Genomic DNA, 288,358 nt, shown 5'->3' with positions numbered 1-288,358 from the left:
CATTGAATGGTTTATTGTACATAATTTTATTTTTGAATAAAGTATATTTTGGTAAAAAAAATTAAAATTTACCCTGAAACAAACTTGATGAAAATAAAACACAGCTTTTTAGTTGGTGGAACATAGGACTAGAAATGGAATTACTCTTAAATTTGGCTAAAAATTATTTGATGCTGCAAGAGCAGTGTGCAAAATTGGCCCCCTAGCATCATTTTTGGAGTTTTTTGAGGATGTGACTGGTTAAATAGCAAAAGCATTACCAGTAGATTTCATAAATTTAGCTTTTCAGGGGAATTTTGATAAGGTGTATACAAAAAGTTCATCAGCAAAATTAAAACACATGACATAGGAGTTAATGAGAATAGATTGAAATCTGGTTAGAAATAGAAAACAGGGAGGGGGATGGTATTTTACCAATTGGCTGAATGTGACTAGTAAGGTAACACAGATGGTCAGTACATGGGTCCCAGTTTTCCCCAGTCTATGATAGTTCAAAGTACTTTTATTATCAAGGTATGTGTACGTTATACAACCTTGAGATTTGTCTCCTTCGAGTCTGTGGTGGCCAGTGCGATCATGTTTGCTGCTGTGTGCTGGGGCAGCAGGCTGAGGGTAGCAGACACCAACAGAATCAACTAACTCATTCGTAAGGCCAGTGAAGTTGTGGGGATGGAACTGGACTCTCTGACAGTGCTGTCTGAAAAGAGGATGCTGTCCAAGTTGCATGCCATCTTGGACAATATCTCCCATCCATTACATAATGTACTGGGTGGGCACAGGAGTACATTCAGCCAGAGACTCATTCCTCCGAGATACAACGCAGAGCGTCATAGGAAGTCATTCCTGCCTGTGGCCATCAAACTTTACAACTCCTCCCTTGGAGGGTCAGACACCCCGAGCCAATAGGCTGGTCCTGGACTTATTTCCTGGCATAATTTACATATTAGTATTTAACTATTTATGGTTTTATTACTATTTAATTATTTATGGTGCAACTGTAACGAAAACCAATTTTCCCCGGGATCAATAAAGTATGACTATGACTATGACTGTGACTTGCAGGCAGCCACAAAACAAGAAACCCAAAAAAAGACCAACAAACACCCAATGCACAGAGAGGGAAAAAATACAAATTGTGCAAACAATAAAAGCAAGCAACAGCATGCAGAACGAAAGTGAATGCTATCGGAAACTAAATTAGTCTTGGAGCAGGGTGGAGGGTGCAAAGAGATTTCAAGGAGATTTGGTTAAACATGGAGGTGGCAAGTGAAACATTTTGTTGAGAAGTGGGACATCATCCATGTCAGGGCACAGAACAGAGAAGCAGATTATTTTTAAATGGGAAGAAACTAAAGTGAGTAGTTATTCAATGTAACCTCGGTGTCCTTTAGAAGGCACTGAAAGATATCACGCTGATGCATGAAATAGTATCTTGGACTCTGTTAATGGGAACATGTGAAAATTAGGTGTAAAGGGCCTTACTTTAATTATGTGGGCCATGGTGATAGCATGCTCAGACTATTATTGAGTACAGTTTTGGTCTCCTTACATAAATACAATCTATCTACTTGTTAATGTCAGAGTGCAGCAACATTTCAGTAGATTGGTTCCTGGGATGGCTGGTTTGCTATACAAGGAGAGGTTGAATTGACTAGGCTTGTAGTTTCTAGATTTTCAGAGGATGATAAATGTTCTTATTGAAATTCACATCATTCATGAGGGCTCAACAGGGTGGATGCACAGAGTATGTTTTCCCTGACCTTTCGCAGGGATGTTATGGGCTCGTTTGAACTTGGATGAAGTGAAATTTCTTCACTCTGAAGGTGGCGATCCCTTGGAAATTTCCAACTCGTATAAGAAGGTGGAGGTTCAATTCACTGAGTTCATTCAGAATGGAAATGGATATATTTCATATTATGAAAGAGATTAAGGGCTATGGGGACAGTGCAGGAAAATGGTACTGAAGAAGATCAGCCGTGATCTTGATAAATGTGGAAAAGACCAAGAATTAGATGCCTTACACTTTCTTCTTGAAGATTAAATTGTGAAGAATTATTTAAAAATCTTTTTTTATATATTAGCCCATTCATTTCCCTTTTCAGGAAGTTTGCTGCTGTCTCTTACCGCCTGTTTCGACAAATGGTATTTTACTACACAAGTGGAGTATTAATCCTTTAGACATATTTACCAGCTTTCTATGCTATCAAGTCCTTCACTGCTTCTTGAGCATCAAACAATCGGCTGAAGAAACTCAGCAAATCAAGCAGCATCTGTGTGGAGGAAAAGAACGGTAGACATTTCAGTTTGAAACTCTGCATCACATTCTGCTTAATCCATTGAGTTCCTCCAGCAGAGTATGTTGCTCCAGATTACAAGATCTTGTATCTCCTTCATTGGTTTATTCCGAAGAGCCTGATCAGTTTACTGCATCAATTTGTTTTTCAACTCTGAACTCTGCTGACAAAAGTTTAAGACTCTGACTTTCCCACTCAAAACTAATATCAATTATCATTTTACAGATTTTTTTAAAAATTGAACTATTCTCTTTGTTATATATTCTATTAAAGTCAAGTTGATAATTCAGTCCAGTTTATTACTCATCACTAAAATTAGTCTGGCTAATTTTGTTTCTGTTCTATTAGATACTATTCTAAAAATCTGAGGTTTCTATTTCTCATATTTCATGCTTTCCTATGCACAGAAAGAGGCCATTCAACTCATTGGGTGGCATGGTAGCATAGCGATTAACGTGACACTATTCCGGAGTTTGGTGCCTTCTCTAATCTGAAACCTTTTTTCTGCTCTCCCCTCCATAAAGCAACAGGTTGCAACATGATGTAACATGTTTCCAGCATCCTCACTGCAAGAAGACAGCTAAGGATGATTACACTGGGGTCTTAAAAGGTATGAGGAGTTAAAATGAATTGTATGGTAGAGCATAATCAGACACCATCATTATATGTTTCTGCAGCCCTTTTTTTTGACACTTTCCGTACTGCATATCTAATGCAATATATTACAGTTTCAAGAATCAGTGATCCAAAAATTCTTCCAAGATTAGGACAAAAGAATAATGGGTTATTATAGGCTTTCATGGAAGAACACTCTGTGTGCACACTTAAAGATGGAAGATGTAAGTAAAGTTCTTGTTGTATGTTGTAAATAGATCACTCTGATTTGGCCAAGAAAATAAAGGATTATTTTGGGCTTTCTTGGAAGAAAGTTTTGTGTGCATATTTAAAGATAGAAGATGTAAGTAAATTTCCAGTTGTATGTTGTAAATAGTTCACACTGACTTGGTCATGTAAAGTTATCTTGATTGTATCAAATGAATATGTAATAATCTTAATAAAACACTGGCAATATTCAAAATTCAAAGTAAATTTATTATCAAAGTGCACTTATGTCCTAGGAGTCCTTGTGCAAGACTCCCAGAAGGTTAATTTACAGGTTGAGTCTGTGGTAAAGAAGGCAAATGCAATGTTGGCATTTATTTCAAGGGGAGTAGAATATAAAAGCAAGGAGATAATGCTGAGCCTTTATGAGATTCTAGTCAGGCCGCACTTGGAGCACTGTTAACAGTTTTGGGCCTCGTAACTCAGAAAGAATGTATTGTCATTGGAGAGAGTCCAGAGGAGGTTCACAAGGATGATTCCGGGAATGAAGAGGTTAACATAAACATAGAACATAGCAATTTACAGCACATTACAGGCCCTTTGGCAAATGCGAAGTTGTGCTGACCATGCAATCTACTCTAGAGACTGCCTAGAATTTCCATAGTGCATAGCCCTCTTCTTTTCTAAGCTCCATCTACCTATCTAAGAGGCACTTACAAGACCCTATTGTATCTATTTCCACCACCACCGCCAGCAGTGCATTCCATGCATCCACCACTCTCTGTGTGGAAAAACTTACCCCTGACATCTCCAGACATCCCACCTCTCCGGGAAGTTCCGGGAGTCTCCCGCATATTGATAGTGACTCCCTGATGCCCGGAAATTATCCACAATATTCCGCAAATCAATTTTTTTGAGATGGAGAGCGAGAGCGAGCATCCTGATTGGTCTCTCTTTGTGCTAAGTAGACCTATCAGTTTTCTTTGTGGGCGGGCTTTACAGTCGACCTCAAAAATAATGGCAGTGTTGCTCGCTGCACTGTTTGCAACAGTGACTTTTCTATTGCCCATGGTGGGTTAAAATGTAAAAGACATGTTGAGGTGAATTTAACAGGTGTCATTCGTCCATTAGCGTAGCTAATGTTATTTAAACTAGCTGGCTAGCTGCTAAGGAGCTACTCTATTGATATCCTACGTGATGACTCCAAACTCCCTGTAGACTTGCTTAAAGTTGTAATAGAATAAACATGATAATATAATATAATATATGTACATATTTTAGTGTCACATTTTCTGCATATAACCAATTTGGTTTACAGATTAGACAAAATCACTAAACAAAGTATTACATACACCCTTGGAGGTCGACGGGGCGGCGGTGGGGGGGGGGGAATATGGTGTTGCGGGGGGGGGGCGGGGCCGCTACCTCCCTGAAATGGTGGTGCTATCTCCCTGAAATGAGTTTTTGCAGGGTGGGATGTCTGCATCTCCTCAGTACCTATTTCCAAGCACCTTAAAACTATGCCCCCTTATGTTAGCCATTTCAGCCATGGGGAAAAAGCCTCTGGCTATCCACACAATCAATGCCCCTCATCATCTTATACACCTCTATCAGTCATCTCAAATCCTCTATTGCTCCAAGGAGAAAAGGCCAAGTACACTCAACCTATTCTCAAAAGGTACACACTCAAATCTAGACAACATCCTTGTAAATCTCCTCTGCACTCTCTCTATAGTATCCACATCCTTCCTGTAGTGAGGTGATCAGAACTGAACACAGTACTCCAAGTGGAGTTTGACCAAGGTCTTATATAGCTGTAAAATTACCTCATGGCTCTTGAACTCAATCCCACGGTTAATGAATGCCAACACGCCATGTGCCTTCTTTACAACACTGTCAACCTGTGCTGCAGCTTTGAGTGTCCTATTGACACGAACCCCATGATCTCTCAGATCTTCCACACTGCCAAGAGTCTTACCATTTATATTATATTCTGTCTTCAAATTGGACCTTCCAAAATGAACCACTTCACATTTATCTGGGTTGAACTCCATCTGCCACATCCCAGCCCAATTCTGCATCCTATCAATGTCCTGCTGTAAACTCTGATAACCCTCCAGGCGATCCACAACATCCCCATCAGCAAACTTACTAACCCACCCTTCTACTACTTCATCCAAGTCGTTTATAAAATTCACAAAGAGGAGGGGTCCCAGAACAGATCCCTGCGGAACACCACTGGTCACCGACCTCCATGCACAATACGAACATCTGCAACCGCCCTTTGTCTTCTGTGGCCAAGCCAATTCTGGATCCATAAAACAAAGTCTCCTTGGATCCCATGCCTCCTTACTTTCAGAAGGAGCCTTGCATGGGGAACCTTATCAAATGCCTTACAGAAATCCATGTACACTAAATCCACTGCTCTACTTTCATCATGTGTTTTGTTACATCCTCAAAGAATTCAGTCAGGCTCGTAAGGCATGACCTGCCCTTGACAAAGCCATGCTGACTATCCATAGTCAGATTATGTCTCCCCTTATGCTCATTAAGTCCTGCCTCTCAGGATCTTCTCCAACAACTTGCCCACCACTGAAGTCAGACTCACTGGTTTATAATTTCCTGGGTTATCTCTTCTCCCTTTCTTGAACAAGGGAACTACATTTGCAACCCTCTAATCCTCCCGTACTTCTCCCGTCCCTATTGATGACGGAAAGATCATCACCAGAGGCTCAGCAATCTCCTCCCTTGCTTCCCACAGTAGCTTGGGGTACATATCATCCAGCCCTGGTGACTTATCTAACTTAATGCTTTTCAAAAACTCCAGCACATCCTCTTTCTTAATGTCTATATGCTCGAGTGTTTCAATCAGCTGTATGTCATCCCCACAATTGCCGAGGTCTTTTTCCCTGGTGAATACTGAAGCAAATTATTAATTAATTACCTCCACTACCTCCTCCGACTCCATGTACAAGTTTCCACTATCTCACCTGATTGGTCCTATTCTCATTCCGCTCATCCTCTTGCACTTCACATACTTGTAGAATGCCTTGGGGTTTTCCTTAATGCTGCTCACCAAGGTCTTCTCATGGCCCCTTCTGGCTCTCCTAATTCCATTTTTAAGCTCCTTCCTAGCAACCTTGTAATTTTCTAGAGCTCTAACAGTACCTATTTTCTTGAACCTTTCAAAAACTTTTCTTCTTAACTAGATTTTCTACATACTTTGTGCACCATGGTTCTTTAACCCTACCATCCTTTCCCTGCCTCAATGGAACACACCTATGCAGAACTCCATGCAAATGTTTCCTGAACATTTGCCACATTTCTGCCGTGCATTTCCCTGAGAACATCTGCTCCCAATTTATGCTCCCAAGTTCCTGCCTAATAGCATCATATTTCCTCCCCACCCTAATTAAATGTTTTCCCAAATTGTCTGCTCCTATCCTTCTCCAGCACTATGGTGAAGCAGATAGAGTTGTGGTCACTACTCTATTTCCCAATACCAGATCAAGTACGGTTCTACTCTAGTTGGCTTATCTATATATTCTGTCAGGAAGCCTTCCTAAACACACCTAACGCACTCCACCCCATCGAAACCCCTTACACTAAGGGGATGCCAATTATATTAGGCAAGTTAAAATCTCCCATCACAACAACCCTATTATCATTGCACCGTTCCAGAATCTGCCTCCCTATCTGCTCCTTAATATCCCTGTTACTATTGGGGATTCTGTAAAAAAAAATCTAGTAGGGTTATTGCCCCTTTCCTGTTTCTGACTTCCACCCACACTGACTCAGTAGACTATCCTTCCATGACTTCCTCCTCTTCTGCAGCCGTGACACCATCCCTAATTGGTAATGCCACACCCCCATCTCTTTGCCTCCCTCCCTGTTCTTTTTGAAACACATAAAGCCTGGCACACACAGCAGTCATTCCTGCTCCTGAGTCTTTCAAGTCTCTGTAATGGCCACAACGTCACAGTTCCACGCTGTAAGTTCATCCACCTTGTTTACGATACTCCTGACATTAAAATAGACACATCTCAAACCATCAAGCTAAGTGCATCCTTGCTCTAACATCTGCCTATCCTTCCTCACAAACTCCCTACAAACTGTCTCTACTCGTGCTCCAACCTCCCCACCTCCTGTAAATCTAGTTTAAACCTCCCCAATATTAGCAAACCTCCCTGCCAGGATATTGGTCCCCCTCGGATACAGGTGTAACCCGTCCTTTTTGTATAGGTCGCACCTGCCCCAGAAGAGTTCCCAATGATCAAAAAATCTGAATCCCTCCCCTCCTTGCTCCAAACCTTCAGCCACGCATTTATCCTCCACTTCATTCTATTCCTATACACGACCTCTGGCTGCTCACCCTCCCATTTCAGGACATTGTGGATGCGCTCAGAAACATCATGAACCCTGGCACCTGGGAGACAAACTACCATCCTTGTTTCTTTTACACATCCATAGAATCACCTACTGTGTCCCTAACTATAGAGTTCCCTATTACTGCTGCCCTCCTCTTCCTTTTCTTACCCTTCTGAGCCAGAGGGCCAGGCTCAGTACCCGAGGTAGGTCACCCCCCCCCCAACAGCACTCAAAATGGAGTACTTATTGTCAAGGGGGACAGCCACAGGGGTGCTCCCCACTACCTGATGCCCTCCCTTCCCTCTCCTGATGGTCGGTCACCCACCCACCTACATAAGGACCGTTTGGCAGCTTTGGGCCTGTACTCACTGGAATTTAGAAGAATGTTGGGGAGGGGGGACCTCATTGAAACCTACTGAATGTTGAAAGGACTACCTAGGGTGGATGTGGAGAGGATGTTTCCTATGGTGGGGGTATCCAGAACTAGAGGGCACAACGTCAAAATTGAGGGGGAGACCTTTTGGAACAGAGGTAACTGTACATCCTTGTACTAATTATTAAAATTAGAGCTATGGATCAAGATCTATTTGATGGTTTTAGGTGTCACTGTGTAAAGGTCATCACTACCTTTCAAGAAGCGGGCTTTGTTTTTACAATACGATTAGTTGTTTGAGTTGAATAAACACAGTCTCATGCCAGGGTTTATTTAATTTACTGTTTCTTCAGTAAGTGGGCAGGCACAGGACTGGTTGAGTCCTAAAAAGGCCACCCACCTCTTTCTGTACAGTATAATCCCGTGATTCCATATTGCTGTATAGACACAATGTGAAGTGATGTCATGGACCCACTTACTTAGCGCATGTTCTCCCTCTGTTCTGTAAGCGTGCTCAAAAGGAATCAGAACAAAGGTTTGGCATGGTTGAACTCTCATATGAGGAGAGATTGGCTTAATGAGGCCTGTATCCACTACAGCTAAGAAGAATGATCCCATTGATATGACAGGGTTTGACAAGCCTCGTGGAGACAGCACGTTCTCTCTAGCTTGGGAGTCTACAACCAGCAATCTCAGGGTCAGGCATGGAGAGCTGAGATGGAGAGAAGTTTCTTCACTGAGGGAGTGATGAAGCTGCAGAAGCCTACATCACTGAGGGTTGTGAAAGCCAGTCATTGAATGTAGTTAAGCAGGAGGTGGATGGATTTTTTGACACAAATCTATCAAAGGGTATGGAGAGGGAGTAGGTATTGAGACAGAGGATTAGACATGATTACATGCGGTGCTGTAGCAGGCTTGAATGGCTACTAAGACTGATTCCTGCTCCTATTTTTTTTGTTCCTTTTCTATCCTAGAAAAGCTTAGTAAACTTATACTTGACAGCACACAGCCTCCTTCACACCACCTACTGAAAATACCAGCTCAGCTAAATTTAACCGCATAGTGACACTGAGGAAGAACACACAGAAAGCTACCAAGTGTGAGGAACAAGGAGAGAATGTTAATGATGGTGGAGAAGCAGGGATTGGTCAACTGAATAGCCTGTTTATCTTCAATTTTCCTCAGCCATAGGCATTTCTATTTCAGCGTATTGTTACTTTTAAGATTTCTGAATTATAAGGCCATAAGACCATAAGATATAGGAGCAGAATTAAGCCATTTGTCCATTGAGTCTGCTCCACCATTCTAACATGACTGATTTATTATCCCTCTCAACCGTTTTAACTCTCCTGCTTTCTCCTGTAACCCTTGACACCTGTGCTAATCAAGAACCTATCAACCTCCACTTTAAATACACCCAATGACTTGACCTCCACAACCATATGAGCCAATGAATCTCACAGATTCACCACCCTCTAGCTTAAAAATTCTTCCTCATCTCTGGTTCTAAACAGAAGTCCTTCCATACTGACTGTACCTCTTCCTATAGATGCTGCCTGGCCTGCTGTGTTCACCAGCATTTTGTGTGTGCTGCTAGAATATCTGATGGGGAGCCTTTGCTTTTGTTATTGTTATATTTATGTGCTGTGGTATAGATACACTCTTTAAAGGTTGTACATTTATAGATAACTACCATGACCAAGATTGTGAGCAGAGGTTACAGCAGAGGCATGTATACCTTGGATATCATCACTATATGGCAGACAAGAGAAAGCAAAGATGAAACAAACTAAAAAAGAAAGTACATCTACCTTTGCACAAGGAAATATTTAACCATTAGAAAAGATTGAACAGGCTGGATCTTTCAGAAGAGAGAAGGCTGATTAGTGGCCTAATCGAGGGCTAATAAAATTGTCTGGAGATTTATAAGACATTAAGCAGTTTTGGGTTCCTTTTGGGACGCTGTGCCCTCTAGTCCACTATAGGAAACATGCTGGCCGTGTCCACTGTATCTGGGCCTTTCAATACTCAATGGGTTTCAAAGATCCTCTCTCATTTTGAGCTCCAGCAAGGACAGGCCCAGAGCCATCAAACAATACAATCCTCATGTTAACTCTTAATGTCTCGTTTCCCCGATTGATAATGCCTTCATTCTCCATGTCATTTTGAGCTACAAAATTTCAGCTACTGCAGGCTTCTAGCACCAACAGGGAGTGGAAGATTGTCTGTGCACGATTATCGAAGCTCCTCCAGTTCATTCTTACATTCTGTCCTTTATTTATGGACCTCATTAATATACTTGCTGAGGAAATGAAAGCAGAATGAGGATTGTGTTATGCTTCATCTGGATCTGCGTCGTCTGTTCTAAGTAGCCTAAGTATCCTTTCTTTTCCGGCAAGGCTTAAATATGCAAAATGGCCATGAGCCAGGGGCACGTATACATCATCACTGTATGGCAGAGAAGAAAAGGCAAAGACAAAAAAAAAGAAAAGAAATCTATCTCTGCACAAAAAATGTTATTGTATCATATTTAACCATCAGAAAAATTTAAACAGGCAGGATCTTTTAGAAGAGGGCAGGCTGATTAGTGGCTGAATGGAGGTCTTACAAAATTGAGATTTTATATGACATTGACAAAGAATCAAAAATTAAGGGCCATAACTGTGAGTTGTCTACATCAAATCCAATTGTAATTGCACTATACAGTTGAGTGGTCACTGTACATTGAAATTATAATTCAATTTACTAATAGAACTTGTTACACATGAAATAATAGAAGGAAATAATGTAGAAACATTATTGGGAAGGTTAGATAATTAAACTGAGAGAAAAGCATGGAAAACTTATACACTTAGGTTAGAAGGAGTGGAGTGGGAGTAGGTTTATGCAGAACGAATACTGACTAGTCTGTAAATTTATGGTATAACTAATTATGGTGCTGGTGACTAGCCTATTGAAAATATTTCAAAAGGATTGTCACAAGTGCTCCCATAATTAGTTATACCATAAATAGATAAAATTTGTCAACCCATAATATCAACTTAGAGCATGTTTTACACATTATTACGTAAAGACTTTATTCACACTCTCAAACATAAAAGCTATGTACAGTGAGATTAATATTTTTGTTACGTATGCTAAAGCAGTTTGGCGCAGAATATATTTTCTCTAAATGCAAACTGTTCTTGTAAACTTCATGAATCACCACCAATAGTTTTGCAGTACCACCGCCCTCTGTTAGAAAGGAACATAATTAAATGTTGAAACGTTTTGAGGGTGCAGGCTTCAAGACTGACTGATCAGTGAATCAGAAGTAGTGATCAAATTAACTTAATGATTCTTTCCAAGAGTATAAATTCATTTGTTATGGTGACTGCTCAGGTTAACTGTGCATTAAATTTGAAAGCCTGCCAAAAATTCCAGTCTGTCTCTGTTAGACTTTTAAATTGAGTAATGGTCTCCACATGGTAACACACAGAATATAATATATAGGCACAGTTTTCACTATATGCTGAACTATTTTTCTTCAGTATGAACTATTATGTTTTGTATTTAAAAATATGACAATTCCTAATATTGTCAAAGAAAGTGAAGCTCTGTGAAATCTAATTTTAGCTTTCTCTTAATCTGTTACTGGAAAAGCAAGGTTGAGATGAATGTAAACTACACAGAATACTTGAGGTACTTCCTAAATCGGCTTCAGTTTACGTTCATAAAATGTGCCTTCACTTTAACCAACCTTTGGTAAAGGATTTATTTAATACATCGTTAACCCAGCTTGCCCTGCCTCTGTTTCCAAATCTCAGCTGGAATGGAAGTCTCTGCCATCTGCCACTTTATTATGCCTGTTCCAGGAAAGAGGACCAGACTGCAGGTAGCATGTTCTGGACCAGAGTCGTTTAGCTCATTAAACAGGTAATGAGAACACGATCATTTGTTTGTTAAACATATATTCTCAGTGGAATCCACGCTGATCTCAGTAGCATAGACATTGTATCATATGCTCCCAAGCCCAGATGTGAACAGCTGATACTTTGCAATACTGACTTCCTGTCAAATAATTATATTGCCTAATAAGCATATGTTTCGTCTCAAGCGTCAGAAAGATTAAGAGACTTCTATTCCTGTCCAAAAGCAAAGCAAGTTTCTTTATATTCCAACCCTAGGATCTTACATGGACATATCCACATTAAAGAGTAAAATGATTTATTGAAACTTGATGAGTACAGTTTTGTGGACTCAGATAAAATTAGATCTTCCAAGAGGACCACAACCTTGTCATGGTTTGGAGGCTTGCAGCCTCAGTGACCTGGAGAGCTATATCGGCTGGAGTCAGGGCTTTATGCTTCCACTCTTTGCAGGGTTACCCATGCCAAACACGTCAAAGGGTGAAGGTTGGACTAAGAGTGGTCTACCGGTCCTCCAGGTGCAAGGGTTCAGCTCAGGGCTAACAATTCTAACTGGTAAAACAAAGCTGTTACGGAAACAGCAATGAAGAATCCTTCTACATTTGAGTGGCCATGGACAGACATATGGAGGACCTTCATTGCTGCAGGCTTAATGGGCAGTAATGGGCATTCCAGCAGGCGTAATGGGCAGTAATGGGCATTCCAGCAGGCATAATGGGCAGTAAGTACATGATATTAGATAGGTTGTTAAATTATAAAAGCATCACTTATGTATTTGTGATTGCAAAGCCATGAAAATATTCAACTCATCACTGACTATCTTATTTCAAAATTTACATGTGTCTGAAAAGAAATACATTTTTTACATGCAGCTAATTGGCACCTTCATAACTATTCCCGTATAAAGAGGCAATGCCATACATTTGCTAATAAATATAAGTATACGGTTAGGCAAAATCTCAGCAAATCAGCAAGCACCTATATGGAAAGATGCCAAGTTTAACTTTTTCCCTATAGACATATTCTGATTATTGCATATTTCAGATTTGCAACAGCTGGTATACCTTTGCATTTTTACTAACAGTTTTAGTAACTGGATAGAAACCGTATAAAGTAGAGCCAACATTTTCTGAACACCGTGCAATCCAATTTCTATGTAAAGTAATATACTAGTGACAATCAGGGACTTTATGAGAACAACAACAAAAGTTTGTGCCTTCCATTCCAAACTCCATTAATCCAGCTGAATGTGAAGCATTGTATTTTGAGAGAACAAACCAGGGTCGGACTTCTACAATGAATGGTAGGGCCCTTGGGGAATGCTGTGGAACACAGGGCCATAGGAGTATAAACGTGTAGTTCACCAGAAGTGGCATTATAGGTAGATAATGTGATGAAGGTAGTGTCTGGTATGCTGGCTTTCATCAGTCAGGGCATTGAGCAAAGGAGTTGGGAAGTTATGATGCAGTTATATAGGACATTGGTTAGCCTGCACTTGGAGTACAGTTTTGGTCACCCTATTATAGGAAGGAGTCATTAAACTAGAAAGAGTGCAGAAAATATTTACCAGGATGTTGCCTGGACAAGGAGGCCTGAGTTTGCATAGACTAGCATTTCCTGGAATGTAAAGAACAGAGAGGTGACCAGATGGAGCTACACAAGAGGCACAGGTGGAGCAAAACCACAGTCTTTTCCTAGGAAGGAGATGCTAAAGGCAAGAGAGCATAAGTTGAAGATCAGAAGCAAGAGATTTAAGAAGGACATCATGGGTAGCCTCTTCACACAAGGGGTGGTGCGTATTTTGAATGAGCTGTCATAAATGGTGGTTGAGGGGGAACATTGGCAACATTTAAAAATCACCTAGAGAAGTACACGGATAGGAGAGGTTTAGAGGACCATAAGCCAAATATGGACAAATGTTTTGGCTTACTGGTAATATAGTCAGCATCGATGAGTTAGGCCAAAGCGGTGTGTTTCCTTTCTGTGTGTCTCTGTAACACCCAGGTGCTGGAAGTGTAAGAAATGAAGGACTCTGCTGATTATGTACATGCCTGGACGCCACTTCAAAGATTTTATTAAACCCTGAGTGGCCCCTGCCCAAGCAGAAACAGTATTTTACACCCCCTGTAAGGCTTGCTTCTCTGCAACTTAAAGAGGTTCTGCCTGTCTTGTCCCAGAATAATGCCAATAACCCAAAATGATGAGGTCCCTCTAAAATTATTTACTTCTCAAGTACAGTACTCCTTTCTCCATTTAATCTACCTTTGCGGGTACAACAAGATTCCAGGCCTGTGTCATTTTCACTTCCACTGCAGTGCTCTGTTGAAAAGGCCAACTTACCAGGAGAAGGAACTCTTTTGTAAACAGGCTTCCCATATCCACTGCATTCTTCACAAACCAATAGACGATGATACTATATATAAAGTATGGTGTTTTCTTCCAGTGCCAATAAAATGGAAATACTGAATAATCAGAAAGCAACTAAAAGGAAAATAAACCAAATTTGGAAATTTAACTTTATACATGTCTGGTTACTGTTTTCATGTGGTTCATTTATTTCTATATATATAGAAAGGAGATCACAGACCAATATTTATAAACTTTGCCTGAGCATTATAAAGGGATTGAATTTCCTTCGTTTTACTAAGTTTATGATTGAAAATTTGTCTGTCTCCTTCTTAACTTCACTGTGAGATATCCTGTCAAATGAATTATCGTACTCCCTTTATACTCACCTGGTCCTGTTCCCTGTACTCCCTAGAAACTTACTAGGTACACTGGAAAATTTATTATGCCCCGTTACTGTATAATATACAGTATAATCTGTGGCCATGTTATTTGCTCGTTAATGCAAATATCTAATCAGCCAATGATGAGGCAGCAACACAGAAAAGCATGGTCAAGAGGTTCAGTTGTTGTTCAGACCAAACATCAGAATGGGGAAGAAATGTGATCTAGGTGACTTTAGCCTTGGAATGATTGTTAGTGCCAGACAGGTTTGAGTATCTGCTGATCTCCTAGGATTTTTATGTACAACAGTCTCCAGCGTTTACAGGGAATATTGCGAAAAACAAAAGAAAGCATCCAGTGAACAGCAGTTCTGTGGGTGAAAATGCCTTGCTAAAGAGAAAGGTCAGAGGAGAATGGCCAGCCTAGCTGAAGCTGGCCGGAACTCAAATAACAACGTGTCACAACAGTGGTGTGCAGAAGAGCAACCCCGAACGCACAACACATCGAACCTTGAAGTGGATGGGCTACTGCAGCAGAAGACCAGGAACGTACACTTAGTGGCCACTTTATTAGGTATGGGGGTACTGTTGTGTATTTAATATTTCAGTAATATTAGAGTAATAATGTAAATATATTATTTGTGCAACCCTCTGAGCAGGGCTCGTACACCAACCTGGCTTGTCAGCTAACTCATGTGACTCATTGGTGAGAAGGCTGCCTTTCCTAAGCAAAACGTGTCTAGGCTGGTATGATTTAGGGTTCAACCAAACAGGAACATCTGGGATGCTCCAACTGAAGGAACCTCGATTTCAGCAAATGCTGTGTAAATACTGCCCATACACAGTAATCAGTCACCCCGAAATGACAGATTGTACACCAGCATAAAATTATAAGTATATTTTCTAAATTTTCAACTTTTATCAAACAGTAAACAGAGAAAGAAAAAGAAAGATAAAAGGGCCCATTACAGTTGGAGCTCATTTCTGTAGTAGCTGGGTGTATCAGTTTACTCATGGCGCTGAATTCTCATCAACCACAGGCAGAACTTCCCTTCTTGCAATCCTTTGTCTCACGAAGCACTCCTTGCAAAAGGGTTTCCCCTTCGAATGGGATCGTCCAGGTGTCTTCCTTGCTGCTCTTCTCTCCACAACCCCTCCCCAGCAAAAAAACCCCCAAACCAGTCTACTGTCTTTCAGCAACCTCTTCCTGCCCAGCTCTCTAAAACATTCACTCACATCCCACATTCCTGATTGGCTGACACAACATTCCTAAGTTGGACAACATGGCTCCTTTATCTTTAGCCAAAGCCAGAACACTCTTACCGGCAGGACACACTGCTTTTACAGAAAAACTGCTACCTCACAGCATAGCAGTAGAAATCTTAACCAGGGCGTGAAATTTGATTAACCATTTTTTTGGTGTTTACACAATTCATTATGGGTTATATGTATAACTATGTGAATGGCATACATCATTATGCCACTATGTCAGAGGTGTGTACGCTACTGAAGTAAAACGGAAGTGTCCATGGCTCTCTCATGTTCTTATTTCAACCGGTTTTTGAAGTTACAAAACATAACAGTGTCGATGAGGAAGCTTTAAATGAATCCACAATGATTATCTACCTACTTGTTGAAGCACAGCAAGACATTCAAGTTAAAAAAACAAGTGTAGCACATGCTTCTTCAGGAAGGTTCAGAGATGATTGAGTTTTTTTATTTAAAAAAGCTCAGAAAATGGACAAATTCTTGGGTTCATAAACAGTGAGTACCAGGTGATAGTAATAACAATTTTTTTTTAAAAAAAGAGCAGAAATGGCTGGCTACATTGGTAAGTAGACACATTTGATTGCACAGAAGATAACTGGCTGCTGTGTACAGAACAAATTGAGCAGTATTTTGAAGCAAATGAAATAGCCAATGAGAATTTAGTGCCAGTTTTGCCGAGTGTAATAAGTGGAAAAACATACAATTTGCTTAAAAGTTAGACTGCTCCAACCAAACCAGCTGAAATGAGCTTTGCGGATACCATGAAAGCAATGCAGGAATATTTAGAACTGAAATCATTGTTGATTGCTGAATGTTTTATGTTTCAAAAGCAAAATCAAAAGGAAGGGGAGTCCAGTTCAGCAAATGTGGGTGAATTGAAGAAGTTGTCTGATCATTGTCAGTTCAGTGATGGCATCAATAATGCACTAAGAGATCATTTAGTTTGTGGAATCTTACAAGAAAGCATTCAAAAACTACTCCTAACTGAAACACAACTCACATTTAAAAGAGCAGTTGAAATCACTGTATCAATCAAAACTGCAGACAGACACCCAATTGAGTTACAGTCAGGAATGAATGTGAGTGTGAACAGAATTGCAACATTTAAACAGAAACCTGCCTGGCTAAACAAATTGTGTTACTGTTGTGGCAGGGGCTCACATACACCAGACCAATGCAGATTTAAAAGCAAAACTTGCAGAAAATGCAACAAAGTAGGACACATACAAAGAGCATTTTGGGCAGACAAACATAAATGGACTGCACAGGGAAAAGAAAAAGATAAAAAGTCAAGTTGCTTGCTCTTGATAACAAAACATGATAATGGTGAGAGTGACACAGGTCTGAATAGCCTTGAGATTTACAATGAAAACTAACATGAGACAAGCAATATGGCTTACACCAGAAGTGAACTACAAATTAATCAAAGTGGAATTGGACATGTTTTAGTTTTTTCACAAAATGATTTTGAACAGTATTTCAAAGATACTAAACTGAAGCCTAAAGATATCCAACTAGGAACTTACAGTAAAGAAAAGATAACTCCTGTGGGAATGACATTTGTAACAATGAAATCCAACAACTAACAAATATGTGGTAAAATCAAGAAGGTCAGCATTGTGGGGCATGGTTAGCAGAGACAACTACAACTTAACTGGAGACCTATCTATTTCCATATTCATGGAGTCCTGACGAAGGGTCTCGGCCTGAAACATCGACTGCACCTCTTGCTACAGATGTTGCTTGGCCTGCTGCGTTCACCAGCAACTTTGATGTGTGTTACCTATCCATTTGCATGCCTGCAACAAAGTCAACCGAACGTGAATGAAGAAAGCTAGTGGATGATGCCAGAGCTGTATTCAAGATGGCATTGGAAGACTCAAACATATCAAGGGTAAGATAGTGCTAAACAAAAATGCCATACCCACGTTTTACAAAGCCTATCCGGTTCCTTATACATGATAGAGTAACCAGTGAGCTATAGATCGCATGGAGGTTGAAGGAATTCTTTCCAATGTTGAGTTAACCCCTTGGGCCAACACCAGAGGAGTGTTGTATATTTAGTATTTCAGTAATATTTGAGTAATATTGTAAATATATTGTCTGATTATGGTTCCATAAGGTTGTTATAACCGGGGGTGATAATGGGGACAAGCTCCCACTGCCTATTAAATGCTCCCAATGGTGTGCACCTCAAACAGCCTCTGAGAATCAAGTCCAGCTGCTGGTCTTTATGTGTGGCTTAGCTACTAAGTTTCTACTAACAGGAGAAGGGGAAATGGCAGGTTACTGGCATCTCAAAACCAGTTGCTTTGGGCAGAGGTGGCTTGTCAGCCATGGTTGGCAGCTCATCTAGAAGGAGGAAAACTCTGATCTCAAACCTCCGCTGTCTAGTGGCTATACACACTCATGGGGAAGGCTTACAGAGTTAAGCCCAAAGGGAAAAATCTGCAGCTGGAGTTCCTAAGGCAGTCCTACTTTGAGTTAAACGCTGACTGGCAACTCCTGCGATGCTGCTGGTACCAAACTGTATCAGTCTCTGCCATTCCTTTGGATTTATCAGATGCATGGAGAGGGTCAACAGCTTGCTTTCATATTGTGCTGGCCAGGCCTGCGTATCACGATACATCCACAGTGGACCCTGACCAACAGAGGTCTCACATTTTTGATTAAGAATTGTTATTTATATAATTCAATTCAGGTTACAACATATGTAAAACTACATGAATGGCATACATCATTACACTACTAAACCATATGTGTGTGTCTTGCTAAAGTCAAAACAAAGTTCTTCTTCAATTAGTTTTTGAAGTTACAAAACATAACAGATACCTAATAATACAGCCAACCGAGTATGTATTAAAATGTGAATTAAAAGGATTTTGGATTTTAAACTGGAATAGCATCCAATAGGTTGGAAAATCAGCCAGTCCAGCACTATAAAATTCACAAACATGCTGGATTACAGTAACTTCTGTGTTATGGCCATTCAGCTTATATACGTTTGGCTTTATGGAATTGATCTGAGATACCAGTATGAAACTTACCTTGCCGCCTTTGGTCTGCAGTCTATTACAGGCATTTTCTCTGTCCTTTTCACCTCTCCCTCCAAAAGCACACTTGGCTGTTGATGGTTGGTAACACGGGTAGATAAGGTTGTAAAGAGACCTTTTGGCACATTGGCCTTCATATATCAGGAGTTGGGATGCTATGCTGAAGTTGTATAAGATGTTGGTGAGACCAAATTTGGAGAATTGTGTGTAGTTCTGGTCACTTACCTGTAGGAAATACTGTTCATCAATGGGCAAAAGGTGAAATATTTAAGGCTAATTTTAGGGGGACCTTCTTCACTCAGAAGGTGGAGCGAGTGTGGAATGATCTGCCAGTGATAGATGTGAGCACAACTGTGACATTTAAGAAGTTTATTTAGGTATGTGGATGAGAGAGTATGGAAGGCTATAATCCAACTTCATGTTGATGGGACCAGGCAGAACACTAGGCTGGCACAGACTAGAAAGGCCAAAGGGTCTGTTTCTGTGCTGTTGTGCTCTATGACTGTTTTAAGTCTGAAGAAGGGTTCTCGACTCAAACGCTGACTCTATTTCTCTTCCTACTCATACTGTCTAACTTGTCAAATGCTCCCAACATTCTCTTGTTTTTGTTTTGGATTTTGACACTTGCAGATTTTCTTTTGCTTCAATTTCTCTTATTCCTGATGACATAATCCAAATGAAAAGTTGAGAATCCAAACCTAGAGTTAACTAAATTTCACACATCTATCTCTATACTATGCAAAGATTGATGGTTCTTCCTACTCCATTAAATAATTCACTACTTCCACTGTAAACAATTAATTATAAATACTAAAATTTATAAAATTTGCAGGACACAGTTTTATGTTTTGAGGGGAATTCACCAATTAAATAAGCATGATTCATTAGTGGACAAGGATTGGTTTTATTCTAATTGTCCTGTGTTCATTTTTAAGGCCTATCTATGACAGGAAAATTTGAAGTTCCAAATGAGTAGGTCTACACAGAAAATGCTAAAAGTCACAATATGTATCTACTTATGCCATCCAGTAAATCTGGGGTCGTTGAATCAAACAGAACTGACATCCAATGAAAAGACGCTTCAGGGTTTAGGTGAGCAGTGTCCAATTAAGGATAAAATACTACGGAAGGATTTTAATTATTTGTACGGAATCAGAAAGTTCTGGTATCGCAGACAACATAATCAAAAGATCAGTTTTTAATAATTTTCTGGAAAATATACAGAAAATATTCACCTATTTGAAGCAGCTCCTTCTAAGACAGCCCCTTAAGACGGAAAAATACTACTATAATTTATAAAGTATAGAATAAAAGAAATGACGAGGTACTGTTCATGAGTTCATGGCTGTTTCTGAAATCTGTTAGTAGAGGAGAAGAAGCAGTTCCTAAAAAGTGTGGGTTGCCAGGCTCCTGTACCTCTTCCCCAGTGATAGTAAAGAGAACATGTCCTGGATGGTGAATATCGTTGGTGATGGATGGTACTATTTTTGAGGTACTATCTCTTGAAGATGTCTCAATAGTGCAGAGAGTTGTGCCCACAATGGAGATGGATGAGTGTACAATCTATTGCAGTCTCTTGACATCCTGTGCATTGGAGCCTCCAGACAAGGCTGAGATTCAAATAGTCAGAATGCTCTCCTCATCTATAGTAATTTACAAATGACTTGCCAAATCTCCTCCAACTCCTAATGAGTGCCTTTTTTGTGATTACATCAATGTGTTGGGCGAATGTGAGATATTTAAGGGGGACCTTCAGAGGGTGCAGCAAGTGTACAATGACCTGCCAGCAGAAGAGATAGATGTGAGGGTAATTGTGACATTTAAGAGAAGTATGGACCCTCTGAATGTTAACACCTAGAAATTGAAACTGCTCACCTTTTCCACTACTGAGTCCTGGACGCGTGTACTCCCGACTTCCCTTTGCTGAAGTCCACAATCAGTTGCTTGGTATTGCTGAATATGGGTTTGTTATCGAGACACCACTCACGCAGCTGGACTGTCTCTCTTCTGTACACTCCTCATTGCATTCCGAGACTCTGCCAACAATGGTGTCATCTTTGAGATAGTTTTGTGAGTTCTGAGTGACTAAATGTGGTCAATGTTTTCTTCCAAGGAAAGAAGAGTTGGCTGATGAGACAGACAGGTAGGTAACGTGTGGGGTAGTTAATTCTTATACAGTATAGGGCTTCTGTGTTATTATGATGTGTGGCCTTGTGTTTCCAAATTCAGATGCTGCATTCTTCAAGTTAACCTTTAAGCACATCCCTGAATCTTTTTTTTCTCTGTTCTTCTGGTAATCTCCCACCATGACAAAACTGGGAACAATATCTGTTCGGCAGTCTGGTGTCTGTCACGTGAACAATGCAGCCAACTCAGAGTAACAATGCCTAAATGGGAAAAAGGTCTGATTTTTGATGTCAGCAAATTTGTTACCAGCTAGGCACCAATAATTAAATATTTAGAAATTTGCTAATGACGATTACACTTTTTGATTGTAACAATCTGTTTTATGTTAACACCAGTTGGTGCGATTGTTCCATTGTGAGCTCCTTGTTAAATGGGAGTGATGTGTCTGTGTTCATCAGCGAATTATGGTGCCTGTGAATGACTAGAGACAACTGCTACGTGTAACATAATAAACATTGCTCTCAAGAAAGTTGTGTCAAAAGCCACTAAATTATTCTAATGTCCATAATGGTAATGGTTTTGCAATTGAGAATGAAAGACAATGCATTCGAAGAATTGCATAATTCATAGCGTCTATAACTATGAATTCTTCAACTAACAGAATGCCCAGTTCCAGCGATGGGCATTGGATAATTCTCCCATAGAACACCCAAGGATATTTCTCTACATTTAAGTCAATATACAGTATAAATGGAAGTTACTGTCATCCTGTAGTAGTAGTAGCCCTTTCAGACTACTACTAGAGAGTGAGCAGCTTCAAGTTCCTGGGTGTCAAGGTCTCTGAGGATCTAACCTGGTTCCAACATATCGATGTAGTTATAAAGAAGGCAAGATAGCGGCTATACTTTATTAGGAGTTTGAAGAGATTTGGCATGTCAATAAATACACTGAAAAACTTCTATAGTTGTCCCGTGGAGAGCATTCTGACAGGTTGCATCACTGTCTGGTATGGAGGGGCTACTGCACAGGACCGAAAGAAGCTGCAGAAGGTTGTAAATCTAGTCAGCTCCATCTTGGGCACTAGCCTACAAAGTACCCAGGACATCTTTCTGGACCGGTGTCTCAGAAAGGCAACGTCCATTATTAATGACCTCCAGCACCCAGGGCATGCCCTTTTCTCACTGTTACCATCAGGTAGGAGGTACAGAAGCCTGAAGGCACACACTCAACGATTCAGGAACAGCTTCTTCCCCTCTGCCATCCAATTCCTAAATGGACATTGAATCTTTGGACACAAACTCACTTTTTAAAAAAATATACAGTATTTCTGTTTTTGCATGTTTTAAAAATCTATTCAATATATGTAATTGATTTACTTGTTTATTATTAATATTTTTATTTTATATTATTTGCTAGATTATGTATTGCATTGAACTGCGGCTGCTAAGTTAACAAATTTCACGTCACATGCCAGAGATAATAAATCTAAGCAACATACATCAAAGTTGCTGGTGAACGCAGCAGGCCAAGCAGCATCTATAGGAAGAGGCGCAGTCGACGTTTCAGGCCGAGACCCTTCGTCAGGACTAACTGAAGGAAGAGTGAGTAAGGGATTTGAAAGCTGGAGGGGGAGGGGGAGATGCAAAATGATAGGAGAAGACAGGAGGGGGAGGGATAGAGCCGAGAGCTGGACAGGTGATAGGCAAAAGGGGATACGAGAGGATCATGGGACAGGAGGCCTAGGGAGAAAGACGGGGGGGGGGGTGACCCAGAGGATGGGCAAGAGGTATATTCAGAGGGACAGAGGGAGAAAAAGGAGAGTGAGAGAAAGAATGTGTGCATAAAAAGGAGTAACAGCTGGGGTACGGGGGGAGGTGGGGCCTAGCGGAAGTTAGAGAAGTCAATGTTCATGCCATCAGGTTGGAGGCTACCCAGACGGAATATAAGGTGTTGTTCCTCCAACCTGAGTGTGGCTTCATCTTTACAGTAGAGGAGGCCGTGGATAGACATGTCAGAATGGGAATGGGATGTGGAATTAAAATGTGTGGCCACTGGGAGATCCTGCTTTCTCTGGTGGACAGAGCGTAGATGTTCAGCAAAGCGGTCTCCCAGTCTGCGTCGGGTCTCACCAATATATAAAAGGCCACATCGGGAGCACCGGACGCAGTATATCACCCCAGTCGACTCACAGGTGAAGTGATGCCTCACCTGGAAGGACTGTTTGGGGCCCTGAATGGTGGTAAGGGAGGAAGTGTAAGGGCATGTGTAGCACTTGTTCCGCTTACACGGATAAGTGCCAGGAGGGAGATCAGTGGGGAGGGATGGGGGGGACGAATGGACAAGGGAGTTGTGTAGGGAGCGATCCCTGCGGAATGCAGAGGGGGGGGGAGGGAAAGATATGCTTAGTGGTGGGATCCCGTTGGAGGTGGCGGAAGTTACGGAGAATAATATGTTGGACCCGGAGGCTGGTGGGGTGGTAGGTGAGGACCAGGGGAACCCTATTCCTAGTGGGGTGGTGGGAGGATGGAGTGAGAGCAGATGTACGTGAAATGGAGGAGATGCGTTTAAGAGCAGAGTTGATAGTGGAGGAAGGGAAGCCCCTTTCTTTAAAAAATGAAGACATCTCCCTCGTCCTAGAATGAAGAGCCTCATCCTGAGAGCAGATGCGGCGGAGACGGAGGAATTGCGAGAAGGGGATGGCGTTTTTGCAAGAGACAGGGTGAGAAGAGGAATAGTCCAGATAGCTGTGAGAGTCAGTAGGCTTATAGTAGATATCAGTGGATAAGCTGTCTCCAGAGACAGAGACAGAAAGATCTAGAAAGGGGAGGGAGGTGTCGGAAATAGACCAGGTAAACTTGAGGGCAGGGTGAAAGTTGGAGGCAAAGTTAATAAAGTCAACGAGTTCTGCATGCGTGCAGGAAGCAGCGCCAATGCAGTCGTCGATATAGCGAAGGAAAAGTGGGGGACAGATACCAGAATAGGCACGGAACATAGATTGTTCCACAAACCCAACAAAAAGGCAGGCATAGCTAGGACCCATACGGGTGCCCATAGCTACACCTTTAGTTTGGAGGAAATGGGAGGAGCAAAAGGAGAAATTATTAAGAGTAAGGACTAATTCCGCTAGACGGAGCAGAGTGGTGGTAGAGGGGAACTGATTAGGTCTGGAATCCAAAAAGAAGCGTAGAGCTTTGAGACCTTCCTGATGGGGGATGGAAGTATATAAGGACTGGACATCCATGGTGAAAATAAAGCGGTGGGGGCCAGGGAACTTAAAATCATCGAAAAGTTTAAGAGCGTGAGAAGTGTCACGAACATAGGTCGGAAGGGATTGAACAAGGGGTGATAAAACAGTGTCGAGGTATGCAGAAACGAGTTCGGTGGGGCAGGAGCAAGCTGAGACAATAGGTCGGCCAGCTATCTGGACTATTCCTCTTCTCACCCTGTCTCTTGCAAAAACGCCATCCCCTTCTCGCAATTCCTCCGTCTCCGCCGCATCTGCTCTCAGGATGAGGCTTTTCATTCTAGGACGAGGGAGATGTCTTCCTTTTTTAAAGAAAGGGGCTTCCCTTCCTCCACTATCAACTCTGCTCTTAAACGCATCTCCTCCATTTCACGTACATCTGCTCTCACTCCATCCTCCCACCACCCCACTAGGAATAGGGTTCCCCTGGTCCTCACCTACCACCCCACCAGCCTCCGGGTCCAACATATTATTCTCCGTAACTTCCGCCACCTCCAACAGGATCCCACCACTGAGCACATCTTTCCCTCCCCCCCTCTCTCTGCATTCCGCAGGGATCGCTCCCTACACAACTCCCTTGTCCATTCGTCCCCCCCATCCCTCCCCACTGATCTCCCTCCTGGCACTTATCCGTGTAAGCGGAACAAGTGCTACACATGCCCTTACACTTCCTCCCTTACCACCATTCAGGGCCCCAAACAGTCCTTCCAGGTGAGGCATCACTTCACCTGTGAGTCGACTGGGGTGATATACTGCGTCCGGTGCTCCCGATGTGGCCTTTTATATATTGGTGAGACCCGACGCAGACTGGGAGACCGCTTTGCTGAACATCTACGCTCTGTCCGCCAGAGAAAGCAGGATCTCCCAGTGGCCACACATTTTAATTCCACATCCCATTCCCATTCTGACATGTCTATCCACGGCCTCCTCTACTGTAAAGATGAAGCCACACTCAGGTTGGAGGAACAACACCTTATATTCCGTCTGGGTAGCCTCCAACCTGATGGCATGAACATTGACTTCTCTAACTTCCGCTAGGCCCCACCTCCCCCTCGTACCCCAGCTGTTACTCCTTTTTATGCACACATTCTTTCTCTCACTCTCCTTTTTCTCCCTCTGTCCCTCTGAATATACCTCTTGCCCATCCTCTGGGTCACCCCCCCCCGTCTTTCTCCCTAGGCCTCCTGTCCCATGATCCTCTCGTATCCCCTTTTGCCTATCACCTGTCCAGCTCTCGGCTCTATCCCTCCCCCTCCTGTCTTCTCCTATCATTTTGCATCTCCCCCTCCCCCTCCAGCTTTCAAATCCCTTACTCACTCTTCCTTCAGTTAGTCCTGACGAAGGGTCTCGGCCTGAAACGTCGACTGCGCCTCTTCCTATAGATGCTGCTTGGCCTGCTGCGTTCACCAGCAACTTTGATGTATGTTGCTTGAATTTCCAGCATCTGCAGAATTCCTGTTGTTTACGTATAATAAATCTAATTCTGAATCTAAAGCTGGGCAAACTTAGTTCTAACCAAAATTGTATGCGCCATCTAGTGGTCAAAAATAAGAATAACATTACTGCGCACAAGCATTTACACTACCTTTAACATTAGTTTACAATATTGTTTTTACATTTTACATGGTTCCCTAGTCTGCCAAAAATCCCATCCGTAAAGATACCTTTTTTTACTGCTTTATCCCATTCACTAGTAGATATCTCTTTTTCTTGTGTGACAACATTGGGTAATTCTCCTTTGGAATGCCTGAGGTTATTTTTTTCAATGTTCAAGTCAATATATAAATGAGATATTGTCAACCACCAGTAGACTTCAGTCAAAATTTGGTTGCAACTAGAAATGTCCATTTTTTCTTATATATGGCAACATTATTGATCCTATTCCTTGTTCTCTTTCTCTTTAGTTTTTCTAACTTAACTTGTCCGTTCTTACTTCAGTCATCTGTTTTGATGGTGGGCACACATCTGAATTTATTGCTGATTGATATACTGCCTTTCCATTGCTTTCTATTCCAATTACTTTAATATTTTGTTTTCCATTTAATTTCAGGCATTATTTCCATATGGCAAAACCCAAATTGAGACAACTGGCCAGAATTACAGTATCTGTTAGGGGTGAAACAGGATTAATCCATTTTATTCTTCCTGGCTGAGGACTCTGTAACAAAATACCAATTTTTTTTTTAGATCTGATCGATGTCATATCTTGCATTTTCTTAGTTCACTTGTACTGGCAAAAATAGGGATTTGGTATTTTTCATCAGGATGGCAATCATAGCTCAGAGTCACTGTTAGCACTCTCCCAATTCACATCATCATGTTGACTTTGTAAAATGGCTCAGAAAAAAGGTGTTCATAGATAATAATTATTTTCAATATGGCTTCCTTTTATTCTGATATCAGATGTGAAGGAAAGCCAAGGAAAACTAATATAAAATGTCTGTTTGTTGTACATGCTTTGTTATGGACATTTCATCAGTTCTCCAATAAAACACATTGTGGGCCAATTTCCCAGGCAGTCTGACAGATGGAGGTGAGAGAGGTTCCCACTCTTTTTTGGAATTACTAATGATAAACAGTGTAGTGTTCAGTAGTTTGCTAAATGAACCATAAATGATAGATAGTATGTAACACAACAGTGCTACATATTCTGTCTTCCTGCTATACAGTGTTGCCGTGGTGAGGGGTGCCAATTTAAATGTTAAAGCCTGAAGTGAAAGGGATGAATTCAAAGATAATCAATTCCCTTAATTAAAAGAAGAAATCACAAAGTCAGGCATCCGCTGTGACCTGATACAATTACTCATCCCTACACCAAAACCCATTTTCTCTCAAGGAATGGTTGTCTTCACAAATAGATCTGTTCTGGATATTACCCTATTCTGTTTGTAGATCATGGCCAAGTACAAATTAATTGTGTTAGCCTGAATGACAAAACTATAAAATTGCTAATTGACAGTGAACTACTGACTGATGTGCATTGATTTTCAGAAGCTATCATATAAATCCAGGTGTAAATAGTTCAATGTATCAAAATTACAGTCACGTGATGACTTGAAATGGTAACTTTTAGTTCTCTATATATACAGCTTGATTTACTGCATTTTTCTGTTTTCATTTCAGATTTCTAGCACCTGCATTTCTTTTGTTTTTCAACTCATGCCCTATGCCGTATACAACCCAAAATTCCTGAGGGAAGTTATTTATAGGCCACACATCTGAAAAGGCTAATGTGACTATCTTTGAAAAAAAGGATCTAGTGCTTTCCCGGCATACATGACGAATAAACTCTTCTCGCGCTTCCCGCCAAGTACAAGTATTGAATATAACAATGACAAACTCTGCCATCTTCATCGGGGATACCTGTACCCAGCTGGAACCCAAAAAGAGTATATTCACATCCATCTTTAAAACAGCATCTCTCTTGGTAATCCCATCTTTATAATTTAAACATGGATTTATATCTAATGAACAAAAAACTGCTGAAAATTTATTCATTCAAAATACTATGGTTTCTCTTTCCACAGATGTTGCCTGTCCTACTAAAGATTTCCAACATTATCTACTGTCACATTTCCAGCAATATTTTGCTATTTTCTTACCTTCCCTCATTTTCTGATCTTGTTTTATCAATTCTTCCACATACCTCTCCTTCCCTTGCTTTTCTTCACTTATTCCAAACAGAGTAAATTCACCAGCTTTCACTTCTATAGCCCCTTTAACATAAGTGTCTCAAGTACTACAAGATCCAAGAGAAGAAAACACTAATGTGTGCACAATGTAGATCTAAAAGAACTTCTCAAAGGTGTAAAAATGTCGACAGTTACAGAGGCTTTAAAAGGAAGATCAGCTTATTCAGTTCAGCTGCCGTAGCTGAAGCATTTAAATTCAACTATGGAAATACTCAAATCTCATAGGGTCATAGAGAAGGGGAAAGCTGAGACATTGAAGGGATTTAAGAGATGAGAATTTTAAAATGGTGATGTTACTTAACTGGGAGCCTGTGTGAGCCAGCAAGCACAGAGGTCATAGGTTCACAGGACATGCTGTGGGTTGAAACACAAGCAACAGAGTTTAGAATGAACTCATACCTGGACACCAGACAGCTACTATCATAAACACGAGGAATTCTGCAGATGCTGGAATTTCAAGCCACACACATAAAAGTTGCTGGTGAACGCAGCAGGCCAGGCAGCATCTCTAGGAAGAGGTACAGTCGACGTTTCGGGCCGAGACCCTTCGTCAGGACTAACTGAGAGAAGAGCTAGTAAGAGATTTGACAGTGGGAGGGGGAGGGGGAGATCCAAAACGATAGGAGAAGACAGGAGGGGGAGAGATGGAGCCAAGAGCTGGACAGGTGATTGGCAAAAGGGATATGAGAGGATTATGGGACAGGAGGCCCAGGGAGAAGAAAAAGGGGGAGGGGGGGAAACCCAGAGGATGGGCAAGGGGTATAGTCAGAGGGACAGAGAGAGAAAGAATGTGTGTATATAAATAAATAATGGATGGGGTACGAGGGGGAGGTGGGGCATTAGCGGAAGTTAGAGAGGTCAATGTTCATGCCATCAGGTTGGAGGCTACCCAGACGGAATATAAGGTGTTGTTCCTCCAACCTGAGTGTGGCTTCATCTTGACAGTAGAGGAGGCCATGGATAGACATATCAGAATGGGAATGGGATGTGGAATTAAAATGTGTGGCCACTGGGAGATCCTGCTTTCTCTGGCGGACACAGCTACTATCACTTACCTGTTATGGTGACCTGTGTGCAAAAGGTATGCGATGCCAATAGGTCAATGACACTGTCGTGATAAGGTGTGGAAATGGATGACCAGTATGCTGATTGGCCCCTCAATAAGATTATTGACAATTTATGGCTGATCCAAATTTAGTCTTGACAGCACCTTTCCCACTTCTCCCCATACTCCTTGGCTTCCTAAATCATAATGTTGAACTTTCACTGAGAAATTACGGAAGAAGTCTGAGTGAGTTCTGAGGTGATTATGTCACTTTGAAACTGCAGTCTAATATAATTAAGAAATACAAGTAAGAAATGCCTACATTTATGTAAAGTTATTCAAGATACTGTAGTGGAAGCACTTACTGATGAGGAGTGTGCACTTTTATGGCCTGGGATGTTTATATTTTGTGCAGCAAATGTGGGGGGTGACCACAGGGGAAGCATTTCAGGCCGATTATCTTTCATCAGACCAGGGAGACGTTAGCAATTTATAAGTTAAAAGCTAGAATAAGTAGGTTTTAAGTTACACAGAAAGCAATGGTGGTGGGACAGTGTTGAGAGCAAGAGAGACTGAAGTGGATGTAAGCAGGAAGAAACAAACACTAAACAATGTTGGAATGGGAGATGCAAGACTGGAAAGGTTCGTAATCTGAGTATGCTGAAATTAATGCCAAGAGCTAAAGGCTATCACACGCCTAACTGGAAAAGAAAATAGTATTCTGTTAAGTTAGTTTGGCATATATCAAGGGTTTAAAGACGAGGAGGTTTGAATGGGCGTGGGATGGAAAATTAAAGTGCCGTTCAACTGGAAGTTCAGAATCAGCCTGAAGGAGTGAATGGAGGAATTCTGCAAGGTGTCACTTGATCTGCATTTGATTCCTCCTTAATTGGAAGATCACATCATGAGCACCAAATGCACTGCATAAAATCACTGGTCACTTGGGACCAAAGAATATAGAGGAACACGATCCTTGAAAGAATGTGCCCAGTATTTGTGGGTAACACTGGATGCTTACAGGTGTTCCAGGCTCAGACTGATGGAGATCACGCCTCAAAACAAGTCAGCTACAGAGGACAGCATTTAGCAGAATGAGGTCTGCTGTGAATCAAAGGAAGCCCAAAGGTGGTTTACAATGACAATTTCAAACAAGGTATGAAGAAATTCAGCATCTCTGAGAGGTCAGGTCAGGGCTAGTGCCTAGTGGGATGGTGTGAGCTGTATCCGTTTTACATCAGCTCATTTCCCACATCACTAATGACAATGTTGCACCTGATTTCATCTGTTAAGCTTTCACAGCTGTCTTAGAGATCTAAATAATATTCTCTAACCTTTCACCAGCGTTCTCATATTATCTGTGAATCACTGCACTTGCAATGAACGGAATGTGCCCATCATTCATGAGTGACAAAATGTCTACTGATTGGATGTTCACAATGTTCTTGTTAAAAGGCCATTTCCGGTACCACACTTGTGTTCCTACATTAGATGACGTGCAAAGATCAGTATGAAAGGAGAGACTACATTTTTCACCCATTCTTGGAAAATCTGTGGACTTCCCTTACAGCAAACCATTACCTCCCGAGTAGCTCCAGACTTCCTGCCTCCACCATCTTACTTGGAAGATTATGCCTAGTGTCAATTGTGCTTTGCCTGAGGAAATATTTTCTGGCTCTAGCTCCATGTAATCTCTTCGTATATACAGTGGCATACAAAAGTTTGGGCATCCCTGGTCAAAATTTCTGTTACTGGGAATAGCTAAGCGAGTTAAAGATGACCTGATTTCCAAAAGGCATAAAGTTAAAGATGACACATTTCTTTAATATTTTAAGCAAGAAAACTTTTTTATTTCTATCTTTTACAGTTTCAAAATAACAAGAAAGGAAAAGGGCTCAAAGCAAAAGTTTGGGCACCCTGCATAGCAGTACTTAGTAACACCCCCTTTGGCAAGTATCACAGCTTGTAAACACTTCTTGTAGCCAGCTAAGAGTCTTTCAATTCTTGTTTGGGGGATTTTTGCCCATTCTTCCTTGCAAAAGGCTTCTAGTTCTGAGAGATTCTTGGGCCGTCTTGCATATACTGCTCTTTTGAGGTCTATCCACAGATTCTGGATGATGTTTATGTCAGGGGACTGCGAAGGCCATGGCAAAAACTTCAGCCTGCACCTCTTGAGGTAGTCCATTGTGGATTCTGAGGTGTGTTTAGGATCATTATCCTGTTGTAGAAGCCATCCTCTTCTCATCTTCGGCTTTTTTTTTTACAGACGGCCAAAAAGTTCTGTTCAAAAGGTTCAAAGGAACATCTAAACAAGCCCGATGCATTTTGGAAACAAGTCTTGTGGACTGATGAAGTAAAAATAAAACTTTTTGGCCGCAATGAGCTAAGGTATGTTTGGAGAAAAAAGGAGGCAGAATTTCATGAAAAGAACACTTCTCCAACTGTTAAGCACGGGGGTGGATCGATCATGCTTTGGGCTTGTGTTGCAGCCAGTGGCACGGGGAACATTTCAATGGTACAGGGAAGAATGAATTCAATTAAATACCAGGAAATTCTGGAAGCAAACATCACACCATCTGTTAAAAAGCTGAAGATGAAAAGAAGATGGCTTCTACAACAGGATAATGATCCTAAACACACCTCAAAATTCACAATGGACTACCTCAAGAGGCACAAGCTGAAGGTTTGGCCATGGCCCTCACAGTCCCCTGATCTAAACATCATCAAGAATCTGTGGATAGACCTCAAAAGAGCAGTGCAAGACGGCCCAAGAATCTCACAGGACTAGAAGCCTTTTGCAAGGAAGAATGGGCGAAAATTCCCCAAACAAGAATTGAAAGACTCTTAGCTGGCTACAAAAAGCGTTTACAAGCTGTGATACTTGCCAAAGGGGGTGTTACTAAGTACTGCCATGCAGGGTGCCCAAACTTTTGCTTTGGGCTCTTTTCCTTTTTTGTTATTTTGAAACTGTAAAGGCTGGAAATAAAAAAGTTCTCTTGCTTAAAATAGTAAAGAACTGTGTCATCTTTAACTTTATACCTTTTGGAAATCAGTTCATCTTTTACTCGCTTAGCTATTCACAGTAACAGAAATTTTGACCAGGGGTACCCAAACTTTTGCATGCCACCTTATTTAACCCTATAGTTGTGGCTTGCATTTAACCGGAACATTAAACTAGTCATCACCCAAAAATTGTTAGCAATTCTATCTGAGTCACCGATCATCTCTCCCCAAGGCTGGTCCCCGCTTGTGGGTCAGACATTTGCCGCTCAGTAAGACAAGGAAGGGGATGTAAAACAGGTGGACAGATTGTAGTGAGATCCTTCTGTGGTTTTGGAATTAGTTCAGAATTGAAATGATTTCAGAGAAAGTTTTTCCAGTCGTTAAATAAAAATGAAAAATAGCCTCAATTCCAAATGCACTTTTTAAAAAAGTCAACTGGCTTTCCAGAATGTTCTGACTCCTAGCTCAGCAAAAGACATCAGTACTGAAGTTTAAGTTTTTTTATAAAAAATATTCATGAGTGCACTTTTAGTGGCTAGCTGTTTCAAATATGTATCACTTAGCTTGATCCAAAAATGACTTATGTTGTTAGTACTCAGGAGGCTCATCTTTCAACCAAGGGCTGTAAACATCTTCAAGTGAGAGCTGTGAATGACACAGAGTGGAGAATTGTTAAATTGCGTGGATGGGAGCGCAAAGTTATGGCAGGCCACTGATTAAATGCTTGGCTAAAGTAACAGCAGACATAGATCAAAATAGGTCATTCACTTTGGATGACAAAAAGAAAAATGGGAACATTTGCTCAGTTGATACAGTTTTAAAGCTTGACATTGTACACAGGTAAAGAAATGGGCAGTAAAATACTGTGCCAATGGGTAGGGCTCGAGTTATATGGAAGCGAAATTAGTTCTCATCTGAAGCACTGCTATTGGAATACTCCACTTAAGGAAAATTAGGTGTGTCTTCACTGGAATCAAACCACGATTTAAAAACCGAGGACAATTTGAAAGACTAGTCCCTTTATTAGAATATTCTTCAACCATCTCAGTGGCAAGAGCTTTTGTACAGGATAGACTGGGAATTATTTCCTCTGAAGCATCACACAGAAGGGCCCATAATCTTAAAACCACAAAGAGATTATTTTCGAAGGGAATTAGGAAATATCTTATCAATGTGATGGGTAGCAGAGAATGCTACTCCAACTAGAAGTGTTTATTGCTAGGTCAGTTTCTCCCAAGCAGAACAATTTCATTGGCAATGAGGGAATGGTCCATTTAAAAGATAAAATATTGCTCTGCTCCACATTTAACATGTACAATTATCCATGGAAAATGTGCACAAGATCACGGTGAACACAGAAGACTGACAGTCCCCTACAGAAATGAATAATTTACTTTTAATGAGTTACAAATAAATAAAATCAATTGCCTTGTACAACCAATTTGTTTGAATTTTTTCACTGATGTGCCATCAATACTTTGAATCACCAGTAACACAAGGTATATTCCAATAGAAAATGCTTGTAAAAATATAATTTTACCATTCAGTGCTAAAAAAAAGATATAAGGATATGCTTTTAATGTTAAAATAAGAAAACCAGACTTAAGCAGATGAAACTCCAATACTTGCTATCTTCTTGAATGTTATTGCTTTGCATGAGGTTTATCCAATTAAAAGCACATTGTTTGGATGCAAAATAAAATTTGCATATTAGTAGCCATAGAATGGCTGAACTCCCAATATTTATGAAGAATTGTTTATTTCTCAGCAAAGCAGAATTTAATCTCCTGGAAGTCAGCTATGGCAAACACAAAGATTTGCCTGTTGTTCTTATTTCTTGCTTTTGTAAGTAATTTTACTGTGAACTCTCATTTTTCGATGCACATCTGATGGAAGCTTCATTGCTATCTTCTTTTCTGTGGTCGTTTCTATGGCATTTGGTTTCCATAAAACTAGCTGAGAGTCTTCCCCACACGTCAGTAAAGAATTATCTTCAACATCCCAGTAAAAGGCACGAACTGTTGCTGAGTGTCCGTCATGTAGTGAATTCATGTGGGCAAGGGCACCAGCTTCACATTTTAGGAAGTGAAGTTTCCCCTTATGGCTGCCACCTAATACGAACAAACTATCAGCTTCCTTGTGGTAAAGCCCTCCAATCAGGTAGTCCAAGTGGCCACTGTCCAATTTCAAGCTCTCTCTGGCATCCTGCATTTTAACAAGTGTGATGGGCTCATCGTTATGGAGATGGTCAAGATCCCACAGAAAGAAACCTTCGTCATGGGTCAAGCAAAATATCTGCTCCCACTGACTACCAGACCAACCAACAAAACTGACTGAAGAATCAGAGTTGCAAGTTGCAAGGAGAGCATCGTCTTCAGTTTCTTGGCTGATGTCAAAAACATTGACCAATCCATCGGTTGAGCCTGAAGCCACCATGTTGGGATTGGAGGGATGGAAACGGATTTGCGTGATATCATTGTTGTGGGTCTCTGAATAAACCCCAAGAGGTTCTTGACCTCCAGTACTATCAGTGTTGGTTCCACTTCGGGCATCCCAGAAAACCATGTAAGTATCTTCCTCAATCTTTTCCGTTCCAGCACAGATAACTACATCATTACAGCTAATATCAAAGCTGGTAAATGCATTATTAGGATAGCCTTTATAAATCTGCACTGCCTCCGTGCTAGATAAACGCACATCCCAGCACTTCAGCGTCCCATCACAAGAAGCAGAGAATAGTAAATGGCTGTTCGTTGTTGCGAATCTTATCCCACTAATAGGAGCAGAGTGGCCTTGGAACTGTTGAAGCAGAGCCAGAGTCTGTTTATTGTAGACACGGATACGGTGGTTGGAACACAAAACAGCAACTAATTGACTATTCTGATCAGTGGGTGACTTTATGCAGTCAATATCCAGCAGGTAGGTTGAATCTTCAGTTTTCTGTGTAGATCGCTTTGCAATGCGCAGGTCATGAAACCACTGTTCAACGTCCTCCATGACTGAGCTTATCCCTCCACGATCTTAAATGAGATAAATAAGCACAGAAGTAAAATAGACAATTCCATCTTATTTTTATGCAGCAAAATTGTTCTCCAAATCCCCAGCTCAAAATTTGATGTATTCAGTAGCTGACCCAACAGTTCAAGTTTCTAGCTCTGAATTGTTAAGACTAAGGAACTCAACAGATTTAATTTGAAATCCATCATTAGAACACAGAATAATTAATCTAACCCCCCCCCCGATACAGCTCATAACCCCAGTCTCGATGAAGTGTCTCAGCTCGAAATGTCGACTGCTTACTCTTTTCCATAGATGCTGCCTGGTCTATTGAGTTCCTCCAGCATTTTATGTTGCTTAGATTTCCAGCATCTGCAGATTTTCTCCTGTTCATAACTTTCCAGTTTTCTTACATCCACGTGCCTATGTAAAGGGTCTTTTATACATTATATTGTATCAGCCACTACCACAAACCATGGCATCCACCACTCTGTGTAAGAATAAAATTACCTGACAATTCCCCTAAACTTTTCACCTTAAACAGATGTCCTTTGGTATTGGTCATTGCTGCCCTGGGGGAAAAAATGTCCTGACTATCCACTATCCCTATGCTTCTCATAATCTTATCTACCTCTCTCAAGTTACCTCTCATCCTGTTATTCCAAAGAGAAAAGTGCAAGTTCTCACAACCTTTCCTCATAAGACATGCTCTCAAATGCAGGCAGCATCCTGGTAAACATTCTTATGAAATCAACAACTACAATTGTGCACAGTGTCCCTGGGACATTGAGGAACAGATATGTAATCAGATTAAGGAAATGTGTAAAATAATAGGGTTGTTGTCATGGGGGGTTTCAATATCTCTAATATAAACTGGGAGCTTCTTAGTGCAAGTTGTTCAGATGGGGCAGAATTTGTTAAGTGTATCCAGGAAGGTTTCTTAAATCAATATGTGGAATGATCCAACGAGAGGAGGGGCCGTACTGGACCTGGTGTTGGGTAATGAGCCTGGCCAGGTGAATAACCTTTCAGTGGGTAATCAGTGACTGCAACTCCTTAACTTTCCCGATAGTTATAGATAAGGATAGGTATAGTCCTTGTGGGAGAGTTTTAAATTGGAGTAGGCCAAATTAGGCAGGAACTAAGCAGTGTTAATTGACTTCCAGTTAAGATGGCGATGGTTTAGTCACTTAAAGCTGTCACTCCATTTTATTTCTTATCTCCGTACTTCTTCTTTCCTTTTTTTTTAAACTCCAGATTATTAATTTTTTTCCCCTCCTGTCTGCGAATACGCGTGTCTTACAATGGCTTTAAGGACCACCAAATTGGAGAAAAAAGAAATTCCTGCGGCTGGTTCCTCTGCCCAGATAGTTTCCATTTTGGAACAGCACCCACAAGATATACGAACCCCATTTCCAGAAAAGTTGGGATATTTTCCAAAATGCAATAAAAACAAAAATCTGTGATATGTTAATTCAGGTGAACCTTTATTTAACTGACAAAGGTACAAAGAAAAGATTTTCAATAGTTTTACTGACCAACTTAATTGTATCTTGTAAACATACACAAATTTAGAATTTGATGGCTGCAATACACAACAAAAGTTGGGACAGAGGCATGTTTACCATTGTGTTACATCACCTTTCCTTTAATAACACTTTATAATCGTTTTGGAACTGAGGATACTCATTGTAGTAGATTTGCGATTGGAAATTTTGCCCATTCTTACTTGATATAAGACTTCAGCTGCTCAACAGTCCTTGGTCTCCGTTGTCTGATTCTCCTCTTCATGATGCGCCATACATTTTCAATAGGAGATAGATCAGGACTGGCAGCAGGCCAGTCAAGCACACGCACTCTGTGTCTACAAAGCCACTCTGTTGTAGCCCGTGCAGAATGTGGTCTGGCATTGTCCTGCTGAAATAAGCATGGACGTCCCGGGAAGAGACGTCGCCTTGATGGCAACATATGTCTCTCTAAAATCCTAATATACGCCTCAGAGTTAATGGTACCTTCACATACATGCAACTCACCCATGCCGTGGGCACTGATGCACCCCCATACCATCACAGATGCTGGCTTTTGCACCTTTCACTGATAACAAGCAGGACGGTCGTTTTCATCTTTGGCACGGAGAACTTGACACCCGTTTTTTCCGAAAACTAGCTGAAATGTGGACTCATCTGACCACAGCACACCGTTCCAGTTTTTCGGTCCATCTGAGATGAGCTCGGGCCCAGAGAACTCGCCGGCGTTTCTGCATAGAGTTGATGTATGACTTCCTCCTTGCATAATACAGTTTCAAGTTGCATTTCTGGATGCAGCGACGGACGGTGTTGAGTGACAATGGTTTTCCGAAGTACTCCCGAGCCCAGGTGGCTATAATTGTCACAGTAGCATGATGGTTTCTTAGGCAGTGCCGCCTGAGGGCTCGAAGATCACGCACATTCAACAGTGGTTTCCGAACTTGCCCTTTACGCACTGAGGTGTCTCTGAATTCTCTGAATCTTTTCACAATATTATGTACTGTAGATGTTGAAAGACCTAAATTCTCTGCAATCTTGCATTGAAAAATTGAACTGACTAACAATTCTCTCACGAATTTTGGCACAAAGGGGTGAGCCACGACCCATCCTTGCTTGCCAAGACTAAGCCTTTGACGGACGCTACTTTTATACCAAGTCATGATACCTCACCTGCTACCAATTAGCCTGCTTAATGTGGAGTCTTCCAAACCAGTGTTACTTGAATATTCTGTGCACTTTTCAATCTTATTTTAACTCTGTCCCAACTTTTGTTGAGTGCGTTACAGCCATCAAATTCTAAATTTGTGTATATTTACAAAATACAATTAAGTTGGTCAGTAAAACTATTGAAAATCTTTTCTTTGTACTTCTGTCAGTTAAATAAAGGTTCATGTGAATTAATATATCACAGATTTTTGTTTTTATTGCATTTTGGAAAATACCCCAACTTTTCTGGAAATGGGGTTTGTAGTATTCGAACTCAAGTCTGAATTTAAGACTTCTTTCGGTTCGTTGGAATCCAAATTAGATCAAATTAATTCCAAAGTGGAGGCTCATGCCAAACGTCTTTCTCTTCTTGAGTCTGCTACCGATGATTTAAAACGCTGCTTTCACGATTTGGGAACCGCTTGCTCCAGCTTGAGGGATTATAACAGCAAGTTAATATCCAAAGTTATGGATCTGGAAGGTCGCAACAGACGTCAAAATCTACAAATCCTCGGCTTGCCAGAGGCTATCGAAAGTGAATCCCCAGTTGAATTTTTTTCTACATTACTTTGTGAAATTTTTGGGAATGATATTCTTCCGAGTCCACCGTACTTTTACGCCTAAGCCGGAGTTGGGCCATAGGCTACACCCATTAATTCTCTGTTTTCATCGCTGTAAGGTGAAAAACCTTTTGATTATGGAAGCACGTCAGAGAGGAAAGTTGGAATTCAGGTGTTCCCCGCTTTTCGAACGTTCGTTTTACGAAACCTCACTGTTATGAAAGACCTACATTAGTTCAAAGTTGCTGGTGAACGCAGCAGGCCAAGCAGCATCTATAGGAAGAGGCGCAGTCGACGTTTCAGGCCGAGACCCTTCGTCAGGACTAACTGAAGGAAGAGTGAGTAAGGGATTTGAAAGCTGGAGGGGGAGGGGGAGATGCAAAATGATAGAAGACAGGAGGGGGAGGGATAGAGCCGAGAGCTGGACAGGTGATAGGCAAAAGAGGATACGAGAGGATCATGGGACAGGAGGCCTAGGGAGAAAGACCGGGGGGGGGTGACCCAGAGGATGGGCAAGAGGTATATTCAGAGGGACAGAGGGAGAAAAAGGAGAGTGAGAGAAAGAATGTGTGCATAAAAAGGAGTAACAGCTGGGGTACGAGGGGGAGGTGGGGCCTAGCGGAAGTTAGAGAAGTCAATATTCATGCCATCAGGTTGGAGGCTACCCAGACGGAATATAAGGTGTTGTTTCTCCAACCTGAGTGTGGCTTCATCTTTACAGTAGAGGAGGCCGTGGATAGACATGTCAGAATGGGAATGGGATGTGGAATTAAAATGTGTGGCCACTGGGAGATCCTGCTTTCTCTGGCGGACAGAGCGTAGATGTTCAGCAAAGCGGTCTCCCAGTCTGCGTCGGGTCTCACCAATATATAAAAGGCCACATCGGGAGCACCGGACGCAGTATATCACCCCAGTCGACTCACAGGTGAAGTGATGCCTCACCTGGAAGGACTGTTTGGGGCCCTGAATGGTGGTAAGGGAGGAAGTGTAAGGGCATGTCTACGCTCTGTCCGCCAGAGAAAGCAGGATCTCCCAGTGGCCACACATTTTAATTCCACATCCCATTCCCATTCTGACATGTCTATCCACGGCCTCCTCTACTGTAAAGATGAAGCCACACTCAGGTTGGAGGAACAACACCTTATATTCCGTCTGGGTAGCCTCCAACCTGATGGCATGAACATTGACTTCTCTAACTTCCGCTAGGCCCCACCTCCCCCTCGTACCCCAGCTGTTACTCCTTTTTATGCACACATTCTTTCTCTCACTCTCCTTTTTCTCCCTCTGTCCCTCTGAATATACCTCTTGCCCATCCTCTGGGTCACCCCCCCCCGTCTTTCTCCCTAGGCCTCCTGTCCCATGATCCTCTCGTATCCCCTTTTGCCTATCACCTGTCCAGCTCTCGGCTCTATCCCTCCCCCTCCTGTCTTCTCCTATCATTTTGCATCTCCCCCTCCCCCTCCAGCTTTCAAATCCCTTACTCACTCTTCCTTCAGTTAGTCCTGACGAAGGGTCTCGGCCTGAAACGTCGACTGCGCCTCTTCCTATAGATGCTGCTTGGCCTGCTGCGTTCACCAGCAACTTTGATGTATGTTGCTTGAATTTCCAGCATCTGCAGAATTCCTGTTGTTTACCTACATTAGTTCCCTGTTTTCGCTAATAGAAGGTGTTTTCACTGTTACGAAAAAAGGCAGCGTGCGCCCCGAGCAGCTGCTCTCCCCCGGATTCGGAACGGCATTCTAGCCGGCATTGCTTAAACATGTGCCTGTGAGCGTCCGTTTGCAAGATGAGTTTAAGGTATCAGAAAAGCCTAAAAGAGCTTGTAAGGGTGCTACACTTAGCGTAAAACTAGACATAATTAAACGTTTTGATCGTGGTGAACGAAGTAAGGACAAAGTGAGTTTGGCTTGTGGAAGTTAACGAAGATGATGTTGAAGAGGTTTTGGCATTGCATAACGAAGAACTGATAGATGAAGAGCTGATGCAATTGGAAGAGGAAAGGATAGCAATCGAAACCGAATGCAGTAGTGAGTGGACCGAAAGTGAAGTCGTCCAGGAACTGAACGTGAAGCAACTGCGTGAGATTTTCACTGCAATAATTGCAGAAAAGTACGACTTTAATTTTGAAAGGGTACGTCGGTGTAGGGCATATTTGCAAGATGTTTGAGTACTTACGAAGAACTGTATGATAGAAAAATCGCAAGGCTAACAGTCAAGCAAGCCTTCCACATCAGCCACAGCAGACGACGAACCTCGACCTTCGACATCGAGGCAGGCAGACATAGAAGATGACCTGCCTGCCCTAATGGAAACAGACGACGATGAGATGACAGCCCAGTGTCCCATCACCCCAACCCCTGGGCCGCGGACAGATACCGATTCGCGGAGAATGCAGCCATAGCCAGGAGGCACCCAGCACATCTTTAAGAAAAAAAGCTGAAATAAACAAGCTAATTAATTAGGTGCCGCCCGGCATGTAAATGTCGGCCCAGATCAGAGGCAATTACCGATTGCGTCGCCTCTGATCTGGGCCGACATTTACGTGCCGGGCGGCACCTAATTAATTAGCTTGTTTATTTTGGCTTTTCTCTTAAAGATGTGCTGGGTGCGTCCCGGCCACCGCTGTACCCCTGCATGCTTTGCAGCAATGTATCAGTCGGCGGCCTGGAGGGTGGGGGCCACTGCACCACCCAGCCTGCGATGACTCAACTGCACTCAGCGCTGACTTCTCGATTCCGGTAAGTGATACTACACTGTACACACATTATTTCTACTTTATATAGGCTGTGTATTTTTATGTGTTATTTGGTATGATTTGGCAGCTTCATAGCTTAAAGGTTTACTGGAGAGAGTGTTTCTGCCGAGAGAGCTTGGTGAGATTTTCGCTACGGAGAACAGTGCAGGCAATGATTGTAGAGAAGTATTTCTACTTTATATAGGCTGTGTACTTATCATATCATTCCTGCTTTTACTATATGTTACTGTTATTTTAGGTTTTATGTGATATTTGGCACAATTTGGTAGGTTATTTTTGGGTCTGCAAATGCTCACAAATTTTTCCCATATAAATAAATGGTAATTGCTTCTGCGCTTTACGACCTTCTGGCTTACGAACCGTTTCATAGGAACGCTCTACCTTCAGATGGCGGGGGAAACCTGTACAAGGGTCAATCTATCTGTATTGTCGAGGATTATACTCCCCAAGTTCTGAGTCTACAAGCAGAATATAAAGGAGTCATGAAAGAGTTCTACAATCGTGGACTCGGGCCCTCTCTGCGTTTTCCAGCTCGTCTCCGAATAACTCTTGCTACCGGAGAAAAAACGTGGTTTAACTTGGTTACAGAAGCTCAGAAATTTATCGAAAGTCTCCCTGCTACTTCCATTTCCTCAGACTTGGTTTGATTAGTCAAAATGATGGACAAGTACTTTTTTTTCTTTTTCCAAGTCAGTGAATTTTTATCCATAGTTTCTCGTGGGTAGGTTACTGGGTAAACTTTGTTTGAGTCTTTCTTAGTTCATATCTTTTCTTTTGGACTATTACTTTGAGTTAAGCTTAATACATTTTGGTGGAATTGTTTTTCTTTTCTCTAAGTATAATTCTAATTTGTAGTGCGTAATTTTTCTGGTTTTTGAATTGTTAACAAATGGAGCTTATGTTGATCAAAGTTGCTGGTGAACGCAGCAGGCCAGGCAGCATTTCTAGGAAGAGGTGCAGTCGACGTTTAGGGCTGAGACCCTTCGTCAGGACTAACGGAAGGAAGTGTGAGTAAGAGATTTGAAAGTTGGAGGGGGAGGGGGAGATCCAAAATGATAGGAGAAGACAGGAGGGGGAGGGATAGAGCCAAGAGCTGGACAGGCGATAGGCAAAAGGGATACGAGAGGATCATGGGACAGGAGGCCCAAGGAGAAGGAAAAGTGGGGGGAACCCAGAGGATGGGCAAGGGGTATAGTGAGAGAGAGAGGGGGGGAGAGAAGAGAGAGAGGAGAGAAGAGAGAGAAGAGAGAAGAGAGAGAGAGAGAGAGAGAAAAGAGAGAGAGAGAGAAGAGAGAGAGAGAAAAGAGAGAGAGAGAGAGAAAAGAGAGAGAGAGAGAGAGAAAGAGAAGAGAGAGAAAAGAGAGAGAGAGAGAGAAAAGAGAGAGAAAAGAGAGAGAGAGAGAGAAAAGAGAGAGAGAGAGAAAAGAGAGAGAGAGAAAAGAGAGAGAGAGAGGAGAGAGAGAGAGAGAGAGAGAGAGAGAGAGAGAGAGAGAGAGATAGAGATAGATATATGAGTGTATATAAATAAATAACAGATTGGGTAGCAGGATCTCCCAGTGGCCGCACATTTTAATTCCACATCCCATTCCCATTCTGACATGTCTATCCACGGCCTCCTCTACTGTAAAGATGAAGCCACACTCAGGTTGGAGGAACAACACCTTATATTCCGTCTGGGTAGCCTCCAACCTGATGGCATGAACATTGACTTCTCTAACTTCCGCTAATGCCCCACCTCCCCCTCGTACCCCATCTGTTATTTATTTATATACACACATTCTTTCTCTCTCTCTCTCTGTCCCTCTGACTATACCCCTTGCCCATCCTCTGGGTTTTTTTTCTCCTTCCCCCCTTTCCCTCTCCCTGGGCCTCCTGTCCCATGATCCTCTCATATCCCCTTTGCCAATCACCTCTCCAGCTCTTGGCTCCATCCCTCCCCCTCCTGTCTTCTCCTATCATTTTGGATCTTCCCCCTCCCCCTCCCACTTTCAAATCTCTTACTAGCTCTTCCTTCAGTTAGTCCTGACGAAGAGTCTCAGCCCGAAACGTCCACTGTACCTCTTCCTAGAGATGCTGCCTGGTCTGCTGCATTCACCAGCAAATTTGATGTGTGTTGCTTGAATTTCCAGCATCTCCAGAATTCCTCGTGTTTACGAGCTTATGTTGATATTAAGAACCTGGAAGTTGGGTTTTGGGGTGGTTTTTTTCCCAACAGCTTGCTGCTGATCTTAGATAGCTTTCTTGTTGTGGGATCTGGGGGGGGGGGGGGGGGGCAGGGATCTCTATTGCCAATAGCATTTATAGGATCTTTAGTTATTCAGGACATATTTCTGTCCTGATTCTCCTGTTTTATGTTTTTGCCCCAGAGCTGTTGTTTGTTTGATTTTGCTCATGCCTACTACTCTCCATGTTTTTTTAAATGACAAAGGTGAGTCCATTGAATTTTATAAGCTGGAATGCTAGGGGTTTGAACCATCCTGTTAAAAGGAGGAAATTGTTTTCACATCTTAAGCAGCTCAAAGCTGCAATTGCTTTTTTGCAAGAAACACACTTTGGTAGTTCTGATAATTCCCGTCTCATGTCAAGGTGGGTGGGGCAGCACTTCCATTCTACTTTTCCGGCTAAAGCCGGGGGGGGGGGGGTCTCTATTCTTATAAATCAAAATGTTCCTTTTGAGCTTCACAGCCAAATATCTGGTACAAATGGTTGTTTTATTATTGTTTCTGGGAAATTATATAATACTAGGGTAGTTTTGGCTAACCTGTATGACCCCAATTTGGATGATGTGGAGTTTTTTGATCGTTTTTTCTCTTTATTGCCTGACCTGAGCTTATATTCTCTTAAATTGGGCGGTGACTTTAACTGTTGGTTAGATCTAGCTATGGATCGATCATCCTCTGTTCCTGGACTACCAAGTAAATCTGCTTTATCAATTCAGTCTTTCCTTTCTAATTATGGTATCTCTGATCTCTGATGTTTGGCGTTCTCTTCATCCAAGTGAGAGAGATTACTCTTTTTTTTCTCCACATGTCCATCATACTTTTACTAGAATTGATTATTTTTTTAAATCCATAATCTGCTGATTCCATCTGTTCGCTCTTGTGATTATGAGAGTATATTGATTTCGGATCATGCCCCAGTTACCCTGTCCATATTTCTTCCTGGTCTCCCTCAAATGAATAAACACTGGCGTTTTAATCCGACCCTGTTGTCGGATAATGATTTTGTAAATTTTATGAAGGACCAAATAACACTTTTTTTTTAGATATTAACATGTCATCTGAAACCTCAACTCAGGTTGTCTGGGATGCCATGAAAGCATATCCAAGGGGTCAAATAATTTCATATACTGTGAATTTGAAAAGAAAATCCTCTACAGAGCGATTAGATCTGGTCAACCAAATTAAAGCAACCAACCAACTATATGCTCAGACCAAAAATCCAGAACTGTACAAGAAGTGAGTGGAACTTTAAACTAAGTTTGACCTTATTTCCACTCATCCAATTGAACACCAACTTCTCGAAAGTAAGAGCTGGTTTTATATTCATGGTGATAAATCCGGTAAATTTTTAGTCAATCAACTAAAACGCTCTAAAGTTAAACAACAAATTACTAAAATTCGAATGGGAAATGGGAACATTACCTTGAATCATTCTGAAATCAATGATACATTCAAGAATTATTATTCTCGACTCTATTCCTCTGAATCTTTAATTGATAGCGTTTCTGTCGAGCATTTCTTAAACAGTTTAAATATTCCTTCGCTTTCTCCTGATTTCAAAGCAAAACTCAATGAGCCATTATCATTAGAGGAAATATCTTTAGCCATTTCTGCACTGCAGTCTGGTAAATCTCCTGGACCAGATGGGTTCTCTGCAGAATTCTATAAATCATTTTCCTCACTGCTTTTGCCTCAATTAACCTTAGTTTTATCCGATTCGTTTAAACATGGTCAATTGCCAGCATCATTTAATAAGGCAAGTATCATTCTTTTAGTGAAAAAAGGCAAAGACCCAACAGAGTGTTCCTCATATAGACCGATTTCTTTGTTAAATGTTGATGTTAAAATTTTGGCTCGTAGATTGGAGAATATTGTACCCTCAATTATTTCTGAAGATCAAGCTGGTTTTATTAAAAATCACCTCCCCTTTTTTAATATACAGCATCTATTTAATATTTTCTATTCACCTTCAATTGGGACTCTGAATGTGTTGTCTCTCTTGATGCGGAAAAAGCGTTTGATCGTGTGGAGTGGAATTATCTTTTTGCGGGAAAAATTTGACTTTGGACAAAGTTTTATTACATGGATTAAATTGCTATATTCGACCAACTCTCAGCAATCCCAACCTTTTAACCTTAAACGTGGCACCCGGCAAGGGTGCCCTTTAAGTCCCTTGCTGTTTGATTTGGCCATAGAACCACTGGCGATTGCGTTTCGTAGCTGCGCTAAATTGATGGGGATTGGGGGGGGTGTTGAGCATAAAGTTTCTCTTTATGCTGATGATCTTTTACTTTTCATATCAAATCCGACTACCTCCTTACCCCCAATGTTTTCACTACTTAATAAATTTAGCCAGCTTTCCAGATGCAAACTTAATTTACACAAGAGCAAACTCTTCCCAATTAATAGAGAAGCACAAATATTAGAATTTCATAACCTCCCTTTTAAAGTAGTACTTAATCAATTCACTTACCTCAGTATTACTGTAACAAGGAACTTCAAGCATCTCTTTCAAGAAAATTTTACTAATCTTTTAAATCATACAAAACAGAATTTGGCACACTGGTCACCTCTGTCCACATCTCTGGTAGGTCAAATTAATGTTGTTAAAATGTATATCCTTCCTAAATTTTTATACTTATTCCAATCCTTACCAATTTTTATTTCTAAAGCTTTTTTTAATTCGTTAGATTCTATTATTTTGTCCTATCTATAGAAGGGCAAACATTCCAAACTTAATATTAAGCTCACCTTCAAAAACCTAAAAGGGAAGTTGGTATGGCCTTGCCCAATTTTCATTTTTATTACTGGGCAGCCAATATTCTTTTTGGTCTTTCTTTCATAATCAGTCTGACTGCCCAAAATGGGTGGCAATGGAGTTGAACTCCCTTAAGGATTTCTCCATTTCCGCACTTCCTTGTCATTTGCCTAAACTGATTGTTAATCCTCTCATTAGACATACTCTGAGAATATGGGCTCAGTTCAGAAAACATTATGGTCCTTATGGTTTCTCCCTCTCTAGTCCTATCTTTCATAATCATCTTTGCCGACCTTCTATGCAAGACTTAACACTTCATGATTGGTACAGAAAGAGCATCAAGCGTTTTGAAGATCTTTTCATAGATAATAGTTTTGCAACTTTTGAACAATTGTCTGCAAAATTTAACGTACCTAATACTCATTTCTTTAGATATCTTTAAGTTAGACATTTTATTAACCCTTTAATACCAAATTTTCCTGAGATGCCCAGAAAAAATGTTGTGGACTTGTTTCTTTGTTATAAACCCATTGGGTAAAAGTTTAATATCTACTATTCGTGATAAGTTAGCAACCTTGAGATATGACCCCTTTGGTAAAATTAGAATTGCCTGGGAGCATGATTTAAATATTTCTCTGTCCGATGAGGTTTGGGATTCAATTCTTAAGTCAGTTAACTCAACCTCTTTATGTGCTCGCCACTGCCTTTTGCAGTTCAAGGTTGCACATAAGGATCATATGTCTAAAGCCAAATTATTGCGGTTCTACTCTGATATTAGTCCCTTTTGTGACAAGTGTATAGTGGGCAAGGCTTCTCTTGTCCGCGTGTATTGGGCTTGTCCCAGTTTGGAAGAATTTTGGAGAGATGTCTTTTTAACTTTATCCCATATCCTTAAATGCCACTTAGAACCTAACCCTTTCATTGCTCTTTTTGGCATTTTGAGTGAAGTTGACATGCATTTGAGTCCGACTAAACGGCGAACATTGTCCTTTGCCTCTCTTTTGGCTAGACGTTTAGTTCTTCTAAGGTGAAGAGATGTTGCCCCACCCACTCATGCTGAACAGCTTAGAGACATTATGTCCTGCTTAGGCCTGGAAAAGATTCATTTATTCACTTCTTAATTCGGACACAAAGTTCCATAAGGTGTGGGGACCTTTTCTTGATTATTTTCATAACTCCTCTTTAGAATAAAGGTTTATCTTCCTTTTTCTTTCAGTGATTTAGTCCCTTACATCCAGCTTTCTTTTCTGGTTAACTTTTATGGTGTTTTTTTAATGATGTGAAATATACTATAGTTTAGGTAGTAGGCAATAAACGTTTTTTATATTCACAGCTTTGTGGTGACAAAAGCTCTGATTAACTTTTCTTTATATCATAATGGTTGGCTTGGAGTGTGTAATGGGAGGGTGGAGTGGAAACTAACTTTATATGATTTTATTTTGGGTGCTTTTTCTTTACTGTTATGAATTGTACATCGAACACGTTGGTTTTGCACTGTTTAAATTTCCTTTTCGTTGTTTTTTTTGTTCTAATGTAGAAACTCATAAAAAAATTAATTAAAAAAGTGTTAATTGGGATTACCTTTTCTCTGGCAAGTCCACATCAGGCATGTGGAGGGTGTTTAGAGATCAATTGCCCAGAGTACAGGAAACCCTGTAAGAAGGAAGGATGGGGATGGAAAGATAGGAGAACCTTGGATGTTCAGAGAGGTGATGAATTTAGTCAAGAAGAAAAACGAAACGTATATAAAGCTTCAGAAGTTAGGATCAAACAGAGCACATGAGGTGTATAAAAGAAGCCAGAAAAGAACTAAAGAAGGAAATGGGGAAAGCCAGGAGAGGTCATGAAAAGTCCTTGGCAAGGAGGATTAAAGTGAATCCCAAGGCATTCTATACATACATCAAGAGTAAGAGGATAACTAGGGGGAGGGTGAGACCACCCAAGGATAAAGGGGGGAACATTTGATTGGATGCAGAGAATGTGAGTGAGGTGCTTAATGAGTACTCTCCTTCAGTATTTACCAAGGAAAAGGACACGGAGGACCAGGAGATCAGTGCTGAGTGTATAAATATGTTAGGATGTTTAGAGGTCAAGGAGGAGGAAGTTTTGGGCCTCCTAATGAGCATTAAAGTGGTTAAGTCCCCAAGTTATTGAAGGAGGCAAGAGATGAGATTGCTGGGCCCTTGACCAGTATTTTCGTGTCCTCTCTAGCCACAGGTGAGGTCCTGGTGGACAGATGAGTGGCTGATGTACCTCTATTTAAGAAGGGAACAAGGGAAAATCCTGGGAACTATAGACTGGCAAGTCTCATGTAGAGAAACTGCTGGAGAAAATTCTTAGGGACAGGGTACATGAGCATTTGGAAACCCATGGTCTAACTGGGAAGAGCCAGCATGGCTTTGTGCCTTACCAGCTTGATTGAGATTTTTGACAAGATGATGAGAGAGATCGATGAAGATAGGATAGTGGATGTTGTCTACATAGATCTTAGTAAGGCTTTTGTCAAAGTCTCTCATTGGAGAGTAATCCAGAAGATTAAGATGCATGGGGTCCACACAAACTGGCTGTTTGGATTCAAAACTGGCTTGCGCATAGAAAACAGAGGGTAGTGGCTGAAGGAACTTATTTGAGCTGGAAGTCTGCATTTAGTGGAGTTCCACAGGGATCTCTGCTGTTTGTGATGTATATAAATGACCTGGATGAAAATGTAGACGGGCGGGTTAGTAAGCTTGCAGATGATACCAAGATGAGTGGAGTTGTGGATAGTGTAGAACACTGACAAAGAATACAGGATGATATAGATCAGTTGCAGATATGGGCTGAGACATGGCAGACGGAGTTTAACCCAGATAAATGTGAGGTGTTGCACGTTGGTAGGGAAAATGCAAGGAGACAGTACTCTGCTAAGGGCAAGATCATTGACAGTGTTGCTGAGCAGACAGTCTTGGGATCCAAGTTCACAGCTCCTTTAAAGTGCTTCACATGTGGATAAGGTGGTTAAGACGGCTTATAGAATGCTTGCTTTTATTAGTTGAGGCATTGAGCTCAAACGTCAGCAGGTTATGTTGCAACTTTATAAAACTCCAGTTAGGCCACACTGGAGTATTGCATACAGTTCTGGTCACCTTACTATAGAAGAATCCTTGAAACTGAGTCCATAGGTTGTGAGAACATTTCAATGAAGGGGCAAGTGAAGTTGTGCGAAGTTATTCCCTTCAATCAACGTTTACAACAGTTCTTAACATCACTCCAATATACAGTGGTGCTAGAAAGTATGTGAACCCTTTAGAATTTTCTCTATTTCTGAATAAATGACCTAAAGTGCGATCAGAACTTCACGCAAGTCCTAAAACTAGATAAGGAGAACCCAATTAAATAACAAACAAAAATTATACTTCTTCATTTACTTATTGAGATAAATGATCTAATATTACATGTATTTGTCAGAAAAAGTATGTGAACCTCTAGGATTATCAGTTCATTTAAAGGGGAAATTAGAGTCAGGTGTTTCAATCAATGGGATGACTATCACGTGAGAGTGTGGGAGGCCCTGCCCTACTCGAAGAACATAAACCCGGGTCTATCACCATCATAGCCTGATCTTCACCACAGGTTTTTGGAAGCGTGCCATGCCTCGATCAAAGGAGATTTCTGAGGATCTTGGAAAAATAGTAGTTGATGCTCACCAGGCTGGAAAAGGATACACAAACCATTCCTAAAGAGTTTGGGCTCCACCAATCCACAGTCAGACAGATTGTGTACAAATGGAGGAAATTCAACACTGTTGTTACTCTCGCCAGGGCCAACAAAATTCATTCCAGGCGTGTAATAGTCCAGGAGATCACAAAGAACCTCAGGATAACATCTAAGGCTCTTTTATCAAAGTTGCTGGTGAATGTAGCAGGCCAGGCAGCATCTCTAGGAAGAGGTACAGTCAACGTTTCAGGCCGAGACCCTTCGTTAGTCCTGACGAAGGGTCTCGGCCTGAAACGTTGACTGTACCTCTTCCTAGAGATGCTGCCTGGCCTGCTGATTCACCAGCAACTTTGATGTGTGTTGCTTGAGTTTCCAGCATCTGCAGAATTCCTGTTGTTAAGGCTCTTTTACATTGGCTGATGTCAGTGTTCATGAGTTTACCATCAGGCAAACACTGAACAATGGTGTGCATGGCAAGATTGCAAGGAGAAAGCCACTACTCTCCAAGAAGAATATTGCTGCCCATCTAAAGTCTGCTAAAGACCACATGGATAAGCCAGAGGATATTGGAGAAATGTTCTGTTTACGGATGAGTTCAAAACAGAACTTTTTGGCTTAAATGAGAAGCATAATGTTGGGCAAAAAGCAAGCATTACATTCCAGCACTAGAATCTCATCCCATCCGTGAAACATGGTGGTGGCAGTGTCATGGTTTGGGCCTGCTTTGTTACGTCAGGACCAGGATGGCTTGCCATCATTCATGGATCTATGAATTCTGAATTGTACCAGCAAATTCTACAGAAAAATATCAGGGTATCCATCCATGAACTGAAGGTCAAGAGAAAGTGGGTCATGCAGCAAGACAACGACCCTAAACACACAAGTCAGTCCAGCAAAGAATGGTTAAAGCAGAAGAAATTTCACATTCTGGAATGGCTGAGTTAAGGTCCTGAACTTAATCCTGTAGAAACGTTATGGAAGGACCTGAAGCAAGCAGTTCAAGCAATGAACTCCACCAGCATCCCAGAGTTAAAATAGCTTTGTTAGGAGGAATGGCCTAAAATTCCTCCAAGCCAATATGCAGGACTGATCAACAGTTACCAGAAACATTTGGTTGAAGTTTCAAGTTCCTGAGTGTCAAGATCTCTGAGGATCTAACTTGATCCCATATCAACGTAGTTGTAAAGAAGGCAGGGGGATGGGAATCAAAATGGCAGAACAGACAGTGGAGAGGTTGCAGAGACAGATGTTGTGAAGTCCTCAAAGCCAGAAATCAAAAGGCTGACCATGATGCGACTAATGTCCGGAGCCACATATGTTTTGATGCAGGAAGTATCATAGGAAAGGCAGATGAGCTCAGGGCATGAATCAACATATAGAATTATGACATTGAAGCCATCAGTGTGACTTGGTTGCAGGAGGGGCAGGATTAACAGCTCCCATATTCTAAAAGGATTAGATGGGGGCTGGCTGGTGGCGCAACGACATCGGCGCCTGACCCGGGAGCAGAGGTTCCCGGGTTCGAAACTAGTCAGGTCCGCCCCCAAACACGCTCTCCATCCATGCCGGGTTGAGTGTCAAGACCGCAACTCAACCTCGTAAAACAAAGGGAAAATGCTGCGAAAATGTCTGTGTGGGGAGTGGTGCGCCACACAGTCTCTCTCGCTCTGCGCCTTGGAAAAACGCCAGGAAAAATCCATCATCACGGACAGACGCACGCACGGACGCACAGACTCGCATACACGCAGGCACATGCCAAAAAAAACCTGAAAGGATTAGATGGCATAGTTTATCAAATGAGCTCAGGAAAGTTTCCTTAATTATTATGTAGAAGTCCCAAAGAGAGAATGTGCAATACCTGATTTGCTCTTAGGGAATGAGACAGGGCAGGTGACAGAAGTTTGTGGAGGGGAATACTTTGCATGTAATGCCATTAGTTTCAAAGTAGATATGGAAAAAGGGTCTGGTCAACGGGTTGCAATTCTAAATTGGAGAAAGTCTAATTTTAATGGTATCAAAAGGGTTCTGGCAAGTGTGGATTGGGACAGGCTGTTTTCTGGCAGAAGTATACTTGGTAAGTGAAATTTTGAGAGTACAAAATTTATATGTGCCTGTCACAATAAAAGGTAAAGATAACAAGCATAGGGAACCTTGATTTACAAGAGATATTGAGGCCTCGGTTAAGGAGCAAACGAAGGTGGTGCATAGCAAGTATGGGAGGTAGGAAGAAATGAGGTACTCATAGAGTGCAAGAAATGCAAGAGAATACTTGAGAAAGAAATCAGGAAGGCTAAAAGAAGGCATAAGGTTGCTCTAGCAGACAAGGTGAAGGAGCTAAGGAATTCTATAGACATGTTAAGAGCAAAAGGATTGCAAGGGACAAAATTGGTCCTCTGGAAGATCAGAATGGTAAACCATGTGTGGAGTCAGAAAGAAATGGGGGAAGATCTTAAATGTAGTTTTTGTATCTGTATTTACTCTGGAAATGCAAAAGAGTCTATAAAAGTGAGGCAAAGCAGCAACAACCTCATGAGCCCTATACAGATTGCAGAGGAGGAAGCGTTTGCTGTCTTGAAGCAAATTAGCGTGGATAAATCCCCAGGGCCTGACAAAGTGTTCCTTTGGATCCTGTGGGAGGCAAGTGCAGAAATTGCAGGGGCTCTACCAGAGATATTTAAATCATGCTTAGCAGCAGGTTAGGTACTGGAGGATCGGAGGATAGCTAATATTGTTCTGCTGTTTAAGGAAGGCTCTAAAGTTAAACCAGGAAAGTATAGGCTGGTGAGCCTGACATCAGGAAAGTTATTGGAAGGTGTTCTAAGGGAGCAGATATGAGTGATTAGAGATAGTCAGTATAGCTTTATGCATGGTAGGTCATGAATAACCAATCTTATAGTTAGTTATCTGAGGAAGTTAGCCCAGGAAAGCTGATGAAGGCAAGATGGTGAATGTTGCCTACATGGACTTCAGCAAAGCATTTGACAAGGTCCCCCATGGGAGATTGGTCAAGGTTCACAAATTGGACTAGACATTGGCTTTGTGGGAGAAGCCAGAGAGTGGTAGTAGATGGTTGCCTCTCTGACTGAAGGCCTGTGACTAATGGAGTGCTGCAGGGATCGACGCTGGGTCCCTTGTTGTTTCTCATCTGTATCAATGATCTGGATAATAATGTGATTAAACGGATCAGCAAATTTGCAGTAACACCAAATTTGGAGGTGTAGTGGACAAAGAGGAAAATTATTAGAGCTGGCAGCAGGATCTGGACCAGCTGGAAAAATAGGAAGACGGAATTTAACGCAGACAAGTGCAGGGTGTTGCACTTCATTAGGACAAACCAGGGTAGATCTTATACAGTGAACGGCAAGGCACTGAGTGCTGTAGATCTGGGAATACATGTCCATAATTCATTGAAAGTGGTGTTACAGGTAGATAAGGTTGTAAAGAAAACTTTTGGCACATCTGCCTTCATAAATCAATGAACTGACCACAGGAGATGGGATGTTATGTTGAAGTTGTAAAAGACCCAATTTGGAGTATTGTATCCAGTTCTGGTCACCTACCTACACGGAAGATGTAAATAAAGTTGAACATTTACAAGGACATTAGGGTTGGAGAACCTAAGTTACAAGGAAAGATTAAGTTAGGGCTTTATTCCTTGGAAGGTAGAAGACCAAAGGCAGATTTGACAGAGGTATACAAAATTATAAGGCTTATAGATAGGGTAAATGCAAGCAGGGTTTTTCCACTGAGTTTGGGTGGGACTTCTAGAGGTTTGTGGGCTAAGGGTAAAAGGTAAAACTTTAAGGGAAATGTAAGGGGAAACTTCACTCAAAAGGTCACGAAAGTATAGGACAAGCTACCAGCGCAATTGGTGCATGCGAGCTTAATTTCAGCATTTAAGAGAAGTTTGGATAGGTACATGGATGGTAGGGGTATGCAGGGCTATGGTCCAATTGCAGGTCGATGGGAGTAGCTGTTTAAATGACTCAGAACAGACTGGATGGGCCAAAGGGCCTGTTTCCATGCTGTGCTTTTCTATGACTGTAATTCTGGAATTCAGTTTCAGATAGGTGAATTCTGTTGTTCAGCCAAAACAATGTCAACTAAAACATGACTTCCAGGCTCTACTGTTCAGAGATGCCCCCCAAGCAGATTACACAAGTGAGTTGAACACAAATGGCCTTATTTTCCTTCATAATGTTTCCAAAGCTCAGACTTACAGTATACTGATAATTTTCATCATTTCCAGTTTGGAACTAAAGCTCAGAAGATTAACTCTACCAAACCTTCTTAGTCTATGAGCTTGACCCCTAACAATCATAAGGAGATTGTCATATACATTTCCCTCCGTAGATGCTGCCTAACCGACTGAGTTGCTCAGGCATTTGTGTGAAACTCTAATTTTCCAGATAATTTCCTAACAATATTCACCAAGTGGCACTTCACCCCAGTGTGGACTTTAATTTCCTCCTGTTTGCAGGGCAGCGGCTCCCAGCAGAACAGCGACAAGCTCTGGCTGAAGTCCCTCTCCCCCCCCCCGCCATCAATAACTTCCCGGCCTTTAACGCTGCAAGAAGCGAGGCCCTTTCTCCACACTGCCTGCCCCCGTCGGCGGAGGGGACCGGGGCCGCTAGCCGAGCATGAGGCAGCGGGCTGCGGCCCAGCACGGCCGGCACTCTCACCCGCCATGTGCCCGGCCGCCCATCGCTCCATTTCCGGGGCAAGCGGCGCCTAATCGGGAGGCCGCTGCCTCACCGTCATCCCCCGGTATTGCAGGGGCCTGCGAGCGCTCACCTACCAGCTGCCGAAGAGGCTCCAGACCACCGCCACCAACATTACCTCCTTCCCTGGTAGTAACAAGGCGGAGCAAACACCTACGTGTTAAAGGGGCGGACCATGAACCGGCCTTGTATTACAGGCTCTCGCTCTCCATGACTGCAATTTACCTTTTACTAAAGGCGCTAGCAGCATTCAGTCCACTTGTATTTAAACGATCACAGACATTCACTCTCCGTATATTAAACGGACTGCAATCCTTTCACTTACATTAAAATGGTCGTGACTGAACACCGACCAGGTATGAAAGGACCCAGACAATCATCATCTGTATGGTAAAGGGACAGTACCTTACGTAAACATGCATTCACTCCCCATGTGTTCAAAGGACTGCATCCTCTTCGCTCGTCTTAAAGCAGACATCCCACCCTGTAAAAACTCATTTCAGGGAGGTAGCACCCCCGCCCCCGCAACCCCATATTCCCCCCACCCAACCTCCAAGGGTGTATGTAATACTTTGTTTAGTGATTTTGTCTAATCTGTAAACCAAGTTGGGTATATGCAGAAAATGTGACACTAAAATATGTACTTATATTATCATGTTTATTCTATTACAACTTTAAGCAAGTCTACAGGGAGTTTGGCCTCATCACGTAGGGCATCAATAGCGTAGCGTCTTGGCAGCCAGCCAGCTAGTTTAAAAAAAAATGAACGAATGACACCTGTTAGACTCACCTCAACATGTCTTTTACATTTTAACCCACCATAGGCAATAGAAAAGTCACTGTTGCAAACAGTGCAGCAAGCAACACTGTCATTATTTTTGAGGTCGACTGGAAAGCCCGACCACAGAGAAAACTCATACATAGGTCTATCAAGCAGGGGTCGCCAACCTTTTTTGCACTGCGGACTGGTTTAGTATTGACAATATTCTTGCGGACTGGCTGACCGGGGGCGGGGGTGTTAGTCACAACCGGAATATAGGTGATAAGTCAACCGTGGGTCACTTATAAGTAGCTAATCCACTCAATTTTGTTTCTAAAAGGGTTTATCTACCGAATTTAATATTAAACACTCAGTGCATATTTTCCTCACATGAATATAGTGACAAGTCAATTATAAGTCAATAGCATCATAACATTTTAAGCAACGTTTGGCTGTTAAACACACAGCACATATTTTCCTCGTATGAACATATAAAATCATTGCAACACACCAATATCACTGAATCAGTGGGAGCCCTGGGCTTGTTTTCCTGCAACAAGACGGTCCTATCGAGGGGTGATGGGAGACGGCGATACTCGAAGGGGATTCCTTACGTCCAGTCTATTCCGCAATTTAGTTTTCGTTGCATTCATTGCAGAAAACTCCGCTTTGCTGAGATATGTTAGAAATGGAAGCATCATTTTCAGTGCTTCCGTGGCTATCTCAGGATATTCAGCCTTGACTTTGATCCAGATTGCCAGCAGAGATGTTACGTCAACCATACCTTTCAACCCGCCGTCATTTGCAAGCTCGAAGAGTTGATCTTTTTCCCGCGCTGACATGGATGACGTGTGGGTGATGACCTCACGTGCGTTCAAGTTCAACAGTGGGCGTGACAGGGAAAGAGGAAAGGTGCAGCTGACTCATATTGTTTCATGTCACTAAATTATATCGTTTTCTTGCGGCCCGGTGGTTAGAGACCACTCTTAGCACAAAGAGAGACCAATCAGGATGCTCGCTCTCCCTCTCCCTCTCAAAAAAACCTATTCCCGGGATATTGTATATAATTTGTGGGCATCAGGGAGCCACTATCGATATGCGGGAGACTCCCAGAACTTCCGGGAGAGGTGGGATGTCTGTTAAAGGGGCCAGGAGTATTAATTCACCACCTCTCCCCATGTTAAAGAGACCACAAACTTTTATTCCTCTTGTATTAAAGAAGCCAGGAGTAAACATCTACCAGGCCTCTAAACAATAATGATCTATTAATTCAAAGAAAAGCAATCTCTTCCTTGGATTAAAAAGAACTTGGAGTAAACACACTCCACCACCCCATCCAACCACTCCCCCCCCAGATATTAATATGCTCCAACCAATCAACCTGTGTATTTAAAAGGACCACAACTTCCCCCTCGTATTAAAGTACCCAGGAACAATCACACATTACATATTAACAGGCTCCCAGGTTTTTAAGAGAAGTTTCGATATGTAGGGCTATAGTCAAGATTTTGAACTGAATTGACTTCATTATTTACATCCTTCACGTATATGAGTAAAAATCTTTATGTTACATCTTCGTCTAAATGTGCAATTTATAGTAAATTTGTAATAAATAGTATGTACAACACACAGTCAATGTAACATAGAAGTACAATTGTATCAACATGAATTAATCAGTCTGATGGCCTGGTGGAAGAAGCTGTCCCGGAGTCTGTTGATCCTGGCTTTTATGCTGCGGTACCGTTTCCCGGATGGTAGCAGCTGGAATAGATCGTGATTGGGGTGACTCGGGTCCCCAAAGATTCTTTGGGCCCTTTTAACACACCTGTCTTTGTAAATGTTCTGAACCATGGGAAGTTCACAACAACAAATGCACTGGGCTGTCCACACCACTCTCTGCAGAGTCCTGTGATTGAGGGAGGTACAGTTCCCATACCAGGCAGTGATGCATCCAGTCAGGATGCTCTCAAATGTGCCCCTGTAGAACGTCCTTAGGATTTGGGGGCCCACACCAAACTTCTTCAACTATCTGAGATGAAAGAGGCACTGTTGTGTCTTTTTTCACCACACAGCCAAGTGAGATCCTCGGAGAAGTGTATGCCAAGGAACTTAAAGCTGTTCACCCTCTCAACCCCAAATCCATTGATGTCAATAGGGGTCAGCCTGTTTCCATTCCTCCTGTAATCCACAACTGGCTCCTTTGTTTTTGCGACATTGAGGGAGAGGTTGTTTTCTTGAACCACTGTGTCAGGGTGATAACTTCTTCTCTGTAGGCTGCCTCGTTATTATTTGAGATAAGGCCAATCAATGTAGTATTGTTACTAAATTTAATTAGCAGATTGGAGCTGTGGGTGGCAAAACAGTCATGGGTATACAGAGAGTAAAGGAGGAGGCTTAGGACACAGCCCTGAGGAGCACCTGCATTGAGTGTCAGAGGGGTGGAGGTGAGGGAGCCCACTCTTACCACCTGCCAGTGATCTGACAGGAAGTCCAGGATTCAGCTGCACAAGGCAGGGTGAAGGCGGAGGTCTCTGAGCTTCTTGTCGAGCCTGGAGGGAATTATGGTGTTGAATGCTGAACTGTAGTCCAGGAACAGCATTCTCACATAAGCATCCCTCTTCTCCAGTTGTGTAAGGACAGTGTGTAGAGCTGTGGCTATTGCATCATCTGTCAATCGGTTGTGTCAGTAGGTGAACTGTAGTGGGTCCAGTTTGGGTGGTAGCGAGCCGCAGCTGCAATCCTTAACCAGCCTCTCAAAGCATTTGTTTACTATTGAGGTGAGTGCGACAGGACGCCAGTCGTTCAGACATGTTACCTTGGTCTTTTTAGACACAGGAACAATGGTGGATGTTTTGAAGCAGGAGGGTACTCTACACTGGGAGAGGGAAAGATTAAAAATTATGTAAACACACCTGCCAGTTGTGCCGTGCACATCCTGAGTACCCGCCCTGGAATGATGGGTCTTAGCCAGGGATTCCCAACCTGGGGTCCATGCCATAAAAAATTTGGGAACCCCTGGTCTAGGCTTAATAACAGTTTGGCCCAGACTCAATGGGCCAAATGGCCTGTTTCTGTGCTGTAGAGCTCTATGACTCTATCAAAGGAACTGCAGCTCCATGTGTTAAAGGGCCCGCAACGATCAATATCGATGCGTTAAAGTGGGCATTCACATTCTCTTCCCATGTGTTAAAGGGGACTGCAGTGGTTCTTGTTTTAAAGGGTCATTCAGTTCTCCTGTAGGATCAGCAACCTGATAAGCCTTCTGGTTGCCACAAAAACAAGGTGACCCCGGAAGCAGATGAAATCTCAGCTAGAAGTCCTGAAATCAATCGCAATTCTAAACCCTGAAGCTTCATACCCCAGAGGATTATGCCTATACTGAATTGCCTTAAAATGGTGATTCACCAGCACCGAACAGGACAATAAATGCTGGTTATATCAAATACCTTCACTCTTTGAGTAAGTAAAAATAAATAAATAGATTAGCGTGGACCTGGGATAAAATGTGGTTCAAGTGGAATGTCAGGTTTTTCCTCTCAATTTCTTGTAAAATAAAATCTCAAGATCAGGCTGTTGCTCGTGTGATGTGTCTCAGTCTGCCAGATCATTTAAAGCAAGATATGTTCAATGTGGCGCCAAGAACACTTTGTACACAAAATAGATATGCTGAAGAAGTTTTAGCAACACATGGAAATTGTTTGAAATGATCAGGTTTCAAAGGAATTATTCCACCTTAATTCACTCCACTGAAAAGAAAAATGAATTGTTTTTATGGCAAGTGCATTATGATGTTTAACAGAGTGTGATTTTGTAGGCTTACTGACTGAGGCACTGTGTCTGCCTGTAGCATTCATATACAGTATGTATACAGAATCATAGCCGATCTTCTCCCCCGCTTTGTTCTATCGTACCATTTAGGAGGACTTAGCAATTATACAAATTGTATAAATAATAGTTTGTATAAAATCAAAGCCCTCCCTCCCATCAAAGATCTTCAAGAGGCAGTGCCATAGAGGGACTGTCCATCAGTAAGGATATCCTCATCTGGGTCATGCCCTCAAAACTACCATTAGGGAGGAGATACAGGGGTCTGAAGACTCAATTCAACAATTCAGGGACAGCTTCTTCCCGTCCATCAGCAAATTTCTGACTGGTTCATGAACCCATGAATTTCTCATTATTATTTATTTTGTAATTTATAGCAGGTTTGTCTTTGTACTATAATGCTGCCATAAAACAACAAATTTCACTTGGGCAAGCTAAACAAGATTTGACTCTTTGATTAGTCACTGTTCCAAATCCAAGTGTCCATTTTATACATTATGAGAATGTGGGGTTGAAATAGAATCATCTGTGATTCTGAAGGAAGAGAGCAATATTTCACTCGATTTAAAATAGTCTTGCCATTCTCTTCTGTGATTAATTTGGTTACGCTGAATACTTCCTGTAATATTATTAATCACCAGGTGAGGGCACCCTTGCTTCCCACTTTAAAAGAATAAACCCGAGAAAGTCTGCAGATAACAGGAATTCTGCAGATGCTGGAAATTCAAGCAACACACATCAAAGTTGCCGGTGAACGCAGCAGGCCAAGCAGCATCTATAGGAAGAGGCGCAGTCGACGTTTCAGGCCGAGACCCTTCGTCAGGACTAACTGAAGGAAGAGTGAGTAAGGGATTTGAAAGCTGGAGAGGGAGGGGGAGATGCAAAATGATAGGAGAAGACAGGAGGGGGAGGGATAGAGCCGAGAGCTGGACAGGTGATAGGCAAAAGGGGATACGAGAGGATCATGGGACAGGAGGTCTGGGAAGAAAGACGGGGGGGGGTGACCCAGAGGATGGGCAAGAGGTATATTCAGAGGGACAGAGGGAGAAAAAGGAGAGTGAGAGAAAGAATGTGTGCATAAAAATGAGTAACAGCTGGGGTACGAGGGGGAGGTGGGGCCTAGCGGAAGTTAGAGAAGTCAATGTTCATGCCATCAGGTTGGAGGCTACCCAGACGGAATATAAGGTGTTGTTCCTCCAACCTGAGTGTGGCTTCATCTTTACAGTAGAGGAGGCTGTGGATAGACATGTCAGAATGGAAATGGGATGTGGAATTAAAATGTGTGGCCACTGGGAGATCCTGCTTTCTCTGGCGGACAGAGCGTAGATGTTCAGCAAAGCGGTCTCCCAGTCTGCGTCGGGTCTCGCCAATATATAAAAGGCCACATCGGGAGCACCGGACGCAGTATATCACCCCAGTCGACTCACAGGTGAAGTGATGCCTCACCTGGAAGGACTGTTTGGGGCCCTGAATGGTGGTAAGGGAGGAAGTGTAAGGGCATGTGTAGCACTTGTTCCGCTTACACGGATAAGTGCCAGGAGGGAGATCAGTGGGGAGGGATGGGGGGGACGAATGGACAAGGGAGTTGTGTAGGGAGCGATCCCTGCGGAATGCAGAGGGGGGGGAGGGAAAGATATGCTTAGTGGTGGGATCCCGTTGGAGGTGGCGGAAGTTACGGAGAATAATATGTTGGACCCGGAGGCTGGTGGGGTGGTAGGTGAGGACCAGGGGAACCCTATTCCTAGTGGGGTGGTGGGAGGATGGAGTGAGAGCAGATGTACGTGAAATGGAGGAGATGCGTTTAAGAGCAGAGTTGATAGTGGAGGAAGGGAAGCCCCTTTCTTTAAAAAAATGAAGACATCTCCCTCGTCCTAGAATGAAAAGCCTCATCCTGAGAGCAGATGCGGCGGAGACGGAGGAATTGCGAGAAGGGGATGGCGTTTTTGCAAGAGACAGGGTGAGAAGAGGAATAGTCCAGATAGCTGTGAGAGTCAGTAGGCTTATAGTAGATATCAGTGGATAAGCTGTCTTCAGAGACAGAGACAGAAAGATCTAGAAAGGGGAGGGAGGTGTCAGAAATAGACCAGGTAAACTTGAGGGCAGGGTGAAAGTTGGAGGCAATAAAGTCAACGAGTTCTGCATGCGTGCAGGAAGCAGCGCCAATGCAGTCGTCGATATAGCGAAGGAAAAGTGGGGGACAGATACCAGAATAGGCACGGAACATAGATTGTTCCACAAACCCAACAAAAAGGCAGGCATAGCTAGGACCCATACGGGTGCCCATAGCTACACCTTTAGCTTGGAGGAAATGGGAGGAGCAAAAGGAGAAATTATTAGGAGTAAGGACTAATTCCGCTAGACGGAGCAGAGTGGTGGTAGAGGGGAACTGATTAGGTCTGGAATCCAAAAAGAAGCGTAGAGTTTTGAGACCTTCCTGATGGGGGATGGAAGTATATAAGGACTGGACATCCATGGTGAAAATAAAGCGGTGGGGGCCAGGGAACTTAAAATCATCGAAAAGTTTAAGAGCGTGAGAAGTGTCACGAACATAGGTCGGAAGGGATTGAACAAGGGGTGATAAAACAGTGTCGAGGTATTTTAAGTTCCCTGGGCCACACCGCTTTATTTTCACCATGGATGTCCAGTCCTTATATACTTCCATCCCCCATCAGGAAGGTCTCAAAGCTCTACGCTTCTTTTTGGATTCCAGACCTAATCAGTTCCCCTCTACCACCACTCTGCTCCGTCTAGCGGAATTAGTCCTTACTCTTAATAATTTCTCCTTTTGCTCCTCCCATTTCCTCCAAACTAAAGGTGTAGCTATGGGCACCCGTATGGGTCCTAGCTATGCCTGCCTTTTTGCTGGGTTTGTGGAACAATCTATGTTCCGTGCCTATTCTGGTATCTGTCCCCCACTTTTCCTTCGCTATATCGACGACTGCATTGGCGCTGCTTCCTGCACGCATGCAGAACTCGTTGACTTTATTAACTTTGCCTCCAACTTTCACCCTGCCCTCAAGTTTACCTGGTCTATTTCCGACACCTCCCTCCCCTTTCTAGATCTTTCTGTCTCTGTCTCTGGAGACAGCTTATCCACTGATATCTACTATAAGCCTACTGACTCTCACAGCTATCTGGACTATTCCTCTTCTCACCCTGTCTCTTGCAAAAACGCCATCCCCTTCTCGCAATTCCTCCGTCTCCGCCGCATCTGCTCTCAGGATGAGGCTTTTCATTCTAGGACGAGGGAGATGTCTTCATTTTTTAAAGAAAGGGGCTTCCCTTCCTCCACTATCAACTCTGCTCTTAAACGCATCTCCTCCATTTCACGTACATCTGCTCTCACTCCATCCTCCCACCACCCCACTAGGAATAGGGTTCCCCTGGTCCTCACCTACCACCCCACCAGCCTCCGGGTCCAACATATTATTCTCCGTAACTTCCGCCACCTCCAACGGGATCCCACCACTAAGCACATCTTTCCCTCCCCCCCTCTCTCTGCATTCTGCAGGGATCGCTCCCTACACAACTCCCTTGTCCATTCGTCCCCCCCATCCCTCCCCACTGATCTCCCTCCTGGCACTTATCCGTGTAAGCGGAACAAGTGCTACACATGCCCTTACACTTCCTCCCTTACCACCATTCAGGGCCCCAAACAGTCCTTCCAGGTGAGGCATCACTTCACCTGTGAGTCGACTGGGGTGATATACTGCGTCCGGTGCTCCCGATGTGGCCTTTTATATATTGGCGAGACCCGACGCAGACTGGGAGACCGCTTTGCTGAACATCTACGCTCTGTCCGCCAGAGAAAGCAGGATCTCCCAGTGGCCACACATTTTAATTCCACATCCCATTCCCATTCTGACATGTCTATCCACGGCCTCCTCTACTGTAAAGATGAAGCCACACTCAGGTTGGAGGAACAACACCTTATATTCCGTCTGGGTAGCCTCCAACCTGATGGCATGAACATTGACTTCTCTAACTTCCGCTAGGCCCCACCTCCCCCTCGTACCCCAGCTGTTACTCATTTTTATGCACACATTCTTTCTCTCACTCTCCTTTTTCTCCCTCTGTCCCTCTGAATATACCTCTTGCCCATCCTCTGGGTCACCCCCCCCCCCGTCTTTCTTCCCGGACCTCCTGTCCCATGATCCTCTCGTATCCCCTTTTGCCTATCACCTGTCCAGCTCTCGGCTCTATCCCTCCCCCTCCTGTCTTCTCCTATCATTTTGCATCTCCCCCTCCCCCTCCAGCTTTCAAATCCCTTACTCACTCTTCCTTCAGTTAGTCCTGACGAAGGGTCTCGGCCTGAAACGTCGACTGCGCCTCTTCCTATAGATGCTGCAAAGTCTGCAGATACTGGAAATCCAAAGCAACCCACACAAAATCTGGAGGAACTCAGGAGTTCAGGCAGCATCTATGGAAATGAATAACCAGTCAATTTAGGCTGAGACCCATCTTCAGTGCCCTTTATAGTCTCGTTGTCTAAAAGGGATTTGCATTCCATGAAGTTCTTGAAATATAATTATTGCTGTAATAGAACAACGGCACAAAAAACAGCAATGAAGTAAATTATTAGATTGCTTCTGGGGTTCTTCTTATTTGCCTCATTGGGAAATGAGCTTTAGGTTTAACATCATATCCATAGAACAAGAGTATGGAACATCCTCAGCCTTAAAAATAAAAAATTATTTAAGATTATGAGAACACTCAGTCCTCATTTATTGTCATTTAGAAAAGCATACATGCATTAAGAAATGATACAATATTCCTCCAGAATGATATCACAGAAAAACAGGACAAACCAACGACTAGCACTGACAGAGCCACATAATTATAACATATAGTTACAGCAGTGCAAATCAATACCATAATTTGATGAAGAGCAGACTACGGGCACGGTAAAAAAAAAGTCTCAAGTCCCGATCGACTCCCGAGTCCCTGAAAGCAGGCAGCAAAAGGGAGAAACTCCCTGCCATAAACCTCTAGGCACCGACAACTGCCGATGCATTGGAAGCACTCGAGAACAGCTGACACTGAGTCCGTCCATCTGAAAACTTCGAGCCTCCGACCAGCCCCTCCGATACCACCTCCCGAGCACCATTGACCTCGCCCTGGCCGCCGAAACAAGCAAAGCCGAGGATTTATGTGCTTAAGTTTCTAGACCTGACAAATTCAACTTTGACTTGGATGAAAGATGCTGCCAATAATCCGCAGCAGATATCAGTTATTTTAATTAGCTGAACCTTATGTATAGCAGCATGTTAATATTCCATATTACCTCCACAGAGTTATACACAGTTGAAAATGTAATTATTATTCATTGAGATACAAGAAGGAATAGGCCCTTCCAGTCCTTTGAGCCACACTACCCAGCAACCCCCAATTTAATCCTAGCCCAATGACCAGTTAGCTGGTATGGCTTTGGATAGCATGAGGAAACCGAAGCACCCAGAGAATTCCTACTCGGTGACAGGGAGAACTCACCGGCAGCAGCAGGAACTGAACCCTGATCATCTGTGCTGTAAAACGTTGTACCTGCTCTGCCACCTGCACCGTGTCGTACAAGTATTTTGTATTTATAAATTTCCACAGAGGTTTAGGTTATGTAGAGTAATTATGAATAATGTACTGTTAACAATGACTATTACCTAAAAGAACTGAATTTCCTAATTTCTGAAGGTATGAGTCAAAATATTGTTTTACTGGTGTTCCTTACAGACAGACTTCAGTACAGCACAACAAACTGCTTTGAGTGCAACATTTCATTCCTGTTCCAATGCTTAACCATCCAGTATTCCTTACTCTGCTAAATCTGCATCACTACTTCATGTAATAGAATAGCAGTTTGGTTTTCCACTTCTCATCCAATCATCCTGTGATTTATCACTGTTTGATTGATTGCCTTTTAATCAATCATTTCATTAGTCAATTAACCTCAGTTAAAAATAATCCATTTTCACTGACAGAGGCTTATTGTACTCAGCAAACTGGCTTGGATTCAGACCTCAAAAGGTAAAAGGGTAATGTGCAAAGCCTCTCTCCCTAACTGGCTTCTTGAAGCTTCCTTTCGTAACATTCATGAGATTTTCTCAAAGAGACAATTCAGCTTGCTTTCAATTTATGAAATTGGTTCAACATAGTTGGTAACGTTTAATTCACTTTTAAATGATCATGTGGTCTTTATGGACGTAGTAAAAGGTTACAGATGATCTTAATGTGCGTAGAATGCTTCCATTCATTGTGTCTAAGTGGATAGAAGACAAGGAAATGAACTCAGTTGTGATGCATCCAGCCATCAGATGACCATACACATCATGTGCCGATGCAGTCAGCCTGCAGAGCGGAGCAACTCATGGTGTGGTCCTGCATCACAGAAAGTATCATGTATATTTGTGCATGTAGGAGAGAGGAACTTCCTTAAAAAGATCCTTTTTGGAGACAGGATTCTCACAATAAGGGAAATCCATAATGATGAAAGAGTTAAATTTTGTCATTGTGCACTTTAACCAGCTACCATTTAAACGTTGATAGTGTTCCAAACCAACACAATAAAGTACATGTATAATCACAAAATTGTTGATGCATTATCCATTGAAGATAGCACGACTGACCCTGCCATAAGTTTTTAAATTTTTATCTAGCTGTTTCTTACTCTTCAATTCAAACACATCTAAATTACCCAAATCAGCACAAATACTATTCTTGTTACAATGCCTTCAAAACTATTTACATCGCAAATAATTACAGGAACAAAGTTGTTATAAGCAATGGCATGATGTTAAGTACCATGATTATTTGGAAAATGTAACCGTGACATGTGATGTCATACCATTCCTTCCTTCCTTCTCAGGAAACACATGTAGAAGATGCAAGATTCAACAGGAAAATCATTTTGTCAGAAACCAACAGGGAAAGTCTGCAATTTTCAAATGTTATTACCACCAGGTTTGCAACATGAATTTAAACTATTTCATTAGAAAGCACGTCTTGTAAGCATGAAGGATCATTGTTTCATAACAATGCCTTACAAAAACTTTTTCAAAAAGGCTTAATAAGTTTCCTAATGGTATTATTCAAACAAAAATTACACATGACTGCACTGCTGCTTGGCTTCACATATTAATATCTGCTCAGCTTCCTTCAAAAGACTTGTTTAAATAAATAATGGAACACATTTTAAATCTGTAGTTTAACAAATTAAAATACTGTATTTAAATACTAAAATGACAGATTTTATCTCAGAATCAGGTCATCACCGACATACGTCATAAAATGCGTTGTTGCAGCAGTAGTACATTGTAATACGTAGTAATAAAAACAGAATTTAAGTATATTAAATAGTCAAATTAAATCAGTAGTGCAAAAATGCAGCAGAGGAAGGCAAAGAAGAAAATATATGGATACTGTGAAAGAACTAACAGATCTAAGTGTGTGAGATATCATTGACGCTACGTGGGATCGTTCGATGTGGAAAGCCATGATCGCCCAAGCATTAACACGCAAGGCACATGAAGAAGTGCAAAAAAAGGTAGTGAGGTAGTGTTCATGGATTCAACATCCATTCAGAACTGATGGCAGAGGGGAAGAAGCGGTTCCTGAAACGTTGTGCATTCAGGCTCCCTCCTGTACCACCTCCCTGATGGTGGCACTTGAGAATCACTGGGTTTTGTCCTGAGTGATGGGGATCCTTTTTTGATGGCTTTTTTCCCCACTTTATTTATTCTTCCAAACAATAATCAATTCCAGAAAGTGGAAAGCTACTTGGAAAACAAAAATAACTGCTTTCTGAATTAAGTTCTTCTGAACTAATTTTTACTTGAATCACTATAGAGAACACAGGCATTAATAGGCAAATCGACATGGATATTAGGATTACTACATACACCACTAATAAAAGAGAGGAATCATTTCACTACTGATCAATTATTCATTACTTATTACTGTTTGGTTTTGAAGATGATCTTTTACATTTAATCAAGAAGCTTGGAAACATACAACTGTAGTAGGTGAAGTTTACATAGACTTCAATATGGTCCCATAAGAGAAACTGGTTCAAAATATTAGGGCCCACTGTATCCAGGATGAGTCAACAGGGGGCTTTTTTCTTTCCTGATTGTACGCCTGCAACTAGTGGTGTTCCACAGAAAGTTGTAGAAACATAGAAACATAGGTGCAGGAGTGGGCCATTCGGCCCTTCGAGCCTGCACCCGCCATTCAGTATGATCATGGCTGATCACCCAACTCAGAACCCTGAACCTGCCTTCTCTCCATACCCCCGATCCCTTTAGCCACAAGGGCCATATCTAACTCCCTCTTAAATATAGCAAATGAACTGGCCTCAACTGTTTCCTGTGGCAGAGAATTCCACAGATTCACCACTCTCTGTGTGAAGAAGTTTTTCCTCATCTTGGTGCTAAAAGGCTTCCCCTTTATCCTCAAACTGTGACACCTCATTCTGGACTTCCCCAACATCGGGAACAATCTTCCTGCATCTAGCCTGTCCAATCCTTTTAGAATTTTATACGTTTCAATAAGATCCCCCCTCAATCTTCTAAATTCCAGTGAGTATAGGCCTTGTCGATCCAGTCTTCCATCATATGAAAGTCCTGCCACCCCAGGAATCAATCTGGTGAACCTTCTTTGTACTCCCTCTATGGCAAGAATGTCTTTCCTCAGATTAGGGGAACAAAACTGCACACAGTACTCTAGGTGTGGTCTCACCAAGGCCTTGTACAACTCAGTAGTACCTCCTTGCTCCTGCACTCGAATCCTCTTGCTATGAATGCCAGCATACCATTTGCCTTTTTCACCGCCTGCTGTACCTGCATGCCCACTTTCAATGACTGGTGTATAATGACACCCAGGTCTCATTGCATCTCCCCTTTTCCTAATCGGCCACCATTCAGATAATAATCTGTTTTCCTGTTCTTGCCTCCAAAGTGGATAACCTCACATTTATCCACATTAAATTGCATCTGCCATGAATTTGCCCACTCACCCAACCTATCCAAGTCACCCTGCATCCTCTTAGCATCCTCCTCATAGCTAACACTGCCGCCCAACTTCGTGTCATCCGCAAACTTGGAGATGCTGCATTTAATTCCCTCGTCCAAGTCATTAATATACATTGTAAACAACTGGGGTCCCAGCACTGAGCCTTGCGGTACCCCACTAGTCACTGCCTGCCATTCTGAAAAGGTCCCGTTTATTCCCACTCTTTGCTTCCTGTCTGCCAACCAATTCTCTCTCCACATCAATACCATACCCCCAATACCGTGTGCTTTAAGTTTGCACACTAACCTCCTGTGTGGGACCTTGTCAAAAGCCTTTTGAAAATCCAAATATACCACATCCACTGGTTCTCCCCTATCCACTCTACTAGTTACATCCTCAAAAAATTCTATGAGATTCGTCAGACATGATTTTCTTTTCACAAATCCATGCTGACTTCGTCTGATGATTTCACGGCTTTCCAAATGTGCTGCTATCACATCTTTGATAACTGACTCTTTTCCCCACCACCGATGTCAGGCTTACCGGTCTATAATTCCCCGGTTTCTCGCTCCCTCCCTTTTTAAAAAAGCGGGGTTACATTAGCCATCCTCCAATCCTCAGGAACTAATCCAGAATCTAAAGAGTTTTGAAAAATTATCACTAATGAATCCACTATTTCTTGTGTTCCTTCCCTAAGCACTCTGGGATGCAGAACATCTGGCCCAGGGATTTATCTGCCTTCAATCCCTTCAATTTACCTAACACCACTTCCCTACTAACATGTATTTCCCTCAGTCCCTCCAGCTCACTAGACCCTTGGTCCCCTACCATTTCCAGAAGATTGTACTGGGACCCTTGCTGTTTGCAGTACCCGTGAATGATTTATGTGAGTGCACGATCAGTAATTTTGCAGATGACACCAAGATCAGTGGAGTTGTTGATAGCATGAATAGATTATCTCAGGCCACAGGGTGATATGAATTAGTTGGTGAACTGGACTGAGATGGAGCTTAATATGGATAACTAGGGGGTGATGGAGTTAGTGAGTACTGATGAAGACGGCATACACCATAAATGGTAGGGTCCTACAGAGTACTAAGGAACGGGGTGGTACCAGGTTGTTGGTTGGATAGTCTTATTATGAGGAGAAAAAGCAGAGTGAGAGTACTACAACATGGAAACAGGCCATTTGGCCCATCTAGTGAATGCCAACCTGGCCCTCTGCCTGCTCCTATCTACACTCCTACCATTGGTCTCCATACCCTTCTCATCTATGCACCTGTCCACACGTTAGGGTTACAATTGAACTTGTATCTATCACTTCCACTGGCAGCTCATTTCACACGCACACCACCCTCTGAGTGAGGACACAGGCACTGCTGTGTTTTCTCAGGAGGGGACGAAACTGGGGGTGGAGAAGACATATTTTTGAGCAATGGGAAACTGGAGATGAATGGAGGACATCGATTTAGGGTAAGGAGTAAGATTTAAAGGAGATGAGAGCACCTAAATATTTCCTTGTGGCACAATATATAGCCCATCCTGTCTATAGACAGACAGACAGACAGACATACTTTAATGATCCCAAGGGAAATTGGGTTTCGTTACAGCTGCACCAACCAAAAATAGAGCATAAATATAGCAATACAAAAACCACAAACAATCAAATGACAATATGCAAACTATGCCAGATGGAAATAAGTCCAGGACCAGCCTATTGGCTCAGGGTGTCTGACCCTCCACGGGAGGAGCTGCAAAGTTCGATGTCCACGGGCAGGAACGCCCAGTGTTGTATCTCAGTGGAATGTGGCCAAACAGTTCAATATCCAGGCTACAAACATGTTCCTCGATCGTAATATGACCAGGATTGCACCATCTGTTGTTAACCAGAACAGCAAGCCCCCAACTCCTTTACTCTTACCGCTCTCAGTGCACTTACAGTCAGCCCAAACGGTCTGGAAGCCCTCCATGGAAAAGTTTTGGTCGGGTATGTCCTGGTTCTCAGAGCATTTCCATCAATCCCACGTTCCACTTACATCACTAGCAGGAATATTTACATACTCAGCTTTTCAGTTCTATACCAAGGGTTCCCAGCCGGGGGTCCATGGACCCCTTGGTTAATGCTGGAATCCACAGCAAAAAAAAGATTCAGAACCCCTGCTCCATACACACGACTGGGTGGCTATACACAGCTCCAGTGCCATGGTAACATCTGTTGTTGCAAAACACGGCTGATGAGTTAGTGTACCGGAGCAAGATGTGATCGATGACACAAAAATAACCTCACACTCAGCGTCAGCAAAAGTGAAGAGCTAATCATTGACTTCAGGAAGACAATCATGTGCCACTCTACATTGGGGGGGGGGGGGTGGAAGAAGACGAAAGGAAAACATAAGTAAATAAATCTGTGAAGAGGAGCAGATTTTAATTCCTTACATAGATGCAATCATAAGTGTGTCAGCATCTTTACTTTCTTAGGACGAGGAGGCTTGGCTTTTCAATTGAACTCTAACAAACTTCTGCAGGTGTATACTGACTCATTGCACCATGGTCCGGTTTGGCAATTCCGATGAACAGGGATGCAAGAAGCTACGGAGTAGTGAATGCTGGCGAATCTCTCCCCTCTAGTGGTAGTACTGTATCTACAGGAGGCACTGCCTCAGGAATACTATTCTTTACCGTGGAACTCGTTATATTTGCCTAAAGCAGGTAGAAATCTGATGGTACATTCTTCCATTTACCCCCGCAGCTCTTCAGTGATCAATTTTTTTCTTAGAGGGCTTGTTTCTTGAAGTTCCACCACTTTGGATACAAGTTTTACTTACTGTATACAGTACATCTGAATTTAGCAGATTATCAAAATATTTACACCTTATTCATATGTGATCAGTGGTAGCATCCATGACTTAGAAGGCTTAAGAGGGATTCGGAGGTAGAAGCTCTGAATGATAGCTCCTCAGCCAAGCACATTCACCAAGTGTTTGAACCTGCAGTTCCTCTGACTGGAAAGGATTATTACTGCAACAACACAAGTAATGCAAAGCTAACTCGACTCATGAATCCCACAGTGTAACAGACACATAAACTGAACTGTGAATCATTCTGGGGCATCCAAAAACTGGATGCCATATTATGTCAAATGAATTTATCTTTCTAATCATATCTAATTTGCATTAGTGTAGTTAACTTGCTGGATTAGGTTCTAGAGGCTCAGATTACTCTCTGAATGAGTATGAGAATGTAAACTCAGGTGAATGGAATTCAAACTGAATTTGAATGATGTCAAGTGTTGTTGGATTGTCAAAAATCCATTGTGTTCACTAATATTTTTCAGGGAAGGAAATCTCCCATCCTTACTTGATATATCCTGTTACACTGCTCATATAGTTGACTGTGATCAGGGGTGCATGGTGATAGCTTCCGCTCCACATGTTTAGTAATTTAGGTTTAATCCTGAGTGTGGAGTTTATGTTCTCTCTGTAAATCACATGGAATTCCTAAAGTGCTCCAGCTTCCTCCCACTTTCTACAATAAAGTCAATTGTCTAGGTTAATTATGCACTGTCAAATCACCCTTTTTGCAGGTGGATTGTAAATCTGGCAAAGTCAATAGGAATGTTGGGGGAATAACACCAATAAGGAATAGGATTGCTCTGAAAACCAGCAGACTTGATGGGCTGAATGGCCTCTACTCCACACGGAATATAGTCCATCAAGCCAGATTAAATCAAAGTTTCCAGTCAATATTGAGGAGCAAACAAGCTGACAGAGTAGAAATGCGGAGCTAGGTAACAAATCATTCACATGTCCATGTCAAGAGCTAGTTTCAAATACTTCTTGCCAGATTATGAGATTAATACTGAACTAAATCTCAGATAGTTTTGCTGAGAGTGATAAATAAAAAATTGAAGATAACCAGCCAACACCAAGTTTAATCAGCTATCACTTACCAAGGAGTAATTCTGAAAGCATTTTGTTCACCAAACAATAAAAATAAACCAGTCAGACCTGTCTCATTGTACTTTTTATTTTAAGTACAGTGCAATGTACAAACTGCAGTCATCCAAGTGAATTATGTGCTATGCCACACACCAGATATTGCTGACTCTCAGAGCTGAGATAACAGTATTTTGAGAGGAGGAAGTGGGGAGAAAAACAAAATCAGACTCAGACTCAGACACACACACACACAACAAAACTTAAAGCTACACAGTTCAAAGCAGACATAACATTTAAATAGATCTTTAGACTTTGGAAAAGAAGCATGACAAATACATTCAGACAGTAGTTAAACTTATCTTTTTGTTCTACAGTTTGAACAAAAGAAAGCAGTGCAGTTTTAATCAAAATTGCTCGACATTCAAATAGTAATATTAAACAGTTAATTATCAGTACATTTACTTAGTCATACACCTTAGCAATAGCCTTTTCCTTCATGGACTGCTTGGAATGTTAACCGTGAAGAATTGAACCATTCTTTCCTTCAAGACCCATCCCTCCAACCTACCTCATGAAATCCCCACTAAAAAATGTTTGAATGGATTATTCTACAGCAAATCGAGTTACTATTTTCCAAACAATTCATGGCACACGCTTCAGCTTATTTCCTGAGCAGGTTGAGGTGGCATGCCAATGCTCCAACTCTAATTGACTGCCTCTTAAATTGAAATGCCAGCACACCAAAAATATTGAATTTGTTTTGAGAGAAACACTAAAAAGCCAACAGTGATGAAAAACATCTTCCTTGTTTTATTAGTAGATTCATACTGAACTAGTTTAAGTTTTAATGGTTAATGAGCACACGACTCATGTTAACAAAAAAAATCTTGCGTGGCAACTGCAATTAACGGAAATGCATCCACAGTAGTTGAAAGCTTCATAATAATCAAAGAGTAAATAGGAAATAATTCTGAATAAGCAAAGGAAGCAAATAGTTAATTTCAATCCCTTCCTGGATCCTGTTCAAATTGAAAAGTCCCACATGTAGAAATTCTGGCACAGCGAACACTGAAGGATTTTATCATGCATACTTTTTTTTTTGCATTTGTAGCATTTTGAAATGAATTCACATTCAGTTACAGTCTAATAGCCATATGATTATAATCCAAAATACACAAATGCATCCATTGTAAAGTTGGCAGCGTTAGTGACTTTTTAAGTGATGATTAAGGGGACAAACCACCATTCGCTACAACTACAAGGCAGTTAATACGTTTTGTTTTTGTACTGAGACTCCAGAACTAATTCCACAATTCTATTAATGCATCTCTGGCCATTTTAAATTAGTTAGTTGAAATCAGAGGGTCTATTATGTTTGCAGGAAGTGGAGGCATGTTTGTTAGAAACACATTCCAGAACTCGTTTTATTGGATTCACTGTTGCTGGTCTGATTTACATTCCAAGTACCAATGTATCACACAAGACTCCCCGGCGCAGACCTCATTTTTCCGGATTTGTCAGCCCCCTTTCCAGCTGTACACAATGCTTTCTCACATCTCAATTTAGGAAAACCCTGGGGGCTGACTGTTCATGCTGTTTCAATTGGATGACAACTTTAAATATGTGCAAAGAAATTATGTCAAAGGGGCAAAGTTAGGGAGAGGTTGAGATACCGCTATTAATGGCCATTCATTTTTCTAAAGAATCAATACATTCTTAATCAGAAAATCTGTCTATCATGCAGTCTTAAATTAGTTAACACTTAAGTAAAGGAAATGCACTTAGTGTCTTATTAAATAAACATGTTTTATTCAAAGTATTTAATATCCTTTAAGGTCTGGAGAGTATCAGATTTAAATCTCAAATACATTTTCCACTTTAAAAAAATGTCCATAACAGTTTAAAGAAACACTTTGGTTTCAAGTGATTTGCCAATTCTACCATACAATATATGCACCACTGCTGCATATTTAAAAACCAAAACCCTTTTTGTGTGTTTGAATAGAGAAGTGATACAAACATGTATTTAAATAATCAAATTTAATACTTTTGTAGTTAAAATGCAAGCAATAGAATTGTGAGCCACTTCTGGATTAACTTTCACCATTCAAGGGTACACAGTTCTTAGTGCTGTAGAAAATCTACTTTGGTTATAACACTTAACAGTTTTAAAATCAAACTATTGTGCTCTCCAAATTCAAACACACTTTATTTACTTATATGGAATGAATGAGAGGGCATTCCAAAAATTGTTCAGAGGCATCATATAACCTTGCAGTTCTAATTCTAAATTTACAATGGATGATTATGTTGTTCATATAATCTGAAATGTAGTTGACAAAGTTAACAAGATAATCATACATTATATTATAAATCCATCAAAACAACAGAATAAGAAAATGTTCTCCATGTCTGTAAGGAGTTGGACCAAATAAATGTACATGTGCACCAAGTCAATCCAACATTTTGCATAAAATAAACAATACTTATGTTGTGAATCCTTTGGGGATATTTCAAATAATACACACATTTTGCTTCTTAATATTGTGAAATGATAAAAACCTGAATAGAGTCTACAAATGTCAATATAAACAGTCCTTACTGAAAAACTTAATCCTTCCAACAGTGGTAAAATTTGTATCTTTGAGTGCAGCACATTGTACTTTCTGCCTCAAATATTTCCTTCAGAATAGTCAACGAAGAGGTGCAATGACAACTTCAAAATAAAACTGAAACCTTTTCCCACAGATCACTAACTCAAAAGATGTAGGAAAGTCAATATTAATTCCTGACTGCAAGTTTGTGAAGGGAAGTCATTTACAAAAAATGAAAATGGAATAATCTAGATAGGAAAATATTGTAACTCTCATTTTATCATTAATCATCGCTTACAAGCCATAATTCAGGTTGGTGTAATTCAATGAATTACAGTAGCACACTATACTTTAGCAAAGGTAACTTCTTTACATTTGAGGTATAATGCTGCCCACTGTTCTAACAGTTAGATGCCACCTTATCCAATTTGCATATATTTATTTCAGTAGACCTTAAAGGTAAAGCAAATTTTCCTTTTTATGGCCATACTGAAACTATGCAAATACATTTCTTGACATTTTAATTACAAGTGCAGCGTGGAGCTAGATACTCACAAGTACCCCACTTCCCATAGTCCTGCAGTCTAAACTGTGATACACACATACCTATCCACTGTACCCTAAAAAAGTACCTGCTGAGACTGCTTGCCATGTTTCAAAGCCCTACCCTATGCTGGTACACATGGGTAGTGTGGGGAGGATGGCTGTGAGGGCTGAGCTGGCACAACTGCTTAGCACTGGGATGTGCAGCTCTTGGCAACCTGTTGCTAGGGGCATTGAGCACGGCTGTTGCTAAAGACAGGCAACACCTACACCAGATGGCCTGGAACCTGCAGTACTGCCAGGCTGCCTCTCTCATCACTTACTGTTGTGTGCGGTGAAAGCCACTATGAGCTGAAAGGTCAGTGGCTATTGTTGAGCTTCGTACCATGGAGAATCTCATAGCAGGCCAAAAAGAAGCAGCTTCCATCACATCCAACAAGTGGCATTGAAAGATCATATCCCCAGCACAAGACCAGATCTCAATGCTAAGTGACTACACCACTTGTTGCATAACAAGTCAACCCAACACCAGCCCTCACTGGCATCCTCTCCACGAGCCATGGGTTGCCAGAGGTGGTCTTGGTTTCACACCAGATTATGGCAAAGAACAGAGCCAGAAATGTCTAATACTACTGTAGTATGACTTTAGTGCTGCTCTACAAGAACCCTTGTTCCTGGGAACGCATCCTGAGTGCCAAGCTGGGTACCATTGTATTGGGTCATGTAGTAACGAAGGTGGTGAATGATCTCCCCAATCACTGTGCTACTTTGGAGAAAGGAGATGGAAAACAAAATGAATTAAAGAAAAATCAAACTTCAAGTTAATACCCAGAGAAATTGTTTTGTTCCAGAATCAATCTCAGATTCCTATATTTAACAACCACTTATTTAATACAAATACAAAATTAAAATAGTATTTTGGTAATATCACCTTCAGTATATCCAATGTTCAACTTGGTCAGAGTCAGCAACTAGACAAAGAATAGTTTCCAAGGGGTTATCAATCAAAGCTATGGTTAAAGATGAAAGACCAATGCAAACATGGGAATAAACTAATCCTTTACATTAAGCTTCCAAATTGGAAACCAAATATTTCCTGAATTTTCAAATATACTACGCAGCTCAAGCATATTGCAGCTTTTGTACTTGACTGCAGTTAGTTGTATCATCGCACATGGAGAGTATAATAGCAATTTGTCACATCATCTTCAATCATATTTGATGGTTTGGCCATTTACAAAATCAATGGGGTTGTTTGAGTATAGGAAGTATTTAGAGCAATTGTATATAAAAAAATAATTTCTCCCTATTCCTGCCCTCCATAATATCTTTCAATATTCTATCCTATGAATATAGTGATAGCATAGGCAGCAAGTCTCATTAATAGCCCTACGGTTTAATGGAATGGCATAGAAACAAAGTGTTCCCCTATACAATACCACGCAATTCCGTTGATCTGTGAAAGCAAACAAGTATCACAGGCTCTAATCCGATTAGATCAGCTCCGTATAAAAATATAGCAATCCAATTCTGAGGTGTAAACAGGGTCAGATTCAGCAAATCTCTTTCCACCCAATGACTTTGGAAATTACGCAACTCGAGTGAGATACAACCAAAGACACATTACACAACCTACACAAATATTGTTAAACTCTTTGTTTCATTTACAAAAATCCTGGTGTTTAAAAGGCAATGAGGAAACACCTTCAAATACATCCTCTTAAAATAAAGTCTGAAAAATATTCAGTAATATTTTGATGGATTTCTCTATTGGAAATCCATCTCAGTCACTCACGACATCCACAGGATACTTTCCCTCTGACACAGCATAAACTTCCCCACAGGACATTATTTGGTTTGGCAATAAGACCAAGGTGCATGGTAGGGAAAAGGACGATATCTGTTTGTCAATAATTTACAATCTTATGTCTGGTATTCAAAAGTCTGGTATTTAAACACTTTTACACTGAAACTATAGTTTTTCGGTCGGGCGCCGGACGCTCGGAGAGGTTCAGCAGGGGGGCAGGCGCCCAGCGCTTAGCCGGGGGCCGTGGTCAAGTGGTCAGCGATTTGGGCCTGCACCGCCACCGGACTTAGTCTGGTGAGGAGGGTGTGAGGACACCCAGCAGGACTAGAAAAAACAAGACTTGACAAAGGGTGGATAAGCTCCTTGTGAGCCAACGGCCATCTTCTGTGGAAGAGATTAAAGCCTCACCATGTATCTATGAATCGTATGCTATGCACCTAGTTAGAAGAGATATGATGAACTTGGGCACTGCACCGTGTGCCTGGACCTGCCTAAGGAAGGGCCGAGCTGGAAGAAGCGGCCGCGACTGGAGGCCAACATGGCCAGTGAGAACAAACTGGAAGAGAGGCTGTACTCAGTGCTGTCGCAAGATCGATAAAGATGGAGGTGCATAGCCACCAACCCCGGATTCGGGACGGCACCCACTAACTGACTGATACTAAAATCAATACGTAATAGTGAATAGTAATAATTTCATTGCTAATAATGAAAGTAATAACTAAAAGCACAAGTCACAGCAGCAAGAATGGAAAGACAAGAAAACTAATCTTTTGTATGATATTGAAATGTGAATTTATGACTGATTTTCAGCCTGATAGACTGCAGTGATACCCTAATATGGCCCTCAGTGTGGAATTCAATTAATTATTCAATTTGCACAGAATATGGTGAGCAATTTTAGGCCCCTTATTTAAAAAAGAATGAGCTGGCATTGGAGAGGGTCCAGAGGAGGTTCAGGAGAGTGATCCCAGGAATAAAAAGGTTAATGCATGAAGAGTGTTTAATGGCTCTGGGCCTGTACTTGCTGGAGTTTAGAAGAATGGGGGGAGGGGATCTCACTGAAACCTACCGACTATTAAAAGGCCTACATAGATTGGACATGGAAAGGGTGTCTAGGACCAGAGGGCACAGCCTCTGAATAGAGGGATGTCCATTTAGAACAATTGAAGAGAAATTTCTTTAGCCAGAGTGTGGTGAAACTATGGTATTCGTTGCTGCTGCTGGCTGTGAAGGCCAAGACATTGTGTATATTTAAAGTGGAGGTTGATGGATTCTTGATTTGTAAGGGTGTCAAAAGTTACGGGGTGAAGGCAGGAGAATGGGGTTGAGAGGGATAATAAATCAGTAATGATGGAATGGTGGAGTAGACTCAATGGGCCGAATGGCCTAATTTGCTTCCATGTCTGATGGAGGGACACCTTTGTAGAACTAACAGATCTTTAGTACATTAACAAATAACAACTGCTTGAAAGGAACTGGTCAGCGTTCTTCCCATTAGGCATTCTGGTTTTGACCATAGCAGAATGGAGAAGGATAAAGAAAAGATGCCATTTCATACTGAAAGTAAAACAGAATAGATTTCTTTTAATACAGTTAGTGCTGTAACAATGTGGTTGTGAGTAATGCTGCATTAAGACAAGTGCAGCTCAAGTTCCTCTTGGCAGGGTTATCATTATCACTATTAGTTTCTGGAAGATTAGAGAAAAAAAATGAAATTAAATAGAGGCTGATAACCAGATGCATATGAAAAGTTGACTTTAATATAGAGCTAATTGAATTGCAGAGCCCCATGCAAAAAGTATAGTGTTGAATTAATGCAATCTATTTGCAAACTTAGAATGAGGCGATCAAGCTATTCATGACAACATAATCTACAGATTTAAGAAGATAAATTCATTATTTATTATAAGAGATCTTTAACACTGACAAGCTCACCACACACGACTACCCGATTCCATACTGCATATAGGGAAAGGGTGCAAAGACACGCTGTAAAATATAACAGTCTACTTCAATGACTCAAACACCAAGAGCAAAATTAGTACCTTATGTGATCTTGGCTACCGTTATAGCAAGTCATGCAATAATGCTGAAGGCTCAAATCTAGAACAACAGCTGCTGTTTTCATTATTAACCTACACGACCTACATTTGACAGGATAATATGATGAATGACAGTAGAGCAAAAATATGATTTTTCAATGCCTGCGGCAATAAAATGGTACAACACTGCAGCATTTTCTCATAAGTGCTAAGGGCACAATATTATTCTCAATTAAGTCCTTTCATCAGAGGACTTTTGGTTGGAGCCAGGACTAACTTCTAACATGTGAAATATCAACTCCAGCTTTTGTAGTGTCCAGTAATTTTATCTTTTTCTTTAACATGAAGAAGCTTCCAATGATCAGTAGCTCTAAATGTGAGAGGCAGAAGCAACTAATGTTTAACAAGGAGGTCACAGAGTGAAAACTTAAACAAAGTCATCCAATTCAGACATGGTGGCATCTTGTTATACGCTTACCACAAAACTTGCATGCAAAAGGTGGCCCATCTAAAACCGACAAGAATTATGCACTTGGATGAAACTCCTTTTGTAAAATGCAATTGTAAATTGCAAACTAACAGTGCAATCCAAAAATGTATCAAGACTAAAACAAGCTAAAGTGTATTAGGAAGTGTTGGGTAAAAAAAAAGTTGCACAACTCATCTCAGGCATTTAGAATTTATGATCACTGCAGAAAGTACAGCAATTCTTATGTAATAAACTCAAAGGCACAATTGAATAAGCTGTTAAAATACCTGAACCTTGAGACTATTAAGATTATATTACACAGCGTTCATCCTGCACAGATTTAATCAGTTTTGCTAGCATTTAAGAGGAATTTTCATAATCATTAAGAGTTCATTCTCATCAGAATGGCTGGTCTCTATCTGATAGTGGGAATAGCAACCAGCTGAAATTTCAGTCATGTCCATTTTCTCCCCCCTCCTGCAAATGTCCAGGCTTCATGTGTCCATGGAATCTCGAGGATTGAGGCAGAATATATAACCATTCCGCCACGTAATCCCCACCCCTACCCACAGTTTGAACTTTGCATTGCTTCTTTCAGCTAATCGGCTGAAAACATCTGGTATCCCATCAAGCGAGGTTCAGGTAACTGAATAAGCAGGGAATCACAAACAGGGCCACAAATCCTACAGTTCCATATGTCAAGTAACGATAGGGAAGCTCCACTTCCATTCTTTTTCGTGCCTGGCGAATGTCTGTGCATGGAATACGGAATATTTTGCAGGCCAGAGGAATAGTGATTGCTTTCAGCACTGCTCTGGTCAATAACAGGACCACTACTCCGATTGCAAAACGTAGGAATGCTCTTGCAATGAGCTGAAATGTGATCGAAGGGGGAGTAAACGGCAGAGCAACAAGTGGCGGGTCAGGCAATATGCCAAACATGTGGTTGACATGAGAAGCACAGGCAATACCTGCTCCAGTGCCTAAAATTTCAGCAGTATCTCCACGAGATGTACTCCATGTGTCCAAGGTAAATGAAAAGAGGCCCATTCCCAGGTGAAGGCCGATGATGAACAGAGGAGCATACTTGTAGGTTAAATTGAAGTTGTCAATTAAGTCCAAAGCCGGGTGAAAGACGATCAGGATTAGAATGCTGTAAAGCACACCAGCAATTACATCCTATCAAAAAAAGAGAAACAAGAGGCTTATTAGTTTGAGGCATTATCAGATTCATGAAAGCCAAAAATTAGATTTTCTTAAATCAAAGCCATAACATATCAATTTACAAATGACAGTTATACACATTAGCTTACAGAACTTATTTAGAGACCGGTAATTACTAATAAGCTAGATTGTTACTGTGGTTTCACGGCCTAATTTGAAGCTTCAGCACTTAAGTAATTTGTTTCGATTTTAACTTGCACTCTGTGGGCAAATCATCCACAGGGCACCCTCTAAACTTTACCTTTATAATCACCAACTGACTAACTTGATAATTATCTTGGATTTAAAGTACCTATTATCAAGATCATATTTAAATACATAGCAGCTGAATTAATTTGCTGTGGCAAGTTAAGAGTTCTGAACTTCCTCAGCTGTTAAGACTTGAAGAGAAACTAATGTTAAACATGAAGCAACAATCTGCAAGTGTGGGCAAGGGTACCATAGTACTCTGAAATGAAAGCTGAGGCAAGAGAACCCCTACAATGTCAGCTACCATGTTGGGCAAGAGAAGAAGATTAATAAAAAGGGTCTTCCGGTCAAGATGACGCTAACAAATAACGATTCCACGAACGACATACTCCAGATAGCAAAACTTTCCCATTATTTCACTTTTTCTATGCCTTCTGCTCATTCTTTTTGTTTTGTTTGTGTTACAGAAACTGTTGGAGCCTGTGACGTAGAGTTTGAATCTGGATCGAAGGATTCAGCGCTGTGTTCTGTCTAGACAGCTACCTTGTGGAGATCAGAGATGGGAGGGGTGGAAGCAAGAAGGTCTGAGAACAAGCTGACTTCTGGAAAAGACCAGAGATGAGGCGCGGTGTCATGATTGATTCCAGCTCGAGGCAGCAAGGCAGATTGAAGCATCAAGGTGAATGGGTGAATGTGGAGGGGTCAGTGATGGCTCGGCGCAAGACAGTCAGCAGCCAGATTGGCGCGTTGGCTTTCAGACCTGATCAGCCCATTCCGTCCGGGTAGATGGCGTTCTACCCTGGATCGGCAGTCACTTTTTACGGAAGGACTGAGCTCATGCAGCTGCTCTCCTCGTATGCAGTGAAAAGATGTTTCCCATTCTGAGGCTTATGTGATTACTTGACCATACTTTTTTATAGGTTTCCTTCAGTTTTTTGGTGTTTTCTTTCTTGTGGACGATTGGCAGGTGGGTGATCTGTTAATTATTTTGTGAATAAGAGGGAGTGCTGGGGATTTGATGCTACTGTCACTGCTCTTTCCTGTGAGTGAGGAGGTCGTTGACTGTTATTGTGGCAGTTTTTTTTCGCTGCAGGTGGGGGATTTAAGAGTCTGTAAGTTCTGCTTCTTTTACTTTTCATGCAGTTTTTTTTTGGGGGGGGTTGATGTTTTTTCTTTCAGCAACACCCATGGTCTTTCTGCATTTAATGGCTATCTGGAGAAGACAAATATCAGAGTTGTATTATACACTTTGACAATAAAATGAACCTTTGTCTGGACAAGGACAAGATGAACATGGAGAGTGCTCATCTCGAGTGACAAGAAGAGAAGAGTGAAGGCCTGATGACAGCTGAACAAATTGCTTCAATCTCAATGTGAAAAAAAAATGTCCGCTTCATGCTGCAGTGCAGGAACTGTGCAGTGAAACAAAATAATGAGGTTAATTTTATTCTCAGATGCAACACTGAATTATTTGACAAATATGTTGCAAAATTTGCATGCACCTTTTAGTTCCAAAGCACTTTATGGTCAATGAAGTACATTAGAAGGATAATCAATGTTGTAATGTTGTAAATGAGACCAGCAATTTACCCATGCTACTGCCCAGAGCAAGTGTATGATGAAAGAAAAACTATTTTTAAGAAACCAAGGATCAGTATTGGCCAGAAAACCGAAAGCTCAGTCTTCAGTCTGTACAATGCCATGACATTTTTTAAAAAACTTCTACTGGAGAAAACTGCAGGGACTCTTCGTAATGATTCATCAGAAGATTGTGTCAATAATGCAGCCCTTCCACTGTATTCTCTATGAATGCTAACCTAGATTTTTCTATGCAAGTCTCTAGAATGTAACTTAATCCCAATCTATTCCAACTCAGAGGCGACCAGATATGTCACTGCTGATACCAAATTGGTGTGGTTCAGTCTGACCTAATGATAGGCATAAAACTTGATATGGTACACAGACAGATAATTTGACCGAGCACTGATGCTACAGCCAAGTCCAATACCACTCCTGCTTTAAATCCACACATCTCACAACAGGCGAAAGACAGTTCTCGATCTCTCTTAGCTGATTGACTTGCTTATTCTTGGGTCAAGGCCAAAGTGACCTGGAACATGATTACCAACTCCAAAGTTCATAAGACACAAAAACAAAGCATGTTATTACATGCTTTTCCACAAAAATTCAATGTCTTCTTCACATCTCCTGTATGATTAGAAGCAGGAACAACATTCAAATATGGTCCGGCTTGCTAAAAGTTTTGTTTGGGCAGTACCAAATTAGAAAACTCCTGAGATTTAGAACATTGAATAGTACAGCACAGTACAGGCCCTTCAGCCCGCAATGCTGTGTCGACCCTTAAACCCTGCCTCCCATATAAACCCCCACCTTAAATTCCTCCATATACCTGTCTAGTAGTCTCTTAAATTTGACTAGTGTATCTGACTGACTCAGGCAGTGCATTCCACGCACCAACCACTCTGAGTAAAAAAACTTTCCTCCAATATCCCCCTTGAACTTCCCACCCCTTCCCTTAAAGCCATGTCCTCTTGTACTGAGCAGTGGTGCCCTGGGGAAGAGACACTGGCTGTCCACTCTATCTATTCCTCTTATTATCTTGTACACCTCTATCATGTCTCCTCTCATCCTCCTCTCCAAAGAGTAAAGCCCTAGCTCCCTTAATCTCTGATCATAATGCATACTCTCTAAACCAGGCAGCATCCTGGTAAATCTCCTCTGTACCCTTTCCAATGTTTTCACATCCTTCCTATAGTGAGGCAACCAGAACTGGACACAGTACTCCAAGTGTGGCCTAACCAGAGTTCTATAGAACTGCATCAGTACATCGCGACTCTTAAACTCTATCCCTCGGCTTATGAAAGCTAACACCCCACAAGCTTTCTTAACTACCCTATCCACCTGTGAGGCAACTTTCAGGGATCTGTGGACATGTACCCCCAGATCCCTCTGCTCCTCCACACTACCAAGTACCCTGCCATTTACTTTGTACTCTGCCTTGGAGTTTGTCCTTCCAAAGTGTACCACCTCACACTTCTCTGGGTTGAACTCCATCTGCCACTTCTCAGCCCACTTCTGCATCCTATCAATGTCTCTCTGCATTCTTTGACAATCCTCTACACTATCTACAACACCACCAACCTTTATGTCGTCTGCAAACTTGCCAACCCATCCTTCTACCCCACATCCAGGTCGTTAATAAAAATCACGAAAAGTAGAGGTTCCAGAACAGATCCTTGTGGGACACCACTAGTCACAATCCTCCAATCTGAATGTACTCCCCCCACCACGACCCTCTGCTTTTTGCAGGCAAGCCAATTCAGAATCCACCTGGCCAAAGTTCCCTGGATCCCATGCCTTCTGACTTTCTGAATAAGCCTACCGTGTGGAACCTTGTCAAATGCCTTGCTAAAATCCATGTAGATCACATCCACTGCACTACCCTCATCTATATGCCTGGTCACCTCCTCAAAGAACTCTATCAGGCTTGTTAGACACGATCTGCCCTTCACAAAGCCATGTTGACTGTCCCTGATCAGGCCATGATTCTCTAAATGCCCACAGATCCTATCTCTAAGAATCTTTTCCAACAGCTTTCCCACCACAGAAGTAAGGCTCACTGGTCTATAATTACCCGGACTATCCCTACTACGTTTTTTGAACAAGGGGACAACATTCGCCTCCCTCCAATCCTCCGGTACCATTCCCATGGACAACGAGGACTTAAAGATCCTAGCCAGAGGCTCAGCAATCTCTTCCCTCACCTCATGGAGCAGCCTGGGGAATATTCCATCAGGCCCCGGAGACTTATGAGTGTACTCGGATGAACAACATTTCACCCCTTTCATTTGTCCTTTTTTTCTTCTTCATTTATCCTGCTGTGAAAATATTGCTTTGGTTTTCCACTACATTATTGCAAACAGAGGAAAAAATGATGAAAGATCCATCAGATGCCAGAAATCATGGGAGTGGCACTGAACTACATCATACCTGAACACCAGAATAAAAATATATCATCGGACTCAAAGGTACTGCTAATCTCATACATACAACAGCTCAAAATATAAATCTGAACAGGCAGGTTAAAGTGGAGTATCAGAAGAAGAGAGTCCTTCAAACTGCCTCTGTATCTGGAAGTCTGCTCTGTTGTGCAGTACTCACTCTGTGGTCTCAAAGTAAATTATGCCACCATATACAACCCTTAAATACATTCATAGTACATACAAGAAATATAATAGAATCATAGAACATAGAATAGTACAGCACATTACAGGCCCTTTGGCCCACAATATTGTGCTGACCCTCAAACCCTGCCTCCCATATAATCCCCCATCTTAAATTCCTCCATATACCTGTCTAGTAGTCTCTTAAACTTCACCAGTGTATCTGCCTCCACCACTGACTCAGGCAGTGCATTCCATGCACCAACCACTCTCTGAGTAAAAATCCTTCCTCTAATATCCCCCTTGAACTTCCCACCCCTTACCTTAAAGCCATGTCCTCTTGTATTGAGTAGTGGTGCCCTGGGGAAGAGGCGCTGGCTATCGACTCTATCTATTCCTCTTAATATCTTGTACACCTCTATCATGTCTCCTCTCATCCTCCTTCTCTCCAAAGAGTAAAGCCCTAGCTCCCTTAATCTCGGATCATAATCCATACTCTCTAAACCAGGCAGCATGCTGGTAAATCTCCCGTGTACCCTTTCCAATGCTTCCACATCCTTCCTATAGTGAGGTGACCAGAACTGGACACAGTACTCCAAGTGTGGCCTAACCAAAGGTTTATAGAGTTGCATCATTACCCCGCGACTCTTAAACTCTATCCCTCGACTTATGAAAGCTAACACCCCACAAGCTTTCTTAACTACCCTATCTACCTGTGAGGCAACTTTCAGGGATCTGTGGACATGTACCCCCAGATCCCTCTGCTCCTCCACACTACCAAGTATCCTGCCATTTACTTTGTACTCTGCCTTGGAGTTTGTCCTTCCAAAGTGTACCACCTCACACTTCTCTGGGTTGAACTCCATCTGCCACTTCTCAGCCCACTTCTACATCCTATCAACGTCTCTCTGCAATCTTCGACAATCCTCTACACTATCTACACCACCACCAACCTTTGCGTCATCTGCAAACTTGCCAACCCACCCTTCTACCTCCACATCCAGGTCGTTAATAAAAATCACAAAAAGTAGAGGTCCCAGAACAGATCCTTGTGGGACATCACTAGTCACAATCCTCCAATCTGAATGTACTCCCTCCACCACAACCCTCTGCCTTCTGCAGGCAAGCCAGTTCTGAATCCACCTGGCCCAATGAAAGGCTGACCCAACTGGATGGGCAAACAATGAGCAAAAGAAGCAAAAGACAACAAACTGCAAATACAAAAAGAAAATAATAATATGCAATAATTATCGAGAACGTGAGATGAAGAGTCCTTGAAAAGAGGACTCTTGAAAATAGGTCGTGGAACAGTTCAGTAATGGGGAGAGTGAAGTTATCCCCTCTGGTTCAAGTGCCTAATGTTTGAGGGGCAGTAACTATTCCTCAACCTGGTGGCATGGGTCCTGAGGTTCCTGTTCCACTTTCCTGATGGCAGCAGTGAGAAGGGATCATGGCCTGGGAGGTGGGAGTCTTTGTGATGGATGCTGCTTTCCTGCTACAGCGCTCCATGTAGATGTGCTCAATGGTGGGGAGGGGTTCACCCGTGGAACGGGCTGTATCCTTTACTTTGTGTAGGCTTTTCCATTCAAGGGCACTGGAGTTTCCTTACCAGGCCAAAATGCAATCAGTCAATATGCTCTCCACCACACATCTACAGAAGCTTGTCAAAGTTTTAGATGAATCTTTGCAGACTTCTAGGAGAAAAATATCTATTTTGTAAACAATTCATCTACACAATGCAACAGTTCCAGGGTTGGTTATCGAAATTTGATAGCTTTTAGCCCCTACTGAAATCATTCACAAGGGATTATTTCACTGACTTTTAACAATAATCATTCAATAAGTAAAATGCTAATTTTGTCCAGAGGACTGAAACATTGTATTTCAAATTGTGTTGTTTTTTTGGAAGTAAAAACTGATTCCATACGAGGTACTGAAAATACTTCAGTTGAAATAGCTACAAATTACTGAGACACAATTAGATAGAAAAATGTCAATGCTATTAGATTTTCAAAGACCTTTCTAACCCCCCAAAAGATTATGCATTAATTTGCGGTTACAATTCAAATAATAAAAGAAACACTAAATATAATTCAGCAAACCACATTTAATGATATGAGAAAAGGGGTAAATGGAAAGGGGCAGAGGGGCAAAATGGAAAAAGGAGAACTGATCTTTTATCATATGGAGTATGTTGGGACAAAGACAAGAAAGTCTGCAGATGCCGGAAATCTAAAGCAACTCACAAAATGCTGGAAAAACTCAGCAGATCAAGTAGCATTTATGGAAAAGAGTAAACAGTCGATGTTCTGATGTCTTGAAGAGGAATCATGGCCCGAAACGTTCACTGTTTACTCTTTCCATAGATGCTGCCTGACCTGCTGAGTTTTGTATGAGTTGGTTGGATTAGTTTTTCCACTTTCATGTGCCTGGGTACTATGAAGCACTAGGTGAAGCACATGCTTGCTTTAAGTAGAAAATTTGTAAAAACGCATTAAGAACATACTAAAAGCAACAGAGATTTAATTCAAGAATCTGATCAGAACTTAATTATTAATGCAAAAGGTATAATCTGTCAACCATGGTGGGGAAAATCTAATCATAATTGCAACAAATGAGAAGTCTGTGGTGTATCTATGATAGTAGTTACACAGTTTTGCTCATCCCACACCCCAATGAAGCTTTGGTAAACCTTAAGTCATTGAATAGCACAGACAATGTTATTAAAACATAGTATTTAACTAGAGATATTTAAATTTATATTGTTCATTGAAATCAGAAAGGGTGCTTCTGCCAGCAGTAGCTACCCTCTGTCTTTGATTCATCTCAGAGATTGAAATTCAGTCTGTGCTTCTCCTAGAGGTTTCATGTGTCAGACTGTTTGGAAACTTGCTGTGATATTCAACATTAAGATGAGCATCTGCCCATATACTCTGATTCTGCATTACAAAGCTACTCTTCCTCTCATTATACTGCCTACTTTTACTTTTGTCTCAGCTGATTTGCTGCTGAAATCCTTATTATGTTGAGTCTAATCCTTGGTCAGATTCATCCTTTGTAAACAACAGCATAAACTGCTGATTTTATTCTCGATTAGGGCCAGCTCACCACTTCATTTGCACAAATTCTCTCAGTTCTTTAAAAAAAAATGTAACTTTCTTCCACCAACAAAGCAGTTATTGGATGCGCAAAACTGCTACTTGTATTGCTGTACAGGTTTCCCCCGCTATCCGAAAGTAGAGCATTCCTATGAAACCTTTCATAAGCTGAAATGGCGTAAAGCGAAGAAGCAATTACTATTAATTTATATGGGAAAAATTGAGTGTTCCCAGACCCAAAAAAAACCTACCAAATCACACAAAATAGCACATAAAACCTAAAATGACACTAATATATAGTAAAAGCAGGAATGATATGATAAATACACAGCCTATATAAAGTAGAAATAATGTATGTACAGGGTAGTTTCACTTATCAGGGTCGGGAAGATTTAGCCAAAACCGATCTATAGAAAAAAAATCGGCACGTACACGCATGCGCGCACACCTGCCCGTGCAAGGCTTCACAGTCATAGTAGTCTTTCTCGGGGTAAACACTAGTTTAAAGCGGGCGCCTTTTTTTGTAAAAGCGAAAATCCTCTTCGGATTTCTTTTGGTTAGTGAAAACAGGTACTAATCTAGGTCTTTCGTAAAAGCCAAGTGGCGTAAAGCGAACTTTTGTAAAGCGGGGGACACCTGTATCTCAATATTCACTGAGATGTTCAGATAAGGAATGGAAACAAGATCCCCTGTCGCAAACTTGAGCTTTTACGTGAATGAGATAATCAAATAAGAAACATTTCCATGGATTAAGGTAAAACAAACTGCTTAAGAAACTCAGTGGGTCAAGCAGCTTCTTTGGAAGGATTTGATGCAGGGTCTCAACTCAAAACGTTGACAATTCCTTTCCTTCCACAGATGTTGTTTGACAAATTGAATTCCTTCAATAGTTTGTGTTTTTTTTGCACTAAATTACAACATCTGCAACCTCTTGTGTGCCATTCATTACCTGCCTGGGTAAGTAAAAGCAATTATCTTAAAACTCTTTAGTCAGCTTTAGTTCCAGTTATAAAAATTTTAGCTAAAGTAGATTTTTGTGCACTGGCCTTAAATAGGATTCCACTCTAATGTAATAGCACCAGAATGAACACAACTACATTGCAAAGACATAGCTAGTTTCCCAGAGAAAACCTTACATTTGAGAGATTAAAGATTAGCTTTATTTGTCACACGTTCATTGAAATGTACAGCGAAATCTGTCGTTTTGCATCGATGACCACAGTTCGAGGATCGTGGTGGGGGCAGCCCACAAGTGTGGTTGTACTTCTAGCACCAACATAGCATGCTCAGTGCTCACTAACCCTAACTGTACGTCTTCAGAACGTGGGAGGGAACTGGAGCACCCGGAGGAAACACATGCAGTTGCAGGGAGAATGTACAAGCTCCTTACAGACAGTGGCGGGAATCAAATCCCAATCAGTGATCGCTGGTGCTGCAAAGTGATTGTGGATGCTAGCCCACAGTGCTGCAAAGGGAATTCCGCAAAGGCCAAATGATTACTTTTGACATGTGGCAGAGTGCTTCACTACAGAGAGGTCATCTCAATGCAAACCCGGTCAATCCCAAGTTTTATTAGTTCAGGAGCAGCAGCAACAAAAGCTCAAAATTATAATTTACCTCAGTGCCTTAGGCTAGAATTTAAACAACTAAGGACAGGATCAGTCAGAGGTGTGATTTGTCCAAGAGCCAACATTTGGGGGTAGGGCAGTGCAGTGCAAGTTACAGCACTGACAATTATTGCACACATCTTAGAGTCAGAGTCATAGAAAAGTACAGCACAGAAACAGGCTCTTCAGCCAAACTCATCCATGCCAAACCATTCAATCTGTCTACTCCCATTAACCTATAGTAGGACCATAGCCCTTCATATCCTTACCATCTATGTACCTATCCAAACTTCTCTTAAACATTGATATCAAGCTTGCGTGCACCACTTGTGCTGGCAGCTCGTTCCACACTCTCACAACCCACTGAGTGAACAGACCTCAGTGGAACATCTTGAAATTTTAACGTATTTAATATGCATGATTAAAGACAGTCAATTTCCACTTCAACTGCATTAAAGAGTTATTTAAACATTAAAAAATCTGCTGGAAAACCAAAGGTGATACTAACTAGCTAACACAAGCCAAGTTATGCCTATCAGCTCTTGGCAAACTTCCATACCATTATGTTCTAGCCAAAGTGGCAGGAAGTCATTTTTGATAGTCATGAGTGTTTGAAAATATTGAATAATTAGTTTAAAACTAAATGGCTATTAACAATTTTTGTTTTATTTAATACAACTGGTATGTCAGAAGAATATTTTCTTTGCTGGTGTAGACAGACTAAATGGAAAATGGAGCTCATATGACATAGTGAATTATGGTCATGATTCTGAGACGAGCTAATCAAACCATTGCACTGGCAAATGTTTGCTTATGCTTAGTAACTGATTTATTATACCTCAAGCTTCTGAAGACAGTAAGAAATCCAAGTAAAAGCAGTACAGCTAACCATCTCATTTTTCACTCACCAGAACAGAATGCATCCCCATGTACAGTCGACTGAGACATACAAGGATGCACCAGCTGGAAGCAAGGAGTAGTCCAATTGCATAGGGATACTGAAAAACAAAAACAATAATTCAGTCATAAATTAAAACAATTTTGTTTATACAATTTTAGGGTTGTGTAATTAAACTAGTCTCATGCTGTTAATTAATGGGACCTTCAGTCAGGTTGAAAAAAATATTAAATCTTTCTACAACCCTGTTGATAATATGCGTCTTTCACTAATTAACAAATGTGGTATGTCTGAACATTTATTGTAGCACAAGATTTTGAAATCAGACATCAATGCAGTGGCAAGACTCCACTTGAAGACATGTTACTGTTAAGAATAATCAATAAATCCCTTTGCAAAAAAAACTATTTCCACTTAAGCCATCCAGTATAATTCTAAACCCATGCCACTTTGCAAACAATGATTGTGTGGTTTCGTACAATAACCTTGCATACAATATCAGCAACACCAAAGAACTGATTGTGAACAACAAAACGCACACCAGTCCTCATTGAGGGGTCAGCAGTGGAAGGGGGGGGGGTGCAGGGTGATCGATATCCCAGAGGATGTATCCCAGGTCCAACATATCGATACAATCATGAAGGAGGCATGCTAGCAGCACTACTTCAATAGGAGTTTGAGATTTAGTAGTCACCACAAATACCCTCACCAAATTTCTACACAGTACAGTGGAGAACATTCCACTTGGTTGCATCAGCGGCTGGTATGGAGGGATCAATGCACAGGATCAAAAGAACTGGTGAGGGTTGTGGACTTAGCCAGCTCCAGCACTTCCTTACTGCTGAAGGTATTTTCAAAATGTGATACCTTTAAAAGGCAGCATCCATTATTAAGGAACCTCACACCCCATGCCCCCTTCTCATTACTACTATCAGAGAGGAGGTACAGGAGACTAAAGACCCACACTCAATATTTTAGGAACAGCTTCATCGCCTCCACCATCAGATTTCTGAATGACCCATGAACACTACGTTATTATTCGTCTTTCACACTATTTATTTATTCATTATAACTATTATGTGTTGCACTGTACTGCTCCCACAAAACAACATATTTCATATACATCAGTGATAATAAACCTGATTCTGACTACTTTATCTCTTTCTTTGTACTATTTATATTTGTTTTCATAAGTTATAGATTTTTTTGTCTTTGTACTGTATTGCTGGTGCAAAACAAATTTCACTTTAGTAAGTACAATTCTGACTGAAAATGGTGATTGGCAAATTTCAATCGAGATAATCCATAATTTGAAGAAAGTTAAAAGTTGCAAAACTTTAATCAGTAGCAACTTGCAGATAAAATATATTGCGTATACATCACTGAAAATAGCAAAACACAGTAAAGTACCTTCCAGGGATGTTATCGAGTGAAATTTGATAGCAAGTCTCAATCTCAAGACTTTCGAATGTAAGTTCAAGATGAACTTTCTGGAGCCATCCTTACTTTTCTTACAATTATGCATCTTCTCATTTGCATATGCTGAAATATGCAGACATTCCACCCTGCAAAAACTCATTTCAGGGAGGTAGCACCATCAATTTGCAGGAGATTCCCGGAACTTCCGGGAGAGGTGGGATGTCTGCAATAGAGTAGCTCCTTAGCAGCTAGCCAGCTAGTTTAAATAACGTTAGCTATGCTAATGAATGAATGACACCTGTTAAACTCACCTCAACATGTCTTTTACAGTCATTTGGGCAATAGAAGTGTCACTGTTGCAAACAGTGCAGCGAGCAACACTGTCATTATTTTTGACCCCTATTAGGCAGGGGTACACTTTAGGGTAGTCTGGGGTGACGTACGTTTTATATTTTCTTTTTTCGAACACTCTCCCATGGCACGCGCTCTCTCTCTCAAAAAAAATTGATTTCTGGGATATTGTATATAATTTGCGGGCATAAAGGAGCCACTATTAATATGCGGGAGACTCCCAAAACTTCCCGGAGAGGTGGGATGTCTGTGTATGGCATTGGCAATTTTCAGAATCAGAACTATTATCACTTATAATGACATGACATGAAATTTGTTCTGAGTAGCAGTACAAAGACAAAAACCTATAAATTGTAAAAATAGACAAGTGCACAAAAAAGGAACAATGAGGCAGTGTTTATGAAGTGTTCAGAAATCCGAAAATAGGAGGGGAAGAAGCTGCTTCTCAATCTGTAAGTATGGTTCTTTAATGCTAGTAACAAGAAAGAGGACCCCGTCCCGAATGGTGATGGTCTTTAATGATGGATATTCTCACCCATGAGCATTTTAAAAATATATTAATGTCAACTTTCAAATCAGCAAGTTTTCCACTTCATAAAGTGATTATATGTAGACGAAATGATTGTTTACAACACTTGAAAGCAAACAACTTTTCTGCCACCGTTATGCCATGCGCCAGCAACCTGCTTACCTTTTTCTACAAATCCTCTATTTCTGTTAGGACAATATAATGTTTTCAGCAAAATAAACAGCTCCACCATTCAGATGTGGGCAAGCATAAATGCCCCCAAAGCACTAATGACTTTTCTCTAAATCTTGCCTGGATAATTCAATTGAGGTTCTGGCTTTTAATACGCAATACCATGTTGTTTAACAAAATAATGTACTTTAAAGAACAAGTAACCAAAAATTTATTAAGAAATTATGGGTGTGGGTAACCCTAGGTAGTTTCTAAGGCAAGGACATGTTCAGCACAGCTTTGTGGGCCAAAGGGCCTGTATTGAGCTGTAGGCTTTCTATGTTTCTAAATTACACAAAACAAATATATAATACAAAGTTGGCAGAAACTGAAATTCACCATGGTTGGATACAATCAACTTTAAGTAGAGACTTGATAAATGGTGGTATTAGTGTGCAGAGTATTATAAATTTGAACTTGCTTAATTCAAACATCTCTCAAATTGAGATTGTGCAAAAATTTAAATTTTATGTTAATTAAAAATGAAATTCATTCCCTCCCCAAAAAAAGACATAAATTTGTACAAAGGCTGCAAGGCCTTGAACATTCATGGAATCTCATCTAAAAGATCAATAGGTGTGTTTGAATCCCATAGAGAAAACCTGTTACCACATTCACAGAGATTACTGAAAATTGTCAATTAGTCCCATCAGTCTGTAATGTGCTACAGTGCTAAACAGCTTGTGCCACTGCAGCTGCAGTTTACGGCAATCCCAACAATGGGGGAACTATGATCCGAAGACAGTAGATTATTCAGCACCAACAGAACAGAAATCCACTGAAATGCTCTTGATTCTGGACCGAGAGAGAGAAAATAATCACGCTGCATTTTACTGCCAACAGCCACAAGCAATGCAGAGACATCAAATACAACCAGCGAACAGTTATGAGATGGTAAACACCAAGAAAAACATTTGTCTTTTCAAGTCCTTTCAAAACTAAGGCACATCTGTGCTCTGATTTGGTGAAAAAACGTAAAATGCAGTCAACCTTTGAAAAACAATTTTTAAACTGCAAAACTTTATCATGCTTGTGCTTCTAAACCTTCGAAAGCTCAATAGTGTAGCCTAGCTAGTAACCAACTTTCTGAATAAAAGGCACTTGAAAATACCATTGATATACTCTCTCTAAATGGCATCCACAAATACTTTGTAACATTAATCTGGTTCCATTTTACACAAAACCCCCATACTGATGACACATCGCCCACAATGGTATTTGCCCAAGAGTGTATTTCATTAGTTCCAGATAAAGGATACAATTATTTAATATTAAGAGAGCTATAATGCATCCTTAGTGCATCAAATTCGGGTTTAATAATTAAAGTGAAACTGGTAAACCTCAGCCACATTTCAGATTGCCAGGGAAATAAAGAACTATTGTGAAGGCTCCCAGATAATACTGAGAGAATGACTACTACCTTACGCGCTGAAAGATTCTCAGTGCTGCAAGTACAAAAGAGCTAGTCATTAACTATAGGAAAGGAGGGGACAGTGCAGTGCTGAAGTCAAGTGGGTTGGGAGTTTCAAGTTCTTTGGAATGAGTACCATCAGTAGGCTGTCGTGGTCCAATCATGGTGATGCCAAGGCCAAGAAAGCTCACAGGAGACTAATGAAAAAAAAAGCATGTCCCCTTTGACCCTCACCGATTTTTAATCAATGCACCATAGAAAGTAGCCTATTCAGATGCATCACGGTTTGGTAAGGCAACTGTTCTGCACCAAATGCAAGAAACAAAAGAGAATTGTGTATGCAGCCCGGCACATCATGAAAACCAGCCTCTCCTCCATGGACTCTGTCTATACTTCTCACTGCCTCAATAAAACATCCAACATAATCAAAGACGCACCCAATCCAGACATCCTCACTCGCCCCCCAGCTGCACCATCCCCCCCAACAAAATTAGGTAGAAGATACAAAAGCCTCAAAGCACATAGCACGGTTTCAAAGACAGCTTCTATCCCTCGGTGAAAAGACTACTGAATGGTTCCCTAGTACAAGATGAAGCCTAGACTTCACAAGATGTCCTGACGAAGGGTCTCGGCCTGAAACGTCGACTGCACCTCTTCCTAGAGATGCTGCCTGGCCTGCTGCGTTCACCAGCAACTTTTATGTGTGTTGCAAGATATCTTGATGTGACTTTGCACCACACTCTCTGTAACTGCTGTTACGTAACCGGTAACAATGAATATCAATTGAGTCAGGTTATATAAAAACAACCAAACATTTATTAAGCACTGATAAACAATATAAAAAAAATAAACAAAAACCTTAACCGGAAATTAACCGCTATGCGGCCATTCCACAAACCGCCACTCAGTACTAGTTCTTAAAGCGATAAATGCGAAAACAGTTTTTAAAGCGGTAAAGTCAAACACAGTTCTTAAAATGGTAAATTCGAAAGTCCAAGAGATTTATACAGTCAATTAGGAGTGACTTCGCTGGAGAAGGATTTCTTCACAGATGCGACTTTCCTGCTGGTTCTGTCCAAAGGATTCACGACGAAGGAAATAAACGGCTTAAAAGCAACTGACCTTTCTTCTGGTGAGCAAATCCTGCATTAACTACCTTGCTCTTTTGGCAGGAGTTATCTTTAATGCAAGTCGCTACTTCTTCAATGAAGAAGGTCGATCCTTTATTAAACTGCCAAACGATATCAACTTCTCTTAATGCTTCAGGTCCTGTACTTCGATAGAGTCTTCACTCTCCACTACTACTGAAAAGGTAAATCAACAAATCTGGCAGAAATGAGTAAACTGCCAGTCCAGCACTATTGTACCCTACAATAGAACATAAAACTCCATTTTAAAAATGAAACTGAGTCATAAAAAAAAATTCGCAACAGAGTGGAGTCTCTGGCTAACGTTCTAGCTGGAAAACTAAACTGCATCACTCGTGTCTCCCTTTTATATACCTGTTGAGAACAGGTCATCATGTGACCTCACATCGGCAGGAAAATTACATCAGGTGACCTCCTACAAAAAAAAACCATTACATCATGGTCATAAGACAGTCACAAGATATCCATGAGGTATGTAACACTGCTAACACCTCTTTCTGCACTCTGTTATTGTGTTATTTCACTGTTGTAAAATACCAAAACACAATGTTGTAATTAATTTATCTGAATGGATGGTAGGCAAAACAAATATTTCACTATAACTCTGTACATGTGACAATAGTAAACCAATTTACCAATACCAATCCTGACCACTTTAACCATATGGTAATGTAACACTCAGGAACAAATTTTCTTTTATACGGGACTACATTCTTGAACCAGTAATAAGCCTGTCGCATCCTGAAAGCAGGCACATCAATGTGACTTGTAAGTATCACAAGTTTCCCGGATACTGAAGAGGCAGGGAATTGAGGGATATAAATCAAACGTAGGCAGGTGTGCAGCTTAAATGCCATCATCGTCAGCATAGACATCGTGATCCACAGGTCCTATTCTGTGCTGAGTGTGTGCTCCATAGACTTTTAACACTTCTCTATTTTTCAAATAACTTTGCTGTTTATTTCTTCGTGCAGACTAACAGCAACTGAAACTCCCAATAATGGCACTTCTCATTAGATACTGATGCATAATAGTTAAAGGAACAAATAACTGTCATGGTGCCAGAAGATTAATTTTATCCAATAATAGACACAGAGTGATTAATCCAACATATAACTGTGTTGAATCAGTCTGGAATCATGATGGAGACACCAAAAAGAATATTCTTTCAAGTCCACTAATTGTGGTAATCAAAAACCTTATATATCAAGGACAAAACAGGGATCTAATTGCAAGAAATAAAAGGCCTTCATATATCAGGGATTTAGTTCTAGGGCCAGAGGTAATGTTAAGCTCTATAAAACTCTGGTTAGACCACATGGGGGTGTTGTATTCAGTTCCAGTTACTTTATTATAGGTAGGATGCAGAGGAGATTAACCAGGATGCTGACTGAATTACAGAGTATATCTTATGGGGAAAGGTTGAGTGAGCTAGGGTTTTTCTTTTGGAGCAAAACAGGAGAGGTGACTTGATAGAAGTGTACAAAATAAGAGGCATACAGTGGACAGCCAGCTCATTTACCCAAGGGTGGCAATAACAATTATGAGATAGCATACTTTTAAGATGATTGGAAGTAAATACAGAGGGATGTCAGGGGCTGATTTTTTTTTTTTTAAAAACATAGAACACATGGAGCACCCTGCCAGGGGTGGTGGAGGAGGCAGATACATTGGAGACATTTAAGAAACTTTTTAGACACATGAATGAAAGAAAAACAGGTGGGAAGGAAAGATTAGATTGACCTTGGAGCAGGTTAAAAGGTCAGTACAAGATCAAGGGCTGAACAGCCTCTACTGTGCTGTTTGTTTTAACAACCAGAATTGATAACATTCTCACCGTCAAAATGTTGAAACACCCACATAAGCGGGAGGAGAAGATGGCGGCGCGCCTGCGTGTGCACAGCCCTCTGCTGAAAAATGATATTGAATCTGTTAAATAGGGGCCATGGACAGTTCTGATTTGATGGAGAATGGACATGAAAGCACAGAGGAACATCTGGAGAAATTTCTGAAACGCCCCTTCGCTGCTGTCGTTACTGTGTGGTCCAGAATTTTTTGAGGGTAGGCCTCAAAATCCCTGGCCTCGCCAGCTTTTGGCGACCAAGAAGGAGGTCGAATTGTTCACAGAGATGGTGCTCAGTACTTGGTGTCGGACAGCTGATCAGAGCTCGAAGTTTTCGGATTGTGGTCAGCATGGCAGGAAGAGTTTTTCTTCCTTCTCCCGTCTGCGTGAGATGTGGGACATTTGAGAAACTTTGAACTTTACTGTGCTCATGGACTTCTTCATCAAGTTATGGTATTGTTACACTGTTTGCAACTATATGTTATAATTATGTCCTGTGTTTTGTGATATTATACCGGAGGAAATAATGTATCATTTCTCAATGCATGCATTACTAAATGACAATAAAAGAGGACTATGTGTCTTCATAATCATATTAAAGTGTTAATGAGCATCTCCTACATTCTTAAGACATTAAAAAAGTCATATTTTAGATTGTATTTATTACATAACTTAGTCAATCGTAGAGTCTTATTATGATTGTCATTTGGTTAGCAATTACTTGTCATTTTAAACATAGGACCATGTGAGATTAGACTGGAAGCTGAAAACAAGTTGTAGGTCATCCCACCTTCCCTATAAGTGGTCAGTTCCCCTAAATATTGACATACTGCTTAAATTATCTTCTCAATGGAAACCCCACAAGAAAACATTTAAGTTAAAGAAAAAAGGATCCCTCAAGCTGTAAACTGGTGGTCAGCCTAAAAGTGAGAGTACAGGCGATGACAGTTGGAGCAGACAACTACTGCTCGAGTAGATGTTCCACAAATGTCATTCCTTCAGTATGAAATGACAATGCTCTTCATTTATGTACATTCACATTTCTAGATTACTGTAATCTTTCAAGTCTTGATGGCAATAATTTAGAGATTTTCTTTAAGTTGTAGATCTGTGACAAAAACTTAGACCCAAATTGAAAAGTGGTCTTTGGAAAATCTGTACATACATAGTTCCACTATAATTATTGGCCCACCAAAAGGTCCAGAATTTCCCTGCTATATGTAATCTATTTTCAGATTTCTGTACAACAGGATAAATATACAAGAAAATACCGATCAAGGACAAATAGATCATATCACATTAAAATAATACAATTATTTAGTTTTTTGCCTGAAGCTTCCTATATAATCTTTCAAAGTGCATTACAGAAGGCTTAATGACATCTGTTGGAATGAGAAGTGGCATTACATTCTTGCAGGTCAACTTTGTGATAGCTGTGAAATAAGTGCAAGCAGATGTTAATTTACCCAGTTCTATTAAAACAACGAGGCAGACCATCAATCTGCACTTCTAATTTTACAAGCGACTAGAATCAGAACTGAGCAGGCAACCTTTGCTGACAGTTCGCAGTATCGAATGAGTGCAAGGGACATGACAGCCGCTGATGTGACTACAGATCCCATGCCACCCAAGAGCGGACTATGCTGTATATACAGTACTTTATTAATATTATATAATCTGGCCATCACATATCGTTCATCACAAACTGCCTCAGAATCACTCTGGTGAAAGTGCTCCCATACTATTTATTAGGTAGGGATTGTACATTTACAAAACAAAATGGCGTGCACGTTGGAAGGGAATCTGCAGGCTCCTCCAACTAGTGGTATTGCAGAGAGCATCCTAGGTGGTAGAGGGCAAAGGCTTGGAGGTGACATTGTACTAATTTGGGCAAGTACACTATCTAGATGGAATTACTGCAGCCACTCCTCCCCAGCAGTGGATGGGCTATCAATCATGCAGGCCACTCTGCCCTGGTCAGTACCAAGCTCCTGGAGTTGTTGGACCTGCAATCATCTAAGTGGAAGGTTTCCCTCATGCACCTGACTTGGGCCTCATAGAAAATGAAAAAGCTTGCATGTCAGGTGAGCCACTCAATGCAAGATACCCAGTCTCTGGCCCGTTCTTGTAGCCATAGCATTTACGATTGGTCAGTATTGATGGTTGGGGTGATAACAATGGTAATAAGAATTCTCTTTTATTGATGAGCAATGCCTGGCACTCCTGTAGCACAAGTGCCATTTAACATTCATGCCTGAATGTTAGCAGACAAGGGCTGCTTCATGAGCTGAGCTATAAATAGAATTGAAAATGTCAACTGTCAACAAATATCCCCACTCCTGACCTGTTGATAGGAAGATCATTGATGAGTAGCTAAACTTTGTTTGCCTTGAACACCATTGCAAGGAATTCCCACATTGATATCAAAAGGATGTAATGACAGACCTCACAACTACTTTCGATTGTCTGAGGTATGACTCCAACCTTGATGACCTTGAGCAAGGACTCCAATTTGATTCTGTAGTTTGATGCATGTTGCCTTTCAATCAAGTGTAATTATTCTCATCTCACTTATGGAAGTCAGCTCTTCCATCCTTGTTTCAAACAAGACTGTGACTTAGTCTGGAGCTGAGTGGTCCTGACCTTCTTATCTAATTCCACCAATTATCTTCCAGCCTCTGTTCCACCTATCCTTCACGACAGCAACAGACACTAAATGCTGTCGGAAATCAGCAGGGTCAGGCACCATCTATGGAAAGGAATAAACAGTCGAGATTTTGGACTGAGACCCTTCACCAGGCTGTTTATTCCTTTTCATAGATACTGTCCGACCTGCAGGGTTCCTCCAGAATTTTGTATCTGTTGCTCTGGTTAGAGCCACTCTTACATTACTTAGACTTCCTGAGCTCTGCTCTCACTGCCATCTTCCCCCCCTCACTTCCAAAACAGAACTGAGGTAGGGTTCCTCTTGTTCTTGCCCTTCACCCTACTAACCTTCATAGCTAGCACACCATCCTTTGGTCATTTCCATCTGCTGCAACTGGATCTCACCACCAGCCACTCCCTGGTCTGCTCATCCAGCGCCAACCCCACCACCACAGCACTTCTTCACACAAGTGCAGGAAATGCAACAGTGGCACTTACACCTTCTCCACCTCTCTTTCCCACCCCTCACTATCCCGTGACCAAGGACTTAAGTAGCTCTTCCAGGTCAGATAAAGTTTCATGTGTACCTCCTCCAACAATGCCTACTACATTCAATGCTCCTGATGTGGCCTCCACTGCATTGGTGGGACAAGCCCAGACCAGTAACTGCTTTGTAGAACATCTGTGCTCTACCACAGTGACCAACCTGAGCTCATTGTTGTGTAATTTCTGACCCGTCTGTGCTTGGCCTTAAAGCAAGAGCAAGAACCAATAAAAACAAGCAGGACAAAACCTCAATAGTCTACAATGCAAGGATATGAACGTAGAATTGTCCAGTTTCAGGCAACCCTACCACCTTTGATCCCCTCTCTCTGATTCCTAATACTAAAGCATTTTTGTTCTCATTCTCATTCCCCATCACTCATTTTTGTCCTTTCCTGGTTTTATTGTCCTGCTACCCACACATTTCACCCACTGGCACTCCCTACCACCCCACTCCTTCCCGCACCTGGCTCCATCTACCTTTTATTTCCTTTTGTCCGCTTCTACCCATCACCCTCCTGCCTCTGAACTCCTTCCTTTCCTCCTTTCTGGGTTCATTTGAATCTACCCATCATCCTTCCTCAGTCCACCTACCACCTGCTGTCCCTGTCTCACCTCTCCCCTTCTCTTTATTACTGGCAACCCTACTCTCAGTCCTGATGCAGGATCTTGACCCAAAACGTCCAGAGTTTACTGCTCAACCCTCTGTTCTTCTAGCACTTTACTTGCAAAGGATTTTTTTTTCTTAAGTTTTCCACCAAATTGGAGCATAGACAATGCTTCAGTTTTGAGAGCAGTATTTTTGTACATGTTTAATATCTGAATCGGGCATGAATGTCATTACTCCAGCAAAAGCCATTTTACTGGTTATATGCAATGTCCCTGCAATGACTTGTGGCTACTGGTATTTCAATCTGATTTTTCTCCAGAATTCAAAGAATTTCTCTAGATTTCCTCTTCAACGCTAAATGACCACCTGTCTTCTGATCTTAGTTCCCATAATGTTGGGATTGCATAAACCGCAGCTGCAGTGGAACAAGCTACTCATCACTGTAGCACATTACAGACTGATTGGACTAACTGTAACTTCTGTGATTTGTGAATATGGTGTCAGGTTTTCTCTGTGGGATTCAAACACAACTATTGCTGATGCTGCAGATATGCAGAAACTTGAAGGATGATTTCCTTCCAAGAGACATGGTGGGGAAAAGTGTGGTCCACCTAGAATAGACCTCTTCACACCCTGTGGGCCTTGACCTTTCTTCTGCCCTCATCTCTCTCCTCCTAACACCCAACCACCCAACCACCCGTGTCTCCAACTCTAACCCATCAGCTCCATCTGCCCAACATTTCTCCTTGACCTACGCATCACTTACCAGCCTGTTTTACCCCGCTTCCACTCCTCTTTATAGTGACATCGTCCCTCTCCACACTTAGACCTGATGAAGTGTCTCAATTCAAAACATGAATTCCTATCCCCACCCCACAGAAGCTGTTTGACCCACTGAGATTCCCCCCTCCCCCCCCACATCGATTTCTTCACTCCAGATTCTAGCATCAGCAGTCTCTCATGACTTCAAACAAATATTCAGCTTCAGGAAGGATCTACTGCTTCAGCACTTCAGTGTAATAATGCACTGCTATGTTGCATTATGACAGAAACTTTTGAAAATAAATTTGTTCTAAAGGTTTCAAAAAAAAATGAAGTTGCATGAACACAATTTCCTAAAGAGCAGATCCAATATTTAACTTAATATATCAACCAGTGGAGTGATGAAAATATATCACTGTCATCATTGGTAATGCAGATATCAGCTTGCAATGACACACTGAGTATCACTATTCATTGAAACTGCACTTACAAAACCATCTGGAGGGAATTAATTTCTATTCGAACCTGATTATTTCTTTAACAAGATGAAAGCAGATTATGAAGCCAGGCAATGCAAGAAGCTACAACTAACTGCTCTGACTAGTGCCTTTTTTTTTGAAATTTAGCAGAAGCATTTCATGTATCAAAATATTTTACTTAATGCTTCACTGTTCATTTTTAAAAGTACCAGTGGTTCTTCTGTCAGCAAACTGGAAGTGCTTTATTTTACAGAATATCGTATAACAGAGTGTAATTTGCCGCTTCCAAGACTTATAGAACAGTACAGTCATTCAATAATCTCTAATTGCTGTCAAGAAAAGGAGAGATCAGAGTTAATTTGCACTTTGACAGGTTGGTTACAAGTTCAAGGTCAATTATTGGCCTTTTTGTAAATAATTACTTTACATCCATTGTGTGATCTGCTGTGATATACTGTTCCACTTGGTTTATACTGATATTGATACAACTGACAGGACAAAGGCCAAGTAAACTATTCCCTGAAACTATGATTTGGTAACATTTAGGTCTAAAAGTCAAATTGTGCAACATTCTAAAGCTGCTTCAGAAACTTCATCTCTCAAGATACCCACATACAGAACTGATGCTTGCTTAAGTTAAATGGAAGCATAATACTGCCAACTGCAAGTACCATTTCCAAAATGCTGTTTGGTAAAATTCCAACAATCCAATTTACAGCACAATGTGGGCACTATGTAGTAAATATTTGACCAAACAAATATGTTTCTGCAAGGTTGGCCTGAAAAAAAATTAAACAGCTACCTTTAAAGTACCAGCAAGAATCTAGTCATTGACATCAGCAAAAGTGCAAGGGCTGCACTTTTACAAAGTTTCATGTTTAAAGATCATCTTTTATGTTTGGATGGAAACACTGAATGTGATACTCATTGTACTTGGTCAGAGTTCTCCAGTTCTTGATTGTATCAATTGTCAATGACTCCAATTGGAAAAATGAAAACAATGGCTTCAGTGATTCTGAAGTAGGTAGGGATCAGATTTGTAAACACAAAATAATCTGCAGATGCTGGGGTCAAAGCAACACTCACAACGCGCTGGAGGAACTCAGCAGGTCGGGCAGCATCCGTGGAAAAGATCAGTTGACATTTCGGGCCAGAACAAAGGGTTCCGGCCCAAAACGTCGACCGATCTTTTCCACGGATGCTGCCCAACCTGCTGAGTTCCTCCAGCGCATTGTGAGGGATCAGATTTCCTACACATTTGTACATAGAAGTATCAGATGCTGTTTTAGTGATTGAGCAGAATCCCTGCAGTGTCACCACGTGCCACACCTACAAAATAATGACGCTGGAGGGTAACCCCTACTTCATCGAAATTTAAAGTCAGGGAGAGAGGAAAGAAAAGAAAATGAGAAGGCTGCAATTAAGGTGCAGTATTATATTTAATTGCCTTAAAACCTGATCTCAAGCAGACTTTCTGATTAACATAATTTTAGGGGAAAGGTACATTTGATAACAAATAGGAAAAGTTTCAAAAAGGCAGTAAGGGATCTTTTGGTTGCTGTTATTTCCAGTTGCAGGAAGCAGAATTCATACCAAACACAACTTAAAACAGAAATAAATTCCAGAGTCCTGGGCTTTGGAGTTATGATTATCCAAAATATTAATTTTATATCTAACTTTTACAAACATCAAGGTCAATTGATTACTGCTGCGCAAGTTGTTCATAGAAACACAGAAAACCTACAGCACAATACAGGCCCTTCGGCCCACAAAGTTGTGCCAAACATGTCCCTACCTTAGAAACTACTAGGCTTACCTACAGCCCTCTATTTTTCTAAGCTCCAGGTACCTATCTGGAAGTCTCTTAAAAGACCCTATCATATCCGCCTCCACCACCGTTGCCAGCAGCCCATTCCATGCACTCACCACTCTGCTTAAAAAAAACTTACCCCTGACATCTCCTCTGTACCTACTCCCCAGCACATTAAACCTGTGTCCTCTTGTGGCAACCATTTCAGTCCTGGGAGAAAACCTCTGACTATCCACACAATCAATGCCTTTCATCATCTTATACACCTCTGTCAGGTCACCTCTCACCCTCCATCACTCCAAGGAGAAAAGGTCCAGTTCACTCATAAGGAACGCTCCCCAATCCAGGCAACATCCTTGTAAATCTCCTCTGCACCCTTTATTCCTTTTTCTCCATTTAACATCCACTGACAGGTACGAGACATTTGCTGGCAAAATATTCGAAGCATTTGCAGTCTGCTCAATTTTAATTAGGGCAGTTAGCATTTTCAATACTAATGAGAGCCACTGAGTCAGCAGTACAGCACAGAAAAAGGCTTTTCAACTGGACACATCCATCTATTTGCATTAGCTTTGTATCCTTTCATGCATTCCCTACACAAGTGGCTGTGTAAATATAATGATTGCATCTGACCTCACTACAACCTCCAACTGCAACTTCCAGATTATAAACCACTGTAACAATAACTTTCTTCTCAAATCCTTTTTAAAATTCCTGCTCCTCAACTTAATCCTATATCCTCATTTTTGATATTCTTACCAGGAGAGAAAGACCTGTCACATCCATGCCTTTTATTTTTATATACCCATGTAGATGGTCCTACCCGAGAGGGAGCAACAATGGACCTCCTATTGGAAAATCAAGGCAAGTGACTGAAGTATCAGTGGGATGCGGGGGGGGGGTGGTGAGCACTTAGGGATCAATGACCATAATTCTAATGGTTTTAATAGTCACAGAAAAGGATTAGATTGGTCCACAAGTTCATATCACAAATATGGGCAAGTCTAATTGTGATGGCATTAGACAGGAACTTGTAAACATTAATTGGCAGAGGGATGCAAAAGGACATCCAGCAAGTGGAAGGCACTTCCTTGCTTCATTTTCAAATTTTATGCATCCTGTATCAATGACATGAATTAAAGAACGAAGAGCTGTACATTCAAGTTCACAAATGTAACTATATTAGGAGACCAATTTACCATGTTAGTGACCATCAATCCAGCAAGCAGGAAAAGGAAGTTATCTTGGGGCAAAGATTACTTTGAGTAAGCTGGGACAAATGTGACAGACAAGAGAAAGTAAAATGCATTCTGAATTTGTGGATGATGAATCTGAATATTTCCTATGGCAAAAGCCAGAGGAGGAGGAAAGGGATAGGGTAGTCATATAAACTATACTAAAAACCCATAGGCACATACAACCATAATCTAAAAGGTTTATAGCTAAGAAGTTTTATGGCAAAAACACTGAAATAAATATTATGTTGCTGCTGAAGAAACATTGGTCAAGACTGTTCTGTGTTTGGGTACTGCGTTTGTTTTTTTTAAGCCAAGAAACCTCAGGGTGGACATACAAGACTTGCTGTAATGGAGCGCAGATTCGTAGAGAAAAAATACAAGAACTTCAGAGTCAGGTTATGACGATAAGTGGTTTAAACCTCTTCTTCGTTATCGAATGAAATTATAATCTAATTGAACATTTTAAAATAATTATTCTGTACACAATGATTATAAGGTTAATTATATCTTAAGGCAAAAAATTCAACAGTATTCTATTAGGCTTGGTGATCAAGGGTACAAACCAAAGACGAGCAAAAATTGTACACATGTTCATGATATAACAAAATGACTATGGAGGGATGGGATCCACTTCTATTTCTAATTCCAATACATTATAATTAACTTTCTTTACCTCAGTAGATTTTCTGCCAGAACCAACATGCATCTAATGTCAGCAAAAGACAAATGTTTCCATTTAATAACTTAGGAAAATTTATACGACTTCTTCTAGATTCAATTCTATTCTAATTTAGTGATATCTTAACCAGCCCTTTTCCCCAGTCAGTTTTTACACAATCCTCAAATATCTCACTTTTTCTCCCCCTTCCCTTTAGATTGGCAAACTTCATCGCTACAGCCACAGTGCCTTTGAATTTAAAATAGTCACGTATTAGGTGGCTTAAAATACAGGCAATTCAAAACCTTAAAGCGATACCACCAATGGTGTCTGCAAAGCTCCAGTGACTGCATAGTCAAACCAATATTAGCACCTTTTTCCATGCCATTTCTTTTATGGTACCCATTAACTACCCATTTCAGATCCACCTCATCCATTCCTTTCAAAAAACACATTTCATTTACTACTGACTCATTCTTTGGAGTGTGAAACATTCCTTATCACCAATGTTTACTCTCTTGCAGACCAAGCTATGATATGAATGGTATTCTTGTATTAATTGTCCAGAATCCCATCACAGATGTCACTTGCTTCAGCAATGTGACCTTAAGATATTTTAACCCCTTTCGTTCTCTCTTGCAATCACATTCCTGGACCTATCTGTGTATGATTTTTTATCACTGCCACAAGATGTGAAATTTGTTTTTTTGCAGCGGCAGTACAGTGTGAAGATGTAAATACCTTTAATTTACAAATATAACCATTGCAAAGAAAAGGAACAACTAGGTGGTGTTCATAAATCATTCCGGAATTGGATGGCAGAGGGAAAGAAGTTGTTCCCGAATCATTGATTCAAGTACCACCCTTCAGGAGCTGAGTAGATTCCAGGTTGTTCTGATCCAGGCTACATCGGCTTTAAAAAAGTGCAGGTTAGTGCCCCAACTTTCAAAAATTGCAAGTTTAAATATGATCCTACCAAGGAAGCAATAGAATGGGAATTACATAGGACCATAAGTTTAATGAGTCATATCACCGATACTTCTAAGAATTTTGATGACAAGAGCTAAAAGTAAGATACAAGCTGAAATAGGCAAAGAACAATGGTTTTGTGAAAGACAAAAGGCAGAAGAAACGCAATATTGATGTTAAGGATACTATCAGAACGAGCTATTCAAGTGCAAAAAGATTTGTTTGTTTGTTTTATTGATTACGCAAAAGCATTTGATAAAGTGAAGCACAATAAATTATTTGAAATATTACAGAAAACTCTAGATCTAGATTCGAAAGACCTCCGCCTAATCAGAAATCTGTACTGGGAACAAACTGCCGCTGTAAGAATAGATGGAGAAGTGAGTCAGTTTATGAAAATTAAGAGAGGCATTAGACAAAGGTGTGTTTTCTCCCCTGATTTATTTAATGTGTACAGTACAGTGAAACAATATTACAAAAAAATAAGAGACATCTTGGGAATCAAAGTTGGCGGTGAAAACATCAATAACTTTAGATATGCAGATGACATTGTGTTAATTGCAAGTACGGAGGAAGAACTACAAAACTTAATTGATGTAATTGTTGAAGAAAGTGCAAAAATGGGTCTATCTAACAATTGCAAAAAGACAGAATGTATGGTGATATCCAAAAAGAAGAAGAATCATATATGCAGGCTGAGAATAAATGGGAAGACATTAAACAATTACAGAAATTTTGCTACTTAGGAAGCTGGGTGACATCAGATGGCAGGTACGACTTGTACATCAAAAGAAGAATAGGGATGGCAAAAGACACCTTTACGAGAATGAAGAGTATACTGACCAATACTAAACTGGGCATGACAACCCGCCTCAGAGTACTGAAATGTTACGTTTATCCAGTTATGTTATAAGGCTCAGAATGTTGGACAGTATCTAGTAACATGAGGAAACGAATTGTAGCAGCAGAGTTGTAGTTTTTGAGGAGGATGCAAAGAATATCATGGATGAAACGAATATCTAACAAGGTTGTCATGAACAGAGCAAACAAAAAGAGAAATAATGTATGAGATCATGAAAAGGCAACATAACTTCATTGCTTCCTGCACGCATGCAGAACTCGTTGACTTTATTAACTTTGCCTTCAACTTTCACCCTGCCCTCAAGTTTACCTGGTCCAGTTCTGACACCTCCCTCCCCTTTCTAGATCTTTCTGTCTCTGTCTCTGGAGACAGCTTATCCACTGATGTCTACTATAAGCCTACTGACTCTCACAGCTATCTGGACTATTCCTCTTCTCACCCTGTCTCTTGCAAAAACGCCATCCCCTTCTCGCAATTCCTCCGTCTCCGCCGCATCTGCTCTCAGGATGAGGCTTTTCATTCTAGGACGAGGGAGGTGTCATCCTTTTTTAAAGAAAGGGGCTTCCCTTCCTCCACTATCAACTCTGCTCTTAAACGCATCTCCCCCATTTCACGTACATCTGCTCTCACTCCATCCTCCCACCACCCCACTAGGAATAGGGTTCCCCTGGTCCTCACCTACCACCCCACCAGCCTCCGGGTCCAACATATTATTCTCCGTAACTTCCACCACCTCCAACGGGATCCCACCACGAAGCACATCTTTCCCTCCCCCCCCCTGCATTCCGCAGGGATCGCTCCCTACACAACTCCCTTGTCCATTCGTCCCCCCCAACCCTCCCCACTGATCTCCCTCCTGGCACTTATCCGTGTAAGCGGAACAAGTGCTACACATGCCCTTACACTTCCTCCCTTACCACCATTCAGGGCCCCAAACAGTCCTTCCAGGTGAGGCATCACTTCACCTGTGAGTCGACTGCGGTGATATACTGCATCCGGTGCTCCCGATGTGGCCTTATATATATTGGCGAGACCCGACGCAGATTGGGAGACCGCTTTGCTGAACATCTACGCTCTGTCCGCCAGAGAAAGCAGGATCTCCCAGTGGCCACACATTTTAATTCCACATCCCATTCCTATTCTGACATGTCTATCCACGGCCTCCTCTACTGTAAAGATGAAGCCACACTCAGGTTGGAGGAACAACACCTTATATTCCGTCTGGGTAGCCTCCAACCTGATGGCATGAACATCGACTTCTCTAACTTCCGCTAAGGCCCCACCTCCCCCTCGTACCCCATCTGTTACTCATTTTTATGCACACATTCTTTCTCTCACTCTCCTTTTTCTCCCTCTGTCCCTCTGAATATACCTCTTGCCCATCCTCTGGGTCCCCCCCCCCTTGTCTTTCTTCCCGGACCTCCTGTCCCATGATCCTCTCATATCCCCTTTTGCCTATCACCTGTCCAGCTCTCGGCTCTATCCCTCCCCCTCCTGTCTTCTCCTATCATTTTGGATCTCCCCCTCCCCCTCCAACTTTCAAATCCCTTACTCACTCTTCCTTCAGTTAGTCCTGACGAAGGGTCTCGGCCTGAAACGTCGACTGCACCTCTTCCTACAGATGCTGCCTGGCCTGCTGCATTCACCAGCAACTTTGATGTATATAACTTCATTGGAAATGTGATTAGGAAAGAGGAGTTAGAATGCATGGTAATTATGGGAAAGATGGAAGAGAAGAAAGCAAGAGGAAGGGAAAGACAAATGATGATGGAGACAGCAGCCAGAGAAATGGAAATGAATACCAATACATTGATCCACTTGACCCGAAACAGGAGTGTGTGGGCCATGGCAGTCAAAGCTCAAACTGGGCATGGTGATGACCAAGGAAGCATGCTACTTTCAGACAGCTCTACAGAACATTGAACAGTACAAAAAGGACTGGTTGCACTTGAGTCCCAGGGGGACCAATATCCTGGTGGGGAGTTTTGCTAAGGCTAATGGGGAGAGTTTAAATTAGAATTGTTGGGGGGTGGGAAGCGAACTGAACAGACTGGGGAAGAGATGGTTGGCTCACAAATAGAGAAAGCTTGGAGACAGTGTGTGAGAGAGGGTAGGCAAGTGATAGAGAAGGGACGCGCTCAGACCAATGGTTTGAGATGTGTCTACTTTAACGCAAAGAGTATTGTGAACGAAGCGGATGAGCTTAGAGCATGGAACAGTACTTGGAGCTATGACGTTGTGGCAATTGCAGAGACTTCGATGGCTCAGGGACAGGAATGGTTACTTCAAGTGCCGGGTTTTAGATGTTTCAGAAAGGACAGGGAGGGAGGCAAAAGAGGTGGGGGCGTGGCACTGTTGATCAGAGATAGTATCACGGCTGCAGAAAACGTGGACGTCATGGAGGGATTGTCTACAGAGTCTCTGTGGGTGGAGGTTAGGAACAGGAAGGAGTCAATAACTCTACTGGGTGTTTTTTATAGGCCGCCCAATAGTAACAGGGATATCGAGGAGCAGATAGTGAAACAGATCCTGGAAAGGTGTAATAATAAGAGTTGTCGTGGTGGGAGATTTTAATTTCCCAAATATCGATTGGCATCTTCCTAAAGCAAGGGGTTTAGCTGGGGTGGAATTTGTTAGGTGTGTTCAGGAAGGTTTCTTGACACAATATGTAGATAAGCCTACAAGAGGAGAGACTGTACTTGATTTGGTATTTGGTTTTATTCTTGGTCTGTCTTGTGTTTCTGTGATATCATACTGGAGGAACATTGTATCATTTTTTAATGTATGCATTTCTAAGTGACAATAAACGAGGACTGAGTGTCCTCATAATCTAATCTAAAATCTAAATGAACCTGGTCAGGTGTCAGATCTCTTAGTGGGAGAGCATTTTGGAGATAGTGATAATAATTCTATCTCCTTTACAATAGCATTGGAGAGAGATAGGAACAGACAAGTTAGAAAACCATTTAACTGGAGTAAAGGGAATTATGAGCTAAAGAAGGAAATTAGGAGAGCCAGAAGGGGCCATGAGAAGGCCTTGGCGGGCAGGAGTAAGGAAAACCCCAAGGCATTCAACAAGTACATGAAGAGCAAGAGGATAAGACGTGAAAGAATAGGACCTATCAAGTGTGACAGTGGGAAAGTGTGTTAGAAACCAGAGGAAATAGCAGAGGTACCTAATGAATACTTTACTTCATTATTCACTATGGAAAAGGATCTTGGTGATAGTAGTGATGACTTGCAGCAGACTGAAAAGCTTGAGCATGTATATATTAAGAAAGAGGATGTGCTGGAGCTTTTGGAAAGCATCAAGAGTCACTCGGACCGGATGAGATGTACCCCAGACTACTGTGGGAGGACAGGGAGGAGATTGCTGAGCCTCTGGCGATGATCTTTGCATTATCAATGGGGATGGGAAAGGTTCCTGAGGATTGGAGCGTTGTGGATGTTGTCAAGAAAAGGAGTAGAGATAGCCCAGGAAATGATAGATCAGTGAGTCTTACTTCAGTGGTTGGTAAGTTGATGGAGAAGATCCTGAGAGGCAGGATTTATGAACATTTGGAGAGGTATAATATGATTAGGAATAGTCAGCATGGCTTTGCCAAGGGCAGGTCATGCCTTACAAGGCTGATTGAATTTTTTGTGGATTAGACTAAACACGTTGATGAAGGAAGAGCAGTAGATGTAGTGTATACAGATTTCAGCAAGGCATTTGATAAGGTACAGTACCCCATGCAAGGCTTATTGCGAAAGTAAGGAGGCACGGGATCCAAGGGGACATTGCTTTGTGGATCCAGAACTGGCTTGCCCACAAAAGGCAGAGAGTGGTTGCAGACGGGTCATATTCTGCATGGTGGTCGGTCACCAGTGGTGTGCCTCAGGGATCTGTTCTGGGACCCTTAATCTTCCTGATTTTTATAAATGACCTGGATGAGGAAGTGGAGCGATGAGTTAGTAAGTTTGCTGATGACACAAAGGTTGGAGGTGCTGTGGATAGTGTGGAGTGCTGTCAGGGGTTACAGCGGGACATTGATAGGATGCAAAACTGGGCTGAGAAGTGGCAGATGGAGTTCAACCCAGATAAGTGTGAGGTGGTTCATTTTGGTAGGTCAAATATGATGGCAGAATATAGTATTAATGGTAAGACTCTTGGCAGTGTGGAGGAACAGAGGGATCTTGGGGTCCGAGTCCATAGGACACTCAAAGCAGCTGCACAGGTTGACTCTGTGATTAAGAAGCCATACGGTGCATTGGCCTTCATCAGTCGTGGAGATGAATTTAGGAGCCGAGAGATAATATTGCAGCTATATAGGACCCTAGTCAGACCCCACTTGGAGTACTGTGCTCAATTCTGGTCACCTCACTACAGGAAGGATGTAGAAACCATAGAAAGGGTGCAGAGGAGATTTACAAGGATGTTGACCGGACTGGGAAGCATGCCTTATGAAAACAGGCTGAATGGATCGGCCTTTTTTCCTAGGAGCGATGGAGGATGAGAGGTGACCTGTCAGAGGTGTATAAGATGATGAGAGGCAATGATCGTGTGGATAGTCAGAGGCTTCTTCCCAGGGCTGAAATGGCTGCCACAAGAGGGCGCAGGTTTAAGGTGCTTGGGAGTAGGTACAGAGGAGATGTTAGGGGTAAGTTTTTTTTAAAACGCAGAGAACGATGAGTGTGTGAAATGGGCTGCCGGCAACGGTGGTGGAGGCGGATACGATAGGGTTTTGTGAAAGACTTTTGGATAGGTACATGGAGCTGAGAAAAATAGAGGGCCATGGGTAACCCTAGTAATTTCTACGGTAGGGACATGTTCAACACAACTTTGTGGGCCGAAGGGCCTGTATTGTGCTGTAAGTTTTCAATGTTTCTAGTACAGTACTGGCCCTTCAGCCCACAATGTTCTGCTGACCTTTATAGCCAAGATCATTTTAATGATTCCTTCCCACATAACCCTCCAATTGTTCTATCACCCATATGCTCCCCCCCAAGAGTTTCTGAAATGTCTCTAATGTATCTGTCTCTACCACCACCCTCAGTAATGTTCCACACACCAAACACTGTTTAAAGCTACCTCTGACACCCACCCACACTTTTCTCCAATCACCTTAAAATTATGCCCTCACGTATTAACCACTGCCGCCCTGGAAAAAAAGGTGCTGACTGTGCACTGTATCTATGCCTCTTATCATCTGATACACCTCTCTATCAAATCACCTCTCATCCTCCTTTGTTCCAAAGAGAAAAGCCCTAACCCACTCAATCTTTCCTCATAAAAACATGCTCTTTAATCCAGGCAGCTTCCTGGTAAATCTGCCCTGCACGCTCCCTAAAGCTTCCACACCCTTCCTGTGATGAAGGGACCAAAACTGAACATAATACACCAAGCGTGGTCTCACCAGAATTTTATAGAGCTGCAATGCTATCTTGTGGTTCTTGAGGTTAATTCCCTGACTAATAAAAGGCCAATACACCTTATGTCTTCTTAACCTCCCCATCAACCTGCAGAGCAACCTTGAAGGATCTATGGATGTGAACACCAAGATCCCACTGTTCCCCCACACTGCTAAGAATCCTGCCATTAACCTTCCACTCTGTTGACAAGTTCAACTTTCCGAAGTGAATCACTTCACACTTCTCCAGATTGAGCTCCATCTGCCACTTCTCAGCCCATCCCACTAACCTACAAAAACCTTCTGCACTATCCACAACACCACCAATTTTTGCATCATCTGCAAACTTACTAACTCACCCTTCCACTTCCTCATCCAAGTTATTATGAAAAATCTCAAAGAGCAGGTGTCCCAGAACGGATCTCTGTGAAACACCACAAGCCATTGAGCTCCAGACAGAATACGCTCCATCTACTACTACTCTCTGCCTTCTGTGGACAAACCAATTCGAAACCCATACAGCCAAGATTCCCTGGATCCAATGTTCATGACTTTCTAAATGAGTTTACCATGGAGAACCTTGTTGAAAACCTCAGTAACCTTAGCTGTGAATATCCCTGCTGCACCTGATGACCCTGTGATCTCTGTCTCAGAGGCCGATGTTAGGCTGTCTTTAAAGAGAGTGAACCTTCGATGGAGTACCTGGTAAGGTTCTGAAAACCTGTGCCAACCAACTGGCTGGAGTATTCAGGGACATTTTCAACCTCTCACTGCTATGGGCGGAAGTTCCCACTTGCCTCAAAAAGGCAACAATTGTACCAGTGTCTAAGAAGAATAATGTGGGCTGCCTTAATGACTATCGCCCGGCAGCACTCACATCAACAGTGATGAAATGTTTTGAGAGGTTGGTCATGACTAGACTGAACTCCTGCCTCAGCAAGGAACCGCACCCATTGCAATTTGCCTATCGCCACAATAGGTCAACAGCAGATGCAATCTCAATGGCTCCCCACATGGCTTTAGATCACCTGGACAACACAAACACCTATGTCTAGGATGCTGTTCATTGACTATAACTCAGCATTTAATACCATTATTCCCACAATCCTGATTGAGAAGTTGCAGAACCTGGGCCTCTGTACCTCCCTCTGCAATTGGATCCTCAACTTCCTAACTAGAAGACCACAATCTGTGCCGATTGGTGATAATATCTCCTCCTCGGTGACTATCAACACTGGTGCACCTTAGGGGTGTGTGCTTAGCCCACCGCTCTACTCTCTATATACACATGACTGTGTGGCTAGGCATAGCTCAAATACCATCTATAAATTTGCTGATAATACAACCATTGTTGGCAGAATCTCAGATGGAGTTGAGCAGGTGCACAGGAGCGAGACATTCCAACTAGTGGAGTGGTGTCGCAGCAACAACCTGGCACTCAATGTCAGTAAGACGAAAGAGCTAATTGTGGACTTCAGGAAGAGTAAGATGAAGCAACACATACCAATCCTCATAGAGGGATCAGAAGTGGAGAGAGTGAGCAGTTTTAAGTTCCTAGGTGTCAAGATCTCTGAGGACCTAACCTGGTCCCAACATATTGATGTAGTTATAAAGAAGGCAAGTCAGCATTTATACTTCAGTAGGAGTTTGAAGAGATTTAGTATGTCAACAAATACACTCAAAAACTTCTACAGGTGTACAGTGGAGAGCATTCTGACAGGCTGCATCACTGTCTGGTATGGAGGGGCTACCGCACAGGACCGACAGAAGCTGCAGAGGGTTGTAAGTCACGTCGGCTCTATCTTGTGCACTAGCCTACAAGGTACCCAGGACACCTTCAGGGAGCGGTGTCTCAGAAAGGTGCATCCATTATTAAGGACCTGCAGCACCCAGGGCATGCCCTTTTCTCATTGTTATCATCAGGTAGGAGGTACAGAAGCCTGAAGGCACACACTCAGCGATTCAGGAACAGCTTCTTCCCCTCTGCCATCCAATTCCTAAATGGAACCTTGAACACTACCTCACTTTTTAAAATATATATTACTTCTGTTTTTGGACATTTTTAATCTATTCAATATACATATACTGAAATTGATTTACTTATTTCTTATTATATATTTTTTCTTCTATATTTTGTATTACATTGAACTGCTGCTGCCAAGTTAACAAATTTCATGACACATGCTGGCGATAATAAACCTGATTCTAATTCTGATAAAATCCATATACACTTTACCCACTGCTCTACCTTCAATTTGTTTTGTCATTTCCTCAAATAATTCAATCAGGCTTGAGGCACAACCTGTCCTCAGAGTCTTGTTGACTATCCCTAGTCAGACTATGAGTCTCCAAATGCTTGTAAATCCTACCTCTAAGAATCCTCTCCAATACCTTACCCATCACTGATGTAAGGCTCGTCAGGATACAATTCCCAGGATTATCCTTATCACCTTTCTTTTTTCCTTTTCAATATTTTTATTAATTTTCTACATAGGAGAATACAGAGTTCAAGAAAAAAAGAAATATATCAAATACATTATACTTTCTTGAACAATTGGATAACATTTTCCACCTCTAATCTTCTGGTACTACTACTGCAGCCAGTGAGGATGCAAAGATTATCACCAAAGGCACAACAATCTCTTCCCTTGCTTCCTGTAGTAACCTGTGGTATATTTTTCATCTTAAAGGACCAATGTACTTTATTTCTCAATCCCAACATTTTGATAGTTAATGCATGATGTATTTGCTATAATAAGTTGCAAGACTGTGCCTTACAAAATAATAGTAAAATAGCAAGATAAATCAGGAACACTTTTAAAATAGGCTTGTACACTTGCCAGACAGTGAAAACAGAATCTCTATTTTCAATTGTGTTAGGAAAAAAGATAACCAGAAAATCAGAGGTTTAGATTCAAGGTTGTCTTTAAATTCTTCTTGGAATACAAAACCACAAAAATGCAACATTCCCATCAATTCCTGGAAATCTCTGGCCCATGTCAAATGCTGGTGGAACATGTGGATTTGCATTGAAAGCTTTAGTACAATACAAAATTCACATGCCAGGAAAATCTGGAATTTAATGTCTAATTTGTATCTACTCTACTGCCATAAATCAGAATAGTTCCAATCATGAATCAGCATACTTATCGCCCTTAGGTTAGGAATTTACCAACACATGCAATTGCTCTTAATCTGGTTTCCATGAGTCTCTATATGTATGAGAATGATGACGGTTACATACACAGGATTGAGCACATTTGAGTTCAATCAGCTTGTCAACACTTGTCTAGCCTCAAAAATGATTACATAGGAATGGTGCCTCATCGCCACCAAAATCCAATCAGTCTAGTCAAGGAGTTGAAGACTTGACCCAAATGCAACAGATTCCTTGAACACAATTTAATTTTGTTGTACACTGAGTAAGGCACAAATAAAATTCTCGGTGTTACAAATGACAAAGGTGTTGGTCAGACTGCACTTGAAATGTTGTGAACAATTTATCTAAAGAAAGAGGAGCTGGCCCTGAAGAGGGTCCAGGAGATTCACAAGAATGATCCTGTGATTGAGGGCATAACATATGAGGATTATTTGAAGGCTCTGGGCTTTTACTCAACTGAGTTGAGAAGGATGAAGAAGGATCTCATCAAAATCTACCAAGTAATGAAAGGCCTAGATTGAGTGGACATGAAGCAGGCGGGTAGAATCTGAGGGCACATAGTTTTAGACCATTTTCTGAACAGGGAGCAAACTCAGAGAGTCCTAGTGCAGGATTTCCCAAAACTTAACTTGCAGGTTGAATTGGTGGTAAGTAAACACAATGTTGGCATTCATTTCAAGTGAACTAGAATATAAAAGCTGAGGACTCATAAGGCACTGGTCAGACCACAATGAGCAGTTTTGGACCCCTTATCTAGGAAAGGATTGAAGAGGGTCCAGAAGAGATTCAAGAATGATCCCAGGAATAAAATGGTTAATGTATGAAGGGCATTTGATGCCTCTGGGCCTGTACTTGATGGAGTTTAGAAAAATGGGGAGGGGAGGGAGAACATCACATTGAAACCTATTGAATACTGAAAGGCTGAGATAGACTGGACGTTGAGAGGAAGTTTCCAATAGTGGGGGAATCCAGGACAAGAGGGCACAGCCTCAGAATAGAAGGATGGCCCGTTAGAACAGAGATGAAGAGGAAATTCTTTAGCAAGGGAGGTGAATCCATAGAATTCTTTGCAACAGCCGGTTGTGGATGCCAAGTCATTGGGTATATTTAATGTGGAGATTGATAGATTCTTGATCAATAAAGATGTCAAAGGTTGCAGGGAGAAGGTAGAAGAATGGCACTGAGGGGGGGATAATAAATCAGCCATGATCAAACCGTGGAGCAGACTCGATGGGCTAAAAGGCCCAATTCTGTTCCTGTGGGTTATGTTCAGCCTCAAAATAAAGGGATGTCCTTTGAGAACTGAGACGAGAATTTCCTCATTCAGAGGTACAATCTGCGGAATTTTTGCCAGGGAGGGTTATAGAAACCAAATTATTGTGTACTTAAACCAGATGTTCTTGACTGGCAAGGGGATTAAGGGTTACGAGAAGGAATGAGATGGAATTGAACAAAAATTAACCATGATTGAATGGTGAACAAATTTAGAAGGGTGAATGAACTAATTCTGTCCTTACGTCTTATGGTCTAATTATTGGCCTTAAAGATGTTTTAACTGCATATTTTAAATCAACAATCAATGCACTTTTTAAATTTATTATATGACAAAAAGTAGCAATATAGAGCTAATTGTAACTTGTGAATAATTTACAGATCACAATACAAATATCTCTTCCAAAATTCAAATGTAGCTGCTAAGAGTTAACCCAATACTAGCAAACACAAACCAATATCCTCTTTCTCACCACCTCAATACGCATTTCTCACAGCCTTGGTAATGCTGCCTATGTTATGAGAGCTCTTGGCCACCCAGACGTTCTCTTTTCTCCCTCACCTCCCGCTGTGCAGAAGATACAAACACCTCAAGCCACCTACCACCAGGCTCCAGAACAGCTTCTAACCTGCTGTTAGAAAACTATTAATATCCCTTAATACAATAAGATGGTTGCTTGACCTCACAGTCTACCTCAGTATGGCCTCACACTTCATCGTCTACACTGCACCTTCTCTGTAACACTTTATCTGCATTCTGTTGTCCCTTGTACCACCTCACTGTGTTGTGATGAAATGACTTGGCTTGCAAAACAAAGTTTTTCATTGTACATCTGTCCATGCAACAATAATAAATCAATTTACCAATTTCATAGAGGACAAAAAAAATTCAATGGTAGTCCTAAATTATTCTGGTAACCCAATTTCTTTCCATTTCTCCCATAAAACACTGAACTAATTTCTAGATTTCCTTTAATTTCTATTTAATCCAAATTGTTAAATTACACTGCAGTTACACTACGACTCCGGTGCGATGCGGGACTTTGGTCAGACTGGCCCAAGATCTTCCATACAATTGATTGTTAATGTTATTAACATTCCAACATTCCTTAGGATGTTACACAGTAGAATAATAAATATCCCTGTGAATCCAGAAAATTAAAAGGGAAAGTGGGAAACCAAAGGCCCAGTGAGTTTAATGGAAGCATGGAAACTTGGAATTGGGAATATGGCAAACATTATTTGGTGAACTGCACAATTACTGCACAGTGAAGAATGTTGACAACTCACACATGCTTTCCTCAGCTGAGAAACAGTACCTCTAGCCACCAAGATATGACACCATCATCTTCATCAAGACTGAGATCTTGACCCAAAATATCTTTTATCCATCCCCATCCCCCGCCAGAGATGCTGCCGGACCTGCGAAGTTCCTCAGCATTTTCTGTGTTGCTCCAAATTCCCAGCATTTGCTGTCTTTTTCCTGTGATGCCAGGAATCAATCTGGTGAATTTTCAGCACACTCCCTCAATTGCAAGTATATACTTCCTTGGTTAGAGAGATCTCATCTGTAAACACTCCATCACTCCTGTCATCTTGCCACAGAAGTCAAAATGTTATTTCCCTTCTAATACTTGTATCACATAGATTCGTTTTCAAGACAAAAGACCCTCTGAAAACCAACAACATTCAAATGTTCACCATTTTAAATCAGTGTTTAATCAAAATGGATAATCTCATTTTCCAAATTGAATTTGCCATGTGCTTACTTAATTTGGCCATATTTCCATAAAGCTCCATTCTCTTAACAACTCACAGCACTATCTGATTTTGCATCAGCTAAATGAAAGGCCTAGGCCCAAAACATGAACTGCTTTATACCCCTCCATAGATGTTGCTCAACTTGGGAGAGTTCCTCCAACATTTTGTGTGTGGTATCCAACACTTCAAGTGCCAATAACTGGAAACCACTTTCTACAGATTGCACGCCAATCATAAATATTATTGCTCAAGTTAAACAATACTTAAGGCTTGTTTGCTCCCCTTTTGAAATGTTTAAGGCTTATTGTTAGTGCCTTTTTATTTTGAGAGATTGACTGGTAGAATAAAGAGAGATCAATTTCAGCAGTCAAGTGACAGGTAACACAAACGGGTTAGATGGTTGCAGTTTCCAGCATAACTGGGCCCTGAAGGTCAACATGGAAAAGGAAGCCGTTTGAAACTGGATTTTTTTTAGTTTAGTACCAGGCCAATCGAGTGTCAAACGGTAGTTTTGAAACATGAAACAAAATAGTTATTCATTTAAATTGAACTAAGGAAGGTACAGGAGTTTGTAGATCTACATCTAAAAATATCCTCAAGCCAAACATGCATATTTTAACACACTGTTGCCCAGCCTTCATTGAATCTACGGTGTTAAATGACCAAATTATAAGGAGAAATATAACCAGCAATCTTGGCAAAGGCTACACTGAAAGGAACGGCTTCCAACTTTGCCGGCAGTATTGGTACCAATGGAGACTGGCGCAAAAGTCTCCACCTTGCCCATAATATTCCAGCAATATTCACCCACATCAAAGAACCACAAACACTGAATGAATTACCAATTAAATAAATAGCATTACCTCCCATCTGCCGCAGGTTAGGAAGAAAAGCGAGAAAGGGATGGCCGTGCCTGACATAGCGTGAGTGGAGGGCATCCCGTACTCAGAGTCGTAGAAGATCTCCACCTTGATCACAGGAGGAGAGGAGGGTCGCGGCCAGCGGATGATATCCTTGGTACACTGGCCCAGGTACATGACCCACACCCAGATAACGATCAAGCGGCGGCCGACGTACGGGTCGATATTCCAGAGCCAGAAGGGGAAGAAGGTGATGCAGAACAGCTCGTTGCCTAGCTCGGTGCCCAGGCTGAAGAGGTAGTACAGCAGCCGGTTGCGGATGATGAACTCGGCGCCCGCAGCCTCCTCGTTCAGCGAGTTCCTGCGCCTCGGCTTCTTCTTGTGGGCAGCAAAAAGCCGCCGCTCGGCTTCTCCCGGATTGGAGGCGGCGGCGGCGGGGTCGCCGCAGTGCCCGGTGTCAGCGCTGGCGGCCGGCTCGCAGGCCACGCCGTTCCAGTTTGAGGCGCCGCCGGGGTCTCCGCGGTGCCTGGCCCCGGCCCCGGCCTCGCCAGCGCCCACGGTCCCGGCCTCATGGCGGCAGCTGCCGTTGGCGAGGGGCACGGCGGTCACCCCGCACAGCTGCTGAAATCTGGCCACCCAGTGCGGGTCGTGCAAGTAGTTGACCAGCTGGCGCCAGGCGCCCGCCCGCACGCCCATCGCGAGTGTCCGTATATTTGTGGCGGCCGGGACGGGACGGGAGGGGAGTGGGCTGTGTCCCGGAGACGGTGGCTCCCCGGACGCAGCCCTGAGCTGTCCTGGAGACGATGCTCGGCGGCGGGACGAGAGAGGGGGTGCCGCCCCGGAGAAGGTGCTCTGAGGGGCGGGGAAATCAGTCCCGGAGGAACGGCTTGTCCAGCAGACGGTGCCCGAGGGGGCAGCGGATCTGTCCCGAACTCGGTGCTCGCCCCGGGAGGGGAAGGGGGTTGCCTACAGTCGGCGCTCGGCAATGGTAAAACGGTCCGTCCGTGAGACGGTTTTCCCTGCCAGCGGAACCGCAGCGCCCGCAGCCTTATACTCGACCTCAGCTAACTGTCACCCGTGTCGCAGCGGCTCCGCTCCGCCCACCTCCCGATTGTTCACGCCTCCGCTGTCTGTCTGCGACCTTCCTCCATCCGCGCTGACCGGCCCGGGCGAGGGAGGGAGGAGCGGGCAGCCGGCTGGCTCGGTGTGTGTGCCCGCGCCCTCCTTTCCTGTCCGCGCTCGCTCACGGGGACGCGCGCGCGCCCCCGGCCGCGTGGTCTGTTTTGAATGTGTGACACACCGTTGCTTTTTTTTAACCTTGGAGGAGGTGGGGGTTCGGTTCCACGGAAAGGGGAAATCTACCGAAGAGGCAAAAATGCATTCCTGCTTGAAGCTGGACACTAGCCAGCTATGTCGTCCCCTGGTGAGGATCGCCCATTTAAACGTCAAATGAGGAGGGGTGTGAATCTTTGGAATTCTCTATCCTAAAGAGCAGAGAATAATGAGTCAATGATTAGATTTAGTACTAATATCGATTGGTTTTTGAAATTTCTGAAGAGGGCTAGGAAACTGTTCGATAGTTTAAAACTAAAACGAGGGTTCACCACTACCGTCACAATAAATGAAGTTTGACGGGGGTGCCTCTATTACCGAGCAATGCGGCTTCACTGAAACTCTCAATCTCAACGGTGTGCAACAGTAGAGTAACTTCTTACTACCTCCAAAAAACACCGGATGCGGTGGAATATTGAGCGGAAAGGACTTGAGTAAACATTGCATTTCTCTGCAAAGGTATCTGGGGTTCAACACGACTATATGTAATCTGGAGAAGTAGTTGTCAGAAACAGAGGGAAACATACAAGTTTACATATAGGAAGAACACTGCACGTCTTTAATTGCTTTTTACGGTGCATTAAAAACACTATTGAATTGTAGCTCATTTAAATTTGCAAGATTGCATTTCAAATCAATTAACGCTCATATTTTTTCCAGATTAAAGTAACAGACTCATGTCACCAACTGTGTGCAGATCTGCCTAGACGAACACTTGAAAAGCTCAAAGTAAAATTTTTTTTCCGAGGTACAAACACACATACAACCCTGAGATTCTTTCCCCTGCGGGCATGCTCCGCAAATCTATAAAACAGTAACTGTAAATTGGATCAAAGAACAACAAACTGCAAATGCAAATATAAATAAATGACAATAAATAAGGAGAGCCTGAAATAACAAGATAGAGTCCTTAAAGTGAGATAATTGATTGTGGGAACACCAGAAATACAAAGAGTGTAGTTATCCTCTTTTGTTCAAGAGCCTGACAATTGCACGCACATTGCATAAGAAATAGGAGCAGGAGTAGGCCATTTGGCCCATCGAGCCTGCTCTGCCATTCAATAAGATCATGGCTGAAATCAGTTTTTCTGCTGAATTTCTCTTGTTTGCAGTTTCTAATGTTGGATTACACTCCAGCTGAGATCATCACAGATGCCATGAGGACTATAATAGTTGGAACTGGACTGTTGGAAAACATGATAATGCAGTATTTTGGTATGCAAACAGATGGTCCCACAGAATAGAAGTTCGTTCACAAATCAGTTCTGAATTATTCTCATTCATTTTATCAAGAAACAAGGAGAAGCAAAGTGCATGAGATGGATAGGGAGCAGATTGGGAAACAAATCCTGGAAAGGTGTAATAATAACAGAGTTGTTGTGATGGGAGATTTTAATTTCCCAAATATCGATTGGCATCTCCTAGAGCAAGGGGTTTAGATGGGGTGGAGTTTGTTAGGTGTGTTCAGGAAGGTTTCTTGACACAATATGTAGATAAGCCTACAAGAGGAGAAGCTGTACTTGATTTGGTATTGGGAAATGAACCTGGTCAGGTGTCAGATCTCTCAGTGGGAGAGCATTTTGGAGATAGTGATCATAATGCTATCTCCTGTACAATAGCACTGGAGAGAGTTAGGAACAGACAAGTTAGAAAAGCATTTAACTGGTAAGGGGAATTATGAGGCTATCAGGTAGGAACTTGGAAGCTTAAATTGAGAACAGATGTTCTCAGGGAAAAGTACGGAAGAAATGTGGCAAATGTTCAGGGGATATTTGTGTGGAGTTCTGCATAGGTATGTTCCAATAAGACAGGGAAGTTATGGTAGGGTACAGGAACCGTGGTGTGCAAAGGCTGTAATAAATCTAGTCAAGAAGAAAAGAAAAGCTTACAAAAGGTTCAGAGAGCTAGGTAATGTTGGAGATCTAGAAGATTATAAGGCGAACAGGAAGGAGCTTAAGAAGGAAATCAGGAGAGTCAGAAGGAGCCATGAAAAGGCCTTGGCGGGCAGGATTAAGGAAAACCCCAAGGCATTCTACAAGTATGTGAAGAGAAAGAGGATAAGACGTGAAAGAATAGGACCTATCAAGTGTGACAGTGGGAAAGTGTGTATGGAACTGGAGGAAATAGCAGAGGTACTTAATGAATACTTCACTTCAGTATTCACTATGGAAAAGGATCTTGGTGATAGTAGTGATGACTTACAGCAGACGGAAAAGCTTGAGCATGTAGATATTAAGAAAGAGGGTGTGCTGGAGCTTTTGGAAAGCATCAAGTTGGATAAGTTGCCGGGACTGGATGAGATGTATCTCAGGCTACTGTGGGAGGCGAGGGAGGAGATTGCTGAGCCTCTGGCAATGATCTTTGCATTATCAATGGGGATGGGAGAGTTTCCGGAGGATTGGAGGGTTGCGAATGTTGTTCCTTTATTCAAGAAAGGGCGCAGACATAGCCCAGGAAATTATAGACCAGTGAGTCTTACTTCTGTAGTTGGTAAGTTGATGGAGAAGATCCTGAGAGGCAGGATTTATTAACATTTGGAGAGGTATAATATGATTAGGAATAGTCAGCATGGCTTTGTCAAGGGCAGGTCGTGCCTCATAAACCTGATTGAATTTTTTGAGGATGTGACTAAACACTCTGATGAAGGAAGAGCAGTAGATGTAGTGTATATGGATTTCAGCAAGGCATTTGATAAGATACAGTACCCCATGCAAGGCTTATTGAGAAAGTAAGGAGGCATGGGATCCAAGGGAACATTGCTTTGTGGATCCGGAACTGGCTTGCCCACAGAAGGCAAAGAATGGTTGTAGACGGGTCATATTCTGCATGGAGGTCAGTCACCAGTGGAGTGCCTCGGGGATCTGTTCTGGGACCCTTACTCTTCGTGATTTTATAAAAAGTGGAGGGATGGGTTAGTTTGCTGATGACACAGAAGTTGGAGGTGTTGTGGATAGTGTGGAGGGCTACCAGAGGTTACAGCGGGACAGTGATAGGATGAAAAACTGGACTGAGAAGTGGCAGATGGAGTTCAACCCAGATAAGCGTGAAGTGGTTCATTTTGGTAGGTCAAATATGATGGCAGAATATAGTATTAATGGTAAGACTCTTGGCAGTGTGGAGGAACAGAGGGATCTTGGGATCCGAGTCCATAGGATGCTCAAAGCAGCTGCGCAGGTTGACTCTGTGGTTAAGAAGGCATACGGTGTATTGGCCTTCATCAATCATGGAATTGAATTTAGGAGCCGAGAGGTAATGTTGCAGCTATATAGGACCCTGGACAGACTCCACTTGGAGTACTGTGCTCAGTTCTGGTCACCTCACTACAGGAAGGACGTGGAAACCATAGAAAGGGTGCAGAGGAGATTTACAAGGATGTTGCCTGGATTGGGGAGCATGCCTTATGAAAATAGGTTGAGTGAACTCAGCCTTTTCTCCTTGGAGCAATGGAAGATGAGAGGTGACCTGACAGAGGTGTACAAGATGATGAGAGGCATTGATCATGTGGGATAGTCAGAGGCTTTTTCCCAGGGCTGAAATGGTTGCCACGAGAGGGCACAGGTTTAAGGTGCTTGGGAGTAGGTATAGAGGAGATGTCGGGGTAAATTTTTTAGAGAGTGGTGAGTGCGTGGAATGGGCTGCTGGCAATGGTGGTGGAGGCGGATACGAAAGGGTCTTTTAAGAGACTTTTGGATAAGTACATGGACCCTAGAAAAATAGAGGGCTATGGGTAAGCCTAGTAATTTCTAAGGTAGGGACATGTTCGGCACAACTTTGTGGGTGGAAGGGCCTGTATTGTGCTGTAGGTTTTCTATGTTTCTATTTTTCTATGTAATAATTGAGAGTTCTTGTCACATATGTTATATTTGACAGTTTTAGTGGTTTAGAAAGTTTACAAATCGAGTTGCCTTGAGATGTTTTAAACTGATACATTAATCAGAATTTTACGATGGTCAAACAGGTACAATTGGATCTGATATTGTTGCAAGGTCTGGCAACGCAAATAAAAAAAACGTCTTGCAGCTGGCCAGAGTCTTATTTATTTAAAGCAACACACACAAAATGCTGGAGGAATGCAGCAGGTTAGGCAGCATCTATAGAAATGAATAAACAGTTGATGTTTTGGGCCGAGATCCTTCTTCAGGACCATGAATTTAGTTTGTACAAGTGGAAAGTACAGGAAGGTGAAACTTCAATTTCATCATGAAAAGGTGGCAAAACATTTGGAAAGATCATCTTTGCTGTCCAGCTGATGACATTTGTCACAAGGAATTCTGCATCATTGTGAGCTCAGTATTAAATATTTTAGGTGTTATAAAATATTAAAACTGCTTGGTTTTAAGAATGGATGAATCTGTACAGGGAAGTTTGGATAACTTAAGCAACATGAGAAAACATGTTTTTTCCTCGCTCAGTAAATTTGTGGTGGTCTGGAATGCAGAGCCTGGCAATAACACACTGTAACTTCCAAATGTGCAATGTTAATTAAAAAAAATGAACAGGGACTTTGTAAGGTTATTTTGGGAAAAGAGGTGGGAGAGGGGCGCAGGCAATGGGTATGAATCTTGCAAACAGCCAGCAGAGATACAATTGGCTGAATCGATCTCTTCCTATGCTGTATCATCATGATTAATTTTTAGTCACTGTTCCGTCATTATCTGTTTCGTCACTCTATTTATGGTTACATAACACATACACAGTTTTCTAGACAGATGATGCTCCAGACAATTATCTCTAAAAGATGAATTTCCATATTTTACCAGAAAATAACGTGCATTGCAAAAATAGCTTATCAGTTCATTACGTCAACCTCCTGACTAAACAGAAAATAACTCATTCAGTAACTCAGCATGCAAAACTTTTTTTTAAAACGTAAGATGCACTCCCCCATACCAAAAAATGTGGTGGTGTTAGATATATGGTGAGATGACTCTATGAACTCTATTTTAGGGATGACACATCTTATCTCCAGTAAGCACACATCAAAAAAAGTTTATAAAACGTGATTAATCACACTTTACGCCATCTACCTCTGAGGAAAAGTGTAACAGGATAACAAGAGCTGCTCATTTCAACTAAAATTGCTTTTAAAATTTTGGGGGGAAAAGCCTGAATTTAAATTGTGATATTTGTTTCTGCACAAAATAGCTAAAATCCAAACTTCAGATAACCAACTGCATACATTTCTGGACATATTTAAAATATTGTGATGTACAATAGCTTAAAGAAGAAAGTAAATGGATCTTATATTAGTTTCAATTAAGCAACATTCAGAGTTATAACTGTAAATTACAAAAGAAGATCAAGCCTACCTTTTTGTTTCAGAGACTTCACTTAGCCCATCAAAACAAGGAAACAACTGTGGTAAGGATCAATAGGCATCAGTTCAAAAAGAGGCTTTTCATTTCAAGTGCCTTTATGTTAACCACCATAGAGGCCATTGAGTAAGGAGGACTGGAGAACAAACAACAGAGGGTGACATGCTTCATTTGGTCTTGGTACACCAGGTATTTAGATGTGAATAAATTTATGAGCGGTCATTACCATAGGACCAAATGACCATAGATAGAATCAGAATGAGGCCATACGGCCCATTGAGTCTTCTTCACCATTTCCTCATGGCTGATCCAATTCCCTCTCAATCCTGATCTCCTGCCTTCACCTGGTAGCCTTTCACACCCTGACTAATCAAGAACCTATTAACCCCCAACTTAAATACATGCAATGACCTGGCCTCCACAGCTGCCTGTGGCAACGAATTCCACAGAATCTTCACACTCTGGCTAAAGAAATTCCTCCTCATCTCTGTTCTAAAAGGACGCCCCTCTATCCTGAGGCTGTGTCCTCTGGTCCTAGACCCACCCACAATAGAAAACATTCTCTCCACAGCCACTCTATACAGGCCTTTCACCACTCAATAGGTTTCAATGAGTTCCCATCTCAGCCAATTCATAGATGCCATGTATAAATTCACCGATGAAACAACTACTGGTAGAATTTCAGATGCTGACAAGAAGCTGTTCAGGAGCAGGATACATTATACTAACTAGTTGTGTGGTGTCGCAACAACAGCCTCGTACTCAACATCATTAAGACCAACATCATTGTGGACTTCAGAAAGGCTAATTGGGAGAACACACACCAGTCCTCATACAGGGATCAGAAGTGGAAAGGGTGAGCAGTTTCAAGTTCCTGGGTGCCAATATCTCTGAGGACCTGTCCTAGGCCAACATATTGATGCAGTTACAAAGAAGAAACAATGGCGGCTACATTGAATTAGGAGTTTGAGGAGATTAGGAATGTCACTAAAGGCACTCGCAAATTTCTACAGATGTACCATGGAGAGCATTCTAACAGGTCGCATCACCATCTGGTATGGGCAGGGGGGTCTACTGCACAGGATCGAAAGAAGCTGCAGAAAGCTGTGAACTCAGTCAGCTCCATCATGGGCACTAGCCTCCATAGCATCCAGGACGTCTTCAAGGAGTGGTGCCTCAAAAAGGTGGCATCCATCATTAAGGACCCCCATCACCCAGAACATGACTTCTTAAGAGCATAAGATATAGGAGCAGATTTAGGCCATTTGGCCTATGGAGTCTGCTCTGCCATTCCATCATGACTGATCTGTTTTCCTCTCAGTCTTCTCCCTGTATCCCTCATGCCCTGACCATTCAAGAATCTATCAACCTCTGCATGAAGTATATATAAAGACTTGGCCTCCACAGTTGCCAGTGACAACAAATTTCACAGTTTCACCACTCTCTAGCTAAAAAAAATTCCTCCTCATCTCTGTTCTAAAAGGTCACCCCTCTATTCTGAGACTGTGTCCTCTGGTCCTAGTCTCTCCCTCCATAGGAAACATCCTCTCCACATCCACAGGTCCTTTCACCATTCAATAGGTTTCAATAAAATCACCCCTCATTCTTCTGAATTCCAGTGCTTCATATCAATGAATAATATCTTCATATAAGCCTTTCAATCCCAGAATCATTTTGTGACCCTCCTTTGAACACTCCCCAGAGTCAGCACATCCTTCCTCAGATAACGGGCACAAAACTGCTCACAATAACCCAAGTGAGGCCTTGCTAGAGCTTCATAAAGGCTCAAAATTACATCCCTGCTTTTATATTTTCATCCTCTTGAAATGAATGCTAACATTACACTTGCCTTCCTCACCACTGACTCAACCTGCAAATTAACCTTTAGGGTATACTGCATGAGGACTCCCAAGTCCCATGCACCCCTTTTTATTTTGTCATAGTCTATGCTTTTATTTCTTCCACCAAAGCACATGATGGTTAACTTCCCAACACTGTATTCTATCTGCCACTTCTTTGTCCATTCTCTGTCGAAGTCCTTCTGTAGACCCTCTGCTTCCTCAACAGTACCTGCCCTTTCACCTATATTTGTAATGTCTGCAAACTTGGCCACAAAACCACCAATTCATTCATACAGATCATTGACATACAACGTGCAAACATGGGGAACACCACTAGTCGCCTGCAGCCAATCATAAAAGGCTGCATTTGTTCCTACTCTTTGCCTTGTGCCAATCATCTGTCTATGCTAGAATCAGTGGCCCTTACCATGTTAATCAGCCTCGTGTGTGGCACCTTGTCAAAGGCCTTCTGAAAATCCAAGTATGCAACATCTATTGATTCTCATTTGTCTATTCTGCCTGTTATTTCCTCAAAGAATTTCAACAGATTTGTCAGGTAAGATTTTCTCTGAAGGAAACAATGATGAGTTTGGCCTATTTTATCATGTGCCTTCAAGTACCCCGAAACCATATCTTTCACAATCAGCTCCAACATCTTCCCTACCACTGAAATCAGGCTAACTGACCTAAAATTCCCTTTCTTTTACCTCCCTCTCTTTTTGAAGAGTGGAGTGACATTTGCAATTTTCTAGCCCCTGGAATCATTCCAGAACTTAGAGACTCTTGAAGGATCATTTCTAATGCCTCCACAATCTCTTCAGCCACCTCTTTCAGAACCGGAAGATGTACACCACCTGGTCCAGGTGACCTACCTTCTTTCAGCCATGATTTAGTGATGCTTACAACATTGTACATGTCAACCTGTAACTGTGCTACAAGTTTTATCTATTTTATTCCCTATACTGTGCACATTCAGATACAACACCTTCAGTCCTGTATTCACTTTTTCTGATTTTGGCCATCTTTTACATTGCAACTCATCCTGTTGATTGCAATTTTGCCCTATCATCAGCCTCTCCTTGCTAGGAGTCTCACTGCACATTGCCTTTGTTTGTAAACCAACTACCCCATCATCAGCACTAGTGTCCCAGTTCTCATCCCCCTGCAGGATCACCCAAAACACTCTTCTCATTGTTACCATCAGGAGCCAGAAGGCACGCACTCGATGATTCAGGAACATACATACTCACTGTAATTCAGTTTTTATTATTATGCATTGCAATGTACTGCTGCCACAAAGACAAATTTCATGACATATGCTGGTCATATTAAACCAGATTCTGATTCCCCCCTCATTCTTCTAGATAAGGGGCCCAAACTACAAATAATAGTCCAAGTGGGGCCTCACCAGTGCCTTATAAAGTCACAACATTTCATCCTCGCTTTTATATTCTCGTCTTCTTATATTGCATTTGCCTTCCTCACCACAGACTCAACTGACAAATTAACCTTTAGGGAATTATGCACAAAGACTACATCGCTACATCGACGACTGCATTGGCGCTGCTTCCTGCACGCATGCAGAACTCGTTGACTTTATTAACTTTGCCTCCAACTTTCACCCTGCCCTCAAGTTTACCTGGTCCATTTCTGACACCTCCCTCCCCTTTCTAGATCTTTCTGTCTCTGTCTCTGGAGACAGCTTATCCACTGATGTCTACTATAAGCCTACTGACTCTCACAACTATCTGGACTATTCCTCTTCTCACCCTGTCTCTTGCAAAAACGCCATCCCCTTCTCGCAATTCCTCCGTCTCCGCCGCATCTGCTCTCAGGATGAGGCTTTTCATTCTAGGACGAGGGAAATGTCTTCATTTTTTAAAGAAAGGGGCTTCCCTTCCTCCACTATCAACTCTGCTCTTAAACGCATCTCCCCCATTTCACGTACATCTGCTCTCACTCCATCCTCCCACCACCCCACTAGGAATAGGGTTCCCCTGGTCCTCACCTACCACCCCACCAGCCTCCGGGTCCAACATATTATTCTCCGTAACTCCCGCCACCTCCAACGGGATCCCACCACTAAGCATATCTTTCCCTCCCCCCCTCTCTCTGCATTCCGCAGGGATCGCTCCCTACACAACTCCCTTGTCCATTCGTCCCCCCCATCCCTCCCCACTGATCTCCCTCCTGGCACTTATCCGTGTAAGCGGAACAAGTGCTACACATGCCCTTACACTTCCTCCCTTACCACCATTCAGGGCCCCAAACAGTCCTTCCAGGTGAGGCATCACTTCACCTGTGAGTCGACTGGGGTGATATACTGCATCCGGTGCTCCCGATGTGGCCTTTTATATATTGGTGAGACCCGACGCAGACTGGGAGACCGCTTTGCTGAACATCTACGCTCTGTCCGCCAGAGAAAGCAGGATCTCCCAGTGGCCACACATTTTAATTCCACATCCCATTCCCATTCTGACATGTCTATCCACGGCCTCCTCTACTGTAAAGATGAAGCCACACTCAGGTTGGAGGAACAACACCTTATATTCCGTATGGGTAGCCTCCAACCTGATGGCATGAACATTGACTTCTCTAACTTCCGCTAGGCCCCACCTCCCCCTCGTACCCCATCTGTTACTCTTTTTAATGCACACATTCTTTCTCTCACTCTCCTTTTTCTCCCTCTGTCCCTCTGAATATACCTCTTGCCCATCCTCTGGGTCACCCCCCCCCCCGTCTTTCTTCCCGGACCTCCTGTCCCATGATCCTCTCGTATCCCCTTCTGCCTATCACCTGTCCAGCTCTCGGCTCCATCCCTCCCCCTCCTGTCTTCTCCTATCATTTTGCATCTCCCCCTCCCCCTCCAGCTTTCAAATCCCTTACTCACTCTTCCTTCAGTTAGTCCTGACGAAGGGTCTCGGCCTGAAACGTCGACTGCGCTTCTTCCCATAGATGCTGCCTGGCCTGCTGCGTTCACCAGCAACTTTGATGTATGTTGTATGCACAAAGACTCCCATCTTTGATTTTTGTATTTTCTCCCCATTTAGAAAATAGTCTGTTTTTTTATTCCTTCTACCAAAGTGCATGACCTCACACTTCCTGACTCTATATTCTATTTGCTACTCATTTGCCCATTCTCCCAATCTATCCAATCATTTTGCAGCCTCCCTGCTTCCTCAACAGTACCTGCCCCTTCACCTATCGTTGTATTGTCTGCAAACTTCGCCACTAAACCACCAGTTCATTCATAGAGATCATTGATCTACAATGTGAAACAAAACTAGTCACCTGCAGCCAATCAGAAAAAGCTCCCTTTATTCCTACTCTTTACCTCGTGCCAATCAACCAATGCCCTGTCTATGCTAGAATCATGGGCCCTTACCATTTAATCAGCCTCATGTGTGGCAACTTGTCAAAGGCCTTCTGAAAATCCAAGTACACAGCGTCCATTGATTCTCATTTGTCTAACCTGCTCAAAGAATTCCACAGATTCGTCAGGTAAGATTTTCTCTGAAGGAAACTATGCTGAATTTGGCCTATTTTATCATGTGCCTTCAAGTACCCCGAAACCACATCCTTTACTTCAACATTTTCCCAACCATTGAGCTAATTGGCCTATAATTTCCTTTCTCCCGCCTCGCTCCTTTCTTGAAGAGTGGCGTGACATTGCAATTTTCCAATCCCCCAGAACCATTCCAGAATCTATTGATTCTTGAAAGATCTCTCCACAATCTCTTCAGTAACCCATTTTAGAACCCTGGGGTGTAGGTTATCTGGTCTAGGCAACTTATCTACTTTCAGACCTTTCAATTTCCTAAGCACCTTCTCCCTAGTAATAGAACCCGCACTCACTTCTGCCCCCAGCACTCAGTTAAGACTGATGCAAAATACATATTCATTTTGTCTTCCATTTATTGTCCCCCATTACTACCTCTCCAGCATTATTTTCCAATGGTTCAATATCTATTCTTGCTTCTCTTTTACTCTTTATATATCTGAAAACTTTTGCTATCCGTTTTGATATTGTTGGCTAGCTTTCCTTCATATTTCATCTATTCCCCCCCCCCATGGCTTTTTTTAGTTGTCTTCTGTTGGTTTTTAAAAGCATTCCAACTCTCCAACTTCCTATTAATTTTTGCTCTATTATATGCCTTCTCTTTTGCTTTTATCTTAGCTGTGACTTTCCTTGTCGTCATGGTAGTGTCAGCCTGCCTTTAGAATATTTCTCTTTAGGATGTCTTTAGCCTGTGCTTTCTGAGTTGCTCCCAGAAACTCCAGCCATTGCTTCTCTGCCATCATCACTGCTAGTGTCCCCTTCCACTCGGCTTTGGCCAGCTCTTCTCTCATGCCTCAGTAATTCCCTTTACTCCACTGTAATACTGATAAATCTGACTTTAGCTTCTTCCTCTTAAATGGCAGAATGAATGCTATAATATAATGATCACTTTCTCTTAAGGGTTCCTTTACCTCAAGCTCTCTAATTAAATCTGCTTCATTACACAACACCCGATCCAGAGTAGCTGATCTACTGGGTAAAACTACAAGTTGCTCTAAAAAGCCATCTTGCAAGCATTCTACAAATTCTCTCTCTCTTGGGATCCAGCACCAATCTGAATTTCCCAATCTACCTGCATATGAAATCCCCCATGACTATCATAATGTTGCCCTTTTAGACATGCCTTTTCTATCTCCCATTGTAATTTGTAGCCCACATCTTCACTACTGTTTGGGGGTCTGTATATAACTCCCATCAGGGTCTTTTTACCTTTGCAGGTTCTTAATTCTACCCACGAGGATTCTACAAGTTCTAATTCTACAATTGAGATCAGGAACTTTTTGCAATCCAGATCTCTGTGATTCCCCTGATATTTATGAATGTTGATTATGATCAAATAATTTGATTGAGTAGCTAGAGAGAAATTAAAGGAAACAGTAAAATTTGGAATGAAGGTGATGTAAGACAGCAAATGAAGAAGGTATGACGCTACACAAGACAATGAGTTCCAGATGTCTACTACCAATGAATCTATTTGGGTCAAATTGCAAAACTGAAATTAATGTATTTTTCCTATGTATGATGTAGAATTTGAAAGGCCAGGTGGAGTTAAGTTATTGATCTGCCCTGATCCAAAATATGCGATAGACACACTCTGCAGAATTTAATGGCAAATTCCAATTTTTAAGTTGGTATTCAATTTTCTCTGATAGATTTAGCTTTCTTGCTAACATGAAAGTACATTGTTTCCAGATGAGTCAGTGGTTTAATGCAGAACATGTTGCCACGAATCTGGAAGTTCTCACTTTTGATTCCTGGCCTTTTGTCTGGGGAGGATGAGGCTGCCGCAGTTAGCCTCATTCCCAGGCCTGGTGGAGGATAGTAGATAAGGTGGTGGTGAAAACAAAAATGAATGCTCTTACAGCTATTACTAAATGTAGACCGATCCACAGGTTTTGATTTTCCTACCTTTATTGAGATTTTTTTTGCTCCACTATGATACCAACAAAGTGCAGGCTACAATTGTCTGGCTGTGCACATTACAAACCTCCTAATCTAAAATATTTGCTTTCTTCTATCCAGATAATTACTGTTCACTTGCCATGAAACTGCTCTGCCACATTCTCCTTCCCCCAGCTCCCCCCACCCCCCCCAACACCACTTTCATGCTTCTGTAATCCCCTGGCTAAGATTTCTACTGCTATGCTGTGAGGAATTTCATTTTAATATTTTCTGTAAAAGTAGTGTGTCCTGCTAGTAGAATGTTTAGGTTTCGGCTGAAGATAAGGGGCCATGTTGTTCAATTTAGGAATGCTGTGTCAGTCAACCAGGATGGGGGGTTCGGGAGAAGGTCCTAGAGCGAGCTGAGTGGAGAGAGATTTGTGATGGACAGTGGTCAGGTTCTTGGTTTTTTGGCAGGAGATGTGGAAAAGAGAGGATCGGGGATTCGATTTGATGGGAAGATGCTATTGCAAGGAGTGTTTTGCAAGACAAGGGAGTCCAAGATGGGAGGTTCTACCAGAGATTTCAGTGCCATGGGTAACAGTTACACCCAGCTTTTACATGAGATTAGCTCCAACGGTCATGTGCACATTTAGGCTGGTTTAACTGTAATGGGCCTTTTTGTTTCTTTTTTGCTTTCTCTTAATAACTGTTTGATAAAGCTTAAATTAGTAAATATAATTTCTTTAAATAATTTAATGCTGGTGTATGATTCGTCATTTCTTGGCAACCAGTAATTCTGTATGGGCAGTATTTACACGGCATTCGTTTAAATCAAGATTCTGTTAATTGGCACTTCCCAAATTTCCTGTTTGGTTGAACCTTAAATCGTACCAACCCTGGACATATATCGTTATAAAGGCGGCCTTCTCACTGCTGAGTCATGTGGCTGTTAGCCAAGTTGCATATGAGCCCAGTGAGAGGGTTACACTTCAACAACTTGATAGTGTAGAGAATACAACTTCTACAATTACACAAAATTACAAAACTGAACTGAACAGAAAAGCCATGCATCAAATACATCAAACTGCAAATTATTTCTTCCTTTGTAACAAAACAATAGTCCCTTGAAAGTAATGCAATATACAAATTTATCCATGAATGCCAGCGACAAAGACACTTCAAAATATATTGCTCATTCTATTTGCCCTGGGAATATTGAATCCAGCTCCTAAGTGTGCTGAATTGACACCATGTGCTGATCAGGCCACAAGTAAACTCCCTCATTAGGAAACCAGTTCACTCTTTATCAAAGTGTGGCAGTTTTCACAGTTAATTATTCATAATATTATGTCTTCTTTTATCTGATCAATTTAACTTCGTTTAAAAGCTTGGAAATTCTAATAAGTGACAATTGAGCCCTTTATCTCAGGGTGGAGCGTTACAATCACTCGGCTACCATTGTTACAGTATCACTTGGAATTAAATTTGAGATACACCCAAACAACCAACCAGCAACAAATTTTACAAAGTTCCGAACATTTTGAAAAACAAAGTGCTACATGCTATTCTGTTTTATGTTTATGAACAGTATTTTTTAAATCAGTATGTAAGCATAAATACATTTTAATACATGGAAAATTTGACTGGGCTTTTATTAACCACTGGAAAATAGAGCTCAGATCAGTAAAATACATACAGCCACTACTTCACAGTCAAGAAAAACTTGACATAACACCAATCTGGATAAAAGAATCTGATGTTAGCTCGTCTTCTCATATCCCTTTTGCCAATCACCTGCCCGGCTCTTGGCTCCATCCCTCCCCCTCCTGTCTTCTCCTATCATTTTGGATTTCCCCCTCCCCCTCCCACTTTCAAATCTCTTACTCACTCTTCCTTCAGTTAGTCCTGACGAAGGGTCTCGGCCTGAAACGTCGACTGTACCTCTTCCTAGAGATGCTGCCTGGCCTGCTGCGTTCACCAGCAACTTTGATGTGTGTTGCTTGAATTTCCAGCATCTGCAGAATTCCTCGTGTTTGTGATGTTAGCTCGGATTAGTTGTTCAGGGTTTGTTCTACTTTACGTAATTTAATATTTTATACTTGTGTCCTTTGGTGTGATGTTAAAAAATGCAAAGTAAATTGTAGGATTTGGAGCTTGCATACTATGCGTAACGCACATTAAATATATGTGATAACCTTATAGGAACTCTGTATTAGTGTGACTAAACGCCAGTGAAAAGTTCATCATGCAAACAGAATAAATGTCTAAATTATATTTAAGCCATCAATAAGCCTTTGTCAAAGTTCTTTTCAGTTCTTCCTCTAATCCATTCAGTTCGATCATGCTTGGAAGGATTTTCAGAAGGTTTAAGTGGTACAGCTAAAGATTCAACATTGGAAACCTTGTGGATATATTCCATAAATAAACCCAAAATGCAACAGCAAATGTTACTTGCATCAGAGTGAAGCAATTTTCCCCTATGCAGTCACATTTATGATTGAAATTCAAAGTATATTGTAGTTCATCCAAATCAGCAAAATGGAGGACAGTTGGGGGCTGGTATATTTTTGTGTCAACCTTTTCCTTTTTCTAAGTTGAATTATCATTAATACTACATAGAACCATAGAACATTACAGCACAGAAACAGGCCTTTTGGCCCTTCTTGGGTGTGCCAAACCATTTTTCTGCCTAGTCCCACTGACCTGCACCTGGACCATATCCTTCTATACACCTCTCATCCATGTACCTGTCCAAGTTTTTCTTAAATGTTAAAAGTGAACCCGTATTTACCACTTCATCTGACAGCTCACTCCACACTCCCACCACTCTCTGTGTGAAGAAGCCCCCTTGATGTTCCCTTTAAACTTTTCCCCCTTCACCCTTAACCCATGTCCTCTGGTATTTTTTTCTCCCCTAGCCTCAGTGGAAAAAGCCTGCATGCGTTCACTCTATCTGTACGAAATGCTGTCGTAGGAAAGCAGCATCCTTCATCAGAGATCCACACCACCCAGTCCATGCTCTTTTCTTGCTGCTGCCATCAGGTAGAAGATACAAGAGCCTCAGGACTCGCACCACTGGGTTCAAAAACAGTTGCTACCCTGCAACCATCAGGCTCTTGAACAAAAGGGATAACTACATTCACCTGCCCAACCATTGAGATGTTCCCACAACCAATGATCTCACTTTCTTTATCTTGTTATTACATGTTCTCGACATTAATTGCTATTTATTTATATATGTATTTGCACTTTGTTGTCTCTTGCACTCTGGTTGATCTTTCATTGATCCTGTTATAGTTACTATTCTATTGATTTGCTGAGTATGCCCACAGGAAAATGAATCTCAGGGTTGTATATGGTGACATATATGTACTTTGATAATAAAACTTACTTTGAACATGTACTTAATTATATTAGTTAGGGACTGAAAATGAAAGCTCTTTGGGATAGGAGTTCATCTTGAGCAGAGGTACATATCTGGCAATGTCCTATTGGTGTCTCTAATATTCATTGCTTGATGTTCAGAGTTACACATTGTATGAATTGAACATTACATGGTCTGTTTATTGGATGGCTGGATGTAATACTAACTATTTTGCAAGTAAAAATATCCTTTGACATAAACAAAGTGAAGTTCAACATAACCGTTGTCTTTGGCATCGACAGAGTACTAGTAGCAGTGGAGGTGCGATCACTCGAATTGAGTACGATGTTCTCTTATGGGGTTGACTATTGGTGGGTCCTCAGGCGACTGTGGAGGTCGACCCGGGATCCACGTATTCTGGTGCGGTGTGGGCAAGAGTAAGTGGTAGCTGTGGTTCGGTTTTTTGATTGTTCAGTCACCCTCTCTGCAGCTGCTGCTCATTCTCTGTGATACAGCGGAGGTCGCTCTCATGTAGCACATCTTCCTCTTCAACAGATTTCCTCCAGGTCCATCTATTGAGTGCAATGCCTTCCCTCTTTTTAGATGTAATGTTGGATTTTTTTCAGGCCAATTTTACTGTTATCTTTGAAGCGTTTCCTTTGTCCACCAGGTTACATGACCTTCTTTCAACTGGGAGTAAAGGAGAAACTTCAGTCAGGCATTCAGAAGACATGATCAGTTCATCAGAGTTGGTATTGCTGGCATCAGCAGGATATTACAATGGACACCCATGAATGAATAACCTTCCAGAAAGAAGATAATCCCCACAATGATCCAATCATAAAACAAAAAGATAAAATTCAAATGAGTTAGTTGTTAGCAGCTTTTTAACAAACAGGCCAAATATTGACAGGAAAAGCTAAACCTTGTGGCATATAATTATAGGAATGTTATTCAACAGGGTAAATCCCAACTGATCCAACTTTAATTTCAGCATGGTGAAAATTTGTTGTTAAAGTTGATCTGAACTGCTGGCTTCCCAAATCTTCATGAAGAACAATGGTCTGAGTTTGTGGCCGGGTCTGTGCATTAGACATTGGAATGGATGACAAGGACTTTTGAGAGCATACAAGAGCCAGCTTTTTTCTCCATTTTGGTTCTGCGGAGAGCAACATGTAGAATTGTAAAATGAAAGAGTACAGGAGGCTTCTGAACACATGTAAGTTCATTCCACATGGGTCTGCTCCCCTGCTTTTCTTCATAGCTTTGGATATTTCCTTCCTAGGTATTTATTCAATTTCGTTTTGAAAGTTACTTTAAAATCTGCACCCACCAGACATACATTGCAGATCATAACAAATTTCTGTCAACATTTCTTTTCTGCTCATTTAGTTTCTGCATATTTTGGTAAATGCTCTAACTCTGCTGCACTAGTTGTTTAATTTTTGTAAATCATTGCTCCTTATCTACTATTTAAAAATCCTCAATAATTTTGGACACTTGTATCATATTTTCTTTTCCACTACTCCACTCCAAGCAAAACAACCACAGATACAGGACGACAGGTACAGGAATAGACCGTGCAGCTGCTCAAGCCTATTCTGCTATTCATGAGATCATAAGACACAGGAGCAAAATTAGGCCATTTGCCCCATCGAGTCTGTTCTGCCATTTCATTGCGGCTGATTCACTTCCCTCTCTGCCCCAATCTCCTGCCTTCTCCCTGGATCCCTTCATGTCCTGAGAAATCAAGATACTGTCAACTTTTGCCTTAAATACACCAATGATTTGGCCTCCACAGCCAACTGTGGCAACGAATTCCACAGATTCAATACTCGCTAACTAAAATAATTCCTCCTCATTTCTTCCAAATGGACATTACTCCATTCCGAGGCTGCAACCTCTGGCCTTGGACTCCCCCACCATAGGAAACATCCTCTCCACATCATTCAATAGGTCTCATTGAGATTCCCCCTGATTCTTCTGAATTCCAATGAGCACAGGCCCAGGGCCATCAAACATCATAAGCCTTTCAATCCTGGGATCATTTTCGTGAACATTCTTTGACTCTCTCTCCAATGTCAGCACAGCCTTTCTGAGATAAAGGGACCAAAACTGCTAGCAATGCTCCATGTGAGACCTCTCCAGGGTCTTATAAAGCCTCAACATCACATCCTTGCTTTTATATTCTAGTCCTCTTGAAATGAATGCTAACATTGCCTTCGGTTTCCTCACTGCCCACTCCCTGCAAATTAACCTTTAGGGAATCCTGCATGAGGACTCCCAAGTCCCTTTGCACATTGGATTTTTGAATATACTGCCTGTTTAGAAAATAGTCTATGCTATTGCTTCTGCTACCAAAGTCCACGACCATGCACTTCCTGACATTGCATTCCATCTGCCACTTCTTTGCCCATTCTCCTAATCTGTCCAAGTCCTTCTGTAGCCTCTTTGCTTCTTCAACACTACCTGCCCCCATCTATCTTTGAAACCATCAATTCAATCATCCAAATTATTGACATATAGTGTCAGAAGAAGCAGTCCCTGTGGAACGCCACTAGTCACCAGCAGCCAACCAGAAAAAGCTCCCTTTCTTCCCATCTTTTGCCTCCTGCCAATCAGCCAAAGCTCTACTCATGTTAGAACCTTTTCTGTAATACTGTACCATGGGCTCTTAACTTGTTAAGCAGCCTCATGTGCAGCACCTTGTCAAAGGCCTTGTCCAAGTACACAACATCCACAGATTGTCCTTTGCCAATCCTGCTTGTTATTTCTTCTAAGAATTCTAGCAGATTTGTCGGGCAAGATTTTCTCTTAAGGAAACTATGCTGACTGTGGCCTATTTTATCAAGTGCCCCCAAGTACCCTGAAACCACTGAGGTCAGACTAACTGACCTATAATTTCCTTGCCTCTGCCTCTTTCCCTTCTTGGAGTGACATTTGTAATTGTCCTGTCTTCCGGAAATCATCACTAATGCCTCCAGAATCTCTTCAGCCACCCCTGTCCAGACCCGAGCGTGTAGTTTATCTGGTCCGGGAGACTTACCTACCTTCAGACCTTTCAGTTTTCCAAGAACTTTCTCCCTAGTAATGGCAACTTCACACACTTCTGCCCCCCGACACTCTCAAACTTCCAACATACTGCTAGTGTTTTCTACAGTGAAGACTGATGTGAACTATTTGTTCAGTTCATTTACCATTTCCTTGTCCTCCATCACTATCTCTCCTGCATTATTTTCTAGCAGTCCGTTATATACTCTCACCTCTATTAAACTTAATATATCGAAAGAAACTTTTGGTATCCTCCTTTATATGATTGGCAAGCTTACTTTCATATTCCATCTTTTCCTTCTTTATGACTTTTTTAGTTGTCTTCTGTCGGTTTTTAAAAGCTTCCCCAATCCTCTAACTTCCCACTAATTTTTGCTCTATTATATGTCCTCTCTTTGGCTCTTATAAGATCATAGGAACAGAATTAGGCCATTTTCACCATCGAGTTTGCTCAGTTCCATCATGGCTGATTTATTATCCCTTTCAACCCCTTTCTCCTGCCTTCTCCCCATAACCTTTGACAGCCTGACTTATCAAGAACCTATCAACCTCCACTTTAAATATACCCAATGATTTGGTCTCCATAGCTGTCTGTTGCAATGAATTCCAAGATTCAGCACCCTCTGGCCGAAGAAATTCCTCCTCATTTCTGCTATAGATGGATATCCCTCTATTCTGAGGCTGAGTTCTAGAATTTCCCATTATAGAAAACATCCTCTCCACACCCCCTCTATCTGGGCCTTGGATAGGTTTCAATGAGATCCCTCCACATTCTTCTCAACTCCAGTGAGTACAGCCCCAGAGTTATCAAAGGCCCCTCATACGTTAACCCTTTCATTCTCATGAGCCTCCTCTGGACCCTCTCCAATGTCAGTATGTACTTTCTTAGATAAGAAGCCCAAAATTGCTCACAACTCTCCAAGTGTGGTACCCCAAGTAGGAAGGAAGTTTATTGGCACAATTTAAGAGGGGCAGGCAACATGAAGTTCAAAGTAAATTTATTGGCAATGTGTGTATATATTACATTGGCTTTGACTTCTTGTCAGCCACGGTGTGTCATCCTGTCTTTAAGCTTCTTTTTTGGTATGTATCTCTATTCTACACCTTCTGAATTGCCCCCAGAAATTCCAGCTATTGCTGCTCTGCTGTCATCCCTGCTAGTGTTCCCTTCCAATCAATTTTGGCCAGCCCCCTCTCATGCCTCTTTATTCCACTGACTTTAGCTTCTTCCCAAATTGCAGGATGAATTCTATCATATTATGATCACTGATCCCTAAAGGTTCCTTTACCTCAGCTCGCTAATCAATTCCATTCATTGCACAACCCAATCCAGAACTGCTGATCCCCTGGTGTGCTCAACCACAGGCTGCTCTAAAAAGTCTACAAATTTCCTCTCTTGGGACCCAGTACCCACCTGATTTTCCCAATCTACCTACATATGGAAATCCTATTGCGACATTACCTTTTTTCTATCACCCATTGTAATTCGGATAGCACTTTCTGGCTACTGTTCAGAGGCCTGTATATATCTCCCATCAGGATCTTTTTACACTTGCACTTTCTTAGCTCTACACCTTCTGATCCTATGTCACCTCTAATGATTTTATATCATTTTTTACCAACAGAGCCACCACATCCCTTCAGTTTACGTGCCTGTCCTTTTTGATACAATGAGTATCCTTGAATGTTAAGCTTCCAGCTATAATCTCCTTTCAGCCACGATTCAGTGATGCCCACAACATCATTCATGCCAATCTTTAACAGTGCTACAAGTTCATTGACTTTGTTCCATATACTGCATGCATTCAAATATAACACTTTCAAACTCATATTCATCATCCCTTTTTGATTTACATTGCAACTCATCCCGTTGACTGCAATTTTGCCCTATTATCAGCCTGTCCTTGTTAACAGTCTCACTACACACTGCCTGTTTGTAAACCAACTGCCCCTATAGTCCTATCACTCCAGTTTCTACCCCTCTGCCAAATTAGTTTAACCCCCCCTGAACAGCTCTAGTAAACCTGCCCACAAGGATATTGGGCCCTCTCGTGTTCATGTGTAACCCGTTCTTTTTGTAGTTGTATCTTCTCCAGAAGAGATCCCAATGATCCTGAGATCTGAACCCCTGACCCCTGCACCAGTTCCTCAGCCGCACAGTGATCTGCCATATCATCCTATTCTTACCCTCACTGGCATGTGACGCAGGCAGCAATCCAGAGATTACTATTCCTGTTTCTCAGCTTTCTAAATCCAGCTGATCAGGGGCATCCCTGACCCTGGGATCTGGGAGGTAATATACCATCTGGGTGTCTCTATCACATCCACAGAACCTCTATTCTTCTAACAATGAATCTCTTATCAGTACTGCAGTCCTCTCTTCTCTTCTGAGCCACAGCGCCAGACTCAATGTCAGAGACCCAGTCACTGTGGCTCTCCCCGGTAGGTCATCCCCCTCAATAGTATCCAAAGTGGTATACTTATTGCTGGGGGGAACAGCCACTATTTCCCTTCCTTCTCCTAACAGTCACCCATTTACAGGCCTCCTGCAACCTAGGGTGACAATCTCCCTGCAGTTCCTATCTATTACCTCCCGAATGTCATCAAGCTGCAGCTCCAGTTCCAGTTCTCTGAGCAGCTGCAGCTCGGTGCACCTGGTTATTATGCAGGGTTACCTCATTATTAACCTGGTAGTTATCCAGGAGGCTGGAGGTCTCCCAGAACATCCACATCTCACACACAGAACAAAACAGTGCGCTGGAGCTATTCTCACTGCACTCTTCTCCTTTCTGCCATCTGGAAAAAGGCACCAAAGCATTCAGGCTCTCATGACCAGACTATGTAACAGTTTCTTCCCCCAAGCCATCAGACTCTTCAATACCCAGAGCCTGGCTCGACACCACCCTACTATATCCTGTACTGTGCCTATTGTCTTGTTTATTATTTAGTATTATTTATTGTAGTGCCTGCACTGTTTTGTGCACTTTATGCAGTCCTGGATAGGTCTGTAGTCTAGTGTAGTTTTTGTATTTTTTCTTACGTAGTTCAGTGTAGATTTTGTATTCTTTCATGTAGCAGCATGGTCCTGGAAAACATTTTCTCATTTTTACTATGTTCTGTACCAGCAGTTATGGTTGAAATGACAATAAAAAGTGACTTGGCTTGACTAACTGTGCCCTAACAGACTATTCACTTGGACTGTGAATGATCTGTAATCAGATAACATCCACTAATCTCTTGCCAACTCTTGTTCCACCCCTCCCCTCTACCTGGCTCTCCCCTCTGTCAGCCCAGATCGACGATCTTGAACCCCAAAAAAAAATTCCCTCCATAGATGCCATTCCCTCAGTGCACACATTCCAACATCTGCAATCTTTTGAGTCAACATCAGCATATTAATTAATTGAAACATAATTGTATTGAATTTGTGTTAGATAATGATATCTAACATTTTATAAGGATTCAGAATCAGAAAAAATGTAAATATAGTATTATTTAACTATTGTTATTTTTTATAAGCAACACACATCAAAGTTGCTGGTGAACGCAGCAGGCCAGGCAGCATCTCTAGGAAGAGGTACAGTTGACGTTTCAGGCCAAGGCCCTTCGTCAGGACAGTTAATGTGTTGCTTGAATTTCCAGCATCTACAGAATTCCTGTTGTTTGAGCTATTTTTTATAAGATGTGATTAAGCTAGAGAGGGCACAGAAAAGATTCATAAGGACGTTGCTAGGACTGGACAGGTTGGGACTATTTTCCCTGCAATAAAGGTGGTCGACAGTAAAATCATGAAGGGCATAAATCAGATAGGTGGTAAGTCTTTATCCCCAGGGTAGGGTAAGGACTGAGAGAGGACCAGAGGAGTATTTTCATTCTGCACACAGACTATGGTACGTAAACTATCATTGGTGTGACAAAATATTTCTGAAAAATCTGTTGTTTACAGCTGTACTGGAAATTGTCATCAAATTCCAGACAGTTGACGTACAGACATCCTGTTATCTTTAAGACAGAATTTCACATTTTATCATTTTAAACATGAATGTATACCCATTATGCTTATCAGTTCATTACGTAAACACGGCCCCTGTGTTGACTGAACATGACTCATTCAGGAACTGACGACATAATATCAAGACAGACACGTAATTCCGAAACCAGAATGTAGTTTTATTGGATACATAGCCATATGAATACTATTTAGAGACTAACAAATCTTCATCTCCAGTGTGCACATGGAAAAAAAAAGCTTTGCAAAACACAGATAACCATATTTTGTCATCCTGTCTCCTTGCCAAAATAAAACAAGGCAGCAAGATATTATTTCATTTAACATTCTTTACCATTTTGCCTTAATCTTTAAAAAAAAACCTGCATTGAAATAGAAATTTGATTCTACAGATAACTCTGCGAACTTGGAGAAATTGAAGTCCAAACTTCAGCACATATAACTAACAGAGGCACTGCAACTGTTTCATGACTCATTTCCATTTAAAAAAATGTAGAAAGAAAATAATATTGAAATTATAGTTGTTTCAGGTAATGCTAGTAATTCTAAGAAGACTGTTAAAAACACACTGAAACCAAAACACCAGCAAGTTCTGTTTCTCACTTCCCATTCAAGCCTCCCTCTCAAAAACACCGACTATAACTGATAACGCTCTCAGACACTGAACATCCTGCTTCATTGCACAAGAGACTACTCTTCACATGAGCCTAGATGTTGTCAACTGGCCGCTCCTACATCAAGGCCAATTAACAGCACGGAAGGTCAAGCCAGTAATCAGTTGTAGAAAGCGTATTTGGATACTACAAGTATAAAGAGGGACGAATGTTGTACCACTCTCCAGCCAACAGGGGTACAGTAAGTATTTCCAAACAACTGAAACTGACCCTTCTGCATTTCTCACATTCAGGTTTAAGATAGTTGAAGTAAGATTTAATAGATTATGAACAGACTTTATAAATTAGTTGAGAGAGAACCTTAAAATTTGAGCTGGAGCTGTGGAAGTCTCTTCAATTAAGCTATAGAGCAATGGCTGGATTTTAAAAATAAGATCTGTGGCATTCTTTTTTCATTTTAGAAATCAATGTCTTAGCACAAGGCTTGATATGCTGAAAGGCATTAAATGTTCATGCTGTATTCCTGGACTTCAAGGAATAAATTGATCTCAGTCAAGGCGAGAATGGGATTCCTACAAACAAATCCTTATGATGCATGATGAAGGATGGCAATGGGATGACATTAAAACAAAATCACCTTTTTTATCCATTACCAAATGCTCTTGCTTAAAAAGATGTGCTTTCTACTTAAATAATAAAAGTCAGTTAATTCTACTCTTTCATCCTGCCATCCTGACACCAACCACTGCTATGTCACAATAACCACTTTATAATACTCTTTAGTCCAGAACAGAGAGGAATGTTACTGACACAATGGTGATGAGTGACTGACAGTACCTAATAAACCCTATTCTATCAACTTCAAATTTTTGGACTAAGATAGAGCAATGAGGGAAAGTAACAAATACTTTGCACTTTTTAAAGTTATGTTGTTACTTTCAACAAAAAAAATATTTTACAAGTTAACCAGAATTATTCCGAGAACATAGGCAACAAAACTAAGCAATATTCATTGCTCACTTTAGCTGCTCCACGAGCTTTAAGAGTAGTTTAGTTTGCAGTCAAGTGTACATCAGGCTGAAGGTATAATCTATGATTAATAAATGAATTAATTTATGCTAATCCAGGAATTTACATGATCAAGTATTCCTGGTTAGCTGTTTTATTGAATACAATTTTAAAACCTCCTTGAGCATTGTTTATTCACTTATCATTGGACCTAGTAATCAACTACTAAGCTACAGCATTTTGCAGACTATGGAGAAATAACTGCTCTCATTTGCAAAGATCAATTTGCAACTAGTTATATTATGTTATCTTGGTCCACGTTGACAAACACATGATCCTTGTACGTTAATATTGTAATATAAGTACCATGACATTTCAATGGATAACAAATCTGAGTTCATATTTTTGCAATCATAGGAAAACAGAGCAATGCCAGAAATAAGCACAGAGGCACATCTATTCAGATATAACAGTCTAAAACCTGATAGGAAGCTGCACTATTTAACAGAAGTCCAAATGGGCATCAGATTAAATTATTCCACAACAGTTTGTCTTATTTGCTGTAATTCCACATTCTTCATTTGTTCCCAGACTTGACCGTCAAAGTTAAATGGACAAAACAGACATTCAAGCATATAAATAGAACCTGCATAATTCAATACAACACAGTAAACATGAAGGTGATTTGTTTTAGAGCAATTAAAAGGCATTTAAATGCCAGCACAAGATCAATACCCAAATATAAACAATCCAAAAAGCTTTCAATATTGATAAAACCTCAAACCACAAGCATTTTCTGCATATCATATTTCTTGATACCTCCAAAATTATACGAACATGATTTTCAGAAATGTACCAGGCAAAAGGTATAAAACATGTATAATAGTTTTAAAAAGCAAAGAACTTAACATTATCAATTTTTCTATCTTCCAAGGTCCAGTTGCACAATTGAACCATGAACTGCTTGACCAGTTACCTTTTTCTCCAAAAGACAAATGTTTATCGATGGGTGCAAAATATTTTCACACTTCCCCTGCAATTTAATTAACTAGGATGTGCATAAAGAAGGTTTTTCAGCAGATAAGGTGCTACAATCGAAGACCAAAAACGTGTAGTTCTGTACAGCAAATGATCCCATTCAACAACCACAAAAAATGCATTAGCATCAAGTGAACATTATCTTTACTGTCTCTGAAAACATCTGCATATTTTTCTATGTGGCTGATGTACAAGAGGAGTACAATTCACGCAGATCAGAAATGGGAGTACAGTTGTTACTAATGTATTTATTCTCAAATTAACTTCCTTCCCCTTTTGAATTATTATTGGCACCAGTTTCCAGTGGTTTCAACACATCTGCTTGAGGCAATTCTCCTTCAGTCACGTTAGCTATAGATAAGAAAGATAGAAGAACTTGTTGGTTCTACATGTCTTAATTCATTGAAGGAAGTATACCCACAAGAAAATAATACTCTTTTCAGGTTCTGTATTTTTAAAATAATTGGCAATATTTGCAGTCCTCTCCTTAAAACTATGATTGATTGATACCAACTCTGTATACTTTCCCTTAAAAAAGCTAACATAATATAAACCCTTAGCTATTCAAGATTGCCTGGGTTTTCTAATGAGGATACTGCTTTTAATTGAGAGTATTAATATTTTCATCCCATTAGATAGCCTTGGATTGAATACCAAAGCTATCTCTTTAACAACCCGCATCTCCCTGTGATGAGCTGGCAGGGAACTGGTAATCGTAAGTCACAAATACGAGAAAATCTGCAGATGCTGGAAATCCAAAACAATGCACACAAAATGCTGGAGGAACTCAGCAGGCCAGGCAGCATCTATGGAACAGAGTAAAAGTTGACGTTTAGGGCCAAGACAGGTCCCTGACGAAGGGACACACATCAAAGTTGCTGGTGAACAAAGCAGGCCAGGCAGCATCTCAAGGAAGAGGTACAGTCGACGTTTCAGGCCGAGAACCTTCGTCAGGACTAACTGAAAGAAGAGCTAGTAAGAGATTTGAAAGTGGGAGGGGGAGGGGGAGATCCAAAATGATAGGAGAAGACAGGAGGGGAAGGGATGGAGCCAAGAGCTGGACAGGTGATTGGCAAAAGGGATATGAGAGGATCATGGGACAGGAGGCCCAGGGAGAAAGAAAAGGGGGAGGGGGGGAAAACCCAGGGGATGGGCAAGGGGTATTCTGAGAGGGACAGAGAGAGAAAAAGACCGTGTGTATACAAATAAATAACAGATGGGGTACGAGGGGGAGGTGGGGCATTAGCGGAAGTTAGAGAAGTCGATGTTCATGCCATCAGGTTGGAGGCTACCAAGACGAAATATAAGGTGTTGTTCTTCCAACCTGAGTGTGGCTTCATCTTTACAGTAGAGGAGGCCGTGGATAGACATATCAGAATGGGAATGAGACGTGGAATTAAAATGTGTGGCCACTCTCACTATACCCCTTACCCATCCTCTGGGCTCCCCCCCCCTCTTTTTTCTCCCTAGGCCTCCTGTCCCATGATCCTCTCATATCCCTTTTGCCAATCAACTGTCCAGTTCTTGGCTCCATCCCTCCCCCTCCTGTCTTCTCCTATCATATCGGATCTCCCCCTCCCACTTTCAAATCTCTTACTAGCTCTTCTTTCAGTTAGTCCTGACGAAGGGTTTCGGCCCGAAACGTCGACTGTACCTCTTCCTAGAGATGCTGCCTGGCCTGCTGCATTCACCAGCAACTTTGATGTGTGTTGCTTGAATTTCCAGCATCTGCAGAATTCCTCGTGTTTGCCCTGATGAAGGGTCTCGGCCTGAAACGTCGACTGTTTACTCTTTTCCATAGATGCTGCCTGGCCTGCTGAGTTCCTCCAGCATTTTGTGTGTCTTGCTTTGGTTATCGTTAAGTTACTGCTTTGTGTAGGCAAATAGCAAAATAAAATCAGAGGGCAGTTGATGGGTATGTGGGAGAGAGGTTGTGGCAGGGGCAAGGAAAATAAGGAGAGGGAGCACTAACTGACGGGAACTAGCATTAGCCGAATGGGCTGAATAGCTTCTTTCTATGTCTTTAGAAGTAAGTAAGTAGTATTCTCAGTAATCTGGCCACATGCAATTCATTCCCTTTAACCCACACATTGGATTAGAATTCTACAAAAAAAAGATAAGTAATTTTTTTCCCGTCTATTAGATCAGATTTTATACAACCTACCACTGCAATATGAAGAATGGAAGATTCTTTGAGATGGGAATCACTTAAACAATCATCCCACCCTGAACAGGAAATAAAACTAAAGCTCTGCTGATTTAGTGCTTGTGCACAGGATGTTATTAGAAAGGATTACGATCAACACAAAACACATAGTTATGGTTAGGCAGCATATAAGGAAACATACACATTTTAGACGTAGTACTGTTTATTCAATAAGATTAACATGACCAGACTGGGAAACGGACCTGAATTTGCTTCTAGTGCATCACAACTCTGTTTTGCTGGATGATCTGAATTTTCCGGCTGTAATTCTTTTCTGGTAGAAACAACAGATATTCAAAATCAAACCAACAGTAATTGCATTGTAATTTTACTTGCTATGCCTAAATGTCACTAATTTTCTCTGTGGCAATATATTATTGGGAACAATATTATTATTTTAATGTGCATGAAGTCATGAGTGTAAACAATGAACTCCAAAATGCGAATTGTAATTCTTGGGGAATGGTTTTATTTATTTAATAATAACTTTTATATTATGGTCATACAAACATGGCCTGATAGAGAATTTTCATGTGATCAGGGTGCTGGAAACAATGCTTTCTCATTTTCTGTTTACACACTTGAAATTTACGCAAAGAGACCTGTGGTCAATCCAAGTCAGTGAAAGTTCAAAGTTAATTTTATTTTTAAGGTACATATATGTCACCATTTACAAGCCTGAGATTCATTTTCTCGTGGATGAACTCAACAAATCTATAGAATAGTAACCATAACATAGATTTGGTTTACATGACACAATTATTAAAACTATACAGGCACTATACGACAATCCTACTGCCAGGATTAAAATCAATCCATATTTATCTAATAGTTTTACCCTGGAAAGGGGCACGAGACAGGGTTGTGCATAGCCACCAATACTCCTTGCATTATATCTGGAACCATTAGCTCAATACATCAGACAAAATTAAGATATCAGGGGAATTACTATTAAAGGGACAGAGCATAAATTGGCCTGTTACGTGGATGACATTTTGATCTATCTAGGGCAACCAACATACTCTTTACCTAAATTATGCAATCCTTTGAACAGTATGGCCAATTATCAGGATTCAAGATCAACATAGATAAAACCCAACTACTTTCACATAACTATAGCCCACCAAGGGAAATTGAAAGCAGATATCCTTGGGCATGGCAAACAGAGTCCGTCCAATATTTGGGCATCATTATACCAAAAGATTTGGCAAAATTATCAGAATGCAATTATCAGCCTATATATATAAAAAATTAATGAAGATATAACAAGATGGAATCTAGTTCCTTTTCTTAGTCTCAGTTCAAGGATTGAATCCATTAAAATGAATATACTGCCCAGACCCTACCAATAGAGATTATCCAAAATCAATTCAATGAATGAAACAAGATGCTAATTGCAAAGTTTTGAGACGAACCCTCGGCCTTTTACCTTGCCATATATATCTTGATAGCATCTTGACCAGCGAGCAATCGCAGTTTGGGATTGGTTAGCAACAGTAAGTAAAAGGAAGGCAGGGGCAAGCGCAGCGACCATCGTCACAATGGCCAAGGTTGTGCATAAGGAGTTCAGGCAGTTGCTAAGTTAAAGGGCAGAACCTCCAGGGTTGTGGTCTCAGGGTGCTACCCATGCAATGTGGTAGTGAGGCCAGAACTAGGAAGATTATACAGTTTAACACTTGGCTACGGAGTTGGTGTAGGAGGGAGTGCAGAAGATTTTGGAATCACTGGTCTTCCTTCCAGGGAAGGTGGGATGTGTACAGAAGGAACGGTTTGCACCTGAACTGAAGGAGGATTAATCTCCTAGTGAGAAGGTTTGTTAATGCTGCACGGTGGGGTTTAAACTAGAGTTTTAGAAGGATAGGAAGCAGAGTGCCAGGACAGTTAGTGGAGAGGTTAGTGAGACCTCAGACAGAGTTAGGAATCAAAAGGTTGAGCATGGTGCGATTAGTGTCCTGAGCTGTATATCTTTCAATGCAGGAAGTATTCGTAGGAAAAGCGGATAATAGTGCTGAAGATTAAGGTAGCTGGTTTGCAAACGGAGGCAATGTGTAGTGAGGAGAGGCTTGACAGGGCAAAAATGATGATTTGCAGTGTAGAAGGTGCACAAAATTGAAAAGGGTGAATACAGGACTGAAAGTGTTATATCTGAATGCTTCAGCTTACAGAATAAGGTAGATGAACTTGCAGCACAGTTGCAGATTGGCAGGTATGTTGTTGTAGGCATCACTGAAAGATGATTATAGCAGGGAACTTAATGTCTAAAGATATATATTTGTATCGAAAGGACAGGCAGGAAGGCAGAGGAGGCAGCGTTGCTCTGTTGGTAAAGAATGAAGTCAAATTATCAGAAAGAGGTGACAGGGTCAGAAGGTATTGAACCATTGTGGATAGGACTAAGGAACTGCAAGGATAGAAACACCCTGTTGGGAGTTGTATATAGACTCTCAAACAGTAGACAGAATGTGGCCAACAAATTACAACGGGAGATAGACAATGCATCCCAAAAGGGCAATGTTACAATGGTCATGGGGTATTTCAATACGCAGGTAGACTGGGAAAATCAGGTTAGAGCTGAATCCCGGGAGCAAGAATTTCTGAATGCCTTCAAGATGGCTTTTTTGAGCAGCTCATGGTTGAGCCAACTAGGGGATCAGCTATTCTAGATTGAGTCTTATGCAATGAACTGGAATTGATTAGAGAGCTTAGGGGATCCATATGATCAAATTCACCCCTAAAATTTGAGTAGGAGAAGCTAAAGTCAGTTGTATCACTATTACAGTGGAGTAAAAGGAACTGCAGAAGCTTGAGAGAGGAGTTGGCTAGAATTGATTGGAAAAGAACATTGGCAGGGATGATGGCATAGCAGCTATGGCTGGAATTTCTGGAAGCAATTTGGAAAGCACACGATATATACATCCCAAAGAAGAAGTAGTTTCCTAAAGGAAAGATGACAAGAGAAGATGGCTAACAAGAGAAGTCAAAGCCAACATAAAAGTCAAAGAAAGGGCATATAATAGATCAAAAATTAGTGGGAAGTTAGATGATTGGGAAGCTTTTAAAAACCAACAGAAGGCAACTAAAAAAGTAATTATGAAGATAAAGATGGAATATGAATGTAAGCTAGCATTTAATATTAAAGAGGATACCAGAAGTTTCCTTAGATGTATAACTTGTAAAAGAGAGGCAAGAGTGGATATTGGACCGCTGGAAAATGATGGTGGAAAGGTAGTAAGGGGGTCAAGGAAATGGCAGATGAACTGAACAAGTATTTTGCATCAGTCTTCACTGTGGAAGACACTAGCAGTATGGTGGAAGTTCCAGGTGTCAGGAGTCATGAAGTGTGTGAAGATGCCATAATTAGAGAGCAGGATCTTGGGAAACTGAAAGGTCTGAAGGTAGATAAGTCACCTGTACCAGATGGTGTACATCCCAAAGTTCTGAAAGAGGTGGCTGAAGAGATTGTGGAGGCATTAGATCTTTCAAGAATCACTAGATTCTGGAATGGTTCCAGAAGACTTGAAAATTGCAAATGTCATTCCACTCTTTAAGAGGGGAGAGATGCAGAAGAAAGGAACCTATAGGCCAGTTAGTCTGACCTCAGTGGTTGGGAAGATGTTAGAGTGGATTATCAAGTATGTGGTCTCACAGTACTTGGAGGCACATGATAAAATAGACTGTAGTCAGCATGGTTTCCTCAAGGGAAAATCTTGCCTGACAAATCTGTTGGAATCCTTTGAAGAAATAGCAAGCAGGATAGACAATTGGTTGATGTGTGTACTTGTATTTTCAGAAGGGCTTTGACAAGGTTGCACACATGAGCTATGAGCCCATGGTATTACAGGAAGGATTCTAGCATGGATAAAACAGTGGCTGACTGGCAGGTGGCAAAGAGCGGGAATAAGGGAAACCTTTTCTGGCTGGCTGCCAGTGACTAGTGGTGTTCCACAGTGGTCTGTTTTGGGATCAGTTCTTTTTACATTATATATCAATGGTTCAGATGATGGAATTGATGGTTCTCTTGCAAATGTTGCAGACGTTATGAAGATAGGTGGAGGGGCAGGTAGTTTTGAGGAAGTAGAGAGACTACAGAAGGAGTTAGACAGATTTGGAGAATGGGCAAAGAAATGGCAGATAGAATACAGTGTCAGGAAGTGTATGGTCATGGACTTTGTTAGAAGAAGTGGAAGGGTTTACAATTTCTAAATGGAGAGAAAATACAAAAAAATGGAGGTGCAAAGGAACTTGAGAGTCCTTGTGCAGGATTCCCTAAAGGTTAATTTTCAGGTTGAGTTGTGGTGAGGAAGGCAAATGCAATGTTAGAATTCATTTCAAGAGGGCTAGAATATCAAAAACAAGGATGTATTACGGGAGTATTATGAGCACTTGGGCACCTTATCATAGGAAAGAATGTGCTGAAACTGGAGAGGGTTCAAAGGAGCTTCACGAAAATGATTCCAAGATTGAATGGCTTGTCATGAAGAGTATTTAATGGCTCTGGGGTTATATTCACTGGAATTTGGAAGATTGAGCGGTGACCTCATTGAAACCTATGATTGGTGCAAGGCCCTGATAGAGTGAATGTGGAGATGATGTTTCCTGTGGTGGGGAGTCTAAGACCAGAGGACACAGCCTCAGAATAGAGGGGCATCCTTCTGAAATGGAGATGAGGAGGAATTTCTTTACCCAGAGAGTAGTGAATCTGTGGAATTCTTTGCCACAGGCAGCTGTGGAGGCCAAGTCTTTATGTACATCTAAGGCAGAGGTTGATGTATTCTTGATTGGTCAGGGCATGAAGGGATACAGAGGGAGACAGGGAGAAGGCAGAAGATTGGGGCTGAGAGGAGAATTGGATCAGCCATGATGAAATGGCTGAGCAGACTTACACGTTGGGCCCAAGACAGGTCCTCTGAAATAGTAACACCTAGGAATTTAAAGTTGCTAACCCCCTCCACCTGTGATCCTCCATTGAGGACTGGCTCATGGACCTCTGGTTTTCCCCTCCAGAAGTCTATAATCAGTTCTTTGGCCTTGCTGACATTGAGTGACAGGTTGTTGTTATGACTCCACTCAGACAGTTTTCAATCTCCCTCCTAGATGCTGATTTATCACCACGTTTGATTCGGCCAACGACAGTGGTGTCAACAGCAAACTTGAACAGGGCATTGGAGCTGTGCTTAGCCACACAGTCTTAAGTATTGATGTTCTTCATTGAAAGCTGTAGGTAAATCACAAACTCGCAGACAGCTTTTAGTGTGTAATGGGTTAGTTTTTATGGAAACACCTGGTGATTTGGATTTACTAAAATGTTTCTGTACAGTAACCATTCTATGATTCTGTCAGGTTGTTCCCAATGATGAGTGAGAGTGGGAGCCTTAGTTATCACCAACCTATACAAGTAACTTTGATGTAAGAAATGATTTTGATGACAATAGAAAGGTCAATACAAAATTACAGTAAGAAGAGTGAATAAAAGAGAAATAAAAATGTTAACTGAGTGGGAAAAGCAGGGCAGAGTAAGCATGGATAAAATATGATACTCATTTTGGTACAATTTTTAAGGGTTTTCAAAGGGATCCAAGAATACTTCCACACAATTTATTGCTCACTAGAGCTCGACCATCTATTAGAGAGGAAAATGATGCATTTGCCTTTAAGGCTGATTTATACTTGTGTGTACTAGCTTACGCCGTAGCCTACGCAAGTAGGCTACACCATTGTGAGCATTTATATTGTGCGTTGGTGTGTCTGCGGCGCTCTGCAATTCACCGCCAAAACGCTAGTTGACGGTGGGGTTTCTATGCCACTGTGTTGAGTTTCTTCGTGTTAAAACTCAACATGAAGAAACTCAAACAATGGCGACTGAAACTGAAGGAGGGTGAATTTTCTGTTATGTACAGTGTAATATCACTTAACAGAATCAAGAATTTTGAGTCAAAATCGATTTGTTGAAAAAAAATTGGCACGTCATGCATGCGCACACACCTGCCTGCACAAGGCTTCATGGTCATGGTAGTCTTTCTTGGGGTAAACAAGTTTAAAGCGAGTGTCTTTTTTCGTAAAAGCGAAAATCCTCTTTCGGTTAATGAAAACAGGTACTAATGTAGGTCTTTCGTAAAAGCGAAATGTGTCCTCCATAATTTCGGAGGTCTGTAAATCTTTATGGAAAGCATTGCAGCCAGATTTCCTTTCCTGCCCTTCAGTCACCCAATGTTAAGCTACTGCAGTGTAGGAGGAAATGCAATACTACCAAGCGGACCAATCACAGTTGTTTCGGTCTGCGTTGCCGCAACGCGTAGTTACATATTGGGAGAGGTGAGTGTTAGGCTACGGCATAGGGTTTGCGTAGAGAACAGCGTAGGGTTCATGGCTATGCTGTACCTACGGCGTACATTTGACGCACAAGTGTAAATCAGCCTTTACTCTCACACTCTAGCCACTTTATAATAAAGAAGTTCTACTGTACTTATTTGGACTTTTAAGAAATCATCCCTGATGATGTAGAGAGAGGGTGATGGGTTTATTAGACTAACATAGTGATGAACAGGTTATCCTTTTTAAAGAGAACCAGTAGATCTGGGTACATCACATCTACAGTTCAGAATAATGAAGACCTCATCAAACTACCTAAGATTATAAAGCATTTGGTAGGGTAGAAGAAAGTTACTCTCTCTGACAAGTCAGAACAAAGGTTTAGCTACTTGAAACCAAGACAAAAAGACAAATTCATTCAGAGACTATGAATCTTTGTAATTCTTCATCCTAAAGAGAGATAAAGGAGATGAAGTGGTTTTTGAAAATCAATCTTGCTAGTATAAAAGTTGTGTATTTTATTACGGATGGTAAATCATACTGTATGTAAGAAACTTGAGAAAGGCTGCAGAAGCTGGAAATCCAAAGCAACACACAAACTGCTGGAGGAACTCAGCAGATCAGGCAGCAGCCATGGAAATGAAGAAACAGTAGACATTTCAGGTCGAGACCCTTCATCAGGACTGGAAAGGAACGGGGAAGATGCCAGAATAAAAAGGTGGGGGTAGAGGAAGGAGGCTAGGTGAGAGGTGATAGGTGAAGCCAGGTAGATGGGAAAGGTAAGGGGCTGGAGAAGAAGGAATCTGATAGGAGAGGAGAGTGGACCATAGGAGAAGGGGAAGGAGGAAGAGATCCAGGGGATAGTGATAGGCAGGTGAGAAGAGGTAAAAGATCGGAGTGAAGAGGGGGGAGGGGTGGAAGTTTCTTTCACGCAAAGGAAAAATCCATCATCATGCCATCAGTTTGGAGACTACCTAGACAGAATATAAGGTGTTGCTACTGCATCTTTAGTGTGGCCTCATCTTGGCACAAGAGTAGGCCATAGACCAACATATTGTATCAGGAATCAGAATTTAAATGACTGGCCACTAGGAAGTTCCACTTGGATGGAGTGGTTGTGCTCGACGAAGTGGTCCCCACAATTCCTGATGGGTCTCACCAATGTAGTGGAGACTGCATCGGGAGCACCGGACACAATAGACAACCCCAGCCATCTCGCAGGTGAAGTGTTGGTTCACCTGGAAGGACTGTTTGGTGCCCTGAATGGAAGAGGCGTTTGGGTAAGTGTAGCATTTGGGCCGCTTCCAGGGATAAGTGCCAGGAGGGAGATTAGTGGGGTGGGACGAATGGACAAGGGAATGGTGGAGGGAACGATCCATGTGGAAAGTGGAGGCAGGGGGTGGATAAAAATATGTTTAGTGGTGGGATCCCCTTTTGAAGATCAAGGAAGTTGCAGAGGCTCATGGGTTGGTTGGTAGGGACCAGAGGAACTCTATCACTGTTAAGGTGGTGGGAAGATGGGGTGGGCATGAATGTTTGAGAAATGGAGTAGATAAAGTGAGGACAGCATCAATAGCGGAGGGAGGGAAACCCCATTCTTTGAAAGTGGAGGACATCTCATATATCCTGGAAAGGAAAGCCTCATTCTGGGAACATATGTTGTGGAGGCCAAGGAACCAGAACAGGAAATAGCATTTTTACAAGAGATAGGGTGGGAAGAGGTATAGTCAAGATAACCATGGGAAACAGTAGACTTAGACAGTTTGTCTCCAGATATGGAGATAGAGAGATCAAGAAGGGGAAGGGAGTGTCAGAGATGCAACAAGTGAATTTAAGGACAGGGTGGAAGTTAGAGACAAAGTTGATGAAATTGACAAGCTCAGCATGGGTGCATGAAGCAGCATCAATTCAGTCATCAATGCAGTGGTGGAAGAATTGGGGAGTGTTGCCGGGGCATGCTTTGAACATGAACTGTACTACGTAGCCAACAAAAAGGCAGGCATAACTGAGGCCCATACGGGTGCCCATGGCTACTCCTCGAGTTTGCAGAAAGTGGGAGGAGCTGAAGGAAAAATTGTTGTGGGTGACGACCAGTTCTGTAAGGCAAAGGAGGGGGCTGGTGGAGGGAAATTGCTTGGTTCTTTTGTCAAGAAAGAAGCGGAAAGCTTTGAGGCCTTCTTGATGGGATACAGAAGTCTACAGGGACTGAACATGCATGCTGAAAATAAGGCAGTCTGGGCCAGGGAATTGAAAGTTACTGAGGAGATCGAGGGCATGAGAGGTTGCAGATGTAGGTGCAAAGGAAGATAGAACGGAGTCGAAGTATGAAGACACGGGTTCAGTGGGGCAGAGACAAGAGGCCTCTCTGAACAGTCCAGTTTGTTGATCTTGGGTAGGAGTAGAAGCGAGCAGTGTGGGGTAAGGGAACTATAAGTTTAATGATAGTGGATGGGAGTTCTCCAGAGTCAAAGAAACTTAGAAAACCCACAGCACTATACAGGGCCTTTGGCCCACAAAGTTGCGCCGAACATGTTCCTGCCTTAGAAATTACTAGAGTTACCCATAGCCCTCTATTTTTCTAAGCTTCATGTACCTATCCAAAAGTCTAAAAGACCCTATCATATCCGCCTCCACCACCGTTGCCGGCAGCCCATTCCACACACTCACCACTCTCTGAGTAAAAACTTTACCCCTGACATCTCCTCTGTACCTACTTCCAAGCACCTTAAAACTACCCTCTCGTGTTAGCCGTTTCAGCCCTGGGAAAAAGCCTCTGACTATCCACATGATCAGTGCCTCTCATCATCTTATACACCTCTATCAGGTCACCTCTCATCTTCCGTCACTCCAAGGAGAAAAGGCCAAGTTCACTCAACCTATTCTCATAAGGCATGCTCCCCAATCCAGGCAACATCCTTGTAAATTTCCTCTGCATTCTTTCTATAGTTTCCACATCCTTCCTGTAGTGAGGTAACCAGAACTGAACAGAGTACTCCAACTGGGGTCCGACCAGGGTCCTACACAGTTGTAACATTACCTCTCGGCTCTTAAACGCATTCCCACGATTGATGAAGTCCAATACACCATATGCCTTCTCAACCACAGAATCAACCTGCGCAGCAGCTTTGAGTGTCCTATGGACTCGGACCCCAAGTTCCCTCAAATCCTCCACACTACCAAGAGTCTTACCATTAATACTATATTCTGCCATTATATTTGACCTACCAAAATGAACCACCTCACACTTATCTGGGTTGAACTCCATCTGCCACTTCTCAGCCCAGTTTTGCATCCTATCAATGTCCCGCTGTAACCTCTGACAGCCCTCCACACTATCCACAACACCTCCAACTTTTGTGTAATCAGCAAATTACCAAACCACCCCTCCACTTCCTCAACCAGGTCATTTATAAAAATCACGTAGAGAAGGGGTCCCAGAACAGCCCTGAGGCACACCACTGGTCACTGGCCTCCATGCAGAATATGACCTGTCTACAACCACTCTTTGCCTTCTGTGGGCAAGCCAGTTCTGGATCCACAAAGCAATGTCCCCTTGGATCCCATGCCTCCTTACTTTCTCAATAAGCCTTGCATGGGGTACCTTATCAAATGCCTTGCTGAAATCCATATACACTACATATACTGCTCTTCCTTCATCAATGTGTTTAGTCACATCTTCAAAAAATTACTCAATCAGGCTTATAAGGCACGACCTGCCTTTGACAAAGCCATGCTGACTATTCCTAATCATATTATGCCTCTCCAAATGTTCATAAATCCTGCCTCTCAGGATCTTCCCCATCAACTTACCAACCACTGAAGTAAGACTCATTGGCCTATAATTTCCTGGGCTATGTCTACTCCCTTTCTTGAATAAGGGAACAATATCTGCAGCCCTCCAATCCTCTGGAACCTCTCCCGTCCCCATTGATAATGCAAAGATCATTGCCAGAGGCTCAGCAATATCCTCCCTTGCCTCCCATAGTAATCTGGGGTACATTTCATCCGGTCCTGAAAACTTATCCAACTTGATGCTTTCCAAAGCTCCACCACATCCTTATTCTTTATGTCTATAAGCTTAGGCTTTTCAATCTTCTGTAATTCATCTCTACAACTGCCAAGATTCTTTTCCGTAGTGAATACTGAAGCAAAGTATTCATTAAGTATCTCCGCTAACTCCTCCGGTTCCATACACACTTTTCCACTGTCATTCTTGATTGGTCCTATTCTCTCATTTCTTATCCTCTTGCTCTTCACATACTTGTAGAATGCCTTGGGGCTTTCCTTAATCCTGCTTGCCAAGGCCTTCTCATGGCCCCTTCTGGCTTTCCTAATTTCATTCTTAAGCTCCTTCCTGCTAGCCTTAGAATCTTCTAGATCTCTGTCATTACCTAGTTTTTTGAACCTTTCATAAACTTTTTGTTTCTTCTTGACTCGATTTTGAGCAGCCTTTGTACACCACGGTTCCTGTACCCTACCATCCTTTCCCTGTCTCATTGGAATGTACCTATGCAGAACGCCACGCAAATATCCCCTGATCATTTGCCACATTTCTGCTGTACATTTCCCTGAGAACATCTGCTCCCAATTTATGCTTCTGAGTTCCTGCCTGATAGCTTCATATTTCCCCTAACTGCAATTAAGCACTTTCCTGACTTGTCTGTTCCTATTCCTCTCCAATGCTATGGTAAAGGAGATAGAATTGTGATCACTATCTCCGAAATGCTCTCCCACTGAGAGACCTGACACCTGACCAGGTTCATTTCCCAATGCCAAGCTTCTCCTCTTGTTGGCTTATCTACATATTGTGTCAGGAAACCTTCCTGAACACACCTAGCAAACTCTACCCCACCTAAACCCCTTGCTCTAGGGAGATGCCAATCAATATTTGGGAAATTAAAATCTCCCACCACGACAGCCCTGTTGTTATTACACCTTTCCAGAATCTGTCGCCCTATCTGCTCCTTGATGTCTATTACTATTGGGTGGCCTATTTAAAAACACCCACAGAGATGCAGTAGACAATCCCTCCATGACTTCCTCCTTTTCTGCAGCCATGACACTATCTCTGATCAGCAATGCCACGCCCCCACCTCTTTTGCCTTCCTCCCTGTCCTTTCTGAAACATCTAAAGCCTGGCACTCTGAGTAACCATTCCTGCCCCTGAGCCATCCAAGTCTCTATAATGGCCACAACATCATAGTTCCAAGTACTGATCCACGCTCTAAGCTCGTCCGGTTTGTTCATGATGCTTCTTGCATTAAAATAGACACATCTCAAACCATCAGTCTGAGTGCGTTCCTTCTCTGTCACCTGCCTATCCTCCCTCTTGCACTGTCTCCAAGCTTTCTCTATTTGTGAGCCAACAGCCCTTTCTTCCGTCTCTTGCTGGCGATGGTGCTGGAGGCAGTTGGAGACCGATGGTCCAGAGAGGGGTCCTCTTCAATTGGTAAATATGAGGAAGTGTCTAAGAATTGCTTTCTCATACTGAAAGCTGCAGCAGTACAAGTTTATGGTTTGCTAACCTCTCAAAGTACACTTGTCTCCGTCTTCGGAGTTCCTCCACTGTGGGAGTTTCAGCTACAATAGTTCTTGAAGTATCTGTAGTTTCATTTTGGGATGTGGCCACTTCTGAGTTTTCTGCTCCTCGTACAAATCCTAAAATAAAATTAATATTATATTGTTAAAACATATCCAGCATGTTTACAATTATATTCATCAATCAATAAAGTGGATTCCGCCCCCCCATTTCCTTCTACTGTTTTTATTTTGTATGTTTTCATCTTCCTTTGTAAAATTCCCACCTGCAGAGTGTGTCGATTATATGTGCTGATAGATGTGATGAGCAGATCTAAACAGTCTTGCTTTGCGCTGCATCGAACAAGGAAGGCAAACTTCAAGGGAAACTATGCTGGAAAATTTGTTGAAGAGCTGCTGCAATCCAAATTGCTAGCATTACAGTCCACAGCTAATGACTCATACTCATGCACCTGCTGAGCAGCACGTACTGCAGTGCTTGCATGGGACTGCTACTTTATTGCAGATTGTCCTTGACATGTGTCATAATGCATATTCTTCCTTCCTGAAAACATTGACTGAACTGAATTATCATGTAGCAAGTGGCAAACATGATCAAACCAGCACTGTCAATTGCAGTTCTGTATCCAAAATGTGAACTTCTACAGAGGGTGACCAGGTTCGCAACCTGACTGCTCTTTCACTTTCCCATTTGGAGGACCATAACATCAGCCCCAGCTCAGATCACGGGTAAGTAAATGAGGAACTGAAACTAGATTCTTCTTGGTCTGTGAAGTAGCACAAAGTACAATCAGGAAATTCCAAAAAATACTCTAATAATTTACTGAAATTTACAAGTGTGAAGTAAATACCATAGAATCCATACTGAACAATCTCCATGAAGGGTTAATCCCCCAAAAAATGCAGGTACTTTCAAAATCACACAAAGTACTGGAGGAACTCAGCAAGTTGGGCAGCATTGAGGGGAATACAGTCGATGGCTAGGGCTGAGACCCTTCATCAAGACAGGTTAAGTGACTTTGTTTCATATTTCTGCAGACATTCTATCACTTTGTAGACACAGGAGTCTGCATATGACAAAATCTAGAGTATTAAAATAAACTGTGTGAATTCAGGATATTGCTTGACTTGTTGAGTTCGTCGAGTAGTGCAGCTAGTTACTTTGTCATGACAACAGAGCAGACAATCTTGATGTATTCCAGTAATTATAGAAAAACAATTGTGCGTGATGAAATTGTGGACGATTCAAATACATCCCCTTTTTAAAACCAGAGATTGAAAAGTAGTTGAATACCCACAATAACGTGGAAAAAGACCAGGTAGTCTATTTGTAATGTAACCTAGGATCACTATCCTCTCCCTCTGTGGACTGCTGCTCACATTGTCACACAAACAAGATCATTAAATACTGTTACTTATCAGTCCAATTAAAATTAGTTCATTCAATCTATTCCTGAATTATAAACCTCAGTCACACTTTACACCTTTTGTTTACAGAAACTGAAATAGGCGATGCCGCTGAAGGACAAAAACAGTTTGAGAATAATCATGTCTCGGCCTGAAACATCGACTGTTTACTCTCTTCCATAGATGCTGCCTGGCCTACTGAGATGCTCCAGTATTTTGTGTGTGTTACCGAGAATAATCGTACTGTGCTTGTCAAGTTTCATCGAATAATAAACAGAATTCCGAGTGTAAATTCATAACCAGCATATCCACAATGGCAAACTCTGCTTAAAAAAAAATCTTAATTCTGGGATGTAGAAAGCGGTGGTAGAATTAAATCGTAAACTCATCCAGAATAAAAAAAATTGCACTGAAGCTCCACATCTTTTTAAAACCCATAAAATGCTTTGTTGCCCATTCTTTTGGCCAGAGACCTTGCTTGACACATCACAGCAAAGCTGAGTAATGAGCAAACAAATAATTTACAAGATTAATACCACATGGACAGGAGAACACTACTCTAGCCTGAGCTTTCCTTTGTGACTTTCTTTGCTGCAGTAAATGGCCTAAGGTGACACAATAATTTGATTGGTTAGGTAAATCCATTCGAAAGATGAATTGGAAAGCAAAGTAGTTCCTGTAGGTTTGCAACTCGAGTAAGTATATTGAAATCTGAAGTTCTAGCATTTGTGCATAGGCACAAAAGACGGTAATGAACTATGCAAATTATGGACGTACATTACAATTTTCACTGTTGGATATTGTAACTAGCCTTAATATATGAAAATAAAAAATGGAGGTAAATTTGTTTTTCTTAGGCTATCATTACTGAGGTCCTCAAGTGGAAAAGTAAATGTATCCATCAAGTTAGAGCCTGAGTTTGTATCAAATTTGCTCATGTCAGGAAGTGAAAGAAGGCACTTGTGGTGAAAAAAACCAGGTGACACAGACCAATACAAAACAGACATCATTTGAGGGACATCAATTACTGTCACTGTAAAACAGAAAATGTGACTGTAAAACAGAAAATGTGAAGGAATTGCTTCTGAGCACTCATTACAGGATACAGGAAGAACTTTTTTTGTTGTACAACATTTAGAAAAATGTTGATTCCTTCTAAGGTGGTGGGGGAAGGGCATTATATGCCATCGAAAAAGGAACAAACATGTCAGTTTCTGTCATTTTGAAATAACTTTCTGCTTCTTTTTGTGTTTAATGTGGTGAAACTCAGAGGGTTGCGAGAGTGTGGAATGAGCTTCCAGTGGAAGTGGTAGATGTGGGTTTGATTTCAACATTTACAAGACTGTTGGATAAGCATATCTACGGGAGGGGTACGGAGGGCTTTGGTCCAAGTGCAAGTCAATGGGACTAGACAGAATAATAGTTCAGCACAGACTAGATGGGCCAGGGGCCCTTTTTCTGAGCTGTAGTGCTCTATGAGTCTACATTGCAACTACTTGGTAATATATTTGGTTTTCCCAATGAGTTTAGCATATCTTCAGTTTAATAATGAAAATTCAACATAATTTTTGGTGCCCATGTATTTTATCTCCAGCTTTAAAAATAATGCCATAATCGTTGTATAAATGGCTTTACCAACTTTACTTAAGATACATTCTGCAGATCAAGTACACATTCAAATACTGCCCTCGTTCTTCTTACCATGTCAGTTAGACACTTCTTCTGTCTCTGTGTACTGAGCAATATACTGTCCACCATGCTCAGCACCAATATTTCTTATTATACATTTTCTATTCTTTAGCTTTTGCTTACAGTAATTCTCCATCCCACTTTGACTTATCTGTCTGTAACCCAATTTAAGCATGTTCTACTGGGGCACATTGCATCCTTTGGGACTCAGTACTGAATTCTAGACCTTCAGATCAGACTGACCAATCCATCTGTAACATTGGTTCAGTTTTCCTCGCCATTAGCCCAATGTGAACAACCAAGAACGTTAACATAGAAACATGGAAAACCTACAGCACAATACAGGCCCTTTGGCTCACAAAGCTGTGCCCAAAATGTCCCTACCTTAGAACTACCTAGGGCTTTACCCACAGCCCTCTATTTTTCTAAGCTCCATGTAGCCATCCAGGAGTCTCTTAAAAGACCCTATCATTTCCGCCTTCACCAACGCCGCCAGCAGCCCATTCCACGCACTCACCACTCTCTGCGTAAAAAAACTTACCCCGACATCTCCTCTGTACCTACTTCCAAGCACCTTGAAACTATGCCCCCTTGTGCTAGCCATTTCAGCCCTGGGGAAAAGCCTCTGACTATCCAGATGATCAATGCCTCTCATTATCTTGTACACCTCTATCAGGTCACCTCTCATCCTCATTCGCTCCAAGGAAAAAAGGCCGAGTTCACTCTACCTATAAGGCATGCTCCCCAATGCTCAGCACTTTGCAATTCTTGTTACTTTGTGGTCTCACTTTTTAAACTTCCCTCTTTTCATAGCTTTCATATTCAATCTCTGACTTCTTTCCATTAATCAGCCCAGTTTGTATATCTGTACCACCCATTACTCAATTTACCAGGGAGATTCCCTTTGTGTATCCATCCTTCTGTAATCTCTCTCCAATTTAAAACCACACTTTTTTTCTTTCTTTCCTAGTTCTGAGGAAGAGTCTTTGATCTAAAATATGAACTCTGTTTTCCTTTTCACAGAAGTGGAATATTTTTGGCATTTTTTTGTTTTAAGTATCCTTTGTCTAGTTACTGAGCTTTTGCTTATTCTCTTCAAGAATATCTACTTCTTTGGAATTGAGATCACGTAATATTTGAAAATGTAGAATTTTCATTTAAAGTGCTCTAAAATCCAGATGATTATGATCCATAAACATTGTTATGTAGTGTCAGTAGGTGTCACTGAAGAGTCTAGTGTTGATTGCACTGTGATAAAATTTTATTATCTTGAACATTAGTAAATCAAGTTGTTACTTACATTTTGGGTTTGCTGAACACGAGGATTAGTGTTATAGGAGATTTGCATCATTACCTTTGATGGTTTCCTTTTGTTTCCTATTGTTTGATTAAAATGTTAATATCATTCACAACTATTGCCAAAACGTTAAATGCTTTGCAGCAAAGTGACACTGTGAAACTGTTCCTTTTCAATAGCAAAGCATGAAATGGCCAAGTAATTACATACTTATTAACAAGACCTTAAAGTACTCAACATGTACACATTTTTGTTTGATAATCCAATAGTGCTGGATTTGCAATTTTCAGTCCCGTGATTAGGTTAGGGTTAAATAGGTGGGTTGCTGGGCGGGTGGCTCAAAGGGATGAAAGGGCCTGTTCTTGCTTATATCTCAATAAACAATAAAAAATACAGTACCCTTTACACTTAATTAAAACATACAGTTGGCCCTCCTTATCCGCGAGGGATTGGTTCCGCGACCCCCTGCGGATACCAAAAAATGCGGATGCTCAAATCCCTTATTTAACCTGTCTCAGTGCGGGTGGACTTTAGGATCCAGGGCAGCACAGGACCCACCGCCCTCAGTGTTTCTGTTCTGTTGACTTATAATACCTAATACAAGGTAAATGCTATATAAATAGTTGTTATACTGTATTGTTTAGGGAATAATGACAAGAAAAAAAGTCTGTACATGTTCAGTACAGACGCAACCATCGTAGCTCTTCTGGGGACGCTGATGCCGCCTCGACATCAGCTGATCCCGATTCTCTCGTGATCTTTAAGTTCTTGAGGCTGTAGCGCTTTACATAGCCAGCCAGCCATCCCTAGCACTAACACTTCCACCAGTTTCAGCTTCTTTCTGTTTTATTGTACGAATGCTCGATTCGTTCTTACCGACCTTACGGCTCACTTCGGAATGCGACATGCCATTTTTCAAAAGATCTAATATTTCTAATTTCTCGGCGAGAGAGAGCACTTTACTCTTAGCCTTTGAGGAATTGCTTTGACCACGTAGTTGCTTTTTAGGAGCCATGTTTTCACAGAACAAAGTAGCGAACGAACGAGACGCGAGGCGAACAATGCTCGAACAACGAGTGCTGGAGAGAGAACTTCCGGGTTTTCCCAATTTGCGGTAGGTTGAATTCGCACATGCGGAACTCGCGGATAAGGAGGGCCGACTGTATTTACAATCCACAACTGTTGGAGCACATTTGGCTGTGTGCTACTGCTTATGCTGTAATTATGCATAAGGAGACAACCACCTTTTTTACACCAGTGTACCTTCAAATATTCCAGTATCTTATTGAACATATCAATACTAATCTATTACTTTTCTTAACAAGTGAGGGAAATTAATGACTTGCCTTTCAATATTAGCAAAACACAGAAAATTTATTTTAACTATCTTAATTTTCATTATTTTTAAACCTCACCTATTGCACAATAATGCTTTAAGCTTAAGTACAGATTTTAAGCTGCAATTGGACTATAAGTAAAGCTTTTTAATAAATTATCATCCAATTGAGGCTGCTCCGTATAACATCTCACAAACCAAAACTGTAGTCCAAAATCAGAATTGTTCAAAAATAATGAATTTTTTAATCAAAATTATAAATACACTTTAAAAATGTAGTTCATTTAAACCATATGTACACACAAAGGAGATGCCTGTGTAATTCATCTTGGACTAGAACAATATTTCCTTTTTAAACCTGGTAACTTAAAACGCAAACGTAATTCAATACATTTTATCTCCTATACTCAGTAATAGTAAACCATAATATGAATTGAGCTTCCTTTCAGCACCCGATCACTTATTTGCATTTCAGTCTGAAAACAGCTTGTCTGTTTCTGTCAACACATCCCATTCTCTGTACTTTAGCTATCGGACTTAATGAATTTATAAACATCTCCAGTGTGTTACATTCTGTTTTTGCTTTCCCCCTGAACTACCTCGATGTACTAACAGTATATAGTAAAAATATTGGTATGGCTGGCATATAAACAAATTATTTCACTGTATTTCAGCACATGAGGCAATGATAAACCAATTGTATAGCAACTCCTCTGTTCTCTGTGATAAACAACAGGCAAACAACAGGGCCAGACACCTGATAAAAACTCATCAGGAAATGTCACTAACAATATTCCCTGGATTCCACTTATAAAATGGATTTATTTGCAACCTAAAAGAGGGATTGGGAAGGATTTTGCAAAAATAATACTACCAGCTGCTGCACAATTTCTTTTGTAAGGAAACAATTCAATATCCAACCAATCAAATAACGTCAGGTAACTTGGTCCAGTTCTTGCTTGCTTCTTCCATCACTGTACTTCAAACTATCACTTGATCTTAGAAAAAAAAACACAAGCACATCATCGTATCTTGCTTCCCAACGCGCCCCCGCCCCCCCCCCACCGCCTACAGCAACTGCTTGTCTTTTTCTTCCTTCCTTCCTTTCCAATGGAATAAATCTAAATCTGATTTATTACCACTGACATATGACATGAAATTTCTTGTTTTGTGGCAGCAGTACAGGACATAAATAAATTGTGCAAAAGAGAAATAAGAGGGTAGTGCTTATGGATCATTCAAAATCTTGCACCTCCTCCCTGGTGGTTTTAATGAGAAGGCATGTCCTGGATAGAGGGTCCTTAATAATGGATGCTGCATTCTCGAGGCACCAACTTTTGAAGATGTTCTCAATGGTGAGGTGGGTTGTGTCCATGGTGGAGCTGGCTGTGTCTACAACCCCCTGCAGCTTCTTTGGATCCTGTGCATTGGGACCACTATACCAGGTGATGATCAAATCAAGTCACTTTTTATTGCCATTTCAACCATAACTGCTGGTACAGTACACAGTAAAAATGAGACAATGTTTTTCAGGACCATGGTGCTACATGAAATAATACAAAAACTACAATCAACTACGTAAAACAACACAAAACTGGACTATAGACCTACCCAGGACTGCATAAAGTGCACAAAACAGTGCAGGCATTACAATAAATAATAAACAAGACAATAGGCACAGTAGAGGGCAGTAGGTTGGTGTCAGTCCAGGCTCTGGGTATTGAGGAGTCTGATGACTTGGGGGAAGAAACTGTTACATAGTCTGGTCGTGAGAGCCTGAATACTTCAGTGCCTTTTGCCAGATGGCAGGAGGGAGAAGAGTTTGTATGAGGGGTGAGTGTGGTTCTTCATAATGCTGTTTGCTTTACGGATGCAGCGTGTGGTGTGAACGTCTGTAATGGCGGGAAAGGAGACCCCGATGATCTTCTCAGCTGACCTTACTATCCGCTGCAGGGTCTTGCGATCCGAGATGGTGCAATTTCCGAACCAGGCAGTGATGCAGCTGCTCAGGATGCTCTCAATACAACCTCTGTAGAATGTGGTGAGGATGGGGGGTGGGAGATGGACTTTTCTCAGCCTTCGCAGAAAGTAGAGACACTGCTGGGCCACCTTTGCTATGGAGCTGGTGTTGAGGGACCAGGTGAGACTCTCCGCCAGGTGAACACCAAGAAATTTGGTGCTGTTAACGATCCCCACGGAGGAGTCGTTGATGTTCAGTGGAGAGTGGTTGTTCCGTGCCCTCCTGAAGTCAACAACCATCTCTTTTGTTTTGAACCAGTGCGAAGGCTCTTCACAGTACATCTGTAGAAATTTGCTGGAGACTTTGGTAACATATCAAATCGCCTCAAATACCCAATGAAGTATAGCCATTGGGGTGCTTCTTCGTGATTGCGTCAAAAGTTGGGTCCAGGGTAAATCATCATGTTCATAGCCAGGAACTTGAAGCTGCTCACCCCTTCTACCACTAACCCCATAATGAGATAAAACTTCAGTAATAAATGAAGACTGCAGATTAAAGGTGACAACTATAAAATAAAAATTAACCCTAGGTACATATATTTTCCCCCTCCCCCCAATCCATTTAATTTGATTTCTATTTCTTCAAATCACTATATTTCTGGAATTCATCAATCTGAATCTTCATAATTTCCAATGATCCACCCCAAACACAACCTTTTGTACTTCTGCTAACTCCCATCAAATTCCAATCATTCATCATCCCTGTATTTGCTGGCCTATATTGGTCATGCAATGCTTTGACTTTAAAATTCTCATCCTTGTTTATAAATTCTTTCATAGTTTTGCTCTTCCCTATCTCTGTGATCGACTTAACCTCCAATCTTCCTTGATATCTGTTCATCTCCCATTCCGACCTCTTATTTGTGCCCATATTTAATTTATTCACTATCAAGTCAAGTTCAAACTTAATTGTCATTCAAGAGCACACATGCATGCAGCTAATTAAAGAACGTTCCCCCAGGGCCAAGGTGCAAAACAGTACATACAGTCACAAAATAATATCAGCACAAGTCCCTGAGTGGCATGGCTGGAAAATTGATGGCACATGGGATATTGCCCTGGAGCTATGTTCCTGCAAGAACAAGAATGCAGCATTTCCTCATCTCCTGCAGCTGAGAGCAGTCCAGCTTGTCTTTCAGGGAGCGAACACTAGAGACCCTACAACTCAGCATGGATTCCAGCATGCCTAATGCACCTCTATTCACTTCCACAACACCTCCAGCACCTTCTCCATGGGTAGCTGTAACAGTTATCACCAAGGCACGAGGTCCTGGTCCTCGGGCAAAGATTCCTGAATGCTTGTCATGCCTCTGCACACTCCTACACTGCCACCAGCGTCTACTCCAGCAGGTGACAGTAACTGGTGACGCTGCAAGAGGAGGGCCTGGTCCTTGGGCATGAATTCCATTGCCTCTGTTCGCTCTCACAACTCCTCTCCTTGGTGGCTATAACAGGCAACACTGTGGCGTGAGTGCCTGGTACATGCAGCATCTGAGGCTACACAGCTCCCTGGCCGCCATTCTCGCCAATGAACCAGACCTACGGTATTTGTATTACCAAGGTCCACCAGGGTCTTGCGATCACAAGAAAAATATTTAAGACAAACATTTGCACCTTTTGTTGGACTCAAAGTTCCAAAGCCCTTGGTTCTAAAATTTCATCCCCAAAATTTCTCCTCATCTTTTCCTTAAAACTTGCTCTTGCAAAGCACCTTGGGACGCAAAATAAATGGAAGGTGTTTTTGTTGTTAATTCAGAATTCCTCTCCTTGTTTAAAATGTCAGCTCTATCTTTTCTATTCAGCATTATTCATCAAGAGGAATAAAAGTTTTCTGTAACTATCAAAATTATTAATTATTTTAAATACCATAATAGGATTTCTACTCAATTTTTACACTTCAAAGAAATACAAATCAAGTCTGTGTACTTTATTCTTCGTTGAAGTGGATACTGTAACTGCATATCTTGCCCATACTTAACTCTATCTGCCTTTATCTTTTTCCAGTTCTTTAACTGGGCCAGATTCTTTCAATAATACTTCAACTAACTTTCTGTTCCTTTCCACACAATAAAATGTACCTCCAAATCAGTCACACCTATAATTATTCAGTCTTTTATCTGAATCACCAACATGATGATGAAAATAGGGAGCTCTGGAACAATTCCATGAGTGGCACACTTTCCCACCTGCCCTGTCTCATTTTCGCTAATCACTAATTCAATGCGCTCTTACAAATTTGTTAATAATCTTATCAAACCTGCTGGACAAGGAAATCTTGTAATTACATATTGGTTCTCCTAACTTCAGGACATCCAAAAATATTTTTATGACTTAGTTCTGAGGTGTAATCAATTGCAATTAAGAAATAAATGGTTCACATATCAAGCAATGCAATAAGTAGCAATTTACCTGGGATAAATATAAGGGGTGATTGATAAGTTCATGGCCTAAGGTAGAAAGAGTCAATTTTAGAAAACCTAGCACATTTATTTTTCAATGTAGTTCCCTCCTACATTTACACACTTAGTCCAGCGGTCGTGGAGCATACGAGTCCCTTCTTTGTAGAGGTCCGCGTCTTGGACCTCCAGAAGTGGTCCACAGCAGGGGTGATTGATAAGTTTGTGGCCTAAGGTAGAAGGAGATGAGATAATACAGTTCTCATTACATGCACGTGCAGTTCAACTCTTTGAGTGAAAATGCAGGAAGTTTGAAGTTGATAACATCTCCTTCCACCTTAGGCCACGAACATAATAAAAGAAAAACTACAAATTACAATAAGAAATACAGTAGATATAAAAATTAAATTAAATTAGTGCAAAAAGAGAGCAAAAAATAGTGAGATAGTGTACGTGGGTTTATTGTCCATTCAGAAATCTAATGGCGGAGGGGAAGGAACTGTTTCTAAAGCGTTAAGTGTGTGTCTCCAGGCTCCCTGATGGTAGCAATGAGAAGAGGGCACGTCATGGGTGATGTGGGTCCTTAATGATGGATGCCACCTTTTTGAGACATTGCCTTCTGAAGATGTTCTCAATGCTGGGGAGGTTAGTGCCCACGATGGAAACTTGCTGAGTTTGCAACTTTCTGCAGCCTTTCCCAATCCTATGCAGTGGCCCCTTCAGAACAGATGCAACAGCTGTAGAAATTTCTGAGTCTTTGGTGACATACCAAGTCTCCCCAAACTGACAATGAAATGTAGCCACTGTCGTGCTTTCATTGTAACTGTATCAATGGGCTCTGGTGTTGACACCCAGGAACTTGAGTCTACTCACCCTTACCATGCTGATCCCTCCATGAAGACTGTTATATATTCCCTTGACTTCCCTTTCCTGAAGCCTACAATTATATATCTGGTGGGTTGAGAGAGACCGAGGCCCAACGTGAACATGATGCCCCTCCCCGCTCCATGTTCATTCATTGACCAGTCACCCTCAATGCATGCTCTCGTTTTGTTCGCTAATCTCTTGTACGACACCTTACTGAGGCTCTTGGGGTCAAACACAACAAGCAAACTGAGTTCCCCTTTTCCATTCTATCAGCTGCAATTATGAAGCATGTAACAGACTTGTCAGATCTGAAATCACTTTGACAAGAGCTACTGGCTGCGTAAAGTCCTGTTCTCTTGTCGTTGTTGCAACACCATTCAACCAGCAGATCTATCTCACTCCTGTACCTGCCTCATCACTGTCTGAGCTGTACCTACACATACAGTCATGGGTAGAGATACAGCAGAGCAATGGGCTAAGGACACATCCTTGAGGTGCACCTGTATTGATTGTCAGTGAAGAGTAGATGTTATTTCTGATCTGCAGAGACTGTGGTCTCCTGGTGAGGAAGTCAAGGATCCAATTACAGAGGACGATATAGAGGCCCAGGATTTAGAGGTCATTAATTAGTTCTGAAGGTATGATGGTATGGACTGTAATCAATAAACAGCAGCCTGATGTAGGTATTACTATTGTCCATTTCATCCAAGGCTGAATGGAGAGCTAGTGAGATTGCGTCAGCTGTAGACCTATTGTGGCAATAAGCAATTTGCAGCAGGTCCAGGTCCTTGATTAGGGCAGGAGTTAATTCTGGCCATGACTAACCTCTCAAAGCACTTCATCACAGTAGATGTGAGTACCACTGGGCGATAGTTGTTGATGCAGCTCACCCTGCTCTTCTTGGGTATTGGTATGACTGTTGCCCTTTTGAAGCAGGTGGGAACCTCCGACTGCAGCAGTGAGAGACTGAAGATGTCCAGCCAGTTGGTTGGCACAGGTTTTCAGAGCCGTACCAGGTAGACCATCAGGGCCTAATGCCCTTACAAAGGTTCACCCTCTTGAAAGATGCTCTGATATCAGCTTCTGTGACAGAGATTACAGCTTCACCAGATGCTGCAGGGATTTGCACAGGGGTAGTTTTATTCTCCCTTTCAAAGCGTGCATAAAAGACATTTAGCTCATCTGGGGGTGAAACATCACAGCCATTCATGATGTTAGGTTTCACCTTGTACGATGTAACGCCCTGCAAACCCGGCCAGAGCTGATGTGCATCCATTTTGTCTCCAACTTCATTCGGCATTGTTTTATCACTTTTAAAATAGCCTTCTGTCAGTCGTACCTAGCCTTCTTGTATGGTTCTGGATCATTGGTCTTGAATGTACTTAGCAGACAACAAATCTCCTTGTTCATCCACGGCTTTTGGTTTGGGAATGTCCAGTGTGTTCTCGAAGGCACACACACATCTACACAGGTCTTGATGAAATTGGTGACAATTGTGGCGTATTAATTCAGAACTGAAGACAAATCCCTGAATATTGTCTAATCCACCAACTCAAAGCAGTCCTTCAAGTGCTCCTCTGCCTCCTTGACACAATAGTGTGTGTTTAACTGCATAAGTTGCATCTTTCAATTGAAATGTTAATTCTTATAAAAAGGCAGCTTACAAGACTGGTCAAATTTAAGGATCAAAAATCTTAAAAATTAAAATGAAGATGATTTTGTAATTTACTTTGGGGAATAGATGAAAAAATTGCTGCCATTGTCTTTTAGTTAGGGCGAGAGACTTTACTAGGCGCTCAACAATATGGCAGAGATTCAAAAGAGATAGGTGATGAGTAGGTCAAAAACTGGAGGGGGAAATTGCAATCATTACTTTTTACGGCATTACTTTTATGTTTTAATTACTTTTGCTTTTTTGGGGTGTTTTTAGTGAAAATTACGTTTTGTTTTAATTAGTTACAAGTTGAATACAAGCAAATTAAATATTTTAAATTAATTCCAAATATTACTTTTCAGTTGAGAAGAGCCTCCAGCCCAGCTTTACAGTCAATCAGAGAACTTCGAGGGAGGGCCATCAAGGCCAGCCACCTTTGGATTTTGGAATGTAGATATTGGTTTCTTACATCAAGACAATTCCTATACAAATCATGAATATTTCAACAAATTCAGCTCCCATTCTTCTGAATTCTAGAGAGAATATACCCAGTCTGCTTAAACTCTCCTCATCACTCTAGAAATTACTCCGGTAAACGGGTACAGTATATCTCACCTTAGATAGGAAGCACCTGCTGTAAGAAATACTCTAGGTCCTCACTGAAGCCCTAAATAACTGCAACTCAGTAGGATTTAAAAGGGAACTGCATATTTGTAAATCATAAGGAAAATGTGAACATTTTCAAGAGTCCTAAGTATGGTCAGTGGCTGGATTTTTGTAGTGCATTTTTCTACAATTCTAATCCCAACAAATTGTCAATCTATGGTTTGGCACCCTTTGACAATTTAATTTTGTTATATGGATTGTTAATTATAGAAGCATTTCAGAAGAGCAATTTCATTCCTTTGTTACCAACCAGCAATTAGCTAGATATATAACTCTATTACAGAGGAATAGATTTGTTCCTAAGGCAATCATTTTCATAAGTGCACAATTAGTTTAAAGGGGTTGGTTTCACTGAGTACCCAGAAAAAAATCTGCTTATATAAATATAATTTTTCAACAATGTGAACACTTTATTCTACATTTTTTAAAACAGTATATGCAGTTTTTTTTTGTAAACTACAAACATAAAAACATGGTTGTCATGTTTTATTTGTGAATCAGTTCTAGAACTTCAGTAATGAAACTGTTCCCTATTGAGACTCTATGTACATACGGTATACAGAACGGCTTTGCTCTGTTTCCAGCCACGCAGGGACGTGAAGTCTATCACCTTCTTTTGTACATTTCTGTTTCAAAGGACAAAAGCTATTTTAATTTTCTACCTATTCAAGTATCAACTGTAGAATATCAGCAATCTAAATTTATTCTCATTAAAAATTGAAAAAAAAGGGCTTATGGTGATTCATCATATTTTTCTTTCCTTTCAAAGAAATGACAACCAATAATCAAAAACCTGTACAACCATGATGCCACAGACAAAAAAAAAACAGAACCTGCAGGCTCGAGTAGGTCGAGGATCAATTGAAACAGAGAGGTGATATGGGAAAATATGGATGGTGCAAAAGGAGTTGATGGTTTTCCTTTCATACATCTGAAGTAAAAGAAACGAACAACTGCATTTTTCTTGAATCTTTCTCAATTTCAGCTTATCCCAAGGTACTTTAGCGTCACTTTATAAACATATAATCTATTTATAAAAATTGATCTTATGTATATATGGCTACCTTCAGCAAGTTACTTGTACATTGCATTTTATAGGATTGCTTTTATATTAATATTTACTGTGTTTTGTGCTTATTGTTTTTTTTTGATGCTGCACTGAATGCCGGGTAACAATAATTTTGTTCTCCTTTACACTCGTGTACTGAAGAATACAAAAAACAATCTTGAATCTTGAAAAATTCTTTTGAGGATAGTCAACAGTATTATAGGAAATGCAACAGTAAATTTGCACATGGCAACTCTCACAAGCAAAAATCATCTGTTTTAGATAACAATTATGGTAATACCAAATGAACACTGCTGCCATTTTGGGCTTATTTATTCAAAGGATTCAAAGTACATTTATTATCAAAGTATGTATAAATTATACAACCTTGAGATTCATCTGCTTACAGGCAGCCACGAAACAAGAAACCCAAAATAACCCAATTTAAAAAAAAGGCCACTACCCAAAGCACAGAGAAAGAGGGGAAAAAACACAAATCATGCAAACAATAAAAGCAAGCAACAGCATTCTGAACCAAAATAAACCCATAGACCCAGACCTCAGAACAGCTGGAGTCGGTCCATAGCCTCGGTCGTAGCGGGGCAAATTACCGTGAAGCTCACAGACATGAAGCACGTAGCAGCCAGAGCAGTCTCACAGCCTCAGTGCTGAGAAGAGTGGAGCAAAACGTCACTGAGCAGAACTGACTCGACCCTTGTGTCCGGTCTCGACACCCTGCCTTTACAGTCTATCTAGCCCAGTATTTAAATTGTCCAGGCACTGGGTCGCCCCGCCCCCCCCACACACTTGTACCTGAGCCCCGCCACAGCGATATGCTCTGCCCCGTAAATGACCTTTCCAAATCAGCACAGCACTTAGATGGATCAAACCTTGCTCCCGGTCAATAGCTCTGCTTCAACCTTTCTCTACTCCGCTCACTCCAACTTTGTCTCCGAAGTTCCAACTTCTCCACTTCTCTTCTCGAACACGCCTTTACCTCATTGTGATTCCGTTTTGTACCCGTATGCCTCAACCATCAGATCAGCCTTGCCTTCGCTCGGCTCTTCGTTGTTTGCAGTGATTGTTTACTACAATTTTCCATATAAAAACCGTTATTATTAGAATATCTGGTCGAATTCCTTGATTTGAAAACCACCAGTAAGCTGTCACTCACCTTCAGTAGCGCCACCTTAAACCACTCATTATTGCACCAAACCGGCTTACTGCATCAAATACAACTTAGCACAAAAATGCCAGTCTGGATTACGTGTTCAGGTCTCTGGAATAGGATTTTAACCACTGCATTGTGACTCAGACGACAGACTTAAAAAGGTGGAGGAATTATTTTATGGGATGAAAGTTTGAAAAGGTTTTGCAGAGTTTCACAAGGAACCATTATCTCCAGATCCTCCACCCACCACTGAACATTCTGTAATGTCCTCCTGCAAAAGATGGCTCCCATGGTATTGCCATTGAACAATAATTAAATGTTTTCACTTCCAAGGCTGATAGGCTTGATTGGCTTATGTTTGGAGTGCAAGAGTAACTGAGGTATCACCATGAACAGACAGATGTATAATTGCACTTTTTCTAAGATATCTGGAATTTTAATAATCCAGTGCATTCTCCTATTAGGATGTCCGTACTAAGTTTGCAAGTCAGTTACTCCGAACTGATGCAAAAGGCTCTGCACCATGCGCTGGTGACCCCTTCACCTATCTCCAACCCTCCTCCTCTTCTTGGACACCCCACTCTGGTACTGTCTGCTCTGGATCTTTTCATCTCAAATTGCTGACAAGAGATCAACCGGCTCGACTTCAGCACTCCTCTCTCCTCCTCGAACCTGATTCCCTTAGAACGCACGGCCCTCCACTCTCTCCAGACTAATTCTGACTTTACCATCAGACGTCTGGTGGATTGACCTCTACCATACTTAGGCCAGGTGGCAACTCTCAGACACCTCCACAGACTTACTCCTGGAAGAGGACCCCACTCTGGACCATCCGAAAACCGTCTCTGACACCATCACTGACCTCAGCAACTCTGGAGAACTCCACTATCTCCAAAGGGCTCCTACCACCAAATATATATTTATCTCCCCTCCTCTCTCCACTTTCTGCAGAGGTCCTCTTGTTCATTTGTCCATTCATCCTTCCCAGCACTTATCCTTGCAAGCAGAAAAAATGCTACAGCTACACCTTCCCAATCACTTCCTTCCTCTCCTCCATTCGGGGCCCCAAACAGTCCTTCCAGGTGGGGCAACATTTGCCCTGTGAACCTACTGCAGCCATCTGTATTGTGTTCTGAGCTTCTGATGCAGCCTCCTCTACACTGGTGAGACATGTTGTAAATTGGGGGATTGCTTCGTTGAACACCTCCACTCCATAATCCAAAGGGAACCTTGCCAGTCGCCAAACATTTTAATTCGCATTCCCTTTCCTGTACCGACACGTCGGTCCATGGTCTCCTCTTGTTCCATGATGAGGGTGAAGGAGCAACACCTAATATTCTGTCTGGGTAGCTTCCAACCTGATGGCATGAATATCAATTCCTCTTTCTGGTAAAGAAAATTTTCCCTTGCCCTCCCTTCTTCTATTCCCCACTCTGGCCCCTTACCTCTTCTCACCTGCCTATCACTTCCTCCCAGTCTCCTCATTTCCATTCTCCTGTGGTCCACTCTCCTCTCCTATCAGATTCCTTCTTCTCCAGCCCTTTACCTTTCCTAGCCTCCTGGCTTCACTTCTCACCTTCTAACTAGTCCTCCTTCCCCTCCCCTCCACCTTTGTATTCTGTTGCCTTCCTTTCCAGTCCTGAAGAAGGGTCTCACTCCAAAATGTCAAATTAATTTCCAGAGATGCTGCCTGGCCTGCTGAATTCCTCCAGCATCTTGTGTGTGTTGCCTTGGATTTCCAGCACCTGCAGAATTTCTCATGTTTGTGTACCTGATCCAGCCCCTTTCACTTCAATTTTTGAGGAAATTGCTGGAGGAACTCAGCAGGTTCAGGTAGCATCTATGGAGGTGATATACACAGTAGACATTTTAGGCTAAGCTTCTTCTTAAGGACTGGAAAAGAAAGGGGAAGAAGCCAAAATAAGAAGGTGGGGGAGAACAAGCTGGCAGGTAATAGCTGAGTCCAGGTGAGGGGGAAGGGGGTGGCTGTGTCTAATTCTTGACCACATGCTGTTTTCTAACACGTGTATGCCTGTAGAAGTGGCATTTTGTAATAAACAGCGGATTTCCAGTGCAATATGATCGTAGAGTTTGGTGTTATGTGATAAAAGAAAGCTCTGCTATGGACCGCCCCAAGCCCAGCTGTGAAAGGAGAAATATTGGTCATGGGGCTAGCAACCCCATCCAGAGCTACAGGAGCTCCGAAGACCTCGTCCCCAGGAGAGGAAGGATCTTTGGTGGGAACAGCTTGAAAGACTGGTCCAAGACAGAGGACGCAGGTGAACTGCTGTTGGCGGCCTAGGCCCCAGTGGGGATGATGGGCTTAAGGAAAAAAGAAAGATAAAGGAAATGTATAAAGTGTAACCACTTACGTTAAATTCTAGGAGAAATGCTCTTTGTATGTTTATGGTTACTTGCAGAAATGCATCAGCATGAACTACTTATATGTGCTTGTCCCTTGCAATAAATACTGAGAAATATACATTTTTATGTGTGGATTTATAAACAACTGACAGAAAGTTTCCAACGATGGGAAGGTTACAACAATGGCAGTCCATTCTGAAACTACTAAAACTGTCCAGCTGAACAGAAGATCCGAACGTAGCTTTAAATTGGTCAAGTCATACTTCTGGTTGTACCTCATTAAAGCACCAACCTTTACCTTGCATGCTGAGGTGGATTGCTCTTCGTAGATCTGCTTCTTCATCTTCCGTCTCCATGTGTTGACGGCTTAGTGACAATGCTCGCTGCAGACTTTCATCGTCTTCATCATCCAAAACATTTGTAATTGATTTGTTCACATCAATCACTTGTTCCCAGTCATTGCTCTGTAACCTTGAGAAATTTTCAAAAAAATTGGTCAGATCATGCCATTGGTGAATACATGTAGATAAACCTTCATTACTGTTTGATTCTTTATTTCCTTTAGAGATATTCCATGCCTGTAAATACAATACAGGATATTTCCTTCCCAACAATAATTAGTCTTTTTAAGTAATTAGGTTACTGTTTATTTTTCACAAAAGGCATTCACATATCTTGAACATTTCTGATCTCTGTGGAAATAAATGAAGGAAATAAGCAGTGTTAAATCAATCACCACCAATACTCCTAATCGAATAGAATTAGGATCACTGCCAAAATATTACATATTTCCTTAGGACCAGAAGCAACATAGAGCAGGTAAATAATCTCTGAGGCTATTTTACAAAAGGGAATAGAATTTTAGCCTTTAGATCCACAGTACCTGTGCCCAATTTCTGTTTGTTGGTTTGCCTCTTCTCCAATTAATTTTGGTCTCTCTAGCTGTACCACTGCCATCCTTTTCAGTAATTCATCAGCTTCACATTCTGGTAGGTCTCCTCTTACTACAAATATTGAATAACCTGGGGGATAAACAACATTAATCTCTTTTTATTTCAAACTAACCAATCCCAAATTATTTTCACTAAGCTCTATTTTACATAAACTCCCTTTGTGCCAAGCATTCACAGCTCATTATAATTTACATGAACTGTGACAGAATGTTGTGAAGTATCCTGTTGGCTCAGACCACGAATCAGCAACAATTTAAACTAGCTTCTGGTGTAACAACCAGATGGTCCATATTTTGATTAAAAGCCATATGCATAAGAAAGTCACAATTAAAGATCAAGCACTACACATCACTTTAGAACAAAAACAGTACAACACTGGACAGGGTAGTAAGCCCATGATGTGTGATCTTAATGCTGATTTATTCTAAATTTTCTTCTCCTGTGTATTATCATATAACTTCATTCCCTCCATATTTTGTGTCTATCTGAAAGCCTCTTAAACTTCACCAATATGCCTGCTTCCACTGTTCCAGGTACCTACTAATCTCTGTGTAAAGATCTTGCCCCTCATATTGCCTCTAAACCCCACCTCCACCTTAAAAGCAAGCTTTTAAAAAATACTGCACTGTTTATTGAGAAGACAGCTCTGATATCTGTACCACCTATTAAAGATCCCAAGCATCCACTTTGTCTGTGAAATTCTGATTCTCTATCACTGAAAAAAAACAAGTAATCTGTTGCTCTACAATAGAAATGGTTTACCCCCATAACAATTTGCAGAAAGATATGAACAATAATCTAGCTGGGGCTTTCTGTGTGCGAAGTGGTTTTCATCATCCACTAACTGCCTGTTGTAAGAGAGTTTAACCACATTTCCCCGATGTTCAATGTCATTACCATGGTTGTATCTCACAGCATGGTCTGCATGATCTCTACTGATCAGAAACTTAACTGAACAGTCAAATAAATACTATGCTTACAATAATTTGGGTATCTTCAGTAAATGACTCATCTCCTCGGTCTCCAAAACCTTTCTGCACTCTACAAGGTAGAATGTAGTACTGGAATGGAATATCTCCACGATACTAACATTAAAGTTCAAAGTGAATATATGTCACTATTTAAAACCCTGAGATTCATGTGGGCATTCACAGTAAACCCATAATAGAATAATAAGCATAATAGACTCAATGAAAGACCATGCTAGCTTGGGTGTTCAACCGGTGTGCAAAAGACAACAAACTATGCAAATGTAAGTAAATAATAATATTAAATAATTAAGTATAATTATCGAGAACAATTTTGATGGTATCAGAAATGACATGGCAAATGTAGACTGGGACAGGCTGTTTTCTGGCCAAGGTGTACTTGGTAAGTGGGAGGCCTTCAAAAGTGACGTTTTCAGAGCACAAAGCTTGTAAATGCCTGACAGAATAAAAGTTAAAGATAATGTGTGGGTAACCTTGGTTTGCAAGAGATATTGTATCCCTGGTTAAGAGAAAAAAGGAGGTACAGGCAGATAGGAACAAATTAGGTGCTTATAGTGTATAAGAAATGCACGAGAACAATTAAGAAAGCAATCAGGATGGCTAAAAGAAGACATGAGGTTTCTTAAGCAAACAAGGCCAAGGAGAATACCAAGAGATTCCATAGATACGTTAAGAGCAAAAGGATTGCAAGGAACAAAATTGGTCCTCTGGAAGATCAGAATCGTAAACCATGTGCGGGCTAAAACAGATGGGGGAGAGATCTTAAAATTATTTTTTTGCATCTGCATTTACTCAGGAGATGGACACAGGATCTATAGAAGTGAGGCAAAGTGAGGCAAAGCAGCAACAACTTTTGGAACCTGTACAGATTGCAGAGGAGGAGGTGTTTGTTACCTTGAGGCAAATCAGGATGGATAATTCCCCAGGGCCTAACAAGATGGATACTACAGAGAGAGTGCAGAGGTGATTTACAAGGATGTTTCTTGGATTGGAGTGCATGTCTTATGGGAATAGATTGAGTGAACTTGGCCTTTTCTCCTTTGAGTGACGGAGGATGAGAGGAGACCTAATAGTGGTGTATAAGATGATGAGAGGCATTGATCATGTGGATAGCCAGAGGCTTTTTCCCAGGGCTGAAATGGCTAACACGAGGGGGCATAGTTTTAAGGTGCTTGGAAGTAGGTACGAGGGGGATGTCAGAGGCAACTTATTGAAAGTGATGTCACAGGTAGAAAGGGTTGTAAAGAAAGCTTTTGGCATAGTGGCCTTCATAAATCAATGTATTGAGTACAGGAAATACACACAAAATTTTGGAGGAACTCAGCAGGCCAAGCAGCATTAATGGAAAAAAGTACAGGGGATGGGATGTTATGTTGAAGTTGTATAAGATGTTGGTGAGGACTAATTTGGAGTATTGTGTGCAGTTGAGGTCATCTACCTATAGGAAAGATGTAAATAAGATTTGAAAGAGTATAGAGAAAATTTACATGGATGTTGCTGGGTCTGGAGGACATGAGTTATAAGGAAATATTGAATAGCTTAGGACTTTATTTCTTAGAATGTAGAAGATTGAGAGGAGATTTGATAGACGTATACAAAATTATGAGCGGTCTCGATAGGGTAAATGCAAGAAGACTTTTTCCAGTGAGGTTGGGTGGGACTACAACCAGAGGTAATGGGTTGAGGGTGAAAGGTGAGAAGTTTAAGGGGAACATGACGGGAAACTTCTTTTCACTCAAAGGGTGGCGAGACTATGGAATGAGCGGCCGGCATAAGTGATGCTTGTGAGCTCGATTTCAATGTTTAAGAAAAGTTTGGATAGGTACATAGTAGGGGCACGTAGTGCTATGGTCCCGGTGCAGGTTGATGAGAGTAGGCAGTTTAAATGGTTCAACACAGACTAGACAGGCCAAGGGCCTGCTTCTGTGTTGTACTTTTCTATGACTCTATAACATGAGATGAGAGTCCTTGAAAGTGAGTCCAAAGGTTCAAAGGTTCATTTATTAACAAAGTATGTGTGTATTATACAACTCTGAGATTCATCTTCTCCAGATTGCAACAAATCAAAGAAAATTATGGAAATCACTCAAAGAAGAACATCAAACACACCACTGCACAATAAAAAACTTACAAATCGGTAACAAGAGCACCAACCACTCCCTCCACGCACAGAAAAACGAAGTGGGCGAACTGCATGAACAACAAATCCCAACCCCTACCACACAAAAAAACTTACAAAATACACTAAAATTAAATGGACAAAAGCACAAATATAAAAGTTATAAAACTGCAAAGAGTCCAGTCCAATCCATAAATTGCAGAATTTTGGTAACATCCTCTTCAAGGGAGAGGGAGACCACTCGAACGCAGAGATAGAGCAATGAGGGAGACACCTTAGTCAGCAGCAACAAGTGATAGGTGGTCACACTCAAACATCTTATCCGGCAGCAGCGAGAGGCAGGAACTCAGTGCTGAACACTCATTCACCTTCCGCCTTCGCCTCACCGTTTCAATCTTCCTCTGTGCTTTAATCAGTGATTAATGGACACCTTAACTGGCGAAATGGAGTTGATTGTGGGTTTGCACCCCGTCTCTAAGCTTCGCCACAAGGCTTACAGTCACCTCCCAGAATGTTCTCAAAGACAGCAGAGCGCCAGGTCACTCAATTCAATTCAAACTGTAAATCGCAGGCTTTAACAGTTCCAGAAACACATTTAAGGTAAAGAGAAGACAAACAAGAAGTGAAATAAATAGCTTTGCGAACTATCTAGAAAACATTGCTCGAGGTATCAGTGTTTGCTGGTGCCATCTTGACTGGAAGTCAAGTGATGGGGCAAGTGAAATTGAGTGAAGTTATCCCCTTTGGTTCAAGAGCCTGGTGGTTGAGGGGTAATTACTGTTCCTGAACCCGGTGGTGAGTCCTGAGGCTCCTGTACCTTCTTCCTGATGGTAGCGGTGAGAACAGAGCCTGGCCTGGGTGGTGGGAATCCCCGATGATGGATGCTGCTTTCCTATGACAATGCTCTGTATAGTTGTGCTCAATGGTGGGGAGGGCTTTACCTGTGATGGAATGGGCTGTATCCACTACTTAATGTAGGATATTCCATTTGAGGGCATTAGTGTTTCCATACCAGTCTGTGATGCAGCTGGTCAATATACTCTCCACCGCACATCTATAGAAGCTTGTCAAAGTTTTAGGTGTCATGCTGAATCTCTACAAACTCCTAAGGATGTAGAGGCACTGTTGTGCTTTCTTTGTAATTGCACTTATGTGCTGGGCCCAGGACAGATCCTCCGAAATAACACCACCAAGGAATTTAAAGTAGCTGATTCTTTCCACCTCTGATTTGCTGATGAAGACAGGCTCATGGACCTCTGGTTTCCTCTTCTGGAAGCCAATAATCAGCTCCTTGGATTTGCTGACATTGAGTAAGAGCTTGATGTTATGGTGCCATTCAGCCAGATTTTAATTCTCCCTCCTATATGCTGATTCGTCACCACTTTTGATTCGGCCTATGACAAGCTTGAATATGGCACTGGAGTTGTGCTTAGCCTCACAGTCATAAGTGCAAAGTGAGTAGTGCACGAGTATATACAACACGATCAATCATGTTCAACATTCCATAGCTTCTTCTAGAAATGTTTGATTCTCATAAGACATAGGAAGAGAATGACACCATTTGGCCCATCCAGTCTGCTCTGCCATTCAGTCAGGGCTGATTGTCCCCCTCAACCCTACTCTCCTGCCTTATCCCCATAACCTTCGACACCTTCAATAATCAAAACCTATCAGCCTCTGATTTGGCCTCCACAGCCATCTGTGGCGGTGAATTCTACAGATTTACCACCCTCTGGCTAAATAATTTCTTCATCTCTGTTCTAAAGGGACATCCTTCCATTCTATGGCTGTGCCCTCTCCTCCAGGACTCCCCCACTATAGGAATCATCCTCTCCATGTCCACTCTATCTAGGTCTTTCAATGTTCAATAGGCTTCACTAAGATCACCACCACACCACCCCCCCCCCCCCGCCCCTTCACATTCTTCCAAAGAACAGCAAGGAAAGTTACAGAACTATCATATGCTCCTCAGATGTTAACCCTTTTATTGTTAGGATCATTCTCGTGAACCTCCCCTGGACCTTCTCCAATGCCAACACATCTTTCCTCAGATAAGGGGTTTAAAATTGCTCATTATACTCCAAGTGTGGTATCACCAATGCCATATAAAATGTCAACATTACAACCTTGCTGTTATATTGTAGGCCTCTTGAAATTAATACTAACTTACTTTCTAGTTCATTGTCTGTTTAGTGTACAGCATTTCAGTGAATAAAATTTAAAGGGAAATGCAGAATTTCACGTTAAGTGTTCCGTTCAGTTTGAGAATGGAGCATGGCGCTAGGCCAGAGTAAAGGAAACTTCACTAAATATTCAGAGAAGCAACGACAGTACAGGAAAAAAATAATATTGATACCACAGTGGAAACTGTACCATTTATCAGTGTTTACTAAATTCACACAGAAGCAAAAGGTGGAAAGGAATGGATTAAATTTGCACTTAATTTAATTATAGAGTCATTTCACCTCACTGTGGATTGAGATTTTGAAAGGCTGTACTTAGCTTTGAAAAATCATGCAAGTTATTTTTGCACTTTTATTGCAAGATAATTTAATGTACTAGACACAGCAGGAATTTCCACCTTCAACAACTCTTATATAGAACAACTATGAACTTTATTCTGCTCTAGAATTCTATTTCCCTGCCTAATTTTCTGCTGATATTTTCTGAGAGAGCCAGCTTCTTGCTTGTCTATTGTACCTCAGCTTTTTCAGTATAATTTTCTGTGTTCGTGCCAAACTGAATCCTTAAAACATTGTGAAAGCTAACTTCCATTGCTCATGAAAATCAGGTTTTTTTAAAACATATAATCATATGCAAAGTTTCATTTGGTTTGAGTGTTCACTAAAGCAAATGAGTCTTTGTCGTCATTTGTGAAAGCAATGGAAAACTCGGTGGTGTAATTTGCATGAACTCTAAAAGAATACCTGGAAATTTTACATTTTTAAATCCACCTGAAAGGTCAGCAATAAAAAAAATCTGCTGGAGGATATCAGAGGATCGAGCAGCACCTGTAGGGTGTTGGGGGATGAGGCGGGGGATGGACCTGATTATGTTTCAGGATGACTTTCAGTCCTGATGCAGGTTTTGGCCTGAAATGTCAAATTCTTTCCCCTACAGATGCTGCCTGACCCACCGAGATTCTTTGTTGAGTCACTTGTGTCTCAATTAGCAGAGCGTTACACACCACATTAAAATCCTTGAGAAGATGGCAGCAACTATTAGGCCCCTGAACTGGTGTGGTTAACTTCACTCACCTCAATTCTGAGTTGCTTCCACAACCTACAAACTCACTTTCAAGGACTCTACAACTCAAGTTCTCAGTATTATGTATCTATTTATCTATGTATTTATTTAGCACATTTGTCTTCTTTTACATGTTGCTTGTCATTTTTATGTATAGTTTTTAATAAATTGTATTTCTTTATTTTTCTGTAAATGCCTGCAAGAAAATAAGTAACGGGGTAATATATAGTGACATATGTACTTTGATAATATATTTATTTTCAAGAGAAATTCTGCAAATGCTGGAAATCCAAAGCAACACACACAAAATGCTAGAGGAACTCAGCAGGTCAGACGGCATCTATGGAAATGAATATACAGTCAACATTTCGGGCTGAGACCCTTCTTCAGGACTGAGAAGGAAGGGTGGGGGAGGGGGGAAGATGCCTGAACAAAAAGATGAGGGATGGGGGAAACAGGCTAACTGGAAGGTGCTAAGTGAAGCCAGGTGGGTGGGAAAGGTAAAGGGCTGGAGAAGAAAGAATCTGGTTGGAGAGGAGAGTGGAGAATAAGAGAAAGGGAAGGAGGAGAGGGCCCAATGGGAAGGGATAGGCAGGTGAGAAGAAGTGAAAAGTCATTTGTTCACCGAGGGTAGAAATCGATATTCAGACTGCCAGGTTGGAGGCTACCTAGATGGAATATAAGGTGTTGCTCCTCCACTCTGGCATAAGAGGAGGCCATGGATCGACACTTTGGAACATAAATGGGAATTAAAATGTTTGGCCAACGGGAAGTCTCCCTTGTGGCGGATGGCGCAGAAGTGCTTGACGAAGCTGTCCCCCAATTTACAATGGGTCTCACCAATGTGGAAGAGAGCTGCATTGCATTGGGAGCACTGGACACAATAGAGGACCCCAGCAGATTTGCAGGTGAAGTGTTGCCAAACCTGGAAGGTTGCAGGGATAAGTCCCTGGAGATGGGAGGTACAGGTATATTTAGTGATAGGGTCCCTTTGGAGATGACAGAAGTTGCAGAGGAGAATATGTCCCTGGAGATGGGAGGTACAGGTATATTTAGTGATAGGGTCCCTTTGGAGATGACGGAAGTTGCAGAGGAGAATATGTCAGATGTGGAGGCTGATGGGGTGGTAGGTAAGGGCAAGACGGACTCTATCTCTATTACAGTAACAGAAAGATGGGGTGAGTGTGGAATTAACTTTTATTTTCTTGAAATGCTGCACCCTGTCCAGTGATAGAGCTCCTAGAGCGTTATTTAACTTCAGAATTAAATTTTGAGATGACAAAAATGTGATATTTTTCCAACACAAGATGGTTTCTCTGTATATGAGACTTGTAGATGATGACATTTCCTTTGTCCTTCTGGGTGGCAGAGGTCACTGTGTTAGAAAGAACTGTTCAAGCAGTCGTTGGTCATTGGAAGTTGCTGGAGTGCATCCTGCAGTTGGAATGTACTCCTGACAGGGGTGCCAAATTGATGGGAGCGGTGGATGGGATGTCAGCCAGGGGGCTATTTAATCCTGGATAGCTGGAGATTTGAGTGTTGTTGAAGTGGACCCTTCTAAACAACCCTCTCTTCTCTTCAGGAAAATGGTAGAAAGGTTTTTGTGAATCAGGAAGTGAGTATAGTGATATGTCTACTGTCTGTAAAACGTTTAACAGTAAGTGAGCTATCATTTTATCTTTTATTTACTTACTGAACTAAAATTAAGAACATGAAACATGACGACTACTCACCACTGGCCTGGATGAGTGCAGCTTTAACAATATTTAGGATGCTTGAATCACACAGGACATAACAACCGATCCACATTCACTCTCTCCTCACTGTCAAACAGTATCAGTAGTTTGTGCCATCTCCCAGATGCTCTGCAGCAAACTCACCAGGCCTCCTCAGTCAGAATCTTCCAAACCCACAACACTTGAGTAACTCGAAAGGTGAGGGCAGCAAAAGCACGTGAACATCACCCCCTAGAAGTTGCCTTCCAAGCCATACACAATTCTGACTTCAGAATCAGAATTATTATCACTGATTCATTCGACATGAAATACTGTACATTGTTTTGTGGCAGCAGTATAGTGCAAAAACTTACAACTTGCGATAAATCACAAAATCAATAAACTGTGCAAAGAAAAACAAATAATGAGGTAGTGTCACATGGGCCATTCAGAAATTTGATGGTGAAGCGGAAGAGTGAGCACGGCGGGAAGAAGAAAATGAGGTACATGAGGAGTATAAGAGGTTCAAGAGATCACTCAAGAAGGAAATCAAGAGGGCTAAAAGAAGGCATGCAGATGCTCTAGCAGTCAAGATGAAGGAAAATCCCACGGGTTTCTACAGATATATTAAGAGCAAAAGGATAACAAGAGACAAAATTGGTCCTCTGGAGGGCCAGAGTGGTCATCAATGCATGGAGCTGAAAGAGATGGGGGAGATCTTAAATGGATTTTTTTGCATCTGTATTTACTCAGGTGACAGACACAGAGCCTATAGAAGTGACGCAAAGCAGCAGCAAGATCATGGACCCTATACAGATTACAGAGGAAGAGGTGTTTGCTGTCTTGAGGCAAATTAGAGTGGATAAATCCCCAGGGCCTAATAAGGTGTTCCTTCAGACACTGTGGGAGGCTACTGCAGAAAGTGCAGGGGCCCTAGCAAAGATATTTAAAACTTCCTTTCCCATGGGTGAAATGCCGGAGAATTGGAGGTTAGCTAATGTTGTTCCATTGTTTAAGAAAGGCTCTAAGAATAAGGCATGAAATTATAATCCAGTGAGCCTGACATCAGTAGTGAGTAGGTTATTAGAAGGTATACTAAGGGACCGGATATATAAGTATTTGGATAGACAGGATTGTGCTGTTCTCAAGAAGTGCAGTTCATTTTGTATGAACATCACTTCCTGTACATAGCTGTTTTTTAAATATCTTTTCCTGTATGGGTTCGTTTTGATTCCTTTTGAAGTGCACAATGGAAACCCATTCAGCTCCGTACTCTATTTACCCTTCAAACAGTAATATCTTTTCTTAAGTAAGAGAACTCTTTAAAAAGCCTGAAGAAAGCTTCCATATCAGGTGACCTTTGAAAAGTTGTTTAACTCGCTGAATAGTTCTGTAGCCACACACTACTCGAACAGTAGAGAGTAAAGATGATTCATCCTCAAGGCATCGCACACAGACTGGAGATGCGTCTGAATGCCATAGACTGTAATGCTGGCTTCTGACCCGAGCAATGTTGATCTCCAAGACCTGGAAGTCAGGTTAGAATGTGGCTCATCGATCATGCCTTTGCGACCCTCAGATGAAACCAAAATTAGCAGAGCTGCAGCAAAAGCCCGCGCCAGAGCTGAAGCAGCAAGACACAAATGGAGAAAGCTCATATAGACATGGAGACAGCACGTTTAAAGGCCATATTGAATGAATTGAATTGAATTGACTTCATTTCCTGCATCCTTCACAGACATAAGGAGTAAAAATCTTTATGTTATGTCTCCATCTAAATGTGCAATGTGAAATCATAGTAATTTATAATAAATAGAACAGTCAATGTAACATAGAAATACACTCAAATCAGTGCGAGTTAATCAGTCTGATGGCCTGGTGGCAGAAGCTGTCCCGAAGCCTGTTGGTCCTGGCTTTTATGCTGCGGTACCATTTCCCGGATGGTAGCAGCTGGAATAGATTGTGACTGGGGTGATTCGGGTACCCAATGATCCTTCGGGCCCTTTTTACACACCTGTCTTTGTAAATGTCCTGAATCATGGGAAGTTCACAACTACAGATGCGCTGGGCTGTCTGTACCACTCTCTGCAGAGTCCTGCGATTAAGGGAGGTACAGTTCCCATACCAGGCAGTGATGCAGCCAGTCAGGATGCTCTCAATTGTGGTCAAGAATGCGCTCAAGAAGGAATCTGAAGCGGAGGCTGCCTCAACAGAGGCAAAGGTGGATGAAGCAGCAGCTGACTTAGACAGTGGTGAGTCTATAACCAGAATCAGTTATGTTTTGCTGACACAACAGCCAATGCATCTTACTAAATATGTCGCAACACATTTTGGATATAAAAAGACAGGGTCCAGCTCTACAAGAAGCTGTCCACACCACAGGGAGCCAACATGCCTTTCACATTGTCCAGGTATTGACAGTCAAGGTCAACAGCAGCAAAGACCCACAACCTCCCACCACCCCCCCACAGTCCCACCACAACCACGACCTCAGTCAAGAGTTGCTAGTGATGCCAATCCCACTGCCCAGACATGGACAGACTGAACTTACATCCATCCCAGGACACACATTTGGCAAGCCAGTCTCCACAGTGATCTCATTCAGGAGCTGCAGGTGCATTACATTTGTCTTGGTATCTTGCTCATCGAGATCCAGTCACAACATGACTAAAGGTGTTCAAGAACCAGTCTGCCAGTTATCTGTCCCGAAAGTCAAGCTTTTGCAATGTTGTGGAAGGACTAAGTCTCAAATCTAACTAAGAGCTCAACCTTCTTTGTAAGTAGCTTGATGGGGAGTCACTGCAACATGCAAGAAGGGTTAGAGGCATTCACATTAATAATCCAGCTAAGGGTTTACAAATGCTAAGGCAGAGGCTGAACAAATGCTATGTCTTTCCAGAGGCAATCAAAGAATCTCTCTTCCCATTTGAAGATCTGGCCAAAGCTCTACAGAATCTTGATCTTGGCCAGGACGTCCCGCCATGCAGCAAAGTGTGGGCCTTGGATAGGATCATTACCCACACCCTTACTTTCCAGCTCACTGATACCAAAAGACCCTCTGTATGTGGTGGCATGCTACTGACCATCAGCAGCTTATATGACCCTCCTGATGAAGGGTCTCGGCCCGAAACGTCGACGGTACCTCTTCCTAGAGATGCTGCCTGGCCTGCTGCGTTCACCAGCAACTTTTATGTGTGTTGCTTGAAATTCCAGCATCTGCAGATTTCTTCGCGTTTACATCATCAAGGCTGGTATTTTTGAACTGAGGACGGTTAAAGACACTATTTTCAAGACCATTCCCTGAGACTATCCTTCTTTTGCTAAAGACTTAGTGATCACTTGACTTTTAGGTTTAATAGTTAAGTTTGACTATTGGATGCCAGGCAGAGAGTGTTCTGGCCTCAAGAGGCACAGTTTATTCTGTATGAACATCACTGCCTGTATGTAAACTGTATTTTACATCTTTTCCTGTGTGGGTTAGTTTTGTTTTGATTTGATTTGAAGCACAAGGTGGAAAGATGTTCATCTCCATCTTCTCTTTATTTGCCCTTGAAACAGCAATATCTTTTCATAAGTAAGAGATCTCATTAAAAACCCTGAAGAAAGCTTCCACATTGGATGATTTTTCAGAAGTTGTTTAACTCGCTGCATAGCTGTGTAGATATGCACTGTAAGGGCAATAGAGGAACTAATTAGGGATTGTGGACAAGGCTTTGTGCGTGGTAGTTTGTGCCTAACCAATCTTATAGAGTTTTTTGAGGAAGCTACCAGGAAAATTGATGAAGGCAAGGCAGTGGATGTCGTCTACATGGACTTTAGCAAGGCCTTTGACTGGAAAGGTTCAGTCGCTCAGCATTCAGGATGAGGTAATCAATTAGATTAGACATTGGCTTTGCAGGAGAAGCCAGAGAGTGGTCATCGATGACAGCCTCTTTGATTGGTGGACCATGATTTCTGGAGTGCCGCAGGGATCGGTGCTGATCCATTGCTGTTTGTCATCTATAGCATATCAACCATCTGGATGATAATGGGGTAACCTGGATCAGCACATTTATCAATAACACCAAGATTGAGGGTGTGAAGGACAGCAAGGAAGACTATCAAAGCTTGCAACGGAATCTGTACCAGCTGGAATTTAATTTAGACAAGTGTGAGGGATTGCACTTTGGGAGGACAAACCATGGTGGGACTTACATGGACAGCAGTACGGCACTGAAGAATGCAGAACAGAGGGATCTGGGAATATAGATTCATAATCCCTTGAAAGTGGCGTCACAGGTAGATAGGTTCGTAAAGAAAGCTTTTGCCACATTGGCCTTCGTAAATCGAAGTATTGAGTTCAGGAGTTGGGATGTTATGTTGAAGTATAATACGTTGGAGAAGCCAAATTTGGAGTATTGTGTGCACTTTTGCTCAACTAACACGTGAAAGATGTCAAAAAGATTGAAAGAGTGCAGAAAAAATACAAGGCAAGGATGTTTCCAGGACTTGAGGACCTGAGTTACTGGGAAAGGTTGAACAAGCTAGGACTTTATTCCCAACAGGGACGGTTACATGTCCTAATGGAGCATTAAGGGAAATAGAGGTTGTTGGGGGTGTTCAAGATCCTAGGGGTGGGGGGCGGGGGTGGGGGAGAGTAAGCAGCATCCTAACTTGAGGTAGGAGACCTGACCGACCATGAGTAGAACAGGCACTTCCAAAAAGAAAGGATGAGGCACTAGAACACAGGAAGAACCATAGTTCCACAGGCAGTGAAATAGAACCAGTCAGTGAGCATGCCAACACCGTGGATTCCTCGAGATGTCCAAAGCGACCTTGGCTTCATATGTGCAGTTAAGAACCATCTGTGGGGATCATGAGGCCTTATGTGATTGGTCACTCACACTAACTGGAATAGTATAAAAGTAGCTTGCCAAACACCAGCTCTATTCCGACTAACATTCAGATTCCAATCGGAATCCTTGTCAATGTAATTTTCACTGTTATAATCGTCTTCATCTTTGCCTCACTGTTCCTTTGCGTGCTGCTCCCATTGTTCCATCTGTGTCAACTCGCTGCTGTCATCAACATCCGATAGGCATTCCCAGTTTGTGTTAATCTTTAATTTTAATTTAGCCCCATTAATGAAGGATAATTACGTACAGTGTGATCTCTATGAGTCTGAAGGCGGTGAAGCCTTGAATTCTAATCCTGCTAAGAAACAGAAACTACAGATACTGCGTCAATACAATGTTACAATCCCGGAGTATGGTTTTATTCTGTTACTGTCAGATCAGTGACACCCATCTGTCTTATTTGTAATACTGTACTGTCTAATAAAGTCATGAAACCATTAAGATGGCAGGAACACTTCTGTAAAAGACACTCTGAAAAGGCTACTTCTGGTATTACTCAGTTTCAGAAGACGAAAGAAGCATTTGAAAAGTGTTGCACACTTGTTTTATTTATGACCTCGATAGTGGTCTCATTGCTTCTTAGAACATTTCCAAAATGATAGGAAAGTGTGGAAAAGCTCATGCAATTGGTGAAAGATGCCTGCTGTACCAGAAGTGCCCACCACTGTTCTCAAAATGGATACCAATATTTTAAAATTAATTCCTCTGAGTAATAACTCTGTAGCTTATTGTATTGACGAAATGAGTGAAGACATTGAGTATCAACAATGCAAAGAGCTACAAAAAACAGAATTTGGGATACAGCTAGATGAGTCAACTGTGCGAGACAACGAGGCACTGCCAATGGCATATGCACGGTTTATCAAAAATGGAAAAGTTTATGAAGAGATTCTCTTTTATAAAAATTTAAAAACAAATATTAATGGAGAATCAATCTACAACAAGCTTAAAATGTATATTGAGGATAAAACTATTCTGATTAGGAAGAAGATTTCTTGTGCAACAGATGGAGCATCATATATGACAGGCCACCATGCTGGTTTGTTGGTACTTATGCAAAAAGACATTCCAAGTCTGTTTGAAATCCATTGTGTAATTTATCGTCAACATCTCGCAGCCAAAAACCTCAGCCAGTGACTTTTTTCAAGCATAACTCTTCTAATATCTGCTATCAACAAAATTAAAGCGCATCCATTAAATAGCACAATATTTTGCCAGTTATGGCAAGATAACAATGAAGAGTTTGAATGTTTGCTTCTTCACACTGAAGTGTGTTGGCCGTCAAAAGGCTGCTGCCTAAACTGTTTCTTAGATCTTTTTGACACTGTGGTTTAATTTTTGCTCAAAGTCGACAAGAGCTTGGGAAACAAGATTGAATTTCTATGTGGTGATGTGGCATACCTAGACGACCTGTATGACAAAATGAACATTCTAAATATGAAATTGCAGGGTGATAATTTCAATTTAATCCAGGCAAGAAGTGCAGAAACATTGGGAGAAGAATGTTCTCACAGCTTCCCTGCATGACAAGTATGGCACTCTCTTTCACAGACAGTGATTTGCAAGAGTACTGTTTACACCTGCAGTCACTGAAGAAGGATGTTTAGAATTGATTCATGGATTTGAGCGATTTGGAAATTCTGGACTGGGTAATTAACCCATTTCTTTGCAAGGTGAAGGAATAGGAAGATAGCTTGCAAGAAGAAATGATCAAAGTTCAGAATGATGAAGAAGCAAAAATATTTTTCAAAAATGTCAGCTTTTGTGGTATGTGGCCACACAGTCAAACAAAATTTCCTGGTCTTTGGAGAAGAGCCAAACTGCTCTTCCTTGCATTTCCATCCTCCTGCCTTGAAAGCGGCTTCACTGCAGTGAACCACATAGCTACAAAATCAGAAACAGCTTGGGCATTGTTATACATGGGGACTTAAGGCTTTTGCTGTCAAGTCAAGTCAAGTCAAGTCAAGTTTATCATCATTTCAACCATAAGCTGCTGGTACAGTACACAGTAAAAATGAAACAACCTTCTTCCAGGACCCTGGTGCTACATGAAACAACACAAAACTACACAAGACTATGTGAGACAGCACAAGGCTACACTAGACTATGCAACTTGAACTACGTCACAACTTGAACCAGATATTTCAACTCTTGCTAAAAACCATCAAGCTCAATGATTGCATTGATATCGAAGCTGCTGTACAGTGCACAGGTAGTGTGTAAGCTAAGCTTAAAGACAAATAAAAAATTAAATCAGAATCATTTTTCTCATGTTAGCATATGGTAGACGTGTTTTTACAATATGTATATTGAAATTATAGTCAACTGAAGAGGGGCACTGGCAAGTATGAAGGTGCTTTAGGGGGTGTTGGCAAGTATGAAAGTGCATTGGGAGGTGTTGGGCTAAAAATGGTTGGGAAACACTGTCTTAAGAGTACAGATGAATGAGGGGAGATTTGATATTTATAAACAAAATTATGAGGGGGATAGAAATGGTAAGTAGAAGCAGGCTTTTTGGGTGAGACTAGAACTAGAGGTCATAGGTTAAGGGTGAAAGGTGAAAAGTTTAAATGGAACACGAGAGGGAACTTCTTCACTCAGAGGCTGGTGAGGGTATGGAATAAGCAGAAGTATTGGATAAGGATTTGATTGCAACATTTAAAAGATATTTGGATAGGTACGTGGATGGGAGGGGTATGAAGTGCTTTGTTCCGGGTACTGGTTTATGGGCCTAGGCAGACGACAAGTTCGGGATGGGCTAGATGGGCTGAAGGGTCTGTTTCTGTGTTGCAGTGCTCTACGACTCTATGATTCTTAGAAGTCGTCCCTAAATCATTGAGCGTGATTCTTCAGGCACCCGCACCTCCTTCCCAACGGTAGAAATAAGAGGGCATATCCTGAATGTTGAGGGTCCTTAGTGACTAGGAAATTACTCACTGTAAGTCACTATTCCTTCACTGTTACAGAGTTAGAATAAAAATCCACTAGCAGCATTATGAATATAGCCACACCTCAAGAACAGCAGTTCACTATCTTTTTCTCAAAGGACAATTATGGATGGGTTATCAAATGCAGAGCATGTGTCCCTTGAATTAATAAAAACAAAAATGGGCCACTAGAACCTGCTCTGGTGTTCAGCAATGCAGGGATTGTAAAAGATCATGGACTTCCCCGGTGATTCTCTTGCCCCTTAATTTAAGCTCAGCACCCCTATTGAGGCATAGGCTGCTGCTGCTGACAGCAGCTCACCAGAGTCCTCTGTCCTGGGCCAGTCTTTCAGGTTGTCCACATTTTCAAAGATCCTTCCTCTCTCAGGATGAGGTCTTTGGAGCTTCTGTTGGTGATTCTGTCGTTCTGGAATTTTACGGGATGGGGTTGTTAGCCCCAAGGTCACCCCTCCTCCTTTCGCAGCCGGGCTTGGGACCGTCCATGGCGGAGTTGCCTCTTAATTTGCTTAGTGTTTAGTAATCTATTGATCTCAGCTTGCATGCACTCACTCACAGAGCATCCACGTTCCTCTAGGAGAATGAAATGCTTCATCTCTGGCTGGGATGTCTTAAGCAATCAACTCCTTATTCTGAATATAAATTCCCTATTTCTAGATTTTTTCAGAAACCATTTTAATATCTATCATATCAATCACTCTAAGAATCAAAGAGATTACATTGCATTCTTCTCAGATAATGTATTTCATTTGCCTGATTTCTTTATCTCATTCTCCTTCATTCTATATAGACTAAAACCGCACACTTATTTTATAGATAATTTTCTCACCTAGAGATCAGTCTGGTCTACCAAGTATACACCACCTCAAAAGACAAGAGTATCCTTCCTCAAGTAATGAGAGTTAAGCTGCCTTCAATATTCCATGTGTGGTATTTACAAAGCATTGAACAACTGCAACAAGACCTCCTTACTTTCATATACCAAGTCCATTGCATCAAAAGCTAATATACAAAGTTCTTTACACATATTCATAATAAAACAATTTACAAGTATATTGAATAAGGGTTACCTTCTTGTTGTAACTGAGCCAAGAATAGGGCGAGGTAAGTGTCGGAGATCAACTCTGGACCCGTCAATAAAGAATTCAAGTTAAACCACTGCCCAGAAAAGAAAGCATCGGTTATTCTTTACATCTATGCATATTTATTGGACAGATGCATAATCTTCTCATTAGCTTATTTTAAAGGAGATGTAAATTATTCCGTATTGTTTGATAAATCTAGAGGAAAAAAATTGCGCCATCTGGTGGTAAACTCTGCAAAGTACAATAACATTCTTAATCAATTTAGACTTAATTTATTAGTATTTGATGTTGTTTTTCAATGGTTTTAATAGTTTTTGAATATATCTGAGTGATCTTGACTGATTATAATGAGTTTGACAGTTCTGAATATGGTAGGGCAGTAGTTTTTATGTTGTTGCCCTGTCACCTGCAATCAAGCAACCCTCTTGTCACCTGGTACATCACCACTGGGGATAGGATCAAATTTCCTACAAGGTTGAGAGAGGGATCGGGTGGGGGGGGGGGAGCGGAATGCGCTGTGGTAGAGTAGTTAGGTAAAGAAAACTGCAGAAATACACACTTTATTTCATTGTATAAGGTCTGACTTTCTTACATTGAGCATCATGTATTTATAAGATGTTTTTTAAATACAGAAAAGAACCATTCCATGCTGGCTCATAGTAATTCAAATAATAAATATTCAGGCAATGAGAGTCAGAGGTATGTTTAAAGAAGTACATTTAAATAAATACAGTGAAGTGGGCAAATTTATATAGGTAATATCAGACTGTGGCATCTATGTAAAAAGCTGAGGCTGAACTATCTGGATAAATGTAGTCCAAACTGCCATTGGGCAAATACAGTTAGGATAGTCAATAGAAGTATGGAAGGCAAATAATGTACGGCTCGTGGTAGGAAAAGATGATGGATGGAATGATCAAGAAAGGGCTTAAACAACAGGTTGGAAAGTTCATCTGTGAAGCATTGGGAAATTGGTGGTTCATGTGGTCAGATATAATGGGCGAGTATAAAATCCAGTAACTCCACCATGTTCACTCCCAAGCTCGGCTGTGAAAACAGGGGCTAGCTACTCCATCCCATAAAAATCCAGGGCTACAGAAAATAGAGGGAGAGGAAGGACACACCAAGAAGATGGGCTACACTTGGGAAAGCTTGAAAGACTAGCCCAGGACGGAGGACTCTAGTGAGCTGCTGTGGGCGGCCTATACCCCAGTAGGGGTGATGGGCCTAAAAAGAAGATAAAATCTGATACAGTTTCAAGTGGTGCAGAAGTAACTGATGAAAAGTGTAGGATTCAGTTAGCAAAAACAGCACTGGACTTGTTAAGGTTGGAGGTGCAAGGCATAAGGGTGAGGGTTGCAGTGACTGATAGACCGATGCAAGTAGTCTGTACTGATTATGAGAAAGGGTGTCAGCGAATCAGCCCAGAATTCAATTAGCTGTCAAATTTGCTAATTTGGTCCAATCTGAAGCAGTGGCCTGTGAGGGAGATGGAATTTCTGACAAGGGTACAGAACTTATGAATGTGGACCAAAACAAATTGCTTTGGTCCTTTCAGGAAACCTCCTCTTTGACCTCATTTGCCTCAATATTTATTAAGTACATCTCTGTGAACCAGCACAGAAGAACACTTTATAATTACATGTTACATTGCTCTCGGGAAACTGCAGCTCATTGGATGTTAGACGAAATGTCTTCATGTACCCAGGGAGCGGAGGGCTGGGCCTAGGAGTACACCGGAACATCTGGTGCCTATAGCACCAAACAGACTTATCCAGTATGAGCAGTAAAAGCCACCAAGCCACAGTGTGTTGGTGAAGAAAAGGGAGCCAATAATAGATGCTTCGGGGTGGTGGGGGAATGGTGACATTACTGCTTGGTTCATTTCATATTTAATGGACTCCAGGTCTTCTCCAGGTTATATGCAGCCCATACATTCAATCACCTCGGAACCCAGTGGGATGGATTTGACAGAGCAATGAGTCTGCACACATCTTCTGCCACCTGGGAACTTGTTTCACTGCCATATTTCTGACTTACAGACAGTTGACAGGAACAAAACCCTGCCACAACCTGGGATGAACAGTACAGGGTGGACTTCAAAGGAGTGCAGAGCTTATGTGATTGACTATGTTAAAGAGTGCTAAAATGGCATACATGTCAGTTTGGATAGGACTATATTCATGTGTAGAGAGTGAGTAACTTGGCTTAGCAGAAAAGACAGAATCCACTTAACAAACACTGCAATTCTGTGGCAATATTTTAACATCCTACATCTTCACAACAAACTTTTTTTTAAACACAAGCTCACATTTTGTTAATTAAGGTTCTTGAGAAAGGAGAAACTGGGACTATGACACTGTGCAGTAAGTCTAACAAGCTGCATTAATAGAATACTGAAGAGAATATTTTTAAGAAGTTTCTTGTCCCCAAAAGAGATGAAACAATCATTGGAAATCTTGGAAAAAATTGGTAAAGGGAATGGTTTAATTTCTCTCATACCATGGAGGTGAGATTCAAAATTCCATACCAATTCTTTAATGTTAAAGAGTAAACTACCTGATTTCCTAATTTTCGTACTGTAAACCAATGTTCTTTGTAGTTGCATATAAATGCCCTTTCAATTCTGTGGAAACAACAAACACGTGGATAGACCTTAATCTGTTTCACAAGGAATTTGTTGAAAGAATCAATTTAATTTTTCAAAATGCCTATTTCTGAACAAAATGGCTATTGCTCATTTGTGACTGTATTAAGAGTATATTTGAAAAAAAGTCCAAAATCTGAAAATTAAGATCCACATAAACAGTAATTGTAATTTAAATAAAAATAATGACAACACACTGTATTTACGTATGTATATATAAAATGTGCCTTACACTGGATCAATCCTTAATCGCTGATATTCTGGGCTGTTGAAGAGGGTAATCTCTAAACCCCAGACTCTCAAGGCACTACTAATCACCTGCAGAAATAAAATTTCTTTGAAAGGTCTTTGGATTTTTACAGAGATACAATGGAGCCCATTTAAAATAAATAATTCTATAAGCAATATCTGTTCTTAACACATGCAAAAATCTCAGCAGGAATTTAAAATATTTATCAATAAACTTGTACTGGTTTCATATTTTTGGCTACCCTCCTGACCATATAACAATTAGGATGACAACTTGCCCAGTGTTTGTAGATAATTTCTCTATGGAATTGACCTCATTGCCTTGGATGATCAATCTGCAAACAAATTGCAAATGGTCTGGCCACCAGAGAAGATTTTTTAAATGCACGAACAGTGTAGCTATAAATTTTGCACACGTAGTTTTCAATTCACTTCCCAGTATGCCTTCAGTATCCTTTTGTGTACTTGTATGAGTACACAAGAATTGTGTACTGTGATACCCTAAATCCTAACCTTCAACTGATTCCATTTTGCTACAAGCCTTGATGGAAAGGGGGAAGTGCGGAGAGCAGTAAGAAAAGATCGAAGTTTCTTTCAAGCCTGCACATACAAAAAGTCCCCCTTGTTTTAACTCCTCAGTAGTGTAATTCTACACTTCAAATCCTGTTCATAAGACCATAAGATATAGGAGCAGAATTAGGCCATTTGGCCCATCGAAGCTGCTCTGCCATTTCATTACAGCTGATCAAATTTTCCTCTCTGTCCCAATCTCCTGCCTTCTCCCCATATCCCTTCATGCTCTGACCCATCAGGAATCTGTCCTCCTATTCTTTTTTAATACATGCACGCATTGGATGTGGACAGCACCAAAAATATTAGTATTGGTTGTTCATCCTGGTTTTATCAGACATTCCAGTGTCAACCATATTGGTGGGACAGGAACTACATATTTACCAAAACAGGCAAGAATAGCAGAGTTTTCTCTCTGAACACCATTAATGAATCAGATGGATTTTTAAAATACTCCAGTACTTTTGTGGTAGGCATTACCATGAAAAAAATGAACTTTTAAAAAACTGAATATATATATATATATCTATCTATCTATCTTTATGTGTTGGCGCGTGGCCAAGTGGTTAAGGCGTCGGTCCAGTGATCTGAAGGTTGCTGAGGCAGTGTGTTGTGTCCTTGAGCAAGGCACTTAACCACACTTTGCTCTGCGACAACACCGGTGCCAAGCTATATCGGCCCTAGTGCCCCTCCCTTGGAGAACATTGGTGGCGTGGAGAGGGGAGACTTGTAGCATGGGCAACTGCCGGTCTTCCACACAACCTTGCCCAGGCCTGCTCATGGAAACCTTCCAAGGCGCAAATCCATGGTCTCACGAGACTAACGGATGCCTATAATATCTATCTTTATCTATCTACCTATCTATATATATATATATATGGGTGCCTAAGGCATTTGCACAGTAATGTATTTGTCAAAGTGGAGCGGAGAGCAAATTTGTAAATCTGGTGGGAGCAAAAAATGTTGGATTGCCACAAGGGGTGTGTGAGATTGGTGGCAGAGAAGGAGTGCCAGGTCCAGGGGTAGGGAATTGGGGCATGGGTGAACACACACCCAGCCCTGAGAAGGTCATCTGATTCCAAACTATTGATTCATTGTTCATTACAGAATATCTCACTGGTGCTTCCCACTCCCTCCACTCTCTCTTCCCTTTTTTCCAACCATGTTTCCAGTCCCCCCACCCCCCACTCTCAGACCACAATAGAGACCCGTATCAGAATCAGGTTTATCATCACTAACATATGCTGTATAGTGCAATACATAAAATTACTGAAGTATTGTGCAAAAGTTTTAGGAACGCTAGCTGTATGTATGTGCCTAAGACTGCTTTTCACAGTGTTATACATTCATCAGGACCTAAAGTTTCACTGATTTATTTGAATTATTTGCACTTTTTTGGAATGTGGGCTTCACGAGAAAGGCTAGGTTTTATCACCCACCCTTAACAGCTCTTGAGAAGGAGGTGAGCCACTTTCTTGAACTATTGCAGTCCTTTCCATGAATGTACTCCCACAAAGCTAATGAGTAGGGAGATCCAGAATTTAGATAAAGGACTGCAAATATCTCTAAGGTAGAATGTTGTGAAACTCAGAACGGAACCCAGAGGAGGTGGTGCATTCCATTTTAGGGAACATAATGACGCAACATCAAGTCACCATCCATTAGATCATCAAATCTTTTAAGACTTATTTATAGAGGCTACACTGACACAGTTTAACCCTCTGACTCCAATCAAGAGGATTTAGAGACATTACAAGAGAGGGTAAACAGGAGGACATCAATCTTATGCCTCTGTTATACTTAACTTAAAGAGGTGAAAGCTTGTATTAGATAAATGAAGTCAATGATGACACATAAAATCAAGGAAAACAACAGGAATTCTGCAGATGCTGGAAATTCAAGCAACATACATCAAAGTTGCTGGTGAACGCAGCAGGCCAAGCAGCATCTATAGGAAGAGGCGCAGTCGACGTTTCAGGCCGAGACCCTTCGTCAGGACTAACTGAAGGAAGAGTGAGTAAGGGATTTGAAAGCTGGAGGGGGAGGGGGAGATGCAAAATGATAGGAGAAGACAGGAGGGGGAGAGATAGAGCCGAGAGCTGGACAGGTGATAGGCAGAAGGGGATACGAGAGGATCATGGGACAGGAGGTCCGGGAAGAAAGACGGGGGGGGGGTGACCCAGAGGATGGGCAAGAGGCATATTCAGAGGGACAGAGGGAGAAAAAGGAGAGTGAGAGAAAGAATGTGTGCATAAAAATGAGTAACAGATGGGGTACGAGGGGGAGGCGGGGCCCAGCGGAAGTTAGAGAAGTCAATGTTCACGCCATCAGGCTGGAGGCTACCCAGACGGAATATAAGGTGTTGTTCCTCCAACCTGAGTGTGGCTTCATCTTTACAGTAGAGGAGGCTGTGGACAGACATGTCAGAATGGGAATGGGATGTGGAATTAAAATGTGTGGCCACTGGGAGATCCTGCTTTCCCTGGCGGACAGAGCGTAGATGTTCAGCAAAGCGGTCTCCCAGTCTGCGTCGGGTCTCGCCAATATATAAAAGGCCACATCGGGAGCACCGGACGCAGTATATCACCCCAGTCGACTCACAGGTGAAGTGATGCCTCACCTGGAAGGACTGTTTGGGGCCCTGAATGGTGGTAAGGGAGGAAGTATAAGGGCATGTGTAGCACTTGTTCCGCTTACACGGATAAGTGCCAGGAGGGAGATCAGTGGGGAGGGATGGGGGGGACGAATGGACAAGGGAGTTGTGTAGGGAGCGATCCTTGCGGAATGCAGAGAGAGGGGGGGAGGGAAAGATGTGCTTAGTGGTGGGATCCCGTTGGAGGTGGCGGAAGTTACAGAGAATAATATGTTGGACCCGGAGGCTGGTGGGATGGTAGGTGAGGACCAGGGGAACCCTATTCCTAGTGGGGTGGCGGGAGGATGGAGTGAGAGCAGATAAAATCAAGGTATAGGATCGGAGTTTTTCATGGTGAAATGGTACAATACTTCATTTGTAATTGTGGGTGTTAGATTACTATTCATTGTTTCTATAGTAGACCATGCCAAATCATGGTTTTACAGATTGAAGTAATTCACTAGAATTTTTCTTACAATGACTTACTAGAGGTAGTTTGGTTGGAGGTTGGAGCAATGTCATGAATACTTCACAGAATAATTTAGCTTAGAACCAGGTCCTTTCTGTCCTCCTTATCCACACAAACCCTGACGTCTGTGGACATCCGCATTACCAGATTGGTTTTTTGCTGTCCTATTTATAGCATCCAAGATTTTTAAACCGTTGAATGAAAAAAAAATTAAAATCTTCCCTGAAATCATCAATGGAATGCCAGAGCAATCAGAGGAGTATTGTGGCAGTTTAGGGAGAGAAAAAATGGCATAAAATAGTGCTAAGAACTATTTCAGAAAAACTCAATTAGACTCCCAAAGTACAACACATCAATGACTAGTTGAATCACAGAGGCCATAGAGGAGTCACAAGACTAATCATGCATCACTGCGCTCACTGTGAAATAATCAGCTATTAATAGAAAAGATGCAAATAAAATACACACTGTATATGGTGGGTATATACATTAAAAAATGGGAATAATAATTTTACAACTCCAGTTTTAATTCCAAAAAAGGTCAAATCTTGCATTAAGTTTATTATCAAGAATTCATGTAAAAAAATTTCAATTACTCTGAGCTGGATTCTTCAGATTTACACATCATTCTACAGGAGAAAGCAAAATACGATTTTACAGTTCTGTTTGTTTTGTACCATAGATATATGACCCTGTCAGAGCCATCCGGTCATTTTAAATTTCCAGCCAATTTTAACATAAGCTTGAATTTTTTTCCCCCCAAAATAAACTGCAATTAGAAATATTGCTTTCCTAAACACAAGTTCAATGTACCTTGGGAATAACTGAATTGTCAATGTAACAAATGAATGGCATCTAGAGAAACAAGTACATTAGATATTCAGTGTATACAACTCATTTACAATTTTTCTCATTGCTTACCATTACTCAAAATGGAGGTCATTGCCTCTGTGTACCATTATGCTTAGTCTCAAACTATTCAACAAATCTAGCCATCTGTTATATAGCTATCAGTACAAGAGTTTATAACTGCCAAATAAACATCAGCCGACTTTTCCTTTTTTTTTATTTTTAAGCAAAAAACTCAGATTCCTGCCAAGTTAAACCATAAAATGTACATAAAAATAGAAAATACTGGAAATATTCAGCAGGTCACGCAAATCTGCAGAAAGAAACAGGATTAATGTTTCAGGGCTGGGATCTTTCACCAGAACTGCAAAAGAGAGAAAACACATTAGTTTAGCTAACAATGAAAGATGATGAAAAGTGGGTGGTCCAAAGTGAATATTTCTGATAGGCTGAGACTAAATGACCTTACCAGGCAGTGCAAATCAGAAATTAAGCTTGTTTGTTTGTGTTGCTAATGAGAAGACTGTAGGACACGCTCAGCAGGCCAAACTTAGGAAAAAAGGGAAAAAAGATAACTTGCCATTGGACAGGAGAATATCTGCAGATGCTGGAAATCCAAAGCAACACACACAAAATGCTGGGGGAACTCAGCAGGCCAGGCAGCATCTATGGAAATGAATTAACAGTCGACGTTTTGGGATGAGACCCTTCCTCAGGACTCAGAAATAGCTGATTCAGAGACAAACAGAAAGAAAGAGTGAGTGATGTAAATGTACAGAATTTACTACTGAGTTCTACAGACTGCAAATTGCAGAAGACGAGGTGTTGTTCCGCAAGCTTTGGCTGAACCTCATAACGAAGCAAAAGGCCACAAATAGAAAGGCAAGAGTTGGAGCGAGATGGTGAATTATACTGCAAGGCATCCAGGAAATCAGGGACTAAGAGGAGGTGTTCTGCAAAATAATTACCTAATCTGAATTTGGTTTCTCTGTTGTAGAGGAAGCACTGTGCCATTGTAGGCAGCACTGCTGTGCAGCTAGTGGAGCCACTCCCTCAAGGTGCCAGAGACCCAGGTTCAGTCCTGACCTGGTCTGTGTGGAGTCTGCACATGCTTCATGTGACTGCATGGATTTCCTCTGACACGTGGAGGAAAGATGTGGAGGTTAGCCATTATCAATTGTGTAATCTAATATGTAGTCTAATCAATAATTTCAGATATGCGGATGATACTGTGTTAATTGCATGTTCAGAGGAAGAACTATAAAACTTAATTGATATAGTTGTTGAAGAAAGTGCAAAAATGGGTCTATCATCAATTGCAAAAACACAGAATGTATGGGGATATCCAAAAAGAAGGAGAATCCTATCTGCAGGTTGAGAATAAACGGGGAAGACATAAAACAAGTACAGAACATTTGCTACTTCGGAAGCTGGGTGACATCAGATGGCAGGTGCGACATGGACATGAAAAAAAGAATACGGTGACACCTTTACGAGAATGAAGAGTATACTGACCAATACTAAACTGGGCATGACAACCCGCCTCAGAGTACTGAAACGTTACGTTTATCCAGTTATGTTATATGGCTCAGAATGTTGGACAGTATCTAGTAACATGAGGAAACAAATTGAAGCAGCAGAGACGTGGTTTTTGAGGAGGATGCAAACAATATCAAGGATGAAACGAATATCTAACGAGGATGTCATGAACAGAGCAAACACAGAAAGAGAAATAATGTATGAAATCATGAAAAGACAACTTGACTTCATTGGACATGTGATTAGGAAAGAGGAGTTAGAATGCATGGTAATTATGGGAAAGATTGAAGGAAAGAAAGCAAGAGGAAGACAAAGACAAATGATGATAGAGACAGAAGCCGGAGAACCAGAAATGAAAACCAATGAATAGATCCACTTGACCCGAAACAGGAGTGTGTGGGCCATGGCAGTCAAAGCTGAAACTGGGCATGGCACCTGATGATGATGATGAATTGTCTAGAACCTGGTGAGATTTAATGAGATTGTGAAGTGACTAAAAATGCAACTGATGTAGAGCTGGTTGTTCAATGGTTGGTCTGGACTCTGTAGGTCCATGGGCCTGTTTCTGTGCAGTGTAAATTAGCAACACATGACACAAAGAGATTAATGTAATGATCCTTAACTGCCACATTAGATCAATGGCGATAACGTGTCGAAGTGAGGTAAGTTACTTGTGAAGAATAGGAATAGGAAGTATGTTTGCAAGGCTGCTGTTCTGTACTGGGTGTCAGATGTGGGATGTCTCCTGGACAGCCACATCTGTGCCAGGTGCGTTGAGCTGCAGCTCCTCAGGGACTACATTAGGGAACTGGAGATGCAGCTCGATGAGCTTAGTCTGGTTAGGGAAAGTGAGGAGGTGATGGAGAGGAGCTATCGGCAAGTAGTCACACCGGGGCCTCAGGAGACAGATAAGTGGGTAACAGTCAGGAGAGGGAAGGGCAAGAGTCATTACTAGAGAGTACCTGTGGCTGTCCCCCTTAACAATGAGTACTCCTGTTTCAGTACAGGTGTCCCCTGCTTTTCGAACGTTCGCTTTACAAAACCTCACTGTTATGAAAGACCTACATTAGTTACCTGTTTTTGCTAACAGAAGGTACTTTCACTGTTACAAAAAAAGGCAGCGCCCGCCCCGAGCAGCCAAGCTCCTCCCCCGGAACTGCATTCTAGCCGGCATTGCTTAAACACGTGCCTGTGAGCAGCCATTAGCAAGATGAGTTCTAAGGTATCGGCCTGAAAGAGCTCGTAAGGGTGTTACACTTAGCGTAAAACTAGACATAATTAAGCGTTTTGATTGTGGTGAACAAAGGAAGGACAAAGTGACTTTGGTTTGTGGAGGTTGAAGAAGATGATGTTGAAGAGGTTTTGGCATCCCATGACCAAGAACTGATAGATGCTGATGCAATTGGAAGAGGAAAGGATAACAATCGAAACTGAATACAGTAGCGAACGGACTGAAAGTGAAGTCGCCCAGGAACTGAACGTGAAGCAACTGCGTGAGATTTTTGCTGCAATTATTGCAGAAAGTACGACTTTAATTTTGAAAGGGTACGTTGATTTAGGGTATACTCGCAAGATGGTTTGAGTCCTTACAAAGAACTGTATGATAGAAAAATGTGCGAGGCTAAGCAGTCAAGCAAGCCTTCCACATCAGCCACAGCAGACGACGAACCTCGATCTTTGACATGGAGGCAGGCACACATAGAAGAAGATGACCTGCCTGCCCTGATGGAAACAGACGACGATGAGATGACACCCCAGTGTCCCACCACCCCAACCCCCGGGCCGCGGACCGATACATTGCCGCGAAGAATGCACAGGTAGCCGGGACGCACCCAGCACATCTTTAAGAAAAAAGCCAAAATAAACAAGCTAATTAATTAGGTGCCGCCCGGCACGTAAATGTCGGCCCAGATCAGAGGCGATTGCCGACTGCGTCACCTCTGATCTGGGCTGACATTTACATGCTGGGCGGCATCTAATTAATTAGCTTGTTAATTTCGGCTTTTTTCTTAAAGATGTGCTGGGCGTGTCCTGGCTACCGCTGCATTCTCCGCGGATCGGTATCGGTTCGCTGCCCGGAGGTTGGGGACCACTGCACCATCCCAACCTCCAACGACTCAGCCTAACACACCATCATCAGTGTGCTCGGCGCTGACTTCTCGATTCTGGTAAGTGATACTACACTGTACATACATTATTTCTACTTTATATGGGCTGTGTATTGTTATGCGTTATTTGGTATGATTTGGCAGCTTCATAGCTTAAAGGTTACTGGAGAAAGTGTTTCTGCCGAGAGCGCTTGTGTGAGATTTTCGCTATGGAGAACAGTGTGGCAATGATTGTAGAAAAGTATTTCTACTTTATATAGGCTGTATATTTATCATATCATTCCTGCTTTTACTGTATGTTACTTCAACCTTTGTACATGGCATTCATCGACCTCACCAAAGCCTTTGACTCGGTATCAAGGGAACTCCTATGGGATGTCCTATCCACCTATGGATGCCCTGAAGAGTACATTCGAATCCTGAGACTCCTCCACGATGGCATTCTTGCCACGGTCATGGTCAGCAACAGTAACTATGAGCCTTTTCAAGTTAGATCAGGAGTAAAAACAGGGATGCGTGATTGCCCCAACTTTGTTCACCATCTTCATTGCGACAATCATCCACATTATCAAGGACGACCTACCCCCAGGAATCGAAATTGTCTACAGAACAGATGGAAAACTTTTCAATCTTGCCTGTCTCAAGTCCAAAACAAAGACATCCACAAGTTCCCTCATCGAGTTCCAATACGCAGATGACAATAGTGTTGCAGCTCTTTCAGAAAACCATCTGCAACAGATTCTGACTCCCTTCAACCGTGCATACACGAAACTTGGACTTCCCATCAATTCCAAGAAGACTCAGATCATCTATCAACCGTCATTAATTGAGACAAATCAGATAGAACCATCAATCCAACTTGGTGAAACAACCCTGGAAAACGTGGACCACTTCCCTTATCTTGAAAGTCACCTCTCCTCCAATGTTGACCTTAATGACGAGATCCAACATTGTCTTAAATGCGCTGGAACAGCTTTTAGATGTCTCCGACAAGAGTCTTTCAAGATCGTGACATCCGAACAGACACCAAAATGTTACTGTACAAAGCAGTGGTAAACCCAACGCTCCTGTATGCATCAGAAACCTGGACAACATACCGACGACATCTGAAGGCAGTTGAAAAGTTCCATCAACGCTGTCTTCGAAACATCTTAAATATCAGCTGGGAAGATAGAAGAACCAACGTCAGTGTGCTAAATGAAGCAAAAACAACAAGCACTGAAGCCTACGTCATCAAGAACCAACTAACATGGAGCGGTCATGTTGTTTGGATGAAAGACGAACGTCTGCTGAAACAAATCTTCTACTCCCAGCTTAAAGAAGGCAAACGTAAAAGAGGTGGACAACAGAAGAGACTCAAAGACGTCTTAAAAGCCAACACAAAGAAATGTAACATTGAAATCAACAATTGGGAAACTAATGCCAAGGACAGGAAACTCTGGCAAGCCATCATCCGAGAAGGAACAGCAACTTTCGAAGCCAGCAGATGTGCAGAATTAGAAGAAAAGAGAAGAAAATGGAAAGAGAGGCAGCAACAACCAAAGCCCGATCTGCCATCTGGAACTACCTGTCCTGAATGTGGAAGAACTTTCAAAGCCAAGATTGGACTCATAAGCCATTTGAGAGCCCACAAGTAGATCAACAGAACGAAGACCATCATCCTCAACCTCGAGGGATAGCCATGACGATGACCACTGTTATTTTAGGTTTTATGTGCTATTTGGCATGATTTGGTAGGTTATTTTTTGGGTCTGTGAACGCTCACAAATTTTTCCCATACAAATAAATGGTAAATGCTTCTTCACTTTACGACATTCTGGCTTACGAAGCATTTCATAGGAATGCTCTTACCTTCGGATGGCGGGGGAAACCTGTACTGTTGGTGGGGGGGGGGCGGGGAGAGAAACGACCTACCTAGGGGAAGCAACAGTCTGGCCCTGTGATTCAGAAAGGTAGGGAAAGGAAGAGGACGGCAGCAGTGATAGGGGACTCTATAGTTAGGGGGTCAGACAGGAGATTCTGTGGATGCAGGAAAGAAACACGGATAGTAGTTTGCCTCTCAGGTGCCAAGGTCCGGGATGTTTCTGATCATGTCTACTGTGACGACAAACCAAGTTATCAGAAGATTGATGCTGATGAGAGAGATAAGGGAGACAATGGAGAAACATTCAAAATGCTAATAAGAGAGAAGAGAGAGATTAACAAAAAGACACACAGTTCCGAGTATTGACAGACCGGTTGCTTTGAACCTGAACTGTTTGAAGTTTGATGGACAGGCGATACCCCAGCAGGGGGATAAAAGGAGCAGGTTCGCTAAGACACGACACACACCACGAGATCACGAGATAATGAGACCCTGGAAGAGCGGTGTGCCCCCACAAGTTGGTGGGAGTTTGGAGGTCTGGTCGCGTGAACCGACCATAGACGCCCAGGGTGAAAAGGTACGATCGGTGGGAACCTGGTGTGTGTCCGCCCTTGCCTGGGTGCCGGGTTCACCGCAGAAGAACGGTCGTATCCAGAACGGAGGGGTCACGGTCGGTGACCACAGAAGACATTAAAAGGGTTCGCCCGAAAGCTAACTGCGAAGAACAAAGGTCTGTCTGAATCAGATTTGCATATTATCTCTCTCTCTCTCCAACGGCACAACAGCGATTACTGCGAACTGTACTAAGCTGAACTGAATTCTGTGTCACTTGAGACTGATCATTTTACCCCTAGACTGTGATAGAGCTTGGTTGATTTCTATTACCCTAGTTCTGTTTACATGCGTGTTTTATCATTGCTAACCTGTTTGCATTTATATCTTTACGATTAGAGTACTGTGTCACTTATTTCTTTAAAAAAACTTTATTAGCTTCTTTAAAACCAGACTCCAACTAAGTGGTCCATTTCTGCTGGTTTGGCAACCCAGTTACAGGGTACGTAACATAAGTGGGGTTCCCGTTCGCGATTTTGAACGCCAAATTTGGGACTAGGTAAATTGATTGGGTTAAAATTCCCGAAAGAAAGAAAGGGCAAACAGCAGAAATGGAGATTGAGGAATTTCTACAGGCGCCAACCTTGGAGGCATTAGAGGATGCCAGGAAATCAGAATTGGCAACTGTGGCCAAACGGTTGAATTTTTTAAGGGGAAGTCAACAATGAGGAGAGTGGAGATGCACAGAGCTATCATAGAGCACTATGTATCTAAAGGTGTGTTTCCCCAAAGGGAGCTGGAGGTGGTATCTATGGGAAAACGTGGTGGAGAAGCAGTACAGCTGCAGATTGAAAAATTGAGACTCGAGCATGAGTTCCGGGTAAAACAGCTGGAACGAGAAGAAAGGGACAGGCAGTTAGAATGAGAAAAGAGGCAGTTAGAGCGACAAGACAGAGAGAAACAGAGGGAAAGGGAATTTGAGCTGGAAAAGTTAAGGATGACGCTAGCGCAGGGGCCCATGCCGAGCCAAGGTGGAGGGTTCAGGGCGACCCAGGAGGTTAGGCTGGTTCCCCCATTTGAGGAGGTCGATGTTGATCGGTACTTTCTCCATTTTGAAAAAGTCGCTGTAAGTCAGGACCGGCCGAGGGATAAGTGGGCTGTTTTGCTTCAGAGTGTACTTAAAGGAAAAGCCCAGCAAGCTTACTCGGCATTGTCCGCAGAAGATGCCCAGAGGTATGATGTGGTGAAAGAGGCGATACTCGGGATTTATGAGTTGGTTCCGGAGGGAATAGGTTAAAATAGTTAGCCAGTGTGATTTCATTGGGCTGGAAGTGCCTGTTATTGTGTTGTATCTCTAAATAATAAAAAGATCAAAACCGTTTATCTTTTTCAAGAAAAGTATAGGGATTAGATTATAAACAGTAGGACAGTGTGATGCCTATTCCCATGTACTGTACAGCCTGCAGTATGTGGGGTTTGGAAACCCTTTCTGTGGGCTTAGTGAAATATACTCTCTTTTCACAGTGTGAGTACTGGGTTTCAGAGATTCATCACTGGCTGGAGGTGCCACGTTGATAGTTCAGTGGATAACAAGCTTTAGAGGACGCCATCCTGCAGTTTTAATAGATCTTCAGAGAAGGATGAGGTGACCACCGGTTAGAGAAAGGCAGATGGGAAGGGGAAGGCAGGAAAACACCAGAGTGCATCTCACTTCAAAACTGTTTCTGAAATAGAAAATATTAGAGGTTAACGTTTTCGGACAAGACCAGCTGCACTATGAGGGAAAGAGAGATAGGTGATTTAATAGAGAAGGGAACAAGCAGGCATTTCAGAGGTTTTAAGTATACATACAGGATGCTGTGTTGCCTCTCTGGTACCGGGTCAAGGATGTGCTGGCACAGATGAAGGGCATTCTCAAGGAGCGGAGTAAACAGCAAGAACTAAGGGTTAACATTGGTACTAACAGTATAAGTAATAAGGTGAATGAGGTTCTGCATCATGGATTTAGGTACCAAATGCCAATGAGTAGAACGTCAGCTCAGATGAACATGTGGCTAAAGGAATGGAATAGCAGGGTTGACATTAGAGAGTTTGGGGATATCAGGACCACTTCTGAAGAAATTGGGATGTACATCAGCTGGATGAGTTTGGAGCTTAGAGCATGGATTGATACCTGGAAATATGATGTTGTAGCTATTAGTGAAACATGGTTGCTGGAGGGGTGTGATTGGCAACTAAATATTCCTGGATTTCGTTGCTTCAGGTGTGATAGAATCGGAGGTGATAGAGGCGGAGGTGTTGCATTGCTTGTCAGAGAAAATATTTCAGTGGTGCTTTGGCAGGATAGATTAGGGGACTAGTCTAGGGAGGCTATTTGGGTGGAATTGTGGAATGGGAAAGGTGTAGTAACGCTTATAGGAGTATATTATAGACCATCTAATGGGGAGCGAGAATTGGAGGAGCAAATTTGTAAGGATATAGCGGATATTTGTAGTAAGCACAAGGTTGTGATTGTGGGAGATTTTAATTTTCCACACATAGACTGAAAAACCCATTCTGTAAAAGGGCTGGATGGTTTGGAGTTGGTAAAATGTGTGCAAGATGGTTTTTTGCAGCAATACATAGAACCAGACAAGAGGCAGTGTTGCATCTCCTGTTAGGGAATGAGATAGGTCAGGTGACAGAGAGAGTACTTCGGGTCCAGTGATCACAATGCCATTAGTTTCAATATAATTATGGAGAAGGATAGGACTGGACCCAGGGTTGAGATTTTTGATTGAAGAAAGGCTAACTTTGAGGAGATGCGAAAGGATTTAAAAGGAGTGGATTGGGACAATTTGTTTTATGGGAAGGATGTAATAGAGAATATGTAGTAATGTCATTTAAAGGTGAAATTCTGAGGGTACAGAATCTTTATGTTCCTGTTAGGTTGAAAGGAAAGGTTAAAAGTTTGCGAGAGCCATGGTTTTCAATGAATATTGGAAACTTGGTTCGGAAAAAGAGAGAGATCTACAATAAATATAGGCAGCTTGAAGTAAATGAGGTGCTCGAGGAATATAAAGAGTGTAAAAAGAATCTTAAGAAAGAAATTAGAAAAGCTAAAAGAAGATATGAGGTTGCTTTGGCAAGTAAGGTGAAAATAAATCCAAGGGGTTTCCACAGTTATATTAATAGCAAAAGGATAGTGAGGGATAAAATTGGTCCCTTAGAGAATCAGAGTGGATGGCTATGTGCGGAGCCAAAAGAGATGGGGGAGATTTTGAACAATTTCTTTTCTTCTGTATTCACTAAGGAGAAGGATATTGAATTGTGTAAGGTAAGGGAAACAAGTAGAGTAGTTATGGAAACTATGATGATTAAAGAAGAGGAAGTACTGGCACTTTTAAGGAATATAAAAGTGGATAAGTCCCCGGGTCCTGACAGGATATTCCCTAGAACCTTGAGGGAAGTTAGTGTGGAAATAGCAGGGGCTCTGACAGAAATATTTCAAATGTCATTAGAAACGGGGATGGTGCCGGAGGATTGGCGTATTGCTCATGTTGTTCCATTGTTTAAAAAGGGTTCTAAGAGTAAATCTAGCAATTATCGGCCTGTGAGTTTGACGTCAGTGGTGGGTAAATTGATGGAAATTATCCTTAGAGATGGTATATATAATTATCTGGATAGAAAGGGTCTGATTAGGAACAGTCAACATGGATTTGTGCACAGAAGGTCATGTTTGACAAATCTTTTTGAATTTTTTGAAGAGGTTACTAGGAAAGTTAATGAGGGTAAAGCAGTGGATGTTGTCTATATGGACTTCAGTAAGGCCTTTGACAAGGTTCCACATGGAAGGTTAGTTAGGAAGGTTCAATTGTTGAAGTAGTAAAATGGATTCAGCAGTGGCTGATGGGAGACGCCAGAGAGTAGTGGTGGATAACTGTCTGTCAGATTGGAGGCCGGTGTCTGGTGGTGTGTCTCAAGGATCTGTACTGGTTTCAATGTTGTTTGTCATATATATTAATGATCTGGATGATGGGGTGGTAAATTGGATGAGTAAGTATGCAGATAATACTAAGATAGGTGGCGTTGTGGATAATGAAGTAGGTTTTCAAAGCTTGCAGAGAGATTTAGGCCAGTTAGAAAAGTGGGCTGAAAGATGGCAGATGGGGTTTAATGCTGATAAGGGTGAGGTGCTACATTTTGGTATGACTAATCAAAATAGGACATACATGGTAAATGGTAGGGCATTGAAGAATGCAGTAGAACAGAGGGATCTAGGAATAATGGTGCATAGTTCCCTGAGTTGGGATGTAATGTTGAAATTATACAATGCATTGGTAAGGCCAAATTTGGAGTATTGTGTACAGTTCTGGTCACCGAATTATAGGAAAGATGTTAACAAAATTGGGAGAGTACAGAGAAGATTTACTAGAATGTTACCTGGGTTTCATCTCCTAAGTTACAGAGAAAGGTTGAACAAGTTGGGTCTTTATTCTTTGGAGCGTAGAAGGTTGAGGGAGGACTTGATAGAGGTATTTAAAATTATGAGGGGGATAGATAGAGTTGATGTGGATAGGCTTTTTCCATTGAGAGTGGAGGAGATTCAAACAAGAGGACATGAGTTGAGAGTTAAAGGGCAAAAGTTTAGGGGTAACATGAGGGGGAACTTCTTTACTCAGAGAGTGGTAGCTGTGCGGAACGAGCTTCCAGCAGAAGTGGTTGAGGCAAGTTCGATGTTGTCATTTGAAGTTAAATTGGATAGCTATATGGACAGGAAAGGAATGGAGGGTTATGGGCTGAGTGCAGGTCGGTGGGACTATGTGAGAGTAAGAGTTCGGCACAGACTAGAAGGGCCGAGATGGCCTGTTTCCGTGCTGTAATTGTTATATGGTTATATGAGTTGCACTTTAACCAGAACACTTCAACATCCTTGCAAAGGGGTTTGCTGGTTCTCTTATGAGAAGATTTAAGTTGAGTTTGCAAGCAAATAGGACACAGAATAGATGTACAATTGGACTGCAGGTATAGTCAAATACATATAGAAGAAACATTAGGTCAGTCTAGTAGGCGGAACAGATATAGATTCGATCAGGCAAATGGGATGATAGGCAGATTAAACTGCATTTACTTTAATGCAAGAAATATGACAGGGAAAGGTGATGAACTGAGCGGATGATCAGTAAATGGAAATATGATATTGTTGCCATTGGAGACACGGTTTAAAAAGGAGAGGGTAGGGGCAGGGATATAAGATATGGTATTGAATTATTGATTACAGGAGTCCATTACTACAATAATGAGGGAGGATTTCCTGGAAAGGTCTTTAGATTAAATCACATGGGTGGAGCTTATGTTTGAAAAGGCGGCAGTCACTTTGTTTCAAATACACTGCAGTCAGCAGGAGGGAGAGGACCAGAAATGCCAGCAATTCACAGCAGTGTAAGAATAATAGGAGTTTTCAACTTTCCCAATGTTAAGTGGGAGGACTTAAATCCAAGTGGATTAGATGAGGGTAAAATTTTTAAAATGCAGACAGAAGAACCTATGTAAGTATTTAGACAATCTTACCAAAGGAAGGTCAATACTAGACCTAATCTTAGGAAACGTAGCCAGGCAAATGGTAAAGAGACAGTGAGACAACGATAACTGTTCGTTTCAAGGCAGTTATAGGAAGTGACAATTGATCAGAAATCAGTGTCTTGAACTGGCAAAAAGCTGATTTCAATGTGGTAAGCCAAGACTTTGCTAATGTAGACCTGCAACAACTATTTGCAAGTGAGTGACCAGAGGGAAACATTCAAAATTGAAATGGTGCGTGCATAAGACCAACATATTCCCATAAAGGTGAAAGTTAATGACAGTAAATCCAACAAATTTGTGTCAAGGGGTGTCAAGCGATATCAAGGGATAAAGAAAAAAATTGAGGTTACAGTAGGTATAAAATACTAAAAGTGGGAAAGGCCCTTTGAGAGCTGAGTGTACTACCAAAGCAAGGAAGTTTATAGGAATTGGAAAGCTGGACTTGATAGTGAGCATGGGTATGGTTTATTTGAAGGGTCTGTCATTGTGCAGCATTAACTCTGAAATGGACTAGTGTAGATATCAAGCTGCCTTTTGCCTTCCCATTGAAGAACATTATTTTTCTTTATTGTTAATTGCAAAACATTAACATGGAGGATAAGGAAGAAAGTATTGTCCATGTGGCTATCCATTATTGACCAACCAAATCTGATTAATTCCATTGCATCCCTTGTGTATAAGCATCAAAATATATTTAAAACAATGTAGAATTACTACCGAGACAACATTAACCACTACAGCAGAATGAACAAAACTGCTAACCCCACCCAACCACACTTTCAGATCCTTTGGGTTAGGTTAGGTGCAAATTGTTTTGAACATTGCATGTACTTAAAGATCATTTACGGTTGAAACTGATAACAAAAGTTCGAAATTCAAATTCTGCAAACATCACTAATACCCCTCAGGAAGTGTTATCAGACATGTGATGTAGAAATTGCTAACTATATTGCATTTAGAATATTTTGTGGAAAAAAGGCCAGAAAAAATGACAAAAATAAAGAATTATGCAAGCAATGAACAAGAGTCAATTAAAACACACAGTTAACTTTAAGTTGCTAGTTTCTTTTTCTTCTAACGGTATTTAACAAATGTATCAATTACAAAAGTTAAAGAATGATAATAATCCTTTCTCATCACTTTCAAATGGTATGCTGTAAAATGGGGAGTCAGGGGTCAAGGAGGATAACAAATAAAGTTAAATTTAATCGAAAAGTAACAGGTTACATGCTTAAAATCACACACTTACTTGAATTGAAAAGAATCCACTGTCATCCATATTCCCTGATGGTTGCTTTGAAATGAAAGAAAAATTGTAAAAATGTGATAATAGAAATGTTCACAGTACATTGACTAAGAGGCCAAAAATGCCCAGTGCTAAAAACATAAAGTTTGAAAATGTATTTTACCAACCAGAGCTAAATGCATCAAGATTGGGACATCGTGCAAGAATAACACTGTGAAAACAAATCTGTTGATGTCTGAAATCACTACTGTAATTGAGAATATGTTTCAGCACCATAGTGCATATGTAAAATTTTCATCTTTAAAAAATACAAGTTACTCTGAGGAACTCAACTCTCTCTTCAGATTTTTTTTCTCAAGGACCTGGCAGCTAGAAGCATTCATTTGAAATAAGATATTTTTTTACAATGCTGCCCCCGGTTGACAGCATAATGCAACTTCACAAAATTATTTATATTGAGTGTTTAGTGTCACATAATGACAGACTAGGAAGAGTCTTAAATCAGATTATTTAGAAATCTCATTCATTTGTGAGAATGGTAAAAGAAAGCCCCAATACTCTGCACTGTAAAGTGGTGAGGACATTTTCTCTTTCTACAACCCATCCCTGCATAATGTATTCCTGATCTCAGCTGCTTTGCAGAGGAGACTTGGAGACGCAGGAAGCTGAAAGCCATAATGATGTACACACAAATACCTATTACAGATGGCTATAAGAATATTGCTAAGAGTTAGTTGAGTGATAAAACATCGTCAACAGGACACCAGAAGACCACAGAATCTCTTTCAGTAGTGTTCTGGAATCTGATACATCCAACTCCAAAAGTGCCTTTACACTGGAGATTAAATAACATTTAATTTCCTTGCAGCACTGTTAAAGCACTGTTAATTTCTTAACAGCATTTGTGTAAATTAAAGTTACTTTCTTAAGTTCATGGACCAAGGCTCATACCCATAACTATATGACTTGGATGTGAGTTGCCGCAACTGGATTATTGAAAAGGCCTATAAGGAGCAATTGAAGTTAACACAATTTAAGCTGCAGATTTTACCTGTAAAAATATTCTGTATTCTTCTGTGGTAGTTCCTCCTTCTGCCATTCTTTCTCGCTCTTCTTCATCCAACTGCTGTGCAATTGTAGACAGGTCTATGGGGCTGAAGTACTCGCCCTGAAGCAAATTGTTGAGGCAATGCTGAGCACAGAGGGACCCTTCTTGCTGCAGGAGCAATCAAAACAGTCAATTCTTTATGTAAACTCGGTGACAGCCATCTCTTGTACTGTTGTGAAAATGTCAATATTTAATTATTGACACATATCGTGGAGTGGGCTTTTCAGGACTTTCAAGCTGCGCTGCCAGCAATCCCCCAATTTAATCCTAGCCTAATCACAGGACAATTTACAATAACCAATTCACCTACTAACCGGTACGTCTTTGGACTGTGGGAGGAAACCGGAGCACCTGGAGGAAACTCACGCAGTGATGGGGAGACGTACAAACTCTTTACAGACAGCAGCAGGAATTGAACCCGGGTCGCTAGTAGTGTAAAGCATTGTGCTAAACACTACGCTACCACTTCCCAAAAAAAACTCATTACTCACTGATTGAAAATGCATACAAGTTTTGCTCTAATTTCCGCAGTGGAGATTGAGTAGCCATATTGCAATCTGACCCTCTTGCCAAGATGGATTGAAGCAAAACCGTATACTTTCTATGACCCACATGTTGAGATGCGTTCCAATTTTCCTCAAAGAGCAACATTCTCACTGACTCGTAGGAATATCTGACCCACAACTGCTCAAACTATCTTAAAACCATAAAGTTATAGCGTTATACAAGAATGAAACTGGCCCTTCAGCCCAACATGTTATGCCGACCAAGGTGCATTCCTGAGCTAGCACTCCCCTCCCCTTGCCTGAATTTGGCCCACATTCCTCCTGAGGAGAAGCATACACGATGAAATTAAGAACTCTGAAAGCTGCGCATCAGGAACACCTAGAAATTGTTAATAATCAGAGAAAGTCAAGTCAAAGTCAATGAGTATTTATTATACTCTGTGCTTATCAACCTGACGGACACAGAGTCCATAGAAGTGAGGCAATACAACACTGAGTCATGGACAGTATACAGATTAGGGGATGAGCTGTTTACTGTCTAGAGGCAAATTAGGGTGGATATTCCCTCGGAACCTGTGGGAGGCGAGTGCAGAAATTACAGGAACCCTAGCAGAGATATTTAAAACCTCCTTAGCAATGCATGAGGTGCCGGAGGATTGGATCTTCTGTTGTTGAAGAAAGGCTTTAAGAATAAGCTGGGAAATTAGGAAAGTGGTGAGTCTGACTTTAGTAGTGGATAGGTTATAGGAATGTACTCTTAAGAGACCAGATATATAGGTAATTGGATAGACAGGAACTGATTAGGGATGTTTCTTTGCGTGGTAAATGATGCCTTTAGCAAGGCCTTAGACAAGGTCCCGCATGGGAGGTTAGTCAAGAAGGTTTAGTCGCTTAGCATTTAGGATGAGGTCATAAACTGGATTACACATTAGTTTCACGAGGGAGGTCAGAAAGTGGTAGTAGATGGTTGCCTGTGACTACTGGTATGCCACAGGGAACAGTGATGGGTCATTGTTGTTTGTCATCTATATCAATGACCTAGATGACATTGTAGTAAACTGGATCAGCTCATACCAAGATTGGTGGTGTAGTGGACAGTGAGGAAGGCTATCAAAGGTTACAGTGGGATCTGCACCAGCTGGAAAAATGGGCTGAACAATGGTAGGTGGAACTTAATGGGAAATTAAAGCCAGCGTAAGTCTTACACAGTGAGTGGTAGGGCACTGAAGAGTGTAGGAGAGCAGAGGGATCTGAGAATACAGGTCCATAATTCCGTGAAAGTGGCATCACAGGTAGATAGCATCATAAGGAGAGCTTCTGGCACACTGGACTTCATAAATCGAAGTACTAAATACAGGAGTTGGGATGTTATGTTGAAGTTGTATAAGATGTTGGTGAGGTCTAATTTGGAGTATTGTGTGCAGATCTGGCCACTTACCTACAGGAAAGATATCAACAAGATTGATAAAGTGCAGAGAAAATTAGCAAGGACATTGCCCGTACTGGAGAACCTGAATTATGGGGAAAGGCTGAACAAGTTAGGACTTTATTTCCTGGGGCATGAGCGAATGAGGGGAGATTTGACAGAGATATACAAAATTATGAGAGGCACAGATAGGGTAGATGCAAGAAAGCTTTTCAAGTGAAATTGGGTGAGACTAGAACTAGAGGTCATAGGTTACAGGTGACTGGCTAAATGTTTAAGGGGCACATGAAAGGGAACTTCTTCACTTATAGTGTGGAACAAGCCGTCAGTGGAATTGGTGGATCCAAGTTTGATTTCAATACTTAAGTGAAATTTGGATGGGAGGGTTATGGAGGGCTATGATCCAGGTGCAGGTCAATGAGACTAGGCAGATTAGAAATTTGGCACAATCTAGATGGGACGAAGGGCCTGTTTCTGTGCTGTGGTGTCTATGCCACTAATATCAAAATATGTATATGTCACAATATACTACCTTGAGATTCATTTTCTTGCAGGCGTTTACAGGAAAATAGAGAAATACGACAGAATTTATGAAAAGCTATACATAAACAAAGACCGTCAAACAACCAATGTGCAAAAGACAAATTATGCAAATAAAAAGTAAATAACATTGAGATCATATGCTATAGAGTCCTTGAAAGTGATTTTGTGAGTTGTTCAGTTATGGTGAGTGAAGTTACCCACACCGATTCAGGAGTCCGATAATTGTTGGGTAATAACTGTTCCTGAACCTGATGGTATGGGACCCAAGGCTCCAGTACCTCCTGCCTGGTGGTAGTAGCGAGAAGAGAGCATGGCCTAGATAATGGATGCTGCTTTCTTGTAACAGCGCTCCATGTAAATGTGCTCAATGGTGGGGAGGACTTTGTCTGTGATGGATTGCTTGCAGGACTTCCCATCAGGCACCTCCTGCCCATTTTTGGGCCAGTCTCCAGGTCCCAGAGTTGTAATTCATTTAGAACTCACAAAAACTGAGGAAAACAAGTCATTCTCATTTCAAAGGGGCAAACTAAGGACAACGACAACAACTCTGGCATTATGTGCTAATTATGTGGAATAGCAGATTGCATGATGAAATATTACTCCTTATATTTTTGGGGCATGTACTAGATGTAGCAGAAACATTAGTCTGATGAACTATGTATATCAGCACATTCCACTTATTCATTATTTAATAGGATAATTACAAAGGAAATTAGCAATGAAATTACAGAACAGACATTATCCTTGGTACATTAGCCTGCTCTCTGATCCAAATGAAAAAAATTGTTTTGAGATTCCCCAAATCTTTTTAATAGCAATTATTCATTTTAGGTTATTGCACATGAACTGTAAGCACAGTAGAGGTGAATTAAACCACAAAGACGAGGCTAACTAGTGAATTAAGTGAACCAAAGTAATGTTGAACAACCGTCATTCCTTTCCCTGTCTGTGCTGACTCTGGGGACAGAATTGGCAAACAAACCAATTAATCTCATTGACATTCCTACATTTCCAGATTAAAACAAATCTTTCCCTCTAACAAGAACCAGCAATTCAGACATCCTAGATAAAAGCTGAAGTTATTTGCAATGTCATTAATATTATTTAGTAGTAAAACTTAGCAGTACTATTTGAGAAAGTTCTGACAAAGTTTCCATTAACAATCAGTACAGTATAAATAGAATCCCACTAGCTCCCTTTAGATCTGCCTCCTACAGAGTGGTTCTACAGGGTGAGCTCTCTAACCAGAGGCCAGTGACTAATGAGTGCCAAAGAGATCAGTGCTGGGCCTGTTGTTGCCTGTCATCTATATCAATGTGCTGGATGATAATGTGGTTAACTAGATGAGCAAATCTGTGGGTGACACCAAGACTGGGGGTGTAGTGGACAGCGAGGAAGGTTATCATGATTTGCAGAGGATCTGGACCATCTGGAAAAATGGTAGATGGAATTTAATGCAGACAAGTGCGAGGTGTTGCACTTTGATTGGACCAACCAAGGTAGGTCTTACACAGTGAACGGTAGGGCACCGAGGAGTGTGGTAGGGCACTGAGGAGTACGGTAGAGCAAAAGAATCTGGGAATACAGGTCCATAATTCACTGAAAGGGGCAGCGCAGGTAGATAGGGTCATAAAGAAAGCTTTTGGCACATTGGCCTTCATAAATCAAAGTATTGACTACAGGAGATGGGATGTATGTTAAAGCTTATCAAAGCATTGGTGAGGCCTAATTTGGAGTATTGTGTGCAGTTTTGGTCACCTACCTACAGGAAACATATAAATAGGGTCAAAAGAGTACAGAGAAAATTTACAAGGATGTTGCCGGGTTCGGATGACCTGAGTTGTAAGGAAAAATTGAATAGGTTAAGACTTTATTCCTTAGAAAGTAGAAGATTAAGAGGAGATTTGATAGAGGTATGCAAAATTATGAGTATAGATAGGGTAAATGCAAGCAGGCTTTTTCCACTGAGATTGAGTGGGACTACAACTGGAGGTCATGGGTTAAGGGTGACAGGTGAAAGATTAAGGGGAACATGAGGAGGTGGAAACTTCTTCATTCAGAGGGTCATGAGAGTGTGGAACAAGCTGTCAGCACAAGCAATCCATGCAAGCTCGATTTCAACATTTAAGAGAAGTTTGGACAGATACGTGGATGGCAGGGATACGGAGGGCTCTGGTCCTGGTGCAGGTCAACGGGAGTAGACAGTTTAAATGGTTCGGCATAGACTAGATGGGCTGAAGGCCTGTTTCTGTACTATGACTCTGTGACTTGAGGCAGGGTCTAATATTTAAAACTAAATCAGACCAATATAACACGCATTAAGAAGGTCATGGACCTCAAGTTTAGAGCATAGAAGTTACAGGTCTTGTATAAACAAGATATTTGCCAGAAAGATTAACTCTGTCTCTGTCTCCACAAATGCTAACTGACCTGGTCTGTACCTTCGGCACTTTCTATTTTATTTCAGATTTCAAGCATCAGTTTCATTTTGCTTTTGGAAAAAAATGTCCTAATTGGTGCTGAAGACCATATGCTGAAATTTGGAAAAATGAAATGCAGTATTGAAAATGGTTAAATTCTTTTCATTTTATTTTATACAAGGTAGAACAGGCCTTTGTGGCTCTTCCAGCCGCGCCGCCCAGCAATCCCCCGAGTTCACCCTAGCCTAATCATGGGGCAGTTTACAACGACCAGTTAACTGTGGGAGGAAACTGGAGCACCTAGAGGAAACCCACGCAGTCACAGGGAGAATGTACAAACTTCTTACAGGCTGTGGCAGGAATTGAATCCCAGTCACCTACACTGTAAAGTGTTGAACTAACCACTATACTGCCATGCACTTTAACAAAGAACTCAATATACAACATAGAAATGGGTCACAGTCCAAAGTCTGGGCCTGATATTGTAGTTCTCTAATAAAATATTGTAATACTCTTGAGTCATAAAATGCTGCATTGTGACAGCTGATCTAATTTGCTTTGCACGTCCTTCCAGCTTGCAAATGTCCAATCATGTAAAACCCACACTTTCAAATAAACAACACACACAAAATGCTGGAGAAACTCAGCAGGCCAGGCAGTATTTATGGAAAAAAGTGCAGTCGACATTTCAGGCCGAAACCCTTCGGCAGGGGAGAAGATTTAGGATGGAGATGAGGAGAAACTGTTTTTCCCAGAGAGTGGTGAATCTGTGGAATTCTCTGCCCAGGGAAGCAATTGAAGCTTCTTCACTAAATATATTTAAGATACAGTTAGATAGATTTTTACATAGTAAGGGAATTAAGGGTTATGGAGAAAAGGCAGGTAGGTGGAGCTGAGTTTACGGACAGATCAACCATGATCTTATTGAATGGCGGGGCAGGCTCGATGGGCCGGATGGCCTACTCCTGCTCCTATTTCTTATGTCCTTATGTTCTTAGATTTCCAGCATCTGCAGATTCTCTCGTCTGTCATACAAATAATCATTTGGGAGACTCGTAGATGAACTTACCAAATTCTGTGGGGCTGCAGGCAACTTCTGCGGGTTGGAAGCATGGTTCAGGGCCGTGTTTCCAGCTTATGAACAACTCAGGTTCTGAACAATTTACAGGAACAGAACCATGTCATTAGCTGGGGGGGGGGGGGAACCTCTATTCCAATGCGTGCTGTGGCAGTTGGGCAAACAAAGCAGCAACTGGAATGTTTCTCTTGAAGAAAGTGGCCTTTCCAATAGTATAATGCTCTTTGTGTATTGCAATCAAGGATTTAGCAATCAAACTCTGGAGAAAACTCCAACCCATGACGGAGGTACACAACTCTGCAAATAGTGGGAGGGCTTCCTCCACTTCGCCATACATGTTACTTTGAATAACATTCAACTCTCCGGCTGCATGCTTTTGTTTGACCATTTGTTCAAGTTGAAATAAAAATCATAAACGGCCTGCTTCAAAAAGCTAAGGTTCAAACCCACGTCTTGTCCATAACTGTGGCAATTGATTTTCATCGCTGTCTATATTTCCACTGATCATCAGATGAAACATTATTTTATTTACTTAGCAATATAACCCTTTGAGCCTTGTTGTCCCAGCAACCCCACAGCCCCAATTAACCCTAGCCTAATTATGGGACAATTCACAATGACCAGTTGACCTACACGGCATTTCTTTGGACAGTGGGAGGAGAGCAGAGCATCCGGAGAAAACCCACACATTCCACGGGGAGGATGTGTAGAAACTCCTTACAGAACGGTGCCAGAATTGAACTCTGAAGTGTTGCAGTTATAGATCCCGCAACCTGCCTGGGTTGTAGGAGTGCTGTACAGATGAGAGCTGCACCTGTTGTCCCCATCTCTCACAGTTGTGGGCGAGTGCCTGGGTTGTGGCAAAGCTCTCTCCAGTCCACTCTGCAATGTTGTCTGTCTATTTCTTCCTCTGTCTGCCCCTTTTTCTTTTCCCCTTGCACTGTTCCCTGAAGAACGGTCTTTGAGAGTCCACTTGATCTTCTCATGTGGCCATACCATTTCAGTTTCCTTTTCGTTACTGTGGAGAGTAGATCTTTGTCTCATGTGCTGGGTGATGGTTCTTTTCTCTTCATCGTTTGAGACATGGTCAGTATAGGAGATGCTGAGGAGCCTTCTGAAACATCTCATTCCCATTGCCTGGATCTTCTTTTGCAGTTCAGCTGTCAGAGTCCATGATTCACATGTATACAAAAAGATGGAGAGCACAAGTGCGTGACGGAGTTTCAACTTGGATTTGAGAGTGATATTGTTGTCTCTCCAGATTGGTTTTAGGTTAGCCAGCATTGCTGTTGTTTGGATTGCCCTGGAAGGACTTCAGGCTTTGATCCTTCTTGGTTGATGGTGGTGCCAAGGTACTTGAACTGTTTGACTGTCTCTCGTTCTTGTCCACTGCCTGTGATTTTTGCCGTGATTGGATCCTCGCTGTTTCTCATCAGCTTGGTTTTCTCTGTGCTGATCTCCATGCCATATCTGCTAGATGTACCATCCAGATGGTTCACAAGGCGGGCCAGTTCATCCTCACTCCCTGCCAGCCCACAATGTCATCAGTGAACCTGAGGTTGGTTACTATCTGTCCTCCGATACTGACTGTGCTGACATGGTCCAGGGCATCTGTCATTATTTGCTCCAAGAAAATGTTGAACAGCGTGGGTGAAAGGAGGCAGCCTTGTTGGATTCTAACTGATGTGTGGAACCACTCTCCACCTGTGCCTTGAACAAGTACTGCACTAACAACAGAATATCTGCAGATGCTGGAAATCCAAGCAACACACACAAAATGCTGGAGGAACTCGGCAGGCCAGGCAGCATCTATAGAAAAAAGTACAGTTGACATTTCGGGCCAAGACCCTTTGGCAGTGCCACACTGTTAGCTTTGGTGTAAAGCTGCTTGATGGTTTGGGTCAGCTTCTGGCCCAGGTTGTACCTCTTCACTGTGGCCCAGAGAGCATCATGCCACACCCTAGTGAATACTTTCTTGAAGTCTATGAACACGTGGAAGATGTCCTGTTGATGCTGGCTGTATTTCCCTCACAGTACTCGGAGGTTGAATAACTCCGGAACACCCAAAGTCATTGTAGCGTCTCGCTAATGGCTCTGCTACCGTGGCGCCCAAACTTCTCCCAGTGCACTCCATGTAGGTGCTCTTCACCCGTCCCAAGTCAAAATTAATTGAAATTCTATTGCCTCCTCTCCACACTTATTACTCATAATAATTGAAGACTAACTCTACTGCATGGATGTAACATCTTCACAACCATACATACAAATGCTCTCTTTCACACAGATTTCTCCTGCATCCCGCCACACCCCAGTTCCCTCTCTCATTCTGCCTTCCTTCCGCTCCCATTCTCTGCTCAGCCCATTCTTCTCTCATCTCTTTCTTTAACTCAACCACCCTTTCTTAGGCTTCTGCCCCCTCCTATTCCTTCTCCAGTCTTTATCCACTTCAATTCCTTGTCAAGTCCTCTCTCCTAGATCTTCAGACACCAATTATTTACTCTCTCCTGAGGTAAGGTTGCTTTATCCCTTTAACTATCACCACATTTTACTGATCAGCTGGAAGTAAATGTTAATGTACATATATAAAATGAGAAATTCTCTATCATCACAGAATGTATGATTTCTAGGTAATGAGGGAGAGAAGGGATAAGGGGATTGTGTTAAGAAGGCTTTACTAAATGATATAGTAGAAATGAGGAGCTGAATGGCCCATTTCAGCTTTGATTTCTTAACGCTCTTTTTAAGTGTTCTATGCTATCTCTTTAAAAGAAATCTGAGCTTGGCCAAATTGCAGGTTTATTAGAGAATTTCTCATTCAAATGAGCTGTTACTCCAACACAACCTGGGTGATAAAAGTATGTGTTTGGCCTGTAAGTGCTTTGTACAGTGGCAATGAAAGTAAAAATCCAATTTTGTCACAAGCTGCTTTTCAAAGTGTAGGAATTGATTTATTTCAGGTTTGTGGCAACATTGTCAAATGGAGTAATGATACATTCCAATTTCAAGCAAATTGTAGCATAAACTTCCGAGCTAAGTACAAAAAAAACAAAAATATCACTCAGGTCAAGGCCAATTTTCCTTCTACAACATGAAAAATCTGTACTCAGTTCCACACCACAGCACTGCAAGTAATATCAGGAACTCTACTGCAAAAAAATTTCTAAAAGGACTCTTAACTAATTAACTATCACCGACTATCACTTGACCCAAAGGTTTCAGCAAAAATAAAGTTCAAAGTACACTTATTATCAAATTTCATATGTCATCATATTCAACTCTGAGATTCATTTCCTCACAGGCATTCCCAATAAATCTACAGAATCTAATAACAATAACAGAATCAATGAAAGACTGCCCAACTTGGACGTTCAATCACACTGCGGAAGACAACAAACTGTGCAAATAAAAAGAAATAATAAATAAGCAATAAATATCGAAAACATGAGATGAAGAATCCTTGAGAGTGAGTCCATTGGTTGTGGGAACATTTCAATGATGGGCCAAGTGAAGGTGAATGAATTTATCCCCTCTGGTTCAAGAACTGAAGGTTGAGGGTAATAACTGATCCTGAATCTGGTGGTGTGAGTCCTGAGGCTCCTGTACCTTCTTCTTCTGGATGGCAGAAGTGAGATGAGAGAAAGACCTGGGTGCTGGGAGTCCCTGATGATGGATGCTGCTTTCCTGTGACAGCATTTCATGTAGACGTGCTCAATGGTAGGGAGGGCTTTACCCGCGATGGACCGGGCCTAGCCATTACTTTTTGTAGGAATTCCCATTCAAGGGCATTATGTTTCCATACCAGGCTGTGAAGCAGCCAGTCATTATACTCTCCAGTACACATCTACAGAAGTTAGTTAAAGTTTTAGGTATCGTGACGAATCTCCGCAAACTCCTAAGGAAGTAGAGGCACTGCCATGCTTTCTTCACAATTGCACTTATGTGCTGGGCCCAGGACAGGTCCTCCGAAATAATAACACAGAGGAATTTAACGTTGCTGACCTTCTCCACCTCTGATGATGACTGGTTTGTGGATCTCTGGTTTCCTTCTCCTTGGTCTTGCTAACATTGAGTAAGAGGTTGTTGATGTGGCACCACTCAGCCAGACTTTCAATCTCCCTTCTGTATGCTGACTCGTCACCATCTTTGATTCGGCTTATGACAATGGTGTCCTCAGCAGACTTGAACATGGCATTGGAGCTGTGCTTAGCCTCAGTCATAGGTGTAAAGTGAGTAGAGCAGGAGCTCAGTACACAGCCTTGTGGTGCACCTGTGCATATGGAGGTTGTGAAGGAGATGTTGTTGCCAATCCGAACTGAATGGCATCTGCAAGTGAGGAAATTGAAGATCTAATTGCATAAGGAGGTATTGAGGCCAGAGTCCTGGAGCTTATTGGTTAGTTTTTGGTATTGATGCTGTAGTTGATAAAGGGCATCCTGCTGTATGCATCTTTGCTGTTCTAGGGTTGAGTGAAGAGCCAATGGGATGGCATCTGCTGTAGACCTGCTGTGTAGGTAGGCAAACCGGAGCAGATTCAAGTCACTTCTGAGGCAGCAGGTGGTATGTTTCATCACCAACCTCTCAAAACACCATGACTCTGGATGTAACTGTTACTGGGCTATAGCCATTGAAGCAGAATTGAGGAAAATCAAGCAAATATGGTAAACCCTTGAGCTAGATTTCCAAACCTACATTCAAAAAATGCAGACAGTGGAAATCTGAATTAAAAGCAGAAAAATCTGGAAAAAAATCTTGGCATTTTGAAAAAAGAAAGAATTAACATTTCAGGTCAATAATCCCTCTTTAATTATTTATTTTCACAGGTGCTGCCTGGCCTGCCAAATTTTCCCAGCATTTGTACTTTTTTATTCAAAAGATGTAGCTTTGATTTGTATTAATATAGATAGTAGATACAAAATATTTCCAAGTTATTTTATTAAAATAGTTCCTCTGAATATATAGCACAATTTGCAATATTTATTGGGATTGTGCGTATAGTAGAAGTTGCCTGTTAGACACATTGATCTCACAAAGAAATTTAAAACAATTTTTGGAGCTCTTCCCAGCATGGTTGATGGTAGCATGGTCCCCAGCAGGTGGTTCATGGTAGAACAGAGTCACGTAGTCTACAGAGGCCTATCAAAATGCACATGTCCCCGCCCCCCCCAGCCCCCAAGCCCCTAGAATAAAACAATGTGTTCTACAAATGCAAAGGGGAGGAGGGTGTGCTTTTTGCTTCTGACTTTTGACAAGCAACAGCTGGAATTCAAGCCGATTACTTGTCCTTCAGTGCTGATGCTGCTTGAATTTCCCCCCAAGCACCAGGAAACGCCTTTGGAGCATGATAAAACAAAGTCTGACACCTCAATGGAAACCCAAGGGGAAATGACCAAAAGTTTGATTAAACAACACGTTACATGAGCAGAGCAGAGAAGTGGAGAGGTTCACAGTAGAAATTCCAGAAATTACCATAGGTCAGTGGTAGAGCAACCAAGAATGCAGAATCTAAGGTGCACAGTTATCTCTGAGAATTATAGAAATGTAGGAAATTAGCGATAGACAAGGATGACCAAGGAGGGTATGCAAACAAGAAAGAGGATTTTAAAATCAAGAGATTGCTTAACTGGAAAGCAACATGTGTCAACAAGCAGTGGTATGATAATTAAATATAACTTGGTGAAAGGCAGTACCTGTGGCAGGGTTTTCAAGTGATCTTAAGCTTACAGATGGTTGAACTATATCTCCACTTGAGACTATCCAAACTCAGATGTCAATCTCCAAAATCAACAAACTACCAGTCTGCTGGTTCAACATACCTCAAACATACATTTGCATTGCAAATCTCATCCTTGCTCCCCTCCACCTCAGGAATTCTCAATCTACACAATACTGAGGAATTCAGATCCCCAAATGCCCAATTTTAAGCTCTGGAATACCTCATCCAAACCGTCTTAGTGATAAACGGCATGGAAACTGATCGAACGTGGTTGTGCTAACCATCAAGTATCAATCATACTAATCGCATTTTCTTGCATTCAAACCTTAGCCTTATAGTGTCAAGCAGAGTTAGAGGGTCTCCAGCCCATGTTGATTGTCAGACAGGCATTTTTCACCAACCCCCATCTATTCCTCCCACATTCCCATCGACTTGCCAGATGCTATCACTCACATACACACCAGAGGCAATTTGCATGGCACACTAATGCACCAAGTTATCATTCTTATGTCACGGACCCCTACCATTAACCAAGGGTCCAAGGACCCCAGGTTGAGAACCTCTAACTTAGGATGTGAGATGAACTCGGAACACCTGCATGAAACCCTTACAGCAACATGTGGATTGTGCAACCACCACAATGACAGCACCAGATGTCAGGATCGAACCTTTGTAACTGGAAGCAACTCCACCAGTGTTTCAAATGATCATCTAAATATGCCTGAAATACTGCAAGAGTACCTGTCTCCATTACCCCTCAATCAAGTGTTCCACATGTAAGGGTTTCTCTTTTATGTCAACTGCTAAGGACAACAAAATGGCTTCTCTGTAGTGTTAGAATAAAATAGCTTCTCTGTAATGTTAACTGCTGAGGTAATGGGTTCTCTACAGCAGCATGTTTGGGTCATAGGTAGAGATAATGGGACTTTGGAATTCAGTTGCTAACCAATGGGTGAGATGTTATTCTTTCTTGTTTGTGTGAAAGCTGTTGTTTTTCGTGGGCTTTGGGCAGATGGCACGAGGGGAATGAAGAGAGGAGACGCGACTTGAGGAGTCTGTGGGCTGCCCGACAGGAGACAGAGGTCGACACCAATCGAAGGAGGAATCAGTGAAGAAAAACTGTGAGCTTCAACGAATTGTGCACAAACTGATTAAATAAATTCTTGGCGCCTTTTCTTTTATATTTTGTCCTCTACTAGTCTCGTAGTCCAAGTAAAATGTTACTTGTTTAACCACCTATTGTGTACTGTTTGTTATTTTGGAGTACTGATTTAACACAGGGGACACTTCATGCAGCATCCACCCGAACGGGAGTTCTAAAGTTTGGCCGGGCAGGTGGGGGGTTACCACCCCCGAGATATGCCACTAGACAAAACAAGTGTTACAATGTGGGGGCTTGTCTGGGATTCGATTCTGTGGGATGCCGTGTGATCGACCTGTTTAAATCAGTGCTGGTGTGCCTCTCTGGGATTGTGGTTAGTAATGTGTGCCTTTGTGGTGTTGCGGTTAGTAACGGGTTCAGTGGGATGGATATTTGTACCCCGGATGGATTGTTAATTTAATTTTTGAGTATGGTTAAAGCTGTTGGCAAAGTTGAAATCGTAGCGCGAAAGTTGAATAAAATGGCAGGCTCAGACCTTGCTTTAGTGCAGACTAGCGCTGATGTCACGGAGCTGGGATTGCCAGTGTCTATTGGTGCCCCAGGTGAGGTGGGGCCATGGGCTGTCCATACTGTCAGGAGTGAGGGGAAAGAGTGGTCGGATTTGGTATGTTTAATTAGTCCTCATCCACCAGTGAAGAGTGAGAATTCTGAGGTAGTGTCCGCCTTTGTTTCTTTGGTGAATAAATGTTCCAGCTATGGCAGGTTCTGCCTGGTTTGTGGAATAATGCCCACCGCTAAAGGAGCGGAGGCGTATGAGACGTGGGCAGAACAGACCTCTCAGTTGTCAGATGAGGCGCAGTGCTTGGATGACGAAAAGCGACAAGAGGTTGGTTAAAAGTTTGAATTGGCAGGCCGCTGACGTTGTTAGAACGGGCAGGTTCCATTACCCTGTAGTGACAGCTGCCAGTTATCTGCAAGTGCGGGACAAGGCGTTTGGTTCTTCTGGGAGCGAAATGCAGCTCGGGGTGGTGTTTCAAAACATGAGTCAGGAGAATGGGGAAAAGCTTTCATCGTATCTTTTTCGGCTAGAGAGACAGCTAAGTTGGTTGCGGCGTGGGGGGGTGGGTCAGTCAGACGGCTGAGGTGGATAAGTTAAGGATGGATCAGATAGCCCCTCCCCCATTTGTTCAGCTGGTCAAATGGCCTGGTGTCTCTGGGGGAACACGTTCCCAGCAATGTACCAAGGAACTCCCAAAGGAAAAGGACCCTATTCATGAAGGCTTAGTGGGACCACACTCCGGTGTGTCGTTACGGATAGATGGAAACTATGCTAAAGCCATCCTCAACACTGGGTCGCAGGTCAAGTTACTGTACTACGCATTTTACCACTGGTATTTGAAGCATTTACCCTTGACACCATTCAGGGCACTGGAGTTTTGGGGTATCAGTGCTGGTGATTATCCATATGACGGTTATTGGTCAATGAAACTGGAGTTCTCGGAGACTGGTGTGTGGGTGTCTGAGGTTCGGGAATCGTTAGTGCTGACGTGGCCCGACACTGTCAAGACGGGCAGCGCTTCGATTCTGGAGGGGACCAACACCCTGCTGGTGAGGAGGCTCATGGGGGCCTGTAGGAAGAAGGCAGGTGAGAGCTGCTTGGGGACATGTGTGGCAGCAGCGGGCTGGGTACCGAATTTAAACGAGGGACTGTGTGGTTCACCCAGTCAAAGTCAATGGTGTTACAGCCCGGGGAAGTATCAACAGTGATGGGGACTCTAAAATTTCCCGGAGTGTCTGAAAAAGAAGCCCTCATAGTGGGCGTTCCGGAATACCATGAGGGGGAAGAGTTGACTGCTAAGGACACCCCGTTTGTGGAAAGGTCGCGGCGACGGGTCCCTGCAGGTGTGGAGGCTGCACGGCAGCATTTGTGTGAGTTGAAGGAAAAGGGGATCATCACTGGGTTTCGAAGCCTCTCTGCATCCCCACTGGTAGTGGCCAGGAAGAAGAAAGGGGAGGTACGCATGTGTGTGGACCATAGGACTCTGAACAGGTGCACCATCCCTGACCAGTATGCGGTCCCGAGGGTCGAAGACGCGCTGGTCTGTCTTTGTGGTGAGAAGTGGTTTAATGTACTGGATCTGAGGAGTGGATGTTACCAGATCCCAACAACTAAGGCCAACAGAAAACTGAGAGCACAGAGAGGGGAATCTGAATACAATTCAGAGGAGGTGAAGCAATTGCGGACAGATCTCGGAAGAGGGAAGCGGAAGCTTGCAGGAGACCTGGAGATGACCACTGACAGCCTAAATGAAATGGGAAAACTGAAGGCTGACCTGGAAGAAGTCATTAAGAAGAAATAGCTGGAGATAAGTTTAGTGAGCACTAAACTAGAGGATGAACAATCCTTAACTGCTGCTCTTCAGAGGAAGATTATCAGGCCCAGGCTGAGGAACTGGAGGAGAAGTTGAATGCAGAGCGAGCTATGAGAGCCAAGGTCGAGAAACGGCGAGCTGATCTTACCAGGGAACTAGAAGGCCTTACTGATAGATTGGAAGAAGATGGTGGAGTAACTGCGTTCCAGATAGAGATGAACAAGAAGCGTGAGTCAGAACTGCTGTGACTGCGGCGAGAGTTGGAGGAGTCCAAGATGAAGCTGACATCTCGATTACAGGAGGCTGAAGAGGCTGCAGAAGCAGCCCAGGCCAAGTGCTCCAGCTTGGAGAAAACCAAACAGCAGCTACAAATGGAGGAAAAGGAGAAGAATACGGATTGGATGGATGATGAGGTGGAGGTGCGGTACCTGCTGCCTTTTGCTAGCTTCCCCTTGTTTGAGGAAGAGACTCCCGGCCCTTCTCCCACTGAGTCAGGTGAGGTGGGGGGGAGGCTAACTGTGGGCAGTCTGGGTTACTGCAGGACCCTGAAGGAGAGACAGCGGGGCCTGAACACGAGACAGGGGGTTCTGAGTTGCAGGGGGGCATGAGTGATAGACTAAGAGAGGATTTGGCAAGCAGACCCGAAGTATCCCCAGTAGTGTCCAAGCCTGAAGGGTTAGGTGAGGGGGTACGGAGGTCTCAGAGGATTAGGAAACTCCCAGATAGGTTGGCCTGTGTAGCACCTGGGGAGCAGGATGTGAGGTCTATTGTTGGGGAGCTATGTCACTGTTGGTAACACTCACAACACGCCGGAGGAACTCAGCAGGTTGGGCAGCATCCGTGGAAACGATCAGTCAACGTTTCGGGCCAGAACCCTTCGTCAGGACTGAAGAGGGAAGGGGCAGAGGCCATATAAAGAAGGTGGGGGGAGGGTGGGAAGGAGAAGGCTGGTAGGTGCCAGGTGAAAAACCAGTAAGGGGAAATATAAAGGGGTGGGGGAGAGGAAGCATGGAGGTGATAGGCAGGAAAGGTGAAGAAGGAATAGGGGAAAGCACAATGGGTAGTAGAAGGAGGTGGAACCATGAGGGAGGTGATAGGCAGCTGGGGGAGGGGGCAGAGTGAAATAGGGATAGGGGAAGGGAGGGGGAGGGAATTACCGGAAGTTGGAGAATTCCCCTATTCCTTCTTCCGTTTCCAGCCCAAAACGTTGACTGATCATTTCCACGGATGCTGCCCGACCTGCTGAGTTCCTCCAGCGTGTTGTAAGTGTTGCTTTGACGCCAGCATCTGCAGAGTATTTTATGTTTACGATGTCACCGTCGGTACCTGGATTGGGTTTTTTGTGTTTGCAGGAAGGGTTGGCGAATTATCTCAACGTCATGAGGACATGACTAAATTTAGTGGGGGGAGAGTGTAAGTGTTTCTCTTTTATGTTAACTGCTAAGGCTAATAAAATGGCTTCTCTGTAGTGTTATAATAAAATGGCTTCTCTGTAATGTTAACTGCTGGGGTAATGGGTTCTCTGTAGCAGCAAGTTTGGGTTATAGGTAGAGACAACGGGACTTTGGAATTCAGTTGCTAACCAACGGGCAAGATTTTATTCTTTCTTGTTTGTGTGAAAGCTGTTGGTTTTCGCGGGCTTTGGGCAGAAGGCGCGAGGGGAATGAAGAGAGGAGACGCGACTTGAGGAGTCGGTGGGCTGCCCGACCCTCCGGGCTCCGGCAGGAGACAGTGATTGACGCCGATCGAAGGAGGAATCAGCGAAGGAAAATCGTGAACTCCAACGAATTGTGCACGAACTGATTAAATAAATTCTTGGCGCCTTTTATTTTATATTTTGTCCTCTACTAGTCTCATAGTCCAAGTAAGAGTTATAAAATCTTACTTGTTTACCGAATATTGTGTACCGTTTGTTATTTTGGGGTACTGATTTGACACAGGGGACACTTCACGCAGCATCCACCCAAATGGGAGTTCTAAAATTTGGCTGGGCAGGGAGGTTACCACCCCCAAGATTATGTCACTTGGCAAAGTGAGTGTTACACACATTTCACTTTTCATCTGGCATACTTCTCAAAAAAATCTCATATCCATTACCTGAAGCCCTCTGCCAAGGAGAAATGTTTTTCACTTCGTACTTTATGGTCCTCACAACTTTGTATACCCCAAGCACATTTCCCCTCCCCCAACCAGCTTTCTCCATTCCAAAGAAAATAAGCACAAACTGTCTGGTCTCTCCTCTCGACTGAAATAGTCCTTACCAGCAACATCCTGGCAAACCTGCTCTGCTTCCCTTCAGTTCCATCATATCCTTCCTTAGCTCCACAGACACTTCACCGTATGTGCCGAAATGTTTTATAACATTATACCATCAGCTTTCTGATTTAGCTATTGAAGGGAAGTATCATATTTTGCTTGTCTTGCTGTCTTTAGTGATATTTGCTATCGTACACCACGATTCTTGTTCTTTATTACTTCTTGAGTTTTACAATTCATACTATATAATGTAACCGTATTAGTCCTCTAAAAGCACATCACCTCACATCATCAACTACTCAGCCCATCCTCCCCATTCACTTTATACAGCACCAATCTTAATGTCATTTACTGATTTACTAATCAGACCTCCTCCTTTCACATCTGGATTTTTAGTGTATGTAACAAATAACATCCCACTGTTGATCTCTGCAATGCACCAAAACCAACAGACTTTTAATCACAAAATCAACTCTCAACCAATACCCATCACCAAGCCAAACTGCCCTGTATCCACTGGGTTCTATCCTTTTCATCAATCTCCCATGTGGGATCTTGACTAAAGTCTATTTAGATTCTATCAAACATACGACTCTCAATGACCCAGTGTGTGAGAAAAAAATCAATTAAATAATTCATGACAGTCCTTAGCACAACCTCTCTGTGCCTCTCTAAATGCAGTTCTCTTCAGAACTGTTTCCATTATTCCCCTCCCCCCACTTACATTAGACTAAATTGGCTAAACTGTACTGCAGTTTTCGAACAGAGGTACTGACTTTGCTGGTCCCGTCATCTGGCATTTCATCCATGGCCAGAGAAGATTGAAATTTTCACTGAGCCCCAGGGATTTATTTCCTTGCTTTTCATTCACTGATACATCTCATCAGGCCCTTGCGATTTATCCACCTTTAAGTTCACTATTCATACAGATTCTCTTCTGTTTCAATGTTAATTCGTTCCAGAATTCCCCCTCCAAATTTTCCAACTGCTATGTACGCCACAGTAAATTCAAATCTCTGTAGTAAATACAGATGAGAAATTCGCCTTTGAGACAAGCACAAATTGTGATTATGGTTTCTAATAACATATATGGCCAGTATAGCACCAGGAATAGATCCTTTGGCCCACATCTGTGCCAACCACGATACCAATTCAAACTAATCCCAACTGCCTACACACGTGCTTGTCTAACGCCAGTCAGCCTTCTCCCAAATCAGGACCTTAACTTCCAATTTATACTTGCTGTTCACCACAAGGACCTTCTCTGTAACTTGATTACGTGACTGCACTTCCAACTACTACTAACTATCGATGGTATACCGCTATTTTTTTTTCTGAACTCTGTCCCCATAGTGTCTAGAAATATCCTCTCTCCTTAATGCAATAATGGACTTCTTGTTCAACATTGCAATTAATCCTCATTAGCATACCATCTTCCCCACAAAGGTTCTAAACCCTGTAACGTTGTATTGCTAAATCTGTTAACATACCTATAATCATCCTCAGTTCATTAGCCAGATCCTGTTATAATGGATGAAATCCAGCTTTCTACTCATCCCATAAGCCTGAAACTTAGCTTTTCTTCTACATATGGCTGTTTATCATCTCCTACTCTGTATGTGATTTACCTGCCAAATTAAGTTTTAAATTTCCACTTAGTCCCCTCCCCCCCACCCTCGATATTGAACCCATTCCAAATCGGGTACATCCATTCCTTTGTCTCACTACTATTTTTATCCTGATTTTTCAGACACTTCCTAAAATCTCTTTGATCATTCATTTGACCACCCGTTCTGCATTTCTGGGTGTCGAACCTTCAAATTAGCATTCAGCTTTCCCAGCCTATTCAGCTTTAAACCCGTTTCACTATTTTTTTTCATTCTGACCACCTTGGAAAAATGAAGTTACTATCCTGCAAGCAACGCACAAAGGCGTTGGAAAAATCGCAGCGGATCAGGCAGTACCTGTGGAGGGAAATGGACAATCGACGTTCAGGGTCGAGACCCTTCAATATGGACTTTATCTGGACTACAGAGGAAGGATCTCGACCGTCCATTTCCCTCCACAGATGCATTCTGCGTATTGCTCCAGGTTCCAGCATCTGCAGCCCCCTCTTGTCTCCTTATTGTCCTGCACACCCAGACTTTAAACACCCGATACCAGACACCCACTTCCCGATAAGAAGCCCTAAGATACAGGACTTCAGTACATTACTAAGCTATAGTTCTGTCTCTCGCTATCAGAGAGTCTACAGTTGCTTCACAGCAACCACCTTTCACTCTAACACCACGGGATATTCCCGCCGCACCTCTCCGCCACCACCGTCGACGTTTTTAAATACAATTTCCGCATCAACTTACTTTCTCGTGAAATATCGCCTCCATGGTAGATAATGGACCATCGTCCTGCGCGGCGTGATCCCGCCGGGTCAAACCCCACGAACCAATCAGCGGCCGGGACACGCACATTGGCGTCCTGACGACGTAAACAGAGTTAAATAAGGGATGGGAAGCGGCTCTCCGCACTGGGGACACGGTTGGAGATGGGAAGATCGAGCTCCGCACTGGGGTCACGGTCGGAGATGGGAGGACCGAGCTCCGCACTGAGGACACGGTCGGAGATGGGAGGGCCGAGCTCCGCTCTGGGGTGACGGTCGGAGATGGGAGGACCGAGCTCCGCACTGAGGACAAGTTCGGAGATGAGAGGACCGAGCTCTGCACTGGGGTCACGGTCGGAGATGGGAGGACCGAGCTCCGCACTAGGATCACGGTCGATGGGAGGACCGAGCTCCGCACTGGGGTGACGGTCGGAGATGGGAGGACCGAGCTCCTCAGGACACGTCGGAGATGGGAGGACCGAGCTCCGCATGGGGTGACGGTCGGAGATAGGAGGACCGAGCTCCGCAGTGGGGGGTCACGATCGGAGATGGGAGGACCGAGCTCCACACTGGGGTCACGGTCGGAGATGGGAGGACCGAGCTCCACACTGGGGTGACGGTCGCAAGTGGGAGGACCGAGCTCCACACTGGGGTGACGGTCGCAAGTGGGAGGACCGAGCTCCGCACTGGGGTCACGGTCGGAGATAGGAGGACCGAGCTCCGATCTGGGAACACTTTCGGCGGTGGCCCGTGGATGGGGGAAACCGAGCCCCGCAATAGTCATACTTTATTGATCCCGGGGGAAATTGGTTTTCGTTACAGTTGCACCATAAATAATTAAATAATAATAAAACCATAAATAGTTAAATAGTAATATGTAAATTATGCCATGAAATAAGTCCAGGACCAGCCTATTGGCTCAGGGTGTCTGACCCTCCAAGGGAGGAGTTGTAAAGTTTGATGGCCACAGGCAGGAATGACTTCCTATGATGCTCTGTGCTGCATCTCGGTGGAATGAGTCTCTGGCTGAATGTACTCCTGTGCCCACCCAGTACATTACGTAGTGGATGGGAGACATTGTCCAAGATAGCATGCAACTTGGACAGCATCCTCTTTTCAGACACCACCATCAGAGAGTCCAGTTCCATCCCCACAACATCACTGGCCTTACGGATGAGTTTGTTGATTCTGTTGGTGTCTGCTACCCTCAGCCTGCTGCCCCAGCACACAACAGCAAACATGATCGCACTGGCCACCACAGACTCGTAGAACATCCTCAGCATCGTCCAGCAGATGTTAAAGGACCTCAGTCTCCTCAGGAAATAGAGACGGCTCTGACCCTTCTTGCAGACAGCCTCAGTGTTCTTTGACTAGTCCAGTGGGGCCATTATCGCGATAAAAGCAGTGTTCTGGCCTCTTTGGCGATGAGGGCAGGATTCTGCCTTGGAAACACTCTCCGTGATAGGAGAGATGAGCTCCGTAAATTTTAAAGTTTTACCGGATATATGTATTATTCCAGAGATTCTCCGAAGGAAATGCAGTTTCAATAGTTCTGCAAGATTTGATTCGAACCCATAAAACTCGAACCATATTTGCAAATGATTGTCAATGTAAGGCATCAAATGTGAATGAATTCTTCTAATTATGACATAATTCAGCCTTCCATCGAGGTGAGATCATTGTAAATTCCGTATTTTTGAAAGACTGAGAACTATAACTAGGCTGGCATGCCAAAACACAGCGTACTGCAGTTCCTGATTTTCTTCAGCTAAGATACTAAGCCTCAGTTCCAGATATTTTTTGTGGTAAAGTCTGTGATTTCTCCATAATATTCTAATCAGTATTGATTTCTCAAATATATTAATCGTTTTATAGCCAACCTTATAACCATCCGCTGTGCAAAATGATTGTCCCATTTTATAATTGCCCATTATAAATTTATTATGAGGTAAAATATTTAAATACTTCAAGTCCTTTTGAGATTCTCACAAGCACTTTCACCCCTTTCAACTTTGCTTACTTCAGTGAAAGATAAACAGGAGGTAAATTTAATAAATAGAAAATATGCTACTGACTGAATTTTTATATAAACAATGCCTGGTACACATTTCCTGCAAAAATTACATTACAAAGGCAGTTTCTCAATACAGAGCAACACACTGTTGGAGAAACTCAGCTGGTCAGGCAGCATCTGTGAAGAGTATCACAGACATTTCGGGTTGAAACCCTTCGGCAGGACTGACACTGGAATAAAAAGGTGGGGCTAGGAAAGGAGGACAAGCTAGAAGGTGATAGGTGAAGCCTGGTGGATGAGAAAGGATAAAGGGCTTGTTAAAAAGGAATCTGAAAGGAGAGGAGAGTGGACCATGGGAGAAAGGGCACCAAGGGCAGGTGAGGAGAAGTGGTAGGAGACCAGAGTGGGGAATGGAAGGAGGAGGAGAAGAAAGAAAAAAAGGAAAAGCAGAAATCAACACTTGGAGGCTGCCTAGACGGAATATGAGGTGTTGCTCCTCCACTCACTTTGAGAGGACTAGACTATAAAAGCAAGGATGTAATGTTGAGCCTTTATAGGGCACTGCTGAGGACTCACCTGGAGTATTGTGAGCAGTTTTGGGTCCATTAATCTAAGAAAGGATGTGCTCATATTGGAGCGGTTTCAAAGAAGGTTCATGAAAATGATCCTGGGATTGAAAGGCTTATCATGAGGAGCGTTTGATGGCTCTGGGCCTGTACTCACTGAAATTCAGAAGAATAAGGGGGGAATCTTATATAGAAATCTATCAAATGTTGAAAGGCCTCGATAGAGTGGATGTGGAGAAGACTATTGTGGGGAAGACCAGAGGGCACTGCCTCAGAATAGAGATAGATCCATTTAGAACAGAGATAAGAAGGAATTTCTTTAACAGAAAGTGGTAACTCAGTGGAATTCATTGCCACAGGTGCCTGTGGAGGCCAAGTCATTGGTATATTTAAGGCAAAGGTTGAAAGATTTTTGATTGGTTAGGGCATGAAGGGATATGGGGAGAAGGCATAAGATTGGGGCTGAGAGGGAAATGGATCAGACTCGATGGGCCAAATGGCCTAATTCTGCTCCTACATCTTATGGGCACCCTGAGGGTGGCCTCATCATGGCAGAAAAGGAGGGCATGGATTGACATGTCAGAACAGGGGTGGGGTAGGAAATAAAGTGGTTGGCCACCATCAAAAGCAAAATTTCCCAGTGGCCAAGCATTTTAATCAATATCCCCATTCCAACTCATCAACTGTTTATTCATGTTCATAGATGCTGCTTGACCTGCTGAGTTCCTCCGTCATTTTGTTAGTTGCTGACTTTCCAGCATCTGCAGAATCTCGTGTTCTCGATACAGAAGCTAGTTTGTCTATTAACTGAGATGACTCAATAATGACATTAAAATATTTACCCTGACTTACTTGCTTTAACAGCAATTAAACAGCCCTCATCTAATACCTACTGAAAATTGGAGGAAATTAGTTTCACCTTAGCAGCATAATGTTATGTTTGGCTTTAAATAAAATATATCTGTACCTCACTGTGATCCAACATCATAGATGGCTTATAAACATAAACCATCTAGACTTTTCAAGTTTCACTTTTTAAAACTCATCTCAAGAGTATTTTAAAAATCACAGCGTTAATAGGATTCTCAAAGATTGATAACTGTGTAAAAAAACTAAAACATCTAAAAGGCAAATGAAGGTTATCAACATTTAAAGTCAACTAAGTATCTTATTGAAATTGGGCAGGACAGCACATTCCATTCACAGATCTTTGAAATTAAATGATTTGCAATGTATGCCTAGATCCAGAATTTCAAAACCCCCAAATCTTTCTCGACCAATCCAATCTTGGGACAAAAATAAAAAATCCAAAAGAAGATCAGAGTATCTACAAACATAATAAAATGACTTTTAACCTTTCTTCAAAACAGTCTATCAACTTATGCTAAAATCAAAGGGTTACTGATGAAATGAATAAGATGACAAAGCTGTTTGTAGACAATTCAGACCTGAAGTTAACCCATTTCATGTGACTATTTCCTCAGTAATCCTTTAACTTGAGAAGCATTTCCTTTATTTAGTTAGGCTTGTATGCTCTACCAATAAAGTGTCTTACAAGTAAAACTTCTGACCTTTAACAACAAAATAATTTAATATAGGAAACCAAAGATCATTGAAAGTAAAAAGAAGATATCCTAATAAAACACATCAACCATTCTCCATCACCAGCACTGTGATCATTTGGAAATTATTTCTTAAATAAATATATTTTCCCCTACAAGAGAATGGAAAGCGCAATTACTTAACATTTCACTAAAATTAAAAGTGAGGATCAAAAATATTGTGTTATACAGCAATGTATATGTTCAATTTACTGAAGTGGTAAGTACAGTGAAATGGTCACCATGTTTACCTACATTTTATCATCCAGTGAAGGGAGAGGAAAACGTTGGCAGATTTGTGAATTCTAAACTACTTATTATCTGTCACAATTATTGTAGATATTTCTAGTGATGGATCAAAATACAGATGGATCAAAATACAGATGGAACAACAGTGGCACTTTTAAATACACTTTAATTGAATTCTTAATTGAAAATTGAACAAGACTAAACTTCTGCAGTGACAATTTTAATGTTCATTTTCTCAGCAAAACATTGATTCTCACTTCCAGGTCACTTCTTCACCTGGTTTCAGTTCCCTAAAAAGGAAAGATAACAAATAATTTAAATGCCAGGCATTTTAACGACAGAAGTAGATAAGTATTAAATGTAATATCTTTCTACTCTCTTACAATTTTAACTTTGTAATTGATTGCTCAAACTAGTAGAGTAGCTCAATTTGACATTGAGTAGCACATTTAATTTAGGTGGCTGCAAAATCAAAATGTTAAATTTTATACTCACCGTCGATACAGTAAGCTTTTGTTTCTGAATGCCGTAAGCCTTTCATCATTCCTTCTGTCAAAATAACATCCCAATACAAAACCCAGAGGGACGAGGATATTATACCAGTGATCACGTACAATACCAACCAGGTTCATTGTGCTAAGGAGGGAAAAAAAATAAATTACTAATGACAAAACACACAATGATGTACTCCTAAATACATAACTGAATTCTCCTTTTTTAAAACAAAAGATAATTTGGTCTAAAAAAAAATTGGCTATACGAACTTTACTCATAGGAGCCAAAGTAACCTTAGCTAGCTTATTTGAGAGTGAACTGTATCTGTACAAGTGATATCATTTAAAAATATTATAGAAAAAAAACAAGAAAGTCAGTTTTAAATAAAACAATACAGGCCATTTTTGGGTTCCATTTTCCAAAGCCAAGTTTACTGTCATATGCAGAAATGCAATGAGAAAAACAGCGTCACAAGCACATATCATACAAAGGCTCAAGGCTCGTTTATTAACAAAGTATACAACTCTGAAATTCTTCAATTCTCCGTGTAGCCATGAAACCAAGAAAGAAAAGAAAGGCAGCACGAACATCCGCATTCACTAGAAAAATTAAATATACATTATACACAATTTTTTCAGGAAACCACAATTAGAACAAAAAGAAGTTCATTTTAGATCTCAGTAGTCAGTGCAGCAAAACTGTAGTGACATGGATTTTGCAGGTTGCTTCATGAGTCGATTTTTGTCCACAAGTTGGAAAACACACAAAGGTCACATTGTTACAGTATTGTAATAACACAAGGCTTAATGAGAACATTTGCTAGAACAATTACGGTAAACTAGTACAGTTATCTTGAGGAATGAACCGATTCTGGATTGTTGTATTTAATATCATGGGAGCTCATTAGTATGCAGGAGTGACCTTAAGTCAGGTGTTCATAACCCAGAGAGGCAGTTTCTAGTAAACTATAATTACATACTGAACTATGGCACAACTACTAGAGTTATAGCTTTATGGTCCCAACAACCAAGATTCAATCCTGACCTCCAGTGGTATCTATTTGGAATTTAAAATTCTTTCCATGACTGTATTAGAGTCCAAAGTGCTCCGCTGTTTCCCACATCCTGTTTAATAAATCACTGTAAAATTCCCCTTTAAAGTAGGTGAGTGCTAGAACCTGGGGATAAAGGGCTGCTTACATCAGCCTGGTATAGAAACACCAATGCCATGAACAGAAAATCCTACAAAAACTAGTGGATATGGCCCAGTCCATCACAGGTAAAGCTTTCCCCACCAGTGAGTGAGCACATCTACATCGAGCACTGTCACAGGAAAGCAGTATCCATCATCAGGGACTCCCGCTACCCAGGTCATGCTCTTTTCGTGCTGCTGCCTTCAACAGGAGCCACAGGACTCACAGCATCAGATTCAGGAAGAGTTATAACCCCCTCAACCATCAGGCTCCTGAACCAAAAGGGATAACTTCACTCAACTTCACTTGATGATGATGATGATGATGACGATGTCGACTCAGGCCTGACAGGCCAGCGTCGGGCATTTTCATGCATTACAAGGTGCGGACTGGAAGGCTGTGTGGAACGCCACTCCTTGCACAGACATTTCGCAGTGTTTTTCTTTATTTTACGAGGTTGAGTTGGGAGCTCAACACTCAACCCGGCACGGATGGAAAGCGTACTCGGGAGCGGCCTGACTGGATTCAAACTGGGGAACCCCCGTTCCAGAGTCCCGCACTGATGTTACTGCGCCACTGCACCACCATTGCTGAACTGTTCTCACAACCACTTTTAAGGACTCTTCACCTCATGTTCTCAATATTTATTGCTCATTATTTTTATTATTTTTTTTTCTATTTTTGTATTTGCACAGTTTGTTATCTTTTGCACACTGGTTGCCCACCCTGTTGGTGTAATCCTTCATTGATTCTATGATGTTATTGGATTTATTGAGTTTGCCTGCAAGAAAATGAATCTCGGGTTATAGATGGCAACATATACATATTATGATAATAAATTTACTTTGAACTTTTTCAACGTTGAACTTGATAAGAATGTATGGAAGAATGGAGAATAATGCACAATTGGCATGATTGCATGTTTGATCGTCAGAACTGAGTCAGTGGGCCGAAGGGCCTGTTTCAGTGTTCAGCAACTACTTACAGAAATCCTGGCATGAGGGGAAGGACAGGAGGAAAGACGACAAATTGTAAATACAAAGTCAGATAACAACATCAGATGGGAAGGCAAATAGAGGAAGAGTTGAAGGGATAGGAGGCACAAAAGAGATAACGATTGTTTAATTTGGGTTTAACTGCCTGCATAATCAAGCTTATTAGTTTTAAGTATTCTACAAATTACTTGAAAGTTTAATGAATTGTCCCCTGTAAGGACCTATTCATTTATTTAAATGTCACCCTCAGCAACATGCACAGCGAAAGGCAGGTGCCCAGAATGTACTGCCTGGCAGGGTAGTGCAGGCTGATACAATAGAAACAATTTCAGATAAGCACATTGATGTACAAAAAATGGAGCATTATGGGTTGTGTAGGAGGGAAGGGTTAGATTCATTGTACAGTAGGTTTATATAGGTCAGAACAACAGCTTGTGTTAAAGGGCTGCATTCTATGTTCTATGCCACCTTAAATATAAAAATCACATTACACAACTTGGCAGCTCGTACTTGAGCCTACTCAGGGAAAAACCATCTTAGATTGGGTGTAATAATCCAGATCTTATTAGGGAGCTTAATGTAAAGGGACCCTTAGGAGGCAGTGATCATATGATTGAATTCATACTGCAATTTGAGAGGGAGAAGCACAAGTCACATGTATCAGTGTCGCAAAGGAATAAGGTAGCAAAAGTGAGTTGGATGATTGGGAAGCTTTTAAAATCCAAGAAAGGCAACTAAAAAAGCTATAAGGAAAAAGATGAACAATGAGAACAAACTAGCCAATAATATAAAGCAGGATACTAAAAGTTTTCTTGGTTATATAAAGAGTAAAAGGGAGGTGAGAGTTGATATTGGACCACTGGAAAATGATGCTGGTGAGGTAGTAATGGGGGACAAAGAAATGGCAGATGAACATAACGGGTACTTTGCATCATTCTACACTGTGAAAGACACTAGCAGTGTTTCACAGGTCCGTGAGTGTCAGGGAGTTGTGGTGCTGAGGCAGTAATGCGATCGCAGCAGGACTTAAATTGGAAGAATGGGCAAAAAAGTGGCAGATGGAATAAAGCGATGGAAAATGTATGACAACGTATTTTGGTAAAATAGTGCGGACTATTATCTCAACGGGGAGAAGGTTCAAACATCAGAGGTGCAGAGGGACTTAGGAGTCCTCATGCAAAACTTCAAGAAGGTTAATTTACAGGTTGAGTCTGTGGTAAAGAAGGCAAATGCAATTTTGGCATTCATTTCAAGGGGAACAGAATATAAAAGCAAGGAGATAATGTTGAGGCTTTATAAGACACTAGTCAGGCCACACTTGGAGTATTGGCAACAGTTTTGGGCCTCATATCTCAGAAAGCATGTGTTGTCATTGGAAAGAGTTCAGAGGAGGTTCACGAGGCTGATTCCAGGAATGAAGGGGTTAACATGAGAAGTGTTTGGCAACTTTGGGTCTGTATTCACTGGAATTTAGAATGCGGGGAGGTGGGGAATCTCATTGAAACCTACCAAATGTTGAAAGGACGAGATAAGGTGGATGCGGAGAGGATGTTTCCTATGGTGGGGGTATCCAGAACTAGAGGGCACAGTCTCAAAACTGAGGGGTGACCTTTTAGAACAGAGGTAAGGAGGAATTTTTTTTAAACCAGAGAGCAGTGAATCTGTGGAATGCTCTGCCATAGACTGCGGTGGAGGCCAAGTCCGTGCATATATTTACAGCAGAAAATGATTGTTTCCTGATCGGTCAGGGCATCAAAAGATATGGCAAGAAAAGGCAGGTGTATGGGGTTGAGTGGGATCTGGGATCAGCCATGACAGAATGGCAGAGCAGACTTGAAAGGCTGAATGGCCTAATTCTGCTCCTATGTCTTACGGTCTAAATCTCTGAGCCTTCATTATCACAAAATAACAGTTAATCTAAAAAGTAGTTGTGCAGACCAGCAGGATTTCAGACATAGATATGATTAGGTCAACCAACAAGCATACAATGGAGGTAAAAAAAAAATTTGTCATATATTCTACATCTTCCATACACCAGAATTGTGAAACTACTTTCCCTACCGACAGTGTGTGGGTAATTCATCCTGCAACATCTCAATGATAACGAACAATAATGAACAGTAAATTGGCTGCATCTCGTAAATGAATCCCATAATCAACATTAATGCTGCCTTAAAGGTCAATGTGATGCCACTTCGCTTTCTATATTTTACTCTCCCTTACACTTATTGCTTCACGTTAAACATCAAACACTTATTTTCCTATCTATAACCTCAACCCCCCCCCCCCCCCACGACCATGTAAAGACACAAGTGACTGCAGAGGCTGGAATCTGTAGCAACAACAATCTGTTAAGAGGCACTCAGCAAAATTTGTGGGAGAAACGAACTGTCTACATTTTGTTGCCCTGTATTTAAAGTCCCGGTTGTTTTATCAACGCCGTGCCTACTTTAACCAAATCCTGTCCTGACGGCAGCATCGTCCCCGAGCTGACCTTTAGCGGCAGCGCCAAGCACCAGGGGACAGGCCGCGGGAGACGAGCGACAAGGAGAGCGCAGTCACCGGGACTGGTTAACGTTGGAAGAGCCGGCAAGGGAATTGCCGGGCTCATCTCCCGGGGAGCCCGACCCAAAGGACGGCCTCCCGGTAAGGCTGGGCCGCGATCACACCCATCTGTCCGGTGAGCATCGGTTCGCCGCCTCACTCCATCATAACCCACCTGAGCGACCCAAATCGCCCGTCCGCACTGACCCAGGCCGCGGAGACTCCGACTACTACCGGGGCAAAGGGCAGCGGACCGCCTTACCATCGTGGAGAGAGGGGGGGGGTGAATGATAAATGTCATACAGATAAACCTGGGGTTTAACCATTGATACACCACTTCATTGCCATTAGACACAAGTTCCACTCTGAAAACTAATTATTTCCGGAGAACCGGAGTGGGAAAAGAACGGTGTGGGTGGAGAGTGAGTGAATGGTGGAGTCCGTAACCCCGTGACCCGGTGACGCAGAGCTCGGCGCGCGGGTGGTGGGCCTGCCCTGTGATGTGAGGCGGTGGGATCTCCGGCTGCTGCGACCTCCGCGCCCCGGGCTCGGTCTCGGTCTCGGCGTGTCTGTAGTGAGGATCCCCGCACTCTTCATTATACTCGGGCCTAGGATGGAACGCAAGAGGTTTTAAAGTACAGCGCGTGAGGGGAGCAGGCCACCCAGTTACCAACCACCGGATCATCTTTGTTGTCGACGGTGGCTGTTGGACTGAAAACAGATTAACCTGACTTGCCCGTGAGTTCAGTGAAGGGAAGCGTTAGCTTCTTCAAAGGGTCTTGATACAAGGTTTCGGCCCAAAACTTTCCTTCCCACAGATGCTGCTCGATCTGCTGAGGGGGTTTGTCCATTAGATAAGTTGGGTCAGTTTAATGTCCCTTCTGGAAATGGGATTGTCAAACCTTCCCTCCCTCCTCCTCCAACTTTTTAATTCATTTTCTTTTTGTCTAACAACAGACAATGGGTGCAGGAGTAGGCCATTCAGCCCTTCGAGCCAGCACCACCATTCACTGTGATCATGGCTGATCATCCACAATCAGTACCCCGTTCCTGCCTTCACCCCATATCCCTTCACTCCGCTATCATTAAGAGCTCTATCTCACTCTTTCTTGAAAGAATCCGGAGAATTGGCTTCCACTGCCTTCTGAGGCAGAGCATTCCACAGATCCACGACCCGCTGGGTGAAAAAGTTTTTCCTCAACTCCGTTCTAAATGGTCTACCCCTTATTTTTAAACTGTGGCCTCTGGTTCTGGACTCCCCCAACATCAGGAACATGTTTCCTGCCTCTAGCATGTCCAATCCCTTAATAATCTTATATGTTTCAATCAGATCCCCTCTCATCCTTCTAAATTCCAGTGTATACAAGCCCAGTCGCTCCAATCTTTCAACATATGATGGTCCCATATGATATAACTCTTTCCATCATTCACATTTCAGTACTCCTTTCCCATACCTGGTACGACTTGCTTGTCATCCGACACCCCGCCTCAGCCCACTAATCACCTACAATGCCGGAGGACCTCAGCAGGCCAGGCAGCATCTATGGACATGTGGACATGAATACACAGTTGACGTTTTGGGCCGCGACCCTTCATCAGGACTGGAAAAGTAGGGCAAGACGCTAGAGTAAAAAGGTGGTGGGAGGAGGATTGACAGAAAGTGACAGGTGAAGCCAGGTGGGTAGGAAAGGTAAAGGGCTGGAGAGGAGAGTGGACCCTAGAAGAAAAGGAAGGAGGAGTGGATCCAGGGAGAGGTGAGAAGAGATGAGGCCAGCAGGGAATAGAAGAAGAGAGAAGGGGAGTGAATTTTTTTTAACTGTAAGGAAAAATCAATATTCATGCCATCTGGTTGCAGGCTACCCAGTTGGAAAATAAGGTGTTGCTCGTCCACCCTAAGGATGGCCTCATTGGGGCACAAGAGGAAGCCATGAACCGACATATTGGAATGTGAATGGGGATCAAATTAAAATGTTTGGCCGCTATGCTTTCTTACTTGTGGCAGATGGAGCAGAGGTACTTGATGAAGTGGTCACCCAATTTACAACAGGTAAAGGAGCCTGCATCAGGAGCACTGGGCACCCTAGGAGATTTGCAACTGAAGTGTTGCCTCACCTGGAAGGACTGTATGGGGCCCTGAAATGAGGCGAATAGGCAGGTGTAGCACTTCTTCCACTTACAGGGATAAGTGCCAGGAGGGAGATGAGTGAGGAAGGACAAATGGCCAAGAGAATCTCGGAGGGAGCGATCTCAGCGGAAAGCAGAGCAAGGGGGCGAGGTAAAGATGTGTTTGGTGGTAGAAACCTTTGGAGATGGCCGAAATTGTGGGGATGATGTGTTGGATGCAGAGCCTCATGGGGTGGTAGATAAGGACAAGAGGAAATGTATCACTGTTATGGGGGTGGGACGACAAAGTGAGTGTGGATGTTCAGGAAATAGAGGAAAGCATCAATGATGGAGGAAGGGAAACCCTGTTCTTTAAAGAAGGAGGACATCTCTGATGTCCTGGAAAGGAAAGCCACATCCTGGTAACAGATACGGTAGAGACGAAGGAACTGAGAAGAGGGAATAGCATTTTTACAGGAGACAGGGTTGGAAGTGCTATACTCAAGATAACCATGGGAATCAGTAGATTTATAAAGATGTTGGTCATCATTTGGTCTCCAGAGATGGAGACAGAGAGATTGAGAAAGGGGAGGGTGGTGTCAGAAATGGAGCAGGTGAATTTAAGGGCGGAGTGGAAGTTAGAGGTAAAGTTAATGACATTGACGTGCTCAGCATGAAGCAGCGATAGTGCAGTTGTCAGTGTAGTGGAGGAAGAGTTGGGGAGCATTATCAAGAAAGGCTTGGAACATGGACGGTACTACATAGCCAATGAAAAGGCAGGCATAGCGTATGCCCATGGATAAAGTTGGAGGTGTCAAAGGGAAAGTTGTTGAGGGGCAAGGACCAGTGCTGCCAGACTGAGGAGGGTGGTAGTGGAGGGGAACTGGTTGGTAAAGGATATCCATGGTGAAAAGGAGGCAGTCTGGACCAAGGAATTGAAAATTGGGAGGAGATTGAGAGCATGAGAATTGTGGGTGTAGGTGAGAAGGTACTGAAGTAAGGGGGATAGAATGGAATCAAGGTATGGGGACACAAGTTCGGTGGGGCAGGAGCAGGGAGAGACAATGGACCTACGTGGACAGTCGGGTTTGTAGATCTTGGGTAGGAAGTATAGGGTAAGGGAACTATGAATTTGGCAGTGGATGGGAGTTCTCCAGAGGTGATGAGGTCAGCGATGGTGTTGGAGATAGTTTTCTGATGGTCTGGGGGGGGTCCTCTTCGAGGGGTGGTTATGAGGAGGTCTGAGGGTTGCCACTTGGCCTCAGCAAAGCAGAGGTCAGTGTGCCACACCTCTGTCTGTAGATTTGATGCTAAGGTGGAGAGAGTGGAGGACAGTGCATTCAGAGGGAGTAAGGAGAGAGGAGTGCTGAAGTGGAGGTGGGTTCCTTTGAGCCTCCACATCCAACACATCATTGTCCGTAACCTCTACCATCTCCATGGGGATCCTACCACCAAATGTATTACACTCCCCCTCCCCACTTTCTACAGGGACTCCTGACACTTATTCCTACAAGTGGAAGAAATGCTTTACCTGCCCATTCACCTTTTCTTTCGCCTCCATTTAGGACACCAAACACTCCTTCCAGGTGAGGCCAGAGTGAATCTACTGGGGTTGTCTATTTTGTCCAGTGCTTCTGATATGGCCCCCTCTACATCAGTGAGACCCATCATAAATTTGGGGACCACTTCATGCACCTCCGCTCTGTCTGCCAAACGCAGAACTTCCTCGTGGCCAAACACTTTAATTCAGATTCCCATTCCAGTTCTGACAGGTCAGTCCATGGCCTCCTCTTGTACCATGATGAGGGTGGAGGAGCAACCCCTTATATTCTCTCTGGGTAGCCTCCAACCTGATGGCATGAAAATTGATTTCTCTTTTCGGTGAAAAATTTCCCTCCTCCCTCTCCCTCCTTCTCTTCCCCACTCTAGCCTCTTACCTCTATCACCTCCCCTGGGTCTCCTTCTCCTTCCCTTCCTCCTATGGCCAACTTTCCTCCCCTATCAGATTCCTTCTTCTCCAGCCCTTTACCTTTTCCACCAAACTGGCTTCACCTAGCCTCCTTCCCCTCCCCCCACCTTCTTATTCTGGCATCTTATCCCTGTCCAGTCCTGGGAAGGGTCTCGGCCAAAGCGTCGACTGTTAATTTGTAGAAGCTGCCTGACCGCTGAGTTCCTCTAGCATTTTGTATTTGTTACTTTGAATTTCCAGCATCTGCAGAATTTCTCATGTTTATCAATCACCTTGGACTCGTTTTTCACCACAGCCCTTTTCTTAATATTAGTCATCTCACCTTACCACTCTTGGTCCTGACGCAGGATTTTGACCTGAAATGTTGACAATTTCTTTCTTCGTGCTTTTTGAACTTCTGAGTTCATCCAGCAAATTTTTTAGTCCACCTGAAAGACCATATTCATACAGCCACAGAAGCTCCATGAGAGAGGGATTAATAGTCTGAAACCCATTGCATTTAATTAGTCAATGGTCATCTTTGGAGTTAGCTCCTGTCCGTAAGCTTTTCAAATGAACAATTATAATAGCATTTTGTGCTTTTTAAACTATATAAAATTATGATTTTGTATACTGGTCTTTTTTATTTTGCCAGTGGTCTTTGTTTATTTGAAAACCGACAATGACGTCCATCATAAAGCTGACCGCCATTTCTGGAGTACAGGAGGAATCTGCCCTCTGCTATTTGCTGCAGGTGGATGAATTCCGCTTTCTGCTTGATTGTGGCTGGGATGAAAGCTTCTCCATGGACATAATAGATGCCCTGAAAAAGTAAGTGAAAAATTATCTATAAAACTTATTTTAGAGCTGGATAACTGAAGGTGAGGCAGCTGTGGTAGTGATAGAGAAGATACAAGAATTGGAGAAGTGATTGAAGATCTTGGAGCATTGTAAAAATACTGATAATGAAGTCTTGATGGAAATTTTAAAGGAGTTGTTGGTTGACAAATTTTCTGTTGTAAGTTTGCCCAAAATTCACTTGTAGTTTAAAAATTGTCGTGGTGTTGGTGTACTATAGATGATGAGTGCTGAAGTCTGTTGTATTGTTCAGTAAGATGTTTGATCTTCTACCTCAGTACAATTTCTCTGCCCTATCCCCAAATCTGTAAATTCCTCCAATGTCCAAAAATCTTATCAATTTCAATTTTGAATGTTAAGTTGTCTTGGGTAGAAAATCTGAAATATTCATCTTTTCAGTCCTAAGATGGTTAATTCCTGATTTTGAGCTTGTGATTCTTAATTCTAGAGTTAACCAACAAATATATCCTTGCATCCATCCTGTAATACTATTGCATTTTTCAGTGCAGCAATCTCTCTCTGCTCAAGTCTTCTCATTTCTGTAGTTCTTTGATTTACAAGTAGCCTGGGTATTTAGTTCTTAATATTGATTATTCTTAAATTTCATATAAGCAATGGCTTATTAAGTTCATTTATCCTACTTAACACCATTAATTCAGCCACCATAACTAGAAATTACGGAATGGAAGCTCAGCTCACGTTGTTAACTGTCAGGCCGGGGAGGGGGATGGAGTTGTTCATCAGGGACAGTTTGTGGAAAAAAAGTGAGGACTACATCTTCAATTTTCTTTGGAGAAATGTGAAGCTTTTAACTTTCTTAATGGGTACATATCTTACGGAACACAGGAACGGTGGGAAAGCTGAGCTTATGGGACACAGGAAAGATGGCTAAGCTGAGCATATGGTACATCTTATGGGATACAGAGGAAAGACAGGATAAAACTGATTTAACTGAACGATGGAGAAAGCTCATAAAGTGGAATGGGCTATTCTAATCCCATTGTGTTGACCGATTAAAGAAATGTCTGGTATCCTATCTAAAAGCTACTTGTTGACTAGTGCATCATTTATTGATGAATCATTTATTCCAGTGTTGGTTTACTTTCCATGCAAAAATATTATCTGTTAGGAGTCAGCAATGAGCAAGAACCATTCTATTTAATGACTTTCAACCCTCTCACATATATTGGCCTTTTCTCCTTGGAGCGAGGTAGGATGAGAGGTGACCTGATGGAGGTGTGTAAGATGATGAGAGGTATTGATCGTGTGGATATCCAGAGGCTTTTTCCCAGGGTTGAAATGGCTAACATGAGAGGACACGGTTTTAAGGTGCTTGGAACTAGGTACAGAGGAGATGTCAGGGGTAAGTTTACTATGCAGAGAGTGGTGAGTGCATGGAATAGACTGCTGGCGATGGTGGTGGAGGCAGATACAATAGGGTTTTTTAAGAGGCTCCTGGATAGCTACATTGAGCTTAGAGAAATGGAGAGCTATGGGTAACCCGTGGTAATTTCTAAAGTAAGTCCATGTTCGGCACAGGATTGTGGGCTGAAGGGCCTGTATTGTGCTGTAGATGTTCGATGTTTCTATGTTAAACATGGAGTGTTATACTGTATTTTCAATAGCACAATGTTTTTGTATCTATCATCTTGCTTGTTAGCCTAATATAAATATTTGCAACTTACAAGTCAGTATGTTTGCCAGTACTGATGAAGGGGCTCAACCCGAAACATCGACTCTTTATTCCTTTCCATAGATGCTGCCTGGGCTGCTAAGTTCCTCCAGCATTTCATGTGTGCTTGTTAGTAGATGTGTTTTAAGGTTGCTTTTCAACTATTATAAGAAGGATTGGTTGTAGGAGTTTGAACATTTAACAGTGTATGGGATCTTGGTGAGACTGCGTGTGGAATAATGATGTACCTGCCATTCAGGGAGTGTAGTGCAGTGAAGATTCACCTGACTGTTTCAGAGACGGTAAGTTTGGTGCATGAAAAAAGATTGACTAGACTGGGACTGTGTTGTTTAGAGTTTAGAAAAATGAAAATTGATCACACTGAAATTTAAATTTTTCTTCAAGGGACTGAAAGGGTCACTGTAGGGAGTACCTTTCCTCTGTCCTAAGGAGTTAAAGACTGGAGTATATTTTGGGAATATTTTGAGAATTAGGGATCAGTTATTAAAGACTAAGAAGAGAATTTATGCCTGAAGGAATTATTTCCTTGGATTAATTTAAAGTCTTAAATTTGTCTGTATTATTTTAGTATACTTTATTGAGGTTCTGACCCAGGTTAAAATAACGTATATATTTATGTAATCTTTAATTCCAGGATCCACAATCTGGAATTTTACAGTGTATTCACTGGATTGTTGTGTTGTATATTAAGCCATGAACTTTAAATCATAAACATTTCCCAAACTCTTGTGGGGTTTTCATTTCATTATACTTGGAGACTGAGTTTTGCACCTCGGTGTTGAGACACAGAGTCAGAGATGAGCTGGTTGATACTGGCACATCTAACTTCTCACTCCCTTTTTCTCTGCCGCAAGTTGTGGGCCACCATTCACTTCAGCCGGGTCACCGACCCTGAGTAAAAGTGCAGGGAATTAGTTTGTTTATTTTTTCTGTATTTTGCTTTTTAAATGCTTTTAATAGACTGTTTATTCATTCCAATGGATACCACTGAGTTCCTCCAGCATTTTATGTGTGTTGCTTTGGATTTTTGAAGACTTTGTTTATGACCTGTACTGTCTGATCCAGTTAGTTTTTAAGATAATTACTTGTTGCTGTGTTATAATGATTTGCATTATTTTTGCTTGCAGATATGTTCATTTGGTTGACGCAATCCTACTTTCTCACCCTGATCCCCTACATCTGGGAGCACTCCCTTATGCTGTTGGAAGGCTGGGTTTAAACTGCTCAATTTATGCCACTATTCCTGTTTACAAGATGGGGCAGATGTTTATGTATGATCTCTATCAAGTAAGTTTATTAGTAGCAATCTGTCATCTTAAATATGTCACTAAAAATGTAATTCATATTGATTTGTGTTTAAATATTTCAACCTTAGTAGCAGCAGCTAGCGATGACTAAAAGGAGCAGCCTGGTGCAGCAACTCTAATGCATTGTTGTTTTTGCTTGCTTGTAATGCATTGTTGTTTGTAATCGATTGTTTTAACATTAATAATACCTTAATAATGTAATACTAATATAGGTTAATAGATTAATAATGAAATTCAATAGGGTATAATTTCCTACTGTGAAGTTGTAATTCTATATAATTTCTTTTTACAAGTCACGGCACAATACTGAAGAGTTCTCTCTATTTACTTTGGATGATGTGGATGCAGCATTTGACAAGATTCAGCAACTGAAGTACTCTCAGATTGTCAACTTAAAAGGTGCGATCTCAAGAACTGCAGAATGACCCTCGTACAATTTATTAACATGGAGCAAATGATGGAATTTTTGATGAATATAATAAAATGGCATCACTTTAGATTTATGACACCAAATCATCTGTAACAGATCTTAAATCTCAAATGAATTGATTGGAGATGTATCTTATGAAGACAATTTCCCTCATCTGAAAAAGTTGCATGTATGTCATTCTTTAAGCAAACTTGGTGTACCAAAGAATTTTACAGCCAATGAATTAAATCTGAATTGCAATTACTGTAGTAATCTAGAAATCTTTGGAGAACTGGGTGGAGGAAGCTCTATGTTATTAAGGCAAAATATCTCAGTTTCTCTGAGCCTTGTCTTTTGAGTTTGGAGTACTGTGGTGTAATGCATTTAGTCATTTAGAATGTGACCAAAAAGACTGCAACAAATTATGGATTCAATGTATTTAAGATATAGTGAACTATTTACTTGCAATTAATGATTGAACTTTTTAAATTTTGTCTTGTATTTAGGTAAAGGACATGGTCTATCCATAACTCCGTTACCTGCAGGTCACATGATTGGAGGAACAATTTGGAAAATTGTGAAAGATGGTGAAGAGGAGATTGTATATGCAGTTGACTTTAACCATAAGAGAGAAATGTGAGTAACACTTAAAAATTCATCGTTACCTGATTATGTAAAATGTAAAAACTTGTGTAGAGCATCAGTTAAATATTTAGTCATCTCTAGATATAAATATACAGTAGCTATTTGTAGGGAAATGTTAATATTAAATAATTCTTGTTCAAGTTCTTGCATTTGGATCCCTAGTAAGATCAGACTCAAAACTAATTTTTGTAGGTTGAGTTTCTGAGTTAATTATCTATTTTACTTCTTAGCCATCTGAATGGATGTTCACTGGAAATGATTAGCCGGCCTTCAGTACTCATCACAGATTCTTTCAATGCCACCTATGTTCAACCTCGAAGGAAACAACGTGATGAACAATTGCTTAGTATGTACTTTTCAATAATGTATAATATCAAAATCAGAATTGGAGAGACTTTAACAAAACCAGTGCAATTGTCATATTCAAACAGCAGTTAGTCTGTTTTAGAACAATTTCCATATTTCTTTGCTGTTAAGTTAAAATTTGGAGGCTTGCAAGGGAATATTATTAAGCTTTACATTTTCACCCACTTCTGTATTTCTGAATCATTATTCTGTTAACATTCACTGTGAAGAAACTGTTGACTTGCATCAAAGCCTGTTTCTTTAACCATAAAAATGATGATCTTGCAATGTATGCCAGCCATCCTTGATCTGTACTCCAATAAAACGTAGTACTATTGTTCAGAAGTTGTGAATCTAATAACCCTTACTTCCTAGTTGTTATTCTAGCCAAGTAGTTACACAAGAGCTTTTACTTCAGAGTAAAGAAACAAGGAAGAGGAACTTTAATGAATGGGATAATTTATTTGAATTAGACAGAATTCTAATTATCCTTGTATTCATTGCTATTTTTGGCAATCTTTGAAGTAGCTATACTGGCTCATTAGCATTGATCTTTAATTAAACCCATACCTTGATTTGATTTTACCATTGCTTTCATTATTTCTTGGCACTGTCACATTTCACTTTATACATAGTTTTACTGGATTGAACTATTTTAATATGTTTAAAGTATGGTAATGTTCTGATAGTTTAGAAGCCTAGGGATTCTGTTTGTGCAGGACTTAAGGGATTTTCTGGACTATTGCTTGTTACTTCTATTAATATCCTAAACAATTTGTGAACTTTTTTTTTACATATTGCGTAGTAATATGTACTGCAGTGAACCTGGTAGGTTTCAGGTTGTAAGTGAAACTGAGCCACAATGAGTTGAAAGAGAGTAGGAAATAGAAGTAGGTGAGTTTCAACTTGTAAACTATATCATGTCAAAACAAACTGAAAAGTACAAGCACTCTGGATCCTAGTTTTGACCCCTACATTCTAGACCCCAGCTCTGACCACACGTCTAACCCATACTCGGCTTGCATTCTGGACACTTGGCACACACTTGTAACTAACGAGTAAGCCAGATGCTGAAACACTGAGATTTCCAAATAATCAGATACTAGAAGATTGACGTTTTGCTGTAATGAGCCAACCATAATCAATGGCTATGTGCTAATGACGTGTCTAACATAATTATTGTGCTAAAATTTGGTAGAGGTTATTTTAAAACTTCCAAAATTAAAGTTTAAACATTCTGTCGTAATAATATAGAATTCTATTGTGATGAATGCTTACTTTGATTAAAGTCTTCCATTTTGGTACTACCTTTTGGAAGTCATGTTTCTTTACATGATGATATAAAATAAGCCTGTTGAGATGGACAAAAACATGTAAATCTTAAATTAGTAAAACACCTTACATTTTTTTGAAAGACCATTCCTCTTTTTAAGAATTCCTAATTGGTGGTAGTGAATAAAGAAACTAATCAGAGTGGCATTAGAAGAGCGAATAGCAAATACAAAGAAACTATGTCAGTTCTGTGGATTCTTTTAGGGAAAAGGAGTTCTTTTGGCCCTCAATAGAGTTGAAGTACATGGATAAGATCTGAGGCAGATTAAAAATATGCACTTAGCAGAAGTGTAATTTTTATTTCTGCAGGTTGGTGTGTCATAGAACGTAGAACAATATAGCACAATACAGGCCCTTTGGCCCACAGTGTTGTGCTGGCCTTTTAACCTACTGCAAGATCAATCTAACACTTCCCTCCCACATAGCCATCCATTTTTCTTTCATTCAAGTACCTATCTTAGAGTCTTTAAATGTCTCTAATGTATCTGCCTCTACCACCAACCCCTGTCAATGTAAGTATTATCAAAGCTTGTTTTAACCTTGGTGGTTTTGCCTTGCCAGCCAATGTCCTGGAGACCTTGCGTGGCGATGGAAATGTGCTGATTGCTCTGGACACAGCCGGCAGAGTGCTGGAACTAGCTCAACTTTTGGATCAAATCTGGAGGACAAAGGATGCAGGGTTGAGCGTGTACTCTCTTGCTTTACTCAATAATGTTAGCTATAACGTGGTGGAGTTTTCAAAATCTCAGGTTTGTCTGAAATCTTTCATTTCATGCTATTGTTGACCAGGTGAAAGTTTCATTCATTTATTGGATCAGAGTACTGCTTCTGTTACTTTTTATTTAAGTTTCAAGCACGATTACATCGAAAGTTATCATATTTGCAGAAAGGGAAGAGTATATGCCATTGCAATGTTTTATATAAAATTCTTTTCCTCCTTTTACTACGACCTTTCACAACATCTCTAGTGAAAGAAGTTTATACACCTTAAGTCTCAGAAAAATGAATGGTGTGAATTTCAGGACAAAACCATTCAGCTAGCTTTAGTGCAAATCTCTTGGTGAATAAGATTATTCTACAAGATTATTGTACTTTCATCCAAAAAATAGGCACTGGAGGATTTTGAAATGCCCAGTGCATTGTTAGAATGGCTTGATTATAATGGAAGAAAAACAATCAATTATTGTTCAGAACTGATGAGGTTTTTCTTCCAAATCTATTCCCTTCATCCTTCAAATGGAATTATATTTAAATGTAGAGCAAGTTTTTTCTTTGACAACCATATACAAGTTGATTTAATGCTTGTTACTGAATGCTAACAAAATAAATTTTGCTCTTAGACTTCCACTTGTTATTTACTTATAAAATGACCAGTTTGTTTCAATTATATAACACTTTGCAAATCAGTAACTTTATTTTGAAAGAAAGTCAAAATTTTAACATCTTTAAAAAAGTTTTATTGGGAATATTCACTTGTATGTTTGTAAATATTCTAAAATTGAAATGTCAATGGGACTTCAATGGGTATTTTTTTAAAAAACCAGTGTAGAATATGTTGAGTTGGAACTAAGATGCAATAAGATACTGTCTTAATTATTCCATTAATTTTAGGTGGAATGGATGAGTGACAAGTTAATGAGATGCTTTGAAGACAAGCGAAACAACCCCTTTCAATTTCGTCACCTTTCTTTGTGCCACAGTCTTTCGGATTTGGCTCGAGTGCCTAGTCCAAAAGTGGTGCTTGCTAGTCAGTCCGATATGGAGTGCGGATTTTCACGTGACCTTTTCATACAGTGGTGTCAGGATCCAAAGAATTCTGTGATTCTCACATACAGAACATCACCAGGTACACTGGCCAGATATTTGATAGACAATCCTCACACCAAAAAAATGGAAATAGAGGTAAGGCTGCAGATTGGAATTAGTGTCATGATTCTTTTGGTTAATGAAAAGTTCTGAATTGTAATACAAACATTGTAAATGAGTGAAGGCAGTTTAGATTGATAATGAAATGTAATTTCAATAAAATCAAATACCCCTTGTCTTGCAAGCATGTGATATCCACTGCCTTAGAGACAAGAATGCAATCAACTCCCAGACATCCACACCTATGATCCATTGGCATCTGAACAGTTTCACAAAATAAGTGATAGAATTTTTCTTATATTTTCTCTTCCACAGGAGAAATAACTTTTTTTTAAACTCTCTGGTTCCACTTGATGGTGGGAATTCACAGAAGTGTTGCTATCACAGTCTACATTATTAAATGATGTCTTGTGGCATCCAGTAGAAGTTTTTTATTTCATTAATAACTGTATAATTTCATCTTTAAATTCTTAAGTACTTGTGTTTTACCTTAGGTTATTTAGACACCGTTTGAGAAACTTGGCATGATGATATTTGGTGTCTAAATAAGGGCAATTTAAATAATATATGTTCAATCAAATTTTGAAGAATTAATTTTCTGTTAAATTGTTAATAACTATAGTTCCTCCATATAAAACCCCATGTATGTTGCTTGGTACATGCTAGAATTTTTTTCTCATAGTTTGAAATAGGTCAAGCATAAAATGTGACATTTTATTCTCGTAACTATTGTAATGTTTTGCTAATAGATTAGACGTCGTGTAAAATTGGAAGGGAAAGAATTAGAAGAGTATTTGGAGAAAGAAAAGCTCAAGAAAGAGGCAGCTAAAAAACAGGAACAAGAGAAAGAGTAAGTGGAAAGGATCTTTAACCTAATAACATTGTGCTTTAGATTTTTCTCTGCTCTCATTGGATGTAGTGTCCTGAAAACAGTAACTTGTTCCTGGAACTTGGGATGAATTTTGCTGGAACAGCATTGAAGAGCAACAACAGAGTGGTAGTAAGAAGGTGAAAGTAATTTGCAACTGAAAACTCGGACCTGGGGATGGGTTTCAAGTGTCCAACAGTGGAGCTAACTGACAGACCTGGCTTACAGAATTTGCCATTAAGTCTAGAACTTTTGCTTTTGATAGTGGGGAAGTTGCAGACTTTTTTTCAGTGACAAAAATGAGGACATTTTCATTCTATTTCTTCATAAGATAAACACATTTTTCTAAGTATAGACTCATGACAATAGGGGTTTTGTTAGAAATAAGATCACTGCAACAAATTGGGCTCATGCACATTCAGAGTTCAGGTGGATAATTTATAATTTACAATTTTACTGTTTGATTAAATTTCTCATGTATCGGTATAATAGTTTAAGCTATATATGTTACATTTTTGCTAAAAATTACATTAATAGAATCTCTGATTGTAATTTCCTTGCAGACGAGATGTTGACTCCAGTGACGAGAGTGACGTTGAAGAAGACTTGGACCAACCACTTACTGGAAAAACCAAACACGATCTCATGATGAAAAGTGAGAGTAGCCGCAAAGGAAGTTTCTTCAAACAAGCTAAAAAATCATATCCCATGTTCCCAGCTACAGAAGAGAGAGTGAAGTGGGATGAATATGGAGAAATAATAAGGTATATCCGGTTGATGATCATCTCATGTAACAAACTGCCCAGGTCAATTCTACCTTTTGTTGAGATTCACAGCTTTGAATGTTCCATCCATGCTGGGAGATTGTGTTTCATGTTTGCTGTTGAGTGGCTTTGGAACCAATGGATGTTATCTATATGGATTTGTGACATTTCTGTGTACAATCTTCTTTATTTATGGTGTTTAAAGAATTGTTCCTCCACAACCCTGCTTGGTTCTCTTGCTTTAGCCCTGCTGTAGCCACTGCTTTTTTAGAGCTTTAAGATTTTTTAGACTTTTAAGGATTTTTTTTATCTTTAAGATGCATAAAATGAACACCAGTATTTTTCATATAGTCAGTTAATACTTGCACTATAAACTTAGTATTTCATCTTCAAAATTGCACAAGCTATTCTTCCAGCAGCTCCTAGTGAGGATTTGTCATTCCTCATTATGTTTATTTTACAAAGCAGCATTTTACAAATGTAGTCTTTACAGCATCTTTCATGTGCGTTTGTCTGGGGATTCTGTGAGTGGTAATTACTTGAAAACTCTTATTGTGGTAGCCTGATCTAACATTAAGCATTCCAGTCGAAGTAGTAGTATAAAGGACATTGAGAGCATCTGCTATTAGGCTGGTATCCAACTACTGGTGATGGAATTGTTTTTTTTAATGTGTAAGCACTTGAGTCCATTGAGTGGGTAGGATAAACAAACATAATGCTCTTTACCTACTCAGTGGGAGAGAAGAAGCATTTTCTATTGATAAATTAATTGAGGAGAAAATTGTATCAAAAGTAGTGTCAGCATTGAGGTTACCTCCTGCTGAGTCTTCCTTGCAAGTTGTGCTGTATATTGAGCAGGATAGTGTGTTATTTCATTCATAAGCTGGATCAAGTATATTATCTTTTATTTGAAGGGATATTTTAAAGTTCACATTGAGTTTAATCATTTAGCTGCCCCATTAGGCCCCAGCTCTCTAATACCCTCCTCCATTTAGCCTGCCTTTTCTCTGGATTGAAAATCTAATAAAATTGAAAACGCTGTAAATCTGAAATAAAAATTAGGAAAGGCCATAAAAAATAACAAGTGTAGAAAGAGAAACAGAGTTAACATTTCTAAAGACTCTACATTAGAATTGGGGAAGTTAATTTACAGTAGCAAGGAGGATGAATGAGGAACGGCTGGAACAAAAGGTGTATCTCTAATAGGTGAGTAAGTTAATGTGGCAGTTAGATAGACATTATGCTTCTTTGCTTGTATCACCTAAGGGATGTTCTGAACAGGTCATTTTATACTAATGGATAGGAAATGAAACTGAGGCAACAACTCCTTTGTTCTTGCCTTGTTAAAGATTTTCTCTTCATTCTACCCTGTTTATCCTGATTCCCATGCTGAGTGGCAGTGGAAATCATTCTTTGTCACTTGGTGGATCATCCTCCTCAGAATTCTGCAGTTGATTCTCTTTATCCTTGTAAGCTGTATCTGCTCCTCCTATTTCTTCTTCCTCTCCATGCATCCTTTCCTGCAAGCATAAAATCACAAATTTTGTGATTATTTACCCGTTGTACTATCTCTCTTTCACCTTTTTGAACTGTGTGAGATCTTTGACACAGTCTTTTGGCTTTTTGACCAAGCCCTTAATTATTTTCTCCTTTGTCTGAGTCCATTGCATTAGACTGCTCTTGTATGAATGATATTTTCCTTGTCAAAAAGTATCTATAAATACACATTTAATGTAAGAAGCCCTGTAAAAGGAATAAAAAAGGAGAAAATCTTTGCAGGAAACAAATTGTCCATCCCTCCTCCTCCTCCATGTATATAGTGATCTTTTATACATGAACAGTTAAACCTTTAACTGTAAATGCACCATGTTGGAAGTCTCATTGATTTGAACGAGTATTGATATTGCCCAAGGTTATCAATTGAACCTCCTGGAGTTTCACTTGAACTATTATTTTTCTCATTGTACATCATTTCTTTCCCTAAAGACATTTTTGCAACAACTTTTCTTTATTCTGTATGATATCTATGCAGATCCAAAAAAATTAACTTTCTTTTTCTGTGGTTTCTTATTTGTGTTTATTGCTGTTTTATTTTAGAGCTGAGGACTTTTTAGTTCCAGAGCTGCAGGCAACAGAAGAAGAAAAAAGCAAACTTGATTCTGGTCTGACTAATGGAGAAGAACCTATGGATCAGGATCTATCTGATGTTCCAACCAAGTGTGTTTCAGCAACAGAAACCATAGATATCAGGTTAGTGAGGCGCTAATGTTTGAAAGTAATATTCATTCTGAATTGAAAATCTGATTATTTTTCTCCTAAATTGAAATTGAATGTATTCATCAAATAATTCGCTTTTCTCAAACAGGGCAAGAGTGACGTATATTGATTACGAAGGACGTTCAGATGGTGACTCAATCAAAAAAATAATTAATCAAATGAAACCCCGTCAGTTAATTATTGTTCACGGGCCCCCAGAGTCCAGCCAAGATCTTGCTGAATCATGCAAAGCATTTGGTGGAAAGGACATTAAAGTTTATACACCAAAGCTTCAAGAAACAATAGATGCTACAAGTGAAACTCATATTTACCAGGTATTGCAACTTGAAGGTTAATGTGTGAGATGGATTGTAATAGCTTACTATAAGCTAGCTAGTGGCATCTGCCCTGGACTTTGGGGCGGGTCGTCCCATGTTCAGATCCAACCGGCTCCTTGCATGCTTTTCCATCTGTGCTGGGTTGAACGTTGAACTAGCATCTCAGCCTCGTAAAACGGACAAATGCTAAAGGTTGCTGCCTGATGAGGCACGGGAGGATAATATTTTATGCTGAATAGCAGACTTCAAGATTGATGCTCCAATACGTAAGACTTCAATACATAACATAGGCATAATTATTCCATTGCTGAGATATGACATAAAGGAAAGTTTTTTAGCCTTCATAGGTGCGACAATGGTATATAAAGGTCTTCTATTTTTGGAAAGGTGGCTTGTAGGTAAGATTTTTTGAAATAGGAATTGCCATTAATTTGTAGCTTGAAACAACAACTCATCTATTTGCAAACATTACATTTGTGAATTTAACACCATCTTATTGTTGGACCTTCGAGTCTGATCATGAGCCAGAATCTTGGCATAGGTGCCTATAAGAAGTATTCACCTCCTTGGAAGTTTTCATGTTTTATTGTTTTACAACATTGAATCACAGTGGATGAAACTTGGCTGTTTTTTTGACACTGATCAACAGAAAAGACTCTTTCATGTCAAAGTGAAAACAAATTTCTACAAGTGGTCTAAATTTATTACAATTATTAAGCACAAAATAATTGATTGCCTAATTGCTCACCCCCTTCAAGTCATTATTTAGTAGATGTACCTTTGGCAGCAATTACAGCCTTGAGTCTGTGTGGCTCGGTCTCTATCAGCTTTACACATCTGGACACTGCAGTTATTCCCTATTCTTCTTTACAAAGCTGCTCAAACTCTGTCAAATTCCATGGGATGGTGAGTGAACAGCTCTTTAAGTCCACCCACAAATTCTCAATTGGATTGAGGTCTGGACTTTGACTCGGCCACTCTAGGATATTAACTTTGTTGTTTTTAAGCCATTCCTGTGGAGCTTTGGCTTTATGCTTGGGGTCTTTGTCTTGCTAGAAAACTAATCTCCCAGGTCACAATTCTTTTGCAGACTGCATCAGGTTTTCCTCCAGGATTTCCCTTTATTTTGCTGCATTCATTTTACCCTCTACCTTCACAAGCCTTCCAAGGCCTACTTCAGTGAAACATCCCCACAGCTTGATGCAGCCACCACCACGCTTCACGGTGGGGTTGGTGTGTTTTTGATAATGTGTGGTGTTTTAGCCTTTAGTCTCATAGTCAAAAAGCTCAATTTTGGTTTTATCAGACCATAGAACCTTCTTTCAGTGACTTGAGTCTCCCACATGCCTTCTGGCAAAACCTAGGTGAGATTTCATGTGAGTTGTTTATTCAACAGTGGTTTTCTCTTTGCCACTCTCCCGTAAAGCTGTGACTGGTGAAGCACCCAGGCAACAGAATCAGAGTCAGGTTTATTATCACCAGCATGTGATGTGAAATATGTTAACTTAGCAGCAGCAGTTCAATGCAATACATAATCTAGCAGAGAGAAAAATATAATAAATAAAATTAAAATAATAATAAATAAACAAGTAAATCAATTATGTATATTGAATAGATTTTTTTAAAAGTGCAAAAACAGAAATACTGTATATTTTTTTAAAAAAGTGAGGTAGTGTCCAAAGAATCAGTGTCCATTTAGGAATTGGATGGCAGAGGGGAAGAAGCTGTTCTTGAATCGCTGAGTGTGTGCCTTCAGGCTTTTGTACCTTCTACTTGACGGTAACAGTGAGAAAAGGGTGCTGGAGGTCCTTAATAATGGATGCTACCTTTCTGAGACACCGCTCCCTAAAGGTGTCCTGGGTACTTTGTAGGCTAGTACCCAAGATGGAGCTGACTAGATTTACAACCTTCTGCAGCTTCTTTTGGTCCTGTGCAGTAGCCCCTCCATACCTGACAGTGATGCAACCTGTCAGAATGCTCTCCACGGGACAACTATAGAAGTTTTTGAGTGTATTTGTTGACATGCCAAATCTCTTCAGACTCCTAATATAGCCCCGCTGTCTTGCCTTCTTTATAACTGCATTGGTATGTTGGGACCAGAGATCTTGACAGCCAGAAACTTGAAACTGCTTACTCTCTCCACTTCTGATCTTTCTGAGGATTGGTATGTGTTCCTTCGTCTTACCCTTCCTGAAGTCCACAATCAGCTCTTTCGTCTTACTGACGTTGAGTGCCAGGTTGTTGCTGCGGCACCATTCCACTAGTTGGCATATCTCACTCCTGTACGCCCTCTCGTTACCACCTGAGATTCTACCAACAATGGTTGTATCGTCAGCAAATTTATAGATGGTATTTGAGCTATGCCTAGCCACACAGTCATGTGTATATAGAGAGTAGAGCAGTGGGCTAAGCACACACCCCTGAGATGCGCCAGTGTTGATCATCAGCGAGGAGGAGATGTTACCACCAATCTGCACAGACTGTGGTTTTCCGGTTAGGAATTCGAGGATCCAATTGCAGAGGGAGGTACAGAGGCCCAGGTTCTGCAACTTCTCAATTAGGGTTCTGGGAATGATGGTATTAAATACTGAGCTATAGTTGATGAACAGCATCCTGATGTAGGTGTTTGTGTTCTCCAGGTGGTCTAAAGCTGTGTGGAGAGCTGCTGAGATTGTGTCTGCCATTGACTTATATTGTGGTGATAGGCAAATTGCAATGGGTGCAGTTCCTTGCTGAGGCAGGAGTTCGGTCTAGTCATGACCAGCCTGTCAAAGCATTTCATCACTGTGGATGTGAGTGCTGCCGGGCGATAGTCATTAAGGCAGCTCACATTATTCTTCTCAGGCACTGGTAGAATTATTGCCTTTTTGAAGCAAATGGGAACTTCCGCCCGTAACAGTGAGAGGTTGAAAATGTCCTTGAATACTCCCGCTGGTTGGTTGGCACAGATTTTCAGAGCCTTACCAGGTACTCCATTGGGACCTGTCGCTTTCACTGTCTTTAAAGACAGCCTAGCATCGGCCTCTGAGACGGAGATCACAGGGTCATCAGGTGCAGGGATCTTCACAGCTGTAGCTGCTGTATGTGCAGTCTCTCTCATCTCAGCCACTGAAGCTTGTAGCTCCTCCAGAGTTGTCATAGGTCTCTTGGTGGCCTCCCTCATTAGCATCCTTCTTGCATGGTCGCTCAATTTTTGAAGATGGCCTGCTCTAAGCAGATTTACAGCTGTGCCATATTCTTTACATTTCTTGATGATTAATTTAACTGTACTCAAGTGTACTTAACTAACTGTAACTAAGTGTACCTAACTAACTGTACTTCAGTGACTTGGAAAATTTCTTGTATCCATCTCCTGACTTGTGCTTTTCAATAACATTTTTGCGGAGTCGTTTGGAGTGTTCTTTTGTCTTCATGGTGCAGTTTTTGCCGGGATACTGACTCACCAGTAGTTGGACCTTCCAGATACAGGTGAACTTACAACAATCAATTGAAACACCCTGACTGTATGCAGGTCTCCAAAAACAGATCTCCATTTAACTAATTATGTGACTTCTAAAACCAATTGGCTATACCAGTGATGATTTTGTGTATCATATTAATGTGGATGAATACTTATACAATCAATTATTTTGTGTTTTATTTTTGTAATTAATTTAGATCAGATTGTAGAGAATCTGTTTTAACTTTGACACGAAAGAGTCTTTTTCTGTTGATCAGGGCAAAAAAAAAGCCAAATTAAATCCACTGTGATTCAATGTTGTAAGAGAATAAAACATGAAAACTTCCAAGGGGGTTGAATACTTCTTTTAGGCACTGTAAATCTGATGCTTTCCAGAGCAAATTAGAGTGACAAAACAATAACTTGCTTACTTAGCAATTGAGAAAATTGTAGCTTGAGGAGAAATAGCACCAAAAGAAATCTCTTTACTGCGAAAGATATTATGATTAGCTGAAAGTATAAATGGGAGGATTAAAGCACAGACTAATTTCTTGGAGCTATGTTATAACATCTTGATAAAACTGATTAAAAGGAAAAACATTCAGTAATGCATTTTGAAAAGTATTCTCAACAGACAGTAATAAAAATAACTTTTTAAAATCTCCACAAACCTACTTAATGCCAGCTTTTGAATATTTTTCAAAAATTGCTGACAGCATATTCACTGCCATATGAATTTTAAATACTTAGTCTCCTGAGCCTGCTTCATGGTGTAATAAGATGATTTATTATAACCTGGACTCCGTATGCTAGTTTACTTATTTACGGTAATCTTTTAACCTTTCCATTTTGAGAACCTTTGCCTTAAAAATACTTAACAGCTTTGCTTCCTCTACCCTTTGAGGAAGAGAGTTCAGACTTCTGACCCTATCAGAAAGGAAACACGTTATCTTTAATTGGAAACCCCTTAATTAAACCGTTGACCTTTATATTTAATTTGTGTATTTAGTATTGTATATTAAAACATTGAAGTGCCTAGTTGTTTTGATAAACTTCTTTATTTGTCTGTGTGTAATTATATGGAGCGACCTGTGGTCGCCTCCTCTGTTTATCATTACATGATTTACTAATATTTACATTTTTCATTCTCACAGGTTAGACTGAAGGATTCTTTGGTCAGTTCTCTTCAGTTCTGCAAAGCAAAGGATGCAGAATTAGCTTGGATAGATGGTATCTTGGACATGCGGGTATCAAAAGTTGATACAGGGGTCATTCTGGAAGAGGGGGAGTTAAGAGAGGACGAAGAAGGGGAAATGCAGGTAGATGCTCCTTCATCAGGTTCAGATCAAGTTGCAGCTCAGCAAAAGGCAATGAAGAGCCTTTTTGATGATGATGAAAAAGAGACCAATGAAGATCTTGATGTAATTCCCACTCTGGAACCATTGTCACCCAATGAGGTATGGAAATAATGTTGTCCACTCATTGTTTGGAAGCTTGTATTTTTTGTACATGTTTAACCACTAGAAAGCTTGATTTGACTTTGGAAATAATAGGAATTATTGCAGCTTTATATTAGTAGTGCCCTCTGTGTTAAACCATTAAAAAAATCCTCTTAACAGTACAAACATTTTATTTTTATCTTGTTTCTGTTTTAATACAAAAGTTGTGTTATTGTTATTCTGAATCACAAGGTATTTTCTTATTACACAGAAAATTGTGAAACGTAAACCTGTTTGTTTTCAAGAAAAGAAATCCATCTTTTTTTTAGATCAAGTTTGAGATTCTCAGATCTTTTAACCTTAGTCATTTCATACCAATAAAATATTAGGCCGAATAAGTTAGGGATGATGTCTCTTTAGGAGTGGACTTGGTTACCAAGCTGATACAAAAATAAAATTATATTTGAAGTTAAGTTTCAAGGCCTGCATAGTTAGAAATTCACTTTCAATAGTGGTCCTATGTATACTTAGCAACAACTAATTGCATATTGCCTCTAAAATTCAATTCCATTAATTACAAAAGCACGATACATCACACTGCTGTTAGTAAAGTGACAGGGATCATGGTTTAGGCAAGGTTATTTTTCAAAAGACTTTGATATCAAAATCCTCTTATAGCTTATCTTGTTTTTTTTTCTCTTCTTCAGCATGTAATTAAGTTGAGTGTTTGAGCACAATTGATTAAATGTTGCAGATGAAATCTCCAAATTTTGATAGTTTGTAATGTGAACTTAATTAAAATTTAAGTATTAATTATTGTTCAGTCTGTGCCCTTGCCAGAAGTCAAAAATGTTTTACTGGGAGGGAGAAGGAAGGTAGGAACCTTGATATCAAATGACTTTTTTTTATATTATGAAGGTCTTATGTACATGTTATTCCTTATTTGTGAAATACAAATATTTCTACCTATGATAAATGGTAATATGATCCAATGGGTTGAGCACAACTATCAGCAAACAAGCCTGATAAGTTTTTTAAGCATAAAATGAATGCTACAGTTTTGTACAGTGAGATTTATTGTTCTCTGCTATTCTGTTGGGAAGTTAATTCTTATAACCATATAACAATTACCGCACGGAAACAGGCCATCTCGGCCCTTCTAGTCCGTGCCGAACTCTTACCTTAATTCTTAATCCCAAGTTATCTGGAAGTAGTGAGGTTTGTGTTTAACGGCTATAAACAACTTTCAAATGTAACTAGTGAATTCTTAAGGTCTAAAAACGATCAACAGCAAAGCAGCGAACGACGTAATAATTGTACAAACAATTATCTAAAACACAAGATATTCTGCAGTTGCTGGAAGTCTTGAGCAACACACAGAAAATGCTGGAGGAACTCAGCAATTCAGGCAGCATCATGGAGGGCAATAAACAATGTTTCGGGCAGTCCTTGCAACCAGTCACCAATAACCTGCTTGCTGATGCTCAGTTTGAAGTCTTGCAAAACATATCAGCTTTTGGCACCATTGCAGCCTGACTAATGGAAGAGAACTGAGGCATCTTAACTGTTAGCAGCATCAAGAAATTTAGCAGAACTAAGACATTATACTCCTGACCCACAAGAGAACAGTTATTGCAGCCCTGGGACATAGCTGCCAGTTGCTCAGATCAGCATGCTTGATATGATGGTCTTTAGCTATATCTTCAATAAGTATGTCTGTACTTAAAAGTCAGGTGGCCCATTTGGGAATGATTGTACATGTTCCTTTTCATTCCCAACAATGGAGCCACGTGTCAGTCTGCAGCATGCTATGTATATAAGGAACTGAAAAAGGACAAGAAATATTCATGCCCCTAAAAGCATGTAGCCATCACCTTCAGCAAGAAAATAGCCAGTCACCTCTGCTTGATCTGCAGTGGCACCAGTTTACATTGAACAGGAGTAAACATCAGCTAAATATATCAAAGCAACAGCTATAAAGTTCAAGTCAAATGATCTTATGATATACTCCTTACACAACTAGATGGGGACAGACACAGCAACATTTTAGAAGCTCAACATGATCAAAGGCAAACTGTTTAACTGTTCATCTGGTACCGTCTAGGAATTTCTCCACCTTTTTTCGAGTAGCTCAAAAACACTGATCAAAATTTTGATCATCTGTCCTGACATTTGGTCATTGTCATTTTTGAAAATTAATTTGTAATGTGGGTGTTACCATATAAACGCTCCTTAAACACAAGATGCTATTGTATTGCTTAACTCATTAGCAATCCCATCGATCTTTGAGACTCTATGCACAATCTGCTGTTTACAATTTGCATGTTTACTATTCCTGATTTGATGTCAGTTTCCTGCACCCCTGACACCTACTACCCAGAAGGAAAGCAACAACTTTCGACAGGAGAATCATCTCTAGCAATCCCTTCCTAAGCTGTACTCCACTGCAACTAATGCTGCTGCTTTCTTATACTGGAGTGAAATGTTTATCTTCTCTGTCTACTACCACTGATAGCATGCAGTGTAGATTAACCATTCCTATCAGATCTGAGATAAGAGTGATAAGTAATAAATGTTGTTTAGGATGGTGGTGACTATTGGTAGCTTGGGTTGAGGCATTTGATGTTGCCGTGTTTGCCGAGCTTGGCAGATGGCTTACAGACGTTTCATTACCAGGTGAGAACATCCTCAGTGTGCAGTTGTGGGTGTTTCTCTCTGGGAGTGCTCGTGTTTATGTAGCCCCCATTCACTTGCCTCATTTCTGATTGACTACCTGTTCACCTGACCTTTGAATTCTATTGGCTAGTGTTTCTTTGGCTCTTAGGGGTTCGTAGATGGCATCTATTTCAATATGCTTGTTCAGCCAACTGGTGACGAAATGTTTGCAAGCTAATTATCAAGCTTGGTGAACACCACAACATTACATAAATGTTGTCCTGTTTGCATCACCCACATCTTGAGAATAAATATTGAGAATAAGGTGGTGAAAAGAGTCCAACCTAATGAGCCCCATTGCTGCAAAACCCATGGACCAAAGCTGTAATAGTAAGTAAAGTTTTTATAAATATTGAGCAAGTCAGACAGCATCTATGCAAAGTGGAAAATGGGGCTAACATTTCAGATTGGTGATTTATTCCCGATAGCTGATCTTCATGTGATTTCGGTTGAGAAGCATGACATGAACAACTTTAAAAATAACTATTTTAACAGTCAAGTAACTGTTGCTCCATGTCTGATAGTTATAAGAGCCGTTTATTTCACCAATCATAATAATCTGATGACCTCATACTGAATGTGATAATTATGAAATGTAGAAGTCCATTCATTGAGCAGTAACTAATATTTTTAATTCTTTATTTTAGGTTCCTGGTCATCAAGCAGTCTTTATTAATGAGCCAAGATTATCTGATTTTAAACAAGTTCTTTTGCGGGAAGGTATCCAGGCAGAATTTGTTGGAGGTGTACTTGTCTGCAACAATATGGTAGCTGTTCGAAGGGTAAGTATCTTTATCTAGTCTGTTAACGCATTTAAAGACCATCAGCGAAATATGATTATCAAGAGTTCATCTTGTACTAGTGGACTATTCAGTAGTCTTATAACAGCTGTCCTTGAGCCTGGTGATATGTGCTTTTAGGCTTTGTTACCTTCTGCCAGTTGAGTGGCAGACAGCATGTATGAGGTGGATGTGTTGGCTGCCCTACTGAGGCAGTGAGAAATATTGACAAGTCTGTGGAGGGGAGGCTGGTGCATGTCATTTGTTAAGCTGTGTCCGCATGTCTCTGCAGTTTCTTGCGGTCACAGGCAGACCACTTGCCATACAAAGCCACAGTGCATCAATAAAAATTGGTGAGGTCAAAGGGGACATCCCAAATTTCTTTAACTTCCTGAGGAAGTAGTGTTGCTTGTGAGTTTTCTTGACCATGACTTTTGAAAGGTTGGATCCGGACAGACTATTGGTAACGTTAACTTCCAGCTGAAGCCTCTAAGCCTGTCAACCTCAGCACTGTTGATATAAACACTATACCCCTTCCAGAAGTCAATGACCAGCTGCTTTGTTTTGCTGACATTGAGGGGAGGATTGTTGTCATGACACTATGTCACTAGGCTCGGTACCTTTTTCCGATATTCTCTGACTGGTCATTATTTGAGATATGGCCCACTAGTGTGGAATCATTTGCAAACTTGGAGTTAGAGCAGAATCTGATCATATATCACGAGTGTACAGGGAGTAGAGTATGAGGCTGAGGAAAAGAATGGATGTGATAGAGGTTAGTTGCTGGTCCTTGCTGATTGCAGTGTGATGGTCAGAAAGTAAAGGATCATTTGCAAAGGAGTTTTTGTTTTTGTTCATTTGAGATGCAAAATATGCATTTGTGTGCTAGAATAATTAATTTTTGCCCATAATATTGTTTGTGCCATCAGACGTCGAACAGTACAGCATTAGACCAGGCCTTTTGGCTTATGATGTTATGCCAAGCTAATTTAAATTAGTAATAAAATGCCTAACTGAATGCCTAACACAATGACCATATATCGCTGCATTCTCTGCACATTCATGCTTAAATACTTCTTTTGTATTTGCCTCCCCTACTATCCCCAGCAGCAAGTTCCAGGTACCCACTACTCTCTTTATAAATAAAACAAGAGCATGCTCTGCCCTTCTCCTTTGAACTTAGTCCCTCTCACCTTAAATGCACGCCCTTTAGCATTAGCCATTTTGTCCCTGGGAAAAAATCACAGGCTGTCTGCCTTTGCCTCTCATAATCTTATAAAATTTCTGTTAAGACTTCCAAAATCCTCCATGACTCCAGAGAAATGAACCCACTTATGTTCAACCCCTGTTAGAGGAGCACTTGCTCTTTAATCCAGGCAACATTGTGGTAAGTGTCTTCTGCACTATTTCCATAGCTCCTACGTCCTTCCTATAATTGGACAACGAGGGTTGAAGGCAATACTCTAGATGAGGCCTAACTAGAATTTATTAAGCTGCAACATTACTTCCTTGATTAAAAAAGGTTTGGAAGAAGATTGACCAAACTTCTGAATATCTGTCTGTCACTGCATTGTCATTTTGGCTTAGGGGATCATTTATAATGTCCAAGTGTAAAAAAAAAATAGAATTTTATGTATGCTTTTAAGTTACATATTGATATTAAATAGAAAATGCATTTATAATTTAAAATGTGTAATGTACTTTCTCGCTTTATGTTTAGATCTATCTTTAAATTCTTACTGCTCTTTTATTTGCAGACTGAGACAGGACGCATTGGATTGGAAGGATGCTTGTGTGAAGATTATTATAAAATAAGGGACCTTTTATATCAACAGTATGCAATTGTATAATTACACTTGGAATTCTCTTCAAAAACTCAATTCTCGTCGCGAGGAGCCTTCTAAATCACTGAAAGCCACATAGATGTGATGTGAAAAATCGGGAGTTTTTATCTATCTACAATGCTAGTTCTTTGAATCTTGCATTTGGTTTTCTTCTCTCGTGTCACTGGAGGGAATTTGAAATCAAACTTGTATTTGTGCATCTGAAGTCAGCTCTGTTAAACATAAGATTATGTTCTCTCTCAACAGTAGTTTCCTGTAGAAATTTGATAATGACGTACAGTATATTTGGCTTACAGAGTCAATGTGAACAAATGTATTTGCAATACTTAGTTCACCTGTTTACATGATTATAAAACTGCAGTTTGAGCTTTGAAACACTGTCATTTTATCAAGCTGTGTAAAAATAACTTGACCTATAGAAGAGAAAGAAGGTGACCTTTCAACCAAGAGAAGTTTGAAGCATTTTGAAAGTTTTAATTTTTTTCAAAATACTAAGATGTGTTTTGATGGGGATATTGGTTAACTCACCCTATACAATTTAAGACTATTAAAGTTGGTTATCAGGCTTTTATAAAGTTATATAAATGCAGGACACATTGACACACAGATGTTGTAAATAGTTACGCTGAGTTTGTAAAGAAGAAAATGCTGTGTGAAATTGTTACAAATAAATTGTAATACTTAGTTTTGAAATCCAAGAATATTAAATTGTTTATAAAACTTCACCTTTAACTTGTTGTAAATTCTTACTGAAATAGAGCAACCTTACAGACAGTGTTCCAGGAGATCATTTAAGCAATCCTTGACTTAAACAATCCTTGAAGAACAAAATCAAAGTTGAGTTTATTGTCATGTGTATAAGTATATTGCCAATGCTGGAAATTGGCAATAAAAACTGAACATGCTGGAATCACCCATCGTGACAGGCAGCATCTGTTGAAAGAAAACTGGTTTAAAAATTCAGTTCTAATTCTGGGCCTTGCACCTCTTTTTCACATTCCACGAATGTTAAACTACAAGATCATAAGACATAGGAGCAGAATTAAGCCATTTGGTCCATCAAGCCTGCTCCACCATTACATCATTGGGGTTGAGATGGATAATAATTCACCATTCTCCTGCCTTCTACCCATTGCCCTTACAAATCAAGAACCTATCAAACTCTGCTTTAAATAAACCCATATGACATGGCTTCCACAGCTGTCTGTGGCAGTAAATTCCATTGATTCGCCATCATCTGGCTAAAGAAATTTCTCTTCATCTCTGTTCTAACAGGACGTCCTTCTATTCTGAGGCTGTCCTCTCTGATCCTAGACTCCCTCACTATAGGAAACGTCCTGTCCATATCCACTCTGTCTAGGCCTTTCAATATTCACTAAGTTTCAATGAGCTCCCCCCCCCACCCCATTCTCTCGAACTCCAGTGAGCACAGGCCCAGAGCCATCAAATGCTCCTCATACATTAACCCTTTCATTCCTGAAATCTTTCTGGCGAACCTCCTCTGAACCCTCTCTAATGCCAGCACATTTTTTCGTAGATAAGGGACCCAAAACTGCAACAAGTGCTGTCTGACCAATGCCTTAAAATCGCAGCATTACATCCTTATTTTAGTATTCTAGTCCTCCCGAAATGAATGGTAACATTGCATTTGCCTTTCTTACCACTGACTCAGCCTGTAAATTAACATTTAATCCTTTGAGCTTTCTCCATTTAGAAAATAGACTATGCCTTCTACCAAAATGCAAGACTTCCCTACACTATATTCAATCTGCTACTCATTTGCCCATTCTCCCAGTCTGTCTTCAGTCCTGCAAACTCACTTTTCCTCAACGCTACCTGTCCCTCCACCTATCTTCGTATCATCTGCAAACTTGGCTACCTTCCTTGCAATGACTCAACCTGCAAGTTAACTTTTAATTGCCTAACCAGCTGAGTGTTTACAGTATTTTCTGTTTTTATTTCTTGATGGTGCATGTTGGACTGAATCTCCCTTAACTCACATCTAGATATACAGTATTCACATCTGGTAGGTATTGTTGGACAATAAGTAGTTGAGAACTTGCGCAAAATTTCCCAAAATGAAATGTTATTGTTTCCCTTCTACTGGCATAGCAGTAATCAACTAAGGTGCATTGAAAAGTAAGAATTTTGTGCAAATATATTGCAATTATATATATATAATTGTGTCCTTGTAGGTTTAATATAAACATCAAAGTTATTTTCTATGATCTGATAGTGTTTTTTTTTCTAGCAGATCTACATTGCAGATCGTTAAAAAGGGTGCAGTCTTCTGGTTAGTAGTACCATCAGTCTAAAGTATTCCCGTCAATCATGCAATTTCTGGGAAAGCTAAGTGGAGAGAGTCCTCTTTATCTTAGCACGAGAATTGCATTTTAATTAAAAACTTTGCTATGTCAGCACTGCTGGTGTAGTTGGTTAGGGGACAGTTTAATGATGCTTTTACTTCTTGAGACCTGTTTTTTCCCCCCTGTATCTTTGACTAGTCCTTGTTAGAATGGTTGAATCTGGGTTTGAAAATACCTGTATAAAAGTCACATTCTGAGGTTAATAAAACAAATGGGAGAATTAAAATTTTCCAGTGCTCCTATACTGTGTAAATTTTTTTACAATATTTGTTTTTGCCTAGTTTGCATTTTCAGAGTATTTCATGTTTTACAATAGTATCCAAAATGAAATTCTTTAGCATTGTGGATATCACCATGAAAGCCTTGTTTGCTTTGTAAAGAGAGTACCGAATCACCTTGAATGCAGCTTGTCTGTTCCTACAGTGCCGTTAAATTTTGAGCTCCAGAATAATTTCCTGCATTCCCATTTAGATTTTTTTCGTGCAGATTTTGGCGCTGTCAGTATGATGAAAGGTTTCACCTGAACGTTGCAGTCATGGAGAAGTGGTATCAGGGCAGCTGGAATCAATGCTGGCTGATCATCAGACACATAAGCAAGAAGCCTCAGAGACTGAGTACAAGCGAAAATCATCAATAAATCATTTTTAGCTTGAACTATTGCAAAGTGTCAGCACCGTTATGCAATTAAACACAAATTCACTGAAAGTTAATTTCTTGTTTCTCCAAATTCCTACATGATACAAGTAGTTTGAAATTATATGTGTTCAGCTTCAAGCAGTCTATCAGAACCACAAACTATTTCTGAGGAAGCAACACTTTCAAGAAAAATTGTTGTCCTTTGTAAATATTCTTGAATCTGGTGGTGTGTGGTCCAAGGCTCCTTTACCTCCTTCAGGAAATGAGCCACTTCATGAAATTGACTTAAAATTTTGAATAGCTCTTGTAACCACAATATGGCTGGTCCATCCAGTTAAAATTTTGCCAGTGGTAATCCTCTGATGTTGCTTTTCGGAGACTCCATGGTTTAGTTAACCATCAAGGGAAAGTGACTAGACCTTGGTCTAAGTTGCCTGATATGTGTATTGCAAATTTGACTTGCTAATTATCTTTGTCCAGATTCTAAACAGAGCTAATGTATTTGCTAATTAGTGACTGATGGGTACATAGTGACATGGTTAGCTCAAATCAGAATTTCTGGCCTAACATTTAAATTACTGAACTGCTTTTTTTAGACAAATGTCAAGATCTGCATGAATTTCAACACACTTGTTTTCCCTTTAAATAAAAATTGTTATTGAAAATAAGACTATTTATGTAGGGTTAAAACTTGCTTTCACATGTCATAGATTTTAATAATTCACAACAATAGTTTTGAACAGCTTTAGTGTTTGAATCATGTCTGTATCATTTTCTGGTTCTATATCAGACAGTTGGCTACAAAATGGGCCCCATTCCAAACATATGGTTCTGTAGGCACTTTGAATTAAGATTCAGCTCATCTGTTTTATTTTTGTTATTACGCAGATCCCTTTGCCATTAATGTTGCAGGAAGCAAAATTAGTTGATATGAAATGTTACTTTATTCTGATTTAAGAAGTGCTGACATAAGCTTGTCAGATTTACATAGATATACATGATGGGCATATATTAATATATTTCTATTGGCTCTTTATCTGCTCAGCAGTAAGGATCTTTTCAACTATATCAGTCTAAGAAATGAAAAAAAGTTCCCTGTATATTTAGCTATCCAACACAAGCCATCAAAAAATATAAACAATTGGATATGAATAATTCCCGTTACACTTCATGTACAAAATAACAACCTCACAAGAACATTATGCATTTGAACAGCCCTTCAACAGATAAGGAGCTAAAAGAAACCTATTAACTTATACAGTACCCTCCATATTGATCAACAGAAACTTGACAAATTCCAGCCAACACTGCACACTGCCCAGAGTGCTGTAAATAACAGAGGCAGGATCTGTTGTTTCTATTTTGTTTCATGTTTTAATGATTTACACTAGACTGCACGAGAAACTCAGTTGTATCCTGTTCAAAAAAAAAGCTGGGTGGCAATTAATTAAAGATAACAGACTACGCTTCCATTTAAATGTTTTGAAAGTGGTCTGAAGAATAATAGGGCTTTGTTCCAAAGCCATATTTTATTGTGGTAGCCAGAGGGTGGTGAGTCTGGAATTCAATGACTCAGACGGCTCATGGAGGCCAAGTTGTTGGGTATATTTAAAGCAAAGTCGAAAGGTTCTTGATTAGAAAGGGTGTCAAAGATTATGGGAAGAAGGCAGGAGAATGGGGTTGAGGGGGATAATAAATCAGCCATGATGGAATGGCAGAGTAAACTGGATGGGCTGATTGGTCTAATTTTGCTCCTATGTCTCTGGTAAAGTTACAAAAATATGGGTATGCTAACAAATAATTGTTACAGACAGATGTGCAGTAAGTGTGTTTAACATAACCTACCACTGCTGTTCAAAGTTAAACCTACACTGCAATACACCAATAAATTCACTGGCCGTACTGAAATAAAACAGCCTGGTTATTCGGAAGCAATCTCTTAGTTGTTGCAGAATGTTACCCAAGAATTTATTTTAGTGGTTCCAATTAACATCAGAGAATGTACACAGGAAACAACCTGAAATTCTTACTCTCTACAGATATCCACGAAACAAGAGAAACCCCAAAGAATGAATGACAGAAAAAAATGCAAGAACCCCAAAGGCCTCCCTCCCCACTCCCTCTCACAAGAGGCAGCAAAAGCATCAACTTATTCCAGCAGAAAGCATCAGCACCCCCACCACCCACCATGTAAACAATAGCAAAGCCCGCAAACAGAGACCATGATCTACAGTGCATTAAAAACCACTTCAGCAAACAGTTCAACATGCCACAGACTCTCTCTCTCTCAAATAACAAGGGAGAGAGAGCTAAAGGTGGCACCAGAAGGTGATTTCATATATGTGTAATGAAATTATAATGGAGAGAATTGAAACGATGTTAAGTGTATGGTCAGAAGACCAGAATCAAGAGTGTGTGCATCAAGCTTGATGATAATTCAGGAGAAGTTGAGACTTACTGCAAGATTGAAAGACCATTGAAGGTGTGGAACTTTCTGGAAGGCTTGATAAAGTAAAGCCAGGCCATCTCCGGTTTGAGTGTTTCAAGAGTGATGCACCTTGGCATAATATTCATCTTGCATGGGAGACAGCAAGTGCAGATACGTTGGCACAGACAATTTTCCAAAAGAATTGCAACATGTTGAGGAGAGTAACAATTTATGAGAAAAAGAAACTGCATACACTACTAATACAAATTAAATCTTGTCAGAGGAAGAAAGTTATAGACATGTTGTACTGTAGTTCCACTTCAGTCACTTATCCCATTTTAGGCTTCAACAGCAGGGTCAGTCATGTGTGCTTTATCTTGCAACAACATTGCCATTATATTCAGCCTTTATTCATTCATTGGATCTGGTTATCACAGAAAAGGCCAGCATCTATTGACCCTTTCCTATATGCCCTTGAGAAAACAGACGTGAGATGTCTTGAATTTCTGAAGAGTGTTTAAAACCAATCTCATGTCAGATTTGATGATTTGAAGGATGACATGAGTTATGATAATCATGTACACCAGTTGCTGGTGTATGGGAAGTATTTTAGAAGGAGCCTTGTAGAGTGCTTGGTGCTCCTTGCAGACAGTGCTCACCAGGGCCATGATGGGCTGATATGGGTTTGCGGTTAATGTGACACAACGGGGAAAATAAGATCATAGGAATATCAAACATTCATATTCTTTCATGGTACTCACAATTCTGTATGTGGAGAGTAATAGTGAGTGAAGGTGACAGAGACATAAGATTCAGCTTTTTCAAGATTTAAAACAAATTTTAAGTGACACTTCAGATTAAGGTATAATCAGAATATATGGTATAGTTAGTTGAGTGACATACATGGACTGAATGATGAGATACATTGCATTTCACCTAAGTCTGCAAAAGATGGCGCTGTTTCACCTTTGTATATGATGCAGGTATCATTTCCTGTTAGCTGGAGAAGGCTGTTAATAACAGTACTTTTCAAAAATAATCTATTAAATATCTAATCTAATACATCTGATCTTTCTCCATGTTCAAGGCATCATTATGACTTCAATTTATTTGTGCTTTTTCTAAAGAGTCACTGAAACGTGTGAATGTGAAACATGGCAGCTGTTAATGATTTTCAATTATGAAGCCCCAGATTGTCTAAATATATGAATTAGGTTCATCCAATTGCAGGTGCAATGTGTCCCCTGAAGCTAAAAATTTTAATAAATATATTCTGATACCTTTCTATCCTGAAGTGTTTCAAACACAACTCATGCTTACAAGATGATTTGGAAATAATGGCTTGGATTACAAAGTTATATGTAAATTTAAATGACACACAATAGATGTGAGGCAAATTACGTCTATGGGTTGAAGAGGACACTAGTAGTTTGGTGTGGAATTGATTAAGGGATAGAAAACAGAATAGGGGTGAACACTCGTTTTAACAGACTGGATGGAAATGTTCAGTGATATGTACCAGGGATCAGTGACAGTGACAGTCTCTCTTGATAATCTATTATTGACCTGCAGAATAATTTCAAGTTGTGCAGATGACAAGAAACTTAGAAATGCAGTTAGCAAGTAGTTCGATACTAGGAGCATGTGGGTACTTGGTAACATGGAGGATGAATGTGAATGAAATTAAAAGCAGGAAAGCATGAAGAGAAGGGCAATGTGGACAGAATGGTGTGTAAAGAAAATGTTACAGATGCTGGAATGTAAAGACAAACTGGGCTGCAAATTGAATGCATTAAAAGCAGAAAATGGAGGAAATACAGAACAAGTCAGGTCACACCTGTGAACGGAGAAATAGTTCATGCTTTTAGACCAAAGACATCTCTTTATTTTTGCCTTTGATTCACCAGAAAAAGAAATTGTAAATGGCCAATAACATTAAGTTTCCTGATACTTCAAGTGGAACTTGTTTTGGTGTAAGGGGGATATGGTGCAGCCAGCAAGGTGGATGACTAAAGTGGAAGCCATTGTTTGTTTCGATAGGCAGGGTCCATTTTGCTACAGTGTACAGTGATCACTGTACATAGAGTGGTGTGGGTTACTGGATCCACAGTGGCATGTGTGCACTTGCTGAAGAACTGAATGATTATTTTCTTTTCCTGGCCCTTTCACTGAAACAAATAGGTTACAGAGTAATGAGGGTTACCTCCACATCACTCTCATTTTTGCTAGTGTTGCTGCTTTTTCCTCAATATCGTAAAACTATGTTCTATGTGGTTTTACTGGTGGACACTATGTGCACTATAATTGATGGTGGTTGCTGGGTGATCAGTCCAAATGACTCCCCCCAGGGATGGAACGTGGATGCTGCCAGGGTTCCTTGGAAGACTGGATGATAGTACCACAACCAGATTGCACTGGACGTGAGCCAGGAGTATGAAATTCCTCAAATTTAACTAATGCGGCACTATCCTTTTGAAATGCACAGAGTGAGATAGTTGAAAACAATATTTGCTGCAGGTTTTAATGTAGACACTGACGGTGCAAGTGGAAGCTGGACGTGGAGTGTTTAGGGGATAGAAGGTCTACACTTCCCATCACTCTATGTAGCACCTCCTGGACAAGAATCGTTAATCAACTTAAGGATGCACTAACATTTCCATTATGCATCTGTTAAAGTATTCCTCCAAAAATTATTATATTAAAGCTCCTGCACATATCCTGTAATATCTACAGCCTTGAGAATCATACCCTATGATGGCTTATGGTTGAGCATTCCCAGTCTGTGCTTATTGGAAATATTACCAATTAACCACAAAGATTCTCATTTTAAAGGAAGTTCAAAGTAAATTGATTATCAAAGTACATTAATGTCACCATATACTACCCTGAGATGTAATTTCTTGTGGACACTCACAGTAGATACAAAGAAAGGCAAAGAAAATCAATGGAAAACTACATACACATACAGACAAGCAACCAATATGCAAAAGATGACAAATTGTGCAAATGCAAAAAAAGGGGCAAATAAATAAATAAATAAATAAATAGATAGATAGATAAATAAATAAATAAATAGCTTTGGAAACACGAGTCATAGAGTTTTTGCAAGTAGTTCACAGGATTTATCCACTCTAGTTCAGGAGCATGATGGTTGAGGGGTAATCACTGTAACTGAATTGGGTGGTGTGGAACCTCTGTCTCCTGTCCCCCACCCCCTTCCTGATGACAGCAGTGAGGAGAGAATGTGGCCTGGATGGTGGGGGTCCTTGACGATGAACGCAGCTTTCTTGTGGCAGTAGATTAGCTCAGTGATGGGGAGGGTTTTCCAGTGATGGACCGGGCTGTGTAATGGTATTGGGTTTGCTGACTGTGAAATTCTAAACTGAAACTAAGACCTTAAGCCCTATTGGATATATTGGACTACTCTCACTAAAGGGAGGTTATACAGTAACTTACCCAATCTTCAAAGACCAATTTTCTTCCCAGTTTATTCTCCACGGCGAGTCTTAGCTGCCAATATTAACTATTTGAGTGATGGGCTCACCCTCCCTACCAAGGAGGAGATACTTCCAGCTAATAAAGTAGTTTAAGCACAATTAATTTATTTTCAATGATACACATTTAAATCCACACATTCTTAAAACACATTTAAAATTCACAGAGGATTTCTGTCTTATGAAGCGTTTCCAAATTACAGCCATTTCTAAAACACAAAGGATTTTCAAAACACAGGTACAATTCCTACAAACAGAAGAAGACACACCAATAATGCGGATGAATGGATCATCCATAAGAGAAAAGTGAAGCCAGAGGAATGTATTCTAGTCACCCCGTCTTCCTATCATTCTTCTTGAAGTTTTTCAACCACTCCTAATAAGCCCGAGTTGCTCTTTACATTGATACCCTTCTTCTACTACATGATGTCACATGTACAGTAGATGATATTTCTTCAAGTGCCCTTTTAACACAAAGAGTCCAAAAGCATTTAGGAGACATAGATCTCAGCTTACTGCTCACAGAATTACTGTTGTAAAGCTAACTTCCTTGAGTACATAAACCTTCCATCTATAAACGCGTCAGTTATTTAATATGCTAAATTATATTATCCATCTGATTCTGCAAGATTCCTTGACCTATAGAGTCAGCTTGTCTATTTGAAAAAAATGCCAAATTAAACATGGGCTTATACTGCATCTCGAACAGTAATAAACCAGGTGTAGTGAGCTAAGTCTTACTTCTCACAGACAGAGTGTCTACTATCTACAGAGCTTGTTTGCAAGGCTGTTCTATAGACTGTGCTTGCTTTAAATTCAAACTGATTGCTGCGTGCCATTTACATTTTAAGAACTGAAGATTGACTTCCATTTTTGACCAGAAGTCAAACAACTGTTAGTTGGAAGTTTACTTCAAATTGTTTGTGGTCTTACAAGTGGCTGCTGCCGTGTTTAGAAAGCAAGATTAGCAAACAACCAAGAGACTTACTGAGCAGTAGTGAATATCCATAACAGCTGTATCCCTGTACATGGACGACGTCACCATCTTCTGCTCTGATCCGAGGTCAGTTCTTAGGCTGATTGGCATCTGCGACCAGTTTGAGCTGGCGTCGGGGGGCCAGGGTCAACTGCACGAAGAGCGAAGCTATGCTGTTCGGCAACTGGCCCAACTGATCCAGTGTCCCCTTCACCATCAGGTCTGATCACGTGACGGTGTTGGGGATCTGGTTCGGAGGGGCTGAGGCATGCAACAAGAACTGGTTGCAGCGGACTGCCAAGGTGAAACAGAAACTGGGACTGTGCTATCGATAACGGGCAAGAACCTGGTCATCAGGTGTGAGGTGCTCTCGGGGCTGCTGTACTTGGTGCAAGTGTGGCCCGTTCCCCGCTCCTGCAGCTCAGAAATCACCCGAGCTGTCTTCAGATTCGTCTGGGGATCCAAGATGGAGTGGGTCAGATGGGCCACCATGCACAAGTCCCTGGACAATGAGGGCAAAAACGTTCCCAATGTCGCCCCCATCCTGATGGCCAGCTTCATGTGTGGCTGCATCAGGTTGTGTGTGGAACCAAGATATGTGGGCACAAAGTACCACCACGTGCCCAGGTTCTACCTGTCTCCCTGACTGCAAAGGATGGGTCTGGCCCCACTCCTGCGCAATACCCCAGTCAGCTGGTCGTTGCCGCCATACCTGTCCTTTGTGGAGAAGTCCTTCCAGGACAATGCCTTTGACCACAGGGCCATCAGGCAGTGGTCGGCACGTAATGTCCTGCAGACACTGCAGGAGAAGGATGTGATGGACACAGTGGGGTGGTTCCCTGTGCAGACCGTCCAGTTCATCTGGCAAAATGCCTCATCCCCAGACCTCACCAACAGGCACCAAGGCCTCGCCTGGTTGGTGGTGAGAGGGGCCCTCCCAGTCAGATTCCTTCTGTATGCCTGGAACATTGTCTCCACACCCCACTGCCTACGGGAGGACTGCAGTGAGGAGGAGTCTGTGACCCACCTCTTTGCACACTGTGGGTTCACAGAGAAGGTGTGGAGGAGGATGGATGGGCTGGTGTCACGTTTCATCCCCAGCAGCTGCGTAACAGAGGACTCTCTGATCTACAGGCTGGTGCCGGGGACGCACACAGAGACCAACATTCGGTGCTGCTGGCAATTCATCAACTCAGTGAAAGACGCTCTTCGGTCGGCCCGAAACTTGATGGTCTACCAGCACATGGAGATGTCCGTGGGAGAATGCTGCCAACTGGCACATTCTCGGCTGCAGGAGTACGTGCTGAGGGACGCACTGAAACTTGGTGCAGCCACCGCAAGGGCCCGATGGGGAAGGGCCACGGTTTAGAGTTCTTCTCCCGCGGGAGTGGGAGGGGTCGGGTGGCGGGGAGTATACCCCTCAACAATGGTGTGGAAAGATGAAACAACAGAGTCCCACGTGAGTGGCTGTAAGTGTGGAAATGTATAGAATGTAATGGTAATGTCTGTAAAGGATTGAGAGCCATTGAATGGTTTATTGCAAATAATTTTATTTTGAATGAAGTATATTTTGTCAAAAATAATCACAGCTCACTACTTTTTCAAAGTTCAAAGTAAATTTATTATCAAAGTACATACATGTCACCATAATGAGATACATTTTCTTGTGAGCATACCCAACAAATCCATGATAGAATAATAACTATGTATAATAGAACCAATGAAAGACTGCACCAACTTGGGTGTTCAAACAGGGTGAAAAAGACAACAAATTGTGCAAATATAAAAATAAAGACATATTAATAATAATAAATAAATAAGCAATAATACCAGGCAGTGATGTAACCAATCAGGATAGCCTCTATAGAATGCATCCATAGAAATTTGTCAAAGTTGTAGATAACATTCCAAATCTGTGCAAACTTCCAAGAAAGTTGAGGCACTGCCATATCTTCTTTATTGTGCTAGTCCCAGACTGGAGAGATTTAATGCTTCATTCCTTCACTGTTTTAATTTACTCGGCATTATCCAAGGCCACTGTGGCCTATATTTTCAATGGGACATGGTAACTATTGTTGGTTAAATGTGGCAGTTAACATGATTATTTGTCCTAAATAATTCAGACCATTGTGATTTTGATTGCTTGGGTGAGCTTCAGGAATTAAAAATGCATCAGCTAATTTGCAATTGGAACCAGTTTTCTGCTGCTTATTTTAAATGCTGGAAGAAACTTTACTCAAAACACATTTTCTTCAAGTGACCACAAACGCTTGGACTTCCCAAAACATTTTAAAATTCTGTGTGATAACTTGGGTCATTTTACCATTTTAAAGAAAATATTTTACTTGTTGTTCCCATTACAGATGTTGCTAGATAATTTTACTATAGGATTTAAGCTTCTTGCTAACTGGAACCTGCCAAATGATCTAATTTGAAAGAGCAGAAATTTTCCCAAGTATATCCTCGATTTAACATAAGTGAAGTTGGGCATATCTCAGTCTGCCTAGACCCAGAGATACAGAGGCTTAGTAACAGTAGGTGTAATAAATAACCTCAGATATAAATACACATCCTTCATCTATTCAGATCCTTCTTCTACACTTGCAAGCTGCCAAATAAAGTGGACACAAAATAATCTGCAGATGCTGGGGTCAAAGCCACACTCACAACACGCTGGAGGAACTCAGCAGGTCGGGCAGCATCGGTGGAAACGATCAGTCAATGTTTCAGGCGTCCTGATGAAGGGTTCTGGCCCGAAACGTTGACTGATTGTTTCCACGGATGCTGCCCGACCCGCTGAGTTCCTCCAGCGTGTTGTGAGTGTTGCCAAATAAAGTGGAACAGTCAACTCAGTATTATGCCCACCCACAGGTGCAAATTAAATTTCCAGCAGCTTTAATTTGCAATAAACATACAGACAATAATGTGTCATTAAAACAGAATCAACATCTCCAAAAAGATTACTAGAACTTTTAGAAGGAGTAAGTGAGAAGAAAAAATATCGGAGTTTGCACTAAAACATATTTCTGTGATACTCCTCTTTAGGAGTTTCGTTTCTAAAGTTGCTGACAATGTCACCATCATCTAAAATGGCCTCATCAAACAATTTAAACATTCACTTGTGGAATGCTTGAACCATGGTATTCTTTCTGGCTGAAAGCTGTATGAAGAACATGTGGGACGGAAGTCTTTTCAGTATGTGAGCATGTGATTTATATTTAATCACTGAACCAACCTTTGATTCTTTGCATTTAATGTGTTAA

General features: G+C 41.4%; 5 protein-coding genes across 13 annotated transcripts; 1 reads left to right on the top strand and 4 right to left on the bottom strand.

Moving 5' to 3' along the window:
- Positions 1 to 32,709: 32,709 nt before the first annotated feature.
- wdr89 (WD repeat domain 89) lies at positions 32,710 to 69,989 on the bottom strand. Of its 5 annotated transcripts, none has more exons than XM_063046230.1 (2): positions 69,890 to 69,989; positions 32,710 to 34,944 (listed from the first exon to the last, which is right to left on the bottom strand). In XM_063046230.1, exons 1-2 carry the CDS (start codon positions 69,918 to 69,920, stop codon positions 33,755 to 33,757), a joined length of 1,221 nt encoding a protein of 406 aa, XP_062902300.1. In that variant the 5' UTR covers positions 69,921 to 69,989; the 3' UTR covers positions 32,710 to 33,754. The 5 variants fall into 5 exon arrangements, with proteins under 5 accessions (XP_062902300.1, XP_062902326.1, XP_062902309.1 ...); XM_063046256.1 differs by lacking the exon at positions 69,890 to 69,989 and adding an exon at positions 54,771 to 54,812; XM_063046239.1 differs by lacking the exon at positions 69,890 to 69,989 and adding an exon at positions 54,443 to 54,512.
- Positions 69,990 to 71,972: 1,983 nt separating this feature from the next.
- Positions 71,973 to 121,691, bottom strand: sgpp1b (sphingosine-1-phosphate phosphatase 1b). Its single transcript, XM_063046217.1, has 3 exons — positions 120,478 to 121,691; positions 90,554 to 90,643; positions 71,973 to 80,522 (listed from the first exon to the last, which is right to left on the bottom strand). Exons 1-3 carry the CDS (start codon positions 121,168 to 121,170, stop codon positions 79,971 to 79,973), a joined length of 1,335 nt encoding a protein of 444 aa, XP_062902287.1. The 5' UTR covers positions 121,171 to 121,691; the 3' UTR covers positions 71,973 to 79,970.
- A 16,685-nt stretch (positions 121,692 to 138,376) lies between these two features.
- Positions 138,377 to 238,629, bottom strand: atxn3 (ataxin 3). Of its 3 annotated transcripts, none has more exons than XM_063046194.1 (12): positions 238,575 to 238,625; positions 234,107 to 234,323; positions 218,742 to 218,906; positions 217,694 to 217,738; positions 200,283 to 200,368; positions 199,963 to 200,029; positions 197,389 to 197,476; positions 180,340 to 180,478; positions 179,755 to 179,927; positions 161,530 to 161,662; positions 149,899 to 149,969; positions 138,377 to 138,459 (listed from the first exon to the last, which is right to left on the bottom strand). In XM_063046194.1, exons 1-12 carry the CDS (start codon positions 238,613 to 238,615, stop codon positions 138,392 to 138,394), a joined length of 1,293 nt encoding a protein of 430 aa, XP_062902264.1. In that variant the 5' UTR covers positions 238,616 to 238,625; the 3' UTR covers positions 138,377 to 138,391. The 3 variants fall into 3 exon arrangements, with proteins under 3 accessions (XP_062902264.1, XP_062902254.1, XP_062902274.1); XM_063046184.1 differs by lacking the exon at positions 138,377 to 138,459 and adding an exon at positions 144,976 to 147,840; XM_063046204.1 differs by lacking the exons at positions 138,377 to 138,459; positions 234,107 to 234,323 and adding an exon at positions 144,976 to 147,840 and having other exon boundaries at positions 238,575 to 238,629.
- Positions 238,630 to 243,170: 4,541 nt separating this feature from the next.
- LOC134345462 (NADH dehydrogenase [ubiquinone] 1 beta subcomplex subunit 1-like) lies at positions 243,171 to 248,535 on the bottom strand. 2 transcript variants are annotated; one of them, XM_063046163.1, is made up of 3 exons: positions 248,423 to 248,535; positions 243,517 to 243,657; positions 243,171 to 243,311 (listed from the first exon to the last, which is right to left on the bottom strand). In XM_063046163.1, the coding sequence occupies exons 2-3, from the start codon at positions 243,651 to 243,653 to the stop codon at positions 243,275 to 243,277; spliced, it is 174 nt and encodes a 57-aa protein (XP_062902233.1). In that variant the 5' UTR covers positions 243,654 to 243,657; positions 248,423 to 248,535; the 3' UTR covers positions 243,171 to 243,274. The 2 variants fall into 2 exon arrangements, with proteins under 2 accessions (XP_062902233.1, XP_062902241.1); XM_063046171.1 differs by lacking the exon at positions 248,423 to 248,535 and adding an exon at positions 248,198 to 248,413.
- A 180-nt stretch (positions 248,536 to 248,715) lies between these two features.
- Positions 248,716 to 275,914, top strand: cpsf2 (cleavage and polyadenylation specific factor 2). 2 transcript variants are annotated; one of them, XM_063061125.1, is made up of 16 exons: positions 248,716 to 248,985; positions 250,103 to 250,294; positions 252,954 to 253,129; positions 255,977 to 256,136; positions 256,450 to 256,555; positions 257,072 to 257,201; positions 257,441 to 257,556; positions 259,449 to 259,636; positions 260,499 to 260,789; positions 261,503 to 261,603; positions 262,185 to 262,385; positions 264,483 to 264,635; positions 264,751 to 264,976; positions 269,573 to 269,875; positions 273,220 to 273,354; positions 275,109 to 275,914. In XM_063061125.1, the coding sequence occupies exons 3-16, from the start codon at positions 252,981 to 252,983 to the stop codon at positions 275,199 to 275,201; spliced, it is 2,352 nt and encodes a 783-aa protein (XP_062917195.1). In that variant the 5' UTR covers positions 248,716 to 248,985; positions 250,103 to 250,294; positions 252,954 to 252,980; the 3' UTR covers positions 275,202 to 275,914. The 2 variants fall into 2 exon arrangements, with proteins under 2 accessions (XP_062917195.1, XP_062917109.1); XM_063061039.1 differs by lacking the exon at positions 250,103 to 250,294.
- Positions 275,915 to 288,358: the final 12,444 nt, after the last annotated feature.

This window comes from Mobula hypostoma, chromosome 1 (genome assembly GCF_963921235.1).
Source record: "Mobula hypostoma chromosome 1, sMobHyp1.1, whole genome shotgun sequence".
In the NCBI taxonomy this organism is placed as follows: domain Eukaryota; kingdom Metazoa; phylum Chordata; class Chondrichthyes; order Myliobatiformes; family Myliobatidae; genus Mobula; species Mobula hypostoma.
The sequence above is the reverse complement of the archived record's forward strand: the minus strand, read 5'-3'. Positions and strand labels throughout refer to the sequence as shown.

Excerpts from the sequence above, each read along its gene's own strand:
- sgpp1b (XM_063046217.1), bottom strand. The coding sequence starts at position 121,170 with ATGGGCGTGCGGGCGGGCGCCTGGCGCCAGCTGGTCAACTACTTGCAC. Across the intron at positions 90,644-120,477 it reads TAACCTGCGGCAGATGGGAG|TATCCCTATGCAATTGGACT; the intron begins GTAATGCTATTT and ends TTTGTTTTTCAG. Across the intron at positions 80,523-90,553 it reads TGGGGATGCATTCTGTTCTG|GATGTAATTGCTGGTGTGCT; the intron begins GTGAGTGAAAAA and ends TTTTTTTGATAG.
- wdr89 (XM_063046230.1), bottom strand. The coding sequence starts at position 69,920 with ATGGAGGGCTTCCAGACCGTTTGGGCTGACT. Across the intron at positions 34,945-69,889 it reads CCAGACCGTTTGGGCTGACT|ATCGTGGAGGGATAAGCTCA; the intron begins GTAAGTGCACTG and ends ATCTCATTTAAG.
- LOC134345462 (XM_063046163.1), bottom strand. The coding sequence starts at position 243,653 with ATGAACCTGGTTGGTATTGTACGTGATCACTGGTATAATATCCTCGTC. Across the intron at positions 243,312-243,516 it reads AAAAGCTTACTGTATCGACG|GGAACTGAAACCAGGTGAAG; the intron begins GTGAGTATAAAA and ends TTTCCTTTTTAG.
- atxn3 (XM_063046184.1), bottom strand. The coding sequence starts at position 238,615 with ATGGTCCATTATCTACCATGGAGGCGATATTTCACGAGAAA. Across the intron at positions 234,324-238,574 it reads AGGCGATATTTCACGAGAAA|CTGCTGTTTGGTTTTCTCCA; the intron begins GTAAGTTGATGC and ends CTCCATTTGTAG. Across the intron at positions 147,841-149,898 it reads TGCACTAGAAGCAAATTCAG|CTAACGTGACTGAAGGAGAA; the intron begins GTCCGTTTCCCA and ends TCTTATCTATAG.
- cpsf2 (XM_063061039.1), top strand. The coding sequence starts at position 252,981 with ATGACGTCCATCATAAAGCTGACCGCCATTTCTGGAGTACAGGAGGAA. Across the intron at positions 256,137-256,449 it reads TTATGTATGATCTCTATCAA|TCACGGCACAATACTGAAGA; the intron begins GTAAGTTTATTA and ends TCTTTTTACAAG. Across the intron at positions 256,556-257,071 it reads TCAGATTGTCAACTTAAAAG|GTAAAGGACATGGTCTATCC; the intron begins GTGCGATCTCAA and ends TCTTGTATTTAG.